Genomic DNA, 288,358 nt, shown 5'->3' on the forward strand with positions numbered 1-288,358 from the left:
AAATGTGGCTCAGATCCTGGGTGCTGTGGCTGTGGTATAGGCTGGCAGCTGCAGCTTCAATCTGACCCCTTAGCCTGGGAAGTTCTGTATGACACAGGTGTGTGGATCTCAAAGAAAAAAAAAGAGAGACTGTGTTTTTAGTACATCAATCTAACAAACAACTCATACTCAGAATATATTAAACACTCCTATGACTTCATAAAAAAGAAAACATACAACCTAATTTTTGGAAAATGAGTCAAGACTTGAATAAACACTTCACAGAAGAAGAAAGGTCATTAAGTACAGAAGGAGGTCATTAGGTACAGAGGAAAGGTCATTAAGTACATTAAGCTCAGCATCATTAGTCATCAGAGAAATTCAAAGTAAAACTGTAACTAGATACCATACCATTTAATATACAGAACATCAGCTAAAAATGAAAAGAAATGAAAATCAAATTTGGTAAGGATGAGGAGCAACTGGAGATTTTATACATTGCTGTTGGGAGTAGAAAGTGAGAAAAGGAGTTCCCGTCGTGGCGCAGTGGTTAACGAATCCGACTAGGAACCATGAGGTTGCGGGTTCGGTCCCTGCCCTTGCTCAGTGGGTTAACGATCCGGCGTTGCCCTGAGCTGTGGTGTAGGTTGCAGACGCGGCTCGGATCCCGTGTTGCTGTGGCTCTGGCGTAGGCCGGTGGCTACAGCTCCGATTAGACCCCTAGCCTGGGAACCTCCATATGCCGCAGGAGCAGCCCAAGAAATAGCAACAACAAAAGACCAAAAAAAAAAAAAAAAAGAAAGTGAGAAAAACAGCAACAGCAAAGGAGAACTTTTTTGGCATTTCTAGTAATGAAAAACATATACTTACTTATGATTTAGCAACCATACTCTTAAATTATTAGCCAAGGAAAATAAAAACATAAATCACACCCACACAATGCGCAAAAATATTCGTAGTGGCCTTATAATAGCACACCCTACAAATGAGATTTCATCAACATTAGAATGGCTAAGCAAACTTGGGTATGTTTATATAATAGAATATTCAACCATGAGATTGGACATGCTGTTGGCATGTATAAAAGCATTGAGAAACTTCAAAAATATCATGTTGAACAAAAAAGCCAAATGCAAAGTTTAATAATTATGACAGTTTATGTGAAATTTAAGCACAGGCAAAACTAATACATAGTGAGAGAAAATGCCTTTGGATAGAGGAAGACTTAAAAGGAACACAAAAAACATTGGAGTGGTGTAAATGTGCTATGTCTTGATTATGGTGATGTACAATGATTTTTCATGTGTATATGATGGGTGAATAAATGTCAGCAAATGGTGGTAAAAATTGCTCAAAATGTGTAATATCCAGGAATTTTAAGCTAAAAATAAGGATAGAATATTGCTGAAGTATGTGTAATATCTTTGACAGTCCAATGATTTATCTTACTATATATAGGATAATTCATTAATGAGTTAATGTACTATGTGAACCAGACAAGTATGGTGAAAAATGTGTTAATTAATACTTTGTAAAATTTAAAAAAAACAGACTTTAAAAATCTATCATCATTAAGTGTAGATAAACCCCTCATAAATCAGATGTAATGAAATGCTGTATTTCAGACTTCCAACTTTGAAAAGCATAGGAGGACCTATTTGGTGAACTATGACCATGTTGGGAAAGAGAAGCCATAGCAGGGGTCACTGATAGTAATTTAATAAAGCCTTTACTTTGCATTAGGAAAATCTGACCTTTAGTCAGATGCTTTTAAGAGTAAGACAAATTGATTTTTCTGATAAATGTAGAACCTGGCTACTGGTTTCCCGTTTAATTTTTCACATTAAGTGACAGAAACTCTAAAAGCAAAATGAGCTACATGAATTCAAATAATGGAAATAATACTTATTTAGAAACTTAAGTTGATATCGAAATACCCATGGATTAAATATTTGAACACCTATAAGGTAAGAAAATGCAGAAGACCAGAAACTAGCTCAGAAAGAAACACAAAGGCAGAGGGACATTTTGTGTCTAAATATTTTAATTTCCTATGGAGAATGGAATATTTAGAAGTGAATGTAACTGCAGTAATGGTTTCTTGGTCATGTCCTTTCAGAGCAAGAGCTCAGTCACCAAAGTTTTCAAAATGAAAAGAATTAGGTTTTGAGCATTTGAACTCCAATTATATTCCAGTGGGATCTCTCTATAACATATGTTTTTGCGAAGTGATTGGAAATAAACTTTGAAGGCAGAATCTATCTTTGGGTTACCAGAAAATGACATGTTTCTTCCTGTGCAGAACCAGCGATGGTGGTAACCAGGGTTTCTCAAGGAAAAACAGTGAAAATATTATAAGGATAGCAAAATTAGCAAGAACGCAAGCACTATAAGCAGTGTGTGTGTGTGTTATTCTCATGGTCACCAAACTTGACCAACCTTGTAGTTTAATGATTACAGAATTTGGAAATCATTATAGTAAAAGAAAGAGTCAAAATAGGTCCTTTTGTGGACATCCTCAACAATATTGAAGATTTTTTTTTTAAATTACTCAAGACTTTCCTAATATAATGATGTTGACTGGAGATTTAATTTACAGTAAGCAATTTGGTCTCAGAATAATGCCTTATTACCCAGTGGCATGGGAAAATAATTTTTTTGTCTTAAGAGCCGCACCTGCAGCATATGGAGGTTTCCAGGCTAGGGGTCTAATTGGAGCTACAGCTGCGGGTCTATGCCACAGCCACAGCAACACCAGATCCGAGCTATGTCTGCAACCTATACTACAGCTCATGGCAATGCTGGATCCTCAGTCCACTGACCGAGGCCAGGGATCAAACCCGCAACCTCATGGTTCCTAGTCGGATTTGTTTTTTCTGTGCCATGACAGGAACTCCAAGAATGTTACTGAAATAGGGATCAAAAAGTTCAACTCAAATATTTTAAGCAAAAAGACAAAAAAGTAAATAAATAAATGAATAAATAAAAAGAAAAAGAAAAATAGTTTAAAAAAATATTTTAAGCTACTGTGCATTTTGTAAAGCTATTTACCTCTGAGCCTAAATTTCCTGAATTGTGGAATAAAAAAGAGCAGCACCTCATATGACTACTGCGTTTGGCATATATATATATGTGTGTGTGTGTATATAATTTATATATATGTATAATTCTTAATATATTGTCTAGTGTTATATCAGTTATTGTTGCATAACACGAAAAATTTATCCATACACAATAGTCATATATTGCCACAGCTTATCACAAGGCCAAGGGGTCAGGTGATCTCAGCTGGGCTCACTCATGTATTTGTAGTCTTTGATGGGGGTCCACTGATCTGAGACAGTCTTTACTTGAGTAGTGTGGACATTTGTTTATATTTCACATGTTTCTCTTCTTCAGAAGGTACATTCTCAGTACATTCTCATGGCAATGGCAAAGGCACAAGAGAGCAAGCAGAAACAAAATGTCTTTGAGTCTTAGGCTTGGAATGGGCATGCTGCCTTCTCAGAGGCATTTCATTGGCAAGTTACATGGAAGACAAAATACAAAGATTAGGAAAATAGGCACCATCTCCTTACTGAGAGGAACTAAAAAGTCTGGACAAAATGGTATGGATACAGTATTTTAAAAAAGAAGGAGTTGGTGTTCCTGTCATGGCTCAGTGGTTAACGAACCTGACTAATATCCATGAGGATGTGGGTTCAATCCCAGGCCTTCCACAGTGGGTTAAGAATTGGTGTTGCCATGAGCCGAGGTGTAGTTTGCAGATGCAGCTCAGGTCCTGCATTGCTGTGGCTGTGGAGTAGGTCGATCCTTAGCCTGGGAAACTCCATATGCCATGGGTGTGGTCCTAAAAAGACAAAAAGACAAAAAAATAAAAATAAAAAAGGGGGAGTAGAAGGAAAAAAAAAAAAAAAAAACAGACTCAGGATGGAGCCACTTGCTTCTAGGAAAGAAAACCAAGGTTTAATTGCAGTTCTAAGCTCTCCCAGGAACTGAATTTCTGGATTTTTTTCTCAGTCAGGACTAATGAAGCAACTTGGCCTGAAATCTTTTCTATCATTTTTCTAATAATATCTTGGTCCACTTCCATTTTGTATAGTTCCACAGAGCCCCTCTCTCTTAGATGAGCTGTTGAATCACTCAAAAAAGCCACTTAGATCTTCAAATTTACTCAATTTAATTTTGTTTTTTAACAACAGGGAGATAAAAAGAAACGGGGCCATTAAGGCAGTCAATCTCCCATAGTTAGAGAAAGTCATCTGGAATTGGTAGTTATTCTTCCTGCAGAAAATGGGTACTCGGTAAAGTCTACTGTTGATGAAGACAAATTTGGCAAATTGTTTAAACATTTTTCTATATTTCTATGAAAATTTATTCTTTTATTTGGTCTTTATTTTCAGAAATTATACATATATATTTTTCCTAGCGAATATTTGGTTCAATGTATGAGAGAAAACTTGCAAACTCCCTGGAAATGCATATCAAAATGACAATAAGATACATTTCACACTCACTAGAATGGTCATAATCAGAATGACCAACAGTAATAAGTGTTGGTGAGAATGTGGAGAAATTTGAACTCTCATATATAGTTGCTAGCAATGTAAAATTGTGCATATGCTTTGAAAAATGTTTAGCAATTCCTTAAAAGTTAAGTATAGGATAACAATATGACTCAGTGTTTTATTTTCCTGTTGCTGTTGCAACAAATTACCACAAACTTGGTAGCTTTAAGAATACGAATTTATTATCTTACCATTCTGCAGATCAGAATTCTCAGTGGTCTAAAATCTAGGTTTTGGCAAGTCCGCATTTCTTATAGAGACTCTAGGGAAGAATCCATTTCCTTGAATTTTCCAGTTTTTAAAAACCGACTGCATTCTTTGGCTTATGCCTAACCCTGCACCCCCACACACACCATTTTCAAAGCAAGCAATATCAGATTGAGTCCTTTTCACCTTTTCTGCCTTCTTTTCCCACTTTTATGAACCCTTGTGATTATGTAAGACTAACTTGGGTATTCCACGATAATCTCCCTATCTTCAGGTCAAATTATTAGCAACCTTAATTTCATGTACAAGCTTAATTTTCCTTTTCCATTTATCCTAACAAATTCATAGCTTTGGGGGATTAAGAAATGGGTGTAATTGGCAGACCGGTACTATGCCTACTACAATTACAGTTGCACTCCTGGGTGCATGCTCAAGAATTGATAATATACATCTGTATAAAAACTTAAAATGCAAACGTTCATGCTAGCATTACTCAGCCAAAGAGTGGAGGGAACCCAACTGTCCATCTACTGAGGAATGAATAAACAACAAGAGAGATATCATCAAAGTAGTGTGATCTTCACATGAAGAAAAAAACTCATATTCAGTGACAGAATGCTTCATGGAAGAGGTTAAATTTAAGCTGAACCATGGAGGAAGTGTAAGAAACAGAATATTTTTTCTTAAACTAGATAAAATTTTTTATTATAAAGTGTTATCATTTAAATTACTACTTCACCAAGACTTTCTGCAGAAATATGGTAGTCATTCAATTTCAGTAGACATTTGTTTGCTCCAAGAGAGTAGTCTACTATTTTTCTCATCAATCAGCTATGGTATTTTTTCCATGGTCAGGATGTATGAGATGCTACATCAAGCCATAGCTGGTTCTGTTCATGAAAAGCATAATAATTATTCCTTTAGGATTTAAAAATGAGGAGGATTGGTAAGCTATTAAAGAAAACATTCACGGAATGTATTCTTCAAACATAATGTGCATTCCATATTTAGATGACAATTTGTTTGCAAAAGCTTGTGGGTCTGACAGATGCAGCTGCGTATTTAATATCGACCTCTTTTTCTTTCTGCTCCTTTATCCTTTCCCAACTAAGCAATAAGGTTATTCTCCTTATCTATGGGGACTGAATGCAGATTAGTTTATCCATTACCCCTTATATTTTTGCTTTTTTTTTTTTCTTTGTCTTTTTGCCATTTCTAGGGCAGCTCCTGCGGCATATGGAGGTTCCCAGGCTAGGGGTCCAATTGGAGCTGTAGCTGTTGGCCTATGCTGGAGCCACAGCAACGTGGGATCTGACCCGCATCTGCAGCCTACACCACAGCCCATGGCAACGCCAGATCCTTAACCCACTGAGCAAGGCCAGGGATCGAACCCACAACCCCATGGTTCCTAGTCGGATTCGTTCACCACTGAGCCATGATGCGAACTCCTATTTTCGCTGTTTTGAATGGTTCAGTTTTATTCAATTGTGTTGGTTCTGTAGCAATTTAAAACATTTCTGAAACTTTTGATTCAAATGAGAAAATCATTCAAGTGATCATCGTCTTTGATATAAACTTGGTAATCATGAGTATATGTTCCTTTCCTGTATCCTAAAATATAATGTAGATATAAGACAGACCTAAGCCTGAATTTATATACCAGAAGTTGGTAGTGATTTCATTCTTTTGTTCTCTTTCTTCAATGGTGTTTGAAATTTTTGCTATTTGGTAAAAACTTCAAAAAGCAGGCTCTTTAAAAATAGAATTGGAGTGGCAAAAAGAGACAAGTTACTTGACAATAAGGCAAGTAGTAGAGATCTGAAGTGATTCATTGGTGGCCTTTTTTCCTTCTGGAAGGGAAACTTACTTCTGGCAGATTACCTAACCCTGCAGAAAATGCAGATGATGTGTTTGGAATTCAAATGAGTTTCCCCAAAATTCATCACTGAGGTTAGTTGAAGACATGCCTCATCAGTATTCATTGCCTCTATCTTGAGATGAAAGAAGAGAAGAAGCTCCTCGGGTAGAGAAAAAATAGAAGACTTTATTTGACAGCAAAAGCTGCCATCATTTACTCAAATCCAACTCCATTGACTTCAGTCAGCTTTAACCTCTCAGCGGGAAGAACTTGGCTGCAGGATAGAAACTTGAACTTCACTAATAGTATTACAAGGGGATCAAGGCTTTCATAATGAGTTTAATAACTTGGATGCAAAAAGAGTCATTGGACACCAGAGGGCCTTAAAAAAATGTTATTGGTTTGGTGAATTTTATCATAATTCGAAATGGTATGTTTCTGGAAATGGAAAGTTTGAAACCAAATGCATATATTCATATCTATATATATACATATATAGTTGTTGGACCTTGAAAGTAAATATGAGTCTATCACAGTGTTATATAAGTAGTTTCCATTTATGTGAAGAATTGGGGTGTTTGGTTCTCCATGTAAAGAATGTGAGTTATAGCAGACTTAGTTATGAAAATCACAAAATTCTTAAACTCAACTCATCCTTGCTTCTTTTCCTCTCTCTTCCCCATTAGAAAAAAAAGAGTGAATAATAATTATGTCTTTTTAAGGTCTTCTTGTGTCAAGTAGTGAGCTACTCAGTTTTACATGCCTTGTCTCAATATTTCCTACTATAGTCACTTCATGTGGGAAACTCAAGGCAAGAAAAGTGACTTTTCAGATCACATACTTAGAGTGATGGAATATAGGAAATTGAACTCAGGTCAGTTTGAAATCATGATTTTGATGAATCTGTTGACTGAGGCCACTTAATCCCTTCTTTCTCTTCTGCGTTGTGTGTGTGTGTTTGTGTGTATGTATGTGTGTATGAGCCAGTTCTTTTTTCTTGGTACCCAAGTTTACCTAAAAGAGCAGCATCTACACTACCAGGTATAGCTCTGCAGCTGAAATTATCTGTAAGTATGGTAGGTGATTTGAGAAAAACTAGACCCATGTCCAGCACCTGAGTACTGTGAGAAGCAGAGCATGGCCCTTGTCCACTAGGCCCCCTACTTCCTGGTCATTCTCCACTCCATGCAAGGAGTTATGCTACATTGTAGCATATAGTACAGTTACAGAGGAACTCTGCAAACTGGTCATATTAGAAGACATTTTTATATTATTACTATTATCCTATGAGTGTATTTTATTTCTCATATTGTACATATAGTTGAAAATATTAAGTACTTTTTAAGAAATAACTAGTCTTCTCTAGAATAACTAGTCTTCTCTCTCTATATATATATGTATATGTGTGTGTGTGTGTATTTTGATTTTTGCTTTTAGGGCCAAATGTGTGGCATATGGAAGTTCCCTTGCTAGGAGTCAAATCAGAGCTGCACCTGCCAGCCTACACCATAGCCATAGCAACGTGGGATATGAGCCACATCTGCGACTTACAGCACAGCTTATGGCAATGCTGGATCCTCAACCCATTGAGCAAAGCCATAGATTGAACCCACGCCCTCATGGACATTAGTTGGGTTCATTTCCATTGTGCTGCAATGGGAACTCCCTCTAGATATTCTAAAGTGCTCCTATGTGTTAAAAGTAGTGGTAGCAAAGTAACACATTGTGTAAATATTCCTTTATTGAAATTCATGTGAAATATTGTCTTTTGGAAATGGAATGGCTAAACCACCTCTTTCTGCAATCCTTGCATTTACATTCTGGTTTCACAAGGAAGGGACTATATGCCAGTCTGGTTATGGCTAGGCAGGGTTAACTATAATTCTGTGCCTTTTATTTTACTTTGTGTAAATAGCCTATTTAATGGATGAATGAGTCCTAATTTTATGTCTAGACTTACTAGATGTTAAAGAGGTTGCCAGTGAATAGAAGAATTAGTAGACCAATGCATTTTGTAAATTTTGTGTTACATTTTATAGGAAAGGCTATCTTCTGCAAATGACTTGTGGAAGTAAAATCTTTAAAATTACCTCCTATCAAATCAGTTATTGAGACCCATGAATCCTAGTAGGCTTTAATCTGGTTTTCTTAAAGAACTTGGACTTTGGAATTATCTTGCTTGAGTTAGAGTCTTTGTTTAACAACTAGCTTTAAGCTCTCCAAGTCTCTTGTTTTCTCATCTACAAAATAAGGTAATATCATCTGCCTCTGAATTACTCTGAGTGTTACAGTAGCTTATAAATAGAAAGACTTAGAATGGTCATTAGCTTATGTTAATTTCTCTGTATCTGTAATCTATTTTTATGGTTTCTCTATGGCCAGAGTATAGCATGCTTTTAGAAGACTAGGAGAAATTCAGGCTGAAAAATAGGCAGAGGCTCAGTTAAGAAGAGGCTCACTACACTGTAAAGACTTAGGATCAAATTCTCCATGTAAAAGGGTATAATGGAAGGATCTGCTTAAGATCAGGAGTGCCTGGTAAGTCTCATGGCAAATCTTTATCAACAGATCAAACATAAGTCTACTCTGGTTGTCTAAGAAGGCCATGATGTCCTAAATGAGATCGTAGAAATGCAGGGTTAGTAGTAGAGTAGAATGAATCTTAAGAGACATGAATGTGATATATTGAACGCAGGTGTTGAGTTAAGGGAGAGAGATTTAGGAAGAACTCCCTTTTTCTTGTTTGGATAACTAAGTAGATACAAGTGCTACAAATAGTGAATGCAACACAAAAATTTGTTTTGGTGGAGGGATTATGGCTAGTATAAGTTTGATTATGTTAAATATGATACCTAAAAACTTTCAAGTAGACATAGACATACACAGTTGGAGGTAAGGGCTGGAACTGGATGTTAGGCTGAAGTTACTAATTGGGATTCATCAGAGATATGATGGTAGTTGAAGAATGGATGAGACCGCTGAGCTAACGAGAAAGAAAAAAAATGCAGGTCAGGGAAGGAGTTGCAAGAAATTCTGCAGAGAGGAAGTAAGATAGTAACTGAAATGATCAACTGGATTAGGTAACAGAGATGTGACTTATTTTCTTGGTGTGTGTTGGGCCAGCAGAATAAAATGGACAGAAAGTAGATTGTAGCTTTTGGAGAGGAGCAAGAAGAGAGGGACTGGTAACAGAAATGTAGACTAGTATTTTTAAAGCAGTTTAACAAGTGAGAGGGAGAGAATAGCCATTAGTGAAAGAAATCTCACAGTTGAAGGATGTACTTATATTGTTAGTTTTAAGCATTTAAGATGAGGAAAGCATGTTCATAGGCTAAGGGAGGGGAGACTAGAAAAGATGAATTTACAGAATTGGGGGCTGTTTTTTTTTTTTTTATCATATATCTAATAGTTAAGGAATCCATTTTCTTTTCTTCCAGAGTCATCCACTCATTTCCCTCTTTCAGATATTTTTCCATTCTCCTTTAGTCTTTTTGTTGTTGTCGTTGTTTGTTTCTTAACTCTTCTTGTTCCTGAACTTATGCTTCCTCTGGTACTTATATTCTGCACCTATTTGTGGACATGTCCATTTATTTGGACATTTCCATTTCCCTCCCCTGGTATTTTAGGGATTTTGTAAGATTACCATGGCCATTTTGGTGAATTATTTCTGCCTATGTGACTTTCTAGATAAGACTGATTGGTGATTGTTGGATAATACTGGTGTTTTATTCAGGTAACGCTTGGTATGATTTATCCCATATAGTCAATGGTTGAACTCAATCCTTTGACCTAAGGAGAAAAATGGGTCCAAGACAGGTGAAGTTAAGATTAGGTATGTTTGCATAGAGTGGTCTTAACACTATTTAAATACATTTTTGAAAGAAAAGACGCAATGAGAGATATATGCCATTTTCTGCCTCAATTGCACAGGTTAGAAAAAGACAAAACTTTCACTCACAAATAACGTGAAACAGAAACCTTAACATCAGAAATTGTTTAACAATTCAATGACACTCCTTTCACTTTCAGATTATCATTCTGGGAGGAATATGACTGTCTTTTAAGCTATGAAACGCTTAAATAATCAGGGGAAATCAAAAGCTCTAAGTGGAAACCCATTTTATGAGTGCTTCAGAAAGTGATCAAAAAATGTTTTTAATATGGTCTTGTCCCTGAGACTGCTGCCTCCTGATGTAGATGGAAGTCTAACTTTTTTCTCTCTGGGCCATTGTGCTTCTTACTGAGTCTACTAAGTACATTTTACTGCTCTGCAGCAACAAAGGAATTGGAGGACATTGTCTTAGAACAGCCAACCCATAACTATCAGAGCCACCAGCATTGGATGATTACAAAGGATCCCTAAGAAAACACATTGTTTAGAGGAAATTCACTTTCAACTATAGGGTGTATCTCCCAGTAGCCAGCTCACATTAGACTATTGTGGGATATTTTGGGTTAGCTGGAGAGGCATGCCTTTAACACAAACAAAAAGCGTACTACTAACAGAAAAACAACTTGGAAAATTGTCTTGGGCTTTGGATTCACAGGCTTCGAATTCACATATGCCTAATTTCCAACATGGACTTTGACTCACACTTGCTATGTGGCCCAGGAAATTTTACCCAACCTTCTTGTGCTGTAGTTTCCTTACCTACATATAAGACTATAAAATCTATCTTATAGGGCTATAATGAAGGTTATTATCTAGTATACATTAGGATCCTGTTACTGTTTCTGACTTTCCTATTATTTCTCTGAAGTTATTCAGGGAAGTAAGTGTGTGGGGAGAGGAAAGTATTGCTTGGGTCAGAAAGCAGATTTAATCTAAAACTATTACTAAACAAGATAGTGAGCTACATGCACACCAAAAAGAGCTGTGTTAGTTTTTTCATTAGCTCTTACTGTAGCCTAATTCTACATGGTAATCTTTGTGTGCTTATACCATTATTTGGATATTCTGACATTATAGGGCTCATTTTTCTCATGTAGTTTTGGTTGAGCTAAAGATAACTTGGCCATGACCTCTCTAGGAAGTATTATCACATTAATTCCTTGGACTTGGTGTCAAGACATATTTGTCCTAGGAATAGGATTGTGTCTATCCTCCCCAAATCAAATGCTGGAACCAATCAAATCAAATCCTTCTAACACTCAAGCCTTTAAACCAGAGACCTATTTATTGGTCTTGGACCTATTAATTGCCTTTTGTAGAAACTATTTATGAACAATAACCATGTCCTCCCAAGTGCCATAAATGAATGAATATATAAAGCATAGGGGTTCACTGTGGAGTAGCCTTGGTGTGCTGAAGGCACTGAGGGCCTCTGGTTGGTGAGATCTTAGTTGTAATAGGCTTGTGGTCCACATTCCTGGATAATCTGGAGGAATAATGAACTAGATTTAGATTCCAGAGAAGTGGGAGGGAAGTCAGGAGAGAGCCAGGAAGAGAAAAAAATCGAGTATGGGGAGTAGTTAAAACCCAACCACAGAAAGTAGGCTTTAGGAAGCAAGCTGTGCTGTTGGCTGTGAGGATTCTGCCTCCCAACTAAGGGGACTTCGACTGGACTCTGCTTGAACTTAAAGGAGGCTTGTTCCAAGGGCTCAGCCAATTGTATGGATCATGTACTAGGTAAGCTAGGTGAGCACTAGATATTAAATTAATATTTTAATTCAACTCAATCTTCTACTGTATGGAAGAGTGCTTGTGTGTTTCCCAAGGTACAGAGGAGAGGCAAATACCTTATCATGTGCTCTCTCCCTTCTGTACCTAGGGAGAAATGAGAGGCTCTGCTTTTGACACTGGAAATAGTGTATAAATCCATTCTGGATGGAAAACCCTGTGAACTTATCTTCATTCTAGCTCTGACATATTCCAAAGACCTTGCTGATAACCTCCAAATCCTTAGCTTTCTCAATGCCAACCTACACCTTGAAACTTCAAATATAAATCTATTTGCCTAAATCCTATTCACCAAAATCTAATTTATCAATTGAACAATTTATGAATGACCTATCAGCTATACCTATTTGCTTGTTTCCTTAAACATTTATAAAATTTAAATATTGTTTGGCTTTTGAAGCTTTTGAGGTTCTTTATATGATTTAGTTATCTTGCTCTCATTTTATCTTGCTAATAGCCCTTTAAGGATTATGGCATATCTTTCTCTACCATATCCTTACATTCAAACTTGGCGAGAAAAATATATACATATACTTCCCCATGATGGTTTGTGGGTGGGCATAAAATATTTAACCCCCCCAAATTAGTTTATAAGCTATTGATATTGATGATATAATTGAGAGACAACTATGCTTTTAATGTGTTGTAGAATTATTTATTGATTGAATGTAATTTAAGAAAGGAAAAACAGTGCATTTATCTATAACAAATACATATTTAACTCCTGTTTTGTCCATCAGAAGGAGTAAGAAATATAGACATAATTATGAGGTAAAAACAGTTCAAAATTAACTTTTACAAAGAGAAAAATAAATTCAATAATTCAAGAAGGCAGTGGAGTAAAAAAATGTATCCACTTAGTGATTCTTCACATCTGATTTAGTATAGTTTAAGTGGATAGCACCATTTCACATAAGCATAAAAAATTCTAGAGTGGTTATACTCTAAAGTGAAAGGTTTTCAGAGAAATTTCTGAAAGCAAGGGAATTTTCATGTGATATCCTTCATGAGGTCCTTGCGAAATTCAGCAACCAACTTATTCTATCAGTACAAAAGGCCAATTTTCTTCTTTTATTGACTTTAATGATAAGGCAAGTATATCTTTAATGATAAGCATGTCTATAAAATGGCATGTTTTCTTTCCATTTAGAAGACAATACTGCCATTTTTGATTATCAAGGTAAGAGTGGCATTGAATTTTTCCTAAGTCTTGGACTTTGGCTATCTCTGCAGAGTTCTAACATTTATTTCATTGATTTCCCATTTGTGCTGACTGCATATACTTCTATGAGTTGTTTGAGTATCTTTCTCCATTGGTCTTGAGTCAAGATATAAGAAGGCTTTTGATTGCTTCACTTAATTTAAACTTGGCATCTTGAAGAGAATTTCTTCCTATACGCATATATTCATACTCTGTTGTCTTCTTGCTGAATTGTTTCACTGTTACTAACAGACTCCAGGGACTTTTCTCATCTTTTTCATTTCTATTGCTCTACTTTACAACTGTACAATCCCTTAGATGTTTTATATTCATAACTCAGTATCCAGCATTTTGAATTTTAATGGTATATTTATGCTTTGCTTATTTCTCCTATCTCCTGAAGAGTGTCTCTTGAAGAGTTACAGATATGGTCATAAAATCCAATAAAGATGCATTTGTCAAACTGATTTATTTTCCAAACTTTGTCTCTGTTAAACTCATAAAAGAAACCAGATTTCAGCAGATATTTGACTACTGTAGTAGAAATGATAAGAAGTGTAAGAGTCATCCAGGCACAGATATTAAAAAGAGCCACATGAGAAAAGGCTCTGTCATTTATACTAAATTATTCTCTCTCAAAAGACAAGGCAATTGCTTAAGTAGAAAAATTAATCATAAAGCATGTTAAATCATCGGGCGTGATAAAAGTTGGTTTTCATGATTCATGATAAATTAATTTGGAGAACTAGAAGGTATAACTAAATAGACTTGTGAGAACTCACAACTGGGTAAGTTCATTTTATTTTCAGATTCAGCACACCAGACAAATGCTTTCCCAAAAAAAGGTCTTAATTTTATGTGGTCATTATTATAAAACTTGCATTTTAATATTAGGCATCCTCAACCTCATGGTGAGATTTTATGTAACACTTGGTAAATAAATAGATGAATCTGGGCAAAAACCTCAGAATAAAAGAGTTTGTCCTGAATTTTCTATCCCTTTTCCTGTACTGTAGTTTTACACATTTAATGCCCTTTTTTCTTGTCCCTGGCTATCTCATATAATAGAGTAACAATAATAATAGTAAAATTATATCACCCTGGTTCGGCTGTCAGAAGCAAAAATAGCTGGAAATACCAGGCTCAAAATTTTCCTTACTAGTTCAGAGGGGTAACCAAATGTCCTCAGGTGTGCTTGGAATCAACTGCGACTATCAATTTTTTTTTCCCGCTTCATATTATTTCTCTTTTCCTTTGACACTCAAGATGTAATCCATTCATGCTGTGGTCACTGTGTTCACTTCCAGTGGATAATTTTTCCTGTTGTGTCTCTTTCATCACCGTATTGGCTCCAGGTTAGGACAGCTACGAGGATTTTCAGTTTATGGAACTGATTAACTATTTGGTCATGCTCCATTTCTTTTCCTAACCCACATTCCCCTGTGCTTTTCTCCTTCCGTGTTGAAGATACTTGAAGACACACCTCATTGACACAGTCTGTCCTCTCACTCCTTTTCTTTAGGACTCTTACAAATCACTTTGGGCTGGACCAAAAGATAATCTGAGTGTCTCAATAAAGATTTGACCTCTCTCATCAATCCTTTGACATTTTCCCTAAAGCAAGCCTTCTGCATATTTTCTCCCTTTACTCTCAGGTAGCCTATTGGGTCTTTTTTTTAAGAGGCTTAGTAGAGACTATATTATCTAATAGATAAGAGGTGAATGACCTGAGGACTAGTCAGCCATTAGCCCTAATGTATCCAATTGTTAGCAATAAGGTTAAGTCTGTTTCTTTCTTGGTGTTCAAATAGATTATAAGGCAAATCTATAAGCAAAGATCATGCCTGAAACATCTGATTTTACCATAGATAATAAAGCTTAATTCTGTAGTCCTTCATTGTGTAGATGTTGTCAAGTTAAAAACCAGAATTCTTTGCTTGCTTCTGAAATATTTCCAGGAGTTTTGTATGCATATAATTGCTACCCCCGCTTCACATATTATCATCTTGTGAAAAACAAGGCTACTTTTCATAAACATCTGTTTTCCCCCAATACAAATCCTTTGAAATTCATGCTTATCTTTTCATCTGGCAAACTTAGACCTAATTCCAGTTAAGACAGAATTGTAGTAAATCTTCCTCTTTGAAAACTGCTTGGCTGTTTTAGTAAAATCTCAAATCATGACGATGTTGTTAATAACATTTTGCTGATAAGAAAATGAGAGACAGGGAGAGATTGAATCATCTGGGAATACAGAAATTCTAGAGCAAAATTTGGACAGAAAATAATATTACTGACTCCCTGGAAACCTTTTTTATTTGGCTCATTTACTTATCTACTAAGCAGTGAAATATCCTAATATATAAAAAAAAATTCATAAATCAAGATTTTTAGTCTTCCAATATTTTGGTACAATGTAAAAAATACAGAGGGGAAAAAACATTATCTTTGTAAAAATACTATGATATGAAGATGATTTAGACATTATTCGTTTATAGTCATTGTAAAGAGGTGCTTTTTTGAGTCTACATTGTGAACCCTTTTTGGAGCTAATATTATATGTCAAGATCACATTCATTCAGATTCTTGCAGCATCAGCAGATAGAGTCAGGAAAATATCTCAGGAAGTTTTTGGAATGAATATATATATATATGTAAAATCATCTAAATTTATCCTGTAATCAAATATATATTGAGGACCTACTATGTGCAGATTTTATTCTTCGTGTTTGGTACCAGGAAAATGTGTGCCTAAAAATGCAGTGCTGGGGAAAATGTGTACTTCATCCTTTCAAAATGAGGAAAATAAGCAGAGTTTTCAGTGTGTCTTGAAAGTGAGTTTTGCCTAAATTTTTTTTTTTTGTTCCTTTCTGGGTTCCTTTTGATTTTGCTTTTCTCATTTATAAGCTTATCTTCAAACAATTGATTAAAATACTTCCTACTTCTATTCTGAATGTTGCCCTTTGTACCATATCAGAAAATATTTGAACTTACTTTGCTTTTCCAGGGTTTTATATCTCAATTGTCAATTCCCAACTATTTGATTCTTGTTGCTCTGACTTATGATTTCAATTTTCCTCCTTTTATTAGCTTTGTTTCAGATTATCTATTCTCTCTCAGCTTTTGTTCTTTTTTTGATGAATATTTCTTTGAAACTTCCCTGAGATCAAGGCAGTAACACTTGATAGCGCAGAGACTGGTTAGAAGTCTATTTCTTTTTGAAAAATAGCCATTTCTAGAGAATGTTGTTCATAAAAGCAACTTCTGTTCTTTAGCAGATTTTTTTTTCAGTTTTTGTATTAAGTATATTTTAGGAGCTCATGGTACTTCATAATAAACTATAAGCACTCATTTATTTTCTTTTTCTGGAGGGAAAGACCCGTTAAAATGGTTTCTAGATCCCAGAATAAAAGTCAATTATTTTATGTTCAAATGTAAAAAAAAAATTGTTTGATTTCCCTTTAATCTGTTGAAAAGAAATTTTGAAGTTTCTTAAAAAAAATTGACTTCACTAAATTGTATATTAAAGGAATAGGCATAATTGATATTATTTTGGGAAACACTTTAAAAGGGGCCTAAGAAAGGGGAAGATCAATGACAAGACACACTAATTTTCTCATAAATCTCCAAATAGTAGTAATCATTGGTAAGATACTTTCTTTGAAAATGTTTAAAAATTTATTGAGTGACTTGTTCAGAAGCAAATAGCTAACTTTTACATACGTTGGAAACTAACATATCAGCTAAAGTTCTTATAATTGCAAATTTTTAATGCCATATAAAAAAATAGCATATAGGAATGCCCATCGTGGTACAGTGGAGACAAATCTGAGTAGGATTCATGAAGACGCAGGTTTGATCCCTGGCCTCGTTTAGTGGGTTAAGGATCTGGTGTTGCTGTGAGCTGTGGTGTAGGCTGACAGCTGTAGCTCTGATTTGACCCCTAGCTTGGGAAATTCCATATGCCACGAATGTGGCCCTAAAAAAGCAAAAAAAAAAAAAAAAAAAAAGCATATAAAATGTATCTAGATTCCTTGTACTTAATGTGTATTCTCCTTAAGATTATATATCTTCATATTTATTAGATATTTTAAAATTTATATATGTATATATTTTAAGTGATCATCATGAAACTATCAGCACATGTATATTTATCTTTTTGAGTTCTTGTAAGATGAATAAGATTGGTATTCCAATTTATTCTGTTCTTAATTTTTTTCACTGTCATTGCCCTTCTTTTGACTACCAAAAATAGAATTATAATACAAATATTAATATTCAAGTAAAATTCATGAAAATGGTTTAACTGTATCTGGAAGACTGGAAATCACACACTCGTTTTCTTAAATTCCTCCTTTCCACACAACTCATCATGGCTTAATGACTTTCATTTAAATGAATTCTTCTTCAAAAATCTCTCTTTTGGTTTCCCTGGTACCTTTCTAATTGCAGAGAGTATGTCTAGTTTTGAAGCTGTGTTTATAGGGGGATACAAAGGACTTCGGCATGGGGTTAGTCCAGAGAGACTCGATGTTTTTGCTCCAGTTTCTTGCCTCTGTTCAGGGTTGTCCCAATCTCCTGAATGAGGTTCGCAGTCACATTCTTGAAGTTCACTTCTTCTAAAAAGGCCATTGGTGGCCTGCAGTCTCATTTGTCCTGCTCTTCCACATCTCCTCTGGGAATCAGCATGTCTCCTGAAGACCCAAGGCTTGCTCCTTTGGGAGCTGCTTTAGTCAGTGCCTTTATGCTGACCTTGTCCATACCTGACAATTCGAGCCAATGCCTAAGCATTTCCCTCCCTCTAATTAACTATGACTGTGTATACATCTCCTCCTGAGAGTGCCTCTAATTTTAACTTTACTTACTATGGAATATTTTCTATACTGAATGTTGAACACTTACATCTGGATCAATACACACTACTTATTCTACCTTAGAATCAATTGCTTGAAAACAGTCTTCAATCCTGCATGAAAATTGTTGGGTTACTGTATAAGATTTTAGACAAAATTTGTGGAATATATTTTTCTTCCTCCACTGAAAAAAAATAGGGACATATTCTGTAACTTTAGCTTATAAATTGGGAATACATGAGACAGGAGGGAAAATAGTTACCATCTATAAGGAAAATTGTAATCTTTCAGTGGGTAAGAACCTTTTTTATTGAAGATCTCAGTGTGATTAAGCAATACCTTATGTACTACTTTGAGTAGCAAAAAATAAACAAGGAGTACGGGCTAAAAATGAAACACAACACTGAAAGACAAGGATGAACATGACGAGAGAAGTACAGGCCTAATAAAAATATTGGAAAATGTGCCATAACTTTCATATGCCTTAAATCTGGCCTCTTTGTGGGCTTTATGACTTAAAATTATTGAGAGATAAGTAAAGTGGTGTACTTTCCACTCCCAGGTCATTTTATTTTTTTAATTTTTAATTTTTTTTGGTCTTTTTAAGTTTCCCAGGCTATAGGTTGAATCAGAGCTGTAGCTGCTGGCCTACGCCACAGCAACACCAGATCTGAGCTACATCTGCCACCTACACCACAGCTCATGGCAAAGGCGGATCCTTAACCCACTAAGCAAGGCCAGGGATTGAACCTGAATCCTCATGGGCACTAGTCAGATTTATCTCCACTGAGCTATTATGGGAACTCCCTGAGGTCATTTGAAACATAGTTTATCAAATGAATAGAAAATTTTGGTATTTATATCAATAATGAAAATGTACAGGCAATAAAATGCTATAATTGTTTCAACCTTGGTTTTTTAAAGCTCTTTGTCTTAAGTGATTTCATTCAATTCTCAGTTGTTGGCAGTAGACAGAACAAGTATTATTGCAATTTTGCAATTGGTGAAACTGAAACTTAGAAGTGAAATGGTCTTCTATTAGGCAAGTGGATGCTAGAGTCCACTAAATTTAACCCTCTAAACTTAGTGGCTTGAGTACAACTAAAGATCTAGAAACTTTTACTATTTTTATTTTTTGCATATCAGTGTGGGCTTTACCCTTGAATGAAACCATCTCAGAAACTAACCCTGCTGCTGTGAGAGACTGCATTCTGGGCTGTGGAATAAGCTAAGCTGTTTAATCAGATACTCGGACTTGGTGGGAGGAAGGAGGATGTGAGTAATGCCCTCAAAGTTCTGTATTTCTGCTACTTGCAGGAAAGATGAGTTGGTGTTGATGCAGATACCAAAATCTTAAGATTTCTGGCCCTCTAGCAAATACACAAAGAACTAAGAAACAACCAACAACCTGAGTCCTCTCTCTGCAGTAAGATGGGAGCTGGTTCTGAGCTCAACATTTTATCGATGTTGGAATCCTCTCTTACTCAGCTATTATGTCACTGAAGGTGGCATTGATGGGAAAGGGCTATCTGTGTATAAACTGAACAAGCTGGCCTCATTGATACCTACAAGTCCTATGTCAGAACAGAGCATTCATAATAGCGGAAGGGAGCTGCTTCCTTCCCCCTGTTCCTCCCGCTTAACATGAACTATGAGTTTGTGCCTTGGTTACTCTAGAATTTCAAATAGATATGGAAAGAGCCTCAACCATCAAAGTAATAATGCAGTTAACAGGTTTTATCTTCCAACTCCTGGGTCTTCAGGTTTTGGGGACATTCTTTCTATGCTGCATGTTTGTATCAGACTTCTGGAATCCTTGTTCCAGCAGCAATGTAAGCAACAATAGAGTGAAAAAGTAGTACAGTCTAACGTTCTGGTCTCTTCTCTGCAAAGCAGTATTACTTACCCCTGATCCCACTTGGGCTGGGTAAGCACACTTGCAGTTCTTTTGCTAATCCTGATCAAAGAATAAATGGACTCACCTCATCAGTGGAATATGAATTTAGCATTATTTATCATGCATATTGTATCAACTCTGAATCTATTTTGCATTGCAGCAAATATACAGAACATTAATTATATAGTAAATATAAGTTTACTTAGCTGATAGGCACAGCTCTTTACAAGTTTCATAAGAATCATGTTACAACTGAATGTGAGAACATTTGAATCTTTGAGGATGTATATATCATTTTCTTGTCAATTTTATTTTTTGACAAAATAACTATGACTCTTAATAGGTATAATTATACATCTTTCCTTCAAAATGGAAAGGTTCTGGGTTGTTCTTTATGGTGCTTTTATAAGGTATTATTTTGACAAGTGTTATAGATCTATCTCTTTGTAAGAGTTTTTATGATTCTGGTATCTATTTTGATGACTTTAGTTATTTTTTATTTAAACTATCTAGGACAGATTGAATAGTGAATAATAAGTATTTGTTAATATCTACCAATTTTTGGAAGTCAAAAATGATTTTTTTTGGTCAAATAGAAGAATCATTTCAAATTGAATCATATTGAAGGTAAAAGGAATAACTTGAGAGATTATTGCTACTCAAATAAGTTATTTTTATTTGGAATTAACTTGGGATTGCTACCTCAATTGCATCAGTTATTATGTCATAATTGATCTATTATTAATACATATATCGAACTTTATATTTGTACATACACTTGAGATAAATAAGTGTGATTTAAATGTTTTTCTCTATCAAAATTATCATATTCAATTGACAAAAATTTCCTTGAACTGTTGAGCCACATTCTGACCACATTTCAAAGTATTTGAATGGATATTATTTCCTAATTTATAAACCTTCAAGTGATTCAAAGAATAAAAACTGGGTCAAGAGAAAATACATAGTATAGTTTAAGAATTTAAGGTCAAGGGACTCAGATGAACTTGAATATTGTTGATGGATTTTTACTATTCTTATTTGGCTGGAGGTAGTTTTCTGAAATACTGAAAGAAAAGATAAGCTTGGATCATGAAAATCTCAAATGTAGGACTACAAATTTCTCTTTCAACTGGGTAGTTCCATTCCATGAAAACTATTGTTAAAAGTAAAAAAAAAAATTAGTATAGCAATTATGACCTGTGTTTTTACTGCAATTGCAGTGTGTCTCTATTACATTTAGGTCCACTTTGAAAAACAAACCGATAGGGGATGTTGAAGGTAAAACTTGCTTGTTCCCCACAATTGGAAACCCAGACCTGAAACAAGGACTTCCTATTCTCTAACTTGGCAACTTTTCTATCTATTTTGAGTTGCAGTTTCAAAGTCATTAATTGAATTCCACTAAGTGATTTAGAGACAGGGGTTTCCAGGAGAGGTGTTTCTGCTTGTATTCTTAGAGTTGCAGTAAAGCCTAGTGGTTAAAAGCTTGAGCTTTGAAGTAAAAAATCTTGGATTTTAATCCTGACTAACCATATGATATTGGATAATCTAGAAAGGCCTTGGTCTCTTTACCTGTAAAATGAGAAAAAGACAAATAATAATTACAAGGAAAAGAGAAAGATTAGAATGAATCTTGCTGAGTTGGCTTAGAATTGCAGTTACCAGTGTGTGTGTGTGTGTGTGTGTGTGTGTGTGTGTGTGTACACATACATATATACATCAAAAAGGATAGGAGTGGGATCATTGGAAAAGTTTGAATAAGATTTAGAGAGTAGGTAATAATATTGTATCAACATTAATTTCTTGATTTTGATAATTGTACTGTGGTTATATAAGATGTCATCTCTTAGCCCAATGTTTCAATGTACAGTCTATACTTTAGACTCACAGTTTAGCTCATAAATCATAAATAGGATTATCCCTTTGATTTCTGAGGAATAGATTTATCTGCTATATTCCACAAGCATTATGCATAAATTTGAGCACTTCATAAAAAGGATTTGGTAGGTAAATTTAAGAAAGAAGAGTCGAGTCATAAGCAAGTCTGGACCTAGGAAAAAAAGATAAATTAGATGATGTTTGTCATTGATATTCCAATATTCATTCTCCATTCCATTTCTATCTCTAGGACCTTTCTTCCCACTCTCTTCCTCATACTTGTTTTCAAAGTTACCTAAGCCAACTTATTCTTTTGTCTTTTGTCCTTTTAGGGCCACACCTGGGCCGTATGGAGGTTCCCAGGCTAGGGTTTAATTGGAGCTGTAGTTGCCCGCCTACGCCACAGCAATGCCAGATCTGAGCCACATCTGCGACCTACACCACAGTTCACAGCAACGCTGGATCCTTAACCCACTGAGCGAGGCCAGGGATCGAACCTGCAACCTCATGGTTCCTAGTCGGATTTGTTTCTGCTGTGCCACAACAGGAACTCCCAACTTATTCTTGAGATGATCCAATAGCAGTAGTACAAAATAGTAGACAATATTATTTCCCTGAAAACCTCACCCAGGGAATTTGCTATTTTAGACTTCTTTCTCAATAAGGAGTTCCAAATTGCATATTGTGTTTTGAAAATTTCAGATTTTCTGCCCAGCAAGGGAAGAGAAATTTTCTTTTCTTTTTCTGTTTCATCTGCATTCAACACTTAAGCCCACTGCTTAGTACCTTGGCATTTGGGCTATGCTTGTTCAGAGCTGCTTCCAACTGGATATATTAGGTGTGTAACACAATGATGTCAACGGAAAGAAACATGCGTTCATTCACAAAGGGAAATAGAAAAATAATTTTATTTTTACACAAAATGGCTTAGATTTATTGGGGCTTAGTATTCTATTTCTAATTAAGATTTTTGTATCAAGTAAAACCTGCAAGGTATCAACACTTAAGTACCATGAAACATGTGCATTTTCCACATATATTTCTAATGTCCTTTACTTTCAGATCTAATTCACATTTCAGACTTTGGTCATCCATGAATTATGATTTGATAACAAGTGATTCTGTAACTTTTAATCATAAAAATAAGTGCAGAGAATGTTATAACTATGCAAGATAACACAAAAGGTGGTGACACACTTAGATGATAGGCTAATGGTAAGGAACTGCTCTAAGTAGTTTTTTATTCATGAATTTTCTTGAAGAGTGGGATAGAGTGGCAACATTTCTAAAGATTTATAGTGCGGCTATGTCCATGGAGAGAGGAAATAAAATTCCTATTCTGAAGTTTTTACCCATACATTATGGATATTCATTAAGAAAAATTCTCAAGAACATATATTTGATTTTATAGGATTAAAATACCATTTTTTCCAGCAAGCAAAAACCCCTTTATTATAATGTAAAACAAAGTATGCCAATTTTATAAGCTACAAAAGTAGAAAATAAATTAGGAGAAATTCAGTGTTTTCTACAAATACTAATTTTGAATGAGTTTCAAAAATTCAGTGTTCTTTTATATAAGCTCTTCAAAAATCTTCACATAAAATATAGTAAAAAGAGATAGAAGCTTAATCAGCCAACTGTAAATAGCTAAATTTCATAAAGGAGGGAAAATAAAATTGCAAACTGTCATATTTGAGATGTGTGCAGAATTTTTACATGCAAATATATAAATATATATTCATCATTTAAGTTCATGTTTTAACTACTAAAAAACAGCAAATCATCCACTGTCTACAGAAGCATAGGGAAAAATAAATATTTAATGAAAAGTCTGGCCATTTTCTAAGTCTAAAAATCAAAAGCATTTTTAGTATTCAATTTTGAAAAAGCATTCATTTATGGGCACTAAAATTCCAAAGTCTAAATCTTCATTTATTCAAAGAGAAAAAATTAAATTGAGGATGTCCACTTGATTGCAGGTATTAGTTATTGGCAGTAGACTCTTCCACTCATATTATGCTTTATGAAACTGCCATCTAAGTCCACTTTCTGGTCGGGGGAGTCCAGATGTAGATATTTGTTTTTCTGTTTTTTCCTTTTTTTTTTTTTTTTGTCTTTTTGCGATTTCTTGGGCCGCTCCCTCGGCATATGGAGGTTCCCAGGCTAGGGGTCTAATCGGAGCTGTAAGCTGCCAGCCTACGCCAGAGCCACAGCAACGTGGGATCCGAGCCGTGTCTGTGACCTACACCACAGCTCACAGCAATGCCGGATCGTTAACCCACTGAGCAAGGGCAGGGATCGAACCTGCAACCTCATGGTTCCTAGTTGGATTCGTTAACCACTGCGCCACGATGGGAACTCCCATTTTTTCCTTTTTCTTTCTCTCTCCCTTCCACAGACGGAACATCCAAAATGCCCTGAGATGTAGCATTGTTTTGTCTTCTCTCTGCAGCCTCTGCAAGCTTTGCTCTTTTTTATTCCAGGTCCAGTGATGGAGATGCCACTTCCATGGGACAGGAAAAATACAATCCCTTGGGGACTGTGGCTGAGTGCCCCTTTCTGGGTTGGCTCCAGACTGGGCCTTACCTAAAATAACATTTTGAACATTAACTTGGAGCTTTTCTTTCTCTATTCGTAATATTGTGTCTTCAAAGAAAAGAACTGGTTAAGATAATGTTCCATAGCTTTATTAAGAATGATGAACACAATGACAAAAGCAAAAATAACTTGCGACTCTATAACATCATAATCCGCATCATATTTTCACAGAATAGCCCTTTGAGGTAGTTACACTGAGTTATAAATAACCTTATTTTATGTGTAAAGAATCTGAGGCTCAGGGAGAGTAAGTAACCTACCTCAATTCTTAGAGCTTATAGAAAAATAGAGCTAAACCTGGAATCCAAGTATTTTGTTACTTAACATTCCCAGTAGTTTTAATAAACAGAATTCTCTACTTGTGTCAGTGACAACAGAGATTTAGAAAGTGGCATTGCAAGTATGTACTAAAAATGAAATCAGTAGTCTATGGCAATTATAGCTAGAAGCTGATGAAGTAATAAAGAACTGATAAAGGAATTAAGACATAGGACAGATTGAAAGTTGCTTTTCTTGTAAACACTTTGTCCATAACATACCAAAGAAAGAAGTAGGCATAAGAAATTAACCTTGGGCATCTCCTGATGGAAGAGGAGTCTGTGTTTGGGCAAGATTGTTATTCCCAGAAAGTGAATTCTGATAGTGACTTGGAGTTAGGAAAAGGAATATGACTTTTGTAGTTTTTCATCTGTTTATGGGGGAATGCTTTATAATTTTGACAACTGATTAATTTCATGTGATTCATTTAAACTATAATATCTTTAGCACTAGTTGTAATACTAGAAATGATTAGCTAGGATTCTTGCTAACATTACCTCATTTCATCAATATAACCTTCTGAGGAAGCTGCAGTGTCTGTATCTTCCTGGTGAAGAAACTGGTTTTTAGGAAGGTTCATTTTTTTTTTTCTTGAGATCACCCAGTCTATAGTAGATGATGAGGCTTGGATACATCCAAATGGGAAAATTTCATTTACTCAACCATTTAGAAAACATTCATTGAGAGCATACCGTATTCCAAGCTTCACTTAGGATTCTGGGGTCACATCATTGAACATGTCACATAAGTTCTCTGAATTCAAGGAGGTTATGTCATGTTTGGGGTAAATAGGTAATAAACATGTAAAAAAATATGCTTTGAGGTTTTGATTCATTCTATACTTTTTCTCCTATATTTTTATAAGTAATTAGCAAGGAGTTAGTGCTTTAGGTAAGAAAGAGAAAGCTTCTCTGAAGAATTTTAGATTTAAGCTAAGACCTGCAAACTGAAAAGGAGCCCACCACATGAACTGATGATAGAAGTGAAAAGTGTGAGCAAAGGCTTTAGGATTAGCTGGCCTTGGTGTGATTGAAGACAAGAGGAGGTCAGTGCCACTGTGGTATATGAGGGAAGTGGGGAGTGGTGTGAAATGGGGTAGGAAAGGTAGGCAGTGGTTAAACCATGGAATAGAGAAACTTGGAATTTTTTCTAAAAACTCTTTCAAAATGGAAAACCTAGAGGATGAAGGGAACAACAAATGAGAGTAATTTCAGAACTAAGAAACCAAGGCAAAAACTCTTTCGAGGGGATGGGATTTTGGCCACAAATGTTCTCCCACATTATTCAGGTATCCTTTCTATTGAAGTGTTCTTATCTCTGCTGGGTTGTATGGAGATGAACTTAGATGAGCCAGCTGAGTCTTTCTTCATCCTGAATATATCAGACAAATACTCTAGAATGAGAAATAGAAGGGAAACTCTTAGGCCATTCTTTGTACCCTAAATCTGAGAGGATAATTGGCTAATGGGGAAAAGGACTTTAAATGTCTTTGAGTAAGTGAAATAAGAGGATAACTCTATTTAATTTGAAGAAGGATGAATAATCATCTTTGGATTCTTTTGGCAATGGTTCAAATGATGAATTTTTTGTCTTTTTAGGGCCACACACATGGCATATGGAGGCTCCCAGGCTAGGGGTCTAATTGCAGCTACAGCTGCTGGCCTATGCCACAGCCATAGCAATGCCAGATCTGAGCTGCGTCTGTGACCTACACCACAGTGCACTGCAACACCAGATCCTTAACCCACTGAGTGAGGCCAGGGATAGAACACGCAAACCTCATGGTTCCTAGTCGGAATTGTTTCTGCTGCACCACAATGGGAACTCCATCAAATGACAAAAATTTTGTTTTAAATGAGGAAATACTGTGTTAGAGTGGGAAAATATTACTTGGAAATAGTATTTAATTTCCTTTTTGTTTTATTATCTTGCATTTTTGAGTTCATATTTGGACAAGCTTGCAGTTGTTATAGCCAGAATGAGTTTTCACATAAGAAGCAAAGGGATAACATGCTATTTTTCAGATGATTTCTCTTTTTATATAACTCAGAGATAAGTGTGAGTTCACGTTTCTCTAATAAATTATATGTGTGAAAAGTGAATGGTGTTAAAACTTGATAATGAGATATACTTCCTTTATTGTATTTTAATGTTGTTAAAGCTGCTTTACCATAAAATGAATTTCCATAGCCTGTCCCAGAAATGAAGCTTCTGCAACTTAAGTCATATGATCTCTACTAAGCACAGTGGCACCGCAAAAATGAAAAGCTTGATTAATGTCACTCATTAAATATGAATGTGGTATATATACACCATGAAATACTACTCAGCCAGAAAAAGAGTGACATAATGCCATTTGCAGCAACATGGATGGAACTAGAGATGCTCATACTGACAGTGAAGTAAGTCAGAAAGAGAAAGATAAATACCATATAATATCACTTAGATCCAGAATCTAATATAAGGCACAAATGAACCTTTTCACAGAAAAGAAAATCATGGACTTGGAGAATAGACTTATGGTTGCCAAGGGGGAGGGAAAGGGAGTGTAATGGATGCAATGCTTGGGGTTAATACATATAAACTATTGCTTTTGGAACGGATTAGCAATGACATCCTGATGTGTAGCACTGGGAACTATGTCTAGTCACTCATGATGGAGCATGATAATGTGCGAAAATAGAATGTGTACATGTATGTGTAATAGGGTCACCATGCTATATAGTAGAAAAAAATTGTATTGGGGAAATAACTATTAAAAAATAATAATAACAAAAAATAAAAAATTAAAAAAAAGTGAATGTGCCACTTTATCCAAAGACATAGTGATTACGGCTAAGCCTAAAGATACATTTGTCTTACTTATCTCAGGAAAATTTTTGATGCTTGGAAATGGGAAAACAGATAATTGTGAGTCTTTTCAATGTCTTTTCTAGTATACTTTTCTGGACTTTGTGATTCTTTAGGGGTCTGCCTTTCATAGTCTCTGACTGAACTATTTACAACTCTGAGTATTTTGGAAAATTGGTAGTAACAGATATTTCTTGTCCATTGAAATACAACTGAATTTTGTCCATTGGAAATGCAGTTTATTCCCTGCCTCAAATGCAGCAGAAAAGACCAATTGTGTATCCATTAGTAAATCCACTTTTGACTTCTCTTGTGAAAGAGGGTTTTGCATCTATTGTTTCCTTTATTGATTATGGGCTAAGTAAAATAATTGACAAATGCTCATTGTGTATTTGTATGAGAATCATGATTTTACCTCTTTTCAAAATATATTTTTAAAATTTCCCCTACAAAATGAAAGTGAACAATATAATTCCTTGAAGGGAAATTGTTTTGTTTGTTTTGTTTCTTTTATATGTGTGTGTCTTCCTAGGCCCTGAAAGCAGACATTGTTGACTTTCTTTAAATCTTTTTTTTAATATAATGATTTTTATTTTTTTCCATTATAGCTGGTTTACAGTATTCTGTCAATTTTCTACTGTACAGCATGGTGACCCAGTTACACATACATGCATACATTCTTTTTTCTCACATTATCATGTTCCATCATAAGTGACCAGACATAGTTCCCAGTGCTACACAGCAGGATCTCATTGCTAATCCATTCCAAAGGCAATAATCTGCATCTATTAACCCCAAGCATTGCATCCATTACACTCCCTTTCCCTCCCCCTTGGCAACCACATGTCTATTCTCCAAGTCCATAATTTTCTTTTCTGTGGAAAGATTCATTTGTGCTGTATAATAGATTCCAAATATAAGTGATATCATATGGTATTTGTCTTTCTCATTCTGACTTACTTCACTGTCAGTATGAGCGTCTCTAGTTCCATCCATGTTGCTGCAAATGGCATTATGTCATCCTTTTTTTGTGGCTGAGTAGTATTCCGTTGTGTATACATACCACATTTCCTAATCCAATTATCTGTCGATGGACCTTTGGGTTGTTTCCATGTCTTGACTATTGTGAATAGTGCTGCAGTGAACATGTGGGTGCATGTATCTTTTTCAAGGAAAGTTTTGTCCAGATATATGCCCAAGAATGCGATTGTTCCATGCTCCTGGGTTGGAAAAATTAATATGGTAAAAATGGCCATACTCCCCAAAGCAATATACAGATTCAGTGCAATCCCTATCAAATTACGTATGACATTTTTCACAGAACTAGAGCAAGCAATCCAAAACTTTACATGGGACCATAAAAGACCCAGAGTTGCCAAAGCAATTCTGAGGAACAAAAACCAAGCAGGAGGCATAACGCTCCCAGACTTCAGGCAATATCACAAAGCCACAGTCATCAAGACAGTGTGGTACTGGTACCAAAACAGACAGACCGACCAATGGAACAGAATAGAGAATCCACAAATAAACCCTGACACCTATGGTCAATTAATCTTTGACAAGGGAGGCAAGAACATAAAATGGGAAAAAGAAAGTCTATTCAGCAAGCATTGCTGGGAAAACTGGACAGCTACATGCAAATCACTGAAAGTAGAACACACCCTTACCATGCACCAAAATAAACTCAAAATGGCTTAAAGACTTAAATATAAGACAAGATACCGTCAAACTCCTAGAAGAGAACATAGGCAAAACATTCTCTGACATCAACCTTATGAATATTTTCTCAGGTCAGTCTCCCAAAGCAACAGAAAAAAGAGCAAAAATAAACCAATGGGACCTAATCAAACAGACAAGCTTTTGCACAGCAAAGGAAACCAAAAAGACAACAAAAAGACGATTTACATAATTGGAGAAAATAGTTTCCAATGATGCAACCAGCAAGGGCTTAATCTCTAAAATATACAAGTAACTTATACAACTCAACAGCAAAAAAGCCAACAACCCAATGGAAAAATGGGCAAAAGACCTGAAAAGACATTTCTCCAAGGAAGATATATAGCACATCAAAAAAAAAAAAATGCTCAACAAGCACATGAAAAAATGCTCAACATCCCTGTTTATTAGAGAAATGCAAATCAAAACTACCACGAGATAGCACTTCACACCAGTCAGAATGGCCATCATTCATAAGTCCACAAATAACAAGTGCTGGAGAGGTTGTGGAGGAAAGGGAACCCTCCTGCACTGTTGGTGGGAATGTAAGCTGGTACAGCCACTATGGGGAACAGTATGGAGGTATCTTAGAAAATTACACATAGAACTACCATATGACTTTCTTTAAATCTTAAATGCTTCAAAAGGTAATTGAAATATCCCCTAAGGAAGATATAATGTGATTTTTTAAAAGTCATTTTGTTTGCAGGGTAAATGCAATATTAAATACTTTATTGTTGGAGTTAGCGTCGTGGTGCAGTGTTTAACGAATCCGACTAGGAACCATGAGGTTGTGGGTTCAATCACTGGCCTTGCTCAGTAGGTTAAGGATCTGGGGTTGCCCAGAGGTGTGGTGTAGGTTGCAGATGCGGCTCGGATCCCACGTTGCTGTGGCTTTGGTGTAGACTGGCAGCAGCAGCTCCGATTGGACCCCTAGCCTGGGAACCTCCATATGCCGCAGGAGCGGCCCTAGGAAAGGCAAAAAGACAATAAATAAATAAATAAATAATTGTTATGGCAAAAATGATTTCGTCCATACACTTGTATTTTCGTGTTTTCAGAGCCCACTCATCTGACTGTATGACTGATGAGAGGACGAGGACCATTTATATCCTCTTGTGCTTTCTTCTGAATTACTTTATCTATCAAGCAAAATGATATAGATGGTGAAGTTCGGTTATGGCCACTGTTCTTTCCCCCTTTTCAAAAATCTTCCTGGAAGTGCCTCCCTCACAGGTGCTGATAACCCACATATCTCACTGAGAATTTCCTGGCACTGTACTCTAGAAATAAATCCAATGTGTCAGAAATTAACTTTAGGTTGTGTTTGGCTCTCAGTAGTCCCCCTATATTATTCCTTGTGTTTGTGGCTATAAATATCATGTGATACTAGTTTCCTTATGAACTATATGGCCATGAATATGGCCTTATGCTAACATTTTGTGAGGTCTATATATTTTAATTGGTAGTCCTAGAAACTTAATAGATTACAGATCTCATGGTGGAATTTCAGGCAAACTACCAGGCTGAGAAGAGAGAAGCAGTTCTCAGTATACTTTCCTGATTACACCCCATTGGTGTCAGCTTATTCTATTTGCTTATGATACTCTTCCACCCAAATGTCACCTTCTGGTTGTGCTGATGACTGAATCAAATCATTTAACTATAACCTGGTCAGGCCAGTTTAAAAAAGGAGAGGAGGAAGGATATTTTGAAAGCCTTTTCCATAATTTATTTTAAAAAATGTTTAGTCTCCTCTGTTTTAAAATAATGAACTCTGGTATAGGTGGTTTTTCTTTGTTTTTTTGGCACCCTTAAAATAGTGAATGCTAGTAGTTGCCCATATATTTTTAGGGAGCTTGCTAAAAGACTCTACGAGTCTTTATGTACATATAGGTTTTGCTGCTGTTGTTGTTGTTTGTGTGTGTGTGTGTGTGTGTGTTTTGGCTTTTTGGCTTTTTAGGGCCATACCTGCAATATATGGAAATTCTCAGGTTAGAGGTTAAATCAGACCTGGAGCTGCCAGCCTATACCACAACAATGCCACATTTGAGCCACATCTGCCATCTCTTCCACAGGTCATGGCAATGCCAGATCCTTAACCCACTGAGCGAGGTCAGGGATGAAACCTGTGTCCTCATGGATACTAATTGGGTTTGTTACCACTAGCCACAATGGGAACTCCTTATGTGCATATAGTTATGAACCTACTGATAGACACAAGTAAACAAGCCAAAAATAGAAACTAAAAGCCTCAGTAGATTTGTCAAAAAAATTAGCTAATTTTGAAATCATATGAAATGTGTATTTGATGAATATGCTTCAAGAATGTGGAAAGGAAGACATGGCTGCTCACTCCCTCATCCATTTACTTCCTTATCTTCTTGTTCTTTGAGGCATTTGGTATTGACAGGGCAGAGTGCTCCCATGACAAGAAGAGCTCTCATGAAAAATGATGGAAACATGTATGGAATGTGTGGGAAGCAGCACAACAAATACTGTAGTTACACGGTTAAATTGAACTGAATAATGTGCGACACATTTGGAGTGGTGGGCAATTGGGTCTAGTTATTATTGGATTCAGAAACATAGTTTTTTTCATTAAGAAAATTAATTTAATGGAACATTTAGAAAGAATCATGTAGAACTTTGGTTTAAAATTTTAAATAAGTTAGAAAGTTAGGTTTCCTTATAGGTATTGAGATTATGAGGATAAATACAAATGAAAGAAGCTTAATTCTCTCAACTGAAAATAAGGGAAGAAACTCCCCACTTCCTCTTCCTCCCTTTTCCTAGAGCATTTCCTTTAGAAGGCATGTCATTGTAAGGTCTTTCTGTCTTTGAACTCTATATCAATCATTTTAAAGCTAAATAAGTGATAAACAAGAACTACTGTACAGCACAGAGTATAGCACAGGGAACTGAATTTAATATCTTTTAATAACTGATAGTGGAAGAGAAGGTAAAATATACTTATGTATAAAAATATATATATTTCAGTCACTTTACACCTGAAACTAATAGAACATTGTAAATCATCAATATTTCAGTATTTTTTTAAAAGCTAAATATACTCCTTAATAGCTTTATCCAGGACTGTCTTTCTCAAGGACCTGGGAACCATCCTTTTGAGGTGTAATTGTCATGGAATTAGTGACCTATCTCTCGGTTTATGTAGGAGCTTCCTAATTTTGGTGGGTACGTACATCCAAGTTAAAAAACTTTCTCTTTCCCAAAGATATGAGAAGTTTATTTTTTCTATCAGTGAAGCCAGTTAACAAACACAAATGACCCCCCCAGTTATCAGGTGAATTTAGGTAGGATGAACCATGCGTGATGAATGGTGCTGTCAAGAACTCTTACTGGAGGACAAGTTATGATTTACCTTGAGATCATGTTTATACCTGGATTGTGTCTGTTTGGGTGGGATTGACTTTGGTGTGCATTTCACTCTAGTTTAATGCTTATTTAATAAAAAATGTTTTTGTTCTCTTCTACATTTGTGGAGATATTTTCTGGGTTGGGAGATTGGTTTTTAATTCTATTTCTCCAACAGTGTTTTGGATAAAAGACTTTAAAGTGTATACTAATAATGGTTACTATTTATTTGGCATTTAACACTCTTCGATTCTAGATGTTTCATGGGCAGGATTTGTAAGGTCACTCAGCTATTAAGTTAGGAAACCAAGCTTTGAAGAAGGAAGAAATCAACATCACAATTTCACTGGTATCTGTACTGCCTTCTTACGTAAAACTCAAGTAGGTTCTAGCTCAACGTTTTAGTCAGAATTCTCGTTAAGATGGTTGCTACTCTATTAGGTTATTTAGGCATAATGTAATGATTTGAATTTCCATTTTCCTTTACTTTTCAAGACCATCTGCTTCAGTGAATTACTTTGATTTGTTAGTCAAAATTTGGGGCTACAAGTAGCTCCTTATTATATAGCACTTAGCATCTGTATCAGCCCTTAAATTGGTGAGAAAATGATGAAAGTATTGATAAAATCCCCAGTTACCTTCATTTGAATGTAAATTTTACAAATCTAATTCTCTGCTAGGCTCCTGAAATCTTTTAGTTTTTTTTTTTTTTTTTCATTTTTAGTGTGCATGTAATAGCTGACTTTAATTTCCTTTTGGTGAATATTTTCTTCTGGAAAAAATTTTCAAAACTTGTGTTTTTGGGTGGGTTTTAGGAAAAACCAGATCCCAAGAATTGCTGCATTGTGTAGTAGGCTTGGATTTAGATGTTCTTGGATATGTGTTAATGAGGGTTCAGACCCACTGGTAGAGTCCTGACTTAGGTGAGAATAACAAGACCACCCTACCTCCAGTGGGGTACTGCCTTGAGGGTGGGGTATTTGAAAATGCCAATTGCTACCTGTAGAGTTTATTTTCCACCTTTGCAAGTTGTTCTGTATGGAGGGAATTGGCATGAATGAGGTGATTTCTGAATTCTTATTTAGTGGGGGGACAATAATCCAGGAGCAAAGAAGAAAGAGATGTATATAGAATCTTAAAAATTGCAATTTGGGAGACACAGATTTGTATAAAACCAAAAGAGTATTACGGGAAGGGAAAGAGGGGCTTATAAAGGCAAAAGCCACAAAGATGTGTTCTGACATAAGAAGGAGCATATTTGTACTTAAGGGATGGCTGTCATGAGTTGTTTCAGGTTGCAGGCCTGTTAAATATCTTCTGGCAGATTCTTCCTCAGGACAGTAAGTGGCCCAAAGGTCAGATTCTATCCAGGCAGAGGCATGGCTCAGTCATTTTTCCTAGGTGACATCCCAGCTGGATTTTAGAGTTCTCTTAGTAAAACAAACTCCATTTGGATTTTCCTTTCACATTAGTAATGGTTGTGCTGGGGAATGGTGGTGGTTGAGCTATACTCATATAGAAAGAGAACTGTAAAAGTCAATTTGTCAAGACACCAAAAGTACAGCCAATAAAATAATCAAGTGGGACTACATTAAACTAAAGCGCTTCTTCACAGCCAAGGAAACAATCAACACATTGAAGAGGCAACCTACCGAATGAGAGAAAATATTCACAAACCCTATATCTGATAAGGGGTTAATATACAAACGATTGCACCCTTTGATCTACATCACTCTGTATCTCCCTCCCCCTAGTCCCTGCGAACCATTTTTCTATTCTCTGGTCCACCACACTGTAAATTCCAAGGACAGAGATTACGAATGTCTTTTTCAATGAAACTTTTTTTTTTTTTTTTTTTTTTTTTTGCCTTTTTGCCATTTCTTGGGCCGCTCCCATGGCATATGGAGATTCCCAGGCTAGGGGTCGAATCGGAGCTATAGCAGCTGGCCTACACCAGAGCCACAGCAACACGGGATCCGAGCCACATCTGCAACCTACACCACAGCTCAGGGAAACGCCGGATCCTTAACCCACTGAACAAGGCCAGGGATCAAACCTGCAACCTCGTGGTTCCTAGTTGGATTCGTTAACCACTGAGCCACAATGGGAACTCCAATGAAACATTGTTAAAACTGATGTAAAGTAAAATACTAAATAAGAACCAAAGTTTGACTTGGTATTTAGCCAAAATCTAAGATTTGGCTTCAGTTTTGGCCACAGACTTAGGAAGACTGAAATACTGAATGACTTTGCTGACATACCTGGTCTTGCAAATGATAGACAGTAAAGAAATCAGGTAGTTTAACCTCAAACTTAATCAGCATAGCATTTCCAATGTGAACAAGTTGTGTCATTGGGATTTATTATTAATCTGAGTATTCATTTCAAATGTAGGGAAGTAGCCAGTATATATATATATAGGACTAAAAATTCCCTTGTGTCCTTTATATGTTGAAATTCTATGTGTGTTAGAGTAAAATCTATTTTATCATTGCAGTAATATAGTTCTACAATAAGTGATGATTGTGAAAATTGGACATTTTTTATCCAGAATGAATATTAATAACTTTCAAACAGTTGCACACAGATAAATATACTTCAGTATGAATATCAAGAGAAAGTGTGTTAGGTACTTACTTTTATGAAACATATTCCTTTGAAATAACAATACTTACACAAATTTAAATAATATAGCAGAAAAAATAATTTATATACGATCATAAATTTTTGACATTGCATGCGATACTAGTATTTTAACAACAAACATGTGACATTTAAGAAATTCATTTCCTTTTTCATTAGTTAATTAAGTTGTGAGTCATGAGTCTTTGGCCTGGGTGTAGAGAAGTAGTCACTTAATTGATGGTGTTATATGTCTTGTTAATGACTTAGATTTTATTCTAAAGGGAATAAGGAGTCCTTGAAGGGTTTAAACAGAGGAGTGATGTGAAAAGACCCAAATTTTGTATTAATCCCTTTTGCTTCAGTATGGAGGACAAGTTCAGTCTAAGGAAAGATTCTGGGTCATGAATAGATTATGCTATAGTTCAGGTAAGAAATGGTGAGAACGGTTGCACTGGAATGATATTTAGGAGGTAAAATTAACATGCTTTGGTCTTTAATTTCACTTAAGATAAAATGATAAATATGATCTCAGATTCTGACTTTCATGAAAAGGTGTATAGTAATTTTATTAATTGAGATTTGATTCAAATTAGGAGAATCTGGTATACAGCAATCTGAAGTTTTGTGTTTGGATTTGTTGTATGAGGTATTAGTAGAAAGCCAATGACCATGTTTAGGAATAAGTTTTATTTGTGAATGTAGAGCTTGTAAAATGTTCAGAATGTAGATAGACATATGTATTGGAGAATTGTCAACATATTATTTAGATAATGTATGAGAGTCACATTTTTAAGTTTTTTGAAAATTATACTTTCAGTATAAATTGACCGTATCTACTTCTTTAACTTTTCTTCATAAGCAGGTTACTCTCTCCAGGGTATACATTTTCTTTTTTTTTTGGTCTTCTTTTTGTCTTTTCTAGGGCTGCTCCCTTGGCATATGGAGGTTCCCAGGCTATGGTTCGCATCAGAGCTGTAGCCACCAGCCCACACCAGAGCCACATCAATGCAGGATCCGAGCCGCATCTGCGGCCTACACCACTGCTCACAGTGACACCAGATTCTTAACCCAGTGAGCAAGGACAGGGATCGAACCTGCAACCTTATGGTTCCTAGTCGGATTCGTTAACCACTGTCCCACAATGGGAACTCGCAGGGTATACATTTTCCTTCAGATAAATTAATATCTATGATTGAAATACAGTTTAGCCTGTGGGCATATGAAACATTCTTTCACTTTACTCTGAATATGGATTTGAATAGTTTAATTCACAAACCTTTATTTTCTCATCCAAGTTACCTTAAAATCTGCTCTTTTCTACCTAAAATGAGGGTATAAATATGAGACACTGGTGATTGAGTTAATGTAAGCTATTTAGAGACTGATTCAGTAGATCTGAACTGGGACTCAAGAAGCTGAATTTTTTTTTTTTTGTGCTTTCATATGTTTATTAGCCATTCAGATTTTTCTCTTCCATCAAAACCTATTCATATTCGTTTTTTTTAAATCTTTTATTTATGCATATATTTTTTTCTACCATATAGCATGGTGACTCAGTTACACTTACAGTATACATTCTTTTTTCTCATATTACAAGTTCCATCATAAGTGACTAGACAGAGTTTCCAGTGCTACACACCAGTATTCCATTGCTAATCCATCCCAAAGGCAACATTCTGCATCTTTTTACCCCAAGCTCCAGTCCCTCCCACTCCCTCCCCTTCCCTCTGGCAGCCACAAGTCTATTCTCCAAGTCCACAATTTTCTTTTTGTGGAAAGGTTCCTTTGTGCTGTATGTTAGATTCCAGATATAAGTGATATCATATGGTATTTGTCTCTCTGACTTACTTCACTCTCAGTATGAGAGTCTCTAGTTCCATCCATGTTGCTGCAAATGGCATTATTTTGTTCTTTTGATGGCTGAGTAGTATTCCATTGTGTATATATACCACATCTTCCTAATCCAATCATTTTAATAAAGATCTGGAAATTCTTTGCATACCTAGCCTGGGTACATAAAAGGTACTGCTTGTCTACTAACTTGTCCGAACCGTGGCTGTCATTTATAGAATGATATCCAGAGTAGTTATTTTGTCCCAGTACAGTTAAAGTAATAATCACTGCATTGGATCACAAGCTATGTCTGGGTCACATGGTTTCATAGCTTCAAGTTTGAAGAGGCCAGGATTTAAACTATATTGTTATATATGGGCAAATTTGCAGTCTAGCTGGTAATCTGGGGTTGGTTTTCATATATCTGCACTGGGTAAGGGGTATAAATAGTGATGTGATTTTTGTAACAGGTTGACTGTTAGTGTCTAGATGTCACAGCCATGTGGGAGGCTGTAGTATCAATACACAGATAAAACTCAGGTTTATTCTGCTTAAGTTATGAAGGACCAGGATGAGGCAATGGTTTCACCCAGGGCCACAATCAGCAGGTGGTTCTTTACTTGATCCCAGGACAGTGACTGCTAGCCTTACCTCCTAGAATTTAAGCAGCTTTCAGAATATGAATGACTAGGGTCTAATAAGTTCCTATGCTCTACAAAGCAAGGCAGGGTTTTCTGGATAAAGAGCATTGTCCTGGAAAGTCAGGTTCTTCTGGACGGTCCTCCTGCTTAATAATCTCCCAGTATCTCCAGCTTCTACAGTTGCCTCATAGTGCTTTTTTGAGTAAGCTATTCCTTAATAAGAATTTATAATCTCATTTCCATGAAATGTAAACTAGAGTATTATACTAGTCATTACTTAAAAAATAAAATCTTCTCATCTTTTTTGACTATTTTTAGAACTAAAAGAAAAAGTCATAACTTTGAATATATGGCCTTAATATTTGTGGAAAACATGACATGGAATTTGTTCTAGCTTGGACTTAAACCAGTAAAATAAAAGCTATTTATTTAAAATAAAATACTTCTTGCACAAGTGTAGAAAAAATGTTATGATGGAAAACTGAGAGATATATAATCTAGAAGTGGGATTGAATGAGTTCAAATTTTCTTTGAATCCAATTTTTCATTTATATTTCCATGATCTTAAAACGTTTCTCTTTCTTTATGTTTGCATTATCCTATTAATAAGCTGGGTTTTTAACTTTATGCATACCCTTCCAAAGCATGTCCAAAGCATTGTTTTCTTACTTTATTTTTGGACTATCCTTACTGACCAAGTGATCTAATTAGGGAAAATAATAGGCCTTAACTTAGCTAAGGTTGTTTTTCCCCCTTTGATTAATACTGGTCTTCCACACCCAGTTCAAAAAATTTCTGTGTTCTCAAATTTTTTTGTTGTTTTGTTTTCCTTTTGAGTTATCATACTTTTTTTTTTTTAATGGCCACACCCATAGCATATGGAAGTTCCTGAGCCAGGGATTGAATTTGAGTGCAGGTGCACCTGTATCACATCTGCCGCAATGCCATATCCTTTAACCCACTGGCCCAGGCTAGGGATCAAACCTGAGCCTCCATGAAAACCTGAGGCCTGGCAGTCAGATTCTTAACCCACTGTGCTACAGCAGGGACTTCTTGAGTTATCATACCCTTGATTTGACTAAATTATTAAGTTTCTGGATATATTCTGCCCTGATCCTTTATTTTTTTTGAAGTGGTCAAATGGTTGAAAACTGAGGGGAAAAAAGAGTGGAGAGAGGTGGATAACATACCAGTCACTAATACTTTATTATTCAGCTTTACCCCTGCTATTCTGTCTCTGCATCACATAGTCAACTTTTCGTTGGCTGGATCTGCTAGTGTCCATGGGTCCTTTGTGTTTGCTCTAGAAATCATTACCCATTTTCACTGCTTGTTAACAACTTCTGTTGGTTGCATCTTGAAAACAGACATGGTCTATATGTTGAGGCTACAATAGAAATTCCAGCAGGGAAAATAAATATTACGACCTGAGTCAGAACAGTGGGTCTTTCTGGTCTACTCTGTCTCTACCATGAAAGTGTTTTAAAAAGAAGACCTATTCTTTACCTATCATTTTTACCTCACCAGGCCAGGAATGAACCCTAAATAACAACCTATTAGTAGGTATTTAATAAACATTGAATACTTATTCATTTCATTCATTCCATAGCTGCTTACACACTAGGGGCTCAGTATGGCTTCCTGGTTAAGTGTATAAGCTTTGGTGTCAAGTTGCCTGGGTCCAAATCCTTTCTCTATCACTTATAATCTATATAACTTGAGTGATTTACTTAAACAGTCTTTGTTTCTTAGAAGTATTATAGGTACCTTAGGATACATACTTATATTTGTAATATCTAGATCATGGAATAATTCAAAATATGTTCACTTTTATATTTTGCACTAAAGATCATGCTAGAAAATGTGAGATATCTAAAGTTCCTTCAGAAGAAATTACGTCTACCTCCAGTAGTTTATAGTTTGAGAAAGAAATGTGCATCAATAATATATGTAATCTAAATGTGGCTGGCAGCCTTGGTTTTTACTTCTTGCCTATCTTAGAGTTTGATTCTCCTTTTTGCTGCATCTGTCCTTCCTCTTACCACAAAACAATTTGAAAGGCATTGGTAGTTAATGTAAATTTTACTAAAGTTACTATTAGGAGATGGTGAAGAAGTTTACATGGCACATTGTAAATTCGCTAGCTAGCCATTTGTCCTCTGTCTTAAGTTTGTTTTTAGTGTGTAAATGCTGAGTCCTCACTTTGTGAGTTTGCTTTTTTTCTGAGGAGTGTTTCCAAATTCTATTCCAGGATGATTAGTTTTTTGTCCATCCTGCATACTCTACTCAACAAATTAGTAAGTAGCACTCTTAGAAATTAGCAAATATTATCATCTCTTGTTCCACAAATTAGCATTATCTATGGTTCTGCAAATGCATTGCCTAGGGTTGTCAGTTCATTCAGTCCAGATATGACAAAGTAAAAAAGCATTAAATCAAAGTGAAGAAATAAGTACTGTGTGGCTTCCTAAATAGAAGAGTTCAGAAATATCTGAACAGGGATGCTGATGTCTTTCTGGGAGTGAATGACAATTCACCTTAAGTTTGGAAAATGAGTATGATTTGGTGATATGAAAATGGATGGGTAGGGAATGGGAAATGAGAGCAGAGAGACACGGTATTTAAGATGGAAGGAACTGAAAGGGTGTGGGAGCAGAATGAAATGCTGTGCTATATATATAAGCATCAGTGTGCTATTTAACTAAGTACCACGTTATACAATACAAGCTTGCCTCACAGTAGAGAAATAATATCTGCTAACTCATTCTGAGAAATTAATTCTGGAAAAGAGTATCCTAGCACATCATGCCAAGTGTCTTTCAAATTTCATATTTATAGCAACTATGTAAGGTTGCTCCAGCTAGTAGTTTTACAGTGGAAAAAATTTAGTTTTTAATTTTCCATAGATTGCACAGCTAGTAATATTAGCAGGATGAACTTAAACTCAATTTTTCTTTTTAAATCTTCTTCACCAATTTTTAGATGAAATATTTTGCCTTTTCACTTCTTGGGTAGAAAGTCTGAAATTTTAATTATCCTCCCACTTGTGGGTCACCCACCTGGGGGTATGGGTCTGGACTGTATCATGATTATGCTCCTCCGACCTATCTCATTGTGGTTCCTTCTTTATATCTTTGGTCATGGATCTTTTCTTTTAGTTGTCTGGTCTTTCTCATCAATGGTTGTACTGTAAATAGTTGCCATGTTGGTCTGTCCTTGGGCCGAGTCTCCCAACCACACCATCTTGACCACACTTTCTGTCATAGAAAAGTCATGTTTACACCATACTGTACTCTGTTTAGTATGCAATAACATTATGTATTAAAAATGAATGCACACACTGTAATTATAAATATTTTATTGTTAAAAATGCTAACCATCATCTGGACCTTCAACAGGTTGTAAATTTTTTTAATGGTGAAGTGTCTTGCCTCAGTGTTGGTGACTGCAGACTGATTAGAGTAGTTGCCGCTGAAGATGAGGGATTGACTTTGGCATTTTCTTTTTTTTTCATTTTTAAAAATTTTATTGAAGTATAGTTGATTTAATTTCCACTGAACAGCAAAGTAATTCAATTATACATATGGGCATGTCCATTTTTTTCAGATTCTTTCCCCATATATTTAGTGGAATTCTCTACTATACAGCAGGACTCTGTTGACCACCCATTCTATATCCAATAGTGTACATAGGTGGCATTTTCTTAGAGTAAGACTACAATGAATTTTTGCTGCATCGATTGGCTCTTTCTTTCATAAACTCTTTGTAGTTTGCAATGCTATTTGATAGCATTTTACCCACCATAGAATTTTTGAAAAACAAAAACTGGAGTCAGTTCTCTCGAACTCTGTCAGTATTTTAGCAACAAAAGGAATACAGTGATTGGAGCCCAAGTAACTTTAGGTGGTACTGCAAAGGTAAGACCCTATAAGTCATGTTAAGGAAGTTGGGCTTGGACAAAACTACTTGAACTGATTCATAAATTCAGCAAAGTAGCAGGATATAAGATTAACATTCAGAAGTCAGTTGCATTTCTGTATACCAGCAATGAAATATTAGAAAAGGAATACAAAAGTATAATACCTTTTAAAATTGTACCTCACAAAATCAAATACCTCGGAATACACCTGACCAAGGAGGTAAAGGTCCTATATGCCGAGAACTATAAAACTTTAATCAAAGAAATCAAAGAAGATGTAAAGAAATGGAAAGATATTCCATGTTCCTGGGTTGGAAAAATCAATATGGTAAAAATGGCCATACTACCCAAAGCAATCTACACATTCAATGCAATCCCTATCAAATTACCCATGACACTTTTCACAGAACTAGAACAAACAATCCAAACATTTATATAGAACCACAAAAGACCCAGAATCGCCAAAGCAATCCTGAGAGACAAAAACCAAGCAGGAGGCATAACTCTCCCAGACTTCAAGAAATACTACAAAGCCACAGTCATCAAAACAGTGTGGTACTGGTATCAAAACAGACAGACAGACCAATGGAACAGAAAAGAGAATCCGGAAATAAACCCTTACACCTATGGTCAATTCATCTTTGACAAGGGAGGCAAGAACATAAAATGGGAAAAAGAAAGTCTATTCAGCAAGCATTGCTGGGGAACCTTCACAGCTGCATGCAAATCAATGAAACTAGAACACACCCTCACACCATGCACAAAAATAAACTCCAAATGGCTTAAAGACTTAAATATACGACAGGACACCATCAAACTCCTAGAAGAAAACATAGGCAAAACACTCTCTGACATCAACATCATGAATATTTTCTCAGGTCAGTCTCCCAAAGCAATAGAAATTAGAGCAAAAATAAACCCATGGGACCTCATCAAACTGAAAAGCTTTTGCACAGCAAAGGAAACCAAAAAGAAAACAAAAAGACAACTTACAGAATGGGAGAAAACAGTTTCAAATGATGCAACTGACAAGGGCTTAATCTCTAGAATATATAAACAACTTATACAACTCAACAGCAAAACAGCCAATCAATGAATGGAAAAATGGGCAAAAGACCTGAATAGACTGTTCTCCAAAGAAGATATACAGATGGCCAACAAACACATGAAAAAATGCTCAACATCGTTGATTATAAGAGAAATGCAAACCAAAACTACCATGAGATATCACCTCACAACCAGTCAGAATGGCCATCATTAATAAATCCACAAATAACAGGTGCTGGAGGGGCTGTGGAGAAAAGGGAACCCTCTTGCACTAGTGGTGGGAATGGAAACTGGTACAGCCACTATGGAGAACAGTTTGGAGATACCTTAGAAATCTATACATAGAACTTCCATATGACCCCGCAATCCCACTCTTGGGCATCTATCTGGACAAAACTCTACTTAAAAGAGACACGTGCACCGGCATGGTCATTGCAGCACTATTCACAATAGCCAGGACATGGAAACAACCCAAATGTCCATCGACAGATGATTGGATTCGGAAGATGTGGTCTATATACACAATGGAATACTACTCAGCCATAAAAAGAATGACATAATGCCATTTGCAGCAACATGGATGGAACTAGAGACTCTCATACTGAGTGAAATGAGTCAGAATGACAAAGACAAATACCATATGATATCACTCATAACTCAAATCTAATATCCAGCACAAATGAACATCTCCTTAGAAAAGAAAATCATGGACTTGGAGAAGAGACTTGTGGCTGCCTGATGGGAGGGGGAGGGGGAGAGAGTGGGAGGGATTGGGATCTTGGGCTTATCAGACACAACTTAGAATAGATTTACAAGGAGATCCTGCTGAATAGCATTGAGAACTTTGTCTAGATACTCATGTTGCAACAGAAGAAAGGGTGGGGGAAAAATGTAATTGTAATGTATACATGTAAGGATAACCTGATCCCCTTGCTGTACAGTGGGAAAATAAAAAAAAATTATTAAAAAAAAAGAAAAAGAAATGAGGTACATGTATGCAATGGAGTACTACTCAGCCATAAAAAGTGAAACAATGCCATTCACAGCAACATGAATGCATCTAGAGATCATCATACTAATTGAAGTTAGAAAGATAAACAAAAATACAATATCAATTGTACTTAAAACATAAAATATGACCAATTTGAACCTATCTGCAAAATAGAAACAGACTCACAGAGAACAGACTTGTGATTGCCAAGGGGGAGGGTGTTGTAAGAGGGGTGGAGTGGGAGGTTGGGGTTAGAATATGTAAGCTATAATACGTGGAGGGGATAAACCTCCTGTATAGCACAGAGAACTATATACAATGTCCTAAGAAAAACCATAATGGAAAATAAAAATTTTTAAAAACAAAAACAAACAAAAAAACAAAACAAAACAAAAACAAAACAAAACAAAAAAAGAAAAGTTGGGCTTGAACTTCAGAAGGCTCTGGGATTTTAAGCAGGGCAGTCACTTGGAGAGCCTGTATTCTAGGATCATGCACCTGCAGAATTAATGGAGAAAGGTCTTTTGGGAAATGAAAATGTTTTGTTTGGATTCTCCCTTCTTTCATTGTAAAGGATTCGGGCTATGGAAAGTAGTCCTAGGGTTTTTTATGTTACAATACTTGAATTTATGTGAGTACAATTACTTGTAGCAGCCAGGAGTGAAAAATAACGAAGAAAGATATTCCAGAGTACACTGTAGATCAGTCTGGGAAAATCAAGTTCAGTTGACAAGTCTGAAAAGCAGATGGGAAGAACTTTACAACCACCAAAAATGACAACTGGAAATAAAAGTCAGGAGCATAAAGGAAGCTTGAACCTTGAAGAAGATTGATTACAAAAATAAGGGGTCACATGGGATGTGTTACTGTCACCTGTAAGCTGTGTGAATGGCCTTGGCTAGGTTAAAGGAATAGGGTCGGGTCTGGATATGTGAATTAGAGAAGAATGGGACACAATTTGGAGGAGTATGCCATGATTACAACAGTGGACATACTCTTAAGCAAAATTGGCAGGTATTAGCAGGTGAGGGTGATAATCCTGTGATTGTAAAACTAAGGAAATAATGTGGCTTACATTCCCGGAGAAGGTCATGATATAAGGCAGGTCAAAATACAGTCAATTTATTGCCAAGACCAGCTCAGCAGGATGGGGCTGAAGCAAGGGTGCTGTGGAACTTAAGGAAAGAAAGTTAACATAAAAAAAGACACAGACATTTATCTTAAGTAAAGGTGGGAACCGGGGGACTCAAGGTCTCAGGGACCAAGAGCCCTGCCTCAAGAAACCACACTGCTTTTATTGTGCTCTTGAGGATTCCCTCAAGTGAAAAGGGGGTTGTAGGTGCAGGATATAAGGTTTTTTTCATTATTATTTTATAAGTTCTTTTATTATTTTAAAAGTCACTTAGCTGGTAGATGGTTAAACTTTTACTCTAACTTTAAGCATTTAAGAATCATTAGCATTTGAGTTAGCTATCTATGCGTAGCATTTCAGAGAATCCTCACTGTGCTTGTGCAAATGGCATGCCTATTTGCAGCAAACCTGTGTGCCTAGGTTTGCACCTTGGTTCTCTTTGCTAATGCATATTCTGCTAACGACCACTCATAAACCACTTGGCCATGAGGTTCCTCTTTCTCTTATTCTTTAGAGGACATATCAGGCTTGTGCAAATCGTGTGCCAATCTGCACAGGTCCGGTGTGCCTAGACCAATGTATTATGTCCTCATTCAGCTGACCCCACGAATAACATGCCTTTAGGTCTTTGTTCTTAAGCTTAAGTCATTTACCATCACCATGACTGTTTCTCAAGCAGGAAGACGGGACAAAGTAAGGAAGGACAAGATGGAGTTTTCAGCAAAGAGGCTAAGAAGATATTATAAAAACATGTCTTGCAACAATTTATAAATTTCTTACTTATAATACAAAGGACAATGCAGTATCATAACATCAGTTACATGCTTAGTCACATATGTAAATTGGCTTAAGGATGAAAAGTGACAAACTCCAAATAGATTACCAGTAATAATAATAACCAACAGCATGTTGCTTTTTCAACTTTCATTCAGCAGCAGAATGGGGGAAAAACTGCATTTGACGCTGTATGTATCAAAGATGAGACCTATGGGCCACACATAATAACATAATGATACTTTACATCTATGTTAAGCCTTTCACACCAGCAGCACAAATGAATTCATAGTGGCAGCGCCATTACCTCCAATTTGCAGAGCAGAGGGATCTGTGCAACTGGCTGAGAGAACAGATAGTTTTTATGACTTGCCCTGGATAGTGACTGCTTTGATTAATTTCGAGGATGAATTCCTTTCAAACCTGTGGATTGTCCTTATGACCCAGGTTCATTTTCTTCCTCCTGAAATTCTTCTCATCAGTTAACATACTGAGGGGCATTGAAATTGGTTTTGGACCCCTTAGCATCTGCATTTGTTGACTAAGTTATACACACAGAAGAGAACATATGTATACACATGTATGTATATATGTATGCATGCGTTTATACATGTATGCATATATTTATTGAGATTGTAATGGACGTATCATATAATTTGTCAGTTTAAAGTATAGAGATCATGAGTTACCATTGTGGCTCAGTGGAAACAAATCTGACTAGCATCCATGAGGACGCAGGTCCGATCCCTGGCCTCACTCAGTGGGTTAAGGATCCAGCATTGAGTGAGCTGTGGTGTGGGTTGCAGATGCCGCTTGGATCTCGCATTGCTGTGGCTGTGATATAGGCCAGCAGCTATAGCACCGATTCGACCCCTAGCCTGGGAACCTCCATCTGCTGTGGGTGCAGCCTTAAAAAGCAAAATAAATAAATAATAATAAGATAGAGTTCTATGGTTTTAAGTATATTCACTTATTTGTGAAACTATCAGAATATGGTTACTTTTGAAATTGCCTTTAATTTTTTTCATATTTTGGAGTATGGGAACTGGATATAAATCTGAAAAAGTAAAAATTAACAAAAGTGACAATAGTAATTATAGTCTGAGTCTGGTACTTTAAAATATTCACCTCATTTAAACATTCAACCACTCCATGGGGTGGGTTCTTACTCAATTTAATATTAAAAAATGCTGATGCAAAAAGGTAAAATACTATGTCTGAGGTTAAAATTATCATCAAAGTCAAGGTCAAGTTCCTCATCCTGCTACATCAAGGAATGTATTCACTTAATGTAATATGATGACTCATTCTTCAGAATTTATTGATCTAATATTTGCATCAATGTAATGCTTTCTGACTTCAATTATTACTGTGTGCATTTCTTGTCCAATTGATCATATAAGGTTGTTTTGAGTGATAGCTACACTGCTTCTACTTCTACACATTATCTAAAATGCTTCATTTTATTTAGACTTTATTTCTAATAACAAACATCCTTCTCAAAGTACAGAGTTTTACCCAGAAAATTAGAGATGAGGTAAGTTGAGCAGATGAGAATGGACCATCTGGGGTAAAGCCCTAAAGTACGGAGAGCAGTTTGTGAGTTATGAGACAGTCAGCTTCATATAGCAAGGAAGGCATGTGTTCAAGACCGTGTTGTCATCACAAAATTATCATGACAATGATAGCCTATGACCACATCAGCATGTAGCATCACATTATCTTCTCACTAAGCCTGGAAAAGAAAATTTGCATGTATGTTCCTTAGCATCATACTTATTTGATACCATAATACCTATTTGATATTATAGTCAGTACTTTTGTTTGGCTCTTCTGTCTCTGCCATACTTCATTTACTGAAACTTCCACTCATATATTGTCCCAACTCATACACAGTAAAAATCTCTTTCTGATAGTTAAGGCATGAATGAAAGGTACAGCGGCTTGATCAGGGTGATGCTCTAAGGATACTATGGTCATGATGATGGAAAATGAAAAAAATATTATTTTATATGATGTATGAAAATGATATCAGTTTAATATTAGTTTGAAAATGAAGTTATAGCTTGTTACATTGTTTTGATTTAGTCATAATATTTGGTTAATTTTGAATTTACTATATTGTGAAAGATCTAAGATGTTATCTAATACATCTAGAAGAAGCCAGACTTTAAAATGTTAAGAAACACTGGTCTTCTGAATACTCTGATCTCAGGAGAATAGAGTGTTTCACTGTGCAAGATACTGGGATGAGAGAAGGTAAGTAACATTTTAGTAGCTACTCTATCTTTCACTAGCAATCTTCTTTTCTCATTCCCAATCCTTTAGATCTTGTCATTTTTAGGCCCTGGAAATAACTTCAAGTACTTTGCACCAGTGATGATTGCACTTTCTTTGTTCAATCAGATGTGTCAGCATTTGTTTGATAATACTGAGACATCTGAGAACAGGAACATATACTATTAAAGCTCATATCATGAGTAGCCTGAAAATTAGATATGTCTAAGTATACACAGAAGAAGTCTTACGGTCCATATCTTTGAAGGTTAAGGATATTCTTGCAAAGACATTTATTTTTTAAGGAAAACGAAATATATTGGCTTGAGGTAATGCAGATGAGCCACTGCAATAGAGAAATGATCATTTAAAATACAACAATGTATATTAAACAGATATTATTTCAGATATGCAAACTCCTTAAAAAAACTTCTGCCAGGAAAAAAAGAAAATATAAAGAAGACAGGGTTTACTTCACCAGAATCTCTTTTTGATATTTGGAGCATGTGATTGTACTGTTTGAGCAAAGTGTGTTTGGGAGGGGGATGCTCCTCATTTCAGGGAGGGGGCTGCTGGAGCTCACTGAAAAGAAAAGAGGTTGGGTAGTAGAGGGAGAACTGAGTGTTGAGAGCAGGGTACCAGCCCAAGAGCCTGAGGGTCCAAAGAGTTAACCTCAGGAGCAGAAGTGCACCACAGCTGTATGGACGTCAGAGCTCTGCACACTGAGCACGGAGAGAGAAGGCGCGGTAGAGACTTTTACACCTTAAGAGTGGCAGGTGATAACCTCCCTACTCCTGGAGTAAAGGAGTCCATGCAATAGTATCAGCAGGAGTGGAAAGCAGGGGAAGACAATAGAGATGGACACATCATAGCTCTCAGTCAGTAAAAGACCACAGAAAGAATTTTGCTATGCAAAGAAATGGCAGTGGCAGTAAGAAAAAAAGGTAGATGGATCATTCATTCATTTGGATGAGAAAAATTAGAGTAAGCTATTATGCTGAGAGGAATAATCCAGTCAAGATGGAAAATCTTTTGATGCAGCATTGCAAGGTCAGAGGGAATGGGAACTAAGGCACAAGGGTGGAGGCTGGTGTTAGGTAGGAGCATCAACATTTCTTCTGTTATAGCTGGAAGGAAGGCAGAGCAACGTGAACACTTGGGAGAGAGGCCCTTGTTGGGAGGAGAGTTCCCACAATCCTGTGAGTGGTAGTCTAGACCTGGAAAATGAAATTTAGTCACTGTTGTGAGATTTCCATTCATTTATTGAAGAACATTCTGTACTAGGCATTTTACTGGTTGCTGAATACTATGTAATAGTGAATGAGTTAAAGACTGGAGTAGATTGGCAAAAAGTTTTCACAGAACAATCATATCTAAAAATTGTAGTGGTGAATGATTTTTTACAATATACTATTTAGGGGAAATTTTAGTTTAACAGGTTTTTTGTGACTAATATTGCTAAATAAGCCAGGGATGCAAAAGATGAAACACAGGAATTATAATAAAAGATTCATGAAAAAGGCAAGTAACTTTATTGCCGAGGGACATTATCATTTTAATTGTATCTCTAATTTTTTCACTATTAGTGTTTTAAATATCACTCCTTAAAAGAGAACCATGATAAATAGCTTTTGAAAGCTGTGCAAATACAAATTTAGGTGCTAAAGGTGTCAGAACTTTTAGTTGAATATGGGATGGGGGAGGTAAAGATCAATGTGGAATATTTGTATCTATGTTTCTGTCTATGTCTATAAAAACATCCTTTCCTGCAGCAACCTCCAACTGTCTTAATTTCAGTCTCCTGTGCTCTTTTTATTCCCCAGCTTTATTGAGGTATAATTGACAAATAAAATTGTAAGATATTTGAAGTGTACATTGTACTTTTTTGATACACCTGTACATTGTGAAAGGATTTCCACTATTACCTCACATATTTATTTTCTTTTGCCATAACATTCAACTTCTACTCTTTGCAGATTTCAATTATAAAATAGTGTTATTAACTGTAGCCACTGTTTTAATTAGCTCCCCAGACCTTATTCATCTGAGAAGTCTCCTGTGCTCTTAACTTTATTTTTTGTTGGCTATGTTAGTTTCACCTCAAATATTGAATTACAACCAACCAAGCAAACAAAACAAACAAAAATACCAGTTGTATAAGGTCCTAAGTACAGACTTCTAGTTCCTTTATCCCCTTATTATTACTACTATTATTATTTGGCCACACATGAGGCATACAGAAGTTCCAGGGCCAGGGAGGGAACCTGTGCCACAGCTGTAACCATAACCACAGCAGTGACATTGGCTGGATCCTTAGTCTCTTGAGCCACAAAGTAGGTCCTCTGGCTTTATTATATTAAGAATACTTTTCAGAAGCAAAACATGGGAGTTATTTGTCAGATTGTTTTTTGTTTTTTCCTAACCATGTTTTCCCTCTACAACCACATATAAAGCCAACATGTCAGATAGTAGACACCTTTTCTATCTCAAGTTGGCATGAGTATGTGTGTGTCCATCCATTTATGAGTTTACCTGGGCAGGCTGATTCTGGTTGGACTTTATCCTAGTCAGAGTCTTAATACCGCTCCATGTTTCCCACTATAAGTCAGAACTGGGAGAATTAAGATTAGGCTCGGAGTTCCTGTCGTGGCTCAGTGTTTAACGAATCTGACTAGGAACCATGAGGTTGCAGGTTCATTCCTGGCTTTGCTCAGTGGGTTAAGGATCCGGCGTTGCCGTGAGCTGTGGTGTAGGTTGCAGACGTGGCTTGGATCCCATGTTGCTGTGGCTCTGGTGTAGGCCAGCAGCTACAGCTCCGATTGGACCCCTAGCCTGGGAACCTCCATATGCCGTGGGTGCGGCCCTAGAGAAGGCAAAAAGACAAAAAAAAAAAAAAAAAAAAAAAAAAAAAGAGTTAAGCTTAATTAAGTTTCCTCTCCTTTGTTAAATGAAGGCACAGATTTTTCTGCAGGTCGCTGAGCATATGGTAAATTTTCTTCTGAGGCAGTCCAGCCCTGAGGGCAAATTTTAGTTTTCTCTTTGAATATCACTCTGGCTTCTGTTATGGTGGTACTATACAGATGTATTCTTGATTTTATAATAATTTTGGTTTTAATGGCATTTTGTAAGATTTGCAACTCATTAGCTCAGTACCATCAGTACTTTTAGCATGAAGTTCAATCTGTTCAATGTTGCTTCAGGTTGTGACTGAATTATGACCAAAGAAAGATGTATACTTTTCATTAGTAAATTTGGAAGGTGTATCCAAGTAATCTTGGCTTCAACTTTGTTGTTAAAATTTATTGGGTGATTGTTAAGCATCTGCTATTAAATGGTACTGTAAATGTACCATCAGTGTTGTTTTGCTTTTCCTTATTGACACTAGTTTCATGACACAATACAATATAAAAAAATGGTGTGCTTATTACTTTAAGACACAGTATGATTGGAAAAAGAGATAAGACTAATCTATTTTTAAGAGCTGAATAACTCAAACATCATAAAAATTTTCAAGGTAGTCACTCACATTCACATTTTATTCACCAAGAAACTGAACTATGGAGAGCATAAGTGGATTGCCCAAGTCTCATTCTGAGTAGTTAGTAATGTTGGAACTTAAAATTCGTCTTTCTGATTCTACCTTTATATCCTTTTACACTTTACTGTACTTGAATTTTTTAAAAAATTTTGATCTATTTTATTTTCAGCGAATTGTCTGCCAAAAGATTTATCTTTGTTATAGGATGGAAATAGAGTTCAGAGATACTATCCTAACCTTATGTCCCATGTACCAAATTGGAGGTAAAAGAAGACTACTGCTTATTTTAATGATCTGATCTGTGATGCCATACTTAAAAAAAATTAGTTGATTTATAATGTGCCAATTTCTACTGTACAGTGAAGTGCCTCAGACTTATGTGTTATGTGTGTATTGTTTGTCATCATGGTCTATCTCAGGAAATTAGATATAGTTCCCTGTGTTATAGAATAGGACCTTATTGTCTGTCCATTCTAAATGTATTAGGTTGCATCTTCAAACCCCAAACTCCCAGTCCCTCCTACATTCAACGCCCTTCCCTTTGGTAACTATAAGTCTGCTCTCCATGTCTGTGAGTCTATTTCTGTTTTGTAGATAGGTTAATTTGTGCCATATTTTAGATTCCACATGTAAGTGATATTATATTGTATTTGGCTTTTTTTGCTGATTTACTTCACTTAGTATGAGAATCTCCAGTTATATCCATGTTGCTGCAGATGGCATTATTTCATTTTTTTATGGCTACATTGTATACATGTAGCACATCTTCTTCATCCATTCATCTCTCAATGGACATTTAAGTTATTTCCATGTCTTGGCTATTGTGAATAGTGCTGCAATGAACATAGGGGTGCTTATGTTTTTTTGAATTATAGTTTTATCCAGTTATATGCCCAGGAGTAGGATTGCTGGATCATATGGTAGTTCTATATTTAGTTCTCTGAGGAACCTCCATACTCTTTCTCCATAGTAGTTATACCAATTTACATTACCACCAACAGTGTAGGGAGGGTTCCCATTTCTCTATACCATCTCCAGCATTTGTTATTTATAGACTTATTAATTAAGTCTATTCTGACTGGTGTGAGGTGGTATACTTCACTGCAATTTTGATTTGCATTTCTCTAACGATTAGTGGTGTTGAGCATCTTTTCATGTGCCTACTTGCCATCCTTATGTCATCTTTGGAGAAACGTCTATTCAAGTCTTCTGGCAATTTTTTGATTGAGTCGTTTTTTTATTGTTGAGTTTCATGCATGTTTTGTATATTTTGGGGATGATGCCCTTGTTTTTTGCATCATTTGCAACTATTTTCTCCCATTCTATAACTTGTTTTTCTTTTTTTATGGTTTCATTTGCTCTGCAAAAGCTTACATGTTTTGTTAGGTATCATTTATTTATATTTTTGTTTTCATTTATATTCCCTTGGGAGACTGACCTAAGAGAACATTTGTATGGTTTATGTCTGAGGATATTTTGCCTATCTTCTCTTCTAGGAGTTTTATGGTGTAGGAGTTTTATGGTATCATGTCTTATATTTAAGTCTTTAAACCATTTTGAGTTTATTTTTGTGCATAATGTGAGGGTGTGTTCTAGTTTCATTGATTTACATGCATCTGTTCAGTTCTCCCAGCACCACTTGTTGAAGAGACTATCTTTTCCCCATTTTATATTCTTGCCTCCTTTGTCAAAGTTTAATTGATCATAGGTTTCTGGGTTAATTTATGGGCTCTCTATTCTGTTCCATTTACCCACATGTATCAATACCTCACCGTTTTTTTTTTCACTGTTCCCCCCCCACTGCACAAATCTTTAATACCACACTGTTTTTTTTTTTTTTTTTTTTTTTGTCTTTTGTTGTTGTTGTTATTGTTGTTGCTATTTCTTGGGCCGCTCCCTCGGCATTATTGTTGTTGTTGCTATTTCTTGGGCCACTCCGGTGGCATATGGAGGTTCCCAGGCTAGGGGTTGAATCGGAGCTGTAGCCACCGGCCTACGCCAGAGCCACAGCAACGCGCGATCCGAGCCACGTCTGCAACCTACACCACAGCTCACGGCAACGCCGGATCGTGAACCCACTGAGCATGGGCAGGGACTGAACCCGCAACCTCATGGTTCCTAGTCGGATTCGTTAACCACTGTGCCACGACGGGAACTCCACCACACTGTTTTGATTACTGTAGCTTTGCAATAGTCTTAAGTCTGGGAGAATGATGCCTCCTTCTTTGCTTTTTTTTTTTTCCCTGAGGATTGCTTTGGCAATTCTGGATATTTTATGGTTCCATATAAATTTTTGGATTGTTTTTTCTAGTTCTGTGAAAAATGTCATGAGTAATTTAATAGGGATCACATTATATCTGTAGATTGATTTGGGTAGTATGGCCATTTTAACAATATTAATCTTCCAGCCCAGGAGTGTGGGATACCTTTCCATGTTTTTGAATCCTTTCTAATTTTTGTTGCTAATACTTTATAGTTTTTATTGTGTAAGTCTTTCACCTCCTTGATCAGGTTTATTCCTAGGCAGTTTGTCTTTTTTTGGATGTTATTTTACAGGGTATTTTTTTTATTATGTTCTTTTTTCTAATATTTCATTATTAGCATTAATGTACTGAACTGCAACCAATTTATAAATGAATCATGTATCCTGCTACTTTGCTGAATTTGTTTATCAGTTTGAGTAGTTTTTGTATGAAGTCTTTTGGGTTTTCTATATATAGTATCAGGTCATCTGCACAGAGTGACAATTTTACCTCTCCTCTTACAATTTGGACACCTTTTATTTCTTTTGTTTGTCTGATTATTGCTGTGGCTAGAACTTCCAATGCTATGTTGAATAAAAGTAGTAAGAGTGTCATCCTTCGTCTTGTTCCAGATTTAAGCAGGAAGGCTTTCAGTTTTTCTCTGTTGAATGACTCCATACTTACTTTTAACTTCACCCTGGGAGAACATGCTCTTATTAAGGGTAGATCCTCTTGGGTAATACTGCTCCACACTTTCCTGACTCCAGTATTTCACTTCTGAATGCTCTATTGGTGTAGGCTCTCATACCTGTCACCTTATGAATATTTTCTTCTAAAAGTTCCTCTGGTCAAGCCTTTAGCCAGAGAGTTGGCTGATGAAGTTAGAAAATAAACAGGAACCCTTTCTAACTACTCCAACCCCACTGTCAGAGCTTCTCAGAAATTACTTGTAAGAGATAATATTGATGTAACTTAAGTGTCCTTCATTGGAGAAAACTTGAGGATGGAATTCTGAGGAACTGTGTCATTGCTAGTGGAAACAGTGTCTGGTGTCAGTGGCTTTTGAAACAGTAGGAAAGGAAAAAAGGAGGAAATGTCTCTTTATCCAACCTGTAAACTTTGGTTACCTGAAAGATGTGGGAATGAAGGGGTTGAGGAACACTTACTTCCTAAAAATTATATATCATTGTGTTATCTGAAACTGAATGGAAACATGCAATTTTTTTGGCTGTGGCATGTGAAAGTTCCCAGACCATGGATTGAAACCTGAGCCACTGTAGTGACAATAGCAGATACTTAACCAGCTGCACCATAAGGGAACTCATAAAACATGCATTTTTAATTAAGTGAAATTAGGTTTTAAAACAACTGAACATGTTTCAGACTCAGCCAAGGTGGATGCAACACTGTAGGCATGACATCCCCAATGACACAGCTCTATATATCATAGTCAGAACACTTCAGAAAGCCCTGAGCTTGCCAGAAGGGCCAAGGTGGAGAAGAGAGCTTGGCAGCCCCAGTCAGACCCTGAGCCTGTAGCAGTCTCCTGGGTTCTGATGCTTCCTCCCCCATGGGTCTTGGTGGAGGAGGCATCTCTGTCCTTTCCTGCATAATGGTCCCGTTTTGGACTATCTTAAGCTGTCAGAGAAGTTCTATCACACTGAATTCTGAAAGAGAAGGTGGTTTGGATGTTAAGAGTCTTGGTTTTACCAGGAGACTCTGGTTCTTAAGCAAAGATTTCCACTGTTTCTCAAGTCGTACCAGAAACAAATAAGCAAACTTAGGGAAGAGGAGGTCTGTGCCATATTAAAACCAATATTTTTAATAGTTGTATGTATTGTATTATGTGACTTTAATAGTCTCTTTACACATACTGGCATTTAAAAATTTTAAGAAATTAAATGTTGTTTACTCTTAAATATGAAACTTGATTTAAGGAAGTTATTTCTTTAGAAAACAAGAGTTAACAAAAAAAAACCCCTCACATTTATTGAGTTGTGGGTTAAATTTTCCCCTAATCTTAGAAACTCACAGTATACCCATAGTTTAGACCATTTCTGGCTATTTATTGGCCTATAAGTATAATCTAATATTCCATGTATTCAGTATTTTAATACTGATTCAAAAGTAGCTAAGCTTTAAAACATGCAGGTATTTTGGTAGTTCCCATTGTGGCTCAGTGGGTTATGGACCTGACTACTATCCATGAGGATGGGGGTTCAGTCCCTGGCCTCACTCAGAGGGTTAAAGTATCCGGTGTTGCCATGAGCTATGGCCTCGGTCCCAGACATGGCTCAGATCCTGCATTGCTATGGCTGCTGTGTAGGCTGGCAAGTTGCAGTTCTGATTTGACTCCTAGCCTGGGAACTTCCATATGCCACAGGTGTGGCCCTAAAAACAAAACAAAGCAAAACAAAAAACATGCTGATATTTTTAAAGAAAGTATAAATTTTTATCCTGAGTAATAGTTTTTAATTTAGAAACAAAGGGGAAATTAGAAAGTACAAAAATTTCAACTGAGAAAAATAAGTAATATCTTTGCCCCAACTTCCAGAAACATAAATAATTTGTTTCTAATTAAATATATTACCATATTAACTGGAGCACCTTTGACAACACAATGCTGAGGACGGGTTACACTGCAATTAAACCTGGCAATATGTTTTTAACAGATATTTTAATATGTTAGGCCTTGGTAATTGGCAATTAATGCTTTTAAAATGTACTTTAATTTTGTTGGTGTAACAAGTATGGAAGCTAAAGGTCAACTGTCTCATTAAGTAAGATCCTTTGAGAAGCTAGTAGTTGCTGGTTACTAACAATTAAAAAGCTTTTCTATTAAGAAAGAGAACCTTGATGTTACTGGGCTTTGGGATGTAAAGTGATTTTTTCCTCTCCTGAAGCAAGTACCAGTGAGTGGATGTGTGACTCTGTGTTTAGATTTGAGGCTGCTCTGTTATCAGTGTCAGACAGCTGGGACAGCAGGGAAAATGTCAGGCCTATCAGCTGTATCCTGTGGGAAGAAGTGGCAGCCAAAGCAGTTCAATCACAGCCATGTAAAATACTGTGCAGACTGGAGTGAGGGATGAAAGTGATTCTGGCTAATTCACTGAATATTGCTCTTGATGTGGTTTTAATAAAATACAGAGACAGCTGCAGCTACTGCAAAGTGGGTAGGTAAAGGCTGCATGAGCAACTTGGTGATGCTTTAGGAGAGGTGATTCAGAAAAGTGTTAGAATTTAGGAGTTAAAAGGTGAGCCACAGTTTGTTAATCCATTCACCTATTAAAGGCCATTTGAGTGATTTAGACATTGATTCTCATCTTCAGGTAACTTCTTTATGTTCATTTTAGGCTTCTGAGGGTTCATGGGACTCTCCATACCTCTGAGATTATTGATACACTCAGTTATTTCCATATCTCTTGCTCTATAAGGCCATTGGGAGTAAGGAACAGTGCTTCCATTTCACTTATTTTATTATGATTGTTGCACAATCACCTTGGTGGGGAATGGCCACACTTGGGGCTTTTCTATAAGGCTGCAGGATTCCCCTATTAAATCCAGTCAAGAGTGCCATTAGATTCGGTGTTTGGACTGTTGCATACCTGTCTGTAAATTAGAGAATAAATCTCCATGTCTAACCACAAGCCTGGAAGTTGAGGCCCAGGATGAGGAAGGACCCTGGAATATGACCTCATTCTTCCTTTCTTTTCCGTCTATTCTCTGTAATAAAGAGATGTAAGAGGAGAACTTTGGATTTTCTATCCCTGTATTTCATTTTCTTCTTTAGATTCCAGGGGTATAATAATACATCATAATAGAATCCTCTAGTCTGTCTCTATAAAAAGAGGATGTAGTGGAATTAAATGTCTTTCAAGTCTCTTGCCTTGATGAGGGTTCAAAAATTTTATATTGGATATCAGAAACAATGTTAATTCTGTCTCTCTGCATTCTGGTTTGAGCAACTCTGTTACTAATCCTGTTCTTCATAGATATGTGCCTCTTGATCACTGGGGAAAAGATTTAAGTACGTGAAAGTAGAGGAATAAAGCGTATTCACATGTTTTAAGATATTCTTGTAATGTAAACATGTCCATAATTTTTTGTGTGTATAAGGACTTTAAATAGGCATACATTGAAAAGAATTTGAAATTCTATTAAATGGAGAAAGGTTGAGTGATTTTACTACATCCATGTTAAGGATTATAGTTCGTCTATTAAAAAGAATGATGTAGAACTACATGTATAGAAAATGGGCCTGTTGTAGAAAAAATATGTGAATTATGATTCCATTAAGATTTTTTTTAAACTCCCATGTAAGTGTATAGATATTTTTGTTTGTAAAAACATAGAAAAACCATGGAATAAAACCCTCCTCAGCCTATTAACTTTCATTACAGGAGAGGTATGGGATTAAAGTGGTTGAGGAATAGGAATGACCTTCTAGAAATTTCTGTGTAACATTAAATGGAAGTATACTTTGCTAATGAAGTGAAATTAAGTTTTAAAACAAAAAAATGGCTGGATGGGCATTGCTATGGAATGAATTGCCACCCCCACTTTTCATATTTTCATATGTTGAAATCCTCACCACTAATGAGATGGTATTTGAGAGAAGCCTTTGGGAGATAATTAGGTTTAGGTGAGGTCATGAGGATGAGGCCATCAGGATGGGGTTAGTATCTTTATAAGAAGCAACCTCAGAGAACTCTCTCTGCCATGGAAGGACATACCAAGAAGAAAGCAATCAGAAAACCAGAAAGAGCCCTCACTGGGAAACTGAATTGGCCAGCAGCCTGTTCTTAGACTTCTCAGCCTGCAGAACTCTGAGAAATAAGTTCCTCTTATTTAAGCCCATCCTGTCCATGGTATTTTGTTACAGTAAATTGAGCAGACTATGAAAGATTTTAGTTTTGAGAAGTGGGGATGGTGCTGTAACAGATAGCTAAACATGTGGAAATAACTTTGGAACTGGGTAATGAAGAGTTTTGAGGTTTTTGCTAGTAATATGGATATTAGGGGTGATTCTGGTAAGATCTCAGGGTGAAGTGAGGAACATGTTACAAAGAATGGTTGTCAATAAATTGACAAAGAACTTGGCTAGATTGTATTCATGTTCTGGTATTTTGTAGAAGGTAGAATTTCTAGGCAATGAAATTGGACATTTAGCTGAGATTTCCAAGCAAAGTGTTGAAGGAATTCCTTGGCTCCTCCTAACTGCTTATAGTAAAATGTGAGAGGAAAGAAATGAGTTGAAGAAGGAATTTTTCATTTTTTTAAATATTTTTTATTGGACAATAGTTAAATTAGAAAGTTTTGTTAGTTTCCAAAGAAGGAATTTTTAAGCAACAAGGAACCAGAACTAAACACTTTGGAAAATATTCAATCTGTTTATATTGCAAAAACAATAATGTGTGCCTAGAAGAAAACACCAAGGAACTATCAGTTGATAAACAGATTATGGGATTATAGTCTTCCAGGTGTGTGTCAGGGGTAATGCCTAAGTTTCAACAGGCCAGATGGGGGTCATTTGGAGCCATAGTGATGAGGCCACCTGGAGACTTGGACGCTTGACCCTTGCCTTAAGTAGAGCATACAGGGTGCAACCCTTGCTCCAGTGGGACTGGAAGGCAGAACATAGAATCCAAGAGTATTATTCTTAAGCCTTTGGATTTAGGGGAATTTGTCTTACTATGTTTTGGACTTGCCTGAGACCTATCTCTTCTTCCTTCTTTTCTATTTATCCTTTTTGGAATAAAATACCTATCTTACGTCTATTCTAGCATTGCATGTAGGAAGCACATAATGTGTCTGCTTTCACAGGTTCACAATTGGAAAGGAATTTTGCCTCACTATGAATCATACCTCGTCTCATTCATTCTGTAAGATTTAGATTTTATTTAGATGAGACTTTAAACTTTATAGAACTGATGCTAGAGTGAGTTAAAAGTTTTGCAGATGTTTGGATGGAATGAATACGTTTTCTGTGTGAGAAGGATGTGAATTTTGAGGGAACAGAAATGGAATGCTAGGGACAGAAATGTGTTCCCCAAATTTTGTGTGTTGAAGTCCGAACCCATACTGTGACAGTACTTGAGGACAAGGGCTTTGGAAGGTAATTAGATTGAGGTGAGGTCATGAGGTTGAAGCTGTCATGATGAGGTTAGTGCCCTTATAGGAGAGATGCCAAAGGGCTAGCTACCTCACTCTTTCTCTCCCCCGCCCCCTACGTATTCCTCTTTCCCCAGCCATGTGGGGACATGATAAGAAGGCAACCATCTTAAGCCAGGAAAACAGCCCTCACTGGGAACCTAATCAGCCAGTATTTTATCTTGTACCTTTCAGCTTCCAGTTGTGAGAAATAAATTCCTTTTGTTTAAGCATTCTGTCTGTTACTTTGTTATGGTAGCTGAGCAGACTAAGACAGGTATACAAAAATATTAAATTGTATTTTTCTATTGATTATCTGGGGCTTCTGTTTTATTTTAAAATATTTATTTCTGCTTTCATATATTCTCTAAATATCATGCAGTATATATGAATCATAACACATTTTATCATATTCTATGAACATGTTTTCTTTTTAATAAAATGAAATTAATTGCATATATTATTATCCAAGTTCTTCAGGGAGAATGGTCACAGAACCACTTGGTGGCAGTATTAGGGATAAAAATGTGAGAACCCAATCCTATTTCAGTGCACTTTCCATCATAACATGCTTTTTCATAAAAAATTTATATGTGTCATTTTTCAGTAGCAGGAGGATTTCAGTGATGTTGTTTAAAGGCAATATATTCTAGAATAAATACGTAAAATATATGAAGTTTAAGCAGTAAGTTACTTTCATAAAATAACAACAAACTCCTAAATAAGCCTTTGAAATCCAAATGTTTAGGGAGTCTAAATATATAAGCATTACATTTCAAATCAATGTGTTATCATTTGGCTAATTATCTACAATATTGTGTATTTATATATATATATTTGTATATTATTAGGATTATGAATAGAAAGAAATGGAATGGTACAGGAAGTTCTTGTCAGCTATGTAAAAGGAGAACCTAAACTGTATGTCTACTTTCTGATTTTTAGAAGATTAACAAATAACCTTCCTATTCTCTCAGTCTAAGCTTTAATTATGGGACTGCTTTATATCACTGTGTTTTCTAGTTATTTGCTTTACAAAATTATAAATAATGTTTATACTTCCATGCATATAAAGTTTTGGGAATCAAATCGAGATATCTATGTACCTAAGTGAGTCCAAACTCACCATTCTTTGTCGTAAATAGTAATTGTCAGAAATCAGTCAATTCTGTCTTGAATGTTGAGATACCCCTAAATTACTTTCATGGATGTAGTAGAAAGTAATAGTGTCAATTTCTGGGACCACAGATGGACATTTGAAGGAACAGTGATAAAGAAACAACAGGAGAAAACAGGAGTTGGAATGGTTAGAGGAACAATGTCAGTCTAGTGCAGAGTTTAAGGGTAAAATCTGTGGAGCCAGCTTGCCAGAGTTGGAAGCCTGTTTCTACTGCCTATATTGAATGCATGACAAGGGGAATTTACTTAATTTTTCAGTATGGTTCCTTCTTCTATAAAATGGGGATAGTAATTATAATGCCTACCTCCTAAATAAATGAGGACAATTCCAAAGTTCTGAAAAATTCTATAGTATACTTTTTTTCTCATGAGTTTCATATTAGTTTAGTGGGCAATATAATTGGACTGAAATGTACAATCATATTTCTTTCATTTGCTCTTATGCAGAGGTTTCATTACCTTTCCTTTTTTTCCCCCTTGGTAACTGAGTTTGATTGCACTGGGAAAATGTAAACAAGTGTTAGCTCTCCTGCTACACCCCCACCACTGTGTTATACTGAAAAAGAGTAAAGGAAACATTGGTTATAATCGATAATGCATAATATGGAGTTACTGCCCAAGTGTGACCATTTTAAGTCTCTTGGATATCTTTTATAAATGCACTATCTAACTGAAATTGTCTAATTAGAGAATATGAACTGGGAAATGATGCGGGGAGCCGAGAAAATACAAGAAACCGAGGAAGGGAGCTTGCCTGAATGGTGCAGTTCCGAGGACAAGCTCCTAATCAGGAAAAGGGGCCTGTCTGAATGGTACAATTCTGAGGGCAGGTTCCTAAACAAGGGGATGGCTGCCTGCATGGCACAATTCCGAGAACAGGCCCCAGAAGACAATAAGGCTCGCCTGCTGACATAGGTGAAAAACTAAATTTTCCAGGAAATAATTTCCATTTTGTGTTGCTTAGTGGGGATTGTTCCATGGATAACTTAGTCTTTTCTGTTATTCACTTGCTATTCAGTTTTCCTCAGTCTTTCCTGATCATTTACTTATTATTCTTATTTCCCATTCTTATTTTTCCTGTGGTGATTTGTGATTTAACAATATTACAACAATAATATAATAAGACTTTCATCCTGAAGGACTTTCCCCTATTTAAATCCAACTTAGTTAAAACATAGTGTTTATCTATTAATTAGTTATACAGTAAACTTTAGAGTCAGGATTTTAATGAGGTTCATAGAAGTTAGACATATATTATTCTTGACCAAAAGACACCTAGCTATGAGATATAGAAGCTTTTAAGTGATATCTAGTCAAGTTGGTTTATATTTTCTTACACTGTCTCCCTGCCATAACGCTTTACAGATAAGCACCAGTCTAAAACCAAGATTTATGAATGCCAAATTCTTGTGTCTGTGAACTCTTCAAATTGTAAAGACTGTCTGGCCATGGGATGATTTGTACTGTCTCCTCCTTTCCACATGATGTATTGTACCTAATTGCCCTTAAATTGTACTCACTAAGTTTAGTTAAGATAGAGATCTTTAAACATGATGTATTGTGCCTAATTGCCCCTAAATTGTACCCACTAAGTTTAGTTAAAACAAAGATCTTAAAACATGATGTATGGCTGCTATACCATTTAATAGTTGACCAATGTACTTTTAACACTGTGATGTAATCTGTAGCAAAAAGCTGTCTATATAATCAGCCACTTATGCCAATAAAATTTGAGCAGTCTAACTCCCTGAAAGAAGGGACAAAGAGGCTGTCTCCGTAATTGTACATTCGCCGACGCGGCATCCCTCTCCTATCGGGAAAAAGCATATACTACCTGGCCGCCAGAGCGGGCCTCTGGCAAAATAGGACCTAATATAAAGAGGGGAAAAAAAACTGATCCTGTGGAAAAATCAAAACAAAATAAAAAGTAATTCAGATTCCAGTTGTGTGTTGAATAAGTGGACTTAACAACTAGGAAGTGAACCTCAACTACTGCCAATAAATGGGTCACAAAATATACTTGAATATACTGTAAAGGACTATTTTATTTTTGTCTTTTTAGGGCCCACCTGCAGCATATGGAAATCCCTAGGCTAGGGGTTGAATTGGAGTTGCAGCTGCCAGGCTATGCCACAGCCACAGCAATGGCCAGATCCAAGCTGCCTCTGCGACCTACACCACAGCTCATGGCAATGCTGGCTCCTTAACACACTGAACAAGGTCAGGGATCAAACCTGAGTCCTCATGGAAACTAGTTGGGCTCATCACTGCTGAGCCACAACCGAATTCCTGAGGACTGAATTTTGAATGTGAGTGTGAATATTCAAAATACTAGGAGCAGAAATTTCAGAAGCTTTGTGATGAAAAATTTATGGCTTAAAAGTTGCTTCTGATCATAAAGCTGTAGATTTTATTAGCACACTTGTTAAGATAACATCTAATAAGATTCTGAACAAAATTTATAGTGCCAGTGCAGCAGAGTTCTAGAGAGACAACAGCAGAGATAGGTGAGAGATAATTAAGAGGTTTTAGGGACACTGAGCATAGATTCATTGTTAACAGATATGCTGGTGCTGTCAGCATATACAAGGTAAAGTTGATAGTGACTGGAAGAAAACCTACATCTAAATGTTTAAAAGCACTTGCAGTTTGTCTGAACTTGAGTATCCAGGACATATTTTTTATGTATTCAATTAGTACTAATTATTAGTATAAGATCACTGTAAGCAAGCTTAGTTGGGAAAAAATGTAAAATTTTATGTTTTCTAAATGATCTGCCCATACCCCTTCTGAAGTTTTATGGGAACTAATGTTTTCAGAAATTACTTTTCTTTCATGTGACAGGAGAAACACAGACTCGAGAATAAGGAATTAGAGAATCCTTAAAGAGTAATATAAAAACTTCTGAGGAGAAATAAAAACAAAAACAAAAGGAGTTACTTGTTCTAGTTACCACAGAATTAGGAACTAAGACTCCCTGAAAGATTCCAGCCTTAAGGATGACATTCCTGAAGTTGTTTATGCTTGAAAAATTTGTATCATGTTGATAATGTTGATGAATTTATATTAATCCTATTAACACATTTTTGGATTAAAATAAATTTTAGAAAAATCCTCTAAAGACTGAAATTGCTGAGAATACAAAAATAGTGGGAGACTTTAACATCCCACTCATATCATTGGACAGATCCTCTAGACAGAAAATCAATATGGCAACAGAGATCCTAAAGCACACAAGAGAAAAATTAGATTTTATTGACATTTTCAGGATATTACATCCAGAAAAATCAGAATATACATTCTTTTCAAGTGCACATGGCACATTCTCAAAGATTGACCACATACTGGGGCACAAAACTAACCTCAACAAATTTAAGAGTATAGATTATTATTAAAAGTATCTTCTCTGACCACAATGGCATGAATTTAGAAATCAACCACAGTAAAAGAAATGAGAAAAAACTAACTACATGGAGACTACATAGCATGCTGCTAAAAAACCAGTGGGTCAATGAGGAAATCAAAAGAGAAATTAAAGAATACCTCAAGACAAATGATAATGAAAACTCAACCATTCAAAACCTATGGGATGCTGCAAAAGCAGTGCTTAGAGGGAAGTTCATATTGATACAGGCCTTCCTCAAAAAAAGAAGAAAAATCTCGAATCAACAATTAAACCCACCATCTAAAAGAATTAGAAAAAGCACAAAACCTAAAGTCAGCAGAAAGAAGGAAATCATAAAGATCAGAGATGAAATCAATAGGGATTCAAAAAACAATAGAAAAAAAATCTATAAATCAAAGAGCTGTTTCTCTGAAAGAGTAAAGAAAATTGAGAAAAGCCTCTGGCCAGACTCACCAAGAAGAGGAGAAGAAGAACTCAAACAAAATAAGAAATGAAAAAGGAGAAGTCACAATGAATACTACATAAATAGAAAAAAACATGAGAGAACACTATGAATAATTATATGCCAACAAATTTGACAACTTAGAAGAAATGGACCACTTTCAAGAGACTGACAGCCCACCAAAACTGAATCAAGAAGAAATAGATTAACTGAACATACTGATCACTAGAAATGAAATTGAATATGTAATAAAAATATTACCTACAAACAAAAGTCCAGGACCAGATGGCTTCACAGGTGAATTCTACCAAACATATAAAGAAGAACTTATGACCATCCTTCTTAAACTTTTCCAAAAGTTTGTAGAAGAAGGAACACTCCCAAAGACATTCGATGATGCCACCATCACCCAAATACCAAAACCAGACAAAGATACTATCAAAATAGAAAATTATAGGCCAATGTCTTTGATGAATATAGACACAAAAATTCTCAACAAAATTTTAGCCAACCTAATCCAACAATATATAAAAAAGATGATACACCATGAGCAAGTGGGATTCATCACAGGTTCACAAGGATGGTTCAACATACACAAATCAATCAACATCATATACCACATTAACAAAAGGGAAATTAAAAACCACATGATCATCTTAACAGATGCATAAAAAAGTATTTGACAAAGTTCAACATCCATTCACAATAAAAACTCTTACCAAAGTGGGTATAGAGGGAACATAACATAATAAAAACCATTTATGATAAACCCACAGCCAATATAACATTCACTGGAGAAAAGCTGAAAGCCTTCCCGACTAAATCTGGAACAAGACAAGGATGCCCCCTCTCACCGCTTTTATTCAACATAGTGTTAGAAGTTCTAACCACAGTAATCTGATAAACAAAAGAAATGTATCCGAATTGGAAGAGAAGAGGTAAAATCATCACTCCATGAAGATAATGTAATGCTCCATATTGAAACACCTAAGGACTCCATATAAAAACTATTTGAACTGATCAATGAATTCAGCAAAGTAGCAGGATACAAGATTAACATTCAGAAATCAGTTGCTTTTCTGTATACTAATGAAGCATTAGAAAAGGAATATAGGGAGTTCCCATCGTGGAGCAGTGGTTAACGAATCCGACTAGGAACCATGAGGTTGCGGGTTTGATCCCTGCCCTTGCTCAGTGGGTTAACGATCCGGTGTTGCTGTGAGCTGTGGTGTAGGTCACAGACATGGCTTGGGGCTCGGATCCCTTGTTACTGTGGCTCTGGCATAGGCTGGCAGCTACAGCTCTGATTAGATCCCTAGCCTGGGAACCTCCATATGCCACGGGAGCAGCCCAAGAAATGACAAAAAGACAAAAAGACAAAAAAAAAAAAAAAAAGAAAAGGAATATAAAAATACAATATCTTTTAAAATCTCACCCCCAAAAATTAAATACCTAGGATTAAACCCGACCAAGGATATGAAGGACATATGCTGAGAACTATAAAATATTAATCAAGGAAATTAAAGAAGATATAAATAAATGGAAAGATATTCTATGCTCCTGGGTTGGGAAAACTAATATTTTAAAAATGGCCATACTACCCAAAGCAATCTACAGATTCAGTGCAATCCCTGTCAAATTACCCATGATACTTTTCACAGAACTAGAACAAACAATCCAGAAATTTATATGGAACCGTAAAAGACCCAGATTTCCAAAGCAATCCTAAGGAACAAAAACCAAGCAGGAGGCATAACTCTTCCACACTTCAGAGAATATTAAAAAGCTACAGTAGTTAAGACAGCATGGTACTGGTACCAAAACAGACAGACAGACCAATAGAACAGAAGAGATAACCAAGAAATAAACCCTGACATCTATGGTCAATTAATCTTCCACAAAGGAGGCGAGAATATAAAATGGGAACAAGACAGTCTCTTCAGCAAATGGTGCTGGAAAAACTGGGTGGCTGCATGTAAATCAGTGAAACTAGAATACACCTTCACACCATGCACAAAAATAAACTCAAAATGGCTGAAAGATTTAAATGGAAGACAAGACACTATCAAACTCCTAGAAGAGAACATAGGCAAAACATTCTCTGACATCAGCCTTACAAATGTTTTCTCAGGTCAGTCCCCCAAGGCAACAGAAATAAAAACAAAAATAAACCAATGGGACCTAATCAAACTGACAAGCTTTTGCACAACAAAGGAAACCATAAAAAAAGAAAATCAAAAAAACAACTTACGGAATTGGAGAAAAGAGTTTCAAATGATGCAGCTGACAAGGGCTCAATCTCTATACAAACAACTTATACAACTCAACAACAAAAAAACCAACAACCTATTTGAAAAATGGGTGGAAGACCTGAATAGACATTTCTCCAAAGAAGATATACAGATGGCCAATAGGCACTTGAAAAAATGCTAAGATTATTAGAGAAATGCAAATCAAAACTACCTCACACCAGTCAGAATGGCCATCATTAACAAGTCAACAGATAACAAATGCTGGCAAGGGTGTGTAGAAAAGGGAACCCTCCTACACTGTTGGTGAGAATGTCAATTGGTACAACCACTGTGGAAAACAGTGTGGAGGTATCTCAGAAAACTAAATATAGAACCTACCACATGACCCAGCAATTCCACTCCTGAGCATATAACTGTACAAAACTATAATTCAAAAAGATACATGCACCTCTATGTTCACTGCAGCACTATTTACAGTAGTAGAGACATGGAAACAACCTAAATGTCCATCCACAGATGAACGGATTAAGAAGATGTTGATATATATATACACAATGGAATAGTTCACAGCCATGAAAAAGAACAACGTAATGCCATTTGCAACAACATGGATGGAACTGGAGATTCTTATACTGAATGAAGTGACGTCAGAAAGAGAAGGACAAATACCATATGATATCACTTATATCTGGAATCTAATATACAGCACAAATGAATCTTTCTACAGAAAAGAAACAAATTTATGGACTTGGAGAACAGGCTTGTGTTTGCTGAGGGGGAGGGAAGGGAGTGGGATGGACTGGGAGTCTGGGGTTAGTAGATGCAAACTATTGTATTTGGAATGGGTAAGCAATGAGATCCTGCTGTATAGCATAGGGAACTATATTCAGTCACTTGTGATGGAACATGATGGAGGATAATGTGAGAAAAAATGTGTGTATGTATGTATGACTGGGTCACTTTTCTTTATGAAAGAAATTGACAGAACAATATAAATCACCTATAATAGAAAAAATAAAAACCTAAATATGAAAAAAATATTTGAAGGATATTTTGTAACTAATAAGAAAAGCATTATGTCAAACATTTTACCTAAACCAGCAGTTGGTGCACAGAAAGAATAGCTGAATCAGAGAAAAAAAGTTGCTTATCACCACAACGATTTGTCATGAGTCCAGATAGTAGTGAATACCTGTGTCAGAAGACAGATATTAGAAGTGTTATTAAATCATCAGAGCTCCTTTAAGACTAGAGATACTGTATAAAGACCATGTTGTACTCATAAAATATTTCTATTATTGAGAAACCTAGCTATGTTTGCCTTTCTTTTTATATCCACAGGATACTTATAAGTATCCTTTAATAAAAGTACAAGCTTTTGTATGTCTTTCTTGCAAACAAAGATATTTTGATTTTACAAAAATAAATGTCAGTTCAACATTCATTTGGTAGGAAATGGCAAATTGTTATATCATTTCATTATGTATTATTCTCAATTTGCTATATTGACTTTCCCAAATGTTGTTTTTTATTATGATCAAATTGACATAATCAGTTCATGACATATAAAACTCATCTCGGTCTATATTTGCTATGACTTTGTTTTGAGGCCAGATTATAGAAAAATTATTATTTTCAACAGGTAATATTTATGCAATTATAAATTATTGTAAAATAGAATCAGTTAAATTTACAAGGCACTTAGGTGTTTTTAAATGTGCCTGAAGATAAATTTAGAGTCATAATATATAAATGTTTCTAAATAATAGCCAACAATATGTTCTTGTCTATAGATTGCATAATTCAGCATCTTCTCTGTCTTACGTGAAATATAATCTTTTCTGAAAAACTATATGATTTTTATTTTTTTCTGTATTGTGAAACTGAGTTCTTGTCAAAAACTAATCTGGCTTTGTTTGATAAATCATAACTTAGAGGTAATCATTCTCAATTAGCATATGGGTAGTGTTATGCAGAAATATATTGCATTTAAATAAATGCTCCCTTTTATGTGGCTGACATAATCCTGTATCTCTACATTTAAGATGAGGCTGAACCCTGATTTTAAAGGCTTGTCTTTTTTTCTAGCAAAATGAATTGTATTTAAATGCAAATTTGATTTTATGAAGCTTAGGAATTATAATTTTTAGACAGAGAAATTTGAAAAAGGTAATGAAATGACTGCTACAAAGAGCAGGAATAATATTTCAAGTCTTAATTAAAAAGAGAATATGTTAGCTGTTCAGAGGGTGTCACAGTTATGACAAATTCAGAAATAAGTTAATTGTAATACGAAAAAAGAAAAGACATGTTATTGTCAAATTTATGTGAAAGGAAGAAATGAGCTGATTCAGAGTTAGTGAGGAAAACCCGTTGATGGAAATTTAAAACGATCGCTAATAACACTATTCATTATTTTACAAATTTCTCAAGTCTGGAACTCTGTAAGATAAGATGACTTACCTTTATTTATAAGGTTAAAATGATTTTTTATTAATGATAGGAACTAACTATACCAAGCATAAGGTCTCTATATGCCTGTTTATCACTTACATGAGAAAATCTAGAGAAAATATTCAAAGGAAGTTCATACTGCCAATAATTGGAGCTAGCAAGGGTGTGAATTACAGAGGAAATACTTCTGTGTTTCTGTAGAGTTGAGACTATTGGGATAAATTTTGCTGAAATCTCAGGATGCTGGTCTAAGAGCAAGACTTGGGGAATTAATTTACAATTGTAGAGATAGCAGGAGAACTCCATACAGGTTTTCTTGACTCTAGAGGTATATGCTTACTTTTCAAAGCAAAGCAAGTCTCAGGACTTTGGAGACACTTCTAGGTCAGAAGAGCTAGAGATACTGGACTTATCTGGTCCTTTGAAGTATATATTTACATCCCAGTAGTTTAGTGTGAGATCTCAGGATCCTTCTAATCCAGTCTCCAAAGAACAAATGGAAGGGAAGAAGAGGGAACTGCTTCTTTTTCCGGTAGATAAGCAGATAAAATCCAGTTTTCTCCATTCTTTATCTGTAATAGAGACTTTGAAATTTGTCTGTGTAGGATATCTTACCTGGCTTTCATTGCATAACCCTCGGGATAATAATTGGGGTGTGGGGAAATATGTAGTCATTATTTACTTTTTAAGTGAATAATAATCTGATTTTGATTCGGAACACCATTAGTAAGGGTGGACACTAAAACCCTAACAAAGACAAGTAAAGACAGATCAAAATAAAATAAACGTTAACTAATATCTAGATAAGAGTCAGCAAGATTGATAAAATTTTACACTTCTGAAAATCCTTTCCAAAATTTGTATATCATACAACTTTATATCAGAACATCAGGATATTTATAGGTGATACAAATTACTAATATTTACCTATAACTTAAATGGATTCTCATTTTATAATCTGTTGTAATCATTAAAGATAATAAATAGAATCCTACTGAAGTGATTTCTTTATTAGCTCCTATAGTTGTAATTCATATTCTTGAGTTGTAATTTCACCTTAATTAAGAATAATTACAGTATCATCTATACGATGATGTTTTCAGTTCGTGAAGATTTTGTATCATAATATTTAGTTTCTTAAAACTGGGAAAGCTGTAGTTAGCCACTCTTCACTTATCTTTTAGTATTTATTTTCATAAATAGTAGAGCCAGTGTAGATCCTACCATAAAACAATACTCAATAAAGCAATACCTCTAATACTTGACCTTTATCACTTGGCTTCTTACTGACTTGATGCTTTTTGGCAACTAAAAAAAACCTATAATTTGAAAGTCTGACCCCTGTGGACTGGGCATTAGAAAAGTGTAGTTTGCTGTTTTCATGAAATCAGAGGAATCAATTTAAAATGAAATTTTAGAAAGTTCAAACTGATGTTGGTTTAAGTGCTACAGAAATGTTTGTTTGTTTGTTTTTTTCATTGAAATAACTGCTATGTGATGGAATTGAATAGGATTTTAAAGACCACACAGTTAAGACCTTGTTTCAGTTTTCATTCCTGTGCTAAGAAATCCTGCTTTAAAAATATTTAATATTAATCTAAAATGTATAACTTTAAAGCATTCATATTGACCACAACATAAAGTTACTTAAGAAACATACCAATGTACTTCATAGGAAGTGACTGTTTCTGCTGAATAAAGAATATTCAAAAGTCCTGCATATATATTCACTGACAGTACTGTCCTATATCCTGTAGCATTTTATATTATAGGGATATTAATGTATATTTTTGCATTTATGAGAAACAAAGTTAGAGCCAACAGCTGGTGCCTCATAATTTCAACTTTCAAGATAGTGATATTGTATGGCACAGGATTTAATCACTCTTCCTGTAATTGAAGCTTTTCCCCTCTGTGCTCTTTCTGTTATAAAAAGATCTACAGACTCTGCATTTACTAAGGCTGCTGAGAAACATTACAGATTAACAGAGAGATGCAATGAATAGCATTCCTGTGGAAGATTTAGAGGAGCATCTTTGAATGATCATATTTCTCGATGTCCTAACTTGGCACTGTTGGAAATGCATAACTGAAATTGCACCATTTCTCTGAGCTTAAGACCCTGAATATTTTTGCCAGTGTGGTGAGGCTTTTTTTCTAAGAAAAGTTGGATTGAGACTTTTGGTTTAAAATGGTGGTTTGAACAGACATATTAATACCTTTTCCTCATAAAACCCCACTAAAACTGATAGACAAGGATTTTTAAGATGCCAATTTTGACAATGATAAGGGGAGTATGAGAAGAGAGAATAGCAATAAAAATTTGGGAATTCAGGAGTTCCCATCATGGCTCAGTGGTTAATGAACCTGTCTAGTATCCATGAAGACATGGGTTCGATTCCTGGTCTCGCTCAGTGAGTTAAGGATCTGACATTGCTGTGAGCTATGGTGTAGGTTGTAGATGTGGCTGAGATTCGGCATTGCTGTGGCTGTGGTGTAGGTCAGCAGCTACAGCTCTGATTTGACCCCTAGCCTGGGAACCTCCATATGCCATGGGTATGGCCCTAAACAGACGAAAAAAAAAATTGGGAATTCAGATATAAGATGATGGGGGTGATTGATTTAGCATGTCCAAAAAAGCTGAATGGTAACCTAGCAGACAGTGAGGTCAAATTGTGAACCTTATGGAATGCCCAAAAGGCCTAGGAACTGGTAGCATTCAGGACCTCTTTAAGGGATAGATGAAGGTAGGTCTAATAAGAGAAGGATTTTTTTTAGGTCTGTTTACAAAGTACCTGGATCCATATCTTCTCACTACTCTGAAACTTGAATGATTGCCACCTCATATCCTGGCAGAGTTCCTGACAATTTGTTATCGATACTTATCTGAAGAGCATGACCAGAAAGTCTTAATGCTCAAGGGCAGAAAGCAAAATGGAAGGTACACGGTACATACTGAAAGTGGTGATAAAGTTTACATGGTGAATATGGAAAGCCTCTGTCCTTGCTCATTTGATTTCTAGAAAACTGGAAGCAAAGCTTATATCATCCGGATAGAAGAAGAAAATAACTTTGTTTGGGCATATCTCATCATCCCAAGAAGAAAAGACTTAATAATGTTCAATATTTAGATGGGAGTTCTCCAGTGGATCAGAATATTTCAGAAAAGCTCATAATGAATACACCTCACCCATGGACACAGAAACCCTGATCTAGCTTTTTTTTTTTTTCTTTTTAGGGCTGTACCTGCGTCATATGGACGTTCACAGGCTAGAGGTCGAATCGGAGTTGCAGCTGCTGGCCACAGCAATGCGGAATCTGAGTGATTCTCAGTCAAAACTTCATCTTCATAGATACTAGTTGGGTTTGTAATCTGCTGAACCACAACGGGAACTCCTGATCCTAGTTTTAACTGATCCAATCCTATAAAAGTAGGTATCCAAAGATTACCAGACATTTGAAAAATTCCTCAAATATGGAAGGCCAAGAAAATGCCCCCTCCCTCCCCAATTCTGAAATCAAATTTGAACATAGTGCATTTGGGAGGAGAAAGTTGAAAAGTGCAGGGAGGAGGGGAAGGAGGGAGAGGGAGAAAGGGAGGGAGGCAGAGAGAGAGATGCTGAGAAATTGAAAGAAAGAGAAGGAAGAAAACATCGGGCTTGGGTTAGTGCATTTACTCATTTTGCAGGTTGTCAGGGACAAGGAAAAGCTGTCAGTCCCATAAAGGTATGTCTCTTGTTGGATTTCTTGGTCATTGCAGGGCCTTTCAATGACTCATTGGATGATATATGCAGGGGTGGTAAGGAGAGTTACCCTTCTTATGCTCATGTGTAGGAGAGTCTGTCATTGGAGAGACATGGCCTTTTAGCATTTGCATCAAGAGATAACAGGGTATGCAGAGGTGCTGAGATAGTGAAACCATAGAGACTATGCCTTATAGAGTCATCACTGTATTATCCTAAACTTACAGGGTAGTTGTATAATTTGGGGGATCTCTTCTTATCCCTGACTTCCAGATGAACGTACTCATGTTTTGGTCATCCTTGGATAAACACTCTCTGTGCTGGTATGCGTGTATGCACATGTGCACACAGAAACAATTGCATGTGCAAGTTTTTCAGAAGGACTTCACTCAGTAGTTAATCACAAATAAAGAATTCTGTTTCAGGTCATTTTATTGCCATGGGTCTCCTATTCTTAAGGGAATAAGTGGGGCTGGTTCTTGTGAGCATCCAGTGACCACATATCTTAAAAACTGGCTGGTTTGCACAAATGAATTTTCCCTCCTTTGGGGTTGGTGGTTGTCCTTTGGACTCTCAATTCACTTCTAGAAAGTGATGGTGGATGCTTGACAAGATAAACATCTGGCCTCACTAACTCTCACAGAAATGAGGGGAAATGCTGAGAGAGCACACACACACTAAATGTGCTGGAACAGCATTTGTCAGGGAAAATTCATGGAGACAGGAGTAGTAGCAGGTGTGTGAATATCCTGTTGCTCATTGCATTTTAGGGCACTGCCAAGAATTCAGGCTGTTCTAGAAATCAGACTTGGCAAAAAGCCCTCTCATAGTTTGTCCATGGAATTTTAAGTTGCATACTTAGGGAAGAACCAGCCTCTCTGGTGTGATTAGTGACTAAGAAATAATAATGGTATTATGTTATAGCAGAGTCTTGGGGTTCACCCCTATCATGACAGATTTCTGGCTGCCCTCGGTGCTAAGGGGTAGATGAAGACTAAAGTTACTATTACAATCAGAAGAACTTTCGGCGATCCCCTAGATGGAATATACCTATTATCTTTGTCCTGTTTTATATGATAATTTATTTCTAGGTACAAACATTATACCATATAAGTACCATGCTGACTTATCTCACTCTGGAATGAATATAAATGAGGATATTTGAACCACATTAGGAACATGAGGGTGAGTTAAAAGATGGTAATAGGGGAACCACTGGTCTCCACTCTTGTGTTTGTATGGACAGAGCCTATGGATACATTCCAAAGAAGAAGATCCTTGCCTAGTAAGAGGGAAACACTGAATTCACTGGAGGCCAGATGTAGGTAAACACTATCCTGCACTTGGATTTCTCCAGAACAGCTATTAAGCCCTTCCCAAATTCTTTGCGGCAATTTTCATGGGTGATGCAAGCTATCTGGGAGAAAGTATCCGGGCATTCTCTACTTCTAGAATGATAAAGATCATTGGAGGATACTTGGGAGAAATATTAAAGGTTCTCAAAAAACTTTTCTCAACCTTCCTGCTGCTTCTGTGGATGGTAGCATTATTAATACTTGCCATACTGTGTAGTATATGCCTTCTGGCTGTCCATAAAAATGGTCTTATCCCATTTTTCTCAGGAGAAATGATCTGCCTGTGAGGGTGGTTATCAGGCACTGCTGCAAACCTATAGTTTCTCCTTTGGCAAATTCAGTTCAAATTCATAGCTCTTAGGAGATTGGTAAATTGTGGTATTTTGCTCAGAGAACACATTTTGTGATCAGGGTAGTGAACTAAGAGATTAGGGTTAATTTGCTCAACAGTGATTGCACTAAAGGATGGCTTCCTAGAGAAGGAATTAATTGGTAAAGCTCCACGGAAACTGGTTAAAGTCTAATAATCCATGTCGACCATAGAATGTGGACCTAACTTAGTTCCAGATCATTCCAGTGAAGGTATATCAGTTAGTTATGGCTGTTTAACAAACTATCCCAAGGCTTAGTGGCTTAAAGCAACCACCATTTATATTCCTCACAAATTTTTAGCTTGCCATTTCTGCTGATCTTGACTGAGATTAACTGGTCTTGGCAATATCCCCTCACATGTTTTGGGTCCTGCTGGCTGTTAGATTGTCTAAGTGACCTCAGCATTTTGCCTTTCTTATATGTCTGGCAGGCTTGCACATTATTGTGGTGATTGCAGATACAGTAGAGAACAAGCACTATGTTAGCAAATGGAACTGCACATGCACTTTTCAATTATCTAATTACAGTACATGTGATAACATCTCATTTGTCAAAGCAAATCATAGGCTGATCTCATAGTCATAAAGTGAGGGACCTAGAAAGGGAATGGATGTGGGGATGACATTAACATCATCAGTTTACCACAGTCTATCCTTTGTTCAAAATTATAGGCCTCCCAAATACAAAATACATTCATTTCTTTCAAAGGCCCCATGAAATCTCATTCAGTCATAGCAACAGGCTAAGAGTCCAGTATTTTATGATGTACTTTAAGTCAGCATGTGTTTTTCCTAATTCAGAGATTTAACAACTTGATCAATACCACATACACCTAATATATGGGTTAGTTTTGGGGCAGTATAATAATAAGAGACATAATCATTTAAAAAGGAAAAGGAAGAAAATCATGTAGCAGACATTCGTCCATCGTAATTCTAAAATCTGTCTGGGGCAAATACTGCTAGGTCTCCCTACTCGGCTAGAGACTGTTCCTTGATTGAACCCACTTCTGCTATTTGGCAGTGGCTCATCAGTCCCTTACTCTCCACATCTCTTTGCTTCACCCTCCAGGGTGTATTTTGTTTTGTGTGCTCCTTGATCTCTTTTGAATAGAGCATCATGCCCTCATGAGTGGTTTTCTTGGCCTGTTTCCTGCCTGTAGAAAGTTGGTACCAGGTTAGAAATGAGAAGAAGAGTTGCTAAAAGTTTAATCTTGTTCTCCAATATCACACAGAGTCAATGTGATGTTTTTACACAGTTTTAAAAATATGGAGTCAAATATACTGTTGTTACCTATTACACACAACAATGATTCTAGGAAATAATCTACTCTTTTTGGTTTGTTGATTCTAAGATCATATTTTATCTTAAGTAGTTTCATGGATAGAAGAACAAAACAACCATTGCCTCAGGTGATTCTGTTACCATGGGAACAGGCTTCTGCCAATGAAGTATATTATGTAGCAACATTATTTTTTCGCATATGGGTTTCCTCCCACCCAAGGTACTATCCTTTCAGTTTTGAAAGAGGGAACTTGAGAATAATATGGAACTGTGTTAGTTGCCATTTTTTGTTGACATTTGTTGCATCACTTGTATTAATTACATTTCTCAACTATATTTTATCACCAAGGAACTTTTTAACTATTTTTAATACCCTTAAAAAGAATGACAATTGTTCACAGTCCTTCAGTATCTCCATAAGGACTAATTTTGTGCATAATGTGTTGTAAAGAAAAGGCCTATTATGTACACAATAAATGTTTGTAATTTCAAGGCTTAAAATTTTCTCATTTTAAGCATTCTCATGTTTCACACTAAAATGCAGTAAATATTATGGCATTTTAATGCACGTTAGTGTAGTTATTTCAGATTCATGAATTATTCTTCTCATTTTAACCATGTATATTAAGTGATCTTCTCTAAGTCCATGCTATTTTTTTTATATTCCTTTTCCTCTATGGTTTGCAGATTATGAAAACCAGTGACTTATCTCTCTGGGATGATTAGGTGGCATAAATAGTACTTAAATTTCTTAGAGAAGGGCTGTCATTAGTGTATTCTGTAATTATTATTTTAGTAATATCTGTTGATTTAAACTAATATAACTTAATTGCTCCCCAAATCTCAGGCAAGAAAATCATTTGAGGAAATATGCATGTAAATGAGCTATTTCAACTCTGCAATAAGCATAATAAGAGTAAGTAATTATATTTACTCTAAAATTTTAAATAGGGAGGAAGTACGCAGATTTTAATAGTTGGTAGCTATATAATCACCCATTATCTTTACAGTAAAAAGAAATTAAGAGGTATGGGAATAGGAGAATAAAGTAATAAAAAATTAACAGATTAAAACAAAAAAAAACCCACCCCAGATTAAAATTTCTATGCCAGGTCTTTATTTGAAGATGTGGGAAAAAACTTTATCTCTTGCTTTTCATACTTACTTTCCTTCTTTCTTCACTTTCTTCCTTCCCAGCACCCTCCCTCCCACTTTATTTCCTCCTTTTCTCCAATATGCAATAAGTAGCTATATCATTGATGACACATAAGCATGATGAAATTGATTTGAAGATGTCATGAGAAGCAATACCCAAATAACTTCTTTAGTTCTAGCATAATGACTGAAAAGAGAAAAGAGAATATAACACAAAGCAGAATTTTCATTTAGCTGCAATAATTACAACTCCACTAAGCTCCAGGGACAAGGGCTTACACTTTTTCGTATAATTCTCAGGAATTGGTTCAGCACCTTGCTTGTGGTAAGCTATCAAAAAATCATTTTTAATGAGAAAGTATTTATTTCTAGAAAAAGTGACATTTATTACTACAGCACTTTAAGTCTTCCATATGTAACACAAATGGAAAGTGTGATATAAAAATTAATGATCCCTGAAAGTATATCTATAAATAAAAAAAATTGAAAAAAATGATAATAGATCCCAAACTTAGTCCATTAACCATGTTATTTCTCTTGACCTCAGATTTCTTCCATGTAAGACAAAAGGGTGAGCTAAAATGTTTTTAGCTTTATGGATTTAAAAATATGTTTAAAAGCTGAAAATTTATTTGCTTTTTATTATAATTTTGTTGCATTTCTTTTTATATAATTCATTGTACAATTATGGAATGCCAACTCTGTGCCAGATATTGTATGAAACTCCAGGATAGGAAAGTGAATAAGATAAGTTCTCCTTAAGAGTTTATAATCTAGTTGGAGAGATAAAGAATAAATTTATTATTCTGGTAAAATAACTATGATTAAAGATTCACAAATGAGTGCTTCTATTCCCACTGGATGTTTTTGTCTGTTCAGGCCTTTGTAACAAAATACCATAGACTAGGTGGCTTATAAGGAACAGAAATGTATTCCTTATAGTTCTGGGGCTGAGACATCCAAGATCAAGGTAACTGTAGATTCCCTGTCTGGTGAGGGTCTACTTTCTAGTTTGTAGATAGCCATGTCCTCACATGGCAGAAAGGGAAAGGAAACTCTCTGGATTCTGTTTTAAGGACACTAATTCCATTCATGAGATCTCTTCCTTTCTGACCTAATCACTTCCCAAAGGCCCCACCTCCCAATACCATCCATCAGGTATTAGGATTTAACATGAATTTTGGGGGACATAACATTTAGTTGACTGCAGTAGAGAAAACTGAATGGAAAATTGAGAACTAATTTCTAGAAGAGATACTGAATATACAGACTTCTAAAAGACGGTAATCTTTCTTCATGGATGTGGTAGGAGAGGGATTATAAAATGTAAGGAGTGAAGCATTAAAGGGCAAGCATATGTAATGGTATGTTATCACTATGATAGGAGAACTAAAACATTTTATTCACCCATTTTTTTCCTTTCACTAAACTAATTTAGTGTTTCTCAAGAAAACATCTGGGAAGGTACTCAGGACATTTCCTGGAGGATTTTTCTTTGCCATATTAATAAGGTCATATTTTAAGTTATAAGGAGATGTTTTTTGGGGGGGTAGGATCTTGGGAGAAGGAACGTGTTGAATAAAGGATAGAATTCAGTAAACCAGTTGGGGAAGTGTAATTGACACATTATTCACCTTATTCTTAGAGCTGTTTTTCATACTTTAGTTTTCTACTCAACTATTCTCTTTCAGGACCTTTATTTTTTAAATTAAAAAAAAAATGAAGTATAGTTGATTTACAGTATTGTGTTAGCTTCAGGTGTACAACAAAGTCATTCAGATGTGTGTGCGTGTGTATATGCATGTTCAAAAGAATATATACTAGTAATATTTTTCTCCATCATAGGTTTTTATAAGATTGAATATGGTTCCCTGTGCTATACAGTGAATCCCTATTTACCCATTTTATGTGTAATAGTGTATATGTATTAATCCCATACTTCTAATTTATCCTGCTTCCACCCTTTTCCCCTTTGGTAACTGTAAATTTGTTTTCCATGTCTGTGAATCTATTTCTGTTTTTCAATAAAAGTTCATTTGTATTATTTTTAAAAATAGCACGTAAAAGTGATATAATGTTTGTTTTTCTCTATCTGACTTCATTTAGTATGATAATCTCTAGGTCCATCCATGTTGCTGCAGATGGCAGTATTTCATTGTGTTTTATGGCTGAATAAAAATTGTGTGTGTGTTGGATAGTTAAGTTTTTTCCATGTCTTGTCTATTATAAATAGTGCTATAGTGCTGCTCTGAACATTGGGATGCATGTGTATTTTCAAATTAGAATATTTTTCTTTTTTGGATATATGCCAAGGAGTGGGATTGCTGGATCATATGATAACTCTATTTTTCATTTTCAAAGGAGCCTCCATACTTCTTTAATGTTTTCTGTAGTGGCTGCACCAGTTTACATTCCTACCAGTAGTGTGGAAGGGTTCCCTTTTGTTCATACCTTTTCCAATATTTATTATTTGTAGACTTTTTGGTTTTGGCCATTCTTGTTTGTGTGAGATGGTACCTCATTGTAGTTTCAATTTGCTTTTCTCTAGTAATTAGCAATATTAAGCATGTTTTCATGTGCCTGTTGGACATCTATATCTTCTTTGGAGGAGTGTCTGTTTAGGTTTTCTGCCCAATTTTGATTGGGTTATTTTATTTTATTTTTTTGTATATTGAGCTGTATAAACTGTTCATATATCTTGGAAATTAGTCCCTTGTCTGGTACGTCATTTACAAATATTTTCTCTCATTCTGTAGGTTATCTTTTTGTTTAGTTTATGGTTTCCTTTGCTGTGCAGAAGGTTGTAAGTTTGATTAGGTCCTATTTCTTTATTTTTTATTTTATTTCTTTTGCCTTGGGAGACTCACCTAAGAAGATATTGCTACAATTTGTCAAACAATGTTTTGTCTGTGTTTTCTTCTAGGAGTTTTATGATGTCGAGTATCTTATATTTAAATGTTGAAGCCATTTTGAAATACATTTTTGTGTATGATGTGAAGGAGTGCTCTAACTCCATTTATACACAATGCCCAGCTTTCCCAACACAGCTGGCTGAAGCAACTGTCTTTTCTCCATTGTATGTTGCCTCTGTTGAAGTTTAATTGACTGTAGGTATATGGGTTTATTTCTGGGCTCCCTATTCTGTTCCATTTATCTTTATGTCTATTTTTGTGCCAATATCACACTGTTTTGATTACTATATCTTTGGAATATTGTTTGAAATCTGGGAAGATTATGCCTCCTGCTTTATTCTTTTTCACTTTGGCAATTCAAGACATTTTGTGGTTCCATGTAAATTTTATGACTATTTCTTCTAGTTCTGTGAAAAATGTCATGAATAATTTGATAGGGATTACATTAAATTCATAGATTGCTTTGGGTAGTATGGACATTTTAATAATTTTAATTCTTTCAAACCAAGAACATGTGATATCTTTACATTTCTATGAACCATCTTTCCTTTAACAATGTTTTATAGTTATAGCATGTAAGTATTTCACCTCCTTGGTCAGGTTTATTCTTAAGTATATTTTTCTGATGCAATTTTAAAAGGGAATTTTTTTTCCCTTTCTAATATGTCATTATTAGTGTAAACAAATGGAACAGATTTCTGTATGTTAATCTTGTATCCTGCTACCATGCTGAATTTATTTATCCATTCTAATAGTTTTTGTGTGGAGTCTTTAGAAATGTCATCCCTATAAAATGGCAATTTTACATCTTCCATTCCAATTTGGATACCTTTTATTTGTTTTTCTTGTCCAATTGCTACGGCTAGAACTTCCAATACTATGTTGAATAGAAGTGATGTGAGTGAACCTCCTTGTCTTATTCTAGATTTTACCAGCAAGGCTTTCAGCTTTTCACCATTAAGTATTATGTTTGCTGTGGGTTTGTCAGAAATGGCTTTTATAATGTTGAGACATGTTTCTTCTATGCCCACTTTGATAAATTTTCATCATGAATGAAATGTTGAATGTTGTTAAATGCTTTCTGAATCTATTAAGATGATCACGTTGTTTTCTTTTGTCGATGTGTATCACATTGACTGATTTGTGGATGTTGATCTATCCTGTGACCATGGAATGAATCCAGCTTAATCATGCTATATGATCCTTTTTATGTGTTGTTGGATTTGGTCTGCTAATATTTAGGACCTTTCTTAAAAAATATTTCTGAGAAACTGTGGCCTACTTAAAAGTATTATTGTTGAAACAGGATAAGGTACTGTCACTGCTCTTATATGGCCACTAATGTTTATTTCTTGACTAGGGTCATTGATTTGAGAGCATGCAATATCATGGTACTGAATAAGCTGTGAAGATAACTGATGAGCAATGAAACAATGGAAAGTGTGTGCTCAAACCAACTCTTTTTTTTTTAAATGAGGTATAATTGACATATAACATTATATTAATTTCAGAATGTACAACTTAATGATTCAGTATTTGTAAATACTGTGAAATGATCATAAGAAGTCTATTTAATATCTGTCACCATATATAATTCAATATTTTTTTCTTGTGATGACAGCTTTTAAGATTTATTCTCTTAGTAACTTTCAAATATGCAATACAGTATTATTAACTAGAGTCACCATGCTATACATTACACATCCAGGACTTATGTATTGTTTAATCGGAAGTTTGTGTCTTTGGACTCTCTTCACCCATTTTGCCCATCCCCCCAAACCATACCTGTGGAAACCAACAAACTGTTTTCTGTATCTCTGAACTTGGGAAGCTCCCACAGAGCTCTACTTTTGAAGTGAAGTGAGGCCATGGATTTTCTGAGTCTTCTACTGATGTGAACAAGATTAAGATGTTTGTGAACAAGAAGAAAGGAGTGTGTGGGTACTCTGAAGGAAATACCAGAGATAAATGAAACTCTCTTTTTAATAAGGTGATAGAGCTAAACAATCAATCAGTTAAACAATCATTAGCATACTTATTGCTTTATATTTGAAGGAATAGGATAATGTAAAGAAATTAAAAAAAAAATCACAGAAATATATGGGGAAAACCATCCCATCATGGCTGAATTAAAAGAAAATGTCATCTAAACAATAATCTCGATGGTCAAAATTGTTTGTAAAGTTGAAGTTGAAAAATTAGAGTTCAAATACTCTCCTTTTCTTAGTGATTCTGTAATTGTAAGGTCCTAGATAACATATGGGAAAAGTGAAGTATGTTTTAAAGCTGCAACAGATATTAGTAAAAATCTGTAAGTTATATGTTGAAAATGATGTAATAACAATTATAATATAAATCAGAAGAATGCAAATTTTGTGTTTTATATCAGCTACTTGTTTAGAAATGATTTTCTGAGATTTCTCTTATTCAAGTACAGTCACTGAGTAGCTATTTGGAAGTATAATTAAATTTGAGCCTCATCCAAATGTCAAAAAGGCTCTTATGGGGAAACAGAATCCTGGTAGTGTCATGAGAATATGCACTAAAAAATGAAGACCGTGTCACTGTGACTCCAGAATCCTTCTGAGCACTAAGTTATACCTTCTTATGAATTTTACTAATACAGGTCAGTCTTCTCATGACATACAGCTAAAAAATTCTAAATATGTAGAGAAATCTCTTTGGAGGTCCCCACTGTTTATATTAAATATCCACATGGATGACTCGCACATTCATTTTCTATCCTAAACCAGTACATATGATTTGCTACAATGAACTGTTCATCAGGGAAACACCACAAGATCAATCTGTTGTGGAATGGCACTTTTTTTTTTATCATTCAGTATGGTTGTAAATGAACTGTAACATCTCTGATGTTTTTTCTGAACCATTGTACATTTGTCATCAATGAATTTAGTTGCCTCATTTTGCTAAAATGCTGAACACTGTCTGAATGTTTTTTGATAGGGTTGGTGTATTTAGTGTCAAGTCTGAAATCGACCATAAGAACTATTTAATAAAGTAGTTACTAAACCTTATGGAGTTCCACACCCCTCTAGACCCCTCTGCTTCAGCACATAACATTTACATAAAACCCTGCTTGTATTTTGAAGTTAAAATTCCAAAGAAAACTACCTTGACTGATACATGGAGTGTCTGAGGACAAATGAAGTTACACTAGTTTAGAATACACTCCTAATCAATCTTAGCCTTAGGGGCATAACTCTTATAACTTGATTTCAGAATAGATGTCCTTGACATTACCAGGTAACCTCTAAAAGGTCAAATGCCAGTTGTCTTAACCTCTTATCACAGGGCTCATGAGACCCTGTTTGCATTGCTATGCCTTCATAGACTTTGCATCAAGCATTTATCAGTGTTTGTTCTATTCTCTAAAGTCTATTGTTAGACAGTGGTCCCATCAATTAGCTGACCATTTTCTCGCACTACCATAGTTTCATCTTTCTTTGGTCCATTTGTGATATGGGCTCTGTGTCCAATAATGCATAATTAGATATAATTGAAAACTATTTTCACAGTCTGCATGATATATTTAAACAGTGTACATTCAGTTTTAAACATATCTAAGGAAAAATAAATGAAGGAATTAACCCAGGGGAAAAATGCATCTTTAGTGTGAGTTAGTTGTTAAAGTTTCAAATTTTGCTTATTTTTAATTTGGGTTTCTGCAATTGGATTTAAATGGATAGCATTGTAGATTCACAAGATCTTTCTCTTGAAAAGATAAACTGTTTCTTGATATTTCTATTATTTATTTTATTTTAAAAGACTAACACTTGTCTCTACATTTTTAAACATAATAGAAATTCCTCAGATTTTTATTTTTTTTATTTTTTATTTTTTATTTTGTCTTTTTGCCATTTTCTTGGGCCGCTCTCGCGGCATATGGAGTTCCCAGGCTAGGGGTCCAATCGGAGCTGTAGCCACTGGCCTACGCCAGAGCCACAGCAACGCAGGATCCGAGCTGTGTCTGCAACCTATACCACAGCTCACGGCAACGCCGGATCATTAACCCACTGAACAAGGGCAGGGATCGAACCTGAAACCTCATGGTTCCTAGTCAGATTCGTTAACCACTGCGCCACGATGGGAACTCCAAATTCCTCAGATTTTTGAGTAAATTGTCATCACTGAGTGTGCTCTATAAGCAAGCTTAACAGAAGAGGCACACATAATACCCGACTTTCCTGATAAGTTCTTTTTCTTTGGCTTTTAAAAGAAACTCTATATGCTTATGTGGAATCATGCATAGCCAGGTTTATGTGACTAAATATAGTACTTGGTTTGAATTGATAAAGTTCTGTGGGCTGTAACAAAAAGGACAGAATTTCTAAATAGTTTGAATTTGGTCCTCATATTTTTTTAATTTATTTTATTTTATTTATTTTTGCACTTTTGCCTTTTCTGGGGCCGTTCCCACGGCATATGGAGGTTCCCAGGCTGGAGGTCTAATTGGAGCTGTAGCCACTGGCCTATGTATGCCACAGCCACAGCAACATGGGATCTGAGTCATATTTTTGACCCACACGACAGCTCACAGCAATGCCGGATCCTTAACCTGCTGAGCAAGGTAAGGGATCAAACCCGCAACCTCATGGTTCCTAGTCGGATTCGTTAACCACTGAGCCATGACAGGAACTCTGGTCCTTATATTTTTTGACCATGATTTTATTCTATTTTAAGTTATTTGTATTGGATTTCAAATAATAGTGGGAATAGAGATGAAACAGCACAAATGGCCAATTTATGGATTAGAAAAGATATTTTTAAAAAGCTCCTGAAAATATAAAGTTTCTTCTTGAAACTAAAAGCAACTGCTGCATAGAAAAAGACTTTCAGAATTTTCTATTAAACGACTATTGTTTAAAATACCGTACATGTCAAATCTAAAGAAAAAATGCCCACTTGGATATTCTGAACTAAAAGTATACGTGGCACTAATCTTATTTCCATTTCAAATTCCAATCTGAATGGAATTAAGAGGTAGAGATTATTTGGGGGTGGGTAGACATCTCCTTGGCCACTTTCTTTGAGTTTAGTAAAATAGCTATCCTGAAGGGTACAAATCATGCATGCGCACATCTTCAAATCAGTCAATGAGGGAAAGAATGAGTTAGAACTCTATATTTTGGAAGCTAGATTTGTTAAGCCAATGGCCATGTACATTTTGAAAGCTAAATAAATTCCACTTACATTGGTTTAGATCTCATTACTTTAACTGTACATGGCTATGGGTTGGAGAGACCAAGGAAATAAAATAACCCACTATCAAGCATGAGTTCCATTAGCCAGGTGTTGTGGTAACTGCATTGTATGCAGCATCTCATTTAATTTTCCTAACAAATTCAAGAGATAGATACTATTGTTATTCTCATCTCATAGCTAAGGAAACAAAGGTTTTGAAGGGCAAATAATTTTTTTAAGGTAACTAGTGGAGCCAGATGTTGAATTATAATTGGACCACACAGTATATTATGTTAATAACTCTACACCCTCATTTAGGGAAAGCACATTTCAGAGCTTAAGTGAATTCCTAAAGATCCCATAGCTCACTGGCTGGGGGAATGGGGACCTGTGTCCAAGTCAAGTCAAAAGAAGTAAAATCAGATTTACTGAGAAGTGTTTTCTTAAGATGATGACATAACATTTAAATGGATCAGAGTAGGGCTCCAGTTTGTGGAGCTGGGCAAACTGCCAGCTCCTCAATGATCAATTCCTTTGATGGAAATGCTTACAAAACGTCCTTATTACAGACTCAAAAACTGTGCCAGCACAGCCTTACATATACTACCTGTAGGTGGTGCCATCTACCTTCAAGAAATGTTGCCTCTGACTACAGGCAAAAATGTCTAAACTCTAAGCTGGGTGTTTAGAGCCACCCTTGACCACTTTGCATCCTTTAGTCATTGCTTGTCTCACTCTATCTCTGTAGTACTCTTGTATCTTTCCTTCTTCTAACAAAATCAGATTCTAATAAATAAGAAAACTAACTGACATAAGGCTTTGGAATTGGTAAGTGCTTATATTTTCTTTATTTGATCCCTACACCAACCATTTGAGAGCCGTTTATCTCACCAGCTTCAAAATGAGTTAAATGAAAGTTCTGAATGCTGAAGTGCTCACAAACCTGCAGCGATAGAAGCAGGACTTGAACTCAGGCCTGCTGACCTAAATACCAGTTTGCTTGCTACGTTCTTTCTGGGTAAGATGATCACGTATCCTGTTTTGAACTGGCCAGTCATTATTTATGTCTGTTGCCTTGGCATGCTTATTATTAGTGCCCCTTTTCATATTCAGAGTGTCAAAATTTGAATGATAGTCACTTTGTCGACTATTGAAATCAGTCATAAATTTCCTCTCCCCTACAGGTATCAAATTATAAACCTTCTATCTCTCTGGTTTAGTGAAACTTTTCACATTATCAGGCATTAGTGAATAGGTAAGGAATGCTTGTTGTTTCTTTACAGATTTGTGAGTGTTTACATTTTAAGCTAAAGATGGAGAGACTGGCATCTTTTGCACTTCCTGAGATCCAGCTGGGCCTGGTACCTGCTTCATACTGCTGTGATCTAAGTGCAGTTGTGTTACTGTGTTAGGATTCTGGCTGTTCAAATCACAAAACTTCCATTCAAAGACTGTTTGAACCAACAAAGAAATTGAATTGTTCACATAACTGTGAATTTCTAAGGAAGTGATCTTTGGACACAGCTGCCATCAGAGCTTCAGTGTTTCTTTCTCCATTTGTCTCTCTACATCCCTCTGTCTGCCTTTCTCCATCTCTTGCCTATGTGTTTCCCCATATGACCATTTCTCAGAAATGAACCTTCATTGAGAAGATAAAGCAAGTCACCAGTCACTCTGTGACTGCATTTCTACCTATGGCATTAGCTGAAGCATTGAGACTGGTTTTCATTGGATTGACTTGGATTGTATGCCTCTTCCTGAGCCAGTCGTTGTAGTCAATTGTGTGGAATATTTTAATTACATAGATGTGGCATCATGTGCCCATCCGTTTCTGGAGCTATATAGTGTGATTTGTCAGAGCACTGATGAAGGGTGAAGATGAGTGCTTCCCTAAAAGAAGACAAGAGTGAAGAATGGGCAATAGGTGGTGGACCAAATAACACCACAAAACAAACACAAGTTGTTCACTGTTCTGCTGCTTTGCTTAATTAAAGAAAATGAAATGAATGAGGTAGAGGTGTTACAATTAGAGGTGTTTTATTTTGTTATTTTTCTGCAAGTGGTATTAGTGAGTCTGCGTCATGGTCTGTTTAACTCTAGGAGGGAAAATGAGATATCCCAGTGCTTCCTCAAACTTAGAGAATACTACTTCAGGCCTTTTATTTTAAAGATGCAGTTGTGTGTGTGTGTGGGGGGGACTAGTTTCATACTGCTGCTGAAACACATTATCACAAAGTTAGTTTCATGTAACATGAACTTAATATCTTAGAGTCCTGAAAATCAGACACACAAAACCAGCTTTATAGGCCTAAAATCAAGTGTCAGCAGGTCTGTGTTCCTTCTGGGGGCTCTAGGAGAGGAGCTTTCTTACCTTTTCCAGCTTCTAGAGGCTGACTGCTTTCTTTAACTTCTGACACCTTCCTTCATTTTCAGATTGTATCACTCCAGCCTCTGCCTTTATCATGTGAAGAGGTGAATATTTTCTGACTTTCTTTGGCCCACTTGCTCTCCTCTTGTTAGGGCCCTTGTGATTACATTGGCCCTGTCCGGATTGCCTACCTAGATAATCAGGGAAAATATCTTCAGTGTCATTTTTGCGATGTAAGGTAACACATGCACAAGTGCCAGGGGTAAGATGTAGGTATTTTTGAAGGAGCCATTGTTATGTTTGCTAGAGAATACTTCCCTGAATTTGATCAGGCTTGGCATTCTCTCTTAGAAATGATTCAACTCTCACTCTCTAGATCTATGAACTGAGGCTTTGGTAAATAAACATTCTGCCTGTTACCCAGACCAGGCCAGATTTACCATGTTTAGACACATGCAGTGGGTTAGCAAATGTAAGCTATTGTATGTAGAATGAATAAACAACAAGGTCCTACTGCATAGCACAGGGAACTATACTTAGTATCCTAGGATAAACAATAATGGAAAAGAATATACTAAAATGTTTATTTATAACTGAATCACTTTGCTTTACAGACAAAATTAACATAGCATTTTAAGTCAGCCATATTTCAATAAAAATATTTTTTAAAAAGGGCTGTTTAGAGTTCATGCTGTTGATGCAAAAGAGGGGGAATTCCTTAACCTAATGCCTATGTTAGATTTGAATGAAACACATGACAGCACCAAAACTCTGTTGTTTGCTTGTATTCTGGAGAAATTCCCAGAATAATCAAATGAACATATGGTAGATGAATGACATATAATGCATTTATATATTTATATATAAAGAACTTTTATTGAATGCCTATGATATGTTAGCCACTAAATTATTCATTAGTTTGTAAAGTATCCCTTAGCCCCACAGTAGAGTTTTTCTTTATCTTTGCTGAGACACATGTATAGAGAAAACTGGTTAATATGGCAAATATTCTTAATTGGAGGTAGACAGGTGAACAATGAAAGAGCTTTACCAATGTGCCAACAGACTCCTAAGGTCTGAGTGGGATCTGAAGAATATATACTTAAAAATTGTTTTCAGTGATTTTTGGACACATACAACCCTGGTTAAAACTGGACATTTTATTCTAAGGCAATCCAGTTGGAATAGCTCCAAAGTCCCTTGGGCTTTTCCCAATCTTGTATTCCTTCACTAGGAGCATAAAACTAAAGAGATACCTGGGTAATGATGCAATGAGAGGTTAGGATGCTTTTGATTGTTTCAGTTCTCAGGGGCTTGGAGGGAATCTTGGCTTGGTTAGTCAAAAGACTAAGGAATGTGCAAATGGGGAAAAGTAGCTAATGTTTTATTTTCTTAGAATAAATTCAAGGAGTTCATTTCTGTTGCAGTTTTAAATTTGAATGCAATATATTTCTTTACTGCTTTTATAATTATGGCTATTTGTATATTAGGCGGACAGTTACTATGAAAAGTGATTAAAATATTACTTTTGGTCAGGGATGTCACAAAAACCTTTCATTAGGATCAAAATATTCTGCTTTTCTACCACCTTCTTTCTCTTCCTTTTTAATTGAAAAGTAATAGAAACCCAACTGAGTCTTTTTTTTTAGGCAAAAAGGGAATGTAATGACTTAAGTAACCTGGAAAGATAGAAGTGGAACAGTCCTTAACCACCACCAGATATAGGACTCAAAAATGCTCTCTTCCTCTTTGTTTTTTCTCTCTCTCTCCTCATATGTAGTCTTCTGGGTAGTAAAGAATGTGGCTTTGGCCAAAGAAAATGTCTGGCCTTTGCCCTTGGTTTCCAGGAAACAATAACTGGGCTCTTGGAATATTGTGCTTGATAGGAATATATTTGTTGGTCTGAGGGCTTTGGGTCATATAGATAGTACTAAAAATGTGATTTCGGGTGGGGGCTGGCCATGCCAGGATGATCGACACTCTTGAGTTAGGGTAATCTGATGATGAGTCCTTAGTCTACCTGGAGAGTGAAATCAGCAACATGGGCAGTCAAACATGCTTATATCAGGCAGCTCCAATAAAAACTCTGAATACTGAAGCTGAGATGAGCTTCCTTGGTTGGTAGTACTCCATGTGTATTGTTACTTATCAATGACAGGGAAAATAATGAAAGCATCCTGATTCTAAGGGAGAGGACAACAGAAACTCTACATTTGTAAACTTCCTGATTCTGTTCTGCATGTGTCTTCCTTTAGCTGATGTTAATCTGCATTCTTTTCCTGTAATAAACTGTAACTGAGAATAATAGCTGTAAGTGAGTCCTGTGAAATTTCAAACATGTGGGTGGTTTAGGAACCTCTAGAATTTGCAAGTGGTAGAAGAAGTGAGTATAGTCTTTTAGCACACTGTGCCTTCTAACTTGGGGGTGTTGGCCAAGTCTGTTAAGCCCTACACTTTTTGTAGCCTCTCACCTCTCTGCTGTAGGCAAGTTATTCTTAAGTGAGGAGAAGAAATGGATGCAGACAACTCTAGAGTTGCATTATTATGGTTAAGTAGTCTCAGAGCAAAGAGAGAAAGAGTTTTCTCAGGTTCAGTACATAAAAATATGAGGTAAGGGGTCTGAATGGCCTTATTTGAGACATTAGCCCAAACTCTGGAATAATGACCATGGTTGATGAGTATGATAATGTGATTAGAAGCCTCAGCAGAATGACATGAATATAGGTAGTATGGGAAAAGTAGTTCCCCAAAAGAAATGAGTGAAATATGTGTGTGTTGGGGGAATCAGGGGTGGAGCTTGGGAATGGTTTCAAAACTGTCTGAATAGGAAAAGGAGATTGGGTAGAATAAAATAACCCATGTTTTTAATCCCTTTCCGGTGCATTAAATCTCAAATAGGGTTTTGCTCAGTAGCCTCTCCACCCAAGGTTAGGTTTCTACAAAGTTTAGTAAAATTAGGTTTTACTGATCTGTGAAATCATGTCTCTGAGGGTCTGGGGAATTCACAGAAAAATATTGGCTTAATTATGAACACATACACACCCCTTAGTGACAACAGAATATAGTAGCCTGATACTTTATACAGTAATGTTCAGAGTATGCCTATCTCAGGGATTTATTTTGGTTAATAGTTTGAATCAATCACCAAAATAGTCAGTGGATATTGTTACTGTTACAACTGTTTCTTTATGATACTGAACATTTATGATGTACTTTGATTACCATGCTACAGAAGTAGAAAGCTCCTGGGAACTTGAGGTGTTCTCTTCCTAACCTCTTCTTCCTTTTCTTCTCCATCATTTTATTCTGCCCTATTTTATAAGAACTAAAAAAATACAAATTTCATGATTAATCAAAACAGTTTAATTCAAATAGCTGGTAGAGCAAAAGTAATATTTCATATCTTTTTTACTAAGAAATTTAGAAACACAAAAATGTGACCTGCATCCTGTTTTTGCATACTTTTTTACATTTAAAGCTTCCCAAAACTGAGATTTTTTAAAAAATTGATATCAGAGAAAATTTGCTAGCCATTATGTCTCATTTAAAATAATAAAACAGAGTAATCTAGAAATGTTTAAATCTCATTTTTAAGGTTATTAATATTCTACCTGCACTTGTAAGAAGCTTAAAAAGAAATCACAAATTGGATTTCTCAAGATGCCCAAAAAGGATATGATTGTTTATGATTAAATACAAATCTATTAATAGAGTATGTGGGGCTTTCTTACGCAGTTAGAAGTTAGTTGAAATGGAAGTATTTCTGGGAACAAGGTGAAATGATTACAGCAAGATAATATGATTACTGCAGTGAAACTTGGTTGAAGTTCATTGTAAAGACATTCTGCTGCAAAAAGTTGGAAAAATTACTCAACAGCACAACACAATACATCGAGTTAAGCCATTGTATTCAGTGATACACATTAAGGGGGTTGATTTTCTGAGATAAGGGAGGAGAGTTTTCTTTAAAGTTATTTGCAAATTATGAGGGAAATAAATTTATTTAAAATCGCTTCTGTAGTGTACTGGGACATTTGTCTGTGAACTGACAGTAATTATTTCCAGATTATATTGAGGCATTCATGAAGACCTTGAGTGATTTTCTCCTTGGTTTGTTCTTCTCATTGTAATTTTTCTCCAGTAAGCATAGGTCACAGAGTTACTGGTTTTTCTGTTGTATTCAAAGTTGGGTCTTATTCTCTAGAAATTGGTTAGATCAAGTGTATTAGAGTACTGGTTGCCATAATTAAAGTAGGGAGTAATTTATATGTAATTGGCAGAATAATGTAGAAACCAATTTTTGGCAGAATAATGTAGAAACCAATTTTTCTAAGTCCAGGTCTGTGAAACACATCCTATTTTTCTGTAAGTGTATGTGTGTTTCTGTAAATGTGTTTCTATACAATCATAAAGGCAAATTGCAAAATTTATGCCAAACAAGTTTTATAAATTCCTGAATGTTTATTTGCCCTTGTTCAAAAAGGAATCAATTACTTCATATGGAAGCCAATAGGCTACACAGTCTTTAACAAAATCTGTTAAGCTTAGAGAGAAACAAATATTTTTAAGATGTGTTCCCTGAAGAAGTCTGGCTATCTAATTTTTCCATATGTGAACACTAGGCTTTATGGTCTATACACAGTATTGACACCTTCTCATGTTAATATTTGAAAAGTGTCCTGGGGTTTTAAGAATATGTGAAAAGAGCTTGTGAAAGTAATTATACCCATCTTTTTTAGTGATAATTATATATATTTTAAAAGTTAGATTTATATGTTCTGACACATTGTGGATATATAATACATTTTGTCATGTCTCAGTTATCCTTCACTTAAAATTGGGTGATAATCAGTATGATTTAGGAAATAATTCCAAAGTGAACTAGATACATCTTTTGTCCTCTATGAATTCCATGTTGCCACATTCAGTACTTCTTAGGTGTCCATGTCTATCTGCTAGTCCTTTAATTAGAGGTGAAAATTTTGTTTACAATTGCATAACTTACCTACAGACATTTCCTATAGTAAATTTTTCTTTTAGTACAACTTTGAAATGAATTTGTAAAAAAGGCTTTTGCAATATACTATTCCAGTATAATTTTCAAAATTCTGCATGTCTTCTCTTGTGTTGACCTCAAGCAGAAGATTTAGTTCTTTACCTGCCTCTGTGCTTTTGGCCACTTGGGTTTTCTCTGCCCTGATCAGCATCCTCTGCCCACAGGGTTGATGATAGTCCTAGTTGAAAACCTTCTTTTGTGGGATAAATTCATTTCCTTTTGAAGTTATCACCAAAAATATTTCATCATGATACTTCCTCTGTATTTTTATTAAACATTTCAGCAGCTAATGCTCATTATAATCTTAAATACATCAGGCTCATATTGGATGCAAGTTTTGAGGGCTAGGGAATGAGAAGAGTAATATCATCCTTTAATGCAAAAAATAGTACCATGAATTTTTCATTACCCAATTCAATCCTGAGCTTTGGTCATACAAATAAAAAATTTTCGTTAACTGCATTCACAGTACAGAGACTTATGGATAAGTTATTGAGGGTTTTAATTTTCTAAGCCTGCAATAAGAGACTAGGTAGCTTAAACAACAGAAACTTATTTTCTCATAATTCTGGAGGCTGTAGATCGAAGGTGAAAGTGTCTATAGTATTGGTTTCTTTCAAGACTTACCTCCTTAATGTAGATGACATCTTCTCCATTTTTGTTTGTTCACATTGTCATTTCTTCAAACTAGTTTTTGGTCCAAATTTCTCTTGGGTAAGGACACCTGTCATTTTGTATTTGGGTTCACCCTTGTGACATCATTTCAACTTAGCTATGCCTTTAAGGACCCTATCGCCAAATATAATCATACTTTGAGATGAGGCACTCTGGAGATTAGGATTTAACATTTTAATTTTGGGGGAACACAATTTAGCCCATAATGTTAAGGTATTCAGAAAATTTACAGGATGGAAAAGCAATTTGATGAAGAGTCCGCAAGAAGGGTGATGATTTCATGTACTTATTTTTTCATCCTCAATGATGGTTGTCCATATATCTTTACCTGTACCAGTGAGCAACAATAACATGATAAGAAGGGCAAACACAATCTTGACCAATAAGGAAAATACGAATGGCTGATACATGTTTTTAATATAAGGTTTTTTTAAATGACAGCAACTGTGGTATATGGAAGTTTCTGGGCCAGGAACTGAATCCAAGCTGCAGCTATGACCTACACCACTGCTGTGGCAACATCAGATCTGGGCTGGGGATCAAACCTGCACCTCCACAGCCACACGAGCCACTGAAGTGATACTCTGAACCTACTGCACCACAGCAGGAACTCTCCCGTACATGTGTTTTTGGTAGGAAATCCATGTAATTTATTGTCCTAAAAGGAAGACATTACTATAGATGTTTAGGATCCTGGAAATAGGGATAAACTGGGACTTTCCTGGAAAAATGTGTCTTGTCCCAGTTTATCCCCATTTCCAGGATCCTAAACATCTACAGTAATGTCTTCCTTAGGACAATGAATTACATGCATTTCCTACCTAAAACGCAATTATATGCTTACCTTAGTTTCAGGGGACCAGTGAATTTTCTGAAATGGTTTAAACACAGTTTTTTTTTTCTTCTTTTTTTGCATGTGCATTTAGGGATCAGTAGAGAGCACCCAGTTATATAACTTTTAAAAGGAGTCTGTTTTCCAAGAAATGTTAGGAACCCCTGGTTCCATCTACTCTGTGACTAAGAAATGGAAGAATATTGCAGCACCACAGAAAGTCACGCAGGAAATACGAATGACTTGGGCAAAGAAGGTGTGTAAATGATTGATTTATGAACACATTTATATGTGAGCATATAAATTATGGAGATATTCTCATTATTTTATCAGTTCTTTTTGGATATCCAGTTTATCAGTTACTGAAATTTCATTAGTTCAACTATGGATGGATTTTTAAAAATCTCAAGTGATAAATAAAGCTCTTATTTTTTTGATCCACTCATATCTTATATAAATTCTAACAATAATGGTAATTTAGCTAATGGGTCAAGAATTAAATAGAGTTGGTTTAAACTGCCTCTGTATTTCTTAACTATTTGTGTAAGTTAGGGCAAGCCATTCATTCATTCTAAGCCTCAGTTTATATATCTGTGAATTGGGGAGGGGGTAAATAACCTTGTCATATGATTTTAGTGAAGAATAAATGACATAATGCATAGAAGCTGCACTGAGGATAGTGATTATACTTTTGTAGGTTCATTGAAATATTAGATATTAAAAATATTGCTATGAATGTTGTCATTCAATTTTCTTAGTTCTTCTGAAAATAGAGGGATTGTTTCTGTTAATCAAGGATCTTCATTGTCTGGTAACTGTTTCATTTGGCTGAGTGTCTCAAAATCCAGATAATTTATCAAATTTTAGAACACAAATAAAATTTTAGAATTTTCAGTCAAATGGAGAGTTCTGATATCAACAACTGGATGATGACAACTGGATACTACCATTTAACTTTTTTCCTCTGGCATTTTTCTCCTCCCCCACCCCCCAAGTTAAAAATTCTATTAGTAATACTCCAAAGTGCTTGCTATTTCATTTATGTAGTCACTGTGTATTTTGTCCAAGTTATAATTTTAAACTATTAAAGAGATAATATGTTGCTCCCTAGGAATTTATTAACATTATTATAGCCTTGTAGATAATTTTAAGTCTGTTGAAATATTTATGAATGCTAAGTGAGAGAAGGAATCTTAAATGAATTAATTTCTCCCCTGTTTATAAAAAGGGCATAAATACATTGCATAAAATTTAAATAAAAGTGGTGAAAAAATAGAAATCCTCCTAATCCCATATTTAGAGATCCAGTTTTTCTGGTTCCCCTATATAATTAAATGTAGGATATAGGAAGTTAAGAAAATTAAGTTGTCGTATATTGTCCTTCATGCCATTGGACGAGGTTAAGAAAGGATCAGCTCTAAAGTGATGGAGAACAAGGATTTCATGAGGTTTTATATGATTCCCACCTTCCCAGTTCTCCTCCACCTAAGATCTCTTGCTGGTACAAGTAACTTGCTGCATTTTATGACCTTTAGCACCATGTACAAGTCCCGCAGCCTCTAAACCAGACTTTTTAAGAATGTCATGCTAAACCCTAAAAATCATTCATCCGAATACCATATATGGAAAAAATGCAGTATTCACCTTTCATATTGTCTACAGCCTGTTTATAGAAGTGTTGTAACTGATTTTAAGGTCTCATGTGTGCTTTTTAAGAGAGGAATTCTGGTTAATGAATTGGAACAGTAAATAGTAAAGCCAAGTCTTTATTTTGCCAGATATCCCAATGAGCATTGAATAGGAGAGGAAAATTTTGGAAACTTTATAGCCCCTTTCATTGCACCCCTTTTTGTATCTTATTATTAGACCTCTGCTTGAATATTGATAGTATGATTAAATTTATGTCTTCATAATAAGCACTGCTAATGCCTTTTCTGAAATCAGTGAGAAATGTAGGAGAATGAATTATGCTTAACATATTGGGTCAAAAACATTACAGCAATATTAGACAATGGTATAAGATGGATACACGTTGATGTTAACATGTATCAGGAAAGCTTTTGCAAGTTAATTTGTCTATATTAGACCCATGACTGTGACAATTACCAGATCATTTCTTTCCAAAACTCCAATCTAATGTTTATCTGATCAAGGTCAATAGCTTAAATTCTAAATCAAAGCTGAAATAATTTAATGTCAATCATTATTTTCACTACTTATATAACATCTCTGATAATGCATCACAACTATACAACTGACTCATAGAAATCACCTGAGAATATATTTTACATACGAAAGCTTAGGGAATTATTAAGTTGCAAAAGCAGCTTATGAACACACCTTTTGGATTTTTGCCTCCAAACTTGAAACTACAACATCTTTTAAAACTTAAGATCTCATGGGTTTGATGTTATATTATGAAAACAATTTAAATTTAAACTTAAGTGGGCTTGGCATTTACTTACAGAGCAAACATGTAATTTAAAATGATAATTTTTCAAAAAAGTTTCATTTCAAATTTTAACAAGGCCTTTATTTGACGCTTTCAAATTAAGCAATACCTCCTGAACCTTCCACTACTTAACCTTTTATAGCATTCACTAGTACACTCGTAATTAGTTGTACTTATATCTTCCTTAATAGATGGTAAGAATCATGAGGGAAGAATTTTTTAAAAAGCATGCCTATTCTATTATTCTGCATCTTATTATCTTACTCCTTATTCTGCATCCACAGTGACTAGCATAGCGTGTAAATACATAGCAACTGTTCAAAGGACTGTATTGACTAGAAATTAATGTCCTACTACTATTCTGTCATATTAATTTAAATATCTCAAAGACACTAACAGCTTAACTTAAGATGGAAACAATAAGCTCCCAAGCTTCACGTGATGCCCTACTCTCCGCAATGGACTTCTACATTCCTCCTCTATGTGGATAGTGGCACCACATGTCCAGGAACCCAGGTATCATTCTTTATGCCTTGATCCGTTTCTCCTACAGCTTATTAATTTTATTTCTTAAGCATGTTGAGACTCCTTCCATGTCTTTATCTCACTGCCACTACTCTTCCCAGGCCCCTTCACCTCTTACCTAACAGTCTTCTGACTGAATTTATCGGTATTTTTCCTCTGTCTTCCCAACCTTAGCCAGATGGATCTTTTTAAGAAAATGCAAATATAATAATTTCACCACATTGTTTAAAAACTTGTTTAGAGGCTGCCTATCTGATGGGGTTTTATGCTTAATCTCCTAAACGTGACTCATAAATTGTTTCTCAACCTAGTCCCTGCTTCTCTCCTTAGCTTAATTGCTACTTGAGTTCACAGGCTGAGGTAATATGCTATAAACCTAGAGATTTGGGAGATGTTGGATAACACACTGTTCCCTTTGCCTTCACTCATGTTTGTCTATTAATTAATATCATTTCTTGGAAGTCCCCACTGTGGCTCAGTGGGTTAAGGACATGATATTGTCTCTGTGAGGGTGTGGGTTCAATCCCTGGCTTTGCTCAGTGGTTTAAGGATTTGACATTTCTGTAAGCTGTGGCCTAAGTCACAGATGTGGCTCAGATCCGTGTGGCTATGGTTTGGCTTAGGCCAGCAGCTGCAGCTCTGATTGACACCTAGCCCAGAAACTTCCACATGACTCAGGCGCAGCCATTAAAAAAAAAAAAAAAAAAAAAAAAAAGGAAGGAAGGAAGGAAAGAAAAATCACTTCTTCTCTTGAGCTTTCTCTCATCCTCCTAGTTGATATTAGGTGCTCTTTCCTTATTTAACATTTCACTTATCACATCTTTGTATCTCATAATAATTATAAGATCATTAGAGTAGAAGCTTTATTTATGTTATCATTAATAGACAAGGTATGGCATGTACTAGGCACTTAAATATTTTAATTAGAGATTAGATAAAAGGTTGTTAACAGGAACCACTAAACGATGTTAAGCATGAGAGGAAAAAACCAGATTTAGAGTAATTGTAGGAAAATTGTTTCTGGAGGCAGATAGTCTTGCATTTGAATCCCATCTCTATTTCTTACTATTACATGATCTTGAGCAAATTACTTAATCTTTAAAGCTGCACTTTCCTCCTTTTTAAAAGTATCAGTAATGACATTAATAAGGAAACTCATTTTGTTTGGCTTTTAGAGCATTATGAACAGTCATTTTAATTGAGTTGTGTTGACTTAAATAGACTGCCAGTTATTTGTCTAGGGAAAAATGAGTTTTTTCAGGATCAGCAGAGAATTGCACTTTGGGATCTGCAGTCATGGCAAGCTACATGCAAGTTCCGGCATGATAAATGAAGGAGAGTACTTTTATGGAGGGGAAAAAGGAAGTTGGGAGGGCTACGGTAAATAGAGTCCATGGCGTTTCATTGGCTGAGTTCTTGACAGGGAAGAAGAGGAATCCTTCTTTCCTGTTGGGCTCTGCTATTGTCGTGCATGGGAGCTCTACCTTGTGGTCTCTCAACTATTTAATTAGGGTTTCTGTTTTTGTCAGACCTTGTTTTATTGTGCTTTGAAGATGCTATATTTTTACAAATTGAAGGTGTGTGACAATCTGTTTTGAGTAAGTTTTTTGGCACTATTTTCCAATAGCATTTGCTCACTTTGTGTCTCTATGTCACATTTTGGTAATTCTCACAATATTTCAATTTTTTTCATTTTTATTATATTTTTAATGGTACTCTGTGATCAGTGATCTTTGTTGCTCTTGGAGAAAGGTTAAGACTTTCTGGATGCTCAGATGATGCATTAGCAATAAAGAATTTTATATATATAGTGATTTTTATTTTTTTTCATTATAGTTGGTTTACAGTGTTCTGTCAATTTCCTGCTGTACAGCATGGTGACCCAGTTACACATACATGTACACATTCTTTTTTCTCACATTATTGTGCTCCATTGTAAGTGACTAGTTATAGTTACCAGTGCTATACAGCAGCATCTCATTGCTTATCCATTCCAAAGGCAATAGTTTGCATCTATTAATCTCAAATTCCCAATCCATCCCACTCCCTCCCCCTCCCCCTTGGCAACCATGAGTCTGTTCTCCAGGTCCATGATTTTCTTTTCTGTAGAAAGCTTCATTTGTGCCATATATTAGATTGCAGATATAAGTGATATCATATGGTATTTGTCTTTCTCTTTCTGACTTACTTCACTCAACATGAGAGTCTCTAGTTCCACCCATGTTGCTGCAAATGGCATGATTTTGTCTTTTTTTATGGCTGAGCAGTAGCAATAAAGTATTTTTAATTGGGGTATACATTTTAAAAGACATAACACTATTGCACACTTAATAGACTACCTTATAGTGTACAAATAAATTTTATATGCACTGGGAAACCAAAAAAATCATTAGACTCACTTTATTGACGTATTTGCTTTATTGCAGTAGTCTGAAACTGAGGCCACATTATCTCCAAGTTGTGCCTGTATTAATTTTCCTTTTAGATTTCCCTCTTTTGGTCAAGATCTTTCTCTGAAAGGATGGCTGAACAAGAGTCAAATTTTCCATTCTCAGTGGCTTTTTGTCCCCCACAGTGGCAGGAAGGAACTTTCCTAGGTAGAGTGTCTCATGTTGATGGGAATCATTGTAAACCTCTGAAGTCGCATTAGTAATGAGGAGGGGTAAGTGAAAATTCTTACTAAAGTCCATATGTTGGCAAGATCATAGACATTGGAGATCATCTGAAACATTGTTTTCATCAAAGATTTGGCAACAAACATCCAACAGGTTTGGTCCATACATCTTGGGAAAGCTGTCTCATCAGAATTTTTCTGCTTCAATTCTGGGAAATCTTTACTTTTGGATACCAGATTATGTGTGGCTGCATTTAAAGTTTGGTGTTTTCTTTAGGTATAATGTGAATCCAAGAGTCCATTCTTTGAAGTTTGGTAGCATAAGGGTTGATTATCAGTACCTGATGGGGCATTTACAGAGAGTTATTCTGGAAAGAGAGTTATTCTGGAAAGAGAGTTATTCTGGAGGCATCTTTTCCAGCAGACAAAACCTCCAGATTACAAGATGTAAATGCTTAAAGTCTTTGTCTCCTGAGGTCACACTGTGAAAAGATTGCACTACCAAAACATGGTTATTGTTAATAGAAGCATTTCGGCCTTTTCGGTGTTGGAGTGTATCTCCTTTTATCAGTTGTGGGTCAGAAGGAGAAAGAACCAAGTATCTTGTGCATCCTGGAACTATCTCAATGGTGAGAGTTTAGGAATTCAAAAGGGATGGATCTAAGATTTAGAAGGACCAGTTGAAGTGCTTTTGTTCAAGTCATACGGAGTTCTCTCTACCAGTTTTACCAATTGAGTCCTAGTAATGCTTTTAGTGCATTTGACTAAACCAGAGGATTGAATCACACTGGAAGTGCTGTAAAACTGGCCAAATAGTGTGGACTTGTTGAAGGACCTGACCAGTAAAATAGGTCCAATAGTGACCATCTGTCACTTTGAAATTCCAGAGAAGTTCCCCAGGTAAGAATAATGTTTTCCAAAAGGACTTCAGCCACAGAAAAGTCAGTAGCCTCTCTGTAAGGGTAGGTTTCAGTCCAGTGTGGAAGCATATAGATTGTGAACAAACAACATTTATTTGTTTGAGATGTAAGAATTTGTATGAAATCCATATGCCAGACCTCGACTAGTCCATTAGGTGATTTAAAATGTCTGGGGGCAGTTTCAACAGGCTTCCTTCAGTTGTACTTAGGACAAGTGGGACAAATGAGGTAGGTACTTTTTGTGCTCTTGTTAATGTTTCCTATCAATATTGATTCATAAATGCTCTCATTTTGTCAGTAGACCAATGATTTAATGCATGTACCATTGGGAGGAGTGGGAATTTTAGAGGCTTCAGTAGGACTATGTTGTTATTTGGTCCAGATCAGAACTTTTATCTTTTATTAAACCAACAATTGTTCAATAGTCAGTCCCCCCCCCCCCGGGGCCAATTGTTGGGTTTCCATAGCCAGTTTTTCTAAGTTATCATTTGGAGAAATATCCCCTTGGACCATAATAGAGGCTTGGCTAGTGCCGGTCTCTTTAGGGGAAGCAATCCTTGCAGAAATGTCAGCAAGGTGATTTTCCTTAGATTCCAGAGAGTCAAGTTAAGAATTTCCTAGAATCTTAATAGTAGTTAAAGTGGCAGGTAGAATATCATATTCAGTAATTCCTAAACATAGTGACCAGTTTAAATTTTATTTCCATTGGAAGTAATGAAGCCACTTTATTTTCACAACACTGCAGAATCATGAGCTACTCTGAAAGCGTTTCTACTGCCAATATAAATATTGATAGTTTTGTCTTTGGCTAAAGTGCAAGCCCATATGACAGCATATAGTTCAGCCTGTTGGGGCCAAGCAACCATTGGTAAAGATGATGCCTCAATAACATCAAAAGGAGTTGTAATAGCATACCCAACACAATATCTGCCATTGTTGCCTTTTAAAAAAGAACCATCACTGAACCGTGAGATGTCAGTGTTACATAAAGAATTTTCTGCAGATCATCATGAGGACTCAAGAGGTAACACCCAGCATTAAATGGTTTTGGGGTGAGAGTTTATGAATTCAAAAGGGATGGATCTAAGATGTAGAAGGATCAGTTGAAGTGCTTTTGGCTAAGGTCATATGGAGGCCCCTCTACCAGTTTTACCAGTTGAGTCCTCATATGCTGTCAGTATATAGCACTTTGTGGTGATGGAGGGTAGACAAGTAATGTGGTTAATGCTATTACAATGTAAAAGAGTTATGAGGAGTAGTTAACAAAGGATTTTCAACTATATTCTAGTAAAAATTAAATATATTGGCAATAAATAGACAAAAATATTTTCATAGATGAGGAAACTGCCTGAGAAATGTTGATTGTGATGAGAATACAGGACAACTTCTACTGCATGAGGTATAAAAATAATTAAAAGGTATCCCACTGTGCTTATCCCAGTAACCTTAACCAAAAGGGCAGTGGCAGTAATGACTCTAAGGCAAAAGGGGAATCCCTATGCTTCAGGGTCCAGTTGTGGCTGTAATACCCCATGGGTTGATGGCAATCTCTGTATTTCTTTTGGTTGAGTACCCAAGGGTATTCCATTTCTTTTCATTAAAAAGGAAATCTGATATTTGGGATGCCCAAGATCAGGTGGCTTTATCACAGCCTCTTTGTAGCCCTTAAAAGCTATGTTATATGCTGCTTCACATAAAATTGGGTTGGGGTTTTTACTTTGAAGTAAAACATGCAGAGGTTTTCCCATGAGAGAGAAATTTGGAATCCAGTTTTGTCAATGACCAAATAGCCCAAGAAAACCTTGCAGATGGCACTCAGTTTTGGGTTTTTGGAAACTGAAGACATGATGATATCTAGGATCTGGATCTAGGTGTAGCCCTTTTTCTGATATCAGATGTCCTACATATTGCATCTGAGTTTGGGCAAACTGCAGTTTATCTTTGGCGACTTTATGTCCCTTTAAGGCTAAAATCTTTAGCAAGTGGATGTCCTTTTATTTGAGGGGGCTTGAGAAGGAGAGCAAAGAAGCAAATCATTCACATAGTGCAACAAAGTAGAACTCCTAAGGGAACTTTATGTCATCCGGATAACCCTTCAGAATTCCTGAGAAATAAGGACTCTCAGCAAACCCGGAGGCATTACTCTCTAGAGGAATTGTTTTTCTTCCCAAGTGAAGGTAAAAAGTTGTTGGCTAGCTTCACCCACTGGGTTACTAAAGAATGCACCACATGAATCAGTAACGATTTACTTCCAGTGGTAAAGGATGTCTGTAATGTCTGAGTGTTAGGAACAACAGGACGCTGAAGGAAAACAGTGTTGTTTCTTACTCAGAGGTCCTGGACAAACCTCCACCCTCAGCCCTTAGATATTCTCACTAATAAAATAGAAGTATTAAAGGGACAAGTACAAGGGGTGATAAGGTCCTGAGGCTTGTAATCTTCTATTATGGGCTTTATGCCTTGAAGAACTTATTCATTAAGAAGATATTCATTAATTTTGGAAAGGGGCTTTGAGGTATCTTTTTGAATCTTGATGGGAGGCGGGCTGTAGGTGTTTCTAATATCAGTTGGAGATTTTGCCCATAAGGAGGATGACAGCTAATTCAATAGGGACAAAATATCAGTATTTCTAGGTTTAGCTTTAGTACTGTCAGAAATAAAACAAATAAAAGATGTCAGAGGACCATTTAATTCATCTGGTTGGCTACTTTGATGACTAATGTCAAATTCTAGAGTTATTTCCCCCTTTTGGGAGAGAGAAATGCTGGCATAACACTCCTCAAAGAAGTCTCAGCGTAATAATTGTGATAGAGATGGAGGAACTGAAGAGAAAAAGATGTGTATCTCCCAAAGGACATAAACAAAAAGAAATAGATTTGGAGACAGAAACCTCTTGAGGCTCATCAGAGATCCCTACTATTTGAGCTGTCTTAGGACTCCAAGGAAGGGGCTGCTTTGTAATAGGGGGATTGACCACAGGGAGTGTGGCTCTTGTGTCAGGACTGGAGGGGATCATCCTCAACCTGGAGAGATGTTTCTCCAAGCCAATTAATAGGGAGGATTGGGAAGAGCTCCTGTACTTCCTTAGAGTTCCTACATTAGAATTAGGAGGATGTTGGAAAGGCTGGTTAGAGGGCTAACAGTACCTAACAGTAACAATCTATTTTTCAATGTCCTGGCATTTTTCAGTATTTGTAGAAACCAGGAGAGTTTTTGTTTTACTAAGGAGTTGATGATTAAAATTTTTGACTATTTTCCTTTTAGATAACTCACCTGGAGTGCGAGAGAGCTGGTTTTCCAGATGTAGTTAATTTGGAGTGGACATAGTTTCCCACTCTACCTTGGCTCTTTTTACCAGAAGGCAGAGGTCCTGGTTCATCCCAGTCATAAATGCTGGGTGAAGAGACACCCAGGTAGAATGAATATCTGAATGAAAACCAGAATTTTCTTTAAAACTATTCTGAAGTTGGTTGTAACATTCATGAACATGCCTATCAAATTTTTGGGTGCAAGCTTGAATTTTGCTCCAGTCAATAGGCTGTAGAAAAGACCTAAAGATTGCTTGAGGAAATTACCTGCCATTTACCTGAGCCTAATCATGTAATAAATTAGTGAGCTGGTCTTCTACTTGCAATTTTAGAGACCTTTCAGAATTTTCCCAATTAATGATCTTCATCCAGTGCTGGGCTGGCCCTTATTGAAAAGCACATGAACTGCCTTATATAGGATATGAACTAGCTCATAGATATTTGCATAACTGTATTAAATTACTTAGCAAATCTGTGAGGATATCTGTTTACTTTGGAAAAATCTTTGACTATGGCACAAAGTTCAGCTTTAGTCCATAAGAAATTAAGGATTTAGCCTCTGGATCCTCAGAAGGCTTACATGTAAAGGGACAAGTTCTGATGAATTCAGAAGAAAAGGAAATGGGGAGAGTTTTAGAGAAAAAGAGAAGTTCTGCAAGAGAATTAGTATGAGGAGACTGAGGGTACAAAGGAGGTTTAGGGGACAGGGAAAGAGAAAGAAGGAATTGGAGGTAGAGCCTGAGACAAGCCAAAGAAGAGCCTGATCTTCAGGAGACATTTGATATTTTTTAAATTGTTTGCCTCAGTTAATCTTAAAATCTTATTTTGCAGAAACAATTTTAGGTTTTTGATGACGTTGGGAAGTCTCGTTAAAATACCAATCAAAACAGGTATACTGTTCATTTCTGGAAATTTTAGAGCTATTGTAATCTAATTCAGGTTGGAAAAAATTAGGTTTAGGGCTTTCAAAATTTCCTTATTATGGCATTGTTAGTCTAAACTGACTTGGCCACAAGGTCCATTTAGTTAGAAATGTGTATGAGGAATAGCTCTGGTTTTTAGACTTAAAATTAGCCAGAGTCCCTGTAAGGGGGCATCCTCAAAATATTTAGATAACTGGGATCCCACTTCTTAGAGACTTTCCTCTAGTGTAAATGAATGCTTTTCAAACAGCTCAATATAGCTTACAGTTCAAACAGCTTGAAACTCAAATAACCTGCAGGTCTAGTACCAGCAAGTTCTAAAGGAACAGCTTCATCCCAGAGGAGCCAGGCTGAAGGCTTCTCAACCAGTTTCCATAGAATAACCCTATTCCAAAGGAATGGGCCTAAGACTGAAAAAAAAAACCACAATTTAAGTGAAACAACTTCTATTCCTGAAGGAATGGGTTGAAGGCTTTTCAGCCAGTTTCAGCTAAAACAGTCTGATCTCAAAATCAGACATGAGTGCCAACTGAGCACTTGCACACAGAGCAAGGCCTCAACCAGAAAGGATGAAACCATAAAATCCATCCCAAATAAAGTGTAGAGAGCTTCAAAAGCAAAGAGGGCATAAGCTCTCATAAGATACCAGAGAAAGACATACCCTCAAACTCGAGAGAGAAAAGCAGTGACTTACAATGGACTCAGCTGTGGGTACCAAACCTATTTATTCATCAGATGCAGAGCACTTGGGGATCTTCTCTGTTCTGTTTGTGGGACACCAAAATGTTGACCTAACACAAACCAACTACCAGTTATTTCTCTGACTACCAGTTTATTTAGGATCAGCAGGGAACGGTAATTAGGGGGTCTGCTGCCACAGTGAGCCATGTGCAAGTCCCCACATGGTACAGGAAGGAGAATGCTTTTGGAGAGGGGGAAAATGTGGGAGGGCTTCTTAGTAAAGAAAGAAGGTGTGACTTTCTATTGGCTGAGTCCTTGCCAAGAAAGGAGTCTTTATTTTTCATATTGGGCCCTGCTTGCTCCTTCTTCTCTCCTCCCAGATCGATTTAATGAAGGTTTCTGTTGATCAGTTTTTTTACATTTGACACCAGATGGGAGATAGACATGGAAGTCAGATATTTGGAATTGAAAATATATGTCTTGCTTGATAAAGACGAGGTTTGAAAATACAGTTCAATATGTTAGCTAAGTGGCTTTATTTTCTGGAATTAAATTTCTTCTGTAATCATAAGGACTTACATATGGAAGTTCCCAGGCTAGGAGTTGAATCAGAGCTGTAGCTGCCGGCCTACGCCACAGCAACACCAGATCCGAGCTGAGTCTGTGATCTACACAACAGCAGTGACAGATCCTTAACCCACTAAACAAGGCCAGGGATCCAACCCACGTCCTCATGCATACTAGTCGGGTTCGATACCACTGAGCCATAATGGGAACTCCTGTGCTTTGTATATTTTAAAATAAAGGATATATCTCAATTATTCTTCCAAACTTTAAAGACTAAGTTGGGAGTTTATTTTGTTTCCATTCATTGTAATTACTGTCTTGGATTTGATGTTACAATGTTTTAATTTTGAATGATTTGTCTTTTTTCTTGTCCCTTTGAAATTTATTTACCTTTTGTGCATTTTTGTGTGTATTTTGTTTCTTCCTCTAGGTTTTTCTTTTCTTTCTGATTCGGAGGGTATATTCTTTATTTTAATGTTTTAGTGCTTACCTGAGAATTTTTACCATTGTATTAGTTTACTAGGTCTGCCATGACAATATTCCACAAACCAGGTGGCTCAAACAATAGATATTTTCTGACAGTTCTGGAGGCTGGAAAGTCCAAGATCAAGGTCCTGAAAGAGTTTAGTTCCTGCTGAGCGTCTCTTTCTTACTTGTTTGCAGAGAACCATCCTCTCTCTGTATCCTCACTTGGCTTTTCCTGCAATGTGTGCTTGGGGACAGTGTGCTTAGGTCATTGTGGGAGAGGGAGAGAGAGAAAGAAAAGAGAAATTTATTTCCTTTAATTCTGTGATCTTATGTTGCAAGCTTTTTTTTTTTTTTTTTTTTTTTTTGGTGTGTGTCTGTGTGTAAATTTTACCTGTGAGAATCCTAGGATACTAAATTGGGGATTCTTTCCTTCAGAGAAGATTTGTATATGCATCTAGTCAGAGCCAGTCTGCAGGTGTGTCTAAACCCAGTTCTTTACAGTTCCGTAAGTTCTCTGTTCACTATTGGTTAAAAATAGAAAATAGTACTTAAGTTTTAAATTTGATACAGGCTTTTAACTTTTTGCATAAATACAGTTTGCCATTATTTTCAGTTATGTCACATTCTACTTTTAACCATATTTCACATGTCTGTGAAAGCAAAAGCCTTTTTAATACCAGGTAACAGAGTTTGACTCAAGCAGACAGCAGTTCTAACAGTTGTCATTCTCTGATGACTGGTGGCTTCTTGAAATGCTATGAGGTGAGGTTTCTATTCCATCTTTCAAAGAACACTTAATACTGCAAAAAATGAGCAAAAGTCTTTGCTGCTTTAAGAAAGGAGACACATTGTAAATGATTCTGGAATAGTCATGGCCTCAAAGGACTTAAGGAAGAATGATATTAAAATCAGAGATGTGAAATTGAGAGACTTGGGTGATGTCCCAGCTGTGTGAATACTAAGCTGTGTGGGTTAATTTCCAATACTGATAAAATATGGCTTCTTATATGATAATATAATACATGGCATCTAACATCCCTGCCAGCACTAGTGTTCCTTGATCAGGGAAAGAGGCATTTGCATCTGTTACACAAATCACTGTTTAAAAATCTTACTGATAACTCAAAACTCTAAGGAGATTTTTTGTTGTTGTTATTTCTTTTGGCCTCACACCTGTGGCATGTGGACATTTCCAGGCCAGGGACTGAACCTGAGCCACAGCAGTGACAAAACTGAATCCCTAATCACCAGCCTACCAGGGAACCCCAGAGAGTGAGGGCTATGTTAAAACATTGATTCCTGGAGTTCTCGTTGTGGCTCAGTGGTTAACGAATCCGACCAAGAGCCATGAGGTTGAGGGTTTGATCCCTGGCCTTGCTCAGTGGGTTAAGGATCTGGCGTTGCTGTGAGCTGTGGTGTAGGTTGCAGACGTGGCTCGGATCCTGCTTTGCTGTGGCTCTGGCATAGGCTGGTGGCTGCGGCTCTAATTAGACCCCTAGCCTGGGAACCTCCATATGCCACAGGAACGGCCCTAGAAAAGGCAAAAAGACAAAAATTGATTCCTATTTTCATCCCTAAGGAAACAGATTCATTTGCTCAGGGTTTTGGCCTTGGAATCTCTATTTATAAACTATCTCCAGAGTTGAACCAGATTATATCATGTAGATCTAATTCAAACCACAATGAGATGAGTAAAACCTAGAGAAATGGGTTAATACTGTTACTCAGAGAAACAATTATTTTTAATTATAAAGGTAGAAAATGTGAGTTATAAAACACTTAGGAAGTACAGGAAGTATAGCAAAAACTCTTAAAATTATTCATAACACCACTGACTAGAGCAAATCACATTTTTTATGTTTATCTTTTTTTTTTCTTTTTGCCTTTTTCTGGGGCCGCTCCCGTGGCATATGGAGGTTCCCACGCTAGGGGTACAATCAGAGCCATAGCTTCCAGCCTACACCACAGCCATAGCAATGCAGGATCCAAGCCGCTTCTGCAACCTACACCACAGCTCACGGCAACACAGGATCCTTACCCACTGAGCAAGGCCAGGGATTGAATCTGCAACCTCATGGTTCCTAGTTGGATTTTTTAACCACTGAGCCATGACGGGAACTCCTGTGTGTTTATCTTTAATGTTTTTGGGTACATATATATGTGTACATTCATATCCTGAATATAAAAATTATCTGTCCATCTGATTAGATTTATGTCACATCTATCTTGCTGTTTTATTTAATTATTTTTAATTTAAATTTAGATATCATGAGTATTTCCCATGTCATTAAAAATTATTTGAATTCTTTGAACATACAGTTTTGTCACCTGATTTCATTTTTGTTTATGGAAGATATAATTAATTTAACTGGTACTGTTCATCATTTAATTTCTGATTTCTCACAATTACAAACAAAAGTCTGAAATAAATATCCTCATGTGTATATGTTAGTTCCTACTTTATTATTTCCTCAGTGTAGAGCATTAACTATGGAATTACTAGATCAATGTACTAATTTACTACACTAAATTAAAGGGATAATGTGAAATGTGTTCAAGGATTGAGCAGAGGTTAGAATTGCCATGAAGACTAGAAAGATAAGAATTAATTGGTTCAAAATTGTCCAGGAAACAACGTAAGTCTTACTTACTAAACCTTGATTTGTCTTATTATAAACAAGGTTATATTGATTGCATGGATACAGTATAACTAGATGAGAAGAGAGAAACTATATGTAGTAACATGAGGTTTCCTGGTGCCTTTTGCTTCTGTAGTGCTTTCCACAGTTGGTTGAACTCAGTGTCCAAGATGACAAAACCTAGGCTAACACTAATTTTGAAAAAACTTGTCAATGTTTTCTGAGAGAGAATAGTACAAACTCTGGTAGTATATTTGGTATGTTTAGATATATATAGTTCAAGCTATGTCAATGAAAATCATTAAAACGAATCTCATAGAAGACCATAACTCTTTATTTCTGATAAGTTTTGAAGCCTTACTGTTTATCTCTGCTGTGAATTATCTGAAACCTTTTATATTTCATTTCTTTTCTTAATATTTACTTATACTCACATTAATCTTATAGCTGTTTGTTTATTGATATATTGATCAGCTTTGGCTCTTAGATTAAGTTGGTGGCTCTCTGGAGGAAGGGAAGAATGGTGCACTCTACCTGTCGCAGAATTTGCTTCCTCTTGGAAGTTTCCCTATCTCTCTCTTTCCTTGTCTCTCCTCACCCTCGTATACAGACATATATATGCATGTGTGAAGTCATGTATACACACACATGCCGACACATGCATACACACACACACACATTGTTTCCAGTATATTAAAACCTCAAAATGGTTGGGAAAGACCAAGCTGATGAATTGAAAACTAATGTCTCTTAATCCTATCTTACTGCAACAGACTTAGAATTAGAGCAATTGAATAAAGCAATCCTGTCATTAAAATGACAGTATGTGGGCACAATATAAAGTACATTCAAAATGATGATTATAAACCAATTTATTTAAGTGGATATCTCTTATAGACACTGACTGAAACAGAGGAGTTAGTTTAACTGGAAAACTGAACCATCTGGTTGGAAGAATGTAAAATTTTAAAGGATAGTCAAATCAACCATGAAAGATAGGCTGGCAGATTAAAATTTGCCCCATATTGTTTCCTGAGTAAAAGTTTCAGGCTTATTCTGGGCTGAACACATGTCTATATTTCACGTGCTAGGTAGATACAAGCAAAGAGGGTGCCTTGGATGGGTCATTCATTTTCAACCTTGTTGAGTTATAACTGGCCAGGCTCAGTTGATTGAACACTGAAAATCTTCTTTTTGAGATGTTGAAATTATGGAACCAGAGGGCTTTCATTAATCTTCAGCTCAGCTTGTCAGATAGCACTGCTGACGTATCATTTGCCACAAAGCAGCTTTGCTGTTCAAAATTGTGAGTTGTCTCCATGTTCCTTCTTTTCTTCAACTTCTCTGCCAACCTACTTGACAGAAAAAGAGGATACACTGTCTTTTATAAAAAGGTTAGTTTGTTACCTTTAACTACAGGTATACATTGGAGATACTGTGCGTTTGGTTCCATAGCACCACAATAAACGAATATTGAAAAAGTGAGTCACATAGATTTTTTTGGTTTTGCAGTACATCTAAAAGTTATGTGTCTGCTACAGTCTATTAAGTGTGCAATAGCATTATGTCTAAAAAACAATGCACATACCTTAACTTAAAAATACTTTGTGGGTATTCCTGTTGTGGCTCAATGGGTTAAGAACCTGACTGGTATCCATGAGGTTATTGGTTCAATCTTGAGCCTTGCTCAGTGGGTTAAGGATCTGGGTTTGCTGGGAACTGCAGCATAAGTCACAGATATGGCTAGGATCTGTGTTGCTGTGGTGTAGGCTGGCAGCTGTAGCTACTATTCGACCCCTAGTTTGGGAACTTCCATATGCTTTCTTCCCTAAAAAGAAAAAAAAATACTTCATTGCTAAAAAATGCTAAGCATCGTCTGATTCATAATCTTTTTGCAATAGTAAGATTAATGATAACTAATCACAGATCATCATAGAAAGTATAATAAAAAATGTTTGAAATTTGAGAATTACAGAAATGTGTCATAGAGACACGAAGCTAGTAAGTGCTGTTGGAAGTACGGCACCAGTAGAATTGCTCAATGTTGGGTTGCAGCAAAACTTCAATTTGTAAAAAATGCAGTGTCCGTGAAGCACAGTAAAGTGAAGTGCTCCAAAACAAGACATGACTGTAATTCCTTCACTCTTCTATTTGGTGGGTAAAGAGGTATAATTTAAGGTTCAATTCTTGGCTAATGGACTTACAGACCCAGGATAACTTTCTCATTTCAGAGTCTAAATTAAAGTCCGTAGAATTTAGGTGACTTGCTTAAGGAAAAATAGCTAATTTGTGACAGAGCTGGAACCCAAGTCTTCCTATTCCTAGTCTAGGGTCATTTTGTTTTATCATAATGACACTTCTTTAGTGAACTTACTGCGAAGTACAGGGCAGGTGTAGTGCAATTCACAAGATCAAACACAATCATTGGATAACAGTGAATGCCAGTGGCTACTGACATCATCTTAATTCAAATAAATGACCCAATGATAAAATGTCATAAACTCTAGTATCTCATTTCCAGTAACACAGCAAAAAGAATTTGAAGCAGCTTTTCTATTGACAATAGCTCACATTTTATAAATATAAATATGTTATAGATATAATATGGCATATATATGTATTTATTTTGTTAGTCTGCTATTTTTTTATTACTCAGATGAATTTAGCACATCTGTAGTTGCATAATGATCATAAGAATCCAATTTTCCATCCCATAGCCCAAGCACATCCCCCCCCCTCCAAACTCTCTCTTTTGGAGACCAAAAGTTTTTCAATGTCTGCAAGTCAGTATCTGTTCTGCAAAGAAGTTCAGTCTGTCCTTTTTTCAAATTCCACATGTCAGTGAAAGCATTTGATGTTGGTTTCTCATTGTGTGGATGACTTCACTTAGCATGATAGTTTCTAGGTCCATCCATGTTGCTAAAAATGCCGGTATTTCATTCCTTTTAATGGCTGAGTAATATGGCATATATATTTTTCATAAATCTTAGAGGATATACAGCCAGGTTATGTAATCATGTTCTTGTTTCTTTAAAACCTCCTTTAACCTAAAATACCTTACTCAGGCAGTTCCACTCTGCTAACCCCATGTAATTACCTCTAATTTCCAAGCAAAGACCCCCTAGGCTTACCCTTCCTGTCACTTATAGGGTTTTGAGGTCCAGCAGCTCCTGTATCCATAAAAAGAAAGACCAAGGCAAAATATTTTCCTAAATTAAAGAAAATGTCAAATCTTTTTGAGAAAACTTTATATATTTCCCTTACCTTGTACGAAATAATCATAGGCTCCATCTCAATGTACTACTAATGAAAAAAACAGTGCCTAATGGTTAGGGGCTTAAAACTCTGAGCAAGAAATTTAACGATTTTCTCATCATTGTGGTTTTTCTAAGTTGTCAATCTAGTTCAAATTTATTAATATCTTTTATGTATTTGACTTTTTATAAAAGGCTTTAAAATCTGCTTATAAGTCAAAGTTCTAAGTAGTTTATCAATGAAGTTTAACATGAATATTTTTCTAGTAGAAGTGTTGTACTTTTATATATTGTGTGATTAAGTCTTTTGATAAGCCCCAAAACCACTTCACCTTGGTAAATTAAGTACTTGGAGAAATACATTAAGTCTCTCAGGGCTCATGAAGTTACCACCTAATTGAGCAAATGAGCACTGCAGTCAATAGGATTTATAAATGATCAGGTTGCTGAACGTATCCCTTGTCAAGAATGAACGCTCACAGAATGACTTGGATATTGAGAAAAAGAAAGATTACAATTGTTTTGCTTATTAATATAATTGTTCTAATGTAAGGTAACAATTCTACATGTGAATGAGTGAACCCAAATAATAGGTATTAATATGCCCAATGCCCAATCACACGGAGCCATATTCCTAACATATGGAAGTACTCTGTTCTCTTACTTCCTCTTCTCTAAGCCCTTTTAGTGGTCTCGATTCCTCACTCAGCCTGCCCACACTCATGGATACTTAGTTGATTTTAATCATACTTTACATCTTGGCATCAAATTAGCCATGGCTCCATCAGGAAAACAGCCATAGTCACTTTCTGTCCTGGCACCTTCTGCCAGTAAAGGATGGATGCCCCTTTATGTGCTCCTTCAACACTCAATTATAGCTCTTACCACGCTATTATAATTGCCTCTTAGATAATGGTAAGTGGTAGGATATAAGTACCACTGTCTCCCCTAAACTCAAACTCCATGAATACAGGGACCACATCATCTGTCTACTCTTGCATTCCTATCGCCAAGAACAATGAGTCAGATATAGTTATATGCAATATGTAATGATTATTTAGTGCATAATTGAATTATTGACATATTGTTTCTTAGGACAATTGTTGACAGTGTATCAACTTTATGAGGTAAAAAATGAATTCATTGAATCCTAATGAAAACCTTTAAAATATTTTCTAAATTGTGTTTTTTTAAAGGAAGTAATTTGTCAGTACCATAAAAATATGATTTAGTGTCTCTGAAGGCTCTTAAATACCAAATGTATGTTCCTCACAGTTAACTGGTTATCTTGAATTGCTTGCCATTTCAAAGAACTGAATGGGAATTTGATGAAACTAACAAATGAACTAAAAGACCAATTCAAAGGAAAGCGTCTGAAAGGGGCTCAACCTCTTGATTCAAAAGAATAAATTTCAGTCCCAGCTTTGTTATGTTGTTCATGAAATGTTAACCAACTACATTAGGCCACTAGAGTCTTAAGCCTACTTCTACTAGATTAGTTGCAGAAAATATAAGGGAAATATTAACCTTGTCCCAAAAGAAGTAAAATGGACCCAAATAACATGTATGGATTGCTTAAAGTTAGCACGTAAATAAATTGGATACCAAAATATTATCATAGACATGTGATAGCAGTCTTATTTAATTACTATAAGGGGGTAACTTATTACTTTAAAAAGAATAAATTAACAATGGAAATTTTTGGATGCTGATGTTCACAAATTCTTAGTAAAGGCTAATGAATGCATGTTCTAGTATCTATTAATTAGAATTCTGTTCAGAAAATTAGGCACATGAGGTAGCATTATCATGGGTATTTTTATCACCTCATTATTCATTCAGTTATTTATTAAAAATATTTGCCGAGTGCTTATTATGTATTGGGTACTGATTACAACAGTGCTTCAATAGGTTTATTTCCTCACTCTTACGGGGCTTTCATTCTAAATAGGAAGGAGAGAGGGAGGCAATAGAAAGCTCATTAAAGGAGCAAGGTGATTTCAAAAAGTGATATGTACTATGAAGTTAACAAAGCAAGATGCTGTGAAAAAGTAAAAAGCAGGTGCAAGTACTCTTTGTTTCTGAGAAAAGTATGTCTGACAAGGTGGGTGGGGTTTGTGGAGATAACTGAGTGACAACAAGAAGCAGACATGGAGATGTGGTTTTCTCAGCAGAGCTAAAAGCCGGATTAAAGGCTCTAAGTCTAAAAGGATCTTTGCATGTATGAGAAACAAAATTAAAGGTAATGTATCTGTATATAGTGACAAAGGCTGCAAAAACGTCAGCAGGAAGTAGGTCAGTATGGATTTGGATTTTATTCTAAGCAGTGGGAAGTTATTGGATGCTGTTAGTGTGTTGCATTGTTGTTGTTGCGTTAATGGTGCTTATTTTACACACTTGGACCCCAGCTACCAAGGGTTGAGTCCATCATAAATTTAGTAATTAGTTTAAAATATCTCTCTTGATTAATTTATTAATCACCATTCTTCTCCAACCTCTATTCCCACTTTTCTCACCTTAAGTCTCCACTCGGGTTCTCTAGTCAAGATGTTTTTGTTTGTTTGTTTGCCTTTTTTTGGGAGGGGCAGCACACCTGTGGCATATGGAAGGCCCCAGGCTAGGGGTCCAATCAGAGCAGCAGTGCCAGCCTATACCACAGTCACAGCAATGTGGGATCCTAGCTGCATCTGTGACCTACACCATAGCTCATGGCAATGCCAGGTCCTTAACCCACTGGGCGAGGCCAGGGATTGAACCTGAATCCTCATGATACTGGTCAGGTTTGTAACCTGCTAAGGCAATATGGGAACTCCAGGGTGGTTTTTATCAAACAACATCAGCTATTCAGAAATATGTAAAAACCATGAGAATAGCTCAATGATTGTGGGAATTGAAACATATCTGTGTAAAAGAATGAAAAGAGAAGCCAAGAGTGGGAGAAAATATTTACAAACTACTTTTCTTAAAAAGCGTTTTTAACTAGAATATATGAAGAATTTTTAAGACTAAACAGTAATTTAAAAAATCCAAATTTAAAAATGGTCAAAAGACTTGAATAGGCACTTCACAAAAGAAGATTTTAGATGAAAAACAAGCATATGTAAAGATGTTTAATATCATTAATATACAGACCTGTGCAAGTTAAAAATACCTTGAGATACTATTACAAACCTGTAAGAATGTCTCTGTAAAACTGACTGTGTCAAATACTGGTGAGGATGGGAAACTATTCAAACACCCAAATACTGCAGGTAGAATTGTCAAATGGCATATGCACTTTGAAAACGGTTTGATAGTTTCTTACTAAACGTACTCCTATGAACTGAAATCTTTCCAAAAGAAATGGAAACTTATGTTCATCCAAGAACCTCTCTGCAAATGGTTATGGAAGCTTTATGCATGATCACCAAAAATTGGAAACAAAATCAGATGTCCTTCAGCCAACATTGAGATTGTCAATGCCCTTTAGCCAAAGATGACAAGGAGCACATCTGTAGTTGAAAAAGTTTGGTATTATTTAAGGAACACACTTCTTGGAACCCAGAAGTGACCCAGATATTGGTTTCTAAATACTATTTTACAATTTAAAAAATAGGACTGGTTGGCTTTAGGACTACAGCATGGAAAATACAAGATGGTTCTGGAGCATCTTGTGGTAACAGAATATAAGGAAGAGCTTAAAAAATGAGTATATTAAAAGGACTCCAGGACTAATATTCAAGAGCTCTTGGAGTTCCCGTCGTGGCACAGGAATCCAACTAGGAACCATGAGGTTGCGGGTTCGGTCCCTGCCCTTGCTCAGTGGGTTAACGATCTGGCGTTGCCGTGAGCTGTGGTGTAGGTTGCAGACACGGCTCAGATCCCGCATTGCTGTGGCTCTGGTGTAGGCTGGCAGCTACAGCTCCTATTAGACCCCTAGCCTGGGAACCTCCATATGCTGTGGGAGCGGCCCAAGAAATAGCAAAAAGACAGAAAAAAAAAAAAAAAAAACCTCTTTATTGTCAAAGCTAAAACTTGTACAATAAAATAAGTATAGTAGTAGATTATAAAGCAAAGAATAAAATATTAAACATCCATGAGTGTTAACAAACTCAGGTTCAGCTCCTTGCCACTCAAAAGTCTTGAGAGGTGAGTGTTGGTTGGAAAAGAAAAGGTTGCTTTCTTTAGGAGATCAGCAATAAAAGAAAGTGGACCTGTGTCCAAAAACCAGCTCCCCAGATTCTGCTCAACCGTGAAAAGTTTTTAAAGACAAAACAAAACAAAACAAAAAACCCCAAAACAAAAAAACCAAAGAGGAACTAATCTCAGTTAATTACTGAGACAAGGGATCAGATTCTTTGCCATTTTCCATTGTGTGCAGACTTGCTAACTCCTAATGATCTTTCTTCAGATGTTATCTTGTTGCTGCTGTTTGCTTGCGGGTTTACTGAAGGGGAAGCTGGGGAAAAGATCTAGTCATCTGTTAATTATTCTTTATTCCTACTTCTTTAAGAAGAGAGTCAAAATGTTAGATAAGGCATTGTGTGATCAGAAGGTTTGAAAGATATGCTAGGGCCAGATGTTAGTGGAACATAGGGCACCAGGTATAAAGGTTAAGTTAAAATAAAGCTTGGTGAAATCTACTATCCTTTAGCTTTTAGGGGCCACTTACAGATGCCCATGGTAAGATATCATTCCCTTTCTGTGGGATCAGGGACAAAGGTCCTTCTGTAGCTGCTTCAGGCTGTGAAAGGGTGACCAGGGTCTTCGAGTGAAAAGTGTCAACATGAGTCTGTATCATCTCTTTGTTGACAGTTTCAGTTGCTCACTTACATGTATGGATAGAACAAGCCACAATTATTTTAATGCCCACAAAGGTAATAGATTATTATGAGCAGTAATGTTAACCCCACTCTTTTGAGACCAATTTTTAGAATTGCACCAGCCATAGATTCAGTACTGCTCATGATGGAGCAGCTTTTATCATTTTGTCAAAGTCGAGCCATCATGAAGTTAGCTTTTTTCCCTCTTGCGGCAGTTATAGTATCGGTAAAACAAGTCAGGAATGTGCATTATATACTTTATGTCCTTTAGGGAGGAACTAAAGACATTATGACTCTATTGTCCTAATCATTAACTGCTTAAGCCTGCTCTCTTGTGAGTCCAGGAAGGCCTGGGAGACTTCAACTTTTCTACAGAAAAGAGACAGGCTACATAGAGGGGACTTTATACTTGGGAAGGCCCTGCAGGGTTCTGCTTCATTTCATAAGTACATACAAATAACTGAATAAGTGATGGAGAATAGAAAAAAATTATTTGTGAAAAATTCCAATTAATAAAATGTAATGAGAAAAATTTAAAAAATCATTGTTATAACACCACAATAATAATGGCCAAACGCAAGACCTATGGAGGGATGCTAAAAGAGCAAGTGGATGTTAAAGCATAAACAAGATGTGTGTATAGTTTCAGATTTTCTCCCCTGAAATGTTTAGTAATTATAAATGGAAAAATAGTAAATTTCCACAGGAGAATTCTGCCAGTCACCGCTATAGACAAATGATTGAGGTTAATATCTCCAATAATAAATGTTAACATCATGTACCTCTTGATATGATAACTCATGACATCTGTGTTATCCTTCCAAATAATGCAAAATATCTTGAGAAATGATGAGAACACATCAGACAGACAAGCCTGAATTGAGGGACTTTCTGCAAAGAAATGTCCCAGTGCTCTTCAAAAATGTAAAAGACATGAAAGGCTGAGGAACTGTCACATAATGGAGAAGATCAAGGAGACAAGTAAATGCAGTGTGGAATCTTGGAACAGAAAAAGATGTAAGTGGAAAAGTGGTAAAATTGAAATAAATTCCACACTTTGCTGAAGAGTATGGTATTGAGGTTAATTTTGATAGTTGTACTATAGCTTTGCATTTTTTCTATACATCCAGAGAAGGTTAATGTGTGTGTATGTGATTGTATCTATATACACCCACACACCAAGATTCCTAGAGCCAAGGTGATAGGAAGTGAATATAACTTGTCCAGAGTGAAAGAGGAGGGGTCTCTAACAGGTAGTTATGAAACTAACAGCACTAACATCCTGAACCTAGCCAGAACACAGATTGGCACTTGAACCCATGTGCTGGGACTTGAACCCAGCTTACCCCAGATTGGGACTTAAACCAATATGATTCACTCACCCTGTGTCTGGACTCACTGAGGTTCAGGTTCTTCATGTCTCCATGCAGAAGGAATTCGGCAAGAGACAAAGTGATAGACAAGAAATAGGTTTATTAAGATAGGACACTTGTGAGAGATGCAAGTGGGCAGACACAGAAGCTCTGCCCTGAGGATCCTGTGGGCCACAGTTTTATCCTCCAAGGGGAGTCGGGGTTGGAAAACTCTGCCTCTTCCTTTCTGGGAGTAGCAGCTCCTCCTTGGTATCCAGTATAGGGTATATTCCAATGAGCAGAAGGGCCATCTTCAAACTCCTGCCCTTGGTCTGAATCTGAATGCAGGCCTCCATCCCATCTTCCACCCAATAACCTGAGGTAATTCTTGTACTTCCACTAGTCAAGCAAGCCTGCCTTGTTCTGATAGCTTTTTTGAGCAATTTATTAACTTATAGTGATCTCCCGAAGTCCCCTAGATTTCCCTCTCTATCTGTGATCCTCTACTGGGACTTCTAAAACTACCTGTGCCTACTCCATCCCTATCAGTTATTAGTAGCTAATGGCAGCTAACATTTCTAAGCACTTCTACTATATGCCACATACTTTTAATACTTCATTGTATTCAGACTTACTTCATATGATTCTGGAGTCAGTATAAGTAACTGCCAACACTGGTGACCTGAATTAATAAGGATTCTGTAGAAACCCACAGATTTCCTTTGACCAGGGTTCACAGAGACATCTCGTTCTGTGTTTTCTTTCAGAATTCACACTTAGGTAGATTATTTATCCTCTGTAGCTGTTTTGGCTCCTGTTAGCCACTATACAAGTTCATAGCATATATGTAGCATTAAAAGATTCTGAAATTCTTCATGAGATTATATTTGTTTAGTATAGTATTAAATTATGAATCTATAATATCAATTGTGATAGTCAGATACAGAACATATAATCCTAGAATCAGTATGCTGAATCCTAGAGGACGTCTAAAAGGCAGGACATTATGAAGCAAAACATTGTAAACAGTGCTGAAATTAATCTCTGAAGAATTGTGTATGTTCAGCAGCCTTCTCCATATACAATGAAATATGAAAGATATAAAATTTCTGAAGTCAGTGCTCATTTTTGTTTACACCTGGCATAATTTTACTTAAATAGTTTTAGGTAAAATAGTATATCTCCATGCTTGTCTACTTGAGGTCTTTTCTGGGTCTCCAAGACAGGTTAATATGTGTGATTTATCTGTTTTTGCTTTGGGTCCTTACTACCAAATCTAAGTCTTTTGAGTGAACATTAGCTCAGAGTACAGATTTTTAGTATTGATTATTTTACAATTGATTTCTCTTGAAGCATTTGCTTCCCTCCATTAAACATGTCCCCTGGCAATTTAAACTCAGAATATTAGTTTTAATCATTAAACGTCCCTAAATAAGTAGAATACTGATGCTTTGCAAAATGTTTGTTCAATTTCTTGGAATAGGTTTTTTTTTCCTCTCTATTCAGTGTTTAGGCGTTGGTAAATATCTTTATATTCTTTTGGCTTTTGTATGAAAAAACTGAGGAAAAAGTGACTGATTTTTATTTTATTTCTCATACTATACTGGTAATCTGACCTCTGTTTAAATATTTCAGAACATATAATTTTGTTATTTAACTTGTCATCCCTGTTGTATATTCTGATGACTCTAGCATAGTGGGGAATAGTAATGGCAAGTGAAGTTCATCTATAGAATGAGCATTAGCTCTTAGGGAGTGACAGCCTCATTAAGGTTCAAGAGACAAAGGGTGGCAAGTTTCACTGTGATATATGTTGTGGTTGGTAAGACCAAACTGGCAACTTACATGTAGTAGCCATTCATGAAAGGGTCCAGAATTTTTATATTTTTATATTGAATATCTCACTTCTATATTATTTAAACAGTACTGGAATGTTACGGTCTAAATATGTCAATTTTGCATTGTAAATTTGAAATTTGAGACTTATAATAACACCAAGAAAACTACTGTGCTGGGGAAAAAAGTGAGTCAAAGAAATGCTGAGTCAGTGGTCTGAGTTAGTCTTTGAACCATGTTTGCAAGCTAAGTCCAGAAAAATAATAGGAAAAAAAAATGTCAAAGTGAACCAGCACCTGAATATTCTCTACCAGTCTCTAAGAACGAGGTGTGTCAACTACCTTCTCCTGATGGTACTCTGTCTCTATCTGATCCCAGCTGATTCCACTCTTCTTCCTTATGAAGAGTGATTCTTTTATCTCTTAGAGTCTCCTCATCAGCACTGATGTTAGGTCTTCCTACCACAGACTCTAGTTATTCTGTTGTTCAATGTGTGAAGGACAGTATGAATCTATATGACTTGAACCAAGATAGTGCAGACATCACTAACTCTCAGGTGGAAATTCTTAGTATAATTAATGGGAAAGGAACTAGGGAAATATATTATAGTTTGCTGTGTCATTTCTTTTCATTTGTTTTCTTTTATGATAATATGTTCCTGTTGCACAACAAGGTGAATATAGTTAATGCTGCTGAACTGTACACTTATAATGGTATATATTGTTACTTACATTTTGCCAAAATTAAAATTAGAAGAAAACACTTTATAATTGCTGATGTTCTCATTTTAGAAATGTGACCTTTAGTGAACTCATCAATAAATCTTACCTAGAAGCTTTCAGATGATAAATATAAGAGGGTTGGTTTATTTGAGAGTTCCCAGGTGCCTCAGTGGGTTAAGGATATAGTGTTTTCACTGCTGTGGTTTGAGTTGCTGTTGTGGCATGGTTTGATCCCTGTCCCGAGAACTTCTGCATGCCATAGTGTGGCCAAAAAGGGGGTGTGGAGTAAGTGGAAAACAGGAAGTATTTAAATATTAGAAGCACCTCAGAGAAATTTCAATCTTTAATAAGTCAAACCTAGAAAATTATGGAATCTGTTCTGTACATTAAAAGTAGTTTATTTTCAGTTCATGTTTCTTATTATTTTATCTCCATTATAATCAAGTTGTGTTTGAACATTAGCTAAAGAGTTATGAACTGCCTTTAAGTTCTCAGATTCTCAGGTTAGCATCTAGTTTTAACAAGGTTGTGAGATTAGGAAGTGCTTATGAATATACAATAATGGGATCAACACAGATTGTTGGTTAACCACCTAGACTCTTAGTTCAAGTAGGCTTGATTTTAATCCTGGGGACACTATTTACCAGCTTTGTGACCTTGGACATTACTTATCTCACTAAGGCTCAATTTCCTCATATGTTATATAAACTCAATTTTTAGAACTATAAGAGAAAAATTTCACTGGGCAATGTTAAGCAGGGAAGAATATTCAAGGCTATTACAATAAGGGAGAGAGACCAAACAAATAGCCAGAAGGTTGTTAAGAGCTGAGGGGCAGAACATAAGCCACCTGTGTTTGCTAATTAGCCCTATAAAAGGAAGAGTGAAAATTATTTTTTAATTGAAATATTGATAGTTTATAAATTTTGTATTTCAGGTGTGCAAGTAGTGATTCAATATTTTGTACTATAGATTATATTCCATTTAAAGTTATTATAAAATATTGGCTATATTCCTATGCTGTACATTATTTCATTGTATCTTATTCGTTTTATACATAGCAGTTTGTACCCCTATCTTACCTCTCCCCACTGGTATCCATTAGTTTATTCTATTTTTATGCAAGTCTCTCTCTGTTCTGTTATATTCACTTTTCTGCTTTATTTTTCAGATTACACAGATAAATTCAAAATATGGAATATTTGTCTTTCTCTGACTTATTTCACTAAGCATAATACCCTTCACTTTCATCCTTGTTGCTGCAAATTGCAAAATTTAATTCTTTTTTATGGCTGAGTAATATTCCATTGCATAGGTATACCACATCTTTGTCTATTCATCTGTTGATGGATAATTAGGTTGCTTCCATATCTTGGCTATTATAAGTCATGCTGCTATGAACATTGGGGGCATACACCTTTTCAAATTAGTGTTTTTGTTTTCTCTGTATGTATGTTCAGGTGTGGAATTGCTGGGCTTATGGTAATTCTAACTTTAGTTGTTTTGAGTAACCTCCATAGTGTTTTCATAGTGGTTGCACCAAATTATATCTCCACTAATAGTGTAACATGGTCCACTCTCCTCTACATCCTTGCCAACATTAGTTATTTTGTATCTTAGTATCATTGAGGTTTTGATTTGCATTTGCCTTATGATTTGGGATGTTGAGCTTCTTTTCATATGCCTGATAGCCATCTGTATGTTGTCCTTGGAAAAATGTCTGTTCAAGTCTTCTTCCCATTTTTTACTCAGGTTATTTGGTTCTTTTTGGTATTGAGATGTTGAAACTGGTTGTGTGTTGTGAATATTAACCATATTCATGTCACTTGCAAATATTTTCTCCCGTCCAGTGGGTTATCTTTGGTTTTGTTGATGATTTCCTTTGTTGTGAAAAGCACAAAAATTAGGTTTAGTTAGGTCCCATTTGTTGATACTTTTGTTTCCTTTTTCTGATGAGACAGATATTAAAAAAATTGACATATGTCAAAGAATGTACTGATTGTGTTTTCTTTTAGGAGTTTATTATTTAGGCTTACATTTTAGGTCTTTAATCCATTTTGAATTTACTTTGTTATAATATAAGAAGATATTTTACTTTTTAACATGTAGCCATCCAGTTTCCCCAGCACCACTTATTGAAGAGACTGTCTTTTGGCCATTGTATGTTCTGGCCTCCTTTTTCATAGATTAATTGATCATGTGTTTATAGGATTATTTTGGGGCCTCTATTCTGTTTCATTGATCTATACATCTCTTTTTGTGCCAGCATAATTTTTTAATTACTATAGAGTTATAGTCAGGGACTGCGGAACTGCCAGCTATGTTCTGTATTTCTCAAGATTGCTTTGGCTATTTGGGATAATTTTTGTTCCGTATCAGTTTTAAATTTCTTTCTTTCTGGTTTTGAGAAAAATATGGGTATTTCTATAGGGATAGAATTAAATCTATAGATTGTTTTGAGTGCTATGGACATTTTGGTGATACTAATTCTTCCAGTCCATGAACACAGAATATCTTTCCATTTATTTGTATCATCTTCAATTTCCTTTATCAGTGTCTTATAGTTTTCAGAAGTATAGTTCTTTTACTTCCCTGGTTAAATTTATTTCTAGGTATTTTATTCCTTTTTGAAACAGTTGTATATTAAATTATTTTCTTGCTTTCTATTTTGAGTAGTTAATTATTATTTTATAGAAATACAGTACATTTCTGTATATTAGCCTTCTGTGCTGCCACTTTACTAAATTTATTTCTTAGTACTAATGAAACTACTCAGTAAAGTGGAAGGATACAAGATTTATATACAGAAACATTCCCTCTATACCCGTTGAGATTTTTTCTTTTTTTTTTTTGGCTTTTTTTGTCTTTGTCCAGGGCCATAACTGTGGCATATGGAGAGTCCCAGGCTAGAGTCTAATCAGAGCTGTAGCCACTGGCCTATGCCAGAGCCATAGCAATGCAGGATTCGAGCCACGACTGTGACCAACCTACACCACAGCTCATGGCAATGCCAGATCCTTGACCCACTGAGTGAGGCCAGGGATTGAACCTATAACCTCATGGTTCCTACTCAGATTCATTAACCACTGAGGCACAACAGGAACTCCCGGTCAAGAGTTTTTAATCATGCATGAGTGATGAATTCTATTAAATATATTTTATTAAATACATGAGATGATCACATGACATTTATCTTTCCTTTTATTAATGTGGTATATCATATTGATTTGTTTGTGAATATTGAACCTGCCCTGGAATAGATTTACTTGATCATGGTGTATAATCCTTACTATAGATTGGTGAAGTTGATGTGCTAGCATTTTGCTAATATTTTGTTGTTTAGGATATTTGCATCTCCACCCAAGAAAGATATTGACCTGTAATTTTTTTTTTTTAGTGTCTATGTCTTGTTTTGTGTTAGATTAATAATGGCTTCATAGAGTAAATAATAGTTTACCTTCATCATTAATTTTTTTGGAGTATTTAAAAAGGATAGTTATTAGCTTTTTTTATATGTTTGTTAGAATTTTCCCATGAAGCTATCTGGTCTTGGACTTTTGTTTGTTAGTAATTTTTTGATGACTGATTCAATTTCAATACTAGTGATTAGATTATTCAGATTACTTTTTCTTGATTCATTTTTGGAAGATTATATGTTTCTAGGAATTTATCCATTTCTTGTTGCTTTGTTGACATATGACTATTTGTGGTATTCTCTTATGATTGTATGTTTGTATATCTATAATATGCGTTGTAATTTCTCCTGTTTCATTTCTTATTTTTATTTTTTTGGCTCTTTCCTTAATGGCTAAAGTCTTATCAGTTTCATTTATATTTTCAAAAAAAATCCAGATCTTGGTTTTATTGATCTTTTCTACTGTTTTTTGTCTGTTTTTGTTTTTTTGGTTTGTTATTATTTTTTGGTCTGTTTCTTTGTTTCTATTTTACTTATTTCCTCTCCGAAGTTATTATTTCCTTCTCACTTTGGGCTTTGTTCTTTTGCTACTTCCTTCAGATGGTAGGTTAAGTTGTTTATTTGGTTTCTGTTTGTTTGTTTCTTGAGCTAGGTCTGCATAAATTCCATCTAAAACTGCTCTTGCCCTGTTCTATAGTTTTTGGGATAGTTTTTTTTTTTTTTTTTTTTTGGTCTCAAGTTATTTTTTGGTTTCCTCTTTAATTTCTTCATTGCCTTACTGGCTTTTTAGTAGCATGTTTTTTAGTCTCGATGTGTTTTACCCATTTTTTTTTCTTGTAATTGATTTTGAGTTTCATACCATTGTGTCTAGAAAAGATACTTGATATAATTTCTATCCTCTTAAATTTATTGAGATTTGTATTGCAGCCTAGCATGTTGTTTATCCTGGAGAAAGTTCCATGTGCACTTAAAAAGAATGTGTATTCTGCTGTTTTGGGATGTGATGACCTCCACATATTTGTTAACGTTTTGTATTATTTAAGAACATGGTTGCCTTATTGATTTTCTGTCTCAGTGATTTTTTTCATTAAATTGGGTGTTAATATCTCCTACTATTTATTATTTTCAATTTCTTCTTCAGTTTCTCTTAATATTTACTTAGGTGCCCTACATTAGATGCCTATATGTTTACTAATGTTATATCTTCTTTCACTGATCCCTTTATCATTATATAATGCCCTTTTTCTTTTTTTATAAACTTTGTTTTAAAGTCTGCTTTATATGTCTATTGCTATGCCAATTTTTTTGTTACCATTTGCTTGGAATATCTTTTTTATCTCCTCACTCTCAGTCTCTGTGTATCTTTAGCTCTGAAATAAGTTTGGTAGGCAGTGTGTAGTTTTGTCTTTTTTTAAAATTATGCTTTTATTCTTTTTAGGGCTGTGCTTGGAGCATATGGAAGTTCCTGGGCTAGGGGCCAAATCAGAGCTGCATCTGCAACCTATGCTGCAGCTTGCAGCAATGATGGATCCTTGAGCCACTGAGTGAGGTCAGGGATCAAACCTACATCCTCATAAATATGAGTTGGGTTCTTGACCTGTTGAGCCACAATGGGAACTCTAGGTCATTTTTTTTTTAAATCCAATCAACACTCCTATATCTTTTTATGTGAGTTTAGTTTATTGGTATTTAAAATGATTATTGATAGTTGTTGTTATTCTGTTATTTCTCATTGTTTTTGTTGTTCTCCTTTTTTCCCCTTGTAAACCATTCCATGGAGGTTTGATGATTTTCCTTAGTGTTATACTTGTGTTTCTTTCTCTCTAACTTTTTTGTATTTACTGTCGGGTTTTGATTTGTGGTTATGTGGGGTTTACATATATTGACTTTATATACTTGTTTTAAACTAATAGTCATTTAAATTGAGAAATATTCTAAAGTCTATATTTTCTTACTTCTCTGTTGTATGATTTGTGTTTGTGATGTTATATTTTACATCTTCTTGTCTATCCCTACAACTGTTTATTGCAGTTACAGCTGATTTTACATTTTTTTTTAATTTTGAGTATTATTTTAGCTTATTTAATGATTGATCTACAACTTTTACTCTATACTGCTTTACTAGTGGGATTTTTTCTTTCCCATAAATTCTTCTTATTGTATCTTTTTCTTTTTCACTAAAAGAAGACCCTGTAATACTTCCTGTTAGATCATTTTGGTGTTGATGATGAACACTTAGGGTTTGCTTGCCTAAGAAGCTCTTTATCTATTTTAATTCTGAATGATCACCTTGCTGGGTAGAGTATCCTAGTTTGTCTTTAAATATATGATGCTATTTCCTTCTTGTCTGCAAAGTTTCTGTAGAAACTGCAAATGATATGGTTATAGGGATTCCCTTGTACGTGACTCTTTTTGTCTTGCTGCCTTAGAGCTCTCTTTATCTTTAAATTTTCCATTTTAATTATGTCTTGGTGTGTGTCGCTTTAGCACCCTCTCTGATTTTTATACCTGGATATCTATTCCCTTCTTAAGCTTTGGAAATTTTTCAACCATAATTTTATTAAGTACATTTTCTAATCACTTTCTTTTCTCTTTCTGGATACTCTATCATTCAAATGTTTGTATGATTGACATTGTTCTGAGGCCCCTTAAATTATCCTAATTTTTTAAATTTGTTTTTCTTTTGCCGTTTTGTTTGGGTAATTTCCATTATTTTGTCTTCCAGATCACTTATGTGTTCTTCTGTATTACCTATTCTGCTGTTAATTACTTCTAGTGCATTTTTCATTTCAGTTATTTTATTCTTCAACTTTGGTTGTTTTTTATATTTTTTTGGTTCCTTGTTACAGCTCTAATCGTGTTCTTTAAATCTTTTCCTAAGTTTTATTTAGTGTTCTTATTACTATTGCTTTGAACTATTTATCTAATAAATTACTTATCTCTGTTTCACTATGTTTTTTTTGTGTTGTTTGTTTACTTTTTATTTTTTAATTATTTTTGCTTTTTTTTTACTTTTTAGTGGCACACCTGTGGCATATGGAAGTTCTCAGGCTAGGGGTTGAATCAAAGCTACAGCCACCAGCCTACACTGCAGCCACAGCAACATGGGATCTGAGCCACGTCTGCAACCTACACCACAGTAATGGCAGATCCCTGACCCACTTAGTGAGGCCAGAGATTGAACCTGCATCCTCATGGTTACTAGTCAGATTTGATTCCACTGCACCACAATGCGAACTCTTTGAAGGGGCGTTTTTATGTGGGTACATACATGGGCAAACTGCCCTTGCCCAGGGACTTTGGTGGGAGACCTAGTTCTGAAATAAGTCCAGGTAATATCCTGCCCTGGGGTGTGCTGGCAGTAACCACCTTGGTGGAAGAAAGGTCTGGAGATGGAAAGGCTATAGCCAGAGCCATGTATGAGCTGCAGCTTCTCCCATGTACAGTGGCAGTCAGTGCCCTATTAGGTGCAAGTCAGGGCTCAAGGGACTAGAGCTGAACCCCCAAGGGTGTTGGGTTTCTCCCATGTATGCTATGGTAGTCCTTGCTTTAATTTGGGTAGTGGCAGTGGCATGTGGCACATTTTCGCCATGGTGAGCACCCTTGGTTAGAGGTTGAGTCTGAAGAGAAGGTGTTAATACCTCACTCTTGATCTGGTTTCACACCTGGTAGCAATATTGGTCTCTGTCCTGGAGCTAATTTCCCTCTTCCTAAATAAGGGCTGATGTATGTGCACTGCCAAATGCTACCTCTGTCTTAGAGTCACTGCTGGGTCCAAGATGGCTTTGTTCCTTCTAAGTGTCTGCACTTTCCTTGACAACAAAAGCCTCCACTGGTTTTCAGAAAGGCTAAGCTGACTTCGTCATGGTGCCAGACCCTAGGGCTGGGACACCTGATAATGTGGCTTGAACCCATTGTTCCCCAGGGAGGATCCCCAGGCTTGCATTATCCCCTCCTCTTCTGTGTCCCCTGTAGGGCCCAACCAGATTGCTTCTCCTGACTTCCTAACATTCTCAGTGTGGATCTTTCTTTGGAGCCTTGGCTGTAGAAAAGCCTATTTGCCAGTCTCCAGGTTTTCAGTGAGAGTTACTTTGCACGTAGTTGTATTTTTTATATGTTTATTGGGGGAATTGAGCTCAATGTCCTCTTACTCTGCCATCTTGAACTCCCTTGGAAAAGTTAACTTTCTTTCTTGTATGTTAATGACAAGAGGTAGTTGTACAACTTAGAGCAAGGTGCCAACTGAATTTACACTCTTACCCATCACAAATATGGGGAAATAGGGATGTCTAGAGTCAGGAAGAAACCTGTTTAAAGTTTAGTCAAGATGAGGGAACATTAAAGCTGTTTTGGTCAGAACATTGTTTATATGATCTCAAAGCCTTCTGACTTATTCCATCTACTCTTGGTTCTAAAGTTGTCCTCAGGAGTAACACTGAGCCAGTTTATATGTCAAACTTACTTGAATCTTTTGCTCAAGGCTTGTTTGAATTGAGCTAAAATGAAACCTATTTTAGGAATTCAGTTGGCAAACTGGAATGTTTTCTTTAGGGCTTTTGCTGCTGGATTGCTCAAAAGAGGTAAATAGGAAATTCATTTTGAAATCAAACTAAGTACGTGTGGAATAAACTAAGTAGAAATTGTTTTGTTTTCAGTGAGTTATACTATGAAATATTTAACCATATTTAGATAAGAAAACTATAACAACAATCTACAAAACACTTATATTGGCAAACTCTTGATATCTCTATCTTTGAGGAAGAATGAGCAGGAATAATTCACTTGAGTTAGTGAACAGACATAGTAAACTAGAGTCACCCGTGAAATATTCCCAATTCCTTTTTCATTCACCTAATGCTTACTCATTAAACGCCTATTCTGTGTGCACACACACGTGTGTGTGTGTATGTGTATGTATGTGTCTGTATATATATGTATATACTGGGAACAAAGATGAACAAACTAAGGTATATTGTATATTGGTCCTTTATTTACTAGTTCTATGACAATAAACAAATACTTAACATTGTAAACCTTCTTTATGTACAAACTATGTATATCAATACCTTTTATAGGCTGAATCATGTCCCCCTCAAATTTATATGTAGAAGTCCTAACCTTCCGTACCTCAGAATGTTACTGTACTTGAAGATATAACCTTAAAAAAGGTAATTGAAGTAAAATGAGGCCATGTGGGTGTCCTTTAATCCAATATGACATGCCCTCAAAAGAAGAGATTAGGACACAGACACACACCAGAGGGAACTTAATGTGAAAATACCAGAGGAAGACAGGCATCTACAAGCAAAGAAAGAGGTCTCAGAAGAACCCAACTCTTCCAACACCTTGACCTCAGACTTGGCCATCATTATGGTGAGAAAATACATTTCTTTCTTTTAAGTTACCCAATTTGTGGTATTTTATTATGACAGCCCTAGTAAACTAATAGAACACCTTAAAGAATAACAGGGCCATTAAATGAGAAAATGTGTGTGAAGAATATGTTTAAAGTCTTAAAACCAGTCTCATACTTCTGTTTTCCTTCAACCTAGACTATTCCCTCTGGTCAGATAATCTTAAGGCATAAATTCCACCTTTCATATATTCCTCTATTTAAATAATTTTAAAGGCTCTCTTATCTGTCTCAGTGAATTCTTTATCAGGTCTTTTATAAGCTAATAATAGTAATGGTCCCTGATATTCCCTCCCACTCCATACACACATCCAATCTTGTCTATTATTGCTATTTTTATTGCATGTCACTTCCCTAAGTATACCCCCACACTTCCACAGCTTCATGCTTTTGCTTATTTCATTTTATTTCTCTGTCATTTAACCTCCCTTCAGAATTGAGCTTCTTTCTATTACTTAAAGTTCAATACAAATGCCGTATCTGAACAATTCAAGATTCTGACAATGAGCTGATTGTCTCCCATGTATATCCTGAATATATCAGTTTGTATAGATATCCTTTAATTCAGTTTTCTCTGTTGGCTTAATATTTTCTCTCATCCTAGTACTTAGATGAATAGGGTACTTTTTGATGTAAGAATATATGACTCATTTTATCTTAGAATCTTCTTCAGAGACTAGCCCAGCATATTGCAAACAGCATATTAAACTTTAGATTTTCTTTCAGCTTGAATCAAACCCTTTGATTTGTGCATGTTGGTGTGGAGAGAATAAATAAATAAAGTTTAAAATTATGATAATCATTGTGATTGAGATTTTGCTAGATGTTGCCAATTCCCACTTACTTTCACTAACAAATGGACACATAATCAGAATCATTCAGCTTGTTTTCAAGACATGGATTCAACTGTTTCCATAAATGGGCACCAACACACTGCATGGATCACTATGTTAAAACGTGTTTTTCTATTATGCAAGTAAATAAAGTAAAGATCATTGAAAGTAATTAAGAGCAGATAATAACTTTAATTATTTTCTATTCTCCATGCAATATTTTAAGTATGTCTATTGGTGAAGAAATCTAGTAATCATTTCCATATTTATGACTGCTTAATTAGAGGAAGAGTCATGTTAAAGAACAGTGTAAAATATATTTAATATCCATGTTATACCAAAAAAGAAAAAAGACCACATACTCTGATATAGACACACAACTTTTGGGGATTTTTAATTTTAATCAGTCCTTACTTTGTTGAGTGTGCCTGGGCATAGTTAAAAGTACACTACTTTCTCATTTTCCACTTTATGATTTTAATTTTTTTTTAATTAAGTACTCCTGGCTATCAAACAACACTTTAAATTTATTTCTCAATGAAAAGTGTTAGTGATACTGTAAATAACATTAAGTATTTGCCTGATTGCAACTCCTGTATGGCTGTAGAATTTGGCCTCTAGTTTCAGGAAAATTTGATATGGCTATTATCCTGGGAATATATAGCTTGAAATATAACTTATATTTCTGGAGCCCATGACATTATTAGATCTTGAAAAAGAGTTGTTATCATAACCAATAAGAATGTAGCTTTTCTAATTTATGGTTTTAAACTAATCTGTTTTACACATTGTAGAATCATATAAAATCCAATAGAAGTGAATGTATTCTCAAATTTTCCCCAACAGAATATATTCCAAGTGACAGTATTCTCTCATTACTGAGTTAGGATAAATTTGGCACTATAGTTTACTTTGTCACTGATCTTTAGCTTCAGTGGATTGCTGGGGGCCTTCCCTAGTTTAGTTGTATTTTTTTCTGTGAAAATTTGCCAAACTTGTTTCATTGGTTTTGTGTCACTTTCACAACAACCTCATGAGGGGATTTCTGTAATATATAAATGAAATAAAAATTATTTATCAAAGCTTAGAAGATTAATCCGAGAGAAAGAATGTGTAGAAATGAACACTGTGGCTCTAATAGGAAAATGAAAAAGTATTACAGTGCAATCTGATGATATCTATGTAATTAAGAAATTTTTTTATCAACCATACTTTAAAAAAACAATCTTTTGGATCTAATAGTTCTAAGTTTTTAGTAAAAACTTTCATGAAAAACAAACCCATAATGATAAATATGTAAAATTAGATTGCTTTTTTTTTGTATTTTACCTTAGTTTATTTTTTATTTTTTTTACTTTTATTTTATTTTATTTTTTAATTTTTTTATTACTCAAATGAGTTTATCACATCTGTAGTTGTATAATGATCATAACAATCTGATTTCACAGGATTTCCATCCAGCAGCCCAGGCACATCCCCCCACCCCCCAAACTGTCTCCTCCGGAGACCATAAGTTTTTCAATGTCGGTGAGTCAGCATCTGTTCTGCAAAGAAGTTCCGTCTGTCCTTTTCTCAGAGTCCAAATGTCAGTGAAAGCATTTGATGTTGGTGTCTCATTGTATAGCTGACTTCACTTAGCATGATAATTTCTAGGTCCATCCATGTTGCAAAAAATGCTGGTATTTCGTTCTTTTAATGTCTGAGTAATATTCCATCATGTATATGTACCACTTCTTCTTGATACACAGCTCTGTCAATGGACATTTAGGTTGTTTCCATGTTTTGGCTATTGTAAATAGTGCTGCAACGAACATTGGAGTACATGTGTCTTTGCGAGTCATGGTCTCCTCTGGATAGATGCCCAGGAGTGGGATTGCTGGATCAAACGGTAGTTCTATGTTTAGTTTTCTGAGGAATCTCCATACTGCTTTCCACAGTGGTTGCACCAATTTACAATCCCACCAACAGTGTACTAGTGTTACTTTTTCTCCACACCCTCTCCAGCACTTATTGTTTGTAGACATTTTGATGATGACCATTCTGCTGTGTAAGGTGGTATCTCAGAGTGGTTTTGATTTGCATCTCTCTAATAAGTGATGTTTAACATCTTTTCATGTGTCTTTTGGCCATCTATATGTCTTCTTTGGAGACTTGTCTGTTTAGATCTTCTGCCCATTTTTGGATGGGGTTGTTTGTTTTTTTGGTATGGAGCTGTAGAAGGTGTTTATAAATTTTGGAGATGAATCCCTTGTCAGTTGTTTCACTTGCAAAGATTTTCTCCCATACTGTGTGTTGTCTTTTTGTGTTGTTTAGGGTTTCCTTTGCTGTGCAGAAACTTTGAAGTTGGAGTAGGTCCCATTTGTTTGTTTTTGTTGTTAATCCTCTGATAGGTGGATCTGAGAAGATGTTGCTGTCGTTAATGTCAGAGAGTGTTTGGCCTATGTTTTCCTCTAAGAGTTTGATAGTATCTGGTCTTATATCTAGGTCTTTAATCCATTTTGAGTTTATTTTTGTGAATGGTGTTAGGGAATATTCTAATTTCATTCTTTCACATGTGGCTGTGCAGTTTTCCCAGCACCACTTACTGAAGGGGCTGTCTTTTCTCCATTGTATATTCTTGCCTCCTTTGTCATAGATGAATTGGCTGTAGGTGCGTGGGTTTAATCCTGGGCTTTCTATCCTGTTCCACTGATCTGTATTTCTGTCTTTGTGCCAGTACCATACAGTTTTGATAATTGTTGCTCTGTAGTATAGTCTGAAGTCCGGGAGCCTGATTCCTCCAGCTCCATTTTTCTTTTTCAGGATGTCTTTGGCTATTCTGGGTCTTTTGTACTTCCAAACAAACTTTAAAATATTTTGTTTGAGTTCTGTGAAAAATGTCCTTGGTAATTTGTCTTTGATATGAGCCAGGGTGGACTACTATGCTATGTAAAAATTTGTTGTATGGTTTGGGGTGATTTTGAGTCTGGTGAAAATGGAATTTTTCTAAAAGTAAGCTCAAGAATATTACATTGGTATTTATCTAGAGAAGAATATAAACATGGAGAATAATTACCAAAACCATTAGCCGCTGTTACCTTATGGGATGAATGTGGAAATTTTACCTTATGTATTAAGTAGTTTTGTCATGTCAGTTATGTATTATAACCATTGCTTCTGCAGTCATAAAAACATGAAGTTAAAAGAGAGAAATGTTGCCTTAAGATAACATACATTTGGGAGATTAGACCCACATTCTAAAAATAGATCTTCCAGACTCAGAGCTGTTTTCTTTCTATTCTTTCTAAAATTACCAAAATTGTCTAAAAATGGATTTAAATATTCAGAACCCAATCTTCCTTATGGTATAAGAAACTACCATGCTCCCTCAATATTTATTCTTCTCTTTGAAATATTTAGCTGTGAAATAAGTAGACTCCTTGCTAGGTATGTGATCACGCAGTTATTGCCTGTATTTCTTAGCCTTTTGTAGCTGTCTCTGGCTATTTAACAAAATTATGTTCAATGTAAACTAAGTTCATTGTAAGGTAAAAGGAAGGAAGTAAAGTTGATGCCAGTTATCTCCTGGGACAATGATCCTTTTTACCACAACTGGGAAGAATAATAAAGGGAACAGCTAACTTGAATCAAGTTAAAGAGGCTACTTGTTGGGAGTGGCAGACTTGATTTGCTAGGCTGGGTCCCCGAATGACATTACATGGCAGAACTGCCTATCTCTCTTAGGCTTTAAACCTACTATTGTATTATATAAAGTCTCTGAAACTTTTGTGTTTTAAGTATTTTTTAAAAATTAAATGCCTTTCAATGTGCTATTTTTTAATATAAATTGCAGGGGAAAGCAAATATTTATTAAATTTTATTGGGGTAGAGTTAATTTATAGTGTTGTATTAGCATCATGTTTACAGCAGAGTGGATCAGTTATATGTATATCCATTCTTCCTTCCCCCCTCATAGGTTATTATAGAATGTTGAGTAAACCTCCCTGTGCTGTACAGTAGGTCCTTGTTAGTTATCTATTTTATATAACATATAGTGTGTATATGTTAATCACTTCCTCCCAATTTACTCCCCCTTCACTGTGGGGGATATTCTTTTTTTAAAGAGCATCTCAGTTTATACGCTAATTAATACAGTAATGAAGCAGAGCCTACAAAGGAGAGCATAGGAAAATGCATTTTTTTTTTTTTTTGGAAAAAGTCTTAGTTGATTTTTATGGTTAATCAAAAACCATGCTGCAGGTTTTGAGTGCATTCACCCAATACTGAATAAATGGATGGCTATATTCATAGTCCAGGGGTAGCTTATTTTTTAATCATTATAATACAGACAACTCTAAGGTAAGATAAAATTTTATAACATAAATTAAAAATTAATACACATGCACATATATATTCTAAAACTTTAATTGTGAATTTGAATCTAACTTCTTTCCAGACTTAGTATAATAAATGTTAAGAAAATACCAGATCAAGGTATTTTTTTGCCTTTTTTTAAAAAAATTACTTACAAGAGTAAAAGTGTTAAGCCATCAGAAAATAACAGAAGAATTGCAAATGGCTAGAAAAAGATAATACATCATATATCCAGCCTCCTACTTTTTAGGGATACTGACCTCTTAGAATGGAGTGTTAATTATAACAAAATGTTACATCATTTATTTCAACATCAGTGTCAAGCACTGGTGAGCAGATTACTGCTAATCTCAAGCATGGGACACTGCAGCTTGCACTGTGATATGTTTCATGCATGCTTAGGCTTTATATCAGGAGACAAGCATATAAGGCAGGAATGAATCCCCAATAGGTTTATGCAGTTGGCTGCCAAAAAGGCTGAAAAGTAGCTACTGCAACATAATTTTGACAAACTTAAACTTAATTATAATTCTTTAAACCATAGCAGTTTAGAAGAGTTGAGATGATAAAACTGATATTTTATTAAGGATTTCTTAATGAGAGGGACTTTGCTATATATTTTATGTATTATTGTGTAACACTCGCATGTAATCTTCCCTCTGGGGAAAATTGTGCCCCTATTTTTACATGTAAAGATATTCAGGCTTATCAGAGTGATGAAGTGGCCCCCAAACTATTAAGCCTTTCAGCCAAGTTCTGTCTAATTCCATATGTGGTCTTTTCACTATCCAGACTGATTCTCTAGCAGTATGGGATTATAGGATGGTGATCCCAGCTCTGTATTCCAAAACAGCAGCAGGAAGTTTTATCTGAGCCAGGAAAGGGAAAAAAGCAAGGAAGAAGAAAAAATCATAAACCACAGAAACTAAAAGTAATGTGTGCATGTTTGTTTTATACTTTTTGTTCTATTTCTTTTTTCTTTAATTATTCTTGAGATAAAAATTGTATATATTTACAACATACTGTTTTGATATACATTAACAGAGTGAAATGATACAGACAAGCTAATTAACATGTGTATCTCTTAACGTAGTAACCATTTTACTCTTTTTTTTGTGTAGGAACAAGTGAAATCTACTCTCTTATCAAATTTCCAGTATTCAGTAGATTACTATAGTCATCATGCTGTACGCTAGACCTCTGGACTTACTCATTCTACCTAACTGCAACTTTGTACTCTTTGACTAACATCTCCCAATATTCCTCACCTCTGACTTTGGAAACCGTTAAACCATCTGCTTCCATGTGTTTAATAGATTCTACATATAAGTGAGATTATGCAGGTTTATTCTGTCTGTATCTGGATTATTTCACATAACATAAAATCATCCAGGGAGGCAGAGCAATATGGCATAGGAGTAAGAGGTTGTGCACACCTTCTCCCACAAACACATCAAAAAACCACATCTACATGTAAAACTACTCACACAGAACATCAACTGAATGCTGGCAGAAGAACTTAAACCTCCAAAAAGGGCAATAAACTCTTGACATAACTGGGTAGAACACAATAAAAAAAAGAGAAAAGGAATAAGAACAGGACTAGCATTCCTAAGAGGGAGCTGTGAAGGAGAAAAGGAACCCACCTCCTGGGAAGCCACCTAACTGATGAAAGACTGGCTGAGTTGGAGGGACCTCAAAGTCACTGAGAAAATTGCAGCATCTGGACTGAGAACAGCAAAGGAGAGTGAGAGCAACACTGATCATCTGAACCACCACCCAGGACACCACATCCTGAGACGCTTAGGTGGGGGCTGGGTGCTGAGACTGAGGCTTGGGAGGTCAGTCCCGGGGAGAGAACTGGGGATGGCATGAGGGGCTAAGGAGCAGTGCACCATGGGCTAAGGACGGGAATGCCATGGTAGAGGGAACCCAGGAGAAGGTCGGACCTGCAGGAGAGGCAAGGTGCCATTGTTGGGGAGGGGAGAGGAGGAGGAGTGGCCGCCATAGGAAACTCCCTGTGCTGGAGCATGTGCATGCCCACAGGCTTAGAGGGTGGGGTGACTCTGCGAAGGCTATGAGTGGTGAAAATCCTCTTGCTCATTTAAGGGAGATTAGATGCTTCTTGTGCAGGCTACTGGTGGCCAGGCACCTATTGTGTGGGCTAAGGGCATGAGGGGGCTAAGTGTGATGTGGTGCCTCTTGCACTATCCACAGGTGGCAGGGGCAGACTGCAGCAGTCATCACAGAGGCCAGAGGGAGGCGTGGCTTGCTACCACCAGGGGTCTGTGAGTGGACTCCACCAGCCACCGCAGTCACCTCAGGGGTTGCCAAAAAAGAAAAAAAGAGGTCATTGCAACCAAGCACCATACACTGTTGCTCTCACACCCCTGGGAACACACCCACCCTGCAGCTGCCACTGCCAAACACTCTGGGTGACCCCCTGATACTTGGTCACTGTCCCTTCCCAAGACCTTACAACTAGGAGCAACTGGTGCAGCACCTCCTGTGTGGGCTAAGTGGAACAGGGTGCTTCTTGCGTGTTCTGCAGGAGGTAGGGGCAGGGGCAAGTTATCCCTGACTCCACAGGTGGGTGTGGCCCAGTGCCATTGGAGATATCTGGACAAAAATCACTTGCAGCCCCATTCACCTAAAGGGCACCACAGAGGAGGGCATTGGGACCGAACACCACCTGTTAGTGCTCTCGCACCCCTGGGAACACACCTGCCCTGCTGTTGCCATGGCCAAATGTTCCAGGCAGTACCCACACACCTGATGTCTGTCATTTCCCAGGATCCTGCAACTAGGACCACCCTTTACACCACCTAATATGTGGGCTAAGTGAGACGTGTTTCTTCATGCATGGTCTACAGGTGGTGGGAGCAAACCACTGCAGTTATCACTGACTCTAGAGATGGTTCTGGTCTGCTACCAATAGGGGCCCCTGAACAGGCACCACCTGTCATTCTAATCATCTCAGAGAAGGGCATTGTAATCAAACAAAAGCTGTTGTTGCTCTCATTGCCCTGGGAACTCATGCACCCTGCTGTAGCTACTGCCATATGCTCTGGTCACCTTGAAGATCTGCCTAGAGCTTATTACTACTTCTCAGGGCTCTGCAACTAGGAGTAGCCTGTGTCACCTTCCTGCAGGTCCTTGCTGCTATTGAGAGACCACCAACCAGGCACTGACTGCTGGCCCTACCCATTGCCTCCTTCTCCCTGAAAACACACTGAGCATCCTGGAAACAACAGCCTGCTCACACCCAAGAAAGAGACAGAAAATATTCAAACTCCCACACCAAAAATAAATAGTAACCCTCCAAAAAATACAAAGGGGTATTCTTGCATAGATGTAGCCTTACAAGACTACAGTTGGGCTTCCCCATAGTCACAGAAAAAGAAAAGCACAAGCAAGATGAAGAAGCACAGAAACCATTCCCAGTTAAAGGAACAGGAGAATTCACCTAAAGCAGACAACAACGAAACAGATCTCTGAAGTCAGACATTGAGTTCAAAAGGGAGGTATTAAAAATACTGAAGGAATTAAGAGAGGATAAGAACAGTAATGCAGATTGCTTTGGAAAGGAACTAGAAAATATAAGGAGGATCTGAGAAAAACTAGAAAATTCATTTGCAGAGATACAAACTGAGCTTAAGGCAATAAAGAGCAGAATGAATAATGCAGAGAAATGAATTAGTGACATGGAAGATACAATAATGGAAATCAACCAATCAGGACAGCAGACAGAAAACCAGATAAAGAAACATGAAAGCAATATAAGAGACCTATGAGATGATATCAAGCAGGCCAATCAACACATATGAGGAATTCCAGAACGAAAAGAAGAAAGGGGATTGAAAATATATTTGAAGAAATTATAGATGAAAACTTTCCAAATCTAAAGGATACTGATATTAACATACAGGAGGCACAGAGGGCCCCAAACAAGCTGAACCCAAACAGGCCCACACCAAGACATATTATAATAAAAATGGCAAAAGTTAAAGAGAGGATTCTAAAGGCAGCAAGAGAAAAGCAAAGCATTAATTATAAGGGAACCCCCATAAGGCTATCAGCTGATTTCTCTACAGAAACACTACAGGCCAGGAGGGAGTGGCAAGATATATCTAAAGTGCTGAAAGGAAAAAAATTTGCAACCTAAACTACTCTATCCAGCAAGGATATCATTTAAAATAGAAGGAGAAATAAAGAATTTTTCCAAGAAACAAAAGCTAAAAGAGTACAGCAGTACTAAACCCATTCTAAAAGAAATACTGAAAGGGTTTCTCTAAATTAAAAAAGAGAAAAAAAGAAAAAAATGAGAAAAAAAAAGAGAAAAAGAATTAGGATGGAGGAAACCACAACTGGAAAGCAATCACTTAAATAAGCCAGCATACAGATCTAAACATTAAGATATTAAAAACAGGGCAACCACAAATCAAAACCAAACATTACATTCACAAAAATGGAAAAGCAAAGTATTCGAGCATAAAATAAATGGAAACCATCTAACCAAAAAAAGAGGAGAAACATAGAATCATCTGGAAAACAAGGTTTAAAATGGCAATAAATATGTATCTATCAATAATCACCTTAAATGTTAGTGGACTAAATCCTCCAATCAAAAGAAACAGAGTGGCAGATTGGATAAAAAAGCAAAAACCTTCAATCTCTCGCCTACAAGTCACCTTAGAGCAAAGGAAACATATAAATTGAAAGTGAGGGTGTGGGAAAAGATACTTCATGTCAATGGACATGACAGGAAAGTAGGAGTTGTAGTACTCATATCAGACAAAATAGACTTTAAAACAAAGGCCATATCATAGAGAAAGACAAAGAAGGACACTTTAATGGTTAAATGATCCTTTCAAGAGGAGGACATTACAATTGTCAATATATATGCTCCTAATATAGGAGCACCCAGATACCTACAACAAATACTAACAGACATAAAAGGAGAAATTTGTGGGAATACAATCATAGTAGAAGACTTTAACACCCCACGCACATCAATGGACAGATCCTCTAGAAAGAAAATCAATAAGGCAACAAATTCTAAAGTAAGCAATAGAAAAGTTAGACTTAATCGATATTTTCAGGACATAACATCCAGAAAAATCAGAATATACATTCTTCTCAAGTGCTTCTGGGAAAATTGATCACATCCTGGGGCACAAAGCAAACCTCAACAAATATAAGAGTATAGAAATTATTTCAAGTATCTTCTCTGATGACAATGTCATGAAACTAGAAGTCAACCACAAAAAAGTGGAAAAAAAAACCTACTACATGGAAACTACACACCATGCTACTAAAAAAACAGTGGGTAAAATAGGAAATCAAGAAAGAAATTAAAAAGTTGAGACAAATGATAATGAAGACACATCCACTGAAAATCTATGGGATGCTGCAAAAGCAGTGCTCAGAGGGAAGTTCATAGCAATAAAGGCCTTCCTCAAAAAAGAAGAAAAATTTCAAATTGACAACTTAACCCACCACCTAAATGAATTAGAAAAAGAATAATCAAAACCTAAAGTCCATAGAAGGAAGGAAATCATAAAGATCAAAGAGGAAATCAATAAAATAGAGATTAGAAAACAATAGAAGAAAACAATAAAACCAAGAGATTGTTCTTTGAAAAGGTAAACACAATTCACAAACCTCTTGCTTTTTCTCTCCTCCTCACCAAGAAGAGGAGAGAAAAACCCAAGTAAACAAAATCAGAAATGAAAAAGGAGAAGTCACAACAGATACTATAAAAAATACAAGAAAATCATGAGAGAATACTATGAACAATTGTATGCAAACAAATTTGACAACCTGGAAGAAATGGACAACTTTCTAGACACTTACAGCCTGCCAAAACTGAATCAAGAAGAAATAGGAGTTTCCGTCATGGCGCAGTGGTTAACTAATCCGACTAAGAACCATGAGGTTGAGGGTTCGATCCCTGCCCTTGCTCAGTGGGTTAACGATCTGGCGTTGCTGTGAGCTGTGGTGTGGGCTGCAGATGTGGCTAGGATCCTGCGTTGCTGTGGCTCTGGCGTAGGCCGGTGGCTATGGGTCCCATGAGACCCCTAGCCTGGGAACCTCCATATGCTGTGGGAGCGGCTTAAGAAATAGCAAAAAAAGACCAAAAAAAAAAAAAAAAAAAAAAAGAAGAAGAAATAGATCGATCAACTAAACAGACTGATCACTAGAAAGGAAATTGAATATGTCATAAAAACACTCCCTAGCAATAAAAGTCCAGGACCAGATGGCTTCACAGGTGAATTCTACCAAACATACAATGATGAACTGGTGCCCATCCTCCTCAAACTTTTTCAAAAATTTGAAGACAAAGGAACACTCCCAAAGACATTCTATGATGCCACCATCACCCTCATTCCAAAACCAGACAAAGATACAACCAAAAAAGAAAGCTATCTACCAATGTCTTTGATGAATTTAGACACAAAAATTCTCAACAAAATTTTAGCCATCTGAATCCAACAACATATCAAAAAGATTATACACCATGACGAAGTGGGATTCATCCCAGGTGCACAAGGATGGTTCAACATATGCAAATCAATTAACATCATACACCACATTAACAAAAGAGAAGTCAAAAACCACATGATCATCTCAATAGATGCTGAAAAAGCATTTGACAAAGCCCAACATACATTCGTGATAAAAACTTTTACCAAAGTAGGTATTGAGGGAACATACCTTAACATAATCAAGGCCAAATGACAAACCCACAGCAGATATAATACTCAATGGAGAAAAGCTGAAAGCCTTTCCACTAAAATCTGGAATAAGACAAGCATGTCCACTCTCACCACTGTTATTCAACATAGTACTAGAAGTCCTAGCCACAGCCATCAGGCAAACAATAGAAATAAAATGCATCTTAACAGGAAGAGAAGAGGTAAAACTTTCACTGTATGAAGATGACATGATACTATATATAGAAAACCCTAAGGATTCAACACAAAACCTATTTGAACTGATCAACAAATTCAGCAAAGTAGCAGGATATAAGATTAACATTCAGAAATCAGTTGCATTTCTGTATACTAACAATGAAATTTTAGAAAAGGAGTACAAAAATACAATACCTTTTAAAATTTCACCCCACAAAATCAAATACCTTGGAATACACCTGCTCTAGGAGGTAGAGAACCTATATGCTGAGAACCATAAAACATTAATCAAGGAAATTAAAGAAGATGTAAAGAAATGGAAAGACATTCCATGCTCCTGGGTTGGAAAAATTAATATTTAAAAAATGGCCATACTACCCAAAGCAATCTACAGATTCAATGCAATCCTTATCCAATTACCCATGACATTTTTCACAGAACTAGAACAAACAATCTAAAACTTTATATGGAACAACAAAAGACCCAGAATTGCCAAAGCAATTCTGAAGAACAAAAACCAAGCAGGAGGCATAACTCTTCCAGACTTCAGGCAATATTACAAAGCCACAGTCATCAAAACAGTGTGGTACTGGTACCAAAACAGACCAATGGAACAGAATAGAGAATCCACAAATAAACCCAGACACCTATGGTCAATTAATCCTTGACAAAGGAGGCAAGAACATAAAATTGGAAAAAGTCTTTTCAGCAAGTATTGCTGGGAAGCCTGGACAGGGGCATGCAAATCAATGAAACTAAAACACACCCTCACACCATGCACCAAAATAAATTCAAAATGGCTTAAATATTTAAATGGAAGACAAGACACTATCATACTCCTGGAAGAGAACATAGGCAAAACATTCTCTGATATCAACCTTATGAATATTTTCTTAGGTCAGTCTCCCAAAGGAACAAAAATAAAAGCAAAAATAAACCAGTAGGACCTAATCAAACTGACAAACTTTTGCATAGCAAAGGAAACCAAAAAGAAAGCAAAAAGACAGCTTACAGAATGGGAGAAAATAGTTTCAAATGATGCAACTGACAGGGGCTGAATCTCTAGAATATACAAGCAACTTGTACAACTCAACAGCAAAAAAGCCAACAACCCAATGGAAAAATGGGCAAAAGACCTGGATAAACAGTTTTCCAGGGAAGATATACAGATCATCAACATGCAGATGAAACAATGCTCAACATCCCTGATTATTAGAGAAATGCACATCAAAACTCCCACGAGATACCACCTCACACCAGTCAGAATGGCCATGATTCAGAAGTCCACAAATAACAAGTGCTGGAGAGGGTGTGGAGAAAAGGGAACCTTCCTGCACTGTTGGTGGGAATGTAAGCTGATACAACCACTATGGAGATCAATATGGAGATAACTTAGAAAACTATACGTAGAGCTACCATATGACCCAGCAATCCCACTCTTGGGCATATATCTGGACAAAACTTTCCTTGAAGAAGACACAGGCACCTGCATATTCATTGCAGCACTATTCACAATAGCCAAGACATGGAAACAATCCAAATATTCATTAATAGACAATTGGATTAGGAAGATGTGCTATATACACACAATGAAATACTGCTCAGCCATAAAAAAACAAAATAATGTCATTTTCAGCAACATGGAACTAGAGACTCTCATACTGAATGCAATAAGTCAGAATGAGAAAGACAAATGCCATATGATATCACATATCTGGACTCTAATAAAAGGCACAAATGAGCCTTTCTACAGAAAAGAAAATCATGGCCTTGGAGAATAGACTTGTGGTTGCCGAGGGGGAGGGGGAGGGAGTGGGGTGGATTGGGAGCTTGGGGATAATAGATACAAACTATTGCCTTTGGAATGGATTAGTAATGAGATCTTGCTGTGTAGCAATGGGAACTATGTCTAGTCACTTATGATGGAGCATGAGGATGTGCAAAAATAGAATGTGTACATGTATGTGTAACTGGGTCACCATGCTGTACAGTAGGTAAAAAGTTGTATTGGGGAAATAACTATTAAAAAATAATTAAAATCATCCAGGTTCATCCATGTTGTCATAAATTTCAGAATCTCCTTCTATTTTAATGTGGAATAATATTCCATTATATTAACTTAAAAACATCATAATGTATTTACCCATTCATTTGTTAATAGACTCTTCGGTAGTTTCCATGTTTTAGCTATTGTGAATAATGCCACAGTCAACAAAGGAGAGCAGGTATCTCTTTGAAGTACTGATTTCATTTCCTTTGCGTATATACTCAGAAGAGCAATTGCTGGATCTTACGGTAATTCTGTTATTAGTTTTTGATGAGGCTGCAATACTGTTTTCCATAATGGTTGTATCAATTTACATTTTATTACACTTTAGCAATAGTGTAAAGTGTTTTCTTTTCTCCACATCTTCACCCATACATTGTCTTTTATCATTTGATAATAATTGTCCTAATATGTATGAGATGATATCTTTTTGTTTTGATTTGCATTTCCATGATGTTTAGTAATGTTGAGCACATTTTCATGTACTTGTTGGTCATTTGTATATCTTTGGTAAAATGTCTAGCCAGGATCTTTTTCCTTTTCTTTTCTTTTCTTTTTTTTATTACTCATTCAGCTTCTCAGAGGATTACTAATTATTTGCCCCATCATCTCCTAGATGCAGGTTGATAAGCCCAAAACTTGGGTGGCAGCTGAGGATATGTGTAGTAAACTCCTTCCAGGGAGAAACTAGGAGCTGGCTTATCTCCCCTCTTGTTCTGTGCTGAGGGTGAGGGATAGCCATGGGAAGTGCTAACACTCAGTTTCAAACTGCCGCTTTGTTCTCTGCAGCTATGGAAGGCTCTGAATGTTGAGTTCTGTCAGCTCCCTAAGCTGTGTGACTTGGGAGCCAGGCTCTGGGGTGGTAGTTGTAAAAGCTGGGACATTAGACTTGTAGTCTAAACACTTTGGTCCCCAGGGGGATCCCTCCCAGTTGTAAGTTGCTGTTCTGGGAGTAGGATTTATGACCTGTGTGTCTCAAATTTTATTACCCTCTTTGATGTGGGTATTTTGTCATTCATTATATGTGTAGAAGTCTATAATCCAAAATTTGGATTTCTCTCAGAGGGAATTGATCCATTTTTAACTGGTTATTCAGTGTGTCCGTGAGGGGAAAGGAATTATTCTATCTTGCTGTATTATTGATATTAACTCTAGAAGTAATAGCTTCTGAGAATATTGGATAAAACATTTTTGAAATGATTTTAAATAATCAAGACTTGTTAAGTGCTGTTAATCTCTAGGTATGTAGAAATAGTTAAATACTGTTAACAATTCTTCAGGATTGCCAAAAAGTCTAAATAAGAAAGATTTCTACTAGGAAGGATTAAAATACAGTTTAAAACATACAATTGCTCAGTATGAAATACCTGGAAAATGTGTTCCCTAGTGTGGCTGGCTCAGTGCTTTTATTCCACAGGGTATGGTATGTTCTCTTTGGAATTAAAATTCTACTTAAACTGCTTCCCTTTCATGAAGTTCTGTAGAGATGAGGTGGTGAGTAATTTAAACTTATGCTTTGTTCTTATAGATGGAAGCAGTTTCCCATACAGTTAACTTCAGGTCTTTAGACTTCCAAATATGAACACATTTATTCCTGACTTCTCCTTCTCTCTCTTCCTCTTCTCCTTCCTTCCTCATTCTTTCCTCCTTCCTTCTCTTTTCTTTTTCCTTCCTCTCTTGCCTTCTTCTAGTCTTACATAAAAATACCAGTATTATTCTGGTTTTTGGCCTTAAAAACTATGCACAAAAATTGAAATATACTGACCCATTGCATGTGCTGTTTTATTTTTATTTATTTTTTTGTCTTTTTGTCTTTTCAGGGCTGTACCCATGTCATATGGAGGTTCCCAGGCTAGGGGTCTAATCAGAGCTACAGCTGCCAGTCTACACCACAGCCACAGCAATGCCAGTTCTGAGCCGTGTCTGCAACCTATACCACAGCTCATGGCAATGCTGGATCCTTACCCCACTAAGCAAGACCAGGGATTGAACCTGTAACCTCATGGTTCCTAGTGGGATTCATCTCCACTACGCCACAATGGGAACTCCTGTTTTATTTTTAATTTGCTTAGCCATTCTTTAAAATATTTTGAAGGTGAAGGTTATATTATTAGTCAGACATCTATGGTCATTCAAATGTTGATGTGATGTACCTTCATCACCAGTGTCATTGATGTTCATTTTCATTTGGAACTGCGGTTGCTAGAATCTAGGAGGAAATAGATTCAGAATTGTGGCATAATGTGAGCAGTTTTTACTAGCAATCAATTTTTTAAGAACAGATACTGGATTTTATGAGGAATTTATAATTTCTATTTTGTTCATTAAAAAGGTAGACTTGAGGAATGAAATGGGAACCATCTTTTCCTTATTTTATTTATCTCATCTGGATTTCATTAAGAGTTTGCAAAGACCTAAAAATGTCAGTTACTTCACTTCCTCCCAATGCGGTATTGAAGATCTTACCATTACTTGTGCTTTTGATCTGGTTAGTATTAAAGACTTTGAGGATATGCAGTATAACCTCTTTCTTGAGGAAAAATGTGTATTTAATGTTTGAATTTGGACTTAATCTTTAAATTTTCTGCTTAAGGATATGATCATTTCATTAGTAACTATTTATAGAATCTGTATGTGTGTCCAGAGCTGTGAACATAGCAGAGAAATAAAAGATATGGACTCAAATAAGTAGACATGATGTGCATCATTAATGACAATTCACAGTTGTAAAAAGTGAGACTCATAAAATATTAACACTTCCATATAAGAATAGGTGGACCCAAGATTTAAACTTATGTTTGCTGGATTGTAGTTCTTTATTCTATTATAAGTATTGTCTCTTAGGAGAGAGATAATTAAGTGTTAAGACAAAAAAACTTGATGTTAACTTTAATTATAACTGTCGTTCTATTACACTGTGCAATTCTTGCAGAATCTATGTCTAGATACCTTGTCATGTTTAGGGTCAGTAAAACTACTTAGCTGAGTATAATGATAGATTTTCAAATACCACAAAGATGATTTATTTGATACTTTTTGGTTCTGATCTAATTTTTTGCAACATTTATTCAATAGGTGACCACAACCAATGTATAAGGCTAATGGGGGTTATTATAAATTATGACTTCTTCTTAATGACTTTTAGGATAAGAAATCTGGAAAAATCTTGCTTTTAAGGTACAAATCAGTAACAGCTGAAATTCTTCTTTCTTGAATTCATTTTTAATCTTTATCTGGCTATATTTTCAGAAATTCCTATAATATTAATATCTTATAGCTAAGGCAGGACAAATTCTTGTTAAATAAGTGCTCGTTTCTGGGAGGGATAGTACTTAAAATAATGTTGTGGAAAAAAAACTATTAAAAGGATTTTTGACTAATGGCATCAGGTTGAAATGGGAAGTAGATGTGAGTGCCTAATACTTGGATTGCATATGGCTGGGCAGGAGATGGACTGGGCCTGTGAACATATGGGGAGGGGTTTAGAAATGTGCAGAACAGTGTCTCATCTTTATGGATTAACTTAAACAAAATAAACTTGGGAGGCAAATACTTTTTTCTAGCGTTAAAAAGGGATCCTAAATAAAACATAAACAGTACCTAAATAGAATATATTGTATTTACAGAGTTAATGATTTTGGGGTCGCCTGTGGAGTTTAGAGTTTAGAACTGACAACTGCACACAAATAAATTCATACTTTCCTTTAAATGGAGTTGCAAGTTTAGTTTACGGTATTAGAAATCAGGATAGTGATTGTCATTGCAGATACAGTATCTAAAAGAGGGCATGAGAGAGTTTTCTGATCCTGTAGTGCTCTTATTCTTGATCTGAGTGCTGTATTCACTTTGCGAAAATAACATGCCTTTCTGTATATATGTTATGTATATCAATAACAATTTTAAATAAGACGACAAAGAATTCCCATTGTGGTTCAGTGGTTAATGAACCCGTCTGGCATCCATGAAGATGCGAGTTCGATCCCTGGCCTCGCTCAGTGGGTTTAGGATCTGGCATTGCCATGAGCTGTGGTGTAGGTAGCAGATGCAGCTTGGATTCCAAGTTGCTGTGACATTGGTGTAGGCCGGCGGCTACAGCTCCAATTTGACCCCTAGCTTGGGATCCTCCATATGCCATGGGCAAGGCCCTCAAAAAGGAAAAAAGACAAAAAGAAATAAGAACAAAATTTAATTTTCTTAGAAATGTATTTTGCTTGTCTTTCCAATCAAAATTCCTTATTTTTACCAAAAATGTTTTCAAACTTTAATGGGTACATTCATAATGTGTTAGAAGGAGCATAGATTTGGTTTTATTTGAATCTTAGTAGCTCTAATTTTTTTTTAAAGATTAAAAGGAATTATTCTCAAGATTAAAACACTGTTAAAAATTGCTTGGGAATGGGAACCATAAGATCTGAGTTCTAGTCTCATTTTTACTATTAAATTATTATGAGGGTCCATTTCCCTGTTTGTCAGATGAGGATGGTAAGCCTTGTCCTGCAACACAGAGCCTTTTTTATGAAGCTCAAATGAGATACTATGTCTAAAAATATTTCATAATCTAAAGGAAAACAAATGCAAAGTGAATTTGTTTCTTAGTCAAAATAAAATCGACAGTTTTCATATTTTTTTAAAAAAATGGACTTAGATACATTTAAAAATAATATTGCTAGTGACTTCTGTTATAAAAAATTCAAGGTGCTACATTTCTGTGGGTTCATGTAGTGTGTAAGATCTATGTCTTACTAGCTTTGCATTCACTGTGCTCTCTTACCTTATGATTCTGTGGTAATGGAAGATTAAGCTGACTGGTGAAAAAAACAAGAGAACTTTTCCTTTTCTACTTTGTTGTCCTATATATAGCCACAACCTCCTGTATATATATTAAACAAAACTAAAATGATTTCTGAGGCTTTTAAATGGTAACTCCCTCTGCTTTGCCAAAGAGTGTGAATATTTTCTTTCACCCATTATATTACGCCAGTGTCTTATGCTGTTTTATCAACCTGTTCGAAATTCATTTTTGACCCAGTGAAGGAATATTAATTCTTCTCCTCTTTTTGCCATTTGGTGGAAATATGTTTTGCTTAAATATATTCCTTACTCAAGACTTTTATTCTAAATAAAGATGATAATTTGCACTAGAGGAAATAACAAGCACAAAAAAATCAGGGAATTTTGAAAAATATTTTGGGAAGACTAAGCAAATTTTGTGCAATGGAAATCAGTCTACTTCAGTTAAAAATGACTCTCCCTCTCTGTCTTTCTCCTTAATACATGGTCTTACTCTCTTTCTCTCTTTTTTTAGAGCGCTTCATATATATAGCAAGCTAAAACAAATCCTTCTCTTCCTTCACTTGCTTACACATTGCCTATTTTATAACAACTAACAAAGTTGTCTGATGACATAGCTATGGTGTGCTCAGATGCAAAATGGGACATTGCATTATGCCAAGTCAACAAAAATCATATTAAAAGGATTGATGAATAGAACATCAAAGTTTTTCTAAGAAGCTTCCTTTTGAAATATGAGGGTAGGTATGGTTTGCCTACCAATTTGACAGAAAATAAAGGCAATAAAAGCAACCAAGTTTTATCTTTTTTTTTTTTTTTGTCTTTTTATCTTTTCTAGGGCCATACCCATGGCACATGGAGATTCCCAGGCTAGGGGTCTAATCAGAGCTGTAGCTGCTGGCCTACACCAGAGCCACAGCAATGCCAGATCCAAGCTGCATCTGCAACCTACACCACAACTCACAGCAACTTCAGATCATTAACCCACTGAGCAAGGCCAGGGGTTGAACCCGCAACCTCATGGTTCCTAGTCGGATTCCTTAACCCCTGAGCCATGACAGGAACTCCTGTTTTATTGTTTTTAATATGAGTCGAACTTGGAATATCTGTATTAAATTGTGTTGGGAATTGAATATTATGAGGGCCCAAGAATAAACAAAGCAAAATAAATAAGATTGAAAGAGTTATCTTTCATCTGGATAATAGAAATTTTACTATTAAACTATTTCTACTGATAGAAAATTAGTATAAAAATACTACTTTGAAAATTAGGAACACTGGGACACTTAATTGTTTACTTTTTCCTTTACTTTGTAATTATTTATAAATTTTTTTATTACAGTATATTTGATTTACAGTGTTGTACCAATCTTTGCTGTGCAGCAAAGTGACACAGTCATATGTATACATTCCCTTTCTTATATTATCTTCCATCATGCTCTATCCTAAGAGACTGGATATATTATAGTTCCCTGGGCTATACAGTAGGACCTCATTGCTTTCTATTCTAAATGTAATAGTTTGCATCTATTTACTCCAAACTCCATGTCCATGCCACTCCCTCCCCTCTCCCCCTAGGCAACCACATGTCTCTTCTCTATGTTATGCGTCTCTTTCTGTTTTGTAGATAGGTTCATTTGTGCCATATTTTACATTTCACATGTAAGCAATATCATATGATATTTGTCTTTCTCTTTCTGACTTATTTCATTTAGTATGAGAGCCTAGTTGCACCACGTTGCTGCAAATGGCATGATTTTGTAATTTTTTATGGCTGAGTAGTATTACTTTATATATATGTACCACCTCTTAATCCATTCATCTGTCTATGGACATGTAGGTTGTTTCCATGTCTTGGCTATTGTGAGTCATGATGCTATAAACATATAGGTGCACATATCTTTTAGAATTGTAGTTTTGTTGGGATATGTCCTTTATATGCCCAGTAGTGGTATTTTTGGGTCATATAGTAGTTCTATATTTAGTTTTCTGAGGAACATACATACTGTTTTCTGTAGTGGTTATACCAATTTACATTCCCACTGACAGTATAGTAGGGTTTCCTTTTCTCCACACCCTCTCCAACATTTGTTATTTGTAGATATTTTAATGACAAGCCATTCTGACCCATGTGAGGTGATAACTCATGGTAGTTTTGATTTGTGTTTCTCTAATAATAAACGATGTTGAGCATTTTTTCATGTGCCTACTGGCCATCCAAATATCTTCTTTGGAGAAATGTCTGTTTAGGTCTTCTATTCATTCTTTGACAGGGTGTTATTGTTGTTCACTTGTGTAAGTTATATGAGTTGTTTCCATATTTTGTTGGTTGAATCATGTGGTTGATGTCAGAATGTTTTGACTGTTCTCTTCTGGGAGATTTATGGTGTTTTGTCTTATGTTTAATTCTTTAAGCCATTTTGAGGTTATTTTTGTGCAATGGTGTGTTCTAGTTTCATTAATTTACATGCAGCTGTCTGGTTTTGCTGACACACAATTTGCTGAAGTGACTTCTTCCCCCATTTTATATTCTCACCTCCTTCGTCAAAGATTAATTGACTGAAGTTATCTGGGTTTATTTCTGGGCTCTCTATTCTGTTCCGTTGATATATATGTCTATTTTTGTACCAATACCACACTTTTGTTTACTGTAGCTTTGTAATACTGTCTGAGGTCTGGGAGAGTTATGCCTTCTGCTTTTTTTGCTCCCGCTCAGGATTACTTTGGTAATTATGGGTCTTTTATAGTTCAATATAAATTTTTAAATTATTTGTTCTGGTTCTGGGAAAAATTTCCTGGTGATTTGATAGGGGTTGCATTGAATCTATAGATTTCTTTGGGTAGTATGGCCATTTTAACAACATTAATTCAAGCCCAGGAACATGAGATATCTGGATATCTTTCCATTTCTTTGAATCCTGTTTAAGTTCCTTGATTAAAGTTTTATAGTTTTCAGCATATAAGTCTTTCATCTCCTTGGTCAGGTTTATTCCTAGGTATTTATTTTTTATGATGTGATTTTAAAAGGTATTACTTTTTAAATAATCCTTTTCTAATATTTCATTTTTGGTATACAGAAATGCAACTAATTTCTTAATGTTAATCTTGTGCATTTTGCTGAATTTGTTGATCAGTTCAAGCAGTTTTTGTATGATTTTTTTCCTTTAGATCACACAGTTAGTACATGATAGTGGTGGAATTCAGGTAATAGTTTATCTATTTTCTTTACAACCGTCTCTCTCCCCTGCATTATGATAATACTTTTTACTTAGTATAATGCTTTTACATCTTTAAAACTTAGTGCTTGCAATGATGATATAAAACTTAAACATATGATTTATTGAAAGATAATGAGAATTCAGAAAATACTGAAAGTTCTACTAAAATATACTTTGAAAATGTTACAATCCTGAATCATACAACTACAAATGAATACATTTCAAGATTTAATTTAATTAAGCAGTAAAGCTTTAGTAAAATGGTAAAGTTAATCCCAAGAATATTTGAGGAAATGGTTATTTATAGAAATAAATGTAAAGAATATTCAAGAGAGGAATCAAGATGGTACAGTAAGGGAATCCATGAACACATCAAATATACATCTATATGTGGAACAGTTCTCTTGAAACTTAACTCGAGGCTGGCAGAAAGACTCCTATACAACCAAGATTACTATGAGAAAGAGCCACATGGAATCAGGAAGAGAAGAGACGTGATCAGGTGGGGACCTGACCTGTGCCCCTGGGAGTGGACTCACAGGAAAATGGAGATTAAGCTGGCAGGGCCCCCCACCTCCCCACCCCAGGGATCAAGCAGTTTAAGATACATATTGAGTGCCTCAGCCATGGAATTTGACAAAGAGAAGACAAGCCTCCTTTGTGGTTGGAGGGCCAGTGGGACTAACAAGAGGGCTGCAGGAAGCCTGGACTCCACTTTTGAGGCAGGCACAAATGCTTGTTTACTCCACAATGCTTACTTTCTCCCAAAGCAGAGCAGAGACAGTGGACTGAAATTGAAACTGAGACCTCTGTGCATACCCTCAGCCTGAATAAAACAAATGATCCATCACCATTAGCTTCACTTTATAGCTCTACACTGGAGCAAGGGCTGCCATGACAAACAAAAAACATGGCTAATCATGAGACACTGAGGCAGCTTAAAACCCAAGTAGCATCTGAAAACGGAAAGGATCATCATTACTGGTAATTACACAGGCAGTGCATTAGAGGAAATTGGATCTCTGATGACAATCACACCTGTACAGGCCAACCACAACCCTTGCTGGATACCATCACCAGCCCCTCTTGCTCCAGCATTGCTCTCCTGTGGGACAAGGGTAGTAATAGGGGGAAGAACAAGTATTTAAAGGGAGCTGAGAAAGTTATGAAAAGACCCTCAGGGCTTCTTCTGGTCCAGCAACTTGGGACCTGATCCAACCCTAATAGGGCAGTGATAGACATTGAGAAGGGGGAAAGTGTAGCCTCTGGTCTGATCCATTTCACATGCAATTCCACTCTCTCCAAGGCAATAGCTGCCAGCACATTCTGAGGGAAGACTTAAGTTCATGTCAAATCCAGCTCTCTGATTCACAGCCACTGGGCACACAGAGACTATACAGAAACACTCACATATAAAGATCCCCCTTCAAGACTGCCATAGTTAACTTTTACCTGATTGCATAGAGATAGAAAAATATAAGGAAAATGAGAAGACAGGAATTTGTCCCAACTGAAAGAGCAAGAGAGAACACCTGGGAGAAAAAAAAAAAAGTAAAATGGAAATAAACAATTTACCAGATAATTCTAAGCATTGGAATAAGAATTCTAACTGGATAAGGGAAAAGAATAGATGAACACAGAACCCTAATAAGGAATTTGAAAATATAAAAAAAGAACCAGTCAGAACCAATACAATACAAAGAATACAAGAACAATACAATACAAAGAATACAATAGCTGAAATAAAAAACACACTAGAAGGAATTAACAGTGGACTAGGTGATACAGAAGAATACATAAATTATCTGGAAGATAGAATAATAGAAATTATCCAATCAGAATCAGAAAAAGAAAAAAAACAAAAACAAAAGTGGTCTAAGGGATCTTTGGAATAACATTAAATTTACCAACATTTACATTATTGGGATTCTAAAAGGAGAAGAGAGAGAGAAGGGGGTAAAAAATGTATTTAATGAAATTATGGCTGAAAATTTCCCAAGCCTGAAGAAGGAGATATATTTCCAGTTATAGGAAGCACAGAGAGAGGGTCCAAAACAAGATGAAACCCACAGACCCACACCGAGATATATCATAATTAAAATGGCAATAGTTAAAGGTAGAATTCCAAAGCAAGAGAAAAACAAAGAGTCATATAAAAGGTAGCTTCCGTAATGCTATCTGCTGATTTCTCTGCAGAAACTTTGTAGGCCAGGAGGGAGCAAATGATATACTTGACTGCATAAAGGGAAAAACCTGCAATCTAGGATGTTCTACCTGGTAAGATCATTATTTAGGTTTGAAGGAAAGATAAAGAACTTCTCTGACAAGCCAACACTAAAAGAGTTCATGAATACTAAACCAACACTAAAAGAAATATTAATGGATTTTATCTAAGTAAAAAAGGAAAAGCTATAGTAAGAAGTAGACATCTTTAGGTAAGGTAAAAATCCCACTAGTAAAAGCTGAGGATCAACCTCTTATTTAAGGGTTGTACTTATTCTCTAGTACAAAGAAAAAAAGACAAAAATTGTAAAATAGAGAATAACCAGAGTAATCAGTAAAGGAATAAACACGAAGGTGTAAAATATGACATTAGAAACACAAAGTGTGGGGGAAGGCAGTAAAAGTGTAAATTTTTTTTAGAAACAATTTAAACTTAAAGGACTACCTGTTTAGAATAAATAGTTAACAGTTATAGATCAACATATATAAACTCCTTGGTGACCACAAATCAAAAACCTGTAACAGAACACAAAAAACGAGAGAAAGAAACACAAGCAAACCACTAAAGAAAATCATTAAAGCATAAGGGAAGTAACTAAAAGAAGAAAAGAAGAGGAAAAACTAAAAAAAAAAAGGAAACAAGTAATAAATGGCAATAAGCACATACCTCTCAATACTTACTTTAAATTCAATGGACTAAGTGCTCCAAACAAAAGACATAGGGTAGCTGACTGGATTAAAAAATCTCTATTTATATGCTGCTTACAAAAGGCTCACCTCTTAGCATTGTGTTGCAAGCATTTCTTCAGTCCATGCTGTGTTTCAGTGGAACATTTCAGACTATTCTGTGAGGAAGATCAGGGGAAATGCTGTTTATATATTGGAGATGAGTAAAATGAAACATATAAAGTATAATTTCCTAGTGACTGGTAGAAGCAGAAAATCCAAGTATCCTGGTTGTTAACCTTAATTTCATTGCACTTGGCTATGTAGTTTGATCCCCCCCCACTTGTAGATGTCTTAAATATTTCAACTTAAAATGATATCATTAATATTAGTATTTCTTGATTTGATGAATTTTCTAGTGAAAATTCTTCTTCATATAAATATATTAAATTGTAGTGATTTTAATCTCATTAGAGAGATTAGGGGACAGCGATATAAAATATACCTTTTAGTTCCAGAATTCTTTATGCTATGTTTGACTGTTTAAATTGCATTCTCTTTTCTCTGTTGGTGAGTTTATGGTTTTTAATTAAATGGGTTAATGCCTGAATGGAGATTTAAATGGCCATTAATTATTATGATAGCTTTTCAGTCTACTCAGTGGGAGGTATTTCCCTAGGAATGTAAGAGAAAACAAAAACATTGTCATATTTCCTGTCCTCATTTAAGATTTCACATTTATACATAGTTAGTACACATAATACCAAGAAATCAACTTAAATACTTTACAATGAAGGGGAAATATGTTGCAGTATTCAGTTTGAGGTTTCTGAGATTTTAATGACATCTCATAAGTTGTTTTCTAGGGACTTTCTCTTCCTAGTCACCTAATCCCCCGACACTGAAAAGTAATGTTTATAAGTAAGGTTGTCATTACTTTTCAATTCTTAACCAAAGGAAAATCTTCAGGAACTGAGATTAAGGCACTCTTTATAATGAAGAGTTAAGATAAAACTGCAGTTGAGTCATGGGGTTGCCTGAAAATTATTTCAGAATAATCATTAACTCTTCAAATGCAGTGAGAAACACTGTGTCCAAATATAAATGGATTCCCAAGAATAGCTAATAGTTGCTTTTTTAAGGCCAAATGTACCTTTCGGCCAGTTTTCTTTCAAAATTTTACCTCTGGGTGTATTGTCAGCATTTTTTATCAAAATTGTGCTAAGTCAGCCAGTAGCTAGTATGACAGATTTTGATTCTCATAACAGCATGGTTCAGTTGATCTCCCAGATGGCCCAAAGCAACGTTGTACTGGTTTGGTGATAATAATTTCTATAGTCTGAAGTTATGTGTGTGTGTGTCATCTTCTAGCATTTATTTTCTTCCAAATTTCCATAGTAGTTTATAATAGTAGGAAAAGCAAAATGAATGAAACAAATTGAGTAAAGTTCATTGATATCAATAACTATTATTTTATTAAATTAATTATTCTTTCCTGCTTCAAATATACCATCTGCTTAAATCACCTTCCAAAATCCTGAGTAAACTGATAATCACTCATCTAAAGAAAACGAATAGCTTACCCAAATTTCAAGAGATCCAAGGAATGTGAATATGATAATTTACACTTTCCTCCATCAGATTTAGAATCCTTCTTGGCAGGTGTAAGAAATAATGATAGGTCACATATATTTTTATATTGCATCTAATAACTGTTAAGCACTGTATGTTGAAATTCTCATATAATCCTCACCATAAACTAATGAATGGATACTATTTTTTTCTCATCATATTTTATTGCTAAGAAAATAGAGATTTTCAGATTTTTTTTTTTAAGGTATCTTGTTTATGTCACACCTGACACTGTGCAGACTTGAAAATAGGCAGTGAGGCAACTCGTGCATTCCCAAAATGGCCAAAGTGATATTTCTGGTAGCATTTAACCTTTTGAAAATTGTGCTATTCCTCATGAAGAGGTAGAGATCAACTGTTACCCTTGCTAGAAAACTTGGGGGCTTGTGATTGCTCTATTTAAGAGTGGGACTGACAGAAATAATGTTTTGAACACCTGAGGCTAGATTATAGAAAACATAGTTTCCTTTGTCCCTTTTTGTGTCAGGACAGTCACCCTAGGAACCCAGCCTCCTTGGAGGAAATTCAAAGCCACATGGAGAGACCACATAATAGGTTTTCTGGCTGACAGCCACAGCTAAGGATTCCGTTGACAGCCAGCATCAACCTTGAGAGTTAGCAGGCTTGTACTGAGTGAGCAAGTTATCAAATGATACCAGCCTTTTGACATTAACTCACCTCCTGTCTTTTGGTCTTTTCATAGGAGGTTCTGTGTATCATAGAGCAAAGACAATTATACCCAATATGCTGGTTTGTTTTCTGGCCTAAAGATCCCATGAGCCTAATAAAGGTTTGATTAAGCTTTGGAGTAATTTGTGGAATAGTCCTAGTAGATGGAATAGGCAATCTAATTTCAAGCCAACATTTTAAAATATGAGAAAATACTTTTTCTATCAAGGAAAATGAGGCATAAGCTATCTTATATCTCCAGTTTTTAAAGATTCAGAATATTCCCTCAAGCATAGAAATTATATATACACTTACAGCCTGTGGATTCCTGCCTCCCCCCATAGACACTATATGACTTCTAATTCATTCAGGATCAAGAGCAGGAAGAGAGATAAAAGCAAACCAGGACCAAGGAAAAATCATTTAATGTAGTTGAATCTTTTGTCTTTTTTTGTCTGTCACAACATCTGAGTGGGCAGATTTCCAAACACTGACTCTTTCTCATTGGAGGGTTTAATGGATTCTTTAGAGAGTTCCAACTTCCCTACAAAGTGGAATCTTTTGCATTATACATTTATCTGCACAGGTGGTACAGTATCCCATTGGTTATTATAACCCCTTGAGTTTTCTCTCTGCCTATCAACACACCATTCTCTTTCTGCCTGAGTTACCTTGAAACCAAGCAGGACCCTGTTGGGCTTCTAGGCACAAGTCTTTCTGTGTCCCCCATTTCTTTTCTTTCTTTCTTTCTTTCTTTCTTTCTTTCTTTCTTTTTCTTTTTTTTTTTTTTATAGAATAAGCTTCAGTCTCCATAACCTTAGCTGAATTCCAAAGGGCAGATTGCTAATCAGGGAAAGGGAGGGGATGCAGAGACAAAGGAGGAACAGTCAAGAAACAATAATGCAGTGCAGACTGGGGCAGGGTTCTGGTTCCTCTTCAAGGAATATACATAACAATATATTTGAGTTCTTCTGCAGAATTAAAACCCTCAACAAGTGAAAACAAATGGAGGATCCCAGAACCAGTCCTGGGGCCAATAGACACCAACATTGAAGAAGAATGAAAGTGTGCATCTACCCATATCCTTATCTGTGGCCCTATTTTCTACTCCCAAACTATAAAACCACTTCCTACTCTTTCCCAAGGGAGGGCACAGTCTTTAGGTCATTAGCCTGCTGTGGCCTCCTTTGCCTGGCAAAGCAATAAAGCTATTTTTTCCCCCTTTACCAAAAACTCTCCCTCTGCATTTCTATTTAGCACTGGTAGACAGAGGCCAAGTTTCACAAAAACCTCACCCCACCACAAAGAATTCTCAGACAGGATTTTTATGATTTAGTTCAAGAGATAGTACAACTTGCATTGTGTATGATTATCGGTTTAAGATGCTATGAATTTTTGTCTCATGTCCCATGGATTTCAGGGTGCTTCAATTTCCTTAACTGAAAAATTAGCAGTATTGGGCACTCTTAGTCTATATATGACAATTTTCACATCAACAATCATTTGGTCAGAGGTCAAGGTGCCAGTCTTCCTTCTTACAGATAATTCCCTTTCTTCAAGTGATTTAACTGAAGCCCCCCTTTCTAAAAAGAGACATGAGAGGATCCCTCTCATCTCATGAAAAAACACAAACGTATTCAGTCATAAGAGGGAGCAGGGCATATGCAATGCATCTTCTGTGGCAGATGACTGTATTTAAAGAAAATTCCTAGTGAATTATTGTGATCTGTGGGAGAGGGTTAGAAAAAGGATTCCCAGACTCATAGTGAGGTGAAGAGAGAGAAGAATTTATTGACATAAGAGACACTGTTAGCACAGCAGGATGAACTCCTGATAATCAGGGAGAACTGACCCTAAGCATGTGGTCATGTAATTTTTCATAGCCTAGGGAGAGAAGAAAGGTCTTTTAATACACCTCTTGACCTGCTGATTGGTTGAGGAAACAAGGGTCTTACAATACACTTGCTGGTTGGTTGGAGGTGTATAAGGCTCCTATGGGGTGGGATGAGGCGTAGGCCACATATATATCTAGTAGGGAATAGGGAGAAGTAGGCTGAGTTGCTCAAGATGGGGGGGAGGGAGCATTACAGTGAGATGGGTGGGAAGATAAGGGTCTGATAATTCTTGTCTTGGCCAAAGGCTTTGAGTTCTGTCTCCTCGGAGAGGCCTTGAAGTCCCACATGAATCTCAAGATTTTTCTCTTTTGGACTGAAGATGGATAATGAGCTAAGTGTTGAGATTCTGGTTTGTGCTAATCTTAGCAAGAACATTATATAGAACAGAAGAGCTTTGGAATCTGTAGTTTGGGGCTTTAGTTAAGAGCCAAAATCAATAGGTAGGAAAAAAAAATCCCATTTTTAACATATCGAAATCTTATTGTATGTAGATAAACTAACCAAACCTTTCTATATTTTGAATTTCTTTAGCGTGAAAATAGAATTTTGATGCTTTTTGTGTTTCATCCCCTGCCCCAAGGGATTAATTTTTTTTTTTTTTTTTTTGACCTTGGAAACAGCTCAGCCACTACTACTTGCAAGAATATGAAGAAAATAACTTGTCAGGAGAGCATGAGTTTTCTCCTGGGCATTGACAAAAAGATAGACACAACCTGAAAGTTGATAGTTATATTTTATTTGGTAGACAAAACTGAGGACTTAGGCCCAGGAGGCATCATCTCAAGTAACCTTGCGAAAACTGCTCTGAGAAGGTAAGGGGAAAGCTAGGATATATAGGAGTTTTGCATCAAAGGGAGGTAGTAGGAACAAAAGATTACTGCTAATAAGAGAAAACTAGATATCTCAAGTTAAGGAATTAAGCATTTTTCTACATATGGGCAAATGCAAAGTTTTGGGTTCACTGAAATCAGTCCTTTGATATGCACCTCACTATGTGGTCCAGTATCCTGTGTTTTTACATCCCAAGTTTCCCTAATGGCTCACCTTTGGGAGTGGCTGCAGTCTGATGGCAGGTATTTATTTCCTTCCTGAGTTCTCACAGGGCTCACTCTGTTACCCTTGGATGTGGCTGCAACCTCTGAGGACTGTGATATCTTTTGTTTTCTGATATGACAAACAATATTTTATTTCTCTTGGGTATCTGTAGTTAACTTATAGAAGTAACTGTTGATGAAATAGAAAAATGAGTTTGGGACAATATTAATGACAATCTTTACTGTAAAATCCCAAATATCTTTTGAGACTTCTATTTGAAAATAATTTCAAACTTATGCTTCTGCAGTTGTAACTTTCTTATGCCTATCTCCACTTTGTAACTGAACAGGACCCTATGGGGCCTTCCAAGGGGCAGGCCCTTTCTGCTTAGTTCCTTTCTGAAGTACCTAGATAACAGTATCTAAAACACATTTCCTGATTGGTTTTATAAATGTGAAACCCATCCACTCCCAACAAAATGGAAGATGTTAACCACTTGATGACCATGGGGACAAAGCCCCCAGTCCTCCTAGAGCCTAAGGATCGATTATGTTAACCCTTGTGACACCTCCCTTTTAGCTCACCACCAGCAAATCAGAGAATTGTGCATGAGCTAATCACTGGCCCTGCAACCCTCTCCTTCACCTGGCTTTTAAGAATGCTTTACAAAACCAGTTTGAGGAGTTAGGGATTTTTTTAGGGGCATGAGCCACCCATCTCCTTGCATGGCCAGCAATAAACTTTTCTCTGATCCAAACTCAAATGTTTCAGTTAGGTCTTATTGTGCTTCAGGCACAAACTTGCACTAACATCTTTTACCAGTTTCATTTTTAAATTTTAGACCCATTTTGCATTATTATTTTTGCTTTATCATTATCTGTCTGTCATATTTTATTTATCATCTATGTATCTCTATCTATGGTGGGAATAATTCTAAAGATCTTCTCTTTCCAGCCCCCAGATTCTGTTTTTTGGTCATTTAATCAAACATTAATATAGGTACTGCTGGGAAGAGAATTTGCAGATGTGATTAAACTTCCAAGACAGTTAACCTTAAGATACAGATTTTATCCTGGTGGGTCTTATATATCACATGAGCCTTTTAGTGTGGTTGAAGAAGGGATCAGAGAGATTCAAAACGTGAGGATTCTACCTGTCATTATGGGTTTGAAAAAGGATCATGTACAAGGAAATCAAGTGGCTTTAAAGAACTGAGTTTCCTAGCTGACAGCCAGGGAGGAATGGACTTCAACTTAATATATAAAAAACTTACAGTACCCTCGCTATATATACTCTTATTTTTCTGAATCACTTGAGAATAAACTGTAAATATTACATCCCCTAGATATGCTATTGGATAGTTCTGAAGAATAAGGTTTCTCTCTTAGGTAAGAACATATTTATAAACTTAAGCAAATTTATCTTTGATGTAATACTTATATCAAATCTGTTACTCATATTTCAGTTTTTTACCTAATAATGTCCTTGGTAGCATTTTTTGTTATCCTACTGACAACCCAGACTCAGATGGGGTATTGCACTTAGTTATCAAGTCTCTTTTAATCTAGAGTATATTCTAAAAAATTTCTTTTGTTTTATTAAATTGTTACTTTTGAATAATAGAGTCATCTTATTAAATAAAGTGACCTTCATTTGGGTTTTTTTTTGATGTTTTCTCATAATTAGATTTATGTTTTACATTCCTGGATAGAACATGCTGCTACATATAAGTGATGCCACATAGTTTTCAGGGTATCACATCTGAAGTCATACAATTTCAGTCTGCCCCTCACTGGTGATATTAATTTTGCTCATCTTATCAAAGTATTGCCCTTGACAAAATATAGTTACTAATTTTTCCTTTGCAACTAATATGCAATTTGTCAGGAGAATTTAGAACCATGCAAATATTGTGCTCACGTACCAAAATTTTCCATGTTTGGCATCTGTTGATGATGCAGATAGGAAATAACAATTATGTTGATAGTCGCAAAGTGATGATTTTCCAGCTCCAGAACTCTGTTCATACTTAATAGTTAGCCTTGGTACTATAAGGAGCAGCCCTGTTTCCTTTCTATCCTATTTGCTTATTTTGTATCCTTTATTCTTGGTATGGATTCATGTCTTTCTGCCCTTTTTTTTTTTGTATCTACATCTTATGATTTATTATACTTATTTATGGAGGAAGAGCTTAAATTGTTTGAGACTTGACCAGTGGGAGCCCATTTCTGGCTGGCTTCTGTGTCCTTGGAACATGCCCTATCATTTTTTTGAGTTCTTTACTTTCTTACATAGTAAGATGATCAGACTCAACTTGTGTATACTCTGACTCAGCCTGGGGTCAGAACTTTCTCCAAAAATACAATGGAACCTTAGTTATTTTAACTTGAGGAATTATACAAATGAAATTACTATATAAGAATATTAATCATTAAATAGAATTTGAATTAGAGTGCATTATGGATAGGATGGGAAGACAGGTTGTGGGACTAGAAAACTTTATTATTAGTTTTTTTCTTTTCTGTAGATCTCAGTAAAATGCTAGAGTGAATTTTATTTCAGAAGATATGATCCAACTGTCTCTTTTCCTTCTCTCCTTTTGTTCTTTATAGAAAGCGCACTTCATGGCCTTACTCTGGTAATTTCTCACAAAAATTTGATACAAGAACATATCTTTGACATCTCCGTTAAGCTATACACAGAGTCAAGATAAAGATTTAAAGACAAATATTTCTAAATAATCATAGGGTTAGCAGTTTGAAGAGAAGAGCATTATGAGGGCAGTAAGTTCTTACTAAATCAGAGGTGTAATGTGCATACTAAAAATAGCAAAGAGTTCTGACTGATGGATCTGGGTGTACAACCCTGTGTGCTAGGACTGAAACATGGTTTTATATGGAAGTCAGTGCTCAGGAGATAATATTGAAAATTGTTATTGCATGAGGTTTTGAGAAAAGCCAATAGAGTTTGAGGAGTTGCTTATACTTAGAAATGGAAGTTGAGGCTGAATTAGAGGGATACTAATAGCATTTTAAGCCACCTTCTGCTTTTGGTGATTAAAGTAAGCTTCCTGATGTTTATCTCATGGTTAGGCTTATAAGTATGATGCCTTTTTCCACACTCTTAGGGCTTTTCCCACTGTTGAATGGGAGGCACAAACTATATTGTAAGTATCAGTTGGTATTTTTTTTTCTATTTTTATGGCTTCACCTGTGGCATATGGAAGTTCTTAGTGATTGAATCTGAGCTGCATCTGGGTAACACCAAATCCTTAACCAACTGCACAGGGCCAGGGATCAAACCGGCAATGCCACAGAGAGAAACTAGATCATTAATCCACTTACCACAGTGGGAACTCCCAATTCTTTTTTTTTTTTTTTTCCCTCTCTCTCTCTTGGCCACCCCTTGACACATGGAGTTCCTATGCCAGGGATCAGATCTGAGCCATGTTTCAACCTTAATCACAGCTGCGGCAGCACTGGATCCTTTAACCAACTGTGTGGGGCCAGGAATTGAACCTGTCTCCTGATGCTGCAGAGATGCTGCTGATCTGTTGTGTCTTAACAAGAACTCTGGGAAGTCCCTGTTTTTAAGTTTAGAAGGAACTAGAGAAGAAAAAATAAAGGGCTATTAATTTATGATCATGGAGAAGTTATTTTGTAGAGAGACAATGGAACTTCTAAGCACCATTTCTAGTGAGCATAGTAAACTGGGATTAGGATTAGATGTAAAGCAGACAAGGAATTAATATCTTCTCCAAAGATCCGTAAGGATATAGAGACATGAAATTGGTATCAAATTCTAGCCTTCAGAAGCTGCATGCAAAAGATAGAATGCCAATAATACTTGTAATTACTAAATGGTTTAACTGCAAAATCAAACATTTTAATTTATGTTAAACCACTTAACCCTTAACCATATGAAGCAGAAACTATGATTATCCCTGTCTTAAAGATGAGAAAACAGGAATTCCTGTGGTGGCTCAGCAAGTTAAGTACCCAATATTGTCTTCATGAGGATGTGGGTTGGATCTCTGGCCTTGCTCAGTGGGTTTAGATCTGGTGTTGCTGCAAGCTGTGACATAGGTAGCAAATGGTGCTTGGATCTGGTGTTGCTGCAAGCTGTGACATAGGTAGCAAATGGTGCTTGGATCCAGTGTTGCCATGGCTGTTCTATGCCTGGGAACTTCCATGTGTCACAGGCATAGCTGAAAAAAGAAAAAAAAAATGATGAGGGAATGGACACAGAATGGTTAAGTATTTTTCCTCAAGTATTTTTTGTAACTGAGGATTAGTATCAGAGACAAACAGACTATTTTCTAAGTGCGTGTAGTCTTTGAACTTACTGTTGGAAAACTCATTTCATAAATTAATAAGGGAACTATCCACACCTGGATAGTTTGAGTTAAAATCCAAACTTAGTAAGTCTAACTTTGAACTACTTTATCATTTTAACTTGTTAAAATCACATACATATTTTAAACAGTGGTTCTCCAGTGATTCATCTTGTAACTCTAAATCAAGGATTAAAAACTCAAAATTTGGAGTTCCCGTCGTGGCGCAGTGGTTAACGAATCCGACTAGGAACCATGAGGTTGCAGGTTCGGTCCCTGCCCTTGCTCAGTGGGTTAAGGATCTGGCATTGTTGTGAGCTGTGGTGTAGGTTGCAGACGCAGCTCGGGTCCTGAGTTGCTGTGGCTCTGGTGTAGGCTGGCAGCTACAGCTCCGATTCTACCCCTAGCCTGGGAACCTCCATATGCCGTGGGAGCGGCCCAAGAAATAGCAACAACAACAACAACAACAAAAAGACAAAAAAAGACAAAAAAAAAAAAAACTCAAAATTTTAATGGATACATTAAAATGGAAAAAAGAAAATGGAAAAAAGATATAACTGTATGAAAGAGAACTGGAGCTATGGATAGGGTATTTGTCATTCAGCTATAGCTGGGAAAAAAGTCTTTTGACAGCATATTTAGGTGCAAATCTGAAGGAAAATCAGAAGATTGCTACTTTCCTAATTAGTGATAAACCATTTGATATAGAAAATTTAAAAATAGAACTGAAAATAATGGTGAGTGTTAGCGTTCAATTCTTAAAATAGAACTATAAGTTTGGAATCTGAAACATAATACATGGTGTGAGAGTAACTAGAGGATGTGAATGTTTAAAAAGAAAAAAAGGGCAGGCACTATGCCCAGAAATAAAGATAATTAGCATGAAAATGAATCTTCAAATCTGAACTGGAAGTTGACTTTCTCTTGAAAAACAAGGAACAAGATCCCACAACATAGCAAATAATTAAACTTTGAAAATGATTTTTTTTCATATCTGCATTTAAAGCAAGCAAATAAAACACAAAACTGTTAAGTTTATAGTCAAATCTAGAGTATGAATAACAGCTTAAAACATCACAGACTTTGTATCCATATTCATAATCATTAGTTAGGTGTACATGGTACTGTGATGTTTACTTTTGAACTGGAGCAAGCTTAGTAACTGGTAATCAGTGAATGTATTAATAATGGTAATAATACCTATCATCTATTGAATGTTTTCTCTCCACACAGAATCTGTATACTTCATCTCATGGATGAGGTCCTCTTCCTGAGAATTAGTCATTTTATTAAGCTTCTCATCCTCACACAGATGGTTAATGAGAAAACCTACTCCCAACTCCAAAGAGTTTTTTTAAACACTACATACTGTGGCACTCCCTTTTGAAATGATTCATCCTCTAGAAAAAATATGTATGCATGTACTATATGTGTGTGTTTATGTAAACATAGAAAGAAAGAGTGAATGACTTTGCAGGTATATGGATTTTAGACACTCATAAGGAAGGAGACATGTAAGCTTGAAAACGGTTTTGTGTTTGTATTACCTGAGCTCATGGCTAAAAGTGTCATAAAGAAAACTGTTACTCATTCAATTCTTATTTTATCTGGTGTGGTAACAACAGAGAATAAGAATTTGCTAGTACTTATCCAGAGAAAGTATTCCTTTTAACATGCTTTTTTTTTTTTTTAAACCACAGCTAGCAATAGGTCCAACTCAAGTGAGTGTATTTATCTAGGATTTTTTGTAACTGAGGATTAGTATCAGAGACAAACAGACTATTTTCTAAGTGCATGTAGTCTTTGAACTTACTGTTGGAAAACTCATTTCATAAATTAATAAGGGAATTCGTATTTCTTTGTGCCCAAAATGATGTCCAGAAATATCAAGAGCAGTACTGCTGGAAGGGTGGTCATGATTGCTGTGATCTGTGAAATGTTTGTCAATGCCCCATAGAATGGGTTCAGAAAGCAAGACTTAACATTTGGAAACTATTATTGAAATTAACATTGCTATGATGTAGAGGCATGTGATCATATTTATAGTAATTTATTTTATTATATTTTCCAAAGTATTAGTCCAGCAGTTGAAATTTTAAAACAACAGAATAAATAGGTCCTTGATTGTAGAGTTTGTAAAGTAATAATCTATAAAATAGAAAATTAAGTCCAAACTAAGGGCTCTTAGTTTTGGACTTAGATTGCAGAATATTTTTTAAATTACATCTCTGTTTGTCACTTAAATTTTTTGGATGAATGTCTTATTTTCAATTTTTCTCCAGTTATCTTTATGTATATAGAAAATAAGATTCTTACTTCCTATTGGCCAAATATTTTTGGCCTCTTCTCAATTTGTCTGAGAAAAATCAATTTTTATTTCAATATTAAAAAAGAGTCATGGTTACCCATGCTTCAGTGCTTCTTCTAAATCTAATTCAAAGTCTGAATTATAGTGTCAAGAGATCAGAGAACTGGTTCTTGTCTAATTCACAAGCTTTTTTGCAATTTAGAACTTAGGAAACATCAAGGACACAAAGTTCACTGAGAAAATTAACCAACGTCTTGTGAATAAAGCATGGACATTAAGCAAACCACAATATCAAACTGAGTTAGACAGTTGGCAAGAGAGGGAAATCAATAGCGCTTGGCATATTGATGAGAAATGCTGACTGATTTGTGGTGTAATTCTGAGACTTAGACATCAGTTACTGTATTTTTTCATTTTTATTATATAATGCTTACTATTTTTTCTTCAAAAGCTTTACTTGATCATCATACAAAAACTTAAAATTACAGAAAGTTGTAATTACTAAAATGAAAATTTTATGTATTCTTACCACACAAGGACAGCTGTTCACAATATTGTATCCAGTCTTACACAGATATTTTTTGTCAGTTGGTGTTATTTACGTAAATGAATTTTGATATTATTTTTATATTTATTTTTTATTGTGGTTGATTTACAATGTTCAATTTTTGTTGTACAGCAAAGTGACCCAATCACAAATAGTTCCTTGTGCTGTACAGTAGGAACCCATTGCCCATCCATTACAAATGTTACAGTTTGTATCCACCAACTGCAAACTCCCTAACCATCCCACTCCCTCCCTGCAGGCAACCACAAGTCTGCTCTCCATGTCCGTGATCTGTTTCTGTTTTGTAGATAGGATTATTTGTGTCATATTTTAGATTCCACATATAAGTTATGTCATGTGGTATTTGTCTTTTTTTGACTTCACGTAGTATGAGAATCTTAAGTTCCAGCTATGTTGATGCAAATAGCATTATTTTGTTATTTTTTTTTGGCTGAGTAGTATTCCATTGTATATATATACCACATGTTCTTTATCCATTCATCTGTTGATGGACAGGCTGTTTCCATGTCTTGGCTACTGTGAACATTGCTGTGATGAACATAGGGGTGCATGTTTTTTTTTTTTTCTTTTGCCAGTGCAGGGATGGTTTTACTTTTTAATTTTTTTAATGATTTTTATTTTTTCCATTTGTTTCTTTTTCAATGAAAATTTTGTCCAGATATATGCCCAGGAATGGGATTGGTGGATCATATGGCAGTTTTATATTTAGTTTTCTGCAGAACCTCCATGCTGTTTTCCATAGTGATTGTGCCAATTTACATTCCCACCAACAGTTAAGGAGGGTTCCCTTTTCTCCAGCATTTGCTATTTGTAGACTTGTTAGTGATGGCCATTCTGACCAGTGTGAGGTGGTATGTTATTGTAGTTTTGATTTGCATTTCTCAAATAATTAGTGATGTTGAGCATTTTTTCATATGCCTATTGGCTACTGATATGTCTTCTTTGGAGAAATGTCTACTTAGGTTTTCTGCTCATTTTCCAGTTAGGTTGTTTGCTTTTTGTTGTTGAATTGTATGAGTTGTCTGAATATTTTGCAGATTGAGCCCTTGTTGGTCCCATCATTTGCAAAGATTTTCTTCCATTTTGTAAATTGTCTTTTCCTTTTGTTTACAGTTTCTTTTGCTGTGCAAAAGCTATTGAGTTTAATTATGTACCATTGGCTTATTTTTGTTTTTATTGTCATTATTCTAGGAGGTGGATTAAACAAGATGTTGCTGTGATTTATGTAGAAGAGAGTTTTGCCTATGTTTTCCTCTAGAAGTTTTATCGTACCTGGCCTTAATGTTTAGATCTTAAATCCATTTTGAGTTTATTTTTGTGTATGTTGTCAGAGAGGTTCTAATTTCATTTTTCACATGTAGCTTTCCAGTTTTCTCAGCACCACTTATGAAGAGACTATCTTTCTTCCTGTGTATGTTCTCGCCTCCTTTGTCATAGATTAGTTGACCATTGGTGCTTGGGTTTATTTCTGGGCTTTCTATCCTGTTCGATTTATCTGTGTTTATATTTTTGTGCCAGTACTGTATTGTTTGCATAACTATAGCTTTGTATTATTGTCTGAAGTCAGAGATCCTGATTCTTCCATTTCCATTTTTGTTTTTCAATATTGCTGTGGCTATTTGGGGTCTCTTGTGTTTCCATACAAATTTTAAAATATAGTCTGTTCTAGTTCTCTGAAGAATGTTCTTGGTAATTTGATAGAGATTGCATTGAATTTGTAGATTGCCTTGGGTAGTATAGTCATTTTGAAGGAATTGATTCTTCTAATCCAAGGGCATGATATATCTTTCCATCTGTTTGTGTCGTATTTGGCTTCTTTCATCAGCATCTTATAGTTTTCAGAGTATATAGTTTTCTTTTGTCTCTTTAGGTAGGTTTATTCCTAGGTATTTTATTCTTTTGGCTGTGAAGGTAAGTGGAATCATTTCTCCGATTTCTCTTTCTGATCTTTCATCGCTAGTATATAGAAATCAATTTCTGTGTATTGATATTATATCCTGCAACTAAGGCATTGATTAGTTCTAACAGTTTTCTGGTAGTCTCTTTAGGGCTTTCCAAATATAGTATCATGTCATCTGCAAACAGTAATAGTTTTACCTGTTCTTTTCCAGTTTGGATTCTTTTTCTTTTTCTTCTCTGATTGCCATTGCTAGGAATTCCAAAACTATGTTGAATAGTAGTGTGGTTAAAGTGGTCATCTTTGTCTTATTCCTTATCTTAGTGGAAATATTTTCAGTTTTTCACTATTAAGAATGATGTTAGCTATGTGTTTGTCATATATGTCTTTTATTTTGTTAAGGTAGGTTACCTCTATGCCCACTTTCTGGAGAGCTTTTATCAGGAATGTGTGTTGAATTTTGTCAAAAGCTTTTTTCTGCAAAATTTGAGATATCATACAGTGTTTTAGTTTGTTGATGTGGTATTATCACACTGATTTATTTGTGGTTATTGAAGAATCCTTGCACCTCTGGGGTAAATCCCACTTGACCATGGTGTATGATCCTTTTAATATTCAGTTTGCTGATATGTTGCTGAGGATTTTTGTTCATCAGTGGTATTGTTCTATAATTTTCTTTTTTTGTGGTATCCTTGTCTGGTTTCGGATCAGGGTGATAGTGCCATGGAATGAGGTTGGGAGTGTTCCTTCCTCTGCTATTTTTTTTGGAAGAGTTTCAAAAGAACAGGTGTTAACACTTAAGTATTTGATAGAATTCACCTGTGTAGCCATCAGGTCCTGGATTTTTGTTTTTTTGAAGTTTTTAAATCACATTTTCAATTTCAGTACTTGTGATTGCTCTAGTCCTATTTTCAATTTCTTCCTGGTTCAGTATTTGTAGGTTGTATCTTTGTAAGAGTCTGTCCATTTCTTCTGGGCTGTCCATTTTATTGGCATATAGTTGCTTTTAGTAGTCTATTATTACCTTTGTGTGGAGTCAGTTGTAATTTCTCCTTTTTTCATTTTTGATTTTATTGATTTGAGCCCTCTTTTTTTTTCTTGATGAGTCTGGCTAAAGGTTTATCAGTGTTGTTGATATTTTCAAAGAACTAACTTTTGGTTTTATTGATCTTCTCTATTGTTTTATTTGTCTCTATTTCATTTATTTCTGCTCTGGCCTTCATGGTTTCTTTCCTTGTACTAGTTTTGGTATTTTTCTGTTCTGTCTTCTCTAGTTGCTTTAGGTGTAAATTTAGGTTATTTATTTGAGTTTTTTTCTTGTTTCCTCAGATAAGATTGTACTGCTAAAGACTTCTCTCTCAGAACTGATTTTGCCATGTCCCATAGGTTTTGGATTGTTGTATCATCATTGTCATTTGTCTCTAAATATCTTTTGATTTCCTCTTTGATTTCTACAATGATCCGTTGGTTGTTCAGTAGAATATTGTTTAGCTTCCAGGAGTTTGTGATTTTTTTTTTGCTGGTTTATCCTTGTAGCTGATTTCTAGTCTCAGAGCATTGTGGTTAGACAGATGCTTGCAATAATTTCAACTTTTTAAAATTTACCAAGGTTTGATCTTTGGCCAAAGATATGATCTATCCTGGAGAATGTTCTGTGTGCACTTGAGAAGAATGTATGTTCTGCTGCTTTGGGATGGAATGTTCTATAAATATAAGTTAAATATATCTGTTCTATGGTCATTCAAGGCCTGTGTTTCCCTGTTGATTTTCTCTCTTGAGAATCTGCCCATTGATGTAGTGGCAGTGTTAAAATCCCCCACCGCCCCACTATTGTATTTCTGTTGATTTCTCCTTTTATGGCCGTCAGCAATTGCCGTATATATTGAGGTGCTCCTATGGTAGGTGCATATGTATTTACAATTGTTACATCTTCTTCTTGGATAGGTCCTTTGATCATTATGTACCAGCCTTAGAAGCAATACCAAGTAGTTGTTCAGTGAGCCACAAGGGAAGTCCTTGATAATATTTTTAACCTGCTATCATGTGGTCATTTTTTCTTCATGTCACTTAAAATTCTTCAAAAACACGACTTTAAAGATTTGCATAGTATTTCATAGTATATTTACCAATTTTCTTATTGTTGAACATTTAGTTTCTATTGTTGGAGCAAACAATATTTTTATATGTACATATTAGTCTGCATTTTTGTTTACCTTTATTACTGATTTCTAAAACAGTGCCATTTTATTAAATTGTTTTTATTTCCTATTAGAACATTTCATTTTATTTATATTTTGAAACCCATATTTTTCTTTTTTTTCATGTATGTATAAGTCCTAGTTTGGTTCATTGCAAAATAGACATAAAGTCTTTCAATTAAATTTTTAAAATTAAAATTCTACTTTCATATAATGATGTAAAATGTAATACATAAATTCATATTAAAATATTTAACTAATTCTTCTGTCTACAACAAAGCCTCCTCCCAAATATGTGAAACTTCAAATGGTTTCTGGTTTTAATTCTTGTGATTACCACTCTAATACTTAATGACATTTGTTTATATTCACTTGTTGATCTGGGAACATTGGGTGTTTTCTATGAGATATGAAGTCTTCTCTCTGTTATGGCCCACCTTTCCCCACCTACTACTTTTATTTTTTGACAGTTATATTGTTATTCTTGATTTTTTATTGATTATCTCTGTAATTCTATACAATAAAATTAGGCCATTTTTCTTGTGCCCTCTACAGTGGCTAGTTTCATAACTCCTCATTATGTGATAATGGATATTTGCCCTTGTAATTATATGACATTATTTTTCATTTAAAAATTTCTACCATCTGTCTTTTGTATTTTTAATTTTACATTCTCAGAAGAAGAGGCTAATGTCCTATTCTGTATGCACAAAATTAAGTTTTCTGATAGCTTTCTGTGATATTGAAGCCATAAGATGTCATAGAGACTACTAATTATTCTAGTAGTATAAGAGAATTAAGAGTTTAGATGCATGTAAGAAAATATAAAAGATATTCAAGGAGAGCCAACATATGGGAGTTCCAGAAAGAGAATGCTGAGAAGATGGGTCCATGGAAAGGATCAAAGTGACAAGGAGGGAAATATTAATAGCTGAAGATGACAGGAGTCTGCAGTTTTTTTTCAAAGTTAAGGTTCTAGAGCTTTAATATGTCTCTTAGAAGTTTAGAATAATTTTGTCAATTTGTGGGAAAAAAAATAGCCTGCCAGGATACTGATTGAGATTTCTTTGAAACTATAGATTGATTTGAAGAGAACTGCCTTCTTAACAATATTGAAGTTTTTTTTTTTTTTTTTTTTCCCATGAACATGATATTTCCATTTATCTATGTCATCTTAAATTCATCTTAGAAAAGTTTTGGAGTTTTCAGCATACACATATTTCACATCTTATGGAAGATCCATCCTTAAGTATTTGATATTTTTGGTACTATTGTAATTGATATTTATAAATTTCCATAAGTCTGATTCTAGAGCATAGAAATAGTATTGATTTTAGAATATAGGTCTTGAAATCTGTAACCCTGTTAAAATGATCAGTTTTAGAATTTAACTCATGGATTCCATAGGATTTTCTTCACTGAAAACTGTTATCTTTAAAGATAACTTTATATCTTTCTTTCCAGTTTTGATGCTTTTTGTCTTTTTTTCTTATCTTATTGCACTGCCAAGAACATTCAGTACAGTGTTGTACAGAAATGGTGAGAGTAGACATCTTTGTCTTATTCCTGATATTAGTGGCAAAAAATTCTCTATCATCAGTAAGCACAATGTTAGGTATAGAATTTTTGTAGATGCTTTTATTGGGCCTAGGAAGTTCTCTCCTATTTCTTTCTGAGAATTTATTTGTTTTTTAAACTAGAAATCAACTTTAGAATTTTAAATTATTTTTTACAATTATGAGATTATTATTTTTAAAACTATAAACTTTTTGATAATTTTTCTATTGGATGGAAATTTGCATGAAATCTGCAAGTTAATATGTATCTTCACTGTGTCTAAGCTCTCACAAAATCTAATAAATTCAAAGACATGTCCATTGTTGTGGAAAATAGCAAAGGAAAAATTGCCCCAAAGTTAAACAGGCAGGGAAAACTATTCAAATCTATTGCAATATTATATAGAAAGCCAGAACTAAAGTCTGAACTTAGCTCCACTGAAACAAAAGGCAGGAGGGTTTTCAATCACTGAAGTGAATGAGTGGAAAAATACTGGAGGATGTTAGCAGAGAGATTAAGCAATTGAATATGTCTTACACATTGAGTCATTCCCGAGTTTTCAACTGTTTTTCTTTCTCAGTAAGCCTTCTGTTTTTACTAATTGACATGCGTTGAAGTTAGGCTCCCACCTCCTACAGGGACTGGGAGAAAGAGTCTCTATCTTCCTTGATGACTACATTTCAAAGGAATGGCTCCCAGATCCATAAGAAAGTCATGCCTGGATCAGAAACCTGGCCAGAGGCTTTTGTAAAGCTGAGAAAAAAGTTACAGTTACAAGGCTTTCTGAAGTAAATGCTTTAGGAAAAGGGACGTCAGGGGCCTCAAGTTCAGAAGTTAGTCAATCTGAGAGGAACATTAAGGTCATCTTGGTTGATACTATATATTCCTTGGTTAGGCTTGTTAAACAGTGCTCTTGTGTGACTCTGAAAGGGCATGCTGTACTCCTTTTTGATTGTGGAGAAGTTTTGGATGGGTTTTCTTAGTCATGCATATTTCAGTAAATACATAAGTTGGGAGATAATTATGTCTTTAGCCAGAGTGGTGGCAGTCATGGTGATCATGACACGCAGTTAAATTTTTTAAAGTATTTTTTAAAATTAACATTTAAAAAAATTAAAAGGTAAGCATATAAAACGTGCTGATTGAACAAACGTAGAATATTAGAGAAAAAGGAGTCAGTAGTGACACTGAATCTTTTTATCTGAGCAGTGTGAAAAGTGGACTTTTCATTAATTTTGTTTTTATAGAGTTGGTCATGAGATTAGCAATCAAACTATGTCTTGTCTTGTCTTATGTATGTTCTGTGACTTTTTTCCCCTACAATATGTATGTTGCTTCCCCAGCCTTTCATAACTGACTCATAGCCTTTCATAAAGAACCTGCTCTTGTGATTTCTTATCAGTGAAATCATTCCTGTTACCCCACCCTGATAATGATGACAACACCAATATTGATATTGTTAGTGTTGTTTCTAAAGTTTTGGTGGTTACACTCTGCACTTGGTACTATACTAAGGCCTTTACATTAACTGCCTAATGCAATCCTTATAAAAACAATGATATATTATTACTATTTATTTTTGCAAATGAGAAAACTAAGGCTTAAAGATATTTTCACTCTTAGAGAAGAGGACACAAATCTAGAATGATATTAATTAAGTTCTGTTTAACTCCAGAGGACCAACCTCTTAGACTTTTACAATGACTTATTAATTACAATTATTGATGGATTATTATTTGTTCTGAAGCCTATGTTTGGTTTCCCTGAAGTGATTGCATTTATAATTTAAATAATCCTGCATCCATTCTTTCTTTTTCCCATTTACACCTGTGGTTACTGTTGCTATACACTACTCAATTGTTTTTGCTTTATGATTCTCTACTGACCCATATTTGAAAGGGACATAGTTTCTTTATTCCAAATAATGTATCAAGTGGATTTTTTAAAGGGTTGTATTTACTTGACAGTTTTTCTATCCATACACATTGTTCATTACCTAATTATTTATTTATTGACAATACATTTTTATAATGAGAATAACATACACTGTATTGGAGAATTAGAGCTAGGAGGAACTTGAACATACTTCTACCCAAAGGAAAATTCCCTGCACTGCCTCCCTGACAAAGCATTGCTTGACTTGTGATTAATTATCATAGTAAAGGAGAAAACAGAATACTTCAATGCATTCAGTTTTAATATTGAATGAATATATGTGTTTAGCGTTATCCATGATACTTGAAATTTTCCTCTTTGTACCTTTTCAACTATTGCTTCTAGCTCTACCCTTTTAAAAAATAAAAATAAATTTAAGACACACACTAAGCCACATGCTCAAACACTTAAAGATGTTCTTTCTCTTTCTCTGAAAGTCTCTTTCTTCAGGCTAACTTCACTCATTTCCCTCATATACTCTGTGACACCCTTCCTTCTCTCTCCCAATGGGTTTTAATTGTTTTTCCCCACCAACAGGCCAATGAAATACTCACTGCTATAGGCTATTATATTAATAGCAAACAGGCCAATAGATAAATGCCATCTGGATAATGACCTAGTTCCTAAATCATTTATCCTTCCCGGTATTGATTCCAATCAGTACATTATGGATTTATGACCACTTGGTTTATTGACACTAATCACTTGTAGACAATGTCCCTGAAATACTCAAGATGTTTGTCTACATAGTAGTCTCTGTACAATTTTTTGACAAATTTCTGTCCTTTCCCTTTTGATCTTTATCTCTTCTGTTTATCTTAAACACTCCTTATTTCTTTCGATACAGTTTTTCAAATTAATGACATTAGCATGAGGTGATCTTATATCTTGGTCAGCCTGAAAAGGGAATTGTCAAGTTTAGTTTTAGCTGAAACTTCTACTATGTACACAGTTGATTCTCATTATTTGCCATAGTGACACTCTAGAAAATTACCATTGTCACTGAATTATTAAATACTGAACTTTTGCTCTAAGGAAAATACAGGGTTAAATTCCTGCAAGCCTCTGGTTATGACATTTTTATCAACTAAAACTCTATTTATGTTAGATATGTTTGCTTGACAACAATGTCCTTTTAAAACAAGTTAGTCTCTTCATCTTTGAAAACCTGCTCCTCCATAAAATACTCTTCCATGTATTTTTAAGATTCCTCCAAAGACTCTTGACTTGTGGAACTTGCCTCACCTGCAAGTTTAACTTTTTTTCATGCTGGTATTGCCTTTTGAAATGTACAAGGCAGGCAGAACTAACTGAAAACTAACATTTTTCTGTTTCTGGGTAATGTGACTGTAAATTTCTCTGACTTTGAGCTTCAAAACAGTAACATCCACTACACTTTAAAAAATGGGTCATCATCTCATGAATCCTCAAATTTAGCTACTTTTATCTTTTCTACAGCTTTATCATGTATTATAGATGTTGCTTTAGCACATTCTACAGTGGTCTTATGTTCAGATTGATGCTTCTCTCCTTGATTTTTTTATAGATCCACCTTATTGTTGATTCATTAGCATTGAGCTTATAGCCAATAGCACTATAACTCATGCATGAATGAAGCTTATCTAACAAGTGCATTTTCCCCACAAGGTATCACAGCTTTGCACTCAAGAACACTACACAGCACTTCTGTTTTATACTTGGGAGGATGTTAAATTACCCAATGAAATTATTAATTACATCACCAAGAAAAATTTCAAAAATGAAAAAAAATGGCAATAAATAGACTTTGAAAAGGATACGTGTTTACAGCATGAGAGCTGAAACAAGATGTCAGAGCTTTGCTTTGATTTCAGGTGGGAGTGTGTGTCCAGCAACTCAGGTTTTTTGCCTCCCTGTACATGTCCATGAATAACTGTCAATTGCCCAACTATTGATTTGGAGGTTACAAATAAATCTTAGTGAGTAGGCCAGTCTGTAAATATGGAATTTACAAATAATGAGGATCAACTGTATTAGAGTCAAAGGACATGAATCTTCAGGATGAAAGAGTCCACCAAATGTCCAGTGTAAAACCCTATGTGTTGATAGATTCATTGTGTATTTTTAAAACATTAAGCTTAAGAGAAGATTGCTGGATTATATCCTCTGCCTTGCAGACTCAAAGACAAGTTTTCTCAGGCTCATTTACTGGTTGCTTTTATTGAATCTTTTTTTTTAAAATATTGTTCTGTCATTTTTTGTTTGTTTAGAAATGTATTCACCTTCCACTTCTACTGGTTTTCTTCTCATGCTCTTCTTTATTAGAAGTTTATGTATTTATGTGCTTTTTATTATCATTTTAGGAGACTCAGAGTAGAGAAGAAAAACGCATATGTTCAGTTTTCCATTTTTCACTGAAATCTCAGGGACTGAGAAACTAGTGTGCTCTGTATAAGCAGAAAGTAGATAAGTTTCTGGAGATTGGATGTGGAAGGGTAGTAAAACCATTTGAAACACTTGAAATGTGTGTTACAGGGAGATCAGGTAAACTGCCTGAGATGGGGGAAGAGGCCACTGACATGAGTTATATTTCAGAATGCAGGTTTGGAAGTGGTAGATGGAAACTTATGGAAGAGTGGCTCTAACTTAATATTTGTTGACCTATCCCCTAGGATCCTGAAAATACTTTTTTAAAATATGTAGATATGATATGAAATCCTAATCAACTTTTTATAGTGGCATACATTGTGTGTTTTTGTAGAATGAAACCCTGTATTTGTACTGATAGCTTTTATTTGACTGATGCTAAATGTATTTTTAAGTTTATTAGATCTATGCATCCTATAGACTATAGATGAGAAAGACCTCCAAACTGTTACAGCCCTCAAGTCCATGATTTAATGCTGGCTGAAATGAAGACATAAATTATCCATTGAATCATTATTTTCCCACCAAGAAATAAAAGAGTTAAAGCTTTGTACTTTGTCAACTTGTCATCTAGATAATGGAAGAGGAGGCTGAGCTTGAATAAATATGATGGGAGGGATACATTGATTCAGGTTCTTAGAGATGTGGTTGTAAGAGACATTTACACATTTAATTAATATTCAGGAAAGAAAGCCAGAAAAGGGCCTCAGGTAAAATTAATGGCTTTGAAATCTCTGACAGCAGAAAATTAGGCTCAAAACAAAATAACAACCTGCTATACACTTTCTTATTTTGGATGGTAGAACAAATGTACTAGGAAAAGAAAAACCATAAGGAACCTTTTTATTTTGACAGAAATCAAATATCATTATTTGCCAGTTGTATGACACTTGTGATAGCGAAGTTTCTTTTCAGAAGTTGGAGTTAAATGCATCTGTATTTATATTGTTGAGTACTTAACCAGTGATGTTTTCCCAAGATGTTACTTTTATCTTGATTTTATATTATCCTGTATCACTTGATTACTGGCTTATGCTATAATCTCATGTATATAATAATATGCCTTCAAAATTTATACATGCATAGATTATAAGATATTAAAGGATACATAAGATACATGAATGTAAAGAAAATTCTGAGTCAGAGATGGTGGTATTACCTTGTTCTGAAGAGGTGATTTTACTTTTCAGTAGGTTCAGGAATGGGGAAATTTATTAAATTAATTTATTATTTAAACAAAAATTCTAAGGCGACAAATATGTACAAACCCAGGAGTCTTAAAAGTTTCAGAAGAAGTGTCTACAGAATGTGTTAGTGAAGAATCTCTTATTAAAATACATTAATGGTTACAAAAACAGCGAAAGGAAATTATTGTATAGTTGAATGAACAATATTACCTACATGGAGTTTTGTAAAGAATTTATGCTCACTGAAAGTTTTATTAAACATGGACATTTTTGCCAGTTCTCAGTTAGCTAAAGACATTGTTTTGGAAAGTGATCACTGGGGGTTCCCTTGGTGGCCTAACAGTTAAGGATTCTTTGGGGAGGGTTCAATACCTGGCCCAGGAACTTCTGCATGCTGCAGGTATGGCCAAAAAAAAAAAAAGAAAATTGACTATGGAAAGAGGGTAGCCACTTATGGTGAACATTCAAAGATAAGCAATTAAAGAGAAGCAAAAGTTAAAAAGGGAGAGAAAGTGAGAGAGGAGGAGATGTGAGAGCATATAGCAGTCAGAAAAGAAAGTTATCTATGTTCCTATCTTTCCCTGTCACCATTGTCATTCATTCCTTAGGCCTTGAGTTCCATGACATTTTTTCTATTGAATACTATTTTTCTCCTAGAAGCAAAACAGCTGTATACCAACCTCAAAAGATAGAATTACATGAAGTATTGAATGTAGAAACATATTGAACAGAAAAATGTAGTGTTAATGAAATGATACATTATTATAAAGGGAGCCATTTTACTGCTTGGAAGTTTTTAGTTAGTAAATCCAATTATACTTCTTGCTTGTACATAAATTGTTATGAAAAAATGGCTCAGATTGAAATGTTCTTCTTACTCAACTTTGATACCACGTCCACAGAGTCTATGACATGAGGCATTACTGGGGTCAAATGGACCTTGCGGGTCAAATTTTAGCCTTTAGAGTTATTCACCTTTTTTTTTAATAGTTATTTTCTGAATACAATTTTTTTTTCTACTGTACAGCATGGTGACCCAGTTATACATACATGTACACATTCTATTTTTGCACATTATCATGCTCCATCATAAGTGACTAGACATAGTTCCCAGTGCTACACAGCAGGATCTCATTGCTAATCCACTTCAAAGGCAATAGTTTGTATCTATTAACCCCAAGCTCCCCATTCATCCCACTCCTTCCCCCTTGGCAACCACAAGTCTATTCTCCAAGTCCATGATTTTCTTTGGAAAGTTTCGTTTCTGCCTTATATTAGATTCCAGATATAAGTGATGTCATATTCATCTTTTTTATGGGCAATTATGCCTCCATTGAAAATCACTTGCATGTCAGCCTTGACTGGTGCAAGTCATAATCAGCATTATGATGCAAATACAGTGTGTTTGTTCTCCACGAGAAGACAAAGAGGTTAATTCAGAAAATGGTTACACAATTCTTCTAGCTTTCTCAGTATATTTTATTTTATTTTTTTTACATAGTGCAGACTCTGCAAGGCGAAGGTAAAGAGCAATCTTACAGGGCTACAGAATGGTTCATTTGAGATCCATCTAACCATGTGATGTGTAGTTATGCTCTTGTGAGCTTGGTAGATAAGAACCCTTCTCTCAAGTTCTCATAGATTTTTCAGGGAGATAGACAATAAATAAGGAAATAAATAATTTTGATAGTACTTATCTCTAAGAAGAAAATAAGTCAGTGCTCAGTAGCAGTAGGGAAATGTCTGGTTTGGTTAGGATGGTCTGGGAATGTGTGTGCCAATTTAGATACTCAGGGAACAACCCCTTAGGGTAGGTAGGGTGGGAGGCATTGGAGCTAAGGACAATGATGACGCCAGTCAGATGTCTGGTAGAGAGTGAAAATATCCAAAGGCAAAGGAGATTGGCATATCTGAATGAAAAAAGAAAGGATGGTTTTATAATCTAGAAGAAATTTTTAGACTCTTGGCAAAGAGGACAAATTCAGTGGATAACTTAGTAAAATTTATAAAATACCACATTTTGTCACAGAAAATATCACTTGATTTTTTTCTTTAGAATGCATTCTTTACATGTATTTCTTGGTATGTTTTTACTTTTTTATTATTGGTCTTATTGTCTTTTAAGGCCACATCCGTGACATATGGAGGTTCCCAGGCTTGGGGTCCAATTGGAGCTGCAGCTGCCAGGCTACACCAGAGGCACAGCAATGTGGGATCTGAGCCGCATCTGCAACCTACACCACAGCTCACAGCAACGCCAGATCCTTAGCCCACTGAGCGAGGCCAGGGATCGAACCCACATCCTTGTAGATGCTAGTCTTGTTTGCTGTTGAGCCATGACAGGAACTCCCTCACTATTTTATGGTCACTGTGCATATTAACATTGCTGCAGTACTGCTTTAAAGGATATTGTAATTATCCTGTTCAACTGTAAAAGCTACATTATATTCTTAACTGTTCTTGTCCATGTCCATGGATGATACCTTCTGTCTGTTTACCATGTGTCTTTTGAATAGCCATGGAATTGTTGTGAAAATAAGAAAGGAAAAACAAAAACATATCACAGTGACAGCTTTTGTTTTTCTTTTTTCTTTTTTGTCTTTTTAGGGCTGCACCTCCAGCATATGAAAGTTCCCAGGCTACAGCTTGAATCTAAGCCATAGATGCCGGCCTATGCCATGGCCACAGCAACTTCAGATCCAAGCCACATCTGCAACCTATACTACAGCTCATGGCAATTCAGGATCCTTAACCCACTGAGAGAGGCCAGGAATCAAACCAGCAACCTCATCGTTACTAGTTAACCCACTGAGCCACAGTGGAACTCTGATAGTTTTCTGAATGGCTATGTTAAGTAGGTTATTTTGGGTTTATGTGTGTGTGTGTGTAGGAAAACACAGGAAGATTTTTTTTTAAATCTTGAAAGAAACTGTGACTTCTATTGTTCTGACTTTTTTCTTTTCCTTTCTTTCTTTCTTTTTTTTTTTTTTTTTTTGTCTTTTTGCCTTTTCTAGGTCTGCTCCCATGGCATATGGAGGTTCCTAGGCTAGGGGTCAAATCGGAGCTGTAGCCGCTGGCCTACACCAGAGCCACAGCAACATGGGATCCAAGCCACGTCTGCAACCTACACCACAGCTCATGGACAATGCTGGATCCTTAACCCACTGTGCAAGGCCAGGGATCGAACCTGCAACCTCATGGTTCCTAGTAGGATTCGTTAGCCACTGAGCCACAATGGGAACTACTGTTCTGACTTTAAACGAGTCATCTTTTCTGGTTTTAGATTGTATAGCCGGAGTTCCTGTTGTGGTGCAGCAGAAATGAATCTGACTAGGAACCATGAAGTTGAAGGTTTGATCCCTGGCCTCATTATTCCCTAGCCTGGGAACCTCCATATGCTGCGAGTGTGGCCCTAAAAAGACAATAGATAGATAGATAGATAGATAGATAGATAGATAGATAGATAGATAGATAGATAGATAGATAGATAGATTGTATAGCCCTCTTCTTCCCATAGACTTAGAGCACTAATACATACACATATATAGCCTCAAACCACAGTAGTATGTATATAAATATATTTCCTATTTGTATGAAGCACAGAGAACAAAGGAGAAGTATTGGAAGAAGTATTTAACAGAAATCTAGTGGGAAAAATTGGATTAATGAACCTTCTTTAAATACGCAATGCTTTCCAAATATTCCCTTTTGGTGTGGTCAGCATTTTAGATTTTTTGGTTTTTGTTTTGTTTTTTAAATTTTATAGTTGAGAAGTTCTCAATTTCACACATACATAAACAAGCACATCCCACCCACAAAGGAATGTTGGTATTCAGCATGCAAAATTACACATTAAAATTATAGGTGGTTAAGTCCAAGCAGATGGTTGCACAGCATTTACATCTTTGATTAAATTTTATTTTGACTTATTAATGAAACTATAAAATTCCTTAATGCAGCATATTCACAAAAAGCCAAAGCAGAGAAGATTATTAGCTGGGCTCCTACTATACAGGCCATAAAATTAACAAGTAAACATAGAAAACATAACTGTCAAATTATTTATGGGCTTCTTTTTTGCATAAATACTTTTAAGGCTGCCTATATATCCAGGTAGATTTGGTAGCAGATGGAGTGAAGCAATCCAATTAGAAAATATGGGAACAGTTCCTCAAGACTCAGATTATTTAGCAGATGTGTATTATGGTGTGTAGGGCCATGAGGGTCAGTGTGGGCTGTCACTCACTTAGAGCACAGTGAGCTGAGGGGGAACGTGTGGATATTGGAATTTAGGAACAAATGAAGGTTTGGAGTAAGTATTAATAAGACTAAGGCTAAAGCCTATATGATTACCATTTTCTGGAAGAGCTAGAACTCCAGAAATTTGAGAAAGAGTTCAAGGGAAAAAACAATAAGAGTCATTAGTTTTATTTATTTATTTTTATTTATTTTTAATTGTTATTTCCCCAATACAATTTTTTTTTCTACTGTACAGCATGGTGACCCAGTTACACATACATGTATACATTCTATTTTCTCACATTATCATGCTCCATCATAAGTGACTGGACATAATTCCCAGTGCTACTCAGCAGGATCTCATGGCTTATCCATTCCAAAGACAGCAGTCTGCATCTATTAACCCTAAGCTCCCAAGCCACCCCACTCTCTCCCCCTCCTCCTTGGCAACCACAAGTCTATTCTCCAAGTCCATGATCTTTTTTGTGGAAAGAGTCATTTGTGCCGTATATTATTATTGTTATTATTATTATTGTCTTTTGTCGTTTTTAGGGCCGTATCCATGGCATATGGCATATGGAGGTTCCCAGGCTAGGGGTCTAATTGGAGAAGTAGCCGCTGGTCTATGCCATGGCCACAGCAATGCCAGATCCGAGTCACGTGTGTGACCTACACCACAGCTCATGGCAATGCTGAATCCTTAACCCAGTGAGTGAGGCCGGGGATTGAACCTAAAATCTCATGATTCCTAGTTGGATTCATTTCACTGCACCACAATGGGAATTTCTGTGCTGTGTATTAGAGTCCAGATATGTGATATCATATGGTATTTGTCTTTCCTTCTGCCTTATTTCACTCAGGATGAGAGTCTCTAGTTCCATCCATGTTGCCGCAAATGACATCATTTCATTCTTTTTTATGGCTGAGTATTATTCCATTGTGTATAGATACCACCTCTTCCTAATCCAATCATCTGTCAATGGACATTTGGGGTGTTTCCTTATCTTGACTATTGTGAATAGAGCTGCAATGAACATGCAGGTACATGTGTCTTTTTCAAGGAAAGTTTTGTCTGGATATATGCCCAAGAGTGGGATTGCTGGGTCATATGGTAGTTCTATGTATAGATTTCTAAGGTAACTCCATACTGTTCTCCATAGTGTTATATCAGCTTACATTCCCACCAACAGTGCAGGAGGGTTCCGTTTTCTCTATACCCCACAAGCACTTGTTATTTGTGGACTTCTTTTTTTTTTTTTTTTTTTTTTTTTTTTGTCTTTTTGCTATTTCTTGGGCCGCTCCCGCGGCATATGGAGGTTCCCAGGCTAGGGGTTGAATTGGAGCTGTAGCCACCGGCCTATGCCACAGCCACAGCAACGCGGGATCCGAGCCGCGTCTCCAACCTACAACACAGCTCACAGCAACACCGGATCGTTAACCCACTGAGCAAGGGGAGGGACCGAACCCGCAACCTCATGGTTCCTAGTCGGATTCGTTAACCACTGCACCACGATGGGAACTCCTATTTGTGGACTTCTTAATGATGGCCATTCTGACTGATGTGAGGTGGTATCTTGCAGGAGTTTTGATGTGCATTTCTCTAATAATCGGTGATGCTGAGCATTTTTTCATGTGCTTCTTGGCCATATGTATATCTTCCTTGGAAAAATGTCTATTCAGGCCTTTTGCCCATCTTTCCATTGGGTTGTTGGCTTTTTTGCTGTTGAGTTGTGTATTTCTAGAGATTAAGCCCTTGTCAGCTGCATCATTTGAAACTATTTTCTTCCATTCTGTAAGTTGTCTGTTTTCTTTTTGGTTTCATTTTATTGTTTTAAATATTTTGTAGTCCTGGGGTTGGGTTGGAATTTAGGCCTGTAGGGGAAAAGGAATCAGCAACTCATTCAGGTGAGGAAAGGGAATTTTGACCTATAGGTCCTCTGATAAGTCTTGCAAGCAAGGGTGGGATCTAGTGTCAGAGTATAGATGCCTTTGGGCCTGTTTGTGTGGAAGGTGAAAGGAAAGCCATTTCTGAAAGCCAGAAGGAAGCCAAGTGCTAACTGACTGGCAAGAAGGCGAGAAAGAGGAGACCTGATATTCTGTACATCTAGTTCCTGACTAATAGGCCTATTTCTCTTCCTTTCTACTAAAAGAGTGTCTCTAGCATGTCCTTCTCCCCCTCCTCCTTTTTAAAGAGCAACTGCTTTCCCTTCATTAGGGAAACTAATGAACTGCCAGAGAACATACATTTTAAACACATCTTTAGAATCCTCTTCTGCTCTTAAAAAAAGATGCATGGGGAGTTCCCGTCGTGGCGCAGTGGTTAACGAATCCGACTAGGAACCATGAGGTTGCGGGTTCGGTCCCTGCCCTTGCTCAGTGGGTGACGATCCGGCGTTGCCGTGAGCTGTGGTGTAGGTTGCAGACGCGGCTCGGATCCCGCGTTGCTGTGGCTCTGGCGTAGGCCGGTGGCTACAGCTCTGATTCAACCCCTAGCCTGGGAACCTCCATATGCCGCGGGAGCGGCCCAAGAAATAGCAACAACAACAACAAAAAGACAAAAGACAAAAAAAAAAAAAAAAAAAAGATGCATGTTTTTCTCCTATAAGTCCATGTTGTGTTTTAAACAAATATTTCAAATTGGGGAAGGAGGGAATAATCTTTCACATGATTTTAAAGAAGGTCAATAATGAAGAAAAAAATAAGCTCCATATGTTAATTACATCATTTGCTCTTCTTGGCTCTATGATCCCTACAGAACTTGCCTTATCACCTCCCAACCCAACTTTAGTACAGAAGAGTACTCTCAGTGGAAGAAGAAAACACTTGCTATGCTTGATTTTCTACTCAGTGCAGGCAGATTCATGTCTTCTCTGATTTGGGCAGCACTTATTATATCTCTTGTCTATGCACATCTTTGATACCTCACTTGATTAAGTTGGAACTCATATTTGATTTACATTTGTATCATTTCGCCAAGCACACATGATGTCTTTTAGGTAGTTTGTACGGGTAAATTTTTTAAACAGTTTGATTTCCAAACTCTTAACTTGCTTCAATCCCACTGTGAAGCGGCCAGATGATTTATCCTATACTACGAAAGCCTAAAACTTTGTATATTAGAACACTAGAAATGGCAGCGAATGTGATTAGTTCAGTTCCACAGCATTGCTAGCACAGTGCTGACCAACACAACATGTTGGTACATAATATTTAATTTAGAAAACTTCTTGGGAATTGCATGGCAGTGCTAAAGAGGTACACACATCCAAAATAGTCTCACAATTATTTGGATTATCTAAAATTATATGTTAGTTATATTTTGGAGAAATTTATGCCAGACAACTGTGAAAAGTGTTTTATATAATTTAAACAATACTTAATCATAGTTCAGTTAATTTTTCTTATATAACTTCATGTGTATAGCATATAGGTGAGTTTTTTTGTTTTGTGTTCGTATGTTGATTTTCTGAATCTGGAAGGAAAAATAAGGACTTTTTAGCATGAATATGAATATTTCTCCTTCAATTTAAGGAACATTAAAAATATACATTTAATTTTATACTGTAGTCAAAGTAAATGGCAGAATCTTTGAGTATCTAAAATTAATATATGTAAGTATAGTGCATATATTTGGATTCATATATAACTAAATAATAAAAATTTTAAAAATTGAAAATATTTTATTGTTGATGTTCATGCTCTAATAATATCCATTAGTATGCCTGTGAATCAAAATGACACTATTGGCTTTCTTTTGAAATTTAGTTCTGAATGAATAAATTTACATTGTGAATCTCATTTTCTAAGATAATGCAAGATACTTAGGAAATTGATAAATAAAATTATGAATCACACAAAGAAATCATTAGACTTGAAAGGATTTTGTCAAGAAATAACTCCTATGAGAATTTTAGTGCTCTTAGACTGAAATTGCCTTACAATAAAGCAATGTAATTTACTTATTTTATATGCATTAAATATGTATATTAGCCTGTAAAATGTATACTATATTTATAATTTGGAAATTTATCTGAATTTGAAAATTATTTACAACTAAAATGATTTATTCCAATGTAGTATAACATTATTATGTGAGAGATTTAAAACAGAATGAATGACACATTTTTTCATTAGGGTCAAGGCCCTGACCCTACATAGAGATTGCTGTTGATAAGCCATAGTAAAACCAAATAGATTACAATTTTAACTTGGTATAATTCAGAAAAATTAGAATAGATTTTTGCCTTAATAGACGCATCTGTTTAGATTTTTGCTTATGAACACCTCAAGCCCTTTTTGAAGTAGTTTAATCAAAATATTAAATCTATGAGAACTGCGATGTCTCATCAAACCCATAGACTGAAATGTGGCTGGGGTTTACAAACAGTTATATCCAATGATATGTGCACTGTTGAAAATCTCTCCTCTCCATATTAGCTCACTCCTTTCTCTTTTTCTACAATTCTGCCATTTTCCTTTCTCAGTTCTACACAACAGAACATATGATAGCTGATAGATCCTAAGGTTAATATTTTATGTCAGCCACTAGGAAGAGAGTAGTTATCATCCCTTGGAATGAATTGATTGTCCAGCTATGCCAGATACTCACCTCTGACCAATATGTTTTGGTCTGAAGTTGGATCATACTAAACCATAGCCATTCCAGCTACCATGTAATGATATGGAGGGGGAAAGTTCCCAAAGGAAGTAGGAGTGATGTCAGGCAATTCCATAGATTTCTGATAAAATAATCACTTCAAATCTCAGCATCGTTCCATATCTTTCATTTCAAATATAAAACATCACAAAATATACACTCATGTGTTGCAAGAGACGCTGAGATAGTGATCATTGTGCGGATGTTCTAAGAGAACTCCCTTAAGATAAAAACCTGTGGAAGGAAAGGGCCTTTTTCTATTCTTAAAAATCTTGGGTTCATGTTTTCAGTTCAAAATAATCATGTCCATTATTTCTTCAAGGTAACTACCACTAATTTTCTCCATTTTTTTTTTTTTTTTGGAACTACTTTTATCTTCTTTTTTTTTTTTTTTTCCAGTTTTTTTTTTCCAGCCACACCTGTGGCATATGGAAGTTCCTGAGCTAGGAGTTGAATGAGCTGCATCTGCAGGCCTCTTCCACAGCCTCAGCAACACCAAATCCAAGCTGCATTTGCAAACTATGCTGCAGCTTGCAACAACACTGGATTCTTAACACACCGAGTGAGGCCAGGGATTCAACTGCATTCTCATGGACACTACGTTGGGTTATTAACCTGCTAAGCACAGTGGGAACTCCAAGGAGATACTTATAAACATGTATTTTTGCTTTGAACTCTCACAAAGTCTTCACGTTTCTGAAGTATGTTTAAATTTACTAATTTAATTTCCAACTATATTTAATCAGCCACTTAATTCATTCTTTGAATTTTTAATTTTAATAACTATAGCTGGTCTTTGTTTTTCAAGCTAATATTTTATATTTGAAACAGTTCTCTTCACGGTGACTGTTCCTTCTCTTATTACTTTCATTAGTTTTTACTTTCTTATTTTTTAATTGATAATTACTGTAAGATGGTTTTAGTTTTTCAGGTTCTTGTATGTGCTAATTCTCTAGTTCACTTCTTTGTTTTATTTGTTAACTTTAATATTAGACAGGTTTTGTGTACTCCTTATAATTTTGTGTCTTCAACATTTTAATATTCCTTTCCTACACACTGTTCATTGATTCCTTACTACTTCTGCTCTAACATTTATTGATTTCATAGTTCGTAGACACACTGTTTTATACAAAGTCTAAACTCTGTTTACTAGTCTGTTTCAGCCATAAGGCAGTATCTCTCCAAGCTTGGGCTTTAACATTCATTTTTTAGTCGTATTTTAGGTTCCATTGTCTTGGGAGATATCTTGATTTTGGCTGCTGCTTATCATTCTAAACTTTCAGTTTTAGTTCAGTCATATAGAAATTATTTTTGAGCTTATTTCTTTTGAGCAGGATGATATATTTATTGTTGATTATATCTTTTGTTTTGCTTTTATTTGCTTTAGCAGCAGGATTTCTTATAGCAGCTTATTCTGGGATTATTATATTGCTTGAATTGTGTTTCTTTGAGAACTCTCTAATTTGCCAGTATCTCATGTAGTTTTTTAAGTGTATATATTTTTCTGTGCTAATAATAAAAGAGCAGTGCAACATAAGGATGATGACTCTGAACATATGGTTACATTGTGACTATTGGCAAGGGCTGTTATATGTTTTGGATTTATCCAAACACTGGCGTAGTCTTTAAACTATTCAAAAACTTGAGACAAATATTTTAGAGATTGAATTTTAATTTTAATTTTTTTTTTTTTTTTAGGGCCACACACTCTGCACATGAAGGTGCCCAGGCTAAGGGTCGGAGCTATAGTTACTAGCCTATGCCATAGCCACTAGCCTATGCCATGGCCACAGCAACACCAGATTTGAGATGTGTCACAGCGTTCCTGTGAGCTGTGGTGTAGGTTGCAAATGTGGCTGTGGCTATGGCTGTGGCATAGGCTGGCAGCTGTAGCTCCAATTCCACCCCTAGCTAGCCTGGGAACCTCCATATGTTGTGGGTGTGGCCCTAAAAGGCAATAAAATGAAATAAAATAAAATATTTATTGTTTTGCAGAAGATTTAACCATTCATTTTTAGCACCTCTCCACTTCCCAGAAAAATTGCTTAAGTAGAGGGTCCTTGGCTCTTGGCTGTTAGGCAACTAATGTTTCCCAATAATTCCTGATTTAAAAATTAAACCAGTTTTCATTGGTTCCAGTTTCTATAATAAGGGCTTTAAATTTGTTTTCCAGAATTAAAAAAACAAATACTGGGATTGAGGATATTCTTTATCTGGTATATGTGAAAGTTAATTGATTGTGGACTAAAATGTAAAAACCATTGTTAACACACAGGCCTAAAAACAGATGATGCAAAGAATTTGTCTCATAGGCTATAGTTTGCCAACCCCTACTTTATAGCAATTGGAAAAACCCTGTAGGCTGTAGTTTGTGGACTCTTGAGTTAAGCTACGAAAGACTTTCTACTTGTAAAGATTTATAAAAGGATGAGGTGGAGGACAAAGAGAAGAAGAGTATGTGACTGATATCCTAGATAACTGGTAAGGCCTGATACATTTATTCTATTGTTCATTATAGAAAAAAATTTACCAGGCCCTGCTCTAGGGCATAGGTATATTTTCTGTTTCTCTGTAGGTTGAATTGGATTTGTTTAGGCCATGTTGAATGATGTGGTGAGTTTTGCTGTAGTCTTTTGGAGAGGTGCTGTTTATTGTTTCATTAGGCGATAACTTGGTTGGACTTTTAACTGTAAATTATATGCTTTGGGCAACACCTCAAAAATGAATTCAGTTTAATTTAACTGGTTACTGGAGTTCCCGTCGTGGCGCAGTGGTTAACGAATCCGACTAGGAACCATGAGGTTGCGGGTTCGGTCCCTGCCCTTGCTCAGTGGGTTAACGATCCGGCGTTGCTGTGAGCTGTGGTGCAGGTTGGAGACGTGGCTCGGATCCCGTGTTGCTGTGGCTCTGGTGTAGGCCAGTGGCTACAGCTCTGATTCGACCCCTAGCCTGGGAACCTCCATATGCCGCGGGAGTGGCCCAAAGAAATAGCAAAAAGACAAAAAAAGAAAAAAATTAACTGGATACTAGCCCCTGCTTTTAATTTTCTTGGTGAGCAAAGGTTTGTAATGATTCTGTGCAAAATTTGGGGCTCTTTGATTAATTTTTTTTTCTGGAATTCTCCCTTCACTTTTCAGCCACTGAAGGGTTGACTTAAACACTGACCTTGGTTTTTTCATACCAGTATTTGTATTTCTCCATCTGACTTCTTTCACTTAGCATACTCAACTTTCATCCACCTTATTTTAAGTAACAAGATTTCCTTCATTCACATAGTTGAATAATATTTCTTTCTATATAACTCACTTCTTTCTATCCATTCATCCATTGATGATGTTGTTTCCATATCTTGGCTATTGTGAGTAATGCTGTGATGAATATGGTAGTGTGATAGTTCTTCAAGATTCTGATTTAAATTTCTTTGGCTATATACCCAGTAGTGGGATTGCTGGATCATGTAGTACTTCTGTTTTAATTTTGAAGCTCCTTCATACTGTTTTCCATAATGGTCGTACCAGTTTACATTCCCACCAACAATCCAAGAGGGTTTCCTTTTCTCCACATAATGGACACTTGTTATCACTCATCTTCTATTAATAGCTATTAACTGGTGTGAGGTGATATGTCATTGTGATTTTGATTTGTGTTTTCCTGATGATTAGTGTTGTTGAACACCTTTTCATGTACCTGTTGGTAATTTGCATGTCTTCTTTGGGAAACTGTCTCTTCAGTTTCTCTGGCTAATTTTGTAACTGGGTTGTTAGTATACTTGCTATTCAGTTGTATGTGTTCTTTATATATTTGGGATATTAACGTCTTATCAGATAAATGATTTGTAAATACTTTCTCCCATTCCATACTTTGCCTTTTGATTTTGTTGTTTATTTTTCTGTGCAGAAGTGTCTTATTTTGATGTAGTTCTATGTATTATTTTTGTTTTTGTTGCTTGTACTTGTGCTGTCATACCAAGGAAATCTTTCCTGAGACTAATATCAAGGAGCTTTTACTTTATGTTTTCTTCCAGGAATTTTACAGTTTCAGGCCTTAAATTTAAGTTTTTAATTCATTCACTTTTGTGACTGACATAAAATTGGGAGTCCAGTTTTGTTCCTCTGTTATGTGGTTAGTTTTCTGAACACTATATTGAAGAGTCTATTCTATCCTCATTGAGTATTACTGGCTACATTTTCAAATGTTAGTTGGCAAAAGATGTAGGGATATTTACGGGTTTTCAATTTGTTCTATTGGGCTATTTGGTCTATGTGTCTATTTTTATGGTGGTACCATATTATTATGATTACTATGGCTTTGTAGTATAGTTTGAAATCAGGAAGTTGATGCCTTTGGCTTTGTTCTTTCTCTGGATTGCTTTGATGATTTGGTGTCTTTTGTGGCTCTATGCTACTTTTAAAATTGTTTTCCTCTATTTCTATAAAAATACCCTTGGAATTTTGATATGGATTATATTAAATCTACAGATGGTATTGGGTAATATGGACATTTTAACAATATCATTTTTTCTGATTCATGAACATGGGATATCTTTCCATTCATGGTGCCTTCATTTTCTTTTATCATCATCTCATCATTTTTAGAGTGTAGACCTTTACTGGTGCCTTCATTTTCTTTTATCATCATCTCATTATTTTTAGAGTGTAGACCTTTACTTCCTTGGTGAGATTTATTCCCAAGAATTTCTATTGTTTTTGATGCTATTTAAATGGGAGTGTTTTCCTTATTTATTCTTCAGTTATTTTGTTGCTAGTCCTTTTTTAAAGTTTTGATTCTTCTCCAAAATATGTCTTTTGTCATTCTCAGGACTTTCAGGTAGTTGTTTTAAAAATCATAATTCACAGTTCTTAATAGTCATTAATTGTAGAGTAATTGGTTCAGTAGAATTGTTTTGTGCCATACTAGAAGTGGAAAATAATTTAGTTTTTTCTTTATCTGCTGTATTCATATATACATTCTTTTATCTTGATTTCGTCTTCTTTTTTGTCCTGCATACATACCATTGCTGATTATCTTTAGCTATGACATCTCCTGTGGGTTAGGTGTTTTTATGATGACAATATGCCCTGATTTGCCTATGACAATCATATTGTATTCTTGTTCTGATATAGCTACCAGTTGTCCCTACTTTTACTTCTAAATTTCTTGGTCCATGGGTACGATTTGTGGTCACACTAATCATCATTATACACTGCCCTTGAGGGCTGCTACTACTTGAAAGTGTTTACAAGTGGAAATTACCCATCCCAAGATGCAGCAGGTTACTGTGTGGTACTATTTAGCAACAGCGATGCTCTTCCTTTGAAGTTGAGGTTGAATGAAATTATTGACTTCTTACTGCTTGTAATTATAGGTTTTCTATTCCCCTCTAAATTAAGAAAGGTGTAGTGAAGATGTATTAGGAATTCACTTTTTTTGGAATTCCTGTCATGGCGCAGTGGAAACGAGTATGACTAGGAACCATGAGGTTGCAGGTTCAATCCCTGGCCTTGCTCAGTGGGTTAAGGATCAGGCATTGCTGTGAGCTGTGGTGTAGGTCACAGATGCAGCTTGGATCCTGCATTGATGTGGCTGTGGTGTAGGCCAGCAACTATAGCTCTGATTTGATCCCTAGCCTGGTAACCTCCATATGCTGAAAGTGTGGCCCTAAAAAAAAAAAAAAAAGAATTCACTTTTTCTTTGAAATTATTTGTTTCTAAATAGTCTAAAAAATTATTCTTGAGAAGACATAATTTTATCACTTCAGATATATGTTTTTATAAAATAGAAGTGTATATTGCTCTGATTGTGATGTATACCTTATCATTTATATTTCTCCAGACTTAAGTTTTTCAAAAACAACAATTATTCTCATCTTTCACTCAATATTTTAACTTTAAATTATAGGTTATGCTATTTTCAAGATTTCTGTTTTTTTCTTCCTATCTTTATTATAAATGGGAATGAGAGTTTGAACATACTTGTCAGAAAATTTAAAAGCCATTAATGAACTGAATCCCAAGGTAAATAGTGGTAGGCTTACATATCATGTATTAAAGAATAAAGAAGAGCTGGTGGTTTATACTTGATATTAGCTTTCAGGCTGGTAAGATTTTTTCCTATATGCGTATTTTAAGCAATTAAACTTTGATATCCGATAGATTTGGGTCAAAAATCTGAGCTCTGCCACTTTGTAACTAAGTAATTTGTGGGAATTAATTTCTCAGAGTTTCAGATTCATTCTTTCGAAAGGTTATTGTGAGAACTGAATATGTTGAAATATACTGTGTCAATCATAGTACTTTTTATATAGTAATTTTTAAGGAATGGAAACTTAATTTCTCAATGTATGTTTTAATAAGAATATAAAAGATGGAATACCTGGAATGTCTGTTCATAGCATTATTTTCCCAGAAGTCCCCAATGAATACTCTGCTTTCTTGAAACAAAATGAAAATATAACTTATTTAAAAGTAATTTATAATGACAGAATATTATTTATTTCAAGTCATGAGGAAAAGGGATAAAATAATTATGTCTAGAAGAGTTTTAATTTTCTTAAAGCAACAGCTCAACATATTAAAAAAAGAAAACATATGTATGCAATGATATTAGGTATTCTAAGAAGATACCAAGGGAAAGGTTTAGTTATCAATGAAGACAGTTGGACTGAAGAATCAGTGTTGACATTGTTACAGCATCTACTGCTTATAATGTAAAATGGTGTTTGTCAGAAAACTTATTGCCAGATTTTAGAAGACATTGAGTTTACAAGTGTCCTGCTGGGGAAATGGTAAATTACAAAGAGAATTTGATATTTCCTTAATCTTGTCTTAAATCATCAGCTTCCATCTCCTCATGGAGTCTTACTTGATCAGATTTGTAGGAACTTAAACACAAGCTGGTCAGAAAACCGATTTGCATATAATGAGAATTTTGGTTTAATTATTAAAATGTTTTATAAATGTTTAATAATAAAACATATTACTCAAAACAATATTTTGTCTGACATAATTTTAAGGACTGAAGGTGAAAGCCCAATAAATTAGATTTGTGACCTGATTAAAGAATTTTTTTTGTCTTTTTGCTATTTCTTGGGCCAATCCCGCGGCATGTGGAGGTTCCCACGCTAGGGGTCTAATCGGAGCTGTAGCCATCTGCCTACGCCAGAGCCACAGCAACGCGGGATATGAGCCACGCCTGCAATCTACACCATAGCTCATGGCAATGCCGGATCCTTAACCCATTGAGCAAGGGCAGGGACTGAACCTGAAACTTCATGGTTCCTAGTTGGATTCGTTAACCACTGCACCACAACAGGATCTCCCATGGTTAAAGAATTTTAAACAATAACTCTATCTCCAAAATATCACAGCTAGAGAATTTCAAAAGAGCCATTAACAACCTGAATCTCAAGATAAATGGCAGTAGGTTTATATATTGTGCATTAACTAAAGAATAACTGGCAGTTATTATTAGAGCCCCAAATGCCTAAATTTGAAATGTACATGATAATAATAGCTATTGCCCAAAGAGCTTTATACTGGCTTATGTTGTTATTGTATCTATATTTTCTAGAAGTTTCAAGTTACAATGCTTGTTCATGTTTAAATGTTTGTTAATCATTTACTGATTAGTATATTATTACATTACACTCTAATATAGACCTATATTTGTTCTCTGTGGGAAAAAGTCATAGTGCCTATTATAAAAACATAATTTCAAACAATTATGAGAATAAAAAAGATGGTTTGACTAACTTAGATGAGAAATTACTTTTGCTTATTTGAATGCCATTGCAGTTAAATCAGGGCAAACTGCCTGTCAACATAGGTACTACTTGCTAGGCAAAAGGTGCCATAACTTTACGTGCTTATGGTGGCTAAATACTGGCCTCTAATGTATGTCCATATAAGATGACTGAGTAGGAAAACCTAGAGCTCACCATGGGAACACCAAAATTATAGCTATTTACAGAGCAATTGTTGATGAGAAAGACCAGAGAACTATCAGAAAAGATTTTCTACAAATAATGAAATGAAGAAGAAACAACAAGACACATAGGAGGGGTGGAGACAAGATATAGTTAAGATCCATACTGACCCATAAATGGGAGGATAATTACAATTGCAGAGACTCTCCCTAAGGAATGAGGGGTCTGAGCCCCATGATGGGCTCCCCAGTGCAGATTTCCTGTTCTAGAAAGATGGACCCCCCAGGATATTTGGCTGTGAAGGCTACTGGGGCTACTTCGGGGAAGGTCAGAGGGCTGTGGAAAATAGAGACTCCATTCTTAGAGGACACATACACAATTTAGTATGCTCTGGGACCCAGGGCAGAAGCAGTCATTTGAAAGAAGCCTGGGTCAGACCCAGCTGCCCATCTTGGAGAACCTCCCAGGGAGGCAGGTGGCAATTGGATACCACCCTGGGGACATAAATACTGGCAGAAGCCACTTTTGGGAACTTCTTCTACTATGAGGACTCTGTGCTGTGAGGCACCATTTTGGAGTCCTCCCCCTAGCTTATTAGCACTGGGACTTATATAGACATTCTATCCAAAAGTTGCGAAATACCTATTATTTTCAAGTGAACATGGTACATTTTCCAGGATAGATTATGTGCTAAGGCATAAACAAGTCTTAGTCAATTTTAGCAAATTGTATTCATATTAAGCATTTTTTTTCCTACCACTATAAGGCTAGAAGTCAAATACAGAAGAAAAAAAAAAAAGGTAAAGAACAAAAACATGTGTAGGCTAAACAGCATGCTACTAAACAACCCATATTTTGCTGAAGAAATTAAAGAAAAAATCTGAAAACACCTGGAGACGATTGAAAGCAAAACCACATGATACAAATCTATAGGAATCAGCAAAAGCAATTCTAAGAAGGAAGTTTATAGCAATACAAGCCTATGCAAGGGTAAACAAGAAAAATCTTATACCTAAAGGAACTAGGAAAAAAATAAGTGAACTGACAAAACCCATAGCTAGAGGGAAAGAAATCATGAAGATTGGAGCAGAAACACATGAAATAGGGTCTACAAAAAGATTATTGAAACTAAGAGCTTGTTCTTTGAAAGGATAAACACTGATAAACTTGGTAAAATTGGTAAAATAAAAATCGATAAACTATTAGCTAGACTCATCAAGAAAAAAAGAGAGAGGACCTAATTCCAAAGATCAGGACAAGCCTAGAATTGCAGGTGGTCCCTAGAAGCCAGATAAGCAAGGAAATGCATTCTCTCCTAAGGTCTCCAGAAGGAGGCCACCTCTGCTGGCCTGCTGATTTTAGGCTCTGGCTTTCAGAATTGTAAGAGCATAAATCATTATTGTGTTGATCCACTTCGTTTATATTAATTTGTTATGCTGTATTTGGAAACTGCCACAGTGATGAACAACCTTTCCCATCCCAATGCAGGTCTTGAGGTTGCATAGTGGAATCTGAAACATCCAATATTGCTGTGCTTGAATATGGAATATCAAATTTAATAAATACCTCTTGGTTTGTGGGGGCATTTAGAAGATAAAAATTATTAAGAGAATGAGTTAAAACATGGAGTAAAATGAGGTTCAAAAGGTTTGATATATCACTAAAAGCCCTAACTAAAATTTAAAATCTAGGAACCACATTCTCATTTTTGAAAACAATTCAACTTGTGTAACTTGATACCAACTTACTTTATATCAATGTAGGCAATGCAAAGCATTTTCTACAGTTACCACTTAATCCAAATCCTGATGCTTTTTATAAATAGGCTTTAATGATCTCATTTTACCATCTATAGTATTTACAAGGCCTCCCTCATTCTAGATATTGCACTTGAAGGTGTCTTGGCACTTCATGATTTGTGTGCCATCCCACATGTCACAAATAATAAAAAAAATTCAATGCTTATTACTTTAGACAAGAGCCAACTAATAATTATGGCCCATAAAATTAGAATGTATTAAGTATCGGCAAATGATTTTGATGTCACAAATATATCACTTGACAAGTTTTGGAATTTGTGGCTTTTCTTCATTAGTTTCTTGTCTAGGATATTAAATCTCAGGGACTCTTCACAGCAACTGCAACCTTAAGCCTCAGCAATGCTAGGAAAATCACTACCAGTATGGTTCAGATATAACTTTTTAATATGTAAACAAGCAGTCATTTGTAATGCATTGAAACATTTAGAGCTTTTTAGTTGAAACAAAAGTTTGTCCTCTATAGTTAAAGGGAATTTTTTTTTTTATGTTTTACATTTCTGTATTTTTTAAATAAGCAAAATTTAATCATTTCAAATGGACAAAATAAGTCCTGGAAAATGTGACTTTTTAATGTAATGATCATGATTCAAAATTCAGAACTAATACTTTTATTTGTATTTGGTTATTGTTTATATCATCTTTTTGTGATGTTAGTAGAGAGTTGGGTGATTTTAGACACAATTTCTTTTAGTTTGAAGACATCTTCCCACATTGTTTCTATTTCTATTCTGTTAATACTGAGTGTTCACTAGTAATTTTGAAGAGTTAACAGGTCGTTAGGTTAAGTTTTTATAATTTTAACAGTGAAGAGTATCAATTTCCTTCATTTTGTGTCTAGGTTATCAAAAGTGAATATTACTGTTTGAAGAGTATAGAGTCTTTAAAAGAGTTGTTTACATTAAAGATATTTAACATGGTAGGAACAGTTTTTTGAAGATAGAATATTAACTTTCAATTTTGCAGAATAAAAATAGAAGAAATGCTCAATAATTTCACCCTTAGCATGACTACTTAATTGTTGTATGTTTCTCCTAAAGCCTTTCCATACGCAGAAGACTATTTCTCCCACAGAAACAGACACACAGACACACACAGTTTTGTATCCTGCTTTATCCTATGTAATACAATATATATTAAAAGGGTATTTCCATGGTCCCTCTTACTTCTCATTAAGTATTACTAATATATAGTATTTAACCTTGGGATAAAAATATTGCTTTTTAAAAATATTTATTGAGGTCCCTTGTCTAACTTATTTTCCTAATCTTCCCTGATATTCCAAAGGCTTCAGCATGCCCCCCTAAACTACTAGCTGTCATTAACAAAATGCTCTGTATTGGAGTTCCCATCATAGCTCAGCGTTTAATGAACCCAACTAGTATTCACGAGGATGTGGGTTCGATCGCTGGCCTCACTCATTGGGTTAAGGATATGGTGTTGCCGTGAGCTGTGGTGTAGGTTGCAGACTTGGCTCAGATATGGCCTGGTTGTGGTGTAGGGTGGCAGCTACAGCTCCAACTCAACACCTAGGCTGGGAACTTCCTTGGATGTGGCCCTTAAAAGCCAAAAAAAAAAAAAAAAAAAAAGAAAAAAGCGAGAGTTATATTCAACTTTCTTACAATTCCACATTTTCACCTAGGTAGAATTAAATGGAGGCTAAAAAAATAAATACACTCTTCACCTTAGTATTTTTTTTTTCTTCTTTAATCTTTTAAAATTAAAATATAGTTAATTTACAGTGTTTCTTCAGTTTCTTTTGTGCAGCAAAATGACCCAATCACACGAAGTTCCCTGTGATGAACTGTAGGCGCCCATTGCCCAGTCATTACAAATGTTACAATTTGCATCTACCAACCCTAAACTCCCCATCCATCCCACTCCCTCCTCCCTCCTCCTGGCAACTACAAGTCTGCTCTCCATATCTGTGATCTGTTTGTTTTGTGATAGGATCATCTCGTGCCATATTTTAGATTCCAATACATGTGATGTCATTCGGTATTTCTCTTTCTGACTTCCTTCACTTAGTATGAGAATCTCTAGCTCCATCCATGTTGCTGCAAATGACATTATTCTTTTTTACAGCAGAGTAGTATTACATTGTGTATATGTACCACATATTCTTAATCTATTCATCTATCCATAGACATTTATGTTGTTTCCATGTCTTGACTATTGTGAATAGGGCTGCAATGAATATAGGGGTGCATGTATCTTTTTCAATGAACGTTTTGTCCAGACAAATGCCCAGGAGTTGGACTGCTGGATGATATGGTAGTTCTATACTGAGTTTTCTGAGGTATATATATACTGTTTTCCATAGTGGTTGTACCAAGTTACATTCCCAGCAGTAGTGCAGGAGGCCCTTTTCTTCATACCCTCTCTAAAATTTGTTATTTGTTGACTTGTTAATGATGGCCATTCTGACTGATGTGAGTGTGTACCTCATTGTAGTTTGGATTTGCATTTCTATAATAATTAGTAATGTTGAGCATTTTTTTCATGTGCCTGTTGGCTATCCATATGTCTTTTTCAGATAAATGTCTATTTAGATCCTCTGCCCATTTTTTAAGTTGGGTTTTTTGGTGTTTTATTTTGTTGAATTGTATAAGTTGTTTCTATAATTTACAGATTAAGCCCTTGTCAGTTGCATCATTTGTAAAGATTTTCTCCCATTCTGTGTGTTGTCTTTTTGCTTTTTTTTTTTTAATGATTTCCTTTGTTGTGCAAACATTTCTAAGTTTAGGTCCCTGGATTTATTTTAGTTTTTATTGACTTTAATCCAGAAGGTGGATCAAACAAGATGTGCTGTGATTTATGTCGAAGAGCATTCTGCTTATGTTTTCCTCTAGGAATTTTATAGTGTCTGGCCTTATATTTAGGTCTTTAAATATCACAAAGTTACAGTTATCAAACAATATGGTACTGTCACAAAAACAGAAATATAGATCAATGGAACAGGATAGAAAGCCTAGAAATAACTGCAAGCACCTATGGTCAACTAATCTATGACAAAGGAGGCAAGAAAGTACAGTGGAAGAAAGATAGTCTCTTCAATAAGCAGTGCTGGGAAAACTGGAAAGCTACGTGAAAAAGGATGAAATTAGAACACCATCTGACACCATACACAAAAGTAAACGCAAAATAGATTAAAGACCTAAATATATGATCACCTTAGATTTAACATCACTGAAATCGAGAGATCCTTCAGTGCTATTTGTTTATCCTAACAATTTTCCCTATTGCTGTTCTTTTTCATACATGGAAACAATTCTTTTATATCTCATCCTGCTTTTGCAAATCATCTTGCCTTCCTGTTTCCTCCCAGTGACAACTAACTTTTTATTTCACTGAGCAAATAGAAGCAAACAAGAGAATTTCTCCATCATACTGCCAAAACCTGCATGATGGCTAACAACAAAACAAGTGCTTGACACACCTACTCAAGAATGTTCCTGTTGACTGTATCTCTTCTCTCTTTTAATTCATGTTTTCCCCTCTTCACTGAATCATTCCTATCAAAATACCATTAGTAGTAACTTACTGAGTTCTCCTCCTCAATCAATGAATACTTTCAGGTTTGGTAACAATTCTAGCTGCTAATGACTAACCTGAGGCTAGTTGGGTCCATAGAAATGAGGACACTGAGCATCTCTGTTTTATTTTGCTTTTTAGGGCTGCATATGTGGCATATGGAAGTTCCCAGAATAGGGGTCTAATTGGAGCTGCAGCTGCCAGTCTGCACCACAACTCAAGGCATCGCAAGATACTTAATCGACTAAGTGAGGCCAGGGATCAAGCTTGAATCCTTATGAACACTAGTCAGGTTCATTACCACCAAGCCATACAGGAACTCCAGCTCCTCTACTCTGAGATTAAACAACATTAGAAGAAATCTGTAGCAATGTTTTCTTCTTTATTTCAAATACCTATTTCCTCTGCCCAGTTCATGTTCAGTGTCATCACATAACTGGAGAAGATATTAAACCTTGTCATAGACTTAAATGTATAACATGTTCATGATTTCAAAACAAAACAAAACAAAACACGGAGTTTCTGTTGTGGCGCAGTGGAAACGAATCCAACTACGAGCCACTGGGTTGCAAGTTTGATCCCTGGCCTCACTCAGTGGGTTAAGGATCCAGTATTGCCTTCCCTGAGCTGCCACGTAGGTCACAGATGAGGCTTGGATCTGGTGTTGCTGTGGCTGTGGCATAGGCTGGCAGCTGTAGCTCCAATTTGACCCCTAGCCCAGGAACCTATGTCGCGGGTGCGGCCCTAAAAAGACAGACAAAAACAAAACCAGATTCACCTCCAAATGCTAGACATTTAATAAGCTTCTCTATGTGACAAGACATTCCTCTCTATGAGGTAGGAATTAGCTTTTACTTCCTTTTTGTGCCCATGAGGGAGCTGAGACTTGATGAAGTTGTAAAGCGTCCTATTGCTAGTGATAGCAAAGCCATGATTATAACTAAGAACCATTTGATTCCAAATCCAGGCTATTTCCCAAAGGGACTTTTCCTTTGCAAGAGAAGTCCTTATATACATTTTCAAATATTATTGACTTGCTCAACTGTTTATAATATATCTGACCCATTCCTTATAGGCCAAGGACCAGAGTTGAATTGAGAATCTTTTCCAAGTACCAACAAGTATAGCTATGGAAATGAACGTTTGATGTGACATAGGGATAGAAGAATTGGATTCCTAAAAAAAAGTTAAACAGTGGAAAGAAGAGAGAACCATTTGGGCTTCCATGTTTGGAAGAATTCAAAATTGGGACAATGGCAGTGTCAGAGGACAAAACTAAGTCAAATATTCTCTAAAGTACTTTATTTGCTCCCTAGGAATAAGGATGTTGAAAAAAATCAGAGCTCCCGGTTTACAATAAACTATATCAAATTCCTTTTTACATGATTATACATTGCTTGAGGTTTTATATAATTTATTATCCAATTTTGAACCATTTTGAAAGTGAAAAGAATAAGGGCAAATATGAAGTCCTATTAGGTGTTTGGCCTGTGAGTTGATAATTGTTGAAACTACATGAAGTGGTTTTTCTTATGTTTTTGAAGCTTTCAATAGTAAAATTAAAAGCTTTTGATAATATTTTCAAATACTGGGATGAAATTATATAATATAGAAATATGCATAAATACGCTTATAAGTATTGGCCTATGCTTTTATTATTTAAGCACTATATTCAAACAACACAAATACTTGTTTTAGGGATAGCTTGAGAAAATAAATCCAAATAACACACTTAATGTGACAGTATTCACACCTTGAAAATATTGAAACTGATGCATTTGTTACTTGATACCAATATTATTGGCCACAGTCCTAATATGATCTATAAAAAAGAGGGATTTGTCTGTTTCTCATAGTGAATCAAATAGGCAATTAACTGAAAAACTGGTCTTTTTGTACAGACCGAATTCAAAGCAAGTGAAAGGCACAGATTATGACTCAGCACCAAACCTTATTACAATTATATTTTTAGGGAAAGAAATAGAGTACATGCATGTCTTTTTGGAGTAGTGAATGAATATCAGCTTCTGTAGAAAAACTTGATGTTTTATTATTTGATTCTTCTAAGCCTGATGACAGAATTTACCAAGTGTCAATCAGATGACTAATTTCATAGTTTATTCCCTGCTCTGCTCAGAGACCTCTAATTCAGTACCTTTTCCAGCCATTTCACTTAGCAGGATCCCTTGATTTAGACTTAATATAATATTCATTATTATATTTTGTTCAAACACCTCATATGGTACCTGGAATAGAGTATTTGCTCAGCAACTATTTTTTGAATGTCTGATGAGCATTTTTTTACTTTGTTAATATTCACTCCCTACTATATTTGATAGGAAATAATTGGGTAAATTAAGGTATAACAAGCTGATAATTTCAGGTATCAAACTATTTTAGTGCAACTAATCTCATGTAAAAAATGAACCACTTACACTGGAATTTGGCTAATTGAGAGAAAATTTGGAGGGAGGTTTTAGTATTTTCTAGAAATCTTTTATTAAGATTATTGGATAACTTTCAAAGTATGATGCTTAAGTTTAAGAACAACCTCTGGAAAATAATGGCCTTGGTCTTCTGGATTACCTATAAAACAAAGAGGTGGAACTCTTCTGGGTAAAGCTAATTTGATTGCATACATGTCATATTATATACACATTATAGTCACAAAGTTTCCCACTGCTCTACATGGGGTGGATATACCTAAGAATAATAAAAGTTAGCTAGCTGAGATAGTTTTTTGAATGTGTTTTCCTCTCAATGTGTTAAATAATTGTTTTCTTGAAAACAGCATACATTGTATTTATATAACATTTGAGGTATATATTGCCTGTGGTTTTATTAAGCAGTAAATGAGAAAGATAGTTTGATTTTGATTCACCAAAAAATTGCTTCAGAGACATTAACCAAAGACACAGCATTTCTTTATTTTTATTCCCCTAGGCAGTGAAGTTGTGGGCAGCACAAAGTAAAATGAATGACAGTGCTGTACAATATAGCTGAAGTAAGAGGTACATAATTGCAATTCAGATAGAAAACATTTTCCCGAAGTGTCATTGCCTCCACAATTGATATCTACCATTTCTGAAATTATCCTACAGTTTTATCTACTGATGGGCTATGATCAAATTCAGAGAAATGTGTGGTTAAGAGTTGAAAAGATACTAAAAAAATGAATCAGTCTTGTTTTGATTTGCAAGTCTATATAAAGTCAATAATTCAAAAGATTCTCTTTCCCTGTATTTTCTACCATTCCATAGATAAAGGATAGTTTTGATGAAATTGTTTTAATTACATAAAGTTATTTCAAGGCATGTGACTAAATCAAAAACTGGAATTGTGACATCTGGGATAAGATTCCAGATGTCACTTATATTGAGCAGGTTGCAACGTCCCTGAGCCATCCTCTAAGAGGGCAGCTGAGGTTTTGACCACCTGCTGTGCTGTAGAGGATAGGAAAACCACAGGGGAAAAACCTGGAATGGGGGTAAAATTTGCTAATTCAGTAGAAGCAAACTCCCAGGTAAACAACAAATCAGAGAAAGAGATGCTGAGTCTTTGAAACTTTTCTATAGTTTGGATCTACGTAATGTTCATGAGGCCATTTTCTTTGATTTAGTAAATGTAGCCTAATTAGAAAAATGAACATTTTATCACTCCCTTAGGATTAACTTCTCTGCTATGTTTTCTGATGGAAAGTGTACTTCTTATATTTCTGTGGGGTTTAAATGTTTCTAAAGTTAACTATGATGTAACACTTGTAGAAAAGCAGATAAGCTATTGTTTTCTCCATATTATAGATATGACGAACCTAAAGCTCAGAGATGTTAAGGGGTTTGTTCAGTAATTGACAGCTAAAAATGGCAAAATCATGTCCTCTGACACTCTCATTTCACTTGTTTACTTATCCATTCATTTAATACACATTAACTTTAATTATACATACATATTTACATAAAACAGTTTTTGTTCCAGGCTGTACGTGAAATATTGTGCATGTAATAATAAGGTGGGAGATGCAGACAATCAACCTAATTAGAGAAATAAATAATTATAACTCACAACAAATGTAATGAATTATAGAACAGTAGATGAAGAACTTCCTAAATAAGTGACTTTGATGCAGAAAGTAGATATAGAAAAGAGAGGATGGATCATGTATTCCAGGCATATAGAACAACATTTGTGAAGTCTTCAGACCTGAACCTCTGTATTGTAGCTCAGTGCCACAATCAGAATGCTGTGTGTGGGAGGGTGTGTGGGTGGGTCAGGGCCTCTATTACAGGTCATGCCTTCTGAAAACTGCACTGTCTAGCAAGATCTTTAGTAAAGTTTATGTGTGAGTAAAAAATGGGATGGATAGGAAAGGGAGAGAAGAGAATGTATTTGGTGCCATTTATGTTCATGGTTAGAGAACTTAGTCATCAAGGATTTCTACTCCACTCTGCTAGCCCTGAGACTGTGGCAACTCAGTTACCTAGTGAGAAGAGAAAGGGTCTATATCAACAAAGACCCACATAGAACAGGGCCTTCTTGCAAAATGGAACACTCAGTGAGTACTCTTGTAGGGTGATAGGTGATATTCCTGGGGCTTTTCCAGAAGTCTTATAATTTCACATTATTTTTTTTCAAGACGGTATCCAGCCATCAAGGAGACCTGTAAGAATTTCTTTAAATCACTGAAAACATGTATAAATTCTTTGAAGGTCAATGTCTAACCACTTGTTTCATTAACATTTAAATCTGAGTGTGTGTGTATGTGTGTGTGTGTGTACATAGGTAGACAGAATAATGCCCCCTCCTCCAGAGATGTTTCCATTCTTGTCTTTAGAACTTGTTAATATATAATATTACATGGCAAGGGGAAACTAGTTTTGTTAATCAGTTGACCTCAAGATCAGAAAGTTATTCTGTATTATCTAGATGTGTCCAATATAATCATAAGCATTCATAAAATAAAAGAGAGAGACAGGATTGTTAATGACAATGTTATGTAATAAAAAGAGTAATAGCCATTGCTGGTTTTGAAGATGAAAGGAGTCCCCTAGAATCTAGGACAAAGAAAAAAAATGAATTCCTATTACAGCTTTTCAAAGTAACACAGCCCTGCTAACGTCTTGATTTTAACTAAGTGAACACATTTCCAAATTTTAATCTTGAAAACTATAAGATAATAAATTTGTTGTTTTAAAGCCACCAAGTTTTTGCTAATTTGTTAGAGCTAAGCAAAGCTGTTAATTGCATGATGTTAGGGGATAGAACAAATGCACAATTTACCTCATGGTAGAATTTTAGTTTTCAAACAGCCTATCAAATCTGGTGATTAAAAAAGGGATCTGGATAATTCTAGAGAAAGGGCTTGACATTTTCTCTGAGTGTATTCAAGGGAAAAGAACAAAGAGTTACATATGCTAACAGGTAATTGCTGAAGAAGCTTGAACTGGAGTTGGTCCCTCATCTGGAATTTTCTGTCTTTGTTCTTCCTCTTCCTCTTAATACAGATTTTTCTTGTCTGCTGCACAAGCATTTACTCATCTTCAAAGCTCAAGGCTCCAGACTTTTATAGTGAATGGTTTAGGAAGATAGGAAGCTAGAATTTGGGCATCATGCTAGAAAGGCTTCACTCTTCTTCACCTGCTCTGTGCTCTGGAAGTTGTGCTTCACAGGCTGCAATTATGGGTCCGGTTTAATTTCTCTGTTTATATTGGGTTCAGATAATGGTGGGCACTGTAAAGAGAACAGAGGCATTTGTATCCCTTTCCTCTCTATACTACTTCTGTGTGGTAGTGCAGTGTCTGAACTTCAATAGTTAGTTAAACTTGAACTGGCTTATCTGGAATACAAATTAGACCTCTTGAAGACTTAAGGAAACAAGCATACAGATGCAAAATTAGTTTTTCCAAAGCAATGGAAATGTGTTAAATTGCTCTCTATCACTAATATATATTTTCAGTAGAGGTTCTATAATTTTACATTTTAGTCACAAAATCTCCTGAAAAAAATCCCTATTGTATCAATTGTATTAAAAATGTGCTTTGCAAAAATGCCATAGAGAAATTATTTCACGCTTTATTTATTTCTTTATTTTTATTTTTTATTTTTATTTATTTATTTTTAATTTATTTTTTCCACTGTACAGCATGGGGACCAAGTTACACTTACATGTACACATTTTTTTCCTCCCTTTGTTCTGTTGCGATATAAGTATCTAGACATAGTTCTCAATGCTACTCAGCAGGATCTCATTGTAAATCCATTCCAAGAGCAATAGTTTGCATCTGATAACCCCATGCTCCTGATCCCTCCCACTCCCTCCCTCTCCCATTGGGCAGCCACAAGTCTATTCTCCAAGTCCATGATTTTCTTTTCCGTGGAAATGTTCATTTGTGCTGTATATTAGATTCCAGTTGTAAGTGATATCATATGGTATTTGTCTTTGTCTTTCTGACTCATTTCACTCAGTATGAGAGTCTCTAGTTCCATCCATGTTGCTGCAAATGGCATTATGTCATTCTTTTTTATGGCCGAGTAGTATTCCATTGTGTATATATACCACCTCTTCCGAATCCAATCATCTGTTGATGGACATTTGGGTTGTTTCCATGTCTTGGCTATTGTGAAGAGTGCTTCATGAACATGCGGGTGCATGTGTCTCTTTTAAGTAGAGTTTTGTCTGGATATATGCCCAAGAGTGGGATTGCAGGGTTATATAGAAGTTCTATGTATAGATGTCTAAGGTATCTTCAAACTGTTCTCCATAGTGGCTGTACCAGTTTATATTCCCACCACCAGTGCAAGAGGGTTCCCTTTTCTCCACAACTTCTCCAGCACTTGTTATTTGTGGCCTTATTAATGATGGCCCTTCTGACTGGTGTGAGGTGGTATCTCATGGTAGTTTTGATTTGCATTTCTCTAATAATCAGTGATGCTGAGCATTTTTTTGTGTGCTTTTTGGCCGAGTGCTTGTGTATCTTCCTTGGGGAAGTGTCTATTCAGGTCTTTTGCCCATTTTTCCATTGGGTTGTTGGCTTTTTTGCCACTGAGTTGTATAAGTTGCTTGTATATTCTCGCTAGAAGCCCTTGTCTGTTGCTTAATTTGAAACTATTTTGTCCCATTCAGTAAGTTGTCTTTTTGTTTTCTTTTTGATTTCCTTTGCTGTGCAAAAGCTTGTCAGTTTGATTAGGTCTCACTGGCTTATTTTTGCTCTTATTTCTGTTGCTCTGGGAGACTGACCTAAGAAAATATTCATAAGGTTAATGTCAGAGAGTGTTTTGCCTATGTTCTCTTCTAGGAGTTTGATGGTGTCTTGTCTTATATTTAAGTCTTTCAGCCATTTGGAGTTTATTTTGGTGCATGGTGTGAGGGTGTGCTCTAATTTCATTGCTTTGCATGCAGCTGTCCAAGTTTCCAAGCAGTGCTTGCTGAGTAGACTTTATTTCTCCCATATTATGCTCTTGCCTCCTTTGTCAAGGATTAATTGACCATAGGTGTCAGGGTTTATTTCTGGGTTCTCTATTCTATTCCATTGGTCTGTCTGTCTGTTTTGGTACCAGTACCACACTGTTTTGATGACTGTGGCTTTGTAATGTTGCTTGAAGTCTGGGAGAGTTATGCCCCCTGCTTGGTTTTTTTTTCTCAGATTGCTTTGGCAATTCTGGGTCTTTTGTGGTTTCATATAAATTTTTGGATTGTTTGTTCCTATTCTGTGAAAAATGTCATGGGTAATTTGATAGGGATTGCATTGAATCTGTAGATTGCTTTGGTTAATATGGCCATTTTTACCGTATTGATTTTTCCAATCCACGAACATGGATTATCTTTCCATGTCTTTACATCTTCTTTAATTTATTTGATTAAAGTTTTATAGTTCTCAGCATATAAGTCCTTCACCTCTTTGGTCAGGTGTATTCTGAGGTATTTGATTTTGTGAGGTGCAATTTTAAAAGGTATTGTATTTTTGTATTCCTTTTCTAATATTTCATTGTTGGTATACAGAAATGAGACTGACTTCTGAATGTTAATCTTATATCCTGCTACTTTGCTGAATTTATTAATCAGTTCAAGTAGTTTTGGGGTTGAGTCCTTCAGGTTTTCTATGTATAGTATCATGTCATCTGCATACAGTGACAGTTTTCTCTCTTCTCTTCCTATATGGATGCCTTTTATTTCTTTTGTTTGTCTAATTGCTGTGGCTAGGACTTCCAAAACGATGTTGAAGAGCAGTGGTGAGAGTGGGCATCCCTGTCTTGTTGCAGATTTGAGTGAGAAGGCTTTCAGTTTTTCTCCATTGAATATTATATTTGCTGTGGGTTTGTCATAAATGGCTTTGATTATATTCAGGAATGTCCTCTCTATACCCACTTTGGCGAGAGTTTTTATCATGAATGGATGTTGGACTTTGTCAAATGCTTTTTCTGCATCTATTGAGATGATCATGTGGTTTTTGGCTTTTCTTTTGTTAATGTGGTGTATGACGTTGATTGATTTCCGTATGTCGAACCATCCTTGTGCACCTGGGATGAACCCAACCTGGTCATGGTGTATGATCTTTTTGATATGTTGTTGGTTTCAGTTGGCTAAGATCTTGTTGAGAGTTTTTGTGTCTATATTCATCAAAGATATTGGCCTATAGTTTTCTTTTTTGGTGTTATCTTTGTCTGGTTTTGGAATTAGGGTGATGGTGGCATGATAGAATGTCTTTCAGAGTGTTCCTTCTTCTTCAACCTTTTGAAAAAGTTTAAGGAGGATGGGCACCAGATCCTCTTTATATGATTGGTAGAATTCGCCTGTGAAGCCTGGTCCTGGGCTTTTATTTGTAGGGAGTGTTTTTATGACCTCTTCAATTTCATTTCTAGTGATTGGTCTGTTCACTTGGTCTGTTTCTTCTTGATTCAGTTTTGGCAGGCTGTAAGATTCTAGAAAATTGTCCATTTCTTCCAGATTGTCAAACTTGTTGCCATATAGTTTTTCATAGTATTCTCTTATGGTTTTTTGTATTTCTGCAGTATCCATTGTGATTTCTCCTTTTTCATTTCTAATTTTGTTTGTTTGGGTTCTTTCTCTCCTCTTCTTAGTGAGTCTAGCCACAGGTTTGTCAATTTTGTTTATGTTTTTAAAGAACCAGCTCTTGGTTTTATTAATTATCTCTATTGTTTTTTGAATCTCTATTTTATTGATTTCCTCTTTGATCTTTATAATTTCCTTCCTTCTGCTGACTTTAGGTCTTTTTTGTTCTTCTTTTTCTAATTCATTTAGGTGGAGGGTTAAGTTGTCAATTTGGGATCTTTCTTCTTTTTTGAGAAAGGCCTGTATCGCTATGAATTTCCCTCTGAGCACTGCTTTTGTGGCATCCCATATATTTTGAGTGATTGTGTCTTCATTATCATTTGTCTCAAGGTATTTTTTAATTTCCTTCTTGATTTCCTCATTGACCCATTGCTTTTTTAGTAGCATGTTGTTTAGTCTCTATGTAGTATGTTTTTTCTCATTTCTTTTCCGTGGTTGATTTCTAGTTTCATGGCATTGTGTCAGAGAAGATACTTGAAATGATTTCTATGCTCCTAAATTAGTTGAGGTTAGCTTTGTGTCCTAATATGTGATTGATTCTTGAGAATGTTCCATGGGCACTTGAGAAGAATGTGTATTCTGCTTTTTTTGGATGTAGTGTCCTGAAGATATCAATTAAGTCTAACTTTTCTATTGTTTCCTTTAGGATCTCTGTTGCTTTATTGGTTTTCTGTCTAGAGGATCTGTCCATTGATGTGCGTGTGGTATAAAGACTCCCACTATGACTGTATTCCCATCAATTTCTCCCTTTATGTCTGTTAATATTTTTTGTATGTATCTGGATGCTCCTGAATTTGGGGCATATATGTTGATAATAGTACTACCCTCTTCTTGAATGGATCCCTTATCATTAAATAGTGTCCTTCTTTGTCTTTCTTTATATCTTTTGTTTTAAAGTCTATTTTGTCTGATATGAGTATTGCAATTCCTGCTTTCCTGTGATGTCTATTGGCATGAAATATTTTTCCCATCCCTTCACTTTCAATCTATATGTATCCTTTGTCCTAAGGTGAGTTTCTTGTAGGCAGCAGATTGAAGGTTTTTGCTTTTTTATCCACTCAGCCATTCTGTCTTTTGATTGGAGCATTCAGTCCATTTACATTTAGGGTGATAATTGATAGATGGTTATTTATTGCCATTTTAAACCTCATGCTCCAGTTGATTCTATGATTCTCCATTCTTACTTTCTGTTTTTGGTTGGATGGTGTCCAATTATTTTCTGCTTGAGTGTTTTTATTTTCATTTTTTGTGGATGCAGTGTTTGGTTTTGATTTGTGGTTGCCCTGTTTATGTATGCTAACCCCTTCCTATAATTGTGTGTGTTTAGCCTGATAGTCCTGTAGGTTCAAACACTTCATTACTATACTAAAATTAAGAAGAGAAACAAAAGAAAAAAAAGAGAGAGAAAAAGAAAAAAAATTTAAAAAATTATATTTATTTCCTTACTTCCCTTGCCCACATTTTATGATTTTGATGTCTCTTTTTTTCTTTTTAATTTTATTTTGTTTTAAACATGTTCATGATTAAATCTGTATGCTGGCTTATTTGAGTGACTGATCTCTGATTGTGGTTTCCTCAATCCTAGTTCTTCCTCTTTTTTTTTTTCCTTTCTCTCCTTTCTTTCTTTTTGGTTTAGAGAAGACCTTTCAAGATTTCTTTTAGCCTGGGTTTTGTATTGCTGTATTCTTTTAGGTTTTGTTTGTTGGAAAAAAATTTTTTCCCCTCTGTTTTAAATGATATCCTTGCTGGATAGAGTATTCTAGGTTGCATATTCTTTCCTTTTAGCACATTAAATATCTCTTGCCATTCCCTCCTGGCCTGTAGACTTTCTGTAGAGAAATCAGCTGATAATCTTATGGGGGTTCCCTTGTAGGTAACATTCTGTTTTTCTCTTGCTGCCTTTAGGATACTCTCTTTATTATTAACTTTTGCCATTTTTATTATAATGTGTCTTGTGTGGGTCCATTTGGGTTCAACTTGTTTGGGACCCTCTGTGCTTCCTGTATCTTAAACTCAGTATCCTTTAGTTTCCAGCGATAATTTCTTCAAATATATTTTTCATCCCCTTATCCTTTTCTACTCCTTCTGGAATTCCTATTATGCGTATATTGGCCCACTTTATATTATCCCATAGGTCTCTTTTATTGCTTTCATGTTTTTCATTTGGTTTTCTGTCTGCTGTCCTGCTTGGGTGATTTCCATTATTCTATCTTCCACATCACTAATTCATTCTTCTGCATTATTCCTTCTGGTTTTTACTGCCCTTAGCTCAGTTTGTATCTCTGCAAATGAATTTTCTAGTTTTTCTTGGGTCCTCATTATATTTTCTAGTTTCTTTCTGAGGGTGTCTGCATTACTGTTCATATCTTCTCTTAATTCCTTCAGTATTTTCACTATTTCCTTTTTGAAATCCAAGTCTGTCAGACTGCAGAGGTCTATTTCATTGTTGACTGCTTTAGGTGAGTTTTCCTGTTGGTTTAACTGGGGGTGGTTTCTTAGCTTCTTCATCTTGCTTGTTATTTTCTTTTTCTTGGTGGAGTTTTACTCCCTGTGACCAGGTAGGGTTTGCCTTGGCACTGCTGTGGAATGTTGCCCAAGGACTGGTGTTGGTCCGTCTGCTTTGAGGCAGCATGGCTTTTCCTGAGGGTGGGTGGGGCTGACAGGGTCTCTCTGAAGCAAAGGAGGACTTCCTGAGGGCAGTCAGGTCTGGGAGGTCTGCACTGTGATGGGAACAGATTTCACATGGCCAGGCAGAGCTTGCTCTGGTGTTTCTGGGCTCTGGGGCACTTCCAGGGGTCTGGCGGTGCTGGACAGCTGTTCCATGGAAGTGTAGCACTCCCTGAAGTGAGGAGTGGCTAGCTGGGGCACTGAGAAACCAAGGGGCTCTTCCCCAGGGCAGCTGGAACTGGCAGGACTGCCCCACAATGGAAGCAGAATTTGCATGCCCAGGCTGAGCTTGCTCTAGCTTTTCTGGGCTGTGGGGCTCTCCTAGGGGGCTGGTGGTGCTGGGCAGCTGCTCCATGGGAGTGCAGCATCCCCCCACTCCCCCCGCCTCCCTGCCTAGGGTGGGTGCGGCTAGCCCAGCCGCTGAGAACCCAAGGGCCTCTTCCCAGGGCTGCTGGAACTGGCAGGATGGCTCTGCAATGGAAGCAGATTTTGCCCAGCTGGGCAGAGCTTGCTCTATCTTTTCTGGGCTGTGGGTCTTTTCCAGGGGCTGGCGGTGCTGGGCCTGCTCCAAGGGGGTGTAGTCCCTCCAGAGGGCAGGCAGGCCAGGGCAGGGGAAGCCCCTGTGGTGGTTGGCTTCCTGCAAATGGTGAGGCCAGCCCTCCGGGATGGCAGGCAGCCTCAGGTCAGGTGTGCGTGGGTGCGTGCCGGGTAGGGGGAGGGGGGGTGCACTGGGAAGCACAGCTTTCTGCAAGCTAATGGGCAAGAGAGCTCACTGTGGCACAGGGAGTATTCTATGGTGGCCCACCCCTCCTTCACTCCCCTCCCCAACACTGGCACCTTGTCTCTCCTGCAGATCCAGCTCTTCTCCCAGGTTCCCTCCCATGTGGCTTTCCACTCCCCAGCCCTTAGCGGATTGCTCCCTCCATCCACAGTGCTCCACTTCCTAGTCTCCCAGGCAGTCTCTGCCCTGTCAACCCTATGGACCACTTCCCAGTCCCCCAGGAAGGCTCTGCCGCCAGCCCAACTGACTGGTTCCTAGGCAGTCTCCCACCCCAGCCAGCTCCTGGGGACTAACCTCCAGAGCTGAGGTCTCGGTGCCCAGCCCCCACCCAAGCATCTCAGTTTTTTGTGACTGTGCCAGTAGTTCAGATGATCTGTTCGGTTCTTACTCTGCTTTTCAGATCTCAGACTTACTGCGGCATTCTTCTCAGCATCTGGAGATCCCTCCACTTTGGTTGATCTTTCCACAATTAGGTGACTTTCCAGGGTGTGGGATCCCTTTCTCTTCCACAGTTCCCTTTTGGGAGAACCCGTCCAGCCCCGATTCCCCTTCTCTCACTCTCCTCTTTTCTCTTGTTTTACCCAGTTATGTCATGAGATTCTTGTTGCTATTGGAGTTTAAGTTCTTCTGCCAGCAATTAATTGCTGTTCTGTGCGAGTTGTTTAACATGTAGATATGGTGTCTTTTTTTGCTGTGTTTGTGGGAGGGGGTGAGCATGTCCTCCTACTCTTCCACCATCTTGCCTTTATTTCACGCTTTAATCTGACAAATTATACAAAGCCACCATCCTTAGCCTTTTGCTGGTTTCTTCAATATTGAAACAAGACTGATGGCCTATAGGATTTATTATGAAATACTTTATGGAATGGAAAATTAGAATTACATGCTTAATAATCTTAATATTTAATGTCTTTATTAATAACTACATGTGTTGCTTTGTTTTTTTATGGGGCAATATGATTTTTCCACTGCCTGTAGTAACTGTTCTTATACTATTGAAATAAATGACTCTGATTTTTACAGAAGCAATTAAAAAGTACCCTGAATATTTGTATATCTGTAAAAGGCAACTAGTTCACTGTGGGATAATCCTTGGAAACTGATACAGGGTTTTGTTTTTTGTGGGTGGTTTTTGTTTTGTTTTTTGAGGGTTCAGTGAAGTATTTACCTCAGAAGGAGTAAACACTATATCACTTTAAAAATGTAACATTATAACAGCGGTAGTCTCTTCCAGTGTGTTCTAGTTCATTTGCTCTGCTCCTGCCCACAAACTTTCCCCTTTCTTTTGTTCTCTCATCTTCCCAATTCTCCCTCCCCCTCTCCCTCTTTGTCTCATCTTTGTCTCAATATCCATCTCCCTCTCTTCTTTTTTTTCCTTCTGGCTTTTTCTTTCTTGCAATAATTTTTCTTCTTAGAACTATTTCATCTTGAAACTTTCACTAATGAACTTTTGATACACTTCTTTGAATATCATAAGAAAGTTTCAACTGCAATCTTATATGCAGGCTTCATTAAGACATTGTTAGACTGTTATCAATTTTCAACTGATTATAATTTGTTTATCATCACACTAGTAACTACTTTTCTCTCTGAGTTGCAATCATTCATCCATGTTTTATAATTTGGAACAGCTCAACTTACAAAATCATTGAGCAGAGTATGTTTTAGGTTGTCATGCAAGGATTTATTTCCTCATATAAAGATGAAAGAAAAGTGCTTTACAGATGCTGATTCTATTGAAAACTGGAGTTTTAGTACAGCTTGTATGTTGTGTTATGTGTGTGCCAGTTATTTTAGCTGTAAAGAATGCATTATTGAGACTGCATTGATCTAAGAGATTTATTAATCATTTTGTAGTCCTACTTCTCTTAGCTTGCTATGAAGTTCTGCTTAATATTTAATTTAAGTGCTTATGACATGGTAAGTCTAACAGTTACTCAGCAAACTAAGGGCTGGAGAGATTTAATTTAGCTTCTTAATGACTCATAGGGAATCATTCATCTGATTTTCTTATTTAGACTGTGTACTCTTCAGTTTTCTATTCCGCATATTTAGCCCAGGAGACATTATATTTCTCCAGTCCTTCAATGGAAAAAAACAAATAAACAAACAAACAAACAAACAAAAACCCTGAAAGTAAAATATCACTGTTTATCCTGATTATCTATGTTTCATAAAGTTGCATTCAAAATAGTATTTGTGTATACTTAAATGTTTTTATTCAAATACATTGAGACAAAATTTTCATAAAATAAATAAGTATGCAGTTTGATGAATTTTGACAAATATAAACAAACTTATTAAACCACCACCAAAATTAAGATTAAGGACATTTTCATCATCTTGAGATAGTCCCTCTTGCAGGTACCTTTGCAAGTACCTTTGCAGGTACTTCCCCGCAGCCACTGCCCAGGTAACCACTGATCTGCTTTCTATTAATTAGATTACCTCTGCCTAATCTCAGATTTCATAGTAATGAAATCAGTATATCTGCATTCATGTAGTTGTATGTATGAGCATAAATTATTTGTTCTTTTAAATTTATAAATAGTATTCCATTGTATGAATGATTCACCTGTGGATGAAATTTTGAGTTCCTTCCAACTCGGAAGTATTATATGTAAAACTTCTCCAAACATTTTTGTAGAAGTTCTTATATGGGCACATATTTTTATTTCTCCTGTGTAAATGCCTAAGGATAGAATGAATGGTTTATGTAAGTGACTGTGTAATTTCATTAAAAAAACCTGAGGAATCATTTCCAAAGAAGTTGTACCATTTTATATTCTCACCTACAATGCATGAGAGTTCTGGGAGCTTCATATCACTGAAACATGTGTTTGTCTTTCAAATTCTAGTTACTCCAGCTGTTTCTACTGATATCCTATTTTATTTTATTTTAATTTTTTTTGTCCTTTTTAGGGCCGCACCTGTGTCATATGGAGGTTCCCAGGCTAGGGGTCCAATTAGAGCTGCAGCCACCAGCCTACGCCAGAGCCACAGCAACGCAAGATCTGAGCCACATCTGCAACCTACACCACAGCTCATGGCAATGCTGGATCCTTAACCCACTGAGCAAGGCTAGGGATCAAAAGCATGGTTCCTAGTCAGATTCGTTAACCACCGTGCCACAACGGGAACTGCTGTTTCTCTGTTTTGAATATCGCTTCACTTCGATTTCTAACTTAACTCCAAGTGCTCAGAAATAAGACTGTATTTTAAAAAATTCTTTGGAATTTGTTAAAACTTTCTTTATGCCTTGGACTATGACTTAGTGCATATGGTCCCACTTACAAAGAATGTGTATTCAGCAATTGTAAATATAATGTTCTATAAATATCAGCTAGGTCAGTTTTATTGATGGCGTTATTAAAATATTCCTATTCTTGTTTTTATCTTTTTAATCAACTTCCAAGAATGGATCACTAAATTCTCCAACTATGATTGTGGATTTTTTCATTTCTTCATTCCTATTTTCATTCTCTTATTCGCTGTGTCACAACAAGGATCCTTAGCTCTTATCGATAGTTTGCTGCTTGATTTCACTTTTAAATGACCCTTTTATCTCTTGTAATGTTCTTTTTCTTTAAACTTACTGATATTAATATAGGCCACCTTTCCTTCTATTAGAGTTTGCCTGGAGTGTCTTTTCTAAATCTTTTATCTTCCATTCTTTTAAAAGTATTGCATTATTTTACCTGTGTTTTTATACTCAGAGTTTTTATTGTAAAAACGTATTGACAATGTTGTCTTGTTTTTTAAATTATCTCTCAATATCTGCCTTTTAGTTGGAGCTTTTAATATAATAAATGTGATATAACTATTCATTTGTTTTAAGTCTACCACCTTGCTATTTGTGTTCTGTTTGTCCCATAAATCCATTTAACCTCTGTTCTATCTCTTTTGCAATTGTTGTCATACATTTTACTTAAATATCTGTTACAGACATGCGAACACATTACCAAAACTTTTTCTTTAAAAATAATTTTATATAGTATTTCAGAAAGCAAAATATTTATATTTAACCATATCTACTATTTTATCATCTTTCCTCTAGATATGAATTTCCATCTGATATTAGTTCCCTTTTGCCTGTAGATCTTCATTTAGTGTTATTGCTGGTATGATTTTGCTGCAAAGCTTTTTCTCTCCATTTGATCATACTCAGGAATTTCTGAAATCTACTTAGATTTTTTCAGCCTTTCAGTTGTTTATTTCTTATGGATTTAATCACATTCTTGAATTACTCTATAAAAATTCTGCCAAAGAATTTCAGAGAAATTTCTGTGCAAATACTGGGGGTTACCAGTATTGTTTCCTTTATGGAGGGGGTTCCCTATTCATTTACGAGCTCTTCTGGCAGTCCCATATTCTGACCTCTAACTCCATAGATAACTAAGACTACTTCTGTCTGCAGGTAAATGCATATATTCTCCAGAGCAACTTTTTTTTTTCTTTTCTTTTTTTTTTCAGTGGCTATCCCTTTAAACTCTGGGGCCAGTTGGATGATGCTTGAATACCAAATCTGGCAGCTACCTGTTAGTGGGGCTGTGTCAGGCAATCACTTAACCGTTCTGAATCTTATTCTCTCTTTTGTGAAATAAAGCAAATAGGATCTCCAGGATGAGTTGATTTTAGGATTCAAGATTGTCAGACATATATGCATATGTTTGCATATGTATTTACATATTTCCCCTTGAAACAGCAGTTTAGGATTTATTAATTCAGTGTTCACAGTGATTTTATAGAACATTACTACTGGGAACATCAAGAATCAAATGTATACTTAGGATTTATACTGATTATCAGCAGGATGTTTATATTATATAAACAAAGCTGCCATTAACAAAAGAAGAAATCTGTTGATACTTTTCCTTATTTTAAAGGACACTTTCTGGTAATAACACATATTTTCCTATATATCCTATAGCCTAGTACACAGTCACATCATTATACCTAACTGTGAGTAATATCTGAAAATACAGTTTTTTACCTCAACTAGAAATGGGCTATTTGTTTGAGAAGGGAAAAATAAGAGCTAGGATAATTAGAAGCAAATGAGAGTCTATGCCATATAGGCAGTGATAATAATAATTCAATGGAAGTAAAATACGTAAAACTTACTCTTGTAGAAGAATGTGAATCCAACTGAGAAAACAAAACTATCATGTGCAGATCATCGAGAACACTTAAAATATGCTTAAAGTATGGGTTTTAAGAGGTAAAGAAGCAAAAGAGAAAAGAGGCACCCCAGACAAGAGTCAGAAAATAGAATAGGCAGTAAATAAGTATTTATTGAGTATGTGAAAGAATAAGTGTATAATTAAATATTCCATTCAAGGAATAATCAGAATATCACTGCTAAAAGAAAGAGTATTTAGCACTCTTTTATACAAGTGACATCATAAGATCAACTTAATGTTACCTAAATATTTTATAAATCAGGGGAACATTGGATATCTTGATATGTAATCTCTGAATATCCTATACCCTAAAACTAATCAAACTCTAAAAGTTTATCTTATCCTCTCATTTTTAGCCTAATAAACAACTGTCATCCCCGTTTTATAACCAAGGCTCTTTCCCATATGTTTGCTATCTTTGGGAAATCTTAATAAGTCGTGGCAGAATTTAGAGACAGGACTGATTTCTTTCAGTGAATAATTTTTCCATTTTATTGCTTATAAATATGTTTAATACTTTTGGGGATTTGGGTAATAATTTATGCATAAAAAGCAATTTTAAAAATGTTTGTGCCCCCTCCTTTCTCAAAAGTGATAAAGGTGAAGTGTTTTAAGTATCTTAGGGAATTCTCAAAATTAGTAAGAAAAGTTCCAAGTGAAAATACTTTCCTTTTCCCCAAATAGCATTCTTCCTAATGTTACCACATCAGGTCCAGCTGCTCACTGTTCAAAATTTAATACTCGAGAGAGGCAAATGTGGTAGAAGTTGCTTTTAATCACAATGCCAGCAATCTGGGTCAGTGGTGGACTCAGAGTCCCCCAAAACCACCTCTGAGGATTCTGCTTGGCCATGAAATTTTTTAAAGGGGAAAAAGGAAGTAATCTCAGTTAATCATTGAGATGGAGGTCAGAGTTTTTGCCATCCCCCACTGTGTGAAGGCTTGTGTGCTGGCTTGTTGACTTGTGATTTTTCTTTAGATGCTATCTTGTTCACATATTTTTTTTTTTTCAAGATTACTGAAGGGGAAGCTAGGGAAAAGATTCGTACAGCTCTTAATTACTTATTCTTCATTTCTATTTCTTTGATCCACAGAAAGAACCTACAAATTAGACAAGATATTGTGTGATCAAAAGATTTGAAAGGTGTGCTACCACTGAGATTAATAGAGCATGGGGGTGTCTGATTGAAGGCTAGTAACAAGACAAAGGGGCCCCTGCTTCAAGAGCTCTTTCCTGAATAAGGCTCTTTCCTACCAAAACATTTATTTATCCCCACTTGTCAGAATATCAGTCCATTTCTGTGGGATTGTGGGTGAAGGTTTAGCTTCTGTAACTCCTTCTTGCTGATGTAGGGTGCCATATTCTCAGACTAGAAGATGTCAACATGGGTCTGTAGTAGCTCTTGGCTGACAACTGTACTTTCCTTTTACATATATGGGCAGAAAAATCATTTATTTTGATGCCCACAAATATATAGATTACTATGAGCAATAGTATTCCTTCCATTCCTTTATGGCCAGTTCTTGGAATTGTGCTGCCATAGATTCAGCACTGCTCATGTTGGAGCAGTTTATGTCATGACTGCAGTCTGCTCATTATGCAGTTAGCTTTTCATCTCTGGTGGGAGTTATAGTATCTGTAAAGCAACTCAGTAATGTGCATCAGATTATATCCCAGTACACCTGTGAATCTATTGTCCTAATCATTAAGCTGCCTGAGCCTGCTCTTTTGTGACTCAGGGAGGCCTAGGAGTCTTCAGCTTTTTCTACAAACTAGAGGCAGGAGACATGAAGGGAACTTTGTTATTGTAAGTGCAGTGTTCTGCCCAATTCCACTGACAAAGCTTATAGACATGGTATCTCCAGAAAGAAGTCCAACCCGCCGTGTGGGAAGATAATAAAAAGAATAAAGTCACTTTAAAAACTGAACAATTTCAAGAGTTCCTATTATGGCTCAGTGGTAATGAACTTGACTAGTATCCGTGAGGATGTGGGTTTGATCCCTGGCCTGGCTCAGTGGGTTAAGGATCTGGCATTGCTGTGAGCTGCGGTATAAATCGCAAACTTGGCTTTGATCTAGTATTGCTGTGGCTGCAGCTGGAACTTCCATATGCCATGGGTGCAGCCCTAAAAAGCAAAAAAAAAAAAAAAAAAAAAAAAAAAAGGACGTTTTAATCTTTTGTTCCGTCTATGAGGGAGGTAAATATTGGCATAGGTGGCATGCAGTGTGAAAGCTTTGGAAGGAAAAAAGATATATTATGAGTAGAATTAGAATTTAATAGATGATTCTTTTTGTCTCTGTCTATTCTTTTAGGAAGATGACGAAATAATAGGTGTTCTGCTAGATTACTAGATAAAGAGCAACTTGTAGAGATAGAAAAATAATACACCGTAGGTAGTGTTTTTATTTTTGACAATTTTCCCATTTGCATATGAACTCTTCTGCATAGTTAGGTCATTTGTGGTGTTCTTTTGTGCCAATGACATTTAAAAAAAAAATGACTAATGATTATAGTGTTACTTGAAGTACCAAGAATTGGTTTGTTGCCTGAGTTTTGCAACGATTTAATAGGAACAATTTCTTTTAAGTACAGAAAACAAAAATGGTTTTGTAAGAAGGTGAAAATTAGAGGTACTGATAAATCTATTTGCGATTGTATTGCTAGAGGGCAAACTTTTTAGCAAACAACTTTGTACCATATGGCCGAAAGTTCTATAGCAAATGCACTAGAGAGTTTCTAGTGTGTTTCTAATTGCATTCTCTATGTATCACTGAATTTACAAAGGGGAGTCTCTGTCAGAGTGGCAGAAAAAAAATTAGTATAATGGACTTCTAAGTTGTTAGCCTAAAATACTTTCTTTTAAGGTCATTGAGCTTCTTTCTGTCATTTTTACTTGAAGAAACTTTATATGGTGGAGATGAAGAAGGTAAATCAGATCATCCAAAATCATCTGCCAGGCAAAGGGAGATTCAGGACTAGTATCCTTGTGACCATCAATCCAGACCTGAATCTCTGGCAAGGTGTTTTAAAGAATGCCAAGGTCAAAATCTATTCAAATGAAGAAGGAAAAGACAAGATCAAAGGTGTGGTTAAAAGCATTGTTCTCCCATTATTTAGCAGCAAATTTTGATTGGTATAGAAATAGTTCATTCTCTTCCTTGTTGTCTGAGTTTCAAAATGGTTTGTGTGTGTGTGTGTGTGTGTGTGTGTGTGTGTGTGTGTGTGCTCTTTTGCTCTTTTCAGATCACTACCTTCTTTATAGGGTTTCTAGTAACCAAGCAATCTGCATCTAAGGCAGGCTTAGAGATAGAATGTGATTATATGTAAAATAATATGGGTAATCAAGAATGATTAAATGATGGAACCAATTGGATTTTCTTTGATTTTTCTGCTTAGGCCTTCAGATTTTAGTTTACAACTGATTTTTATTAGTCTTTAAAAATCCCATAAATCTGAGTAGCACTTTTCTAATCTGTTCCAGGATCTGCACTATCTCCTGCCACTGATTTTTAATTTTGTATTCTCATTTATGTATATGTAGGTATGCATATGAAGAATAGCATGTATATGTATAAAGTGTATATATTCATTTATTTATACTTATTAAAATCTGTACAAATATTTTGTTGAACAATGCATAAAATACATATAGCTCTGAAAAATATGAATTTCTTAAGTGAAAGTCTTTTTAAAAAATTTGTCTATGTATTTTAAGCATCTAAATTGAGTTACAAATAGAAGATGTTTAGTAGATATTTAGATAACCCTACATATATGCATATGCCTTTCATGCTTTTTATGTCTATATTTTAATTCTATAATAAAAGAAGATAGATTCATCAAGGATCTTTTTTTAGCTATAATCAGCTTCAAATATTGGAAAGCACATAATTACATTAGTAAATAATTTAACTAGTTCTCATGGATTTTAATACAGATACATTTCTTTCCTCAGAGATGAAAATATTCTCAGCCTATTTCTTGATTCATTTTGGAATAATTGCTTTCACTTTGTAAACCTAAATTGTTTCTTTGAGGAGAGAGAATATTAAATGTGTTGTTCATTTAGTTTTTAAATTTGTAATTTAAAAAGTACTTTATTTTCCTTAGAATTGCTGTTCCACAGGAAATAAATGCTGCACATGAATGCACATATACATAAATGCGTGTAGATACTTGTCTTCTGCACAATTGAATATTTTATTCAGTGTTTTAGTAAAACAAGGGGATAAAAAATAGTGGAAAATTGTTAATGAAAATTACCCCCCCCAATGCTAATATTGATGGTTAGATATGTTAACATCTTTCTGTGTTTCATCTTTCTGGACAGGACAATAAGATAAAGGATTTAATTTATCTATAAATTTATATATAATATAAAACTAAATTATACCCCCAGAGACCATTAAAAAAAAAGGCAATATAATGGTGGTAGAAGAATTAAAATTCAAATAGCCAATAACTAAACAAAGGAAAAAGAATGTGATCTCTAGGTGTATGATTAAATAATGGTGGGTAATAGATGAATCAAATTGATAAAGTATAGACTTAAAAATCATAATAAACTACTATTTTTTAACCAGTATTATTCAGTAGATATTAAGACACACTAGTGGGATCATTACTCTTAGACTAAATATGTATATGAATTGTACATACTGAGTTTATTCCCTTCACTTGGATGGGTTGTGCCCACATATTTATGCCAATTGCCATGAGATTCCTTGTAACAAAAATAATGTGAAAAAACACAGACTTTTTTCTTGTATAATGAATACAATGATAATACCAACAGTATTGTGCATTAAGTAGTTACCATGTTAGGTAGAATGCTTATCTATTTACAGCCAACATTTCACTTGATTTTTACAATAATTCTATGAAATGGATAAAATTATTATCACTGTTTTACAGAGGAAAAATAGAGAACTCGATTAAACCTCCAAAATCCCACTGCTAGAAGGAGTAGTGCCCATCAGAATCTCCCCATGTAATTATGCACATTGTGTGTCCAGGGCCTAAAAACAGGACACAGCTTGCACAACTATATGGAAATTTACTTCATAAGAGTCTGGGAATTTTAAACTCTAGGTACAAAGGAAATAAATTCCATTATATGATAATATTGTATATTCCTGATAGAACTAAATCTGAGTTGGATATTTAAGGCTTGGAGTTTTAGCTGCATTGAAAGCATATGTGGCAGAAAGGTTGGTGAAATAAAAAAAACAGTCTGTATAGGTAGTAAATCTTGGGTCTTAGTTTAGAAATTGCTTTGTTAATTATGCTCCTCCTGATTCCTCGGTGTCTGGATTAGTACCTTTTATTGCTTTCATAAGAGGATAAGAGGCAGTGTTTTTCTACCATAGCCTACATCACTCACTCTTAATGGAATTTCCTGCCTGTGTGTCACCTCCAGCTGATTATAGTTTCTGTAAAGAACAGGGAACTAATGAGGCTTTTTGCCCAGAACCTGGAGAAAGAGAGAAATGGACTAGAGAAAGACAATGTGTCGAAGATCATGAATAAATATTTCTGAATTTTAACTGAGTTGTAATGGTATCAGGAACAACTAGAAGGAAATATTACCCTACCCAGTCACAGAATGAACTTCATATTTTAGCACACATCATTTTCCTTTTTAGATTTTCTTCAGTGAAAGGCATATTAAGGTAAAATTAATTTTGGGGTGGGATAAAGTAACATTTTTAATGTTAAGACACTTCTAAAAAAGTCTTTGGGACACATCACTGAAAACATTCTCTAACATCAGCCTTACAAATGTTTTCTTAGGTAAGTCTCCCAAGGCAACAGAAATAAAAGCAAAAATAAACCAATGTGACCTAATCAAACTAACAAGCCTTTGTACAGCAAAGGAAACCATAAAAAAAAGACAACCTACAGAATGGGAGAAAATAGTTTTGAATGATGCAATTGACAAGGGCTTAATCTCTAAAATATACGAACGACTTAAACAACTCAACAACAACAACAAAAAACCCAACAACCCAATTGAAAAATGGACAGAAGGCCTGAGTAGACATTTCTCCAAAGAATATATACAGATGGTCAACAAGCACATGAAAAAATGCTCAGCATCACTGATTATTAAAGAATTGCAAATCAAAATACTATGAGGTACCACCTCACACCAGTCAGAATGGCCAACATTAATAAGTCCACAAATAACAAATGCTAGAGAGGGTGTGGAGAAAATGGAACCCTCCTGCACTGTTGGTGGGAATGTAAATTGGTATAACACTGTGGAAAATAGGATAGAGGTACCTCAGAAAAGTAAATACAGAACTATCACATGACCCAGCAATGCCACTCCTGTGCATATATCCAGACAAAACTTTCACTGAAAAAGATACATGCACCCGTATGTTCATTGCAACACTATTCACAATAGCCATGTCATGGAAACAACCTAAATGTCCATCAACAGATGAATGGATTAAGAAGATGTGGTATATATACGCAATGAAATACTATTCAACTATAAAAAGGAACAAAATGCAATTTGCAGTAACATGGATGGAACTAGAGACTCTCATACTGAGTGAAATAAGTTAGAAAGAGAAAGACAAATACCACATGATGCCTCTTATATCTGGAATCTAATGTGTGGCGCAAATGAAATTTTCCACAGAAAAGAAACTCATGGACTTGGAGAACAGACTTCTTGCCGAGGGGGAGGGGGAGGGATGGACTGGGAATATAGGGTTAATAGATGCAAACTATTGCCTTTGTAATGGATAAGCAATAAGATGCTCTGTATAACGCTGGGAATTATATCTAGTCACTTGTGATGGAGCATGATGGAGGATAATGTGAGAAAAAGAATGTGTATATATGTGACTGGATCACTTTGCTGTAGAGTAGAAAATTGACAGAACACTGTAAACCAGCTATAATGGAAAAAACAAAAATCATTAAAAATGAATTTCTTTATAAAATGTCTTAATGATTCTCTTTCTGAAAGTCTGCCAGATTTGATAAAAGTGACTAAAATAGGGATAATATATTGGTGAAACTGCAATGGGGAAAATGTTTAGCTGGAAAAACATAGATTCATATCTCTATTTCACAAAACATTAAAATAAAATTATTTTAAAAATTTAGAATGAAAAAGAAAATAGGAAAAGAGACCTAACAGAACAGAGAGAAGGAGTTGATAACTCAAAGATGGAAAATAAATATAGCTGTAGTAGCATGCTTACTAGACTAGAGGACACCAAAATCTAAATATTTGAATTGGGCAAAACAAGAAAAAGCTAGTTGGTTTGTGAAGAAAAATAGAAACTTAGGAATTGGCAGTAGGGAAATCTGAAGGATGTTAGGTCTCTAGTCTTCAGAAATACCCAACCCCTGTAACCAGGTAACTTCTCTATTCCAGCAAAACATGAAGGGCTTATTTTCAGAAGGTGTTCTAGCCTCAAGACATCAATGTCAGCTGAGGTACTAAATAAGGGACCAAGCTACAAATAAGAAAATCATGTCAAAGTCAACAGCATTATCTGGGAATTTGTTAAAAATGCAATTTAAAACTCTAAGACCTACTGAATCAGAAACTCTGAGGGTAGATGCCAGCAACCTAAGTTTTAACAAACCTTTTAAGTGATTCTGATATACTCTAACATTTGAAAATCACTAATACAAACACACCATCACTAGTTGAGCTCACATTCTGAAAAATGCCAAAAGATCTTGTACTAATGAAAGAAGGGAATGTAATCATACTTTTTAAAAAAGCTTTTACTCAGTGTTTGGAGAAAAGGAGCTTTTACATTTAAAAATGTTTGCATTTATTATTCTTCTCTAAGTATAAGGATTCCTGAAAGCTATAACAGATGCCAGTTGTTAATAGATTTTCTTTTATTTAGAGGTACTTGAGAAAACTTTTAGGGATGAGTATGTTCATTATTTTTGTTGGGGCTTTTGAGGGTTTCAAAGCTGTATACGTATTATAAAACTGACCATATTGTGCATTTTAAATATGTACATTTTTTTTGTATCAGTTATACCTCAGTAAAGCTGTTTGAAAAAGGAGAAGTGTGGCTTCTTTTTAAGGGCTGAATAATATTCCATTATCTATTTTCTTTAACCATTTATCTGTTGATGGACATTTATGCTGCGTCCACATCTTGGCTATTGCAAATAATATGCAGTCAATATGAGAGTACAGATGTTCCTTCAGAATTCTGATTTCAGGTCCTGGATAAATACCCATAAATTGGAATTCCTGGGATAGTATAATAGCCTCTATTTTTAATTTTTAAAGGAAGCTCCATACTGATTTCTGTTGCAGATGGATCATTTTACATTTTCACCAACAGTACACCAGGGTTTCCAGTTTCTTCATATCCCTATGAATAACTGTTAATTTTTAAAATAATGACCATCCTAAGAGGCATGAGGTAATATTTCCTGGTTTTGATTTGCATTTCCCTGATAATTAGTGATGTTAAACACATTTTAATATACCTGTTGACTGTTTATATGAGCTTTGAGCACACTATGCTAAGTGAAATAAGCTAGTCACAGAAAGACAAATGTAGATGATTCCACTTATACAGGATCTAAAAGAGTCAAACCTATAGAAGCAGAAAGCAGCAAGAAAGGCAGGGTTGGGGGAAAACTACTGCACCACAAAGCAGCATGAATGATTCTAAGAATTCTTATTTTTATAATATTAAAAAATCACATTCCAGTTATTATGGATGACTCGCATTTGTGCTTATAAAAATATGTATTTCAAGAGAAGATTAAACAATAATATTACATAGGATTTTTAGTAATTTAAAATGATAAATTATGAGAAGTTTGTGAAATCTCAAGGCAAAGCAACCTATGCTGGAGGTTTTAGTTTCTCATTTACCATGCGAGCATATGTTTGGCTTGACTCTCTTTTGATTCCTATCAACAATCAACAGTTGATTAGTTTTAAGTATATCAATAAGATGGTAAGTGATTTTTTTTTTACATTGATGATTATGTATCAGTTGAAGACAAAATTCCTTAGTGGTTTAGCGGTACAATAAGGAATAAGTCTCCAAGAAAATAACAAACATCTGTAGGATTATTGAATGAAACACTATTAAAATTCATACCAAAATGAATTTTTAGATTTTCATTAGGTGTGATGTCTGATTACTAGCAAATTAAGCCTTTAGATAATTTAATACTATTTTGCCTAACATTCTACAGCCATATACTTCTTTTGATTGGAAATACTGAAGAAAAATAGGAAAAAAAAAAACTAACCATAATCAATCATGAGGCTTAATATTTCTATTATGATTCACAATAACAGTGATTTTGATAAAAAGCAACATCAATCACATTAATGTCTTTAATGTGGATTTTCTTGATATGAATCTAATTTGTAAGTGTATTTTAGTTTTATATATGTGAAAGAGTTTTAAGCTTAGGACATTTTACTTAGATGTAAAAATTAAACTGGAATTCCCGTCATGGCTCAGTGGTTAACAAATCTGACTAGGAACCATGAGGTTGTGGGTTTGATCCCTGGCCTTGCTCAGTGGGTTAAAGATCCAGCATTGCCGTGAGCTGTGGTGTAGGTCTCAGACGCGGCTCGGATCCCATGTTGCTGTGGCTCTGGCGTAGGCCAGCAGCTACAGCTCCAATTGGACCCCTAGCCTGGGAATCTCCATATGCTGTGGGAGCGGCCCTAGAGAACGCAAAAAGACAAAAAAAAAAAAAAAAAAAAAAAATTAAACCTAGGAAGAGGTGTTTAGCCATATTACTAGCCCATGGTATTAAAAATAAAATAACAGTACCAAAACTTAGAAGGATTTTAACCAGGAATTAATTTTAAATTTGGTTAATATACAAATTTTAATCAGGTAATAACTTGTTTTGGACATTTCAAGACATAAACAAATCAAACATCTAAAAATATTTACATTATACCAACAAAAATCCAGTATCCCAATAATTTCAAATAACCAGTTTATAGGAATATAATACACAAAAAATTAGTATTTCAAGAAACATAATTGTCCTCAATATTTTTTTCAATTGGTAGTGTGTGTTTTTTAGAACAAAGTACAATCTAATTTACAGTAAATAAAATGCACATGTTTAAGTGTATAGCTCAATAAATTTTATCTTTAGTAGTCTAGTTTTTTTTGTTCAGTTTTATTGTGATATAACTGACATACAATACTGTGTAAGTTTAAAGTGTACAGCATAATGATTTGACTTACATGTGTATCATGAAGTGGTTATTACAATAATTTTAATAAATATCCATCTCATATAAATACAAAATTTTAAAAATAGAAATTTTTTTTTCCTTGTGAGAACTTTTAGGATTTGTCTCTTAACAACTTTCATATATAACATACAGAAGTGTTAATTATTTTCATCGTTATAAATTACATCCTCAGTACTTATTTATCTTATAGCTAGAGGTTTGTACTTTTTGACTGCCTTCATCCAATTCCCAAACCCCCAACCTCTGCCTGTGGTAACCAGGAAACTGATCTCTATGAACTTGTTTGTTTTGGAAGTATAGTTGACTTACAACACTATGTTAGTTCCTGTTACACAAGTTAGTGACTTAGTATTTCTGTAAGTTTCAAATGGTCACCACCATAAGTCTACCTACTATCTGTCATCATAGTGAAATACTATACAGTTGTTGGCTATATTGCCCACACTCTCCATTTAATATCCAGGACTCATTTATTTTGAATTAGAAATTTGTACGTCTTAATCTCACCTATTTCTTTCTTCTCCCCACCCTACCTCCCTTTGGCAGTAGAACTCTTTGTTTTCTGTATCTATAACTCTCTTTCTATTTGCTTATGTTGTTCATTTTTCCCCCCCAGATCTCACATGTAAGTGAAATCATACAGTATTTGTCTTTCTCTGTTGAACTTATTTTACTTAGCATAATACCCTCTAAGTCCATTTATGTTGTTACAATGGTGAGATTTCATTCTTTTTTTTTTTCTTTTTTTCTTTTGTCTTTTTGTCTTTTCACGGCTGCACCTGCAGCATATGGAGGTTCCCAGGCTAAGGGTAGAATCGGAGCTACAGCTGCCAGCCTACGCCAGAGCCACAGCAATGCCAGATCTGAGCCACATCTGAGACCTACACCACAGCTCACGACACCGGATCCTTAACCCACTGAGCAAGGCCAGGGATTGAACCCACAATTTCATGGCTCCTAATCACATTTGTTTCTGCTGCGCCACAACGGGAACTCCAGATTTCATTCTTTTTATAGCTGAGTAATATTCCATTTTGTGTGTGTGTGTGTGTGTGTGTGCGTGCGCGCACATGCATATGTTTGTGTGTATGCTGCATCTGCTTTATCCATTCATATATTGATGGATACTTTTAGGTTGCTTCCATATATTGACTATGTGAATGTTGCTGTAATAAACATAGGGTTGCATATATCTTTTCAAATTAGTGGTTTCATTCTCTTTGTACATATAATCAGGAGTATAATTGCTAGATTATATGGTAGTTCCCTTTTTAATTTATTGAGGAGTATCCATACTGTTTTCATAGTTCCTGCACTAATTTACATTCCCACCTAGAGTGTGAGGCTTTTTTCTACTTCCTTCTTAACACTTGTTATTTATTGTCTTTTTGGTATTAGCCATTCTGCCAGGTGTAAGGTAATAGCTCCATGTGATTTTTTTACATTTCCCCTATGATTAGTGATGTTGAGTATTTTTTATATGTCTTTTGGTTATGTATGTCTTCTTCAGAAAAACTCAGATCCTCTGTTTAATTGGGATGTTTATTTTTGATAGTGAGTTAGATATATCATTTGCAAGGGTCTCCCATGTAACAGGTGGTCTTTTGTTGTTGTTGATACTTTCCTTCACTGTGAAAAAACTTTTTAGTTTGATATAGTCCCATGTGTTTATTTTTGCTATTATTCTTTAGCATTTCCAAAACAATATTGTCAAGACTTATGCCAAAGAGCATATTGCCTATGTTTCCTTACAGAAGTTTTATGTTTGTAGGTCTTATATTTAAATCTTTCATCTATTTTGAATATGTTTTTTGCTAGTCTTGTCTTTCTTATCAATAGTTCCTTTGTAAATGGTTGTAATTTTGGTGTGACTATGGGAGAAGGTAAGCTGAAAATATTCTTTCTCTGCCATTTTGGTCACTTCTCTAACTCAGTGAGTTTTAACAAAAATGTACATTCTGGTAACCATCAACAAACACAGAAAAACTTTTGTCACCTCACAATTTGTTCCCTTTTACTTCTTCTCAGTCAATCCTATCCTGTAGTTAAACATAGAGATCTTCCTAAAATATATAGTATCTTTACCTGAAAATTCCAGCAAAGCAGAGTGCTAGATAACATCAAATAAAACTCTGTCTCTCTTTGTTATATAGGTCACACAAGAGCAATAAGGTTTTTCAACAGTAAATGTTAAACCTCTAGAAGGGTATTTCTTCTTAATTGTTGTTTTAATGAAACTACTACAATTCAGAAATTAAGTTTATTTTCCTAGGTGGCATTGAAAAATGTTAGAAAATTTTGAAAGGTAATGAAATTATTAACTTTAAACAAATCAGGATCTCATGCTGACCCAGAGTTTGAGGCCATTAACATAATAGCCATCTGTGAGGTTCATGTAAGAAGGCTCAAAATGTCTCTCTTTCTACAAATATTCTGAAATTGGTGGTAAAGTGCATATGGATGCAGATTTTTAGCTACTGAGAGCACAGAGGACATGTTTAATTGTGTGATACAGAAGATATCAATGTGATAGAATCTCTTTTTTCTTTGCAAATTAAAGGTGTCCTTTTCCTCTTTGCAGGAAAATAAAATCACCAAAAAATGCAGTGGGTGCAGGAAGTCTTTATTAGGAAAAGCTCTCCTCCAGCCTGGCTAAGGGAGGAGACAGGAAGAGTCTTACAGATCACGTAGGGTATGGATAGATCCTCCAGGAAGTCTGTTTGAGGAGAGTGATATGAAGAGATGTGAATCGAGGCCTGCCTCATCATGGAGTTGAAACCACAAGGTTTTGAATCCTGAACTAGTACTATATCTTAGCAGGATTCTATTGAGGAATGTGGCAGACATGGAACTGTGCTGCTCAGATCTCCCTTTAGGAAAGTACTTGCTACCTACCTGTAAGGAGCTCTGGTTAGATGAGAGCCTCATTTGTGAGGTCATTAATTGTTTGCCTCAGCTTTTGAGCTGAAGTTATGGTCTCCAAGAGGTGACCTAAAGCCAATGACTGAGCCATGTAGGATTTTGCTAACAAACTCCCCACTGGGCTGACAGAGTTCAGCAGGTCTGAATTGTAGTCTAATGGCAGCCCCAGCCCAGTCCTGCTTTCTTTCCTAGCTGTTGTTACTTCCTAATAAACCAATTGCATTTTATTCTGTTTCTGTTCCTGCTCCCCAGAGATTCCAACTGGTTAAAGGAGCTCCGAAGAGAAATGATTCTCCTTGAAACCATAGGGTGAAGCAAATTTCGAGTGACTTAAAAACAGGGAATTCTAGTAGTGCAAAATTATATATGAAAAGGTCAAAAAAGTGGGCTCTGAAAACTTCCCTTTCATCATATATGTACTCACCAGAGTGTAGTGTCTAGTGCTTGGCTCTCCTAGATCCTGTGAAATATTCTAGGATATGAAGGGCAAGAGGGAAACCAAGTGTTTAGATACAATATCCATGAATAATCCCCAGTAAATGATGTTCATGTTTTAATATGTTAGCCTATAATTCATCCTGTGGCTCAAAATCCAATAATTCTTAAAATTTTTTTGTGACTTTTATTATATTTTGGATTAAGTATTCTTCCAGATCAGTTATCTAACCTGATCAGTTATCTTATTTAGTCTCTTTCTAACGACTAAATTTATATCTAGTTCCATATCCATAAATATGCATTTATGTTTTTGTCTGGCTTGTTTTGCTACTGTTAATTATTATTGATATGAATCTGATTTCTAAGTGAGCAACCTAAAGAAAGAGAAATTCATATTCATACATAGTACATATAAACCCTCCAATTTACAATACAATTGAAATGCTGCTGTGGATGATAAATCCCTGTAGGATTGAAATCTATCAGTACTTGACTAGTAGGTGGGTAATGCAATTTGTTTCAAATAGTCACAAAAATATTCAGAGCCAAAGAATTGAATAGACCTAACATAAAGGAATTACTACCACAAAAGAGACATTTAATCATACAATTTAATTAATTACAAGGGAGGTTATGGTCAGGTACATTGTGTTTTATAATTTCTTGTAGAATAAATAAAATTAAGGAAATTAAGGGATTATAATGTACAATGTTCATAATGTTTTACTAAATAGTGAATTTAATTTTCTCTTTAAATAGGCAATTAAAGCTAAATATTAAATATATTTAATATTGTCCCAAGTAAGCCAGATTTGATCATGTTACATTATAAGGTAGATGAAAGAAATCAGTCTTGCCTGATAGGGAATATATTACAAAGGTTAAAATTATTTAGCAAGTTTTACTCATGGACAAGAGATTTGAAATTGCTCATTCAAGAAGATATTGGTCAAAACACTGCAGAAATCTCACAGGAATGAAATAATGTACTTTTCACTCTTCCGCTTATCTCTTCCTCACATTTACATGTTACTTGGAATATATTACCTTATGTTATTATTTGTATTTTAATATATAATTCTGTCTTGAAAATTATAGCAATGTCCTGTTGGGATGGCGAATACGTCAGCCATCAGGGCTTAGTAAAGTGCCCTCTATTCTTAACAGAGAATTTTAAAAGTTTTGGGGTTTGTGATGATTATAGTTAATTTGATTGTTTTTGTTATGGCAAAAAGTATTATTAAATTTTAGGTAAACCCATTCTAACATGAGGTAGCTTATGAGAACTATGGAGGAACAGATCTCATTCTAAATAGCACTGTAAAACTTGTGGCCAGTTTCAGTGACTGGATGTTTATTCACGTCAGTTCCTACTACAGTTTTTAAGGTACAACATATGTCCATTCAATTCTTTAAATAATCTTTATAACTGAATTTTGTTAATCACTCTTAGTCACTAATCATTGTGCCAGGCTCAGGTGATTAAAAAATCATCCATTTTTTTCTGCCTCAAGTTGCTGACAAATACTTCATAAGTGGGAGCAGGGTGAAAAAATAAATGCCATAATTAATGTACAGGGCAGAAACGAAAGAGTAAATAAGGAAGACATGCAAATGCTATTGCCAGAACGGTAGCAAATGCAACCCAGACAGACAGGTTTTTAGCGGTGCTAGAGAGCAGCTAGCCCAGAGTTGTAAAAGAGGATGTTCCAGGAAGGGCTTCAGTTATCAGTCAAGTGAAAAACTAAAAAGGTTATCTGGTGGGTTTATTAAGATAACTTTTAGAGCTCTGTCACAGAGCTTTGGGATTGAATTAGAAATGTGTACCTTGAAAACCTAACATAGGAAAAATTGGCACTTTAACTTCTGTGAATATGAAAAATTTTGTAAATGGAATCTATAAATAGTATACTCCATGTATTGAGATTCCTGAGGAGGCTCAATGCGTAGTACTTCTTTTCCTCACCAGAGTTTGTAACCAAATAAGTGAAAAATCAATTGAGCAGACAAAATTCAAATCATCACCAGATATTTAACTAGGTGCTTTCATATTTCAAGTTGCTTTTCAGTAGTAATATAAGAATTAAACATCCTGGTTCATCCAGTCCCAGGCAGCCTCTGTGTGTGTGTGTGTGTGTGTGTGAGTGTATATATATATAAAATAGATTTAACTTTCTTAGAGGAATTTTAGGTTCATAGCAAAGTTGAAAGGAAGGTATAGAGATTGCTAACATACCCCCTGCCTCCTCACATGCATAGCTTAAGTTATTATCAACATCCCCCAATAGAGTGGTACATTTGTTACAATCGATGGTAACACTGACACATCATAATCACCTAAAACCATGGTTTACATAAGGGTTCACTTTTGGTGTTTTATATTCTTTGGGTTTAGAATAAATGCATAATGACATATTTCTCCCATAACTGCACCATACGGAGCAGTTTTACTGTGCTAAAAATCCTCTGTGCTCTGCTTAGTCATCCTGCAATATTTTTTAGAAGGTTTAAAATAACTTAGCATACAACCAGCAATTTTACTCTAGGAATATATTCAAGAAAAATGAAAATATGTGTCCAAACAATAACATATATCTTAATACTCATAAACAATAATATTCATAATGGTTATATACCAGAAACCAAATGTCCATAAATGATGAATGAATAAATGAAATATGGATTATTCACCATGTGATGGAAGTACTATTCACCAGTCAATAATCTGCAAATACATGTTATAATATAGATGCTAGGTGAAAGATACTTTTGTTAGATTATTTTTTCTATGGTTCACCCATATCTATGAATGTCTTGCAAATGAGATGTTAGTTATTCTTTGTTCTAGACTGTTGGAAACAAGATGGGGAAAGAAAGAATGCCTAACTTCCATAAGTACGTTTCCAGAACACTTTCATAAGTGATGTGACAATTGAAGTAAATTAGGAAGCTGAGTATGTATTTTTAGAAAGGGTTGTGAGATGTCAGGTCATAATATATAAAAGACATCAAAATCATTGGGGGGAGGGTGCATGCCAGTTGTTGCCTTAATCTCAGCATAGAGGGAGCATGGGAGAAAGTTGGAAAACAAGGATAAATGAAATATTTCCATTACTGGGCATTCAGGAGAAGTGGTCAGCTGTTGAGTCAGGACTTGGGGGTTTTTGGGAGAGGGAAAATTAATTCTCTCTTGGTCTGAGGTCTACTTGGCCTGGACTCAGAAACTGGCATCTTCTGCATTGAATATAGATACTGGCAGTAATCTAGACACAGAGGCAGCCCGGAGTGAAGCCAGGCTTTCACATACTTGGGTCTGGAATTACACAGAGAGTTGAGTTATGCTTCATTTGTTTCATCATCTTCATTGTTAGAAATTGTCAGTTCAAAATAACAAAATACTTCTATATAACAAAATAATAATAGCAAATTAAAGCAAAAATATAAACTAAAGTTAAAGGGCAAATGACAAACTGGAACTATTTTCAAGATAAATTCAATGAATTTAATTTTCTTAATCTATAAGAAGAAAAATAGACTAATTAGAATAAAAATGAATAAAATACACAAAAAGAATATATTAATATACATATAAAACTAAAATAAATGGCAAATAGTCATGTAAAATAATTCTCAACCTAAGTTAAAAAACTGTAAATTAAAAGTTAATTTTTTCCCCATAAGATGAACAAAGTTGGAAATCTGAAATTTTAAGAAAACAAATTTCATTTTGAAAGAGTGTAAGTTCATGTCAACCCTTGGGAAGCAATTTAAAAATATTTACTGGAGTTAAAAATCTGCATTTTCCTGAACCTAACTAGTCCACTTCTTTTAACTTACAAAAAACCACACAAATTCCCAAATGTACACATTTACAAATAATTTTTGTTAACATGTTTATAATGCAGAATAGCTGAAACCAACAGATGATGAAACCATTCAAATTCAGATACATTAATTTTTTTTTCTGAGATAGGAAAAATTTCAAGATATTTGTGATTAACAAAAGCAAACTGTAAAAGAAATTCTGAAACATAATTCTACCAATTATGTAGAATGGCTTAGAGGATACCAAAGAAACTTTGTACATTTTTTACTTTTGACCTTTTGACCCTAAAATAAGCAGAGGCTTAATTACAGTTTGGCTTTGTTAACTTCATTGCTGATTTTTTTTTTACGAGTGTGTATTATTTTAATTTTAATACAGTGTTAATATTAACAATAAGATGCTATGAGGTCTCTGCTGTGCTGTGATGAATTCAAGGAAGGAAGTAGAGAAGGCTTGGAGAAAAAGTAGGCAAGATATGAATGTTTCCTTTCTGAGGTCCCAGTTTTGTTCTGAGCAGTTTTCATAAGCAGAGAACTGTTGTGGTTAGCAGAAAAGTGGTCTCACCTCAGTTAGTATCAGGGAACACAGGCATCAAAGTATGCTGTGGTGTGAACACCTGCACACTTTTCTTCTGAAGGCCGTCTGAGGCAAACAGACTGTACACTATTGAGTAATAATGCATCAATAGAGCTGTTACACTTCACACCTCAATAGGAGGCTGTGATTAGACTTCACATTCCTATCTGCTTGCTAATTCTTTAAACATAGGCAAATATTTCCCCAGGGATAGTGGGAGATGGCAAAAAGTAACAGTGGAGGCCTCGGTAAGGAGTTTATCCAGATAGTGAAGTTTACTCCCAACAAATTTAATTGATTTAACATTATTCTCCCAAATTCAAAATGGAATAAGAGAAATAAATTAATAAATAGGGAAATAACATTTTGAAATTTAGTTGAATTTGTTTAATTTTAACATCGGATATTAAGTGTATGTATATATTATTGTAAGACTATTAACAGTGAGTGTTTATATGACAGCAATTAAAAACTCATATAGTGTTTATTATTTGTAATAACAAACTTTTGTAATGCATTGGGAATTTTTGTAATGCATTGGGAGGGTACAGGGCATCAGATAAAACAATTTAAAAGTATCAATGTGGACAAAATACAAATGACTGACAATAGCAGGCAAGGATATGCAGCAACTACAATTTTTAAACACTTTTGGTGGAAATGTAATTTGGTATGACCACTTTGAAGAAATAATTGGCGATATCTACTAAAGCTGAGCACACATACTCCCTATGACCACAAAATCCCAATTGTGGTTCTTACTCAATTGAATGAGTATAGAATGAAGTCTAAAATAATATTTATGGCAGGATTATTTGTAACAGCCACAGAATGGAAATCTGACAGTTAGTCTTACTAAATGGATAAACAGTATTTCAGTAAATAGTCCAATGCTATATAACATCGAAACAAAAAAAATGATTGGTACATTATTACAACATAGATGAATCTTAACAGACTTTTTTTTTGATGGTAGTGTTTTTATTTATTTATTTTTACTTTATTTATTTTGTACACAATGAATTTATCATATCTGTAGTTGTATAATGTCATACAATCTGATTTCACAGGATTTCCATCCCATAGCCCAAGCACATCCCCCCACCCCCAAACTGTCTCCTCAGGAGACCATAAGTTTTTCAATGTCTGTGAGTCAGCATCTGTTCTGCAAAGAAGTTCAGTCTGTCCTTTTCTAAGATTCCACATGTCAGTGAAAGCATATGATGTTGGTGTCTCATTGTATGGCTAACTTCACTTAGCATGATAGTTTCCAGGTCCATCCATGTTGCTAAGAATGCTGGTTTCTTTCATTCTTTTTAATGTCTGAGTAATATTCCATTGTGTATATGTACTGCATCTTCTGGATCCACTCCTCTGTCGATGGACATTAAGTTGTTTCCATGTCTTGGCTATTGTAAATAGTGCTGCAGTGAACATCGAAGTACATGTGTCTTTTCAAGTCATGGTTTTGTCTGGATAGATGCCCAGGAGTGGGATTGCTGGATCAAATGGTAGTTCTATGTTTAGTTTTCTGAGGAATCTCCATACTGCTTTCCACAGTGGTTGCACCAATTTACAATCCCACCAGCAGTGTAATAGGGTTCCTCTCTCTCCACACCCTCTCCAGCACTTATTGTTTGTAGACTTTTGGATGATGGCCATTCTGGCTGGTGGAAGGTGCTACCTCATCGTGGTTTTGATTTGCATCTCTCTAATAGTGAGTGATGTTGAACATCTTTTCGTGTGTCTTTTGGCTATCTGTATGTCTTCTTTGGAGAATTGTCTGTTTATATCTTCTGCCCATTTTTGGATGGGGTTGTTTGTTTTTTTGGTATGGAGCTGTGGAAGGTGTTTATAAATCTTGGAGATTAATCCCTTGTCAGTTGATTCACATGCAAAGATTTTCTCCCATTCTATGGGTTGTCTTTTCGTTTTGTTTAGAGTTTCCTTTGCTGTGCAGAAACTTTTCAGTTTGATTAGGTCCCACTTGTTTACTTTTGTTTTTATTGTCAATACTCTTAAAGAGGTGGATCTGAGAAGATGTTGCTGTCGTTTATGTCAGAGAGTGTTTGGCCTATGTTTTCCTCTAAGAGTTTGATAGTGTCTGGTCTTATATCTAGGTCTTTAATCCATTTGGAGTTGATTTTTGTGTATGGTGTTAGGGAGTGTTCTAATTTCATTCTTTTCCACGTGGCTGTCCAGTTTTCCCAGCACCACTTATTGAGCAAGCTGTCCTTTCTCCATTGTATATCCTTGCCTCCTTACAGCCTTAATATGAGTAGAATAAACTAGACTATATACTGTTACGTTATTCTCTTTACATACAGTTTAAAATATTCCAAAATGTTTAATACTAAAAATAAGTATAGTGGATATGTTTTGGGAAAAGAGGCATAATTAGCAGGAGGGACATAGGAAGATTTGGGGGGTTAATAGTGATGATTTTTTATTGATTATTTGTTTTTCTGCTTTAATCAAACTCTGAAATTATGGTTTCTGCATGAGTCTATCTGTATATTCTGTTTCAGTAAAAACTATATTTAAAAGTTATAACATTGTATGGGAAAATTGCACTAGGTTCATAATCAAAGATTAATTTAAATGTTATTTACTTAATGTATACCATTTGAAAGATGTGTACCTACTTCTAAACAATTGATATACTATTCTATTCTTAATTTAATGAAACTAGAAAATGATAATGGAAAAGTTGTTATAAATAAGCAGGAAACACTACCGTCCAGGCATTCAAGCATTTGGGCAATGTACTCAGTAGCTAATATCCTAAGAAATAAAGCATATATTAAGTGGAGAAAATTGCAAACCTGAATTTATTAAATATTTTTCTTAGATATACATTGCAACCTCTTAAATATGTTTTTCAAACAATGCATCTCTGTAGACGGAGTCAGAGGACTTTGACAGGATTCTGATTATTGAATTTACCTAAGTATCCAGTGCCTTTACAGAATATGTATCTTTAATTATATCATATCAAAAATATAGCTATAAGCTCTGAAACTAGAGAGAGCTATATTCAAATCTTGCCTCCCAGGTGGTAAAATTGTTAACATGTGGGGAACTGCCTTTTAGAAAACTGAAAGGGAATATGAAGTCGATGACAAAAGTCACATATTCTTTGTAACAGAGGAGATAATAATAATATATTAACTCATATATAGTTAATAATATATTAAAATATTTGATTTTGTTCATTTGATTTCCTATCTTTTTTTTAAAATATGGACCTGCCACATGGTAGAAATTTAGAAACACATTTCTTATAGTTTCTATTTCTAGAACAGCTCATTCAACTAACAGTAGGTCTCAAAAATATGAGGTGTAGTTTTTAATATCTAGTTAAGTAGTAAAGATATTTTCTCCTATATTGTATAGCAAAATCTTTCTTGTCTCATTAGTTGTATTTGTGTAAAACTCACTGACTCTTGGGTGAATTTGCCCCCAAGTTGCTCCCTCCTTTCTTAATATAAGCTGATTTTCCATTTGAGTGCTAATGCAAGTAGCATTTTCAGAGCCTTTTCCTAAGTGCCTACACATAAGTGTTTTAAAATGAATGAGAAATTTTGCTTTTTCCAAGAACAGATGTTTTTTATTTTTATTTTCCATTTTTTCAATGATTCTGAGAAGCTGTTTCCATCTTAATAATGTAAAAATAATGTCCATATCAATTACACGCTTAAAGAAATTCTTTTCCCACTGGTTGTGCCATTTTCTGCACCAGAGGAGAATTGGTTGAACAACATAGAACTTTTGTGTTTGATATATGGGGCCATTAGATCTTGATGAACTGCAAACAAACACTTTTTTTTTTTCTCTCCTGAGTTATATACTTCTTTAGTACAAATGTGATTATTGTTTAACCTTTGAGACTTTTGAGGAGAGACTATTAATATGTAAATTTTAACTTTTTGTACTTAATATAACAAAATAGCCAAGGTACCTTAAAGAGCACTTGGGGGAAAGGAAAATTTATAACCATATATTTGATGTGGGTTCAAACAATAATAACATTCATTAAAAACAAATGTACCTTTTCTTTTCAAGTCAGTTCCATGCAAAGGTGGTAGATTTACACAGTGTGTCCTCTAAAGCCCTATCTTCAGTATTACCAGGAATCCCATTATTATGATTTGCTATTTATTGCCTAGCTTTTATTTCTTCTTTGAGCTATTCCAAATTCAAATTTAGATATTAACTCTAATATATTTTAATATATTTTGAAAGTATATATGAGGCAGTGTTTTCACAAGAATTTGTGATAAATAGACCAGAAGATAGTGATCTAATTGTACTGTTTTAAGTATACTTAAAATATGCTGGTATAAAATTGTCAACAAATAAAGGATAAGATAAAACCAGCATTCAGACCTGTAGTGGGCCACATTCTAAGATTCCGGCTCCTGCCACCAAATTTCTGGCTGTTATGCCCAGAACTGTGATTGTAATGGGATATCAGGCCCAATATTATGATACCTTGTGTAGGAAAAGGAATTTTTGAAGACATAATGGTTATTTATCATCAGCTATTTTAAGATTATTCAGATGGTCCTAGGGTGAGCCACAAGTCTCTTTAAAACTGGAGTGTTTCTGGAGTTCCAGTTGTGGCTCAATAGGTTATAAACCCAACTAGGATCCATGAGGACACGGGTTCTATCCCTGGCCTCGGTCAATGAGTCAAAGGTCTGGTGTTGCCCCTGGAGCTGTGTTATAGTGGCCCTGAAAAGCAAAAAAAAAAAAAAAAAAAAAAAAAAACCCTTAAAAACAAACAAACAAAAAAACTCGAGTGTTTTCTTCATCTGGTAATCTGGTATCAGAAATCAGAGGTGGTCTTAGCACAAGAAGAATTCCATATGCCATTGCTAGCTCTCAGATGGAGGGGGCTCTGGAGCTATGACCTGAGAGGAGCCTCAAGGAGCATAGAGGGGATAGAGGCCAATAGCTTGGAAAAAATGGGATCTCAAGTCTTAGAACCTGAAGGAACTGAATTCTGCCCAGAACCTGCATCAGTTTGGAAGCAAATTTTTAACCTCCATTGAGAGCACAGCCTGATTGATTATCATGATTTGGGTTTTGTGATATAAGCAAAGAACCTAGTCAAGTCCTGGACATCTGATCTATAGAACGCTGGGCATGAAATGGTTTTGTGTGTTTTTGTTTTTTATCTTTTTTTATTTTGATATAACTGTAAATTTATGTTCATTTGTGAGAAATAATACAGAGAAATCCTGTGTTTGCTTTTACCAAGAAGGGTAATGTCTTAGAAAACTATACAATTTCATAACCAGGATGCTGAAAATGATCAATCAATTGATCTTCAAATTTCCCTAGTTTTACTTATACTTGTTTATCTACCACAGTAAACTTTAGCATATTTCCATTGCTAGGAGAATCCTCAGGCTGCTCTTCTGTAACCGCACCCACCTCTTTCCTGCAAGCCACACTCCCTAACCCTTGGCAATCACTATAATTTTGTAATTTTTGAGAATGTTACATAAATACAATCATAGACTGTATGACCTTTTGGGATTGGCTTTTTTTCTCTCAATATACTTTCCTTGAGATTCACCCAAGCTGTTGTAGGTAAAGTTTCTTTTTATTGCTAAGTAGTATTCTATGGTATGGATGTACAGTTTGTTTAACTAATACCCAGTGAAGGACATCTGGGATATTTCCAGTATTTTTTTTTTCTTTTTTTTCATGGCTGCCCCTGTGGAATAGGGAAGTTCCCAGGCGAGGGGTCGAATCAGAGCTACATGTGCCAGCCTACACCATGGCCACAGCAATGCCAGGTCCCAGCTGTGTCTGTGATCTACAACACAGCTCATAGCAATGCCAGAAGCTTAACCCACTCAGAAAAGCCAGGGAATGAACCCCCATCCTCATGGATATTAGTCATGTTCGTTACTGCTGAGCCACAACGGGAACATCAATTTCCAGTTTTTTACTTACAAATAAAACTGCTACATTTGTTTATAGGTTTTTGTGTTCCTATAAGTGGATCAGTTCCTGTGGCTGATGTATTACTGCAGATTGGATGATTTAAGACATTAGAAATGTGTTCTCTTTTGGTTCTGGATGCCAGAAATCTGATATCAGTATCATTGGTGTCACCAGATCTGGACTCCCTGCAGAGACTCAAGGGAAGAATATATTCCTTGCCTCTTCCAGTTTCTGGTGTCTGTCCATATATTCTTTGATTTGTAACTGTCACTCCAATCTCTACTGTGTGGTTACATTTCTTCTTCTTTGTCTCAAATTTATTTTTAGGGTTGCACTTGCAGCATATGGAAGTTCCCAGGCTAGGGGTCGAATTGGAGCTACAGCTGCTGGCCTACACCGTAGCCACAGCAATGTGGGATCCGAGCCGCATCTGTACCTACACCACAGCTCATAGCAATGCTGGATCCTTAACCACTGAGAGAGGCCAGGGATTGAACCTTCACCCTCATGGATCCTGGTAAGGTTTGTTTACCACTGAATCACAAAGGGAATTCCTCAAAATTTTTAACTGAGTCAAACCTACAAAGATTCATTTTCCAAGTAAGGTAACATTTACAAATTTCAGGGATTTGGGTGTAAATATGTTTGGATGGGGAAGGTGGGATTTTTTTTCAGCAGGCTCTACAGTAAAGTTTTCATGTCTCTAACATAAATGCTCAAGGGTGCAATTTCTATGTCTCATAGTAATTGCATGTTTAGTTTTACATAAAACTGCCAAAGTTTTGCCCAAAATGACTATTTAATTTTATATTGCTGCCAGTAATATAAGAGTGGTTCAGATTCTCTGCATTTTATATTGTTAAGCTATGAAGTTTGTGGTAATTTGTTATACAATAACATTAAACTAATAAATTATCTTAACCAAATTAGTATTTAGAGTGAGGAATATATTTTTCACTTTTTCATATGTCCAAGCTATCAAAAATGTTAGATTAAAAATATAGAGAACAGGAGTTCCAATTGTGGCCCAGTAAAAATGAATCTGACTAGTATCCATGAGGACGCAGGTTTTACCCCTGGCCTCCCTCAGTGGATTAAGGATCCGGCATTACCGTGAGCTGTGATTTAGTTTGCAGATGCGGCTCAGATCCCATGTTGATATGGCTGTGGTGTAGGCCAGTGGCTACATCTCTGGTTCGACCTCTAGCCTGGGAACCTCCATATGCCATGAATGCAGCGAAAAGAAAAAAAAAAAGTAGAGAACTACTTGGTGTTCCTTTTTAAAGCATAAAACCAGGGGTAGCTCTAACAGTTAAGCAAGATGATCGTTATGGAAAATATTTATCACTATTTTTTTATTTAAAAATTTTTAAAATTTATTATTATTTGTATTTAGGGCCAAATCCATGGCATATGGATATTCCTGGGCTAGGGGTCAAATGGGAGCTGCAGCTGCCAGCCTATAACACAGCCACAGCAACCCTGGATCCAAGCCTTGTGTGCAACCTACACCACAGCTCAAGGCAACTCCAGATCCTTAACCCACTGAATGAGGCCAGGGATTGAACCTGTGTCCTCATGGGTACTGGTCAGGTTCATTACTGCTGAACCATAGTGGGAACTCCTGCTTAAGAGATTTGATTAGTTAAGTTGATCAACATGATTCCTGCAGAAGACTGGGACATAGATCAAAAGAATGAATGTAGCCTTGGGACAAGACTGTAATGGCATACTCTCCCTGTCCCAGATGGGAGCAAAGTTCTCTTTTTTGCTTGAAAGAAGGAATTTCTAGATCAGTAGACTATTTGCAATTTTCAGAGGCTGCATTGATCACTTGTAGTAAAAAGACCATGTTGGACACTGTAGCTAGAATTGGAGCCACCACTTAGATAAGTCTTCAATAGTCAGCCATTATTCATGTTGATTCATCTCATATTTGCAGGATTCACAGTGGTCAGTTAAACAATAATAGGATGGGATCAATAATCATATAGGCTTAAGTCTTTGAGGGTTTTTCTTAACTGTCTTTCCACAAAGGGGTACAGTATTTTAACTTCGTTTCAGAGTGGTCAGGTAGCATTTCTTGGGCTTCTTTCTACTTGACCTTATGATGCCTCTTATTCCACAGTTCAGTGAACCCATCTTAGGGTTCTTCCAGTGCTTAAGAAAATCTGCCCTGATTATACATTCAGAAACTAGGGAAGTAACAAATGGTTGACCCACTGAACTCATTGTAAATATGAAATGGACTGGTATTTCGTTTATCATCTGGTGGCTGACATGGGGATTATTGTGATGCTCTGTATCACCCAGAACAGGGTCAATATATCAACAGTCAGTAAGTCATCTTGTTGTGGACCTTTCCCCAATATAGTTATTCTTGAAATGTTCATCATAGATTCTTTTGAGGAAGGATTGGTAAAATAGATATGACATGTTCTTGCCAATATAGTTACTTACTTTTTTTTTTTTTTTTTTGCTTTTTAGGGCCTCACCTGTGGCATATGGGTGTTCCCAGGCCAGGGATTGAATCAGAGCTACAGCTGTTGACCTACACCACAGTCACAGCAACACCAGATCTGAGCCAAGTCTGCGACTTACACTACAGCTCACTGCAATACCAGATCCTTAACCCACTGATAGAGGCCAGAGATTGAACCTACATACTCATGGATCCTAGTCAGGTTTGTTAACCGCTGAGCCACAAAGGGAACTCCCCAATATAGTTACTCCTGAAAAGCTCATAGATTCTTTTGAGGAAGGATTGGTTAAATAGAGCTTACGTATTCATGCTATGAAATTATATGTTACTTTTTCAAGAAAACAATTTCGTATTGTTCAAGAGACACCTTTTAATCCACTGTCATTGAGTCTGAGATCTGATTCACATCTGGAAACTGGGTAAAGGCTTATTGTCAGCCTTCTGCCCAGCTGCATTTTATTATATGAATTAAGCAACAGCCTTAATGGATGCCCAATTATATCACTTCATGTTCTAATACCCTTTACAACAGATTGCTACATGTCAGGGCTCCCTAGTTGCCATTTTGGTCTTATTGCTTATTATGATAATTATTTCCTCCTTGCCTCTGATGACTAATTACCAACAACTGGCCACTGCTATGCTGGAGTCTTATCATCGCCAAATGACACCAGAGATTCTAGTTCCACAATAACATCTCTTATTATCAAGACTAATTTATAAATGGCAACCACAATTGAGATTTCATCACTGTCATTTCTCTTTTTTATTAATGTATTTGTTAATCCCTGTGAGTATTTGGAACTCAATCCTCTGGAGTGTCTGGGAAATAATGTAAAGCTCATCTCTGATTTTCCCCAACCAATGAGGTAGAAAACTTGGACATTTATCCATTAATTCCTATTTGATTTCGGTTAAGTGTTGGGCAGTGGTAAATGTTTAATAATCAGCCCCTGAACAAACAGTCCTGATTTTCAGAGTCTGTCTTTTGTGTTGGAACCACTCTTACCATGGCTAATTTCACACTCCAACATGATGTCACCGAGTGTGGAGTTGGGAGGAGTTGTTGACTAGCACACTGTTATATGGAATCTTCACACTACTAATAGAAATAAGACATTAAAAGTCTCAAAAGCATAGATAATGGTAAAATATAAAATTATTAGGAAATGATGGTTTTTCAGCATATTTTAGTCTTGTGGTTAATATAATTTATTTAATTGTAAGTTTATACAATTTAGTTTTTGATAACGTTGTGTCTATGAACCTGGCTGTAAAATCCCGAAAAAAATTAATGACAAGCATTTTGTACGCTGTTACACATGACAGGATCACACCACTGCTCCTGTAGATGAGAGCTTCTCAGTATCTTTGCTCTGACCTGCACACAAAACCCAAGCAATTCCTTTAGTCAGGGAAAGGAGTCATTAGAGATTTGTAGGTAGTTGTGATAAGAAATCAATACCATACCTGGGAGTGGTAAGTGCCAACGATCTGTGGGGCACTGAAAGCATCTGCTGCTGCATTACTTGTCCTTAAAATTCATGAAAATGTGCATGGATAGGATTTGAAATGTTTTACATATAACTGAGAAGGGGGTTCTTATTTGTTGCATACCAACAATGTGTTAAATGGCCTTAATCTTCACTATACATATGTGTAGGCTGCTATCCACCATCCAAAAGGCAAGGAATATTCTCTGTCTCTGATCGTTAACTAGCTGAACAAATGTTTTAACCCACGTTTTTCTGACCCTGAGGATTGAACTATTTATTTCAGGCTAGATTCATGTGGAATTGTTTTAATTATATCACACACGTAGGATAAAGATTAATTTTTGTTTTAAGTCCTCAGTACCACAGATTAACTAGGGAATAAGAAATAGGTATCTTACCTAGATTCCTTGATGGGAAGTCTTTATATCATAAGATTAGCTCAAGTTGCTAACTGACAATAAAATAAAATTGAATTTTGCCAGGAAAATCTCTCCCTTTCCATCTCAGCATTCTACCCATCTATCCAGTAAAAGGCAAAGATTTTCCAAGAAGAAAGAGTCTTCATGAGATGTTTATTTGTAGGTATGGAATGCAGTGGTTTTGGCAAGAAAATATCTGAAGAAAAATGAAAATTAAACAAAATCATCTCATTCAAATAACATAGTTCTAAGTAGTTCACAACCTTGGGAAGAAAGAAGCCTCAGAGCTTTCCTTTATAAATTACTATCACCTCAGAAAAAATGCCTGATTAAGTGATAGAAAGAAATGGTAAATAGAAACATCTTATAATAATGTTACTTGTTCTGAAGTTGCATGGCCTACACTCAGTTCTTCATAGTTATCTCCATTTCCCCTTTCAAAGTTAATAAAAGTTTCTGTTGACTCAGCATTGCTTTGAAGTGATTAGAAATATAGAAAGGCAGTGATGCCAAAAAAAAAGGAAATAAAAGATATTAAGCCAGTATTTTATAGTTTAGACCAAGGCTTGGAACATGTTTTCTAAAAAGGGCCAGATGGTAAATATTTTACACTTTGCAGGTCATAATGTCCCCTTGGCATAGTCCAAAGGTAGCCACAGACAAAGGTAAATGAATGAACATGGATGTGTTGCAGTGAACTTTATTTATTAAAAAAAAAAAAAAAGGAGTTACCATCGTGGCACAGTGGTTAACAAATTCAACTAGGAACCATGAGGTTGTGGGTTTGATCCCTGGCCTCACTCAGTGGATTAAGGATCTGGTGTTGCCATGAGCTGTGGTGTAGGTTGCAGATGCAGCTCAGATCTGTCATTGCTGTGGCTGTGGTGTGGGCTGGCAGATGTAGCTCTGATTAGACCCCTAGCCTGGGAACCTCCATATGCCGCAAGTGCGGCCCTAGAAAAGATGAAAAAAAAAGACAAAAAAAAAGTATCCTGAATGTGGCATTCAGGATATAGTTTTCAGACCTCTGGTTTATGCTAAGTTCCTGATTATTTTGGGTTTTTTAAAATGAAACAAAGATGTGAATAATGGATTCATTGTTTATTTTTTTGTTGTTTTATTAAATATTGGTTTGGTGCTCAATATGTGACAGGTGTTGTTCTGGGCACCAGTGATGCAGTGGTGAATTGTAAGTCCTTTTCTCAGTGAACTATTTGAGTGAAAGTCCCTTAAGCAAATAAATAAACAAAAATATAGAATATTATGTCAGGTGTTGCTTTAAAAAATAGGTAAGTAGATAAAAGGAAAGAAGTTTAAAATTAGATATTTGGTCTGGAAAAAATGCAAAGTGATACATTGCTGAATAAAGTGAGGTGGAATGCCAATTAAATGACTGGAAGAGAGTAGTTTCCTGGAAGGGAGACGCCTTTGGGACCAAGACCCTGGGAGCAGAGATCGCTGATTGTGTCCTTGGTGTAGTGGGAAGTCCATGATGGTTGGAGCAGATGAAATAAGAAGAGAGGATGCAGAAAAAAATGTCTGAATTGAAGGCAAGGCCCAGATCCCTGAATTACAAGAAGATAGTTCTTTCCATTCTCTTCTTGCTTTTCACCTGCACTAATAAAACCATACCAACCATTGTAACAATTTACCACTCCTGACTTTGATGTGATCTCAAAACAAGGGCCTAGATAACGATTCCCTTCCTTCTCTTTCTCCTTCTTCCATAACTCATCCTTCCTTCCCCTCTGATGTTTGTAAGAAAGGCTTAGACAAGGCTAATTGTGTTCAAAGTAGCAAGGAATAGTCAGATTCTAAATGTAGTTTGCGCGTAGGGCAAATTGGATGTTTTGATAAGTTGTATGTAGCGTGTAAGACAGAGAATGGTGAAAAGTGATTCTAATTTTTTTTGACCCGATGAATTGATAAGAGTTCTCATTTACTGAGATAAAGAGCAATGTGAGATAAACATATCTGGGGCAGAGATTAAATGTCATTTTTTGACTCCTATAGGATGTCAAGGTGGCAGTTTGTTTTAAAGCCCGAAGTTTGGGAGAGAGGTTGCAAATATAACTTTGGAGCATCTATCTATAGATATCATTTAAATACATGAGGATGCATAAGATTGCCAAAGGAGAGTGTAGGTAGAAAAAAAAAATCAAAACAAAACTAAGGGCAGAGGATAGAATGGATCATTCCATTACTTGAATGTTGGGGAGACAAGAAGGAAGCAGCAAGTAGAAGAATGAAGAGTGGCAAGCAAGGTAGGTGGCAGCGATACTCTGCAAACACTAGTCCTAAGCACAATGAGGTTAGTGAATAAACCTGTCAGTTCTATTCTCTCTGCATGTGCAGATGCAGAATAAACTGAGAGTTGGATTTAAATGTCCCCCCCCCCAATTAAAGCATAATGAAGAAAGCAGGATGGTGGATGGGGATTGGTATGCATCCAGGTAGTTTGTCATGTATAATGCTGAATATAATATTCCAGCAGAGTTAAGATGTGATATAAGAATATGAGGGGATATGAGAGAGAGTGAAAAAGTAGTTTGAGCAATGAATGATAGGTCTCAGTGTAGCCAAAGAAGTGTTGCAGTTGGAGTAGTACGGAGAGTGAGCCAAGATGATAAAAAGTTGTGTCAGAAGATGGAGTATATGAAAATAAAATTGAGGATAGAGTATATTTGTTTTTTAGGAAAAACATGTTCAAGTGTGTTGCAGTGAACTAGTATAATGATATATATAACATAATCAACTAGCATTCATTCATGGTTTTTGTATTCTGTCCAGTCCAACCATATAGGATTCTACTTTCACTGCCGGAGCTCAGGTATGTTCATATAACTTGCACTGGTCAAAGAAACAACACCGAAAGGGTCATTCCCCTGTTGGATGTGTTAAAAAATAGCTTTTTCCATTCTTCATTCTCTTTACTCAATTTGTAGTTGTGGATATACTGAAATGATCATAAATAGTGTAACAAATGAAATGTAATAAAAACACATGGTCTTCTGTAATTCAGAGCAGGTGGTAGCTCTGAGCCAAAGATGGACAGAACTTGACCACAAGACAAGGTTAAATCTTTACAAAATTAAAGCATCCTGGAGTATTCAGTAACCATGTAGAAGTCATTTACCCTAGAGAACTTTGTGGACTCACAGTATTTTGATGATTTTTTTATCATTTATTTATACATTACATATGTTATTTCTACTGTACAGCATGGTGACCCAGTTACACATACATGTATACATTCTTTTTTCTCACATTATGTGTTCCACCATAAGTGACTAGACATAGTTCCCAGTGCTACACAGCAGGATCCCATTGCTGATCCATCCCAAAGGCAACATTCTGCATCTATTTACCCCAAGCTCCCAGTCCCTCCCACTCCCTCCCCTTCCTCCTTGGCAACCACAAGACTATCCGCCAAGCCCATGATTTTCTTTTCTGTGGAAAGATTCCTTTGTGCCGTATATTGGATTCCAGATATAAGTGATATCAAATGGTATGTGTCTTTCTTGTTCTGACTTACTGCACTTAGTATGAGAGTCTCTAGTTCCATCCTTGATGCCACAAATGGCATTATTTTGTTCCTTTTTATGGGCGAATAATATTCCATTGCGTATATATACCACCTCTTCCGAATCCAATCATCTATCACTGGACATTTGGGTTGATTCCATGTCTTGGCTATTGTGAATAGTGCTGCAATGAACATGCGGGTACATGTGTCTTTTTTAAGTAGAATTTTGTCCAGATATATGCCCAGGAGTGAGATTACTGGGTCACGTGGTAGTTCTACGTCTAGTTTTCTAATGTACCTCCATATTGTTCTCCATAGTGGTTGTACCAGCTTACATTCCCACCAACAGTGCAGGAGGTTACCCTTTTCTCCACACCCCCTTCAGCATTTGTTATTTGTGGACTTATTTTTTTATTTTTATTTTTCCACTGTATAGCATGGGGACCAAGTTACACTACATGTATACATACTTTTTCCTCCCATTGTTGTGTCGTGATGTAAGTATCTAGACATAGTTCTCAATACTACACAGAAGGATCTTATTGTAAATCCATTCCAAGAGCAATAGTTTGCATCCCTTAAGCCCAAGCTAATGATGGCCATTCTGACTGGTGTGAGGTGGTAAGTCATGGTTGTTTTGATTTGCATTTCTCTAATAATCAGGGATATTGAGCATTGTTTCAAGTGCTTGTTGGCCATCTGTATATCTTCCTTGGGGAAATGTCTATTCAGGTCTTTTACCCATTTTTCCATTGGGTTGTTGGCTTTTTTGCTGTTGAGTTGTATAAGTTGCTTATATATTTTAGAGATAAGGCCCTTGTCAGTCACATCATTTGAAACTATTTTCTCCCATTCTGTATGTTGTCTTTTTGTTTTCTTTTTGGTTTCCTTTGCTCTGCAAAACTTGTCCTTTTGATTAGGTCCCATTGGTTTATTATTGCTCTTATTTCTATTGCTTTGGGAGACTGACCTGAGAAAACATTTGTAAGGCTGATGTCAGAGAGTGTTTTGCTTATGTTCTCTCCCAGGAGTTTGATGGTGGCTTGTCTTATATTTAAGTCTTTCAGCCATTTTGAGTTTATTTTGGTGCATTGTATGAGGGTGTGTTCGAGTTTCTTTGATTTGCATGCAGCTGTTCAGGTTCCCAGCAATACTTGCTGAAGAGACTGTCTTTTTCCCATTTTATATTCTTGCCTCCTTTGTCAAAGATTAATTGACCATAGGTGTCAGGGTTTATTTCTGGGTTCTCTATTCTGTTCCATTGGTCTGTCTGTTTGTTTTGGTACCAGTACCACACTGTCTTGATGACTGTGGCTTTGTAATATTGCCTGAAGTCTGGGAAAGTTATGCCTCCTGCTTGGTTTTTGTTCCTCGGATTGCTGTGGCAATTCTGGGTCTTTTATGGTTCCATGTAAATTTTTTAATTGTTTGTTCCTATTCTGTGAAAAATGTCATGGGTAATTTCATAGGGATTGTATTGAATCTGTAGATTGCTTTGTGTAGCATTGCCATTTTTACAATATTTTTCCAACCCAGGAGCATGGAATATCTTTGCATTTCTTTACGTCTTCTTTAATTTCCTTGATGAATGTATAGTTCTCAGCATATAAGTAGTTTACCTCCTAGGTCGGGTGTATTCCCAGGTATTTGATTTTAAAAGGTATTGTATTTTTGTATTCCTTTTCTAATATTTCATTATTAATATACAGTACTGTGACTGATTTCTCTATGTTAATCTTATATCCTGCTACTTTGCTGAATTTTTTGATCAGTTCAAGTAGGTTTTGGGTTGAGTTCTTAGAATTTTCTATATATAGTATCATGTCATCTTCATACCGTGAGAGTTTTACCTCTTTTCCTATTTGGATGCCTTTTATTTATTTATTTTTTGTTTGTCTGATGGCTGTGGCTAGGACTTCCAGTACTATGTTGAATAGCAGTGGTGAGCGTGGGCATTCCTGTCTTGTTCCAGACTTTAGTGAAAAGGCTTTCAGCTTTTCTCCATTGAGTATTATATTTGCTGTGGGTTTGTCATAAATGGCAATGATTATGTTAAGATATGTTCCCTCTATACCCACTTTAGTAAGAGTTTTTATCATGAATGTATGTTGGGCTTTGTCAAATGCTTTTTCTGCATCTATTGAGATGATCATGTGGTTTTTGAGTTTTCTTTTGTTAATGTGGTGTATGACGTTGATTGATTTGCGTATGCTGAACAATGAACCTGGGCTGAATCCCACATGGTCATGTTGTACAATGTCTTTGATACTTTGTTGGATTTGGTTGGCTAAAATTCTGTTGAGAATTTTTGCATCCATATTCATCAAAGATATTGGCCTATAGTTATTTCTTTTGGTGGTATCTTTGTCTGGTTTTAGAATTAGGGTGATGGTGGCATCATAGAATGTCTTTCAGAGTGTTCCTTCTTCTTCAACCTTTTGAAAAAGTTTAAGGAGGATGGGTATAAATTCTTCTTTGTATGTTTGGTAGAATTCACCTGTGAAGCCATCTGGTCCTGGGCTTTTGTTTGTAGGGAGTGTTTTTATGACATATTCAATTTCATTTCTAGTGATCAGTCTGTTTAGTTGATCTATTTCTTCTTGATTCAGTTTTGGCAGGCTGTAAGTCTCTAGAAAGATGTCTATTTCTTCTAGGTTGTCAAATTTGTTGGCATACAATTGTTCATAGTACTCTCTCATGGTTTTTTGTATTTCTGTAGTATCAGTTGTGACTTCCCCTTTTTCATTTCTGATTTTGTTTATTTGGGGTTTTTCTCTCATCGTCTTGATGAGTCTAACCAGAGGTCTGTCAATTTTGGGTAACTTTTCAAAGAACCAGCTCTTGGTTTTATTGATTTCTTCTATTGTTTTTCTGAATCTGTATTTTATTGATTTCCTCTTTGATCTTTATGATTTCCTTCCTTCTGCTGACTTTTGGTTTTGTTTGTTCTTTTTCTAATTCATTTAGGTGGTGGGTTAAGTTGTCAATTTGAGATTTTTCTTCTTTTTTGAGGAAGGCCTATATTGCTAGAACTTCCCTCTGAGCACTGCTTTTGCAGCATCCCATAGATTTTGAGTGGTTGTGTATTCATTATCATTTGTCTTGAGGTATTTTTAAATTTCCTTCTTGATTTCCTTATTGATCCATTGGTTTTTTAGTAGCATGGTGTATAGTTTCCATGTAGTAGGTTTTTTTTTTTTTCACTTATTTTTTGTGGTTAACTTCTAGTTTCATGCCATGTTGTCAGAGAAGATACTTGAAATAATTTCTATACTCTTAAATTTGTTGAGGTTAGCTTTGTGCCCCAATATGTGAGCAATTCTTGAGAATGTTCCATATGCACTTGAGAGAATGTATATTCTGATTTTTTTGGATTTAATGTCTTGAAAATGCCGATTAAGTCTAATGTTTCTCTTTTGTCATTTAGGATCTCTGTTGCCTTACTGATTTTCTGTCTAGAGGATCTGTCCATTGATGTGAGTGTGGTGTTAATGTTTCCTACTATGATTGTATTCTCATCAATTTCTCCTGTTAGTATTTGTTGTAGGTATCTGGGTGCTCCTATATTAGGGGCATATATATTGATGATTGTAATATCCTCTTCTTGAAAGGATCATTTAACCATTAAATAGTGACCTTCTTTGCCTTTCTTTATGACCTTTGTTTTAAAGTCTGTTTTGTCTGATATGAGTAATGCAACTCCTGCTTTCCTTTCTGGTCCATTGGCATGAAACATCTTTTCCCATCCCCTCATTTTCAATCTAAAAGTGTCCTTTGCCCTAAGGTGAGTTTCTTGTAGACAGCAGATTGAAGGTTTTTGCTTTTTATCCAATCTGCCACTCTGTGTCTTTTGATTGGAGCATTCAGTCCATGGACATTTAAAGTGATTATTGATAGATATGTATTTATTGCCATTTTAAACCTTATTTTCCAGTTGATTCTATGTTTCTCTTTTCTTCCTTTCTTTTTTTTTTTGGTTGGATGATGTCCATTTATTTTATGTTTGAATACTTTTCCATTTTTGTGAATGTAATGTTTGGTTTTGATTTGTGGTTGCCCTGTTTTTTAGGTATGTTAACCCCTTCCTATATATGCTTGCTATAGTCTGATAATCATATAGGCTCAAACACATCCTTAAAAAGAAATGAAAAATTATTTAATTTTTCTTACTTCTCTTTCCCACATTGTATGAATTTGATGTCTTTTTTTTTCTTTTTCTTTTAATATCTTCATGTTTAAATCTGTATGCTGGCTTATTTAAGTGACTGCTTTCAATTGTGGTTTCCTCCATCCTAGATTTTCCTCTTTTTTTTTTTTTTTTTTAATTTAGAGAAGCCCTTTCACTAGTTCTTTTAGAATATGTTTTGTATTGTTGTACTCTTTTAGCTTTTGTTTGTTGTAGAAATTCTTTATCTCCCCTTCTATTTTAAACGATATTCTTGTGGGATAGATTATTCTAGGTTGCAAATTTTTTCCTTTCAGCACTTAAATATATCTTGCCACTCCCTCCTGCCCTGTAGTGTTTCTGCAGAGAAATCAGCTGATAGCCTTATTGGAGTTCCTTTATAATTAACACTTGGCTTTTCTCTTACTGCCTTTAGAATCCTCTCTTTTAACTTTTATATTATTTTTTTAAATAATATATCTTGGTTTGGGCCTGTTTAGGTTCAATTTGTTTGGAGCCCTCTGTGCTTTCTGTGTCTTGATATCAGTATCCTTTATATTTGGAAAGTTTTCAGCCATAATTTCTTCAAATATATTTTCAATCCCCTTTTCTTTTTCTTTTCCTTCTGGAATTCCTATCATGTGTAGATTGGCCCACTTTATATTATCCCATGGGTCTCTTATATTGCTTTCATGTTTCTTCATTTGGCTTTCTGTCTGCTTTCCTGTTTTGGTTATTTCCATTATTCTACCTTCCATGTCACTAATTCATTCCTCTGCATCATTAATTCTGGTCTTTATTGCCTTTAGCTCGGTTTTATCTCTGCAAATGAATTTTCTAGTTTTTCTTGGCTCCTCCTTATATTTTTCTAGTTCCTTTCTGAGGGAATCTGCATTACTGTTCATATCCTCTCTTGATTCCTTTAGTATTTTCACTATTTCCCTTTTTAACTCCAAGTCTGTCAGACTGCAGCAGTCTGTTTCATAGTTGACTGCTTTAGGTGAGTTCTCCTGTTGTTTTAATTGGGAGTGGTTTCTGAGCTTCTTCATCTTGCTTATTTTTTTGTTTTTCCCTGCGAATTTGGGGAAGCCAAATTGTAGTCTTAAAAGTCTATTTCTATGCAAGAATACCCCTTTGTATTTTTGGGAGGGTACCTTTTTTTTTTTCTTTTTTTTTTTTTTTTTTTGGTGTGGGAGTTTCAATATTTGCTGTCTATTTCTTTGGTGTGAGCAGTCTGTTATCCCCAGGATGGCCAGTGTGTTTTCAGGGAGAAGGAGGCAATGGTAGGGCCAGCATTCAGTGCCTGATCATTGGGCTCTCAACAGAAGCAGAGACCTGCAGGAAGGTGGCATAGGTTACTCCTATTTGCAAGGCCCTGGGAAGTGGTAATGAGCTCTAGAAGGATCTGCAAGGTGACCAGAGAATTTGGCTGTAGCTTCAGCAGGGTGCAACTCACAGTATTTTGCAGGGGTGAGAAATAAACTTTTCTCAAGGTTAAGCCACTGACAGTTTGGGGATCTCTGTTACCACAGCATAATATAGGGTATCTGGCTCACTCCAAAGGTATGCTTATGGAAGTAAATGGCTGTGGTATGTTGGATGACATTGTTACTGAACAATAGGAGATCAGGGGAGGAAGAATCAAATTATCGAAGAGTCGTCTGTATGAAAATTTAAGTCACCACACTTTATCACAGGATACTTTTAATGAGAATGACAGTGAGCCAAGAGCTAAAATCCACGAGGAATAAGGATAAATAATTTGAAGATCTTAAATGACTGCAACGAGCAAGTGAAAATACATGGTATAGAGTGAGGAATGAAATCCAGAACTAAGAGATTCATGGAGAAAAAGGAAATATTCCAGAAGGAGCTTTACAAAGAACTATTGAGATCTGGCTGTTTTAAATGATTAAATACAGGAAGATCTGATTTTTTTTTTTACTTTAAAAAAATTTTAAACACCTTTATTAAAGTATAATTTATATACAATAAAATGCACAGATTTTAAGTATACATTTCAATGATTTCTGACAAACATAGATATATCATGTAACTACTAACCCAGTCAAGCTACAGAATATTTCTACTACCACAGAAAGTTTTCTTGAACCCTTTTATAGACAATCTCCCCACTGTATCCCACCCTAGACAATCAGTGATCTAATATCTATAGTCACATAGATCTTATTTAAAAATATCTTTACATTCTTCAAATAAAAACATGTATGGAAACATTTCTCCTTTTCTCAAACTTTAAGTCTCTAGATATTTTAAAATGAACCCTTTTACTAACACTCTGACCATGGAAATTATATAAAATATATTAAGAATAGACATGTTCTGGAATATCTATCCTGCTAGGGTTATGTGGAATTAATATTATAATGCTGTCATATAATTTACAAGTAATGGACTTTATCAATTTTGCTCTTAGTTTTTTTTTTTATTCACAATTCAGTTCCAATATTTGCCTTTGCTATTAATAAAGAAATGCAAACTTGTTCAACTTTTGGAATCATGCAGTGTGTCTAAATTTATTTTACATGAATTTCCATATATTTCATTTTTCTTTATGAGTCACATGCTTGACTAATTTAAACTTTTGGCTGTTTTACAACAAAGAATATAAATGGTTCAGGCAGTAATGTTTAACGTTTTTGTAAATTTTGTTCTGTTGCTTGATTTATTGGCAAATTTAGGAACATGAAGAGTAGTTATGAGTTAATACTGAGAATCTACATCATAGCATAAACCATCCTTATTACCGTATATTTAAACCTCTACAATATTTGAGATATGTTTTAAATCACACATTTAAAGAGTAAATGTTAAATGTATTTCAGTGGTTGGAGTGAGGAGGGATCTTTTTGTCTTGAATTTTTATTAGATGTCAGATTTCCTTTAAGCCCCAAAATAACTAATATCTTTGATTTTGAATGGAGATAACAAATTACTTTAAAGATTCTTTTTTAAAAAAAAAAAAACTATGCAGGTTTACTGCATCATTAACAAGTTCACATAATTAAAGAAACTGAAAATGCTCAGTACAGAGTACCATGGATTCTGTAGAGAAAATAGTAGAAGCTAATTGAATTACTGACATTTTTACTGATAATTTTTTTGTGGTCAACTTTTAAAATCCCTGTTCTGTAATTTAATTACTTCTGTTTATTTCTATACTTGGTTTTTGGCTATTCCTTTTGGCAGAAACATATGTTGTAGTTTACATTTGATATTCTTTCTGTTATTTAAATATGAGAAAATAAAGATGTTAAATATGAAATACTACTTTGGAAAATACCATAAATTTTAGAACTTGGGAGAACTGTGAACTCTGGAACAATGAAGACCTGCTGTTTTTCTTTTTTATAGTTCAAATGTCCATACTTGCCAGATTTTGTTACATTGTGTCCCATAGAATTCACACTTTATTATACCTTTAAGCATGAATCCATTCTTGCTTTGTCATTTTTAGAAATAAAGGAAACTGGTGTTATATGATTTCTCTATTTGATTTATACCTAAAGACTAAATTTCTTTGATCTAATGTTTATAGCATAATACAAAAAGTTTGTTAATTTTTCAAAACTAAGTGATATCCTTAATTTTACTAATTAGAAGGAGGCAGTGGGGAGTTCTGTGGTACAGTGGAGTTAAGGATCTGACATTGTCACTGCCATGGCTTGGGTCACTGCTGTGGCGCAGGTTTGATCCCTGGCCTGGGAACTTCCATATATCACAGGTACAGCTAGAAAAAAACAAAAAAAGAGCAAAGGATAGTAATTTCCTTAATACCTATCATCAGGCTTTGCCTGGTTTTCAGCTCTAATAAGAGTGCTTATTTTCAATAAGCAAAGTATTCAATGTGTGCTATGTGATATGTACTATCCTTTCATTCAATCCTTATGACAGTCTTGTGACCTAGAATTTATTACCATTTATTCTGTTAAACTGTGACTTAGTGAATTTAAGTAACTTGCTAAAAAAATTGCACACCTAGGACATGGAGATGCTGAAACACAATTATGGGTCCATTTCCAAAGGTGACGTCCTAACCACTAACCAAAATATAATATTTTCCAAAATATAATATTCAGATGATTTACAAAGCTCTATAAAAATAATATTGGTGGTCAGTTTGGGTGATGGACCAGAACCTGCATGTTTATAAAGCCATCATAAAAAATTCTGGCATGCCTAACTTAAGAATTTTTACAATGACTTTTACAAATGACCTTGCTCTCTCAGCTGTTGAGTGTGGTTTCCATCTTTGATAATCTTCCTTTCTCTCCTCTCTAGACCCAATCCTTAGCAGAAACACAAGAAATTAGGAATTAGGGCCCTACACTGATTAGCACCAAATCAGCAATGAGTCTACCCTGATATGTGTCTTCTGCTAGAGCTCAGTCAACTTCTGTCTTGTATCCTTTAGAGCACAGGGAATTGGACCCTACCCCACCCTCATTTTTTTTTTTTTTTTTTTGTCTTTTTGCTGTTTCTTGGGCCGCTCCTGCGGCATATGGAGGTTCCCAGGCTAGGGGTCGAATCGGAGCTGTAGCTGCCGGCCTACACCAGAACCACAGCAACGTGGGATCCGAGCCGCGTCTGCAACCTCATTTTTGAACTCAACTCTGAATAGGCATGACCAGAAATGATCTACTTCCTGTCAGACACTGATGATGCTACCCTATGTGAACTGTGACCTGTTTACTTGCAGATGCCTCTCTGACAAATTCTACCCACCTTTGGGTTAGAGTTACCATCTACCATGGGTCACAAAAATCTCTGTATTTATTACATGATGTTGCTGGATTGGAACTTGTTTACATAAATTTCAGCTGAGTATGAAGCATTCCACATGATGCTCTCCAGGGAGCAGACTTATTTTCAGGGCTGTACCAGTGACTGCATGAGCCACAGCCTGAAATATGGCCTGTATCATTTAAAAACAAAAACAGTAATCCTATCATATAGGAATATATCATATAAGCCAATAGTCTTAGCAAGGGAATTTGGTATATCCAGCAAGGTTAATCTATGCCCAGTAAATGAAACTTAGCAGTGTTTTTTGTTTATTTGTTTTTGTTGTTTTTAAATTGTAACATTTTCTTTTTGGTATTTTTTATTGAAGTGTAGTTGATTTATTATATTTGTTTTAGGTATGCAACAGTGATTTGAAATTTTTGTAGATGATACTACATTTAAAGTTATTATAAAATAATGAATATATTTATCTGTGATGTACATTATGTCCTTGTTTATTTCTTTTATACATAGTAATCTCTTAAGTAGCCCTATCTTGTCCCTCCCCACTTCCCTCTCCCCACTGGTAACAACTAGTTGTTTGTTATCTATATTTGTGAGTCTGTTTGTGATTTGTTATATACATCCTTTTATTTTATTTATTTATATTCCACATATAAGTGATAACATAGAGTGTCTTTCTCTGACATATCTCACTAAGCATAATACCCTATAGGTCCATCCACATTGTTGGAAATCACAGAATTTTATTTTTTATAGATGATTATCTATAAAATATATATCTATATCTATATGTCTATATGGACATAGATATATCTTCTTTATCCATTCATCTGCTGATGGATACTTAGGGTGATTCATATCATAGCTATTGTAAATATTGCTGCTATGAACACTGGGGTGTCTTTATGTTTTCAAATTAATGTTTTTGTATTTTTGGATAGATAAACAGGAGTGGAATTGCTGGATTATATGGTAGTTCAACTTTTAGTTTGGAAGAACTAAAAGGAAAAAGGTTTTCCTTTTTGAAGGAAGGATCCAATTTACAATACCACCAAGGGTATTCTAAGGTTCCCTTTTCTCCAACTCCATATCAACATTTGATATGTGCAGACTTTTTGATGATAGCCATTTTGACAGGTGTGCAGTGATGTCTCATCATGGTTTTGACTTGCATTTCTCTGATGATTAATGATGTTGAACATTTTTTCATGTGCCTATTGGCCATCTGTATATCTTTTCGGAAATATGTCTGTCCAAGTATTCAGCCTATTTCTTGATTGTGTTGATTAGTTTTTTGATATGAGTTGTAAGAACTGTTTATATATTTTGGATATTAATCCCTCATTAGTCATATTATTAGCAAATATTTTCTTCATTCAGTACATTTTGTTTTGTCAATGGTTTCTTTTGCCATGAAAAAAAGTTTTAAAGTTTAATTGGATTTAATTTAATCCATTTGAGTAGATTTTTGTATATGAGGAGAGAAATGTTCTAATTTAATTCTTCTACATGTAACTATCCAGTTTTCACAAAACCACATATTGAAGAGACTATCCTTATTCCATTGAATATTTTTGTTTCCTTTGTCATATATTAACTAACCGTAAAGTTTTGGGTTTATTTTTAGGCTCTATATTCTGTTCTGTTGCTCTGTGAGTCTGTTTTTGTGCCAGTACCATGCTATTTTGATTACAGTAGCTTTATAGTATAGTCTGAAACCTAGGAGTATGATAACTACAGTTTTTTTTTTCCCCCCCTCAAGATTGATTTGGCAATTTGCAGTCTATATGAATTTTAGGATTATTTGTTTCAACTTCTTGAAAATTGTCATATAGGTATTTTGATAGGGATTGCATTAAATCCATAGATTGCTTTGGGTCATATGTATATTTTAATAATATTAATTTGTCCATTCCAAGAACATAGGACATATTTCCATTTCTTTGTACCCTCAATTTTCTTTATGTTTTATTGTTTTAAGAGTAAAAGTCTTTCACCTCCTTGGTTGAATTTATTCGTAGGTATTTTATTCTTTTGACTTTTTTTTTTTTTTTTTTTTTTTTTTTCGTTTTTAGGACCTCACATGTGGAATATGGAAGTTCCCAGACTAGGGGTTTTATCAGAGGTGCAGCTGCCAGCTTAATCCATAGCCACAGAAACACCATATCTGAACCAAATATGCCACTTACACTGCAGTTTGTGGCAATGCCAGATCCTTAACCCACTGAGCATGGCCAGGATTGAACCCACATCCTCACATACACTAATCGTGTTCCTAACCCACTGAGTCAGAACAGGAACTCCCTCTTTTGATGCAGTTTTAAATGAGATTATTTTCTTTCTTTTTCATAAGTTGTTAGTGTATAGAAAAGCAACAGATTTCTATGTACTAATCTTACATCCTAAAGCTGAATTCTTTCATTAGTTCTAATAGTTTTTTTGGTGAAGACTTTTTCTCTATATATGTAGTATTATGTCACTTGCAATTAGGGACACTTTGACTTCTTCCCTTCCAATTTGGTTGCCTTTTATTTCTTTTACTTGTCTGATTGCTGTGGCTAGTCCTTCTAATACTATGTTAAATAGAAGTGGTGATGGTGGGCATTTTTGTCTTATTTTTGATTTTAAAGTAAAGGCTTTTAGCTTTTCACCCTTGAACATGACATTAGCTGTGGGTTTGTCATCAGTGGCCTTTATTATGTTGAGATATGTTACCTTTGTACAAACTTTGATGAGTTGTTGTAATGAATGGTTATTGAATTTTATCAAATGCTTTTTATGCATCTATTGATATAATCATGTAATTTTTATCCTTCTTTTCATTAATGTTCTGTTTCATATTGATTTATTTGTGAATGCTGAACCACTATTGGATTCCTGGAATAAATCCCACTAGAGCATGGTGTTTTATCCTTTTGCTTTATTGTTGAATTCCCTTTGCTAATATTTTGTTGAGGATTTTTATACTTATATTTATCAGAGATACTGACATATAACTTCTGTTTTTTGTTAGTGTTAGTGTGTGGTTTTGACATTAGGCTAAAGTTAGCCTTGTATAATGAATTTAGGAATGTTCCATCCTCTTCAGTTTTTGGAGTAGTTTGAAAAGTATAGGTGTTAGCTTGTCTTTGTGTATTTGATAGAACTGCATGTGAAGCTGTATGGTCCTGGAGTTTTGTTTTTTGAGAGTTTTATTTAAATTATTACAAATTCATTTTCAACAGTAATGAACTATATGGTATGTACATTTTCCTGATTCTGTCTTGGCAGTATGTATATTTCTAGAAATTTATCCATTTCTTCTAGGTTGTCCAATTTGTTGGCATAAAACTGTTTGTAGTATTCTCTTAAAACTTTTTTGTATCTATCTGATATGTGTTGCCATTTTTCTTTCATATCTTATTTTGTTCATTTGGTTCCTGTCTCTTTTCTTCTTGATACTTAGAGGTTTGTCAGTTTTGTTTATCTTTTCAAAAAATCAACTCTGTTAAATTGATCTTTTATATTTTGGGATATTGATTTTATTTATTTATTGTCTAATTTGATTATTTTCTTCTTTCTGCTAATGCTAGGCATTGTTTTTTCTTCCTTTTCTAATCCCTTTACATTGAAGGTTAGGTTGTTTATTTGAGATTTTTCTTTCCTAAGATAGGTCTGTATTGCTAAAAACTTCCATCCTAGAAAAGCTTTTGCTGCATTCCACAGATTTTGGAATATTGCGTTTTCATTTTCATTTGTCTTGACATGTCTTGATTTCCTTTTTGATTTCTTCATTGATCCAATGGTTTTTCTGGTAGCATGTTGTTTAGTCTCCACACTTTTGTGCTTTTCCTATTTTTTATCTGGTAATGATTCCTTGTTTCATATCATGTGATTGGGAAAAAAATGCTTGATATAATTTCTATCCTGTTAAATTTGTTGAGACTTGTTCATGGCCTGGCATGTGATCTGTCCTAGAGAATGTTCCATGTGCATTTGGAACAAATATGTATATTGTTGTTTGGGGATGGAGTATATCATAGATATCTATTAAATCCAACTGGTATATTGCATCATTTAAAACTACTCTTGCCTTGTTGACTCTCTGTCTGGTCTGTCTGTTGATGTAAGAGGGGTATTAAAGTTTCCCTATTATTATTTTATTATTGTCACTTTATCCTTTATGTCTGCTAATATTTGCTATATATATTTAGGTGCTCTTGTATTATGTGTACATAGGAGCAATGTTTGAGTGACATAAATATTTTTTTCTGGAACCAAGACCAAGTGGAATATTACAGGATATTTGTTTATCTACTTACCTTTTTAAGCAAATGTTATTTGATATAAACATAACACATATGCATCCTTAGATACTATCCCAGATATTCAACATTCCTTATAGTCTCTGCTTTGGAGATTGCATAATTACACCATATGCATTATAATGTGCTGTTCCCAAGAACTCTGTGAAACACCTATTAAAAAGACATTAGCTAAAAAAAAAAAAAAAAAAAGTTTTCCTTCCTAGAATTTAATTCAAGAGGGAAAAATGACTTGAAATCTAAACTATTTTCACCATTAGATACAGTGGAAAATTTTCAGCCTTACAGACTCTAAAGTAAGACTTAGATATTTACTGATTGCTGTCTTTCAAATAACCAGAAATTCCATGGGTATTAATGTTAATTGATCACCATTTTCTTTTCAATCTTTTCACCATCTGTTTCTGTCATGTATTGTCTTTCCTCTCACAGCCTTCTGCTATTATGTATGTCTCTCTCTCTCTTTTTTGGCTTCATTAACATTGGCTCTCAAACCTTGTTAATAGAATGAATAAAACATATCAAGGAACCCCATAAGCCAGTTCAATATTTTAGTCCTGATGATCACTGAGATTGAATTAATAAGCATGACTTTTGTGAATAATTTATAAACCAAGAATGAATTTATAAACCAAGACCATTAATTGGTTTTGAGTTCTGGTAGGTTTTTAAATCACTATCTATGACTGGTAGTTATATAAAGAAAGGGGAACTCACTGGTACATTATTGAATAATTCTCTAGCAGCAGTTGAGAAAGAGGAACTGAGTGAATGACTTTCTTTGGTGCAGCAGCCTATAGTGATAAAACTTAGAACAAATGGATAGAGAGTTTCTGAGGAAGTTCATAATATTTCCCCCTACTTTCTTGTTAAGGATATATCAAAACACAGAGAAGGATGGGAGAAGTTTGGGGGTTATAGCCTCTTGATTAAGGAGTTACTGCCTCTTTTCTTCATCTTCTTCTGCCCCATACATGAAACTTTTTCTGGGAGCCTGGTTAAGGTGAACAAAAAAAAAAATCAAAGATAGGAAACTATCTCTGTCTTTATTATTATTATTATTATGTAGTTGTAATCACTTTGATTTAAAAGTCTTGCTGTAAATTAAATTGGAATGATTATCTTTAGTAAATTATCTTTATGTGATTTTTCAGGGTGGATGAAATTAAAACCAATATAAAAATAAAGCAATAGTATATTAGGCTGAGTAATGGCCTCCACAACAATGTCCACACATAATCCCTGGAACCTGTGAATAGGTTACATTACATGGGGAAAGGGACTTTCCATATTTAATTAAAAGGTCCTTAAATGAGGCAGTTATCTTACATTTTTGAGATGGACCCAATCTAATCACAGAAATATAAAACTTTGGATAGAATCAAAGAAGGAATGAGAAAACTCCAAGCTTAAGGGTTTGTAGGACCTTGGATAGTCCTGTGAGATAGAGGGGTCATAGGTAAAGTCTGAAGAGAGACCTTTATGAACTCATGGAAAGTATGAAAATGAGTGAAGATTGTCTCTAGAGTAAGATTGGCCCCTGGTTGATAGACACTCAGGGAGCAAGGGCCTCATTGTTGTGATTGTAAGGAACTAAATTAGGCTAATGATTTGAATAGGCTCAGGGTTTGATTCTATCCTAGAGTTTCCAGCAAGGACCACAGCCCTGCCAATACTTTGATTTTAGCCTGGTGAGAATTATGTCAGACTTCTAACCTAGAAAGCTATGAGGTAATAAGCAAGTTTTGTTTTAAGCTGTGGTAATGTGTTATGGCAACAATAGAAACTAATCCAGATAGTGAGTTAATATAAGTTTGCAACTTGAGCAAATTATTTACCTTCCCTGTCCCTTTGCTTCCTCATTTGTAAAATTGGCTTATTAAGGGTATGTAACTCATTTGACTGTTGTCCTATATGATTGTTAGGTCCATATACATCATTAAGTCTAGATATATAGGAAGAGACATAACGCCAAAGGAGTTAACAGAGCACAGTAAAATAAACGGAAGTAAAAATTCATGCCTATGTTAAATGATAATGTCTTAAATTGAATTCAGATAAAAGAGGGAGCATGCATTTACAGACAGTGGTCAGAAATTATGTGAGATATTTATTACTTATACTCTCTTAATATTTGAAACTAAATTAAAAATTGGATAGCATTTTGTTACCTAGATAGAGTTGTGCCACATGCTTAGGTATTAGTCATTGAGAATTCTTCCAAAGTATTCAATCACCCACTTTTTGGGAGGCATTTAAGTTACATAAAATAATATATAAGGTAAATTTTAGTGATATTATTTCAGCTTAATATAATTTTATTGTCAGTGAATCAGCCACAATGCTCATATTTTTTCCTAAATAGATATATACAGAGCCAGCCTGAGTGTAGGCAGCATTTTACAGACTGGAAGTACTGTATGTCAAAGTAGTTCTAGGCCTTTTTATCTGGGCGTTAAATTCCACTACATAGTAGGATTTTTATGCTTAACATATTTCCAGTTAGTTAATGATATATATATATATCTATCATTAATGATAGATATATATGTGAATTATTGCTTAGTTCATCAATTCACACAAATTTATGTAGAAGGCTTGGTTGATACAGCCATGAAGAGAAGCCCTAAAGATGTTATCTTTAGGCAAATTGGCTTAGTCATTTCAAAAATTTTTAGATTTAAATAATATTAATGTTTAATTGTTTACTTAAAACCACTGATAAGTCAATTGGATTGTCAAGTATCTATATATGTGTGTATATATATATATATATATAATGTTATATCTAATATAATTATATATTTAATCTATTTATATGTATACACACATATATAAACCCCTGAAAGGTCATCTATGAGATACACACACACACACACACACACACACACACATATATAAAACTTCTGGCCTCTTGGAATGCCTACTCTTAGAAAAGTCAGCCTCCATGTAAGAAATCTTTCTACCCTAAGATATCAGGCTGTGAGGAACTCCAAGCTAGCTATGTGGAGAGGCCATAGAGAGAGCAAGATGCCTGGTCAGCCAGAGCTAGTGCAAACATTCCAGGCCAGGTATTAGACATGTGAGTGAAGAAGCTATTATGGAATTTTAGAGCAAAAGACATAACTGAAGATGTGCAGAAGAAGTGAGGAAACTAAGCAACAGACAAAACTGTGGTTATGAGACATAATACACTAGTTAAGTGGTCTCAGCCATCTGCAGTCACCTTTGAGCCACCTTAACTGAACCCCCAGACTTTATGGAGCAGAGATGAGCCATATTTGCTGTGCTTTGACTAAATTATTGATTGGTAAAATTGAGGGCATGATTAAGTGGTTATTTTATGCTAAAAATTTTAACATGGTTGTTTCATAGCCAAAGAGAACCAGAACAGAATAGACACATGAAAGACCACAGGGCCTATGAGGACAAGATTCCAATCATGCCATGATAATGGACTTGAAGAAAAAATAATATATCATCAAGTGGGTTGGAATTCAGGGCAGAAATTCTGCACCACTTGGGGAACACAATCTCTAGATGCAGAAAATGAGGCATGCATCCAGTTAGTAATTAAATATTAAAAAATTAGCTGTATTTTGTGAAACTGTGCCCAGAAGTATGGCAAAATTTTTTACATTCATTTCTTTGTTTTGCACAAATACCTTATTCTAGGTCATATAGCTAGTAACCATGTGAGCCAAGATTCAGATATGGTATACCTGGCTTTAAATGCAGTTTAAGTTTCATTATGTCCTGTAGTTTCACTTGCAGTTAAGTGGCAGCATAGTGGAGGAGAAAAATAAGTTCTTGACTCTCTAGACCCAGTGAGATTCAGGTTTTCTTCAAGAACTTTAGACATCATGTCTGTGGTAGCTCCCTCACTTCTTGATCTGCTTAAGACCATAAAAATAATTGCATCCCTGTTTTAAATTAATACAGTATCTAGTTTAATAAAAGTGCGTAAATGGAGGGCATCAGTGACACCTGGTGGCTAGGGCTGCAGAAGGTGAATGCTACTCAGAAGATAGTGTATTACTTTGAGAAGACTAGATTCTTAATTTCCAATGCAAATAGCTAAAGCCTGGGTTTGTAAAAATCTAGAAATGCTTCAGTCTTATGTCTTTCACTTTAATTCTATCACATACACACTGAAATTCTTCCTCAACCACAACTATGGGTGTTTGAAATTCATCTAACAAGTAAGATTAATGGACTTCAATTAAAGAATTGTTTCTAGTTTGGCAAATTACTCATAATATACCAGTTTCAAGATAAAAAATTTTTGAGCCTCTCTTCCCTCATTTGTCAAAAGAAGGTAAGCATACCATATCACAAATTAGTAGAGCAATTTGTATTAAACTCTGATATCATCATATCATTTTCTCCCTTCTTTCTATTTCTACTTACAGAATCATAATTCCTTCCAAAAAATAGAGCTTTATGTCAAATTCCATACTTATATGTATGTGTGACTGGGTCACCTTGCTGTACAGTAGAAAAATGACTGAACACTGTAAACCAGCTATAATGGAAAAAATAAAAATCATTATACAAATAAAATTTAAAAAAATTATTCCCTGAATGATCAAGTCCTTGTTAAGATATATTTTTCTAGATCAAAGAGAGTCTCAATTTTGGATGTAATGTTTAACTAATCATATGGTTTTAATTTTGATTTTATTGACTTATTAAAAGAAAAAGTTAAAATAGCAACCACCTGACACATAGGTCAAAAGTTATCAAATGTTATTATCAAAAGGTATTGATTTTTTAGGTACAACAAAATATCAGGTATGTCATATAGACAATAACATAAACTTGGATAACCTCAAAAGAATATCATGATTTTTCTTAAAATCCATATATTCTTCCCAACATTGTCTAGTCATTAATGTTCTGTGTATATCTAAAAGAAATAAACGAGTGCTCCAAGGACAAGGGTCATATAAATGTATAGTGTTTGTGTGAGTTTTGTGAATTCTGTACTCCTGGAAGGCTGCTATTCAAAATGACATCGTGCTACTTATTTGCAGTCATTAAAAACATGGAATACAGTTATGCCTGCAATTGCTGCCAAGTGAAGGCAGATCTTAAAGGTAACTCCTAAGAGATGTCAGGCAGCAGGAGATATTTGGTATTAACCCCAACATTAGAGCTTGTATTGTTAGCAGACACCGTTTGTGTTAGAAATTAGGATTAAATTATCATTTATAAACAGAGGGTTGTGAACGAATTATACATCCCTGCTTTTAGTCATTTTGGGATTCTCTTAATGCTGTTTGGGCCTGAGAAACATAATTGTTTCCTAGTTACAAATAACAAGTACCTAATTAGCAGGCAAGGAGAATATGTCATCCTAAGCATCTATAATGATAGAGGACAAGCTCTTGTTCATAAATTCATACATGGGGGGGTAAGCCTTTTGTATAGACTTGTAGACTCCGACAGAGAAGCTTTTTTTCAGGTGGTCTCATACACAGTTATCAAAACATTTAGTACTTTGGTTACACATTTTTTCAATATTAAATTACACATGTTGAAAATGGTATAAGGTAGAACACATTATGTCAGCAAATGTTGGTATGTTGATTATGGGCCAGATTCTGTTCTTAAAGGAAAGAAAAAACTGAATTTGAAGGACTACCTGTTTAAAATAAGGAGTTATAGTTATGTCAATATATATGATCCCTATGTTAAATATAAGTTAAAAACCTACAATAGACATGCAAAAACTAGAAAGAGACACAAGCATCCCACCAAAGGAAATTATTAAAACAAGGGCAGAAACAAAAAAGGGAGAGGGAAGGTTGGACAATAATACTTATTTGTTTCATACTTTGTATACTTTGTTTCTCCAGTTATTTTCTTTGGGGAAAATTGACTTTTAATTTGTTAAGCAAACTAAGGAATGGGTTTGCTTTCTTTTTAAATAACATATTTTAAATAATACACATTGGGATATCTGGAGATTGTGGGGCTTCAATCATTGATGCTTTCTTGTTATGTGAGGTCTCAGAGGCAGTGTCCTATAAATACAGCAAGATGAGTCCATATCAAAGCATTAGGTGACCCAGATTCTAGGCTTGAGGTTGATTGTCTAACATACTGGTTTTTAGCAATTAACTCCTCCACCTTTCTTCTTCTACCCATAACTACTCCTGAGAGCTAAGTTTACTCATCCATTAAATGAAATTATTAGACAGGACACATCTGAGGACAGTCCTATTTTGAACAGCAGATGAGTTATTCAAATAAATTGTCCTTGCAAATTGAAGTGAAGAACAACATCATATATTTAATTTATGTCTCTTTCTTCAGTGAATACCATGCTGTATAAGGTCCTTTTTGGTGTATCGAGAGCCTACTACACAGTTGTCAACTTAATAATACTAGCACTGGAAACAATGAGGATAAGAAGTCACAAAGGCTCAAACACCACTAGTTCTCTCTTTCTCTGTTTCTTTTTTGCTCCCTTTTTTCTTTCTCTTTTCTTTTAAAAAATGAATTATTTCTCCTGAAACTAAAGTGAACGCTCAATTTCCCATTCTCTAGCAAAAAAAAAAAAAAAAAAAAAAAAAAAAAAAGTGAAAAGATGACCAGGACCCAGAACAAATATACAAATTTTCTTTCCTTTTTTGCCATGGGGCTCCCATGGTTATCCATTTAAAAAGAATTGTGAACTCTTAGAAAGAATGGTTCTCTTTTTGAAATCTCTCAAAGTCCACCATATCCTTTTGCCTAGTATACTTCTTTGCAACAAAATCAATGGTTTTGTTGACCTATTTTTTTTATTAGATTGATAATCACAATTGATGATAACAATGCTTAAGGTGGGAAAGAGTGCAATAGCTTTCAGAATAAAACTTTTAAAATATTAGAAGCAGATTTTAATTAGATGCATATGTGAATCAAATTTGACTTTTTAATTTGTTTTTCTCTGTTGGTTTTCCTTGATCTAATATGATGTGACATGCCAATAAGCCAATCATACAGGAGGCTTGAAAACACTTTTAGAACTACCACATTTTCTTGCATAGCTTTGAAGCAAAAACTTTTCTTCTTTACAACCTGCTAACAGCACTAACAATTTCACTTAAGTGGAATAAGTACAACGATTGCCTACAGGAATAACAGAATGTTAGGATATAGGAACAGTTTTTCAAACAAAATATAAACTACTACTTTCAACAAAAAACTCATGAAATAGTTTTATACAAATACAACGCAATTTTCTCAATTTCATTGGATGCTGTTTATCCAGAATGTGAAATAAGAAGAAATTTTACATGAGCAGTATTTTTTTTAATGTTCTAGCAGTGAGTTTTACTCATCATATCGATTAACTGTAAGTCTGGAAATCTTTGAGTTGCTTTAAGAAACTTATATAGAATGAGAAGAAAAGTGTGAAATAGATTTAGCTGCATTTCTGGGTTAAGTGTATTTATTGAATGTCAACCTTGCAGTAAGTAACAACTTTAAGATAGTGTTTAAATCAATAAGATAGACACTTATTGATTATCTTCTCTGAACAAAGCAAAGTGCTGGGTGTTTTGGAACCACCAAATTAAACCAGATAATCCATCTTACAAGTTGCCTTTATTATATCAGAGAGAATTAATGAATGCACAATTCTTTTATATATTTTACTTTATTAATTATTTGAAATAGTCTTAACTATTACAAAATTGACAAGTTAAATATTGGTAAATTATTTTTCTGATGATGAAAAAAATCTTTAAACTATCATTTAAAGCAAATTTTAATCATGTCTCAAAGTAACCAAATTTAGATGACTATTGTTTTTAGAATTATAGACTTCACGATGCATACTGAAGGCATTTTACAACACAATCACAAACTACTTATTTTCTGTCTCTTGAGATATCTATCCTATGTATACTCCAGATACATTAGCATTTCACTTTTCTATTCCCTGAGTACTTTCTTGCCTTGGTGCCTTTGCTTGTTAAGTTTCCAGTTCCTGAGATGTCTCTACCGTCTGGTAAAATCCAGTCAATTTCAAGAGTACCTTCATGAAGGTTTTATGATGTTACAGATTTCCTTCCTCAAAATGCCAATAATGTTTTTCTTGAAATCTGTCCTAGGGCATTTATTTTGTAAAGTTAAAGCACTTTGTCCTTTTTGCTTATTTGTTTGCTTAATTATGGTTATCCTAGTAGGTGTGAAGTTGTATCTCCTTGTGGTTTTGATTTGCATTTCCTGAAAGACTATAAACCTGAGAGGTTCCCCCTTCCCTTCTTTTCGAAGTATTCAGCTTCTGAGTAGAAACTTACATGTAATTTTTCAGGCCTGGCCATGGGCAATTATGAGGCTTTGCCTGATCTTATGGTGAGAAGTTGCCCACTCTACCCCAGGCTTGGTACACAGTCAGGGCATTACAATTTCTGAAGAGAGTTTCAGTCAAAACCTCAGAGCCCTCTTGTCAGCCATGCTTGTACATATATCTGCATTTCTATCCTAGGCATTTTCATTTGGAGGTATCTTTAATCGTGACTGTCAGGAGATACCTTCCTTAGGTACCTCTGCCAAAACTTTCTTTTTGGTTGGGGGACTTGAAGGCAGTCTTCTTCCACTCAGACCCAGTACTCACAATCTTCCCACCCTTGGGCCTTTTACATCACTGCTCCCTGGCCCCAGCCCTGCCCTCCTGGTTCATAAAATCATAAGAGCCTTTTTTCAGAGCTCCTTTATGGTCCTTTACCAGCATACTGTTCCATGGAGGGAAATAGAACAGAGAGGAGAATCAGCACTATCTTCGGCTTAGCCTTTTGCTTATATAATTTCAGGAAATGATTAAAGACTTGACTGTCGTGTCATAGTGCAGCAGAAATGAATCCAACTAGGAACCATGAGGTTGTGGGTTCCACAGCAGCGAGGGAGGGTTCCATCCCTTGCTCAGTGGGTTAAGGATCTAACGTTGCCATGAGCTATGGTGTAGGTCGCAGATACGGCTTGGATCTGGCATTCCTGTGGCTCTGGCATAGGCGGCAGCTATAGCTCTGTTTGGAACCCTAGCACGGGAACCTCCAAGTGCCGCGGGTATGGCCCTGAAAAAAAAGGACAAAAAGAAAAAAAAAAAAGGCTTGACTTATTTTGGCCTTTTACTTTAACAGCTTACTCCAATATCTGGTAACTTGGTACTCTTCAGCTCAGGTGAGCACTTGACACTTTTTACCTTTCTTTTCTTGAGTCTTCAAATATTCAGTAAGTGGCCACTATGTATCAAGCACTTCTTTTCCAAGTGATTTCAAGGAACTAAGTAGAAACACTCAAACAAATCCAAGTTTTTAGGTTAGAAGAATGAGCACTCTGACTGATAATGCAATGAGAATAAAGAACAGAATCAAATGAATCAAAACAATGAACAAAGATACCATCCTGGCTAATAAAACTGAGATATGAAGAAAGAAAAGATCCTAGGAAGATTCTAGGAAAAGTGACTTTCATATCCAATAAACAATATAAGCAAGGGTATAGGTCATGAAACAGCGTTATGACTATCAAAAACATAAACTATTTGCAATAGATTAAAATAGAGTTCTCTTCAAGATTGGTGGACATGAGCCTAGAGAGAATAGTAGAGAAGATCATCATTGTCCATTTGAAATAAACAATAATCTATGAATGGACTATTTTTAAGTATTTAAAAATTTTAAATATTGGGATATAATTCACATAACATAAAACACATCACTTTAACAATTTTAAAAAGTATAATTCATTGGATTTTAGTGTTCACAATGTTGTACAACCATAAGACTATCCAATGTCCTATCTTCACACCCTAAAGAGAAACTTCACACCATCCAAATACTCCCTCCTGCATTCCCTGGAAAACATTAATCTACTTCCTACTGGTATGGATTTTTCTGTTCTGGACATTTACTATAAATGGAATCATACAATTTGATGTCTTTTGTGATTGCCTTCTTTTTCATTTAACACACTATTTTCAAGGTTCACCCTTATCGTGCATATATTTATATTTGATTACTTTTAAAGGTTCTCTTGTATTCCATTTTATAGATATCACACATTTTGTTTATCCATTCATCAGTTGATGGGCATTTAAATTGCTTCCACTTTTTTGTATTACTATAAATCATGCTACTGTGAACATTTGTATGTAAGTTTTTGTGTGAACAGATGTTTTTCAATTCTCTTGGGAGTGAAAGTGCTGGGTTATAGAATAACTCTATACTGGACTTTTTGAGAAACTCTCAAAATGTTTTCCATAGCAGTTGTACCATTTTACATTCCCACCAGCAATACATGAGTGTTTCAGTTTTTCCTCATCTTCATTAACACTTACTATTTCCCATTAAAAAATTATAGTCATCCTATAGGTGTAAAGTTCTATCAGATTGTAGTTTTAATTAGTATTTCCCTAATGAATAATGAGGTTGAACTTTTTTTTCAAGTACATATTAGTCTTTGGACAAATGTCTATTCCAACTCTTTGTCAAATTTTCTTATTAAAAATAATAATTATTTTTTGTTACTTGTGTTTTTAGTATTGAGTTTTGAAAGTTGGCTTTGTATATATATTTTTTAATTTTATTTTCCCACTATACAGCAAGGGGATCAAGTTATCCCTACATGTATACATTACATTTTTTTCCCCCACCCTTTGTTCTGTTGCAACATGAGTATCTAGACAAAGTTCTCAATGCTACTCAGCAGGATCTCCTTGTAAATCTATTCTAAGTTGTGACTGATAACCCCAAGCTCCCGATCCCTCCTACTCCCTCCCCCTCCCATGAGGCAGCCACAAGTCTCTTCTCCAAGTCCATGATTTTCTTTTCTGAGGAAATGTTCATTTGTGCTGGATATTAGATTCCAGTTATAAGTGATATCATATGGTATTTGCCTTTGTCTTTCTGACTTATTTCACTCAGTATGAGAGTCTCTAGTTCCACCCATGTTGCTGCAAATGGCATTATGTCATTCTTTTTTATGGCTGAGTAGTATTCCATTGTGTATATATACCACCTCTTCCTAATCCAATCATCTGTTGATGGACATTTGGGTTGTTTCCATGTCCTGGCTATTGTGAATAGTGCTGCAATGAACATGCGGGTGCATGTGTCTCTTTTAAGTAGCGTTTTGTCTGGATATATGCCCAAGAGTGGGATTGTGGGGTCATATGGAAGTTCTAAGTATAGATTTCTAAGGTATCTCCAAACTGTTCTCCATAGTGGCTGTACCAGTTTACATTCCCACCAGCAGTGCAAGAGGGTTCCCTTTTCTCGACACCCCCTCCAGCACTTGTTACTTGTGGACTTATTAATGATGGCCATTCTGACTGGTGTGAGGTGGTATCTTATGGTAGTTTTGATTTGCATTTCTCTTATGATCAGCGATGTTGAGCATTTTTTCAGGTGTTTGCTGCTCATCTGTGTATCTTCCTTGGAGAACAGTCTATTCAGGTCTTTTGTCCATTTTTCCATTGATTGATTGGCTTTTTTGCTGTTGGGGGCTTTGCATATTTTTGATAGTAGTCCCTTATCAGATAAATTATTTTTTCCATTCAGTGGATTGTATTTTGATTCTCTTAATAGTAGCTTTAGACACACTAAACTTCTTAATTATGTTGTCCAGTTTACTTGTTTTCTTTCTTTTGATGCTTGTGATCCAGTGTCATAGCTAAGAAACCATTGCCTAATCTAAATTTATGAAGTTTTACATCTATGATTCTTTGTAAGAGTTCTTAGCTCTTAGAATTAGGTTTTTTGAAATACTTTTTCAGTTAACTTTTGTATATCACATGAAGTAGGGGTTCAAATTCATTTTTTTTCTGCATATTGTTATCCAGTTGTTACAGCACCACCTGTTGTAAAGTCTATTATTTCTACAATTAGAGAGAGGGGAGAGAAATTGAGATTGATTAATTTTAGGGACTGATAAATGCCATGATCTGCTGTCTGTAAGCAAGAGACCAAGGAAAGCCAGTGGTGTAATTCCAGCTTGAATTAGAAGGCCTTATATTCACCTTATAGGGGAGCTGATGATGTAAATCTTAGTCCAAGGGCAGGATACCAGTGTCCCAACTTAGCAGACATTTGAAGGGAAGGAATCATCCCTTTTCTGTTTTTGTTCTGATCAGACCCTCAGTGGAGTTGATACTACCTACACACATTGGGGAAGGCAATCTGTTTATACTGAGCCCATCAATTAATTGCTTATCTCATATGAAAATATTCTTACATACACACCATAAATAATGTTTAAATCTGGGCCTCCATCGCCTAGACAGGTTGACACATAAAAATAGCGATCATGAGTCCGTCCCTTGCTAACTCGGCACACATAGGCATCTCTTTAAATCATACTTAGTCTCCAAATAAAGATGATATTAATGTCTTAATTCCTCTTAACATGATAAACCCATCATGCATATAACCAACCTCTTCCCGCAAAGAAGCAAATTCTTGGGTTATGTTTACTCTTTCCCTTGATATCCTATAACTGGGTCAAGTCTGGGAATTGATTGAAGGACTGGGACTCTCTATTTTTATTATTTGAGTTAGACTTTTGTTTACTTGTCCTAGAACTTTCCTGCTTATACAGATCAAGTAAGAATTGAGTGGACTTACCTATGTCACTTCTAGATGCACCATAGGTAGCCAACACCAGGTCTGCATGCATCCTGTCTTGATTACTGCATTGACTCTGCTGCCCATTAAGGTAACTATGTCCACCTCACCTTTGGTGGTTGAGTGCAAGTACCTGGCCCTGCCATCCTGGGATCCAGTTAGTTCCATTGCGTTTAAATTTTTCAGTTGAGTAGCTTGTTCCCACGGTTAAGGCCTGGTATACCGAGAAAAGAAATCACAGAGCTTTTTAAGGATGTTGGCGCTTCCCTCACAAACATTCTTTTCAAAGTATTGGTGAAAGGTGTGTCTTCTGGACCCTCTCACTGAGGGTGAGTAGGTCTTAATTATTCCACTCTAACATTTGAATCTTCTTAAGCCTTTGAATCTCTTTATTCATCTTAAACCAAAGGAAATTGGGTATTTCCCATCTCCATGGGCCTTCTTTTGATCTGTGTTTCAACCAACCAACTAAAATGTATGAGCCCTTTTTTAACTGCCCTAGTGGCAATTCTAATCCAGAATTTCTGCTTTGTAATGCCTTATCAATGAATTTGACCTGATCCAACTTTATATTCATTCTAACTTATCCCACATCCTTAATATTATTGCTCACACATGTTCCCAAAATTCTTGCCTGTATAAATTAGAAAACTCAAGTAATATTTTTTTAGTGTATGATTCTCATGGATCATACTTTGTATCTCACCTTTACGGCCCTGCCAATTTAGTCTAGTTATATAGGTCTAGAAACAAAGAAATTCCTGATAGATGGGTCCTGAGGACAATCAGAATTGTCTGCATGGCTATTGCCTCAACAGAAGCTATTTCCTGAGTGATGGAAGAAAAGAATGAGCTCAGGATTACAGCTGTATCTATGCATATGACAGAATCACATTCTTTTAATTATGTAGTTTTATAGCAAGTTTGAAATTGAGAAGTGTGAATCCTTCAGCTTTGTTCTTTTTCACCATTGCTTTGGCCATCCCTGGGTCCTTTGCATTTTCGTGTACAAATTAGTGGCAGCTTGAACATTTCAGCAAAATAAGCAATTTGGATTTTGATAGGGATTATATTTGACACATTGATCAATTTAAGGAGGATTACCCTTTTAACGATGTTAAAATTCCCAGTCCATGAACACTGCTATTTTTCTATTTATCTAGATCTTTCATTTTTAAAATAGTATTTGGTAGTTTTCAGTGTACAGGTCTTACATGCTCCTTATTAAATGCATCCTAAATATTTTGCAGTTATATATTGAAAAGTTACATTGGAAGTACCTTATCTGTTATTTAGAAAATTTACTCTGGCAAAGAGATGGTATCCAAATTCTAGGGCTAAGATTGGAGATAGGATGGTCATTTAGACATTTATTGTACATAGGAAAGAAATAATGTGGCATGATTAGGTAATGTAAATAGACTGCTAATAGTATAGTATTTTAAAAATAATTCAGTGTATTTTATTATATTTATGGTTGTACAAGCATCATCGCAAACTAATTTTAGAACATTTCCATCCCAACACCTAGTCCACCCCTCCCTCCACCCCACCTATCCCTTTTGGTAACCATAAGTTTTTCAAAGTCTGTAAGTCTGTTTCTGTTCTGAAAATAAGTTCATTTGTATCATTTTTAAATTTTTTAACGTTTTTATTTTATTTTTTTATATAATGGTTTTATTGTTTTCCATTGTAGCTAGTTTACAATGTTCTGCCAATTCTCTATGTACAGCATGGTGAGCCAGTTACACATGTGTGAATAAAGTTTTTTTTCTCACATTATCATTCTCCATCATAAGCGACCAGACATAGTTCCCAGTGCTACACAGCAGGATCTCATTGATAATCCATTCCAAAGGCAATAGTCTGAATCTATTAACCCCAAGCACCCATCCATCCCACTTCCTCCCCCTGCCTCTTGGCAACCACAAGTCTTTTCTCCAAGTCCATCATTTTCTTTTCTGTAGAAAGTTTCATTTAGGCCATATATTAGGTTACAGATATAAGTGATATCATATGGTATTTGTCTTTGTCTTTCTGGCTCATTTCACTCAGTATGAGAGTCTCTAGTTCCGTCCATGTTGCTGCAAATGGCATTATGTCATTCTTTTTTATGGCTGAGTAGTATTCCATTGTGCATATATACCACATCTTCCTAATCCAATCATCTGTCAATGGACATTTAGGTTGTTTCTATGTCTTGGCTATTGTGAATAGTGCTGCAATGAACATGTAGGTGCATATGTCTTTTTTAAGGTAAGTTTTGTCTGGATATATGCCCAAGAGTGGGATTGCTGGGTCATATGGCAGTTCTGTGCATAATTTTCTAAGACATCTCCATACTATTCTCCATAGTGGCTGTACCAGTTTACATTCCCAGAAACAGTGCAAGAGGGTTCCTTTTCTCTACACCCCTCTAGCATGTGTAATTTGTGGACTTAGTAATGATGGCCATTCTGACTGGCGTGAGGTGGTATCTCATGGTAGTTTTTATTTGCATTTCTCTAATAATCAGTGATGTTGAGCATTGTTTAATGTGCTTGTTGTCCATCTTCTTGTCTTCCTTGGAGAAATGTCTATTCAGGTCTTTTGCCCATTTTTCCATTGGGTTGTTGGCTTTTTTGCTGTTGTATAAGATGTTTGTATATTCTAGATATTAAGCCCTTGTCAGTTGCATCATTTGAAACTATTTTCTCCCACTCTGTATGTTGTCTTTTTGTTTTCTTTTTGATTTCCTTTGCTGCACAAAAGCTTGTCAGTTTGATTAGGTCCCATTGTCTATTTTTGCTCTTATTTCTGTTGCCCTGGGAGACTGACCTGAGAAAACATTTGTAAGGCTGTTGTTAGAGAATGTTTTGCCTATGTTCTCTTCCAGGAGTTTGATGGTGGCTTGTCTTATATTTAAGTCTTTCAGCCATTTTGAGTTTATTTTTGTGCATGATGTGAGGGTGTTTTCTAGTTTCATTGATTTGCCATGCAGCTGTCCAGGTTTCCTAGCAGTACTTGGTGAAAATATTGTCTTTTTCCCATTTTATGTTCTTGTCTCCTTTGTTAAAGATTAATTGACCATAGGTGTCAGGGTTTATTTCTGGGTTTTCTATTCTGTTCCATTGGTCTGTCTGTCTCTTTTGGTACCAGTACCACACTGTCTTGATGACTGTGGCTTTGTAATGTTGCCTGACGTCTGGGAGACAGATGCATCCTGCTTGGTTTTTGTTCCTCAGATTGCTTTGGCAATTCTGGGTCTTTTGTGCTTCTATGTAAATTTTTGGGGCATTTGTTCTCATTATGTGAAAAATGTCATGGGCAGTTAGGTAGGGGTTGCATTGAATCTTGCTTTGGGTAGCATGACCATTTTTACAATATTAATTTTTCCAACCCAGGAGCATGGAATATCTTTCCCTTTCTTTGCAACTTCTTTAATTTACTTGATGAATGTTTTATATTTCTTAGCATATAAGTCCTTTACCTCCTTGGTCAGGTGTATTCCCAGGTATTTGATTTTATGGGATGCAATTTTAAAAGGTATTGTATTTTTGTATTCCTTTTCTAATATTTTATTTTTAGTGTACAGAAATGTGACTGATTTCTGAATGTTATTTTTATATCCTGCTACTTTACTGATTTGTTGATCACTTCAAGAAGATTTGGGGTTGAGTCCTTAGAGTTTTCTGTATGTAGTATCATGTCATCTGTATACCTCTTCTCTTCCTATGGGGATGCCTTTTATTTCTTTTGTTTGTCTGATGACTGTGCCTAGGACTTCCAGTACTATGTTGAACAACAGTGGTAAGAGTGGGCATCCTTGTCTTGTTCCAGATTTTAGTGGAAAGCCTTACAGCTTTTCTTCCTTGAGTATTATATTTGCTGTGGCTTTTTCATAAGTGGCTTTAATTATGTTGGTATGTTCCCTCTATACCCACTTTGGTAAGAGTTTTATCATGAATGGATGTTGGACTTTGTCAAATGCTTTTCCTGCATCTATTGCGATGATCATGTGGTTTTTGACTTTTGTTAATATGGTGTATGATGTTGATTGATTTGCATATGTTGAACTATCCTTGTGAACCTGGGATGAATCCCACCTGGTTGTGGTGTATGATCTTTTTTGCATCTTGTTAGATTTGGTTGGCTACTTTTTTGAGGATTTTTGTGTCTATTTTCATCAAAGATATTGGCCTATAGTTTTCAGTTTTGGTGATATCTTTGTCTGGTTTTGGAATTAGAGTGATGGTGGCATCATAGATTGTCTTTCAGAGTGTTCCTTCTTCTTCAACCTTTTGGAAAAGTTTAAGGAGGATGGGTATAAATTCCTCTATGTATGTTTGGTAGATTTTACTTGTGAAGCCATCTGGTCCTGAACTTTTATTTATAGGGAGTGTTTTTCTGACATGTTCAATTTCATTTCTAGTGATCCTTATGTTCAGTTGATCTATTTCTTCTTGATTCAGTTTTGGCAGGCTGCAAGACTCTAGAAAGTTGTCCATTTCTTCTAGGTTGTCAAATTTGTTAGCATACAGTTGTTCATGGTATTCTTTCATGGTTTCTCTGTATTTCTGTAGTATCCATTGTGACTTCTCCTTTTTCATTTCTGATTTCATTTATTTGGATTTTTCCTCTCCCCTACTTGGTGAATATAGCCAGAGGTTTGTCAATTTTGTTTACCTTTTCAAAGAACCAGCTCTTGGTTTTATTGCTTTTTTTCTATTGTTTTTTGAATCTCTATTTTATTGATTTCCTCTTTGATATTTATTTTTTCATTCCTTCTGCTGATTTTAGGTTTTGTTTGTTTTTCTCTTTCTAAATCATTTAGGTGGTGGGTTAAGTTATTGATTTGAGAATTTTCTTCTTTTTTGAGGAAGTCCTGTATAGCTATGAATTTCCCTCTGAGCACTGCTTTTGCAGCATCCCATAGATTTTGAGTGGTTGTGTCTTTATTATCATTTGTCTCTGGGTATTTTTTAATTTCCATTTTGTTTTCCTCATTGACCCATTTGTTTTTTTATTGCATGATGTTTACTCTCCATGTAGTCATTTTTTTCTCATTTCTTTTCCTGTCGTTGACTTCTAGAATTCATACCATTATGGTCGCAGAAGATATTTGAAATAATTTCTACACTCTTAAATTTGTTGAGGTTAGCTTTGTTCCCCAGTATTGATCAATTCTTGAGAATGTTACATGTGCACTTGAGAAGAATGTATATTCTGATTTCTTTGGATGTAATGTCCTGAAAATGTCGATTAAGTCTAACTTTCTTTTGTTCCCTTTAGGGTCTCTGTTGTTTCTTGATTTTCTGTCTAGAGGATCTGTCCATTGTTGTGAGTGTGGTGTTAAAATCTCCTACTATGATTGTATTCCCATTGATTTTTCCTTTTGTGTGTTAGTATTTGTTGTAGGTATCTGGGTGCTCCTATATTAGGGCATATGTATCATTTTTTTTTAGATCACATGTAAGTGATATTATATAATATTTTTCTTCCACTGTATAATTTCACTTAGTATGGTAATTTCTAGGTTAATAGTATGGTTTTCAGTAAATATGAATTATCTTTAGATTTGTTTAATAGTTTGATGTAAGGTGAGTAGACATAGGGAAGAAAAATGTTATGAAGGATACAGGCTTGATTTGGAAACCTAGTCTCCTTATTCATAGAATGAATTGATGAGAATAAGCAAATAAAGTAGAAAATTATGACTTTTATCATGAGGCATAGTAAATTTAGAGTGCTTGTGGGACACTTGAATAGAGGTGTTTGGGAAAAAGATAAATACACAGATCCAGACTAGATTGTGTATTCTGGCTCTGAATAATATGTAACTGTTGAGAGGGCAGTGAAAAGTATAATCCAACCTTTGCCTGTAGTGCTCAGCCACTGACCCTGGCACAAGGCTCTGTTTAACTGCAGGAGAGTTAACTTTCCCTACTTTATCCATCTACAACTGGTACCACTTGTAAATTTCTATGAAGTTTCTATATATAGGAGTGGTGAGGATGTTTAAATGAAAGGCTATGGCTGGAAATAAACATGAAAAAACACTGATGTTTGTCATTTTTCATGACAGAGTCTTTGGAACTGTGCTTACACTAAGTCACAGGTTTTGGAGTTGCACAGCTCTGTATTCACTCAAGCAGAACAGATTAGTCAATCCTTTTTAAATTTAGGCTGCTGGTTTATAATGTGGGATAATGACTATTGAACACATTGTGACTTTGAGAATAAACAATATAATGTATGTAATGTTCTTAATAGAGATCTTAGAGAATATAAGTGCCCAGTATATATGTATAAGTATATAAAATACAGTATATGTAGGAGTTCCCATTGAAGCTTGATGGTAATGAACACAACTAGTATCCATGAGGACACAGGTTCTGTCCCTGGCCCCACTCAGTGGGTTAAGGATTGAGCATTGCCATGTGCTGTCATGTAGGATACAGAAGCAGCTCAGAGCTCATATTGCTGTGGCTGTGGTACTAGCCAGCAGCTGCAGCTCCAATTCAACCCCTATCCTGGGAACTTCCATATGCTACAGGGTGTGGCCTTAAAAAAAATAAAAAAAATATATAGTATATATAAATAACCTAGTTCTCTAATTAAATACTAACCTAGGCATTGCTGTGAAGGTATTTTGTGGATGTGATTAAGTTGATAATGTGTGTATGTGTTCATGTGTGTTTGTGTGAGAGAAAGAGGGAGAGGTCTAATTAGTTGAAAGTCTTTAAAAGCATAAACTGAAGCCTCCCAGAATTCTGCTTTAAGAGTGTAACATTAGGAATTCCCACTGTGGAACAGTGGGTTAAGAATCTGACTGAAGCAGCTTGGGTTGCTGATGAGTCTTGGATTTTATCCCCAGCTTTATGTGCAGTGGGCTATAAGATCCTGTGTAGCTGTGTAAATATATACACATACACACACACAGTTTCTGGGGAACTCTGATTAATGCATCCGGGTCTTTTTTTTTTCCTCTCACAGGAGAAGTGTATTTCCACTGGTAATCTCTCCTTTATTTTTGTTCCCAGTTATAAATAACTGAGCATAAACATTAAATTTACCCTACCCCTAAAAATCATATAAATTCTCTTTCATATTATTTTGATTCTTTATATGTACATGTGACTATAAAATTGTCCTTGATGTATATTCCTCAAATGTTATTTTTAAGGAAGTTTATTGATAGGCCCATTTTGATGTCTTATTTGGGTTATAATTAAGAATTTAAAGAGATTTGCAAAAATATTCCACATTACTCTTCTTTCAAAAAATTTTTTTGGTCTTTTTAGGGCCACAGACATGGCATATGAAGGTTCCCAGGCTAGAGGTTGATAGGAGCTGTAGCTTCCAGCCTACATACACCACAGCTCATGGCAATGCCAGATTCTTAACCAACTGAGCAAGGCCAAGGATGAAACCTGCATCCTCCTGGATACTAGTTGGGTTCATTAACCACTTTGCCACAACAGGTACTCCTCCAATTAATCTTCATGTGTGAGTCTCCTCCCACCTCATTTCCTGGACTCAGAAATGATTTTTATTCTCAGTGATAGCCATAGATATTCCAAAATTCTTAGCATCAAATTAGTTTATTGGTATTTATTTAAACATATGCTACTTTCATATGTACACACACAATTATAAAATATCCCCCAGTTCCCACTATACATCCAAAATTATTACATTTGTCTTATAAGTTAGTAGAAAAGGCACTGTTATGGAGATGCTTATAAGCTCAATTAGGATCAGGATTATGTCTTCATTGTTCATCATTAAATTCTTAGGAATAATTATAATTTCCATTAAGTCATTTTTTTAAAGAACAAATATAAGAAAGTGTAAAGATTCAGAAATCTCAAAAGTTAACTTTTATGCAAGTATTTTAATATTCCTGTCATCTTATTTCTTCATTTTCTGTCCTTGAAAGTCCTAAGCATTAATTTCTTTTTTGTGTTTAGACAAGAATGTGTTCTCATTCCATTTGTCTCCTAGAATTTTGAATTAATCTGAAATGTTACTATTGATTTGTTCTTTTAATAGTTACAGTTTTAAAAAATTGCAGTTATTGGGAGTCAAAAAGGCATGGGTTGGGTGATCATACTTATTTTAATTTGGATTTCAATATAAGTTGGAGTTTTAATAAATTATTCTCCTAGGGGATTTTTAAATGAATACCTATACTCTTATTGTAGATATAATTTGCCTTAATATTTGCTATGCATTCAGAGTTCAGATATTTCACATTCTACCCTTAAATACAAGACATTATAATTGCATTCATAATTTTGGAAGAATATTTACCTATCTATGAGATGAGATTCTTGAAAATTCCTATGGGTATTGTGTGGTGACAAAAGCAGTTCTTTTACCTGTTATTGACAAAATTATTAACTTTTTAAACTATTGGGGCAATTTATAGCCTACTTGATATTTAAAAGTTCAGAGGGATATTTTCATTTATACAACACAATTTCCTAGATTTGAAAATTATATGCATTGATTTTATATATTCATGTATACAAGTTGAGGAACCCTGGCTTTTCCTACCACACAGTAAATCTGGAATTCATGGCATCAATTAATGTGGCATATAAAATAGACTGGTATCTAAGAAGTACCCTAGCAGCTTGATAGGGATCTTGACTAAAAGAGACAAATACTCAAAATGAGAATTACTATAAAAGCAGCAATACTTAAATGATAATTATTATTTATTTATACACATCAGCTCAATTCCCCATAAAAATCTGAATTTTAAAAACAATTTATACATACATATATATTCTGATTTTGTCATTAGAATCATTAGATCAATTCATTTCTAGCTCAATTGGTTTATTCCAAAATTATGATTAAAATTATGCAGATTTCCAAATGATTTAGTCAATAAGTTTTCATAGTGACATACATGATATTTTAATGAAAATTATAGTAGAGCATTTGTGGATAAACCTTCTCAAAATCAATATAATTTTTACCCTATTACCCTGAACTCTGTATAGAGTTGAGGATAATGTATGGTAAGTTCAAGTGTTACATCTAAGAAAACTATTCTTTTACAAAGAGCTAACTTATTCCATTGCTCTCCTTAATCAACAACAATACTAAAGATTAATATTGTGGAGCAAATTAGGCTTAGTTCTTTATTTTTTAAGTTCTTAGTTCTTTAGTATTTTAAGCATAATTATGATTTTTAAATAATGGTCCTGTATTCCACTTAATTTATATACAGATTTATAAATGTATATAAAGCATTAGGATCATTTCTCAAAAATATTAAATGACAAAATTATTTTAATAATTAATTTATAGAAAAATCACAGAACCATGGAGGAACAGTTGCTTTGGATACAGACTTTTTTGATTTAATTTGAACAAATGTTGCTATAGAAGTTATGAATGCCATTGAAGGTGATTAGATCAGTTCCTACAGTTAGATTGCCAGATCCTGAATTGGAGCAAAGAAATGAACTCCATCTACTCTAAGCTAAAAAATGTGAAAAGGAAAAGCATTATATTGGTAAGGAGTCTCTTTAAAGAATGAACATATTAGAAGCTAATAACAATTCATTATATGTAGCAGATGGGACTGGATAATTATTCTTCTAACATTTGTGTAAAATTATTGCATACTCTTAAGTTAAAGAGATAAGCTATTCACCATGGAGGCAAAATGTGCCCTCAAATAGTCTCTTACTTAATTCATTTCTACCAAAAGATATAATCCCTACATATAATGGAAACATTTTAGAAAAAAATTCTGTTTACAAATACTAATTATTATTATCAAAATACATGTCCTTTGGAGACTATTAAAACAACAATTAATTGGAGAAGGGATTACATTATCTGTTGAATCAATCAAAATGGAGGCACCCAGAAAACTAAATATAGAACTACCATATGACCCAGCAATTCTACTCTTAGGCATATATCCAGGCAAAATTTTTATTGAAAAAGATACATGCACCTGTATGTTCATTGGAGCACTATTCACAATATCCAAGCCATGGAAACAACCTGTGTCCATCAATAGATGAATGGATTAAGAAGATGTGAAATATATACATACTGGAATACCACTCAGCCATAAAAAGAACAAAGTAATGCCATTTGCCGCAGCATGGATGGAACTAGAGACTCATACTAAGTGAAGTAAGTCAGAAAGAGAAAGGCAAATACTGTATGATATCACTTATATCTGGAATCTAATATATGGCACAGATGAAATTTTCCACAGAAAAGAAACTCATGGACTTGGAGAACAGACTTGTGGTTGCCAAGGGGGAAGGGGAGGGAGTGGGATGGACTGGAATCTGGAGTTAATAGATGGAAACTATTGGCTTTGGAATGGATAAGCAATGAGATCCTGCTGTATAGCACTGGGATCTATGTCTAGCTACTTATGATGGAGCATGATGGAGGATAATGTGACAAAAAGAATGTATACATGTATGTGTGACTAGATCACTTTGCTGTAGAGTAGAAAATTGACAGAACACTGTAAACCAGCTATAATGGAAAAAATAAAAATCATTAAAAAATGGCTTTGGCTATTTCATATAAACTTTGGAGAAATTAAAAAAAAAATAGCAGAATGGGTTAGAAAGCAGTCCTGAGGGAAGTAGTGGTGCAGTGAAATAAACCACAGACTTAGTATGTGATAGACATAATTGTGTCCCAGCCTCAATACTGACCTATTGTGGTACCTTGGACATGAAAACTCCGCTGAGTTACAGCTTTTTCACTTGGCAGGGGAGGATAATAACATATACCTTGCAAAGTGGTTTGAGTGTTAAATGAAAAGACACAGGTCATGCACCTAGAAGAGTGCTTTAAAGCAAAAGAATCTAATAGAGTTCCTCCTTATTTGGAGTCAAATTTGCTTCCCTCTAACTTTGTCTCATTGGTCTCTTTCTGTGCTCTGAAGCACTCAGTAGGAGTTGAGTATTTGAAGACAGTTGTGACCTCCAAACCCACTATCAAGTCCTCTCTGTCCACAGACAAGCATTTCCTAAAGGAGGGTAAACCATTGGCTGTAGGGAATTTCTTAAGAAGACACTAGGAAGGAGACACTTAGGAAGTGAAATAGGTGAAATGATAACAAAACAGCAAGAACTAGAGAGTCTGGGAACTCAACTCCATGATGGTCTTTGGGTTACTGGTGGTAATATGAGGAGAACATATGTTTGGAAGGACTAACCTAAGTTATATGCTTTATGTTATATCAGATGCAAAACAAACTCTCCCACTTAACATTTTCTCCAATGCCTCCTATTTAGACTTTTGATAAAATCTTTGAAGCCATTCATCCTATTTATATAATTTCCTTGTATTTTTGCT

The sequence above is a fragment of the Sus scrofa genome, chromosome 14, assembly GCF_000003025.6.
Source record: "Sus scrofa isolate TJ Tabasco breed Duroc chromosome 14, Sscrofa11.1, whole genome shotgun sequence".
Taxonomy (NCBI): domain Eukaryota; kingdom Metazoa; phylum Chordata; class Mammalia; order Artiodactyla; family Suidae; genus Sus; species Sus scrofa.